The 239690-nt window shown below is 41.4% G+C and overlaps 2 protein-coding genes and 2 long non-coding RNA genes across 10 annotated transcripts; 2 read left to right on the forward strand and 2 right to left on the reverse strand.

The window, feature by feature from the left end:
• Window positions 1-7242: 7242 nt before the first annotated feature.
• Window positions 7243-45124, reverse strand: SHPRH (SNF2 histone linker PHD RING helicase). 4 transcript variants are annotated; one of them, XM_083607565.1, is made up of 30 exons: window positions 44856-45124; window positions 41591-42246; window positions 40326-40455; window positions 38528-38746; window positions 37314-37392; window positions 36501-36651; window positions 35025-35130; window positions 33714-33970; window positions 32033-32713; window positions 31176-31427; window positions 29715-29793; window positions 29032-29195; window positions 28685-28941; window positions 26093-26214; window positions 24813-24901; window positions 23462-23554; window positions 22067-22174; window positions 19813-19955; window positions 18935-19108; window positions 18591-18653; window positions 18034-18259; window positions 16117-16260; window positions 15775-15876; window positions 14012-14083; window positions 12880-13068; window positions 11914-12006; window positions 11533-11619; window positions 10145-10323; window positions 9537-9617; window positions 7243-8266 (listed from the first exon to the last, which is right to left on the reverse strand). In XM_083607565.1, exons 2-30 carry the CDS (start codon window positions 42215-42217, stop codon window positions 8170-8172), a joined length of 5064 nt encoding a protein of 1687 aa, XP_083463691.1. In that variant the 5' UTR covers window positions 42218-42246; window positions 44856-45124; the 3' UTR covers window positions 7243-8169. The 4 variants fall into 4 exon arrangements, with proteins under 4 accessions (XP_083463691.1, XP_083463690.1, XP_083463693.1 ...); XM_083607564.1 differs by having other exon boundaries at window positions 37314-37395; XM_083607567.1 differs by having other exon boundaries at window positions 38528-38805; window positions 44856-45104.
• Window positions 45125-49714: 4590 nt separating this feature from the next.
• GRM1 (glutamate metabotropic receptor 1) lies at window positions 49715-227906 on the forward strand. Of its 4 annotated transcripts, XM_083607617.1 has the most exons (11): window positions 51157-51174; window positions 59414-59560; window positions 61177-62075; window positions 107304-107553; window positions 170585-170820; window positions 185465-185711; window positions 191571-191739; window positions 195847-195973; window positions 197485-198415; window positions 218217-218301; window positions 225545-225653. In XM_083607617.1, exons 3-10 carry the CDS (start codon window positions 61313-61315, stop codon window positions 218275-218277), a joined length of 2784 nt encoding a protein of 927 aa, XP_083463743.1. In that variant the 5' UTR covers window positions 51157-51174; window positions 59414-59560; window positions 61177-61312; the 3' UTR covers window positions 218278-218301; window positions 225545-225653. The 4 variants fall into 4 exon arrangements, with proteins under 4 accessions (XP_083463742.1, XP_083463743.1, XP_083463740.1 ...); XM_083607616.1 differs by lacking the exons at window positions 218217-218301; window positions 225545-225653 and adding an exon at window positions 200233-200311 and having other exon boundaries at window positions 49715-51174; XM_083607614.1 differs by lacking the exons at window positions 51157-51174; window positions 218217-218301 and having other exon boundaries at window positions 59409-59560; window positions 225545-227906.
• LOC310760039 lies at window positions 214214-217319 on the forward strand. The gene is made up of 2 exons (XR_014546713.1): window positions 214214-214993; window positions 215644-217319. It is a non-coding gene; the product is annotated as an uncharacterized lncRNA (long non-coding RNA).
• On the reverse strand, window positions 226861-233766 carry LOC310760015. Its single transcript, XR_014546685.1, has 3 exons — window positions 233308-233766; window positions 227905-228023; window positions 226861-226994 (listed from the first exon to the last, which is right to left on the reverse strand). It is a non-coding gene; the product is annotated as an uncharacterized lncRNA (long non-coding RNA).
• Between the last annotated feature and the right edge of the window lie 5924 nt (window positions 233767-239690).

The following is a 239690-nucleotide window of genomic DNA, read 5'->3' on the forward strand; positions in this document are numbered from 1 at the left end:
AACACCATCACCACAGAAGACAAAGCATGAATTGGAAATAATGTCCTAATTTTCTCGATGGGCAATGTAAATAAATAAATGCCTTTCTAAAAGAGGCGAGACTTTTCTCAGAGGAAAAAAGCAGCATCACTTTCAAAATGATGCTATTAACCTGAAAGAATGTGTACTTCTCTCAAGTCACTGTTTTCCATTATTTTCAGGCAATGACCCCAACCATTTCTATGGGAAGAATTTCAGCGGGAAATACAGCGGCTATAGCTGTCTGTAGAATATGAGGGAGACAAACCTAAAGTTTTAACGGGCCCAATATAATGTTGGATTGTCAAGAGTTGCCAAGCTGCTTTTTGAATTGTCTGTTGCAGCCCATGGAATTGTATTGGATCTAACAACTGTTGGTGTTTTATGTTAATGAGTTTTAGAGGGCAGGTGTTCACCCACAGCAGTAGTATGAGGTAAAAGGATTTTGGAAGATTATCAGTAGAGAATGATGCCAAAATATCATTCAGGATCCAAATGATGGTGAAACAAGTTCCGAGAGACCCTAGATTCTCACACCCAATTCTGCAAATCAAACTGCTTTTGAATCTGAGTTTTCAGAAGATGCTTGCAATTTAATGTTTGGAAAGGAGGTGACCAGTTGTTCAAAAGAGAGGGGGGAAATCCACAGTTAGTGCAACTCAGAATGTTAAAAAAAAAAATCAATGTCAGTTGGACCACTCAAGGGCAAGTAATACACTAATAATTTTATTGAGTACATAGTTATGTGTAATGCTTTAGCGCTGAATGCTGTAGGAATAGCAATAAAGGTTGCAACCCCATAAACACTTATTTTGGACTAAGCTCCCTTGACCTCAGTGGTGCTTACTTCTGAGTAAACATGAAGATTAGGGTTTAAAGCAAATAAAGAAGATTTAGCAAGAAAATCCACTACCATTAGTTGATCAAATTTTGGATTAATTCAGTGGGAACATTCCTCCCAATACAAATAGCAGCAATGGAAGGAGGAGAATCATGGTGAGATCATGGTGGCAGCGTGCGTGTGAGAGTATGTAATTAATGTATTTGTATTTAATGTCACATTGATAGTTTGGCCCTTTTACTGCTAGTCTTGGGTTCAAGACTAAACATGTGCAGTTAACAATTTCTTGCGCTCCCTGCATCTCATTGGTACTCAAATACGGCAAATTATTAGCTTTCTCTGACCGTAGTCTTTACTTGCAGGCACAACATACTCTTAATTCAACTGGGAAAAGGAAGAATTAAAAGCCTTGTTTGTGTTTTAATCTAGGCAAACTTCCTCCTTTTGTCAGCAGGAGGAATCCCTCAGTTAACCTAGCCAGGAATGGCAACTCCAGACATTACGATCACAGTAACTAGGTTACAAAGTTAGTAACAGAAAGGCTATTCCCAGGAGCAATGGTTCCAAACTGAACTCTGGAACCACTTTCATTATAGAACTCTAAGGAATGTAAATCTTCAAACTTTCAAACCCTCTCCTTTCTTCAGTGTACTATATAATTTAAACTCAGCAATGGACCAAATTAAATATGATGCTTTGGATGCTCCAAACAAAAGAGCTAGCATTCAACCTGGGTCCATTAGTGGTTTATAAGATAAGCCACCTCTTTCTTGATTATATTGACTGATGGGAAAGATGAGGCATCTTCACAGTCAACAGTCTGCCTGACACTTTAATGTGAACACATATGTTTAGGTTTATTCGATTTCTTAGGCACCCTTTTTTGAAAAAAAAAGGGGAAAAGATTCAAGGCATGTTACAGTAAATAAAATACATGAAAGTAAAAACAAGAACAGTACAACACCCAGAACGTACGAAAACCACACTATCTCCCCATCCCCAAGTGAGAAATTACCGGGAATAATCCAGTCAGAGTTCTGGATTGCTGCCTAAAACATTTTAAAACTGGCTTATGTTATGGCTCAAGGAGGATAAAAATAACTTGCTTAGATTGTCACTTGTCTGAAGTATGACCTTGCCTACAAAGGTAGGCAGGGCCCAATGAAAGACTGAACAGAAATCAGTGGTGTTTCCATCTTACAGCAGTGGACAAAATTGTGACCCACAACAATTTATTCCAAATCCTCAACAAATCACGCATGAAGAAGCCATTTCAGGTTCATGAGGACCAGGTGTGCAACCTGGGGGTCATTTTGGATTCACAGCTGCCCATGGAGGCACAGGTTAATTCCGTGTCCAGGGCAGCTGTCTACCAGCTCTACCTGTTACACAGGCTGAGACCCTACCTGCCTGCGCACTGTCATGCCAGAGTGGTGCATGCTCAGGTTATCTCCCGCTTGGACTACTGCAATGCGCTCTATGTGAGGCTATCTTTGAAGGTGACTCGGAAACTACAACTAATCCAGAATATGGCAGCTAGACTGGTGACTGGGAGCAGCCACTAGGACCATATAACACCAGTCCTAAAGGATCTACGCTGGCTTCCGGCACATTTCCAAGCACAATTCAAAGTGTTGGCACTGACCTTTAAAGCCCCAAATGACCTTGGTTATGTATACCCAAATGAGCACGCTCACCCCCATCATTCAGCCCGGACACTGAGGTCCAGCTTCAAGGGCCTTCTGGCAGTTTCCTCATTGCAAGAAGTGAGGTTACAGGGAACCGGGCAGCGGGCCCCTGGTAGTGGGCTCATACTGTGGAACACCTTCTCATCAAATGTTTAGATAAATAACTATACAACTTGTAGAAGACATCTGAAGGCAGCCCTGTATAGGGAAGCTTTTTATGTTTGATGTATCTGTTTTCATATCTGTTGGAAGCTGCCCAGAGTGGCTGGGGCAACTCAGTCAAATGGGTATAGTACAAATAATAAAATTATTATCATTATTATTAGGGAAACCTCTATTGACCGTTGAAAGCACAAGTTCTGTTAGAGTATAATTTCTACAGTACATACTCCGATTGTGAATTTCTAAAACAAGCAGTTTTGTTACTAATCTTCCTGCTTGATAAGCAGTATTATTATTTTGGAAACAACACTCTTATTAAAGCACAAAAGGGGGTATGAAATTGTTTTCTGAAATGGTTGTGTTTGCTCCTTAATTCACTGTGGGTATCATCTGCTGTATCACACAAGTATTTTTAAAAGATGGATACAGTATTCAGCTGAAAGGCTCTTTGACCCAGTGAAGCTTTTTAGCAGAACAGGGATCATAGGGATTTCTTCTTCCCCTGCCTGCCCCTTTAGAACAGCGTGAGGAGCTGCAGGAGAGAGCGGGAAATCACCAATCATTGCCTGCATACTTGCTCCACTGAATCAATAGCCTCTTGTCAGAGGACCCCCAAATCGATATATTCAGATCCCTTTCCCCCTTATAAGCATGTGACTTGATTTCTTGTGATGTATGCAATTGCAGCTGTGATGCTGTGAAACAGGGTACCTTCATTTTGAGAGGCAGGTTTTGTTCAAGTCACCACTTCAACAATGGAATTTCTTGTTTTAATGAGAAACAAATGCAATTACCATGGTTAATTACCCTTGTTTAATTTGGGAAGCCGCAGGCAAGTAAATTATTATATTTAAAACTCCAATTCTCATTCAAACTGCGGGTTCCTGTTTCATGGGGCTGCAGAACTTGTGAAGCAGTGCGGATGGGTATTATAGGTGTGATAAACAGGAACATTTTCCATGCACCTAGGCCAACGAGAGTAGCCAGTTGGCATTTTTCACCATACTGAAGCTCGGTCAGCTTTTAAAAGGACAGAAATTCCCAGAATAGTGTTGCTGAGTGAATAACTTCTCAAAAGTGGCTTGGCTTTCCTACAATGTTAGTTCTAAAACACACTTTTCATTGCAGCCAATTTATAGATTGTGACTCATCTGCCCTAATGTCATTGACCAGACACAATCTTTGTCAGACTGAGCAAACGAGGGGGGTTGGGAGCAAGCAAGTAATTTCCTTGGCTTCCTTTTTCTCCCAGCGTGGGATCTTTTTTTCAAGCCTACGTTTATAGTACATGACCATTCTCGTAAACAACTTTTATGTTCCAGGCAACCAAAAAAGGAAGAAAAAGGCTGGTTGTACCAACGGATGCTTTGCAGGCCAAGTCCAGCTCCTTGAAACAGTTGAAACTCTTGTTGTGACTGAACCAGCAGCTTAGAGCTTAGACAAACACACACATGTATTGCTTATTTGTACTATGTTTTAGCTCAGATTTTCTTTGCCTTATGAGTAACGATGTTAGAAAAAGTTGCTTAAACAGAAATAAACATGATCTTAAAAATCTGTAAAGAAGTCTAAAGCAGCTTAAAGATAGCTACATCCATCACCCCAATAAAGTGAGGCATCCATGTTTACATGCCATCCATGCACAAGCTTTAGCTCTAGCAACCTAAGGGAAACTGCCAAGCCTCTGAGCCTCAGGGAGGACTAGCACTAAATCAAGGGCAACAATCATAAAACAACTCAGAATACATCCCCAAAGTCTGCTTTGGAAAGATTAAGTGGCATGGGATCTGCCAAATGGATTTATAATCCAGCGTTTTCGTCACAGAAAACCCATGCGTTACAGCACAATCCTTTACTTGTGTACTCAGAAGCCATTGAGTTCAATGGGGCTTTCTCTTAGATAGGTATATGATTACATCCTTAAGTAACTTATCCCCATTTTACAAGGGAAGAATCACAATCTGCAATATTTAATAAAATAATAAGATACTAAATACAGACAAATACCGTATTTTTCGCACCATAGGACGCACTTTTTCCCCTCCAAAAATGAAGGGGAAATGTGTGTGCGTCCTATGGTGCGAATGCAGGCTTTCGCTGAAGCCTGGAGAGTGAGAGAGGTTGGTGCGCACCGACCCCTCACGCTCTCCAGGCTTCGCACACCTCTCTGCAAGCAGCGGGAGCCCAGCGCTGGGCTCCCGCTGCTTGCGGAGACTTGCCTGCATGCCGAAGCCTGTGCGCGCTGAACTCAGCGCGTCCAGGCTTCGCGGACCTCTCCGCAAGCAGTGAGAGCGCTCCCGCTGCTTGCGGAGAGTTGCCAGCATGCGGAAGCCTGCGCGCGCTGAGATCAGCGCGCCCAGGCTTCGCGGACCTCTCCGCAAACAGCGGGAGCGCTCCCGCTGCTTGCGGAGAGTTGCCTGCATGCCGAAGCCTGTGCGCGCTGAACTCAGCGCGTCCAGGCTTCGCGGACCTCTCCGCAAGCAGTGAGAGCGCTCCCGCTGCTTGCGGAGAGTTGCCAGCATGCGGAAGCCTGCGCGCGCTGAGATCAGCGCGCCCAGGCTTCGCGGACCTCTCCGCAAACAGCGGGAGCGCTCCCGCTGCTTGCGGAGAGTTGCCAGCATGCAGAAGCCTGCGCGCGCTGAGATCAGCGCGCCCAGGCTTCGCGGACCTCTCCGCAAACAGCGGGAGCGCTCCCGCTGCTTGCGGAGAGTTGCCAGCATGCCGAAGCCTGTGCGCGCTGAGATCAGCGCGCCCAGGCTTCGCGGACCTCTCCGCAAACAGCGGGAGCGGTCCCGCTGCTTGCGGAGAGTTGCCAGCATGCAGAAGCCTGCGCGCGCTGAGATCAGCGCGCCCAGGCTTCGCGGACCTCTCCGCAAACAGCGGGAGCGCTCCCGCTGCTTGCGGAGAGTTGCCAGCATGCCGAAGCCTGCGCGCGCTGAGATCAGCGCGCCCAGGCTTCGCGGACCTCTCCGCAAACAGCGGGAGCGCTCCCGCTGCTTGCGGAGAGTTGCCAGCATGCCGAAGCCTGCGCGCGCTGAGATCAGCGCGCCCAGGCTTCGCGGACCTCTCCGCAAACAGCGGGAGCGGTCCCGCTGCTTGCAGAGAGTTGCCAGCATGCCGAAGCCTGCGCGCGCCGAGATCAGCACGTCCAGGCTTCGCGGACCTCTCCGCAAGCAGTGGGAGCGCTCCCACGGCTTGCAGAGAGCTGCCTGTTTGGGGGCTGGGGTCGGGGGAAGCTCGAGCTTCCCCCGCCCCAGCCCCGCGCCTGGGGGGGAAATAATTTTCCCCCTTTATTTCCCCCCCAAAAAACTGGGTGCGCCCTATGGTCTGGTGCGCCCTATGGTGCGAAAAATACGGTAACATCTGTAAATTTAAAAGAGCAGATCAATCACCAGAATCTATTCTACAGGGGTGGCTAACATAAGAGTAATCAAGATTCCTAAGCCTAACAGCTCCATACAAAAACAAACAAACTCATATAGCTGATAAACACAGCACCCACCTCAATTATGTCTGTTCTGGGACCCTGCTCTCAATCTTTGGGCATTCCCAATAATCCCTGCTAACACTGTTTCTAGAGAAAGGGCATGGCTAAATGATGATTCATCTCCACTTTCCTAACAAACCCCAGTTCCATGGAACCAATGTTAAGAATTTTCAGGATAGGTTCATATGCTATCACAGTATTCTGCGATGGTATGTTGGTTTTGGTTAGGTCAGGGGTGGAGAACCTTTTTTAGTTCAAGGACCACAATCACTTTGGGGTGGGGGGAAGGACATGAGAGTGATGAATGGGTCCAAATGCAAAAGTAGGTGTAGCAATGCATGCAAATTTTAACTTTGTGCAGTACACACACTCACACACCTCTTTCTATCCTCCATCCACGGCAAGCAAAAGGCAGCTCAAAGATATGCATACCAGCAAGTAAAAACACTCAAGGGGTGTGGCCAGAATGTACTTGTGTTGTGTGGAGAGACCTTGAAGAGCCAGCCAATGAGACTTGGAGAGTTGTATTTGGTCCCCAGGACTGAAGTTAAGCGCTATTTGCAGGGAAATGAAGTTGGAATTGAGCCCTGTGTAAAAATATTATTCCTTCCACATGTGGGTTCCACTTCAACCATCTTTCTGCTTAATAAGAGACCTCCAAGGTAGCAAATGATGAGTAAAGATTAAGGACACACAAACACCTCCCACACACTCCAAAAGACAGTTGTGATTGATGGTAGCTCAGATGCTGCAGGAAGATGAGTATGCAAAATACCCATTTGAGAGGTGTACTTGAAAGTGATGGCCCAAGCAAGCCAGGAGGATGTTACTTCTAATATGCATTCCCATGTGAAGACATACTATGAAAAATTCCCTCTTAACAGGAGTATTTGTCTTCTCCACGAAGCTCTTATTGAATCTCAGTGTTTCAACAATTTAATTTTTCAGTGTTGAAAACACATCTGTTAGCATTAACATTTGCCCTGTGATGTAATTCTGATAAGCTGCTAAACTGATTAATAGATATCAAGTGAGCTACACAAGAGGAAGCTTTACCAGTTTAATAGGATACAAGAATCCAAAATTTAAACAAGAATGTAAGAATGTTTAAAAATCTATCAAACAGATGTTTTCAGCTATTATTTCAAGACAAAAGATCATACAAAAGACATAATTTATCAAGAGAAGAGCAGACATTAACAGCAAACATTTAAATATAAACAAGCAAATTATTTTCAGATTTCTATAACATAATATCACAGCATAAATAACTAGAAAATGATTACAAATGCCAAAGTGGTGTCTAAAAATAAGTAGCTAGGATTAACTGGTAAAACTTGCATGATAATATGTCAGCACCGCTAGAAGCCCTTTCTGAAAAAAGATTTGCTTACTCACTAACTTATTTTAGTAATTAATTCTAGGAATAAAATGAAGGCAAAAGAATTGCTTCATGATTTTCACACTCTTTTCTGCCATGCAAAGCTTTCTTTCCTCAATGTCTAGTCAAACACCTTGAGCAAACAAGTCTCATGTTGGTTTAGGAATGTCAGGGATAACTCAGATGTACATCAGAGTATGGATACTATATACCCATACTCCTTGCTTTCAATGGCATGTGAATCCCCATCCATTTTCTGGCACAACTAGTCATACATTAAAAAAAGAAAATCACAAAACAAAAGCTGTACTGGGGTGTTCATGTTCTTTGGAAGTGCAAAGCTATACTTAATGTAGTGCTTGTGTAAAGTGCAAGTTTTCTTCTTAACAGAAATGTGCTGGAGAAATCCACAACCACATAACTTAGTGGAAACTGTTAAAAAGACTTATCAGTTCATGGAAGCCTAATAAGGGTGGGTGTTTAGTGACATCTACAGGAACCTCTGAACAGTTAGCTATTTCTGTTGTGTTGCTTAGAAAACAAGTAGGTTATGGCCCTCTTCTGGTCTCAAAAGAGCATGAAATCCATTGCTTCATTCAAGTTCTTCAGTTTCTGCTGAGAAAAGGTCTGCGAGATCAGCTACTGTTAACACAGAGGCCTCCGACTGCTTCATGGAAGAACTAGAGTGGCTTTGGGGGATGAGGGAACATCGGAGGGGAGAAGGGAAAAATACATTTTAAAATATGAGAAATATAGCTCACATCTACATTCATTAAATACAAGAGGCAGCTCTACTAAAGAGGTTGCAATGATCATGGTTGAAAAGGAGAGTCTCAAAAGCACAGCACTGGGTTTTAAAGGTGGACTAAGCTGTCTATTTACCTGAAGAAAATAGTCAAAAGTAGGTTTGCAAGGACAAGCTGCTGTGAGCTGTTTTCTTTCTAAGCCAGTGTTTTGCTTTAGTCATTTTTGCATTATCAAGGTTCACAAAATTAAGTTGTGAAAGTTGCTAGGATTTTATATGCAAAAGAATTTTATATTTTTATTGAAACAGCTTTTGTGTATTTAAAGAACCTTGTTATCAACATGCTATGTTACCTACAAAAGATGGTAAAAAACCAACTTAGATTGCTCTATTATCGTAAAAGCAGACTTACAGAAAAGGCCAATTTGTGCTTGTGAATGGTAAACAGGTATATAGTTCTCCACCTGTAACAACCTGCGTTGATTTTTGTGCACACTGCTTTGCATGTTACCTGACAATCTGGGCTCACTATGAATATCAGACAATACAAAATTTCAAAGTAAATTCACTCTGTCTTAATTTTGTTTGGAAAAATGTCCCCAAGCTCTTCAGTTCCAGTAGCCTGAAAATAATGCCAATGAGGAGTCAAGTTTGAACGTATGTGATGGCAAACCACCTCACTAGTTTTGATTATAGGGCTTTCTACATACATGAAAGATCTGGAAATACATACAAATCAAAAGGACAAAGAGAACCATTACCATAGGATGAGTTTATATCTAAGTGTGCATGCAGTTACTTACTGCCTAGGACTCAAATGTTTGATCCTTAGGGGAACTCTTCTGCTGTAGGGGTTTGATTTCCACAATACTTCAAAGGGCTTTATTTTGCTTGGGGAAAGCAATATTCTTTGGGCAACAAGCCCACTTGTTGCATTTGTGAGTACTGTGTAGAAATTCATAATCATTTGTGACTGCAGAAATATCACTTGCATAATGCCTCCCCTTGCACCATAATACATTTTTCTTAACATTTTTTTCTGGCTTCTAACACCATGCATATCTACTCAGAAGTAAGTCCTACTGAGTTCACTAGGACTTACTTACATAGCAGTAAGTGTCTAGGATTTCAGTTTCTATGTCTGGGGTAGCTGCCCTTGCAAATTTGAATACAAATTTGAAAAATGAAATATTGTATAGACAGGCTTTACTTACCTCCTTTCTACAGTTTTCAGCATTGTCTGCATTCTTTCTTCAATTGTTGCTTTGATTAAGAATCTATGAACAATTGTGGGCCTGAATTTTTTTTTCGGGAAAGAAAAGACTATTCAGCACACGTTGTTATACTTATAGGGATATCCCTTACAAGTTTATGCAGTAGATCACTTTGTTCAATGGGCTTACTCCCTAGAAAGGGAGTTTAGGATTACAGCCTTCATAGTCTTTATTGTTTACTCTATAATAGCTCCAACAACAAGCATGTGATGTGTATTATAAACCACTTATGTTTCAGAAAATGCTAGAATTATAATGTAGCTTTAGGACAATACTGGCTACAGAAATTTTGACAGGTGTTGACCAGCCAATGTCATTATGAGATTATTAGCAAGTGGTTGGTTCTGCTGGTACTTCCTGTTTCTACTGACCTGCCACTTACTCTCAATTTATTGCTGTAAGCTATGTGTAATCCTAATGCTGCATTTATTTAGTTAATTTATTTCATAGAATTTATATACCACTTAACTGTAGAAAACCTCAGAGTGGTTATACATACACTGCATTCAGTGGCAGTTAGGTGAGCCCAAAACAGTTTTGATCCTTACTTAGTTTGCCCAATGCGATGCACTCTGCCAATGGCCTGTAGCTCATGTGCTGGATTCAAGATAGGTTCTACTAGGAGGACATGTGTTGCCTCAATAATATTCAATCCATTCGAGCCAGTATGGAGAGGCAATAACAATATGTTGATCTTGGGATCATACTTAAATGCAGATAGATTTTCCTGAAAGGCAAAATAAAGAATAATATTCAAAACTTCACCAGCTCCCTGTATATTTAAGAACAAATTCAGTTGCTATAAAGTGTGACAGACCAGTGACACTTGAATCCTAAATTCTTTACAGAGTGGACCTGAGAGGTAATGGATCACACATAACTCGAGAATACTTAGGGCTGGTGCACATACATCAATAACTCTCTCCTGTTAACAATGACTATAACTATTCCTTCCCTTGCAGATCTGGAAGAATAATTTTCCCTCCTCACTTCCCTGCGGTTAAGCAGCTCATCACCACTGCAGCAAAGGACCTGAAGCTAGTCAGAAGGGGTTTCAAAGCTTGCATGAAATGGAACCCTTAGCCACTGTTAACTTCACAGCAGCAATGAACATGAACAATGGGTGATTAAATTTTAATCCCACGTTATAAATCAAAATTGGCTCCCCAAGCAAACACATGACTAATTAAAATCACTGTAAATAATTAAAACACAATAAACAGTCTTAGGCTAGATGTGATGTGAGAGTGTTGAGACAGAGAGAGCAGGTGTGCACTACACCTGAGCACAGGTATGCGGGAAGGGTGCCTGGGCATGAAGTACAGCTGCAGATGTATTCAGGCATGATAGAGGGTTGCCTGGCTGCTGCCTCCTTTCTTTCTGATGACCTCAGAGATTAAATGTGCTAGGTGGGCATGAGGGGGCTTTTCAGATGGAGCTTGGTCCAGACACAATTTGGGGGGAGGGTGTTTACATGCACATTCCTGAGTTATTTTGACTTGCTTAGCTGCAATTAACAGGGAGTGGGCATTATCTTTCTAGTAGCTCTGAAATTAGCCTAGCTCTCTGACAGTTTAATTCTTTTTATTTTTGCGCCAAGCAAGTGCTAGGTGCTATCAGCTCAAATACAATGTCACATTCTTCTGATTATTCCTTCAGCACAAGCATTTCAGCTTGCCAGATGGAACAATCTTCCCTGTTCTCCCTACCTCCTAGTCCTGGGAATTTGCCTGCCCCCCCAATTTTGGGGGCATAGGAGGAAGCTCCACTGTGCAAGCAGAAACCCTTGAGCAGGGCTTCTGCTAATGGGACTTGTTAGGTGAATCCTGTCTCAATATATTCCGGCAGACGTCTGTCCTCTGAAATCCTCATAATGATACTCTCAAGACAAAGCAAAGGATTAGATTACAATCAGTGAGCAGTTGAAGAAACATACCTGAAATTTGTTAATTCCATTGATTTGAGCAAACTCCATGCTATTATCATATAGCGCTTTTGCAATGATATCGAGCACATCTTGCCACTATAAAATAAAAAAGATATTTCCATATTACAAACAAGATGGTACTTATCAGAGCACCCAGCATCTAAAATAGGTGGGAAGAAAACTAGAAGATACACTTTCCCATGTATCCTAATTTCATCTTAACTTAAAATTATCTTCATTAGCTATACCATCACCCAATCCAAACAGCTTTGAGGTTTGTGTGTGTGCATTTACAATTGAGCAGTAAACAAAATGTATGAAATAAACAATCTAGCTATATACCACCTTTTGAATAATGTACGTTTTAATTATTAAAACTTTTAGATATACCGTTGAGAAAACTAGGGATTTGGCTCCTGGATCTTTGAACTGGATTTTCTTTAGAGTCCTGACCACAGCTTCCACTTTGGTGGAGTGACTTCCCTTTGAAAAAGAAGAAATTGAAGATTATGTTTCCTTTATATAGTTCACATCTGATTAAAGTCATTCAGTAACACTGTGTGTTGATATGTTTGTTTACATAAATATATACAGTGAAATTTGCCATAAATGATTTCCATAAAGAAATCTATCCTATTTTTAAAAGTTATGTATAAACATTGTAAGCATTTCGCAAAAATGTTATTCAAATAGAAGTTCCTCCATGTGATTTTTTTTTTTAATTAAAAGTAATTAGTTGCGGACTGAGGTGCAGTGGAGCACAAGGTGTGAGTGGAGTGGGCACACGTAAAGTAACACAGAATAAGACACAGGACAGCAGTACTGGGATTAAATGAGACCACAACTTTTAATGACTACAGATGTAAGAAGGTTTTGGTGTAGGCATTGGGTGTGTATATTGAAATCCATTCAGCCCAATGGCTGGTTGATGGTTGGAGGGTATTTGGGGCTTGGCACTATAAATATCAACAGATTAATCAGTATGTTCTGCTATCTAAAGAACTATAAACTTCACAAAATCAAATTCAACTACCAGCAAGTTCCAACTGCCCATAAATAAAATCTCAGTGATTAAAAGGGTTGTTTTTTTAAAAAAACAGACGGCTGCCATTTATTTATTCAGAACATTTGTTGAAAGTTTGAAGTCCTTGGGTGGTTTACAGAAAACTCAGTTCAAACATAATCATACTAAAACATTAAAAATCAGTCATTTGGTTTCCCTCCTAAAAATCTAGGTTTGTTGCCAGTCAGCATGGCATCTAAACTTTCTTCCAAGTAAGAAAAATGTAAATACTCTTACAGGATGATTAGAAACTTGTATCAATATAAAAAGTTCCCATCTGTATGACAGTTTACCTTCACAGGTATATCATCTTCTTGGTTTGCTGCCTCTGCAGTGAAGACATAGGAGATTTCTTTATGTGATGTTGTTTGTCTGCAGATGGCACACTTGATTGAACTTCTGCGGGTGCCAACACTGTACTGTTCTATAATAATAGCTATACACTCATTGCAGAAGCAATGTCCACATGTCAACACTGCCCACTAGAGGGAGAAATAACAGCAAGTAAGTGCAAAGACATATGTGATGTTGGAGTTCACATGCAAACATGACAATGCATTAGAACTAAGTAGAAATTTGTAATTTTTAAACATTCGAATTTAAATTCCATGAAGAAATCCATCTACAATGCTGGTTGCAATTAATATGTACACATTACTTAAGGATACTAAAGGCATGAATCAGGGAAGGAGCCATTAGTGATGTTGCTACCCCATACTGTATACTGATCTCTGGAATAATCAGAAAAATCTCTCATATCTCTCTATCTATCTCTATAAATCTATATACAGTTCTACTTTGGTTGTCAAACGGCTTGGCTACCGAACAAATCAGCTCCCGAATGCCACAAACCCGGAAGTGAGTGTTCCGGTTTGCAAACGTTTTTTGGAAGCCAAACATCCAACACAGCTTCTGCGGCTTTTGATTGAGTGCAGGAAGCTCCTGCAGCCAATCAGAAGCCACACCTTAGTTTCTGAACCATTCTGGGAGTCAAACAGACTGCTGGAATGTATTAAGTTTGACAACCAAGGCACCACTGTATCTGTATCTCTATCTACATCCATATCTATCTATCTATCTATCTATCTATCTATCTATCTATCTACCTATCTACCTACCTACCTACCTACCTACCTACACACACACAAGGAGCTTTTGATTATAAGGTCAAAAGAAAGGTAAAAAACAAGGAGTTAGTGAAATGGATATAATTACAAATAGAGCATAAAAACACAACTTAAACCAATCTGGACCCTGTCAGGTGTCTCTTCCGAAAGAAGTCCAGAGGGTGGCAACACAAGAACGGGCCTTTTTTGTGGTGGTTCTCTGTGGAGTGCTCTCCCCAGGGAAGTTTGGTTGGCACTAACTTTAAAAATATGAAATCTTAAGATCCTCTACAGAAAAATCCATAGGTGAACTTCTTACCTGTTTTCCCAGTTGCCGTGCACAAATTGGACATGGCTCTGGATTCACTCCTCCAGTTGTTTTATCCTGAGACTATGGAAGTATTAAAGAAAACATTTTGGGTGAGCGAGTAAAAGTAAATTAATACTTAAAGTAATCTTACAAATGATTTGAAGCTGGAACAACTTTAAAGCCTGGTAAGTTTGGCAATTCATTATATAGGACCTGTTTGTAAGTATGTTAAAAATAAATCAATACCTGGAAAAATAAAAGCAATAGCTTGGATTCAAAGACTCATGTGTGTGTTAGTGCTATCCAGGTGTTCTTGTGCAAGCTTGTGGAAGACATCTTGCAGTGCAGTACCACAATTTACTTGGGATTACATTATTACAGTATAAGAAACATACAATACAAGCTGTAGCATACAAACTCCATTAATAAACTTGTGCAAAAAGAAAAATCTTTCCTGAATTGGGGTTACTTTCTCATGCTATGCTCTCTCTCTCTCTCTCTCTCTCTCTCTCTCTCTCTCTCTCGGTCAACAGCCCTTCTGTAACCAGAAGGGCATATTTGGATTCAAGCCAGTATTTTTCAGGAGTTATAAAACTAAGAGAGAAAATGCTGTCTGAGATTCAGTGATCCGCTTTAGGATTTCTATGAGAGATATTGCTTAAAAAGAATTGTTTAAAGCACTATGGTTGATGAATGCAAACAACTCCATGGAAAACTTCCAAGAGGCAAACGGGGGGCGGGGGTAATTCTGAGTCATGATTTTAAAACACAATCCAGACAATTTTAGGTGTGTCCAAGAGCTTGTACAAGCCCAGTGGGACTTCTGTCTTTTTTATCATTTAGGCAACAGCCTGCGTCAGTATTTCAAACTGGTTTTGAAACTTCCCTGAGAATTAGCTAGCTATGTAGTATGGTAAGTTCATGTATATAAGAGAGGGAGAGAATGAATTCATTTTGTGCAAAAAATGGCTTGCATAGTTCTCATAACTATGATCTAAAAATTACAAAGCTGGCATTTAAGGAAGAATGAGATTTTTCCTTTTGTTTAATTAGCGCAGTTTGCAGTGATTCAAATCAGCAGAAAGTCCCAATTATGTGAAGGTTAGCAACTTGTATACAGTGGACGCTCGGGTTATATTACCTTCGGGTAACGTAACTTTCGGATTGTGAACGCGGCAAACCCGGAAGTGTATACTTCCGGGTTTTGCTGCACGCACATGTGCAGAAGCGCTCTACGCACCTTGCGCATGCACAGAAGCACTCTGTGTGCCTCACACATGCACAGAAGTGCTTAACTGCGCCGCACGCGTGCACAGAAATGGTGCATCTACTTAAGTAATTTTCGGGGTGCGAACAGACACCCGGAACAAATTAAGTTTGTGTCCGGAGGGTCCACTGTATTATTTAGAGCTATGAAGCACAGTCTGGAAGGTATCCTGCATCTTGACATAGCTATACAAACATCTGCAACAGGTATCTACAGCTATTTAAGGAGTCATAGTTTTGAGTCTATCCTGTTCCCTTTATATCCATACTGGACATACTTGAAAGAATGAGGTAAAATCTGCAGAACCTCAGCACAGCTTTTCTTGTCTCGGCTCCAAGAATCTCTTTGAGGATAATGCCAATGCAAAGTAGGAATCCCTGTTCCCTCATTTCTTTCTTTTAGATATTCAAACAATACGAGGGAAGATTCAAGAGAAAATCCTATCTACAAGGTAATAGAGAGTTACACATGAATGTAATTTGGAAATGGTGCAAGTCAACCTTACCTTTTCCAAATTAGTGAGGTAGAGGAGCTGGCCCAGTTTCTTCTGAAGCTGTGATTTGGCAACTGCTTTGTCGTTCAGGAGTTTCACTCGATTTTGTTCTACCTAGAAAAGAAATGTAACCATTCAGTGATCATTAAGGCAATCTCTAGATATAATACAATAAACATATAATCCTGGTGTGCAAGTTATATCTAGTCCCAAAACAATGAAGAGATGCTACAAAAAGAACATTCAACAAACAGCAGGACTGAGGTTTTAAAGTCCTGTTTAGTGGCAAGCAGCAGTCCCAAATGGTGGCTTAATCAGCACTACTGTATTTCGGATACAATGCAATCTTGTCACCTCATGCGGCTCAATTATGTGAAGAACAGGGTGGTTGGGTTTTGGCTCTTCCGGATGACGCACTCTAAATCGTTCTGTAGCCATGGCAAGCTCATCAATGGCAGACACGTGATCTCGGAGGACCATCCAATATTCATGAAGCAGCTGAAGGGAAAATAAAAAGATAATCAGCAGCAGCACGGTAGGCTATGGTTAACAAATAATTCTGTGTCCCAGCACTAAGGATTTCAAAATAACACCAACAGAAAAAAATCTAATGGAAAATTACAGCTTTGCACTGTAAAATTACTGTACTTTGTAGTGCAAAACATATGCATACCCACCCACACAGGTACACAGAAGAAAGTTACAGTAAACTAGAAATTCTGTGATAGCTATGAGTGGGAAAACCAGCTATTTTCGCAAAACTAAGCACACTTCAGTATGCACAATTCCTGGTTGTTATTCCTTTTAAAGGGTCCAAAGACAGAATAAAAAGCCTGCTTTCACAAAATAACTTGAAACATAGCCAAACTAGAGAAAATTTAAGTCAATATTTTAAAGGTACAGTACTCTTACCACATATATCATGTATATATCATTACAATGACCTAGGGAAGTAAGCCTGTATTATTATCATCCCCAAACTGCAGCTACGGATCCAATGCTGTGACACTACCTCTTGCCTAAAGACTACTTAATTTCTGCCTAAAATGAGACTTAACCTACAGCTTCCTAGTTTACAATTCATTCTCTTAGCCAACAGCTATAGTTTGAGGAATAAAGAACTATATCAACTTAAAAATGCCTTCACAGGAATCAATTTTCAGTTTTTAAATGCTGCTGCCATGCAGCACAGAATACGAGGCCTTGGTAGAGTTACCAGGTACAGTACTGCAGAGACTACATAGCCAATTGAAAGTTTACTAGTACTGGACAGATGGAAGATACAAATGCACAGCCTTTTTTTGTCACTGGTAACAGGTCTCCATATGTGTCCTCAAAGCAACCATATGTGAAGAGACAATTTGTTCCCCACTAGCAACACTAGAAGGACATTAATGTCATAAATGGCTGATTAGCACCAGTAATTTAACTGCCTGTATGACAAAGCCTCCATCCAGCACTTAAGGGTTGAGACATGAGCAATGAAGAGCTGGGAATGGCATTTCAAAACAAGCCTTTTAGTTTAGAGAAAACTGCTTTGGGAACATCTATAACAAAGAGCTCTGTGGTACATTAACCATTTTGTTGTGGCATACCCTTTCATTATTCAGAGCAGAACCTTTTGAGTATATGTTACCCAACATATTTGGTTACGTATTTGCGCACTGAGACCATTTACATTATGTGCATCTCCACCCACCCAAAAGAAAACAACTGTGAACAGTGAAATCAAAAGATTATGAAATGCAAGGGGTCATGGTGGCCTGTGACAATTGCCTAACACAGCGATAAGAATATACATACTGATCACACAGATGAAATGTTGTGGTTGTATGTGCTATGTATTATTACCATCCTTATTCTTTATTGAATGAATTATCATTGTATGAAATGATTATCTGTTAGGTAAAAGGCAAAGGTAAAGGACCCCTGGATGGTATGCTTTGGAACTGCTAGGTTGGGAGAAGCTGAGACAGAGCAATGGGAGCTCACCCCGTCGCACAGATTCGAACCGCCAACCTTCCGATCAGCCAGCCCAAGAGGCTCAGTGGTTTAGACCACAGCACCACCATTATATATTGCTGTTTTATGACTCTTGTCATTATAATTCTTGTAAGCAGCTTTAAGCATGTTTTTGTGGAAAGGAGGTTTACAAATAAATCAATCACTATGACTGTTACGCATGAGTTGTCTAGATGCCTATCAACCAAGCAACTCAAAATGCTCCTTATGTTCTGAACTTTTCACCATGATTTCTTCTGACTGTTGTACCTTATATTCCTTTTTCCATGCTTCAAAAAGTTCCAAGAAGATGCTGCCCTCTTCAATTGCCTTGGCATCTATTCGATGAGCTTTGGCAAAAGACAGTATAGCTTTCAAAGAGCGCTCAGTTTCACTTGCTGCCCAGAGACCTCTGCTTGTGGTAGGTAAGCGGTCATCAACCAGACCGTCTTCATCTTCTATCATTTCTTCAAAGATTGCCATCTGTCCCTTTACACTTAAATAATGTAGAAGAATTAGAGTAGTCATCATATCTGAAGTCCGTATGAATCTTAATGAAATCAAAGATAATAGGCAAACAAACGCTACAGTGCTTGATATAGTGACCTTATTTTAAAACTTATACCAATTCTCCTCACAAGAACACAGTGAAAGAGAACATAATTCACCTGAGTTTCACACTCCCAAGAGGTGGAGCAGCTCTCAAAGAGAAGGAACCTTGTTTCTATCCAGAAAGGATATGGAAGGTCACAGCAGAAACTGCTTTCTGATCAATGAAAGAAGTTTGCTTTCATCACAAGTGCACAAAAAGGGAGAAAATCACTTACGTATGGGAGAAGAGCTTTGACTCATATTCTGTGAACAATTCATCAGCCTTACAGAAGACACAGCTGGAATACAAGATATTACAAAGAGAACCATTTAGAAGATCAATAAACAATTAAATTTTCCAAAGTTTGGTATCAGTATTCTTTCAATTAATAAAAAGATTTGGAAACTAACCCCACTGAGATGCCTAATAAGAAATATAACATGAGAATCAGAAAAATATATTTAGGTTTTTAAAAACTCAACAGGATCCATGCACACACAGTTGTGGGATGTGTCTCATTATTAGAAGAAATGCTAATTGGAATCTCAGTGACAGAGGTGTAGGTGTTTTCACACCTACTTGTTTAGGGGCAACCTCACAGGGCGCAGATGGCAGATAGTGGCAGCCTCGATAACCTCTTTGGAAGGAGGGCCCTCCAGTTTTTTCACAGCCTCTCTCACACGTTTCTGGAATTTCTTTACTTCTTCCATTTGAGTTGTGAGCAGGTACTGAAGGCCTCTGCAGTCACGGAATCTAGCAAAAACAGGAAAAGTCAAAACTTTATTTTGAAATCACTGGATTGACTCACGGCCCATATACTGTATGCAACTTCTTCTGGCTGAATGGCATGAGGATGCAAACCTTACTTCAAATTTTTATCAGGGGAACATTCAGAACTGGCTGTGTGGCTAACAGCTTGCAAACCATTTCTGCTTTTGACTTTTGGCAGAATGCAGAGCGATCTCTGTGAGTAGCCTATAAGTGAGGTAATGTGCCTATACAAGACAATTGCAGTTTTCTGAAAAGGCAAGTCAATGTAGAGCATACACCAATATACCAAGCTGATATTTTAAAATATGCATACAATTCTACTTATTCCTAGAAAATGGTGCTTTAAGAGTGAAATGATGTAATTTTTTAAAAAATAATGTTACACTCCAGAGCAAAAATAATTGCTAAAGAGATTAATGAATCCATAGACTATTATCTCAAACATAAAAATACACCTAATGCACAACTAAGATTTAAATCAACATAAAAGGGAACAGAAGACTTACATTTTTGAAAACCAAAGTTGTATTTGGATACATACATCGCTTGAAGCATTTTCAAATTTTAAATGATAGCCCAGATGTTTGCAAGCAAGCAGTGCCTGGGGCATGGTGTATGAGCTGTCACAAACTGAGTAAAACTTGAGAATTATGATAAGGAACATTACTTTGTAGCTGCTGACTTACTTGTCTGCCATAGAGAGTTTATTAGTTTGTTGTTTGTAATTGCTAGTAAGATCATTTTGCACCCGTTGAACAAGCTCCTCATCAATAGCATATTGTATTGCTGACTGGATCACATCCAACCACCAAGGTGAATTGGAGCGCATCTAGGTGCAGAAAATAGGCCCATAAATACATGTGCCACATCTTGTGTGATAAAAAGACATGCCTGAGAAACACACACTTTCTTGTGACTAAATACAAGACCAGCAGCTTTTCCCCAGGTAAATTTTGACACACTGCAGTCATCTTAGATAATTTCAAAACTGATTTTTAAATATAAACAATTGTTTAAGTATTTTCTCTTACTCTGTTTACTTATTTTTTGTTGCATTTAAGACAGCAAGAGACAAATCAGTAGCTAGATTTAACAATGAAAAATAAATGAGGAATATTTGAAACTGTGGAAACAGTGCAATTAGGTGAGCATATCTCTTTAATGACATGAGTACTTCCCCCCTTTCTTCATATGTTACACCCCAAAATGAGGCTTAGAAAGGCCTATTGTAGTGAATTATTTCCTAAGATCTTCCTTGAGGAGCTACGTGTTAAAAACTGACATATTCTTGCCTTAAAGTTATTTTGCTTCTTAGAGAGAAAAGCAAGTCTCATCTGGAGAACTGCTTTTTATTAGTTTTAGAGAAACAAAGCATCTCCAAGTGAAACACTATTTGTTTAAGGATTACAGAAATGACAATACCCTTGATCTTGCTGTTCCACACCTGGTATAAGCGACTGCTCAACTTACATTTGAAGAAACGAATGCAAATGTGATTCATTGAGGAAGTCACAGTGGATGCGTTTGGATGTTAAAATAAACCTTGGTTTAGAGTGTTGTGAATGAGCATACGTAAGCCTCAGAAACTCGTACTCTCCCCTCCAATGCAAAGAGGAGGAAAGAGCTGGCTTCTTTTAAACTAGCAACTTGTCAGTTTGAATTAAACAAGATGCCAGGGATAAGCAAAAAGGGAAGTGAAACCTTCTGAACTCCTTGTGGCCATGCCAAGGCAGAAGAGGAATTGTGTGCAAGCCCCAGGCTCATTCACATCACAGTTACAGAAAGGTAGCCGTGTTGGTCTGCCATACTCAAAACAAACAAACAAACAAACAAATTTTCGTGCATGCACACGAAAGCTCATACCAAGAACTAACTTAGTTGGTCTTTAAGGTGCTACTGGAAAGAAATTTGTTTGTTTGTTTGTTTCACATCACAGTGTTATGCCTGAACATAGCCATCAGTGTTCATTATCATCCCAGCACACAATGTGTCTCGTAGAGTGCAGCAGCAGAGTGTCAGACTAGACTCAGAAGGATCAGCCATGAGCTTCAGCCAATCATGCTCTTTTGTCCATTGTCAAGTGTGAAGTAAATTAGCCTAAGATGGAATGAGCTCCTTGGAGGAACAGAAAAAATCTGTGATAAAGAAAATTTGCTTTATCTATTTTATTTGGGCAGGTCCAAAGTTTTATAACGTTTGCACGTACTGAAGCTGTTAACTTGTATATTCACAGGTCAATTCATGCATCTTAAATGTTTACGGACAGGAGTGAGGCAGAGAGAAACGTGAACATACATTATTCCGTAGAAACTCTGTGGAAGAACAATGCATTGGTTGTATCTAAAACTGGCATGCACATTTTAATTCACATAACAGGACTTTGCCTTACTCTCCTCCCTCCCTCCCTGCACCCACAAAAATCTGCTCTGGAGCAGACTTCTGAAGACATGAGTGGGGCTGCAGGGAGCAGGAGAACCACAGAGAGTCCTGTTGTATGGGCAGAAATTCACCTGCACTGTGGAAGTCTGTTGCATTAATGGAACTGCAGCATTGGATATAACCCACTGAAGGCCAATTTTCTAGAACTCCATTTCTGATCCACCTTGTTGCAGTAGGGAATCTTTTCATGGGCACATTTTTAGAGATATACAGTGGTACCTCAGGTTACATATGCTTCAGGTTACAGACTCCGCTAACCCAGAAATATTACCTCGGGTTAAGTACTTTGCTTCAGGATGAGAACAGAAATCGTGCTCCAGCAGCGCGGCGGCAGCAGGAGGCCCCATTAGCTAAAGTGGTGCTTCAGGTTAAGAACAATTTCAGGTTAAGTACGGACCTCCAGAACGAATTAAGTACTTAACCTGAGGTACCACTGTATACAAATCCCACATATCTCACATATCATCAAAAAGTAAGTCAAAAATATTACTAAAATCTTACTTTCTTCTGGAGTTCATGGATTGTCTGTAGCACTGGTTGTAAAGCCTGGTGGGCTTCAGAAACTTCTGCATTTGATTTGCTCATATAATGTTGACGGAGTTGCTCACACTGTTTTTTAAATGATAGAGAAAGACACCAAACACTGAAATACTTACAACATTGTTAGTTAATAGTTGATACATTATTATCAGTGAATGTAGATGAAATAGAATACTATGTTTTTTAGAAGAGTGTTAGGCCATTTTTAATTACTTTCACTCTCCAGAAAGGCCACAACATAAATTGCTATACCAAGCTAGAATCACATATGAACACAGCTGCTACCTACAACAAAATCTACAGAAGGACTCAAGAGACATTTGTGTTGAGATTCCTGCATCACAGGGGGGTTGGACTAGATGACCCTCAGGGTACCTTCCAACTCTATGATTCTATGGGCAACCCACAGTAAGTAAGACCAACCAACCATAGGGAATATTTTCTTTGAAAGTCATATTTCAGTCAGGACTGCCCTTATCCCTAGAACATAGAGAAACTTACACAGCTTTTCTAATCAGAACGGATATTCATGTTTATCTGGAATATTGCAAGTTTATTTGAATATCATCAACAACAGACATAACTTACCAGTTCTGGACAACAATGAAATATTACTTTGCCCATAACACTTATCTGGATAATTACCTTTAACATTGTGAATTTCAACTCTGGGCAGAGATTCTGTCTATCACCTTGTTAGTGCTAGTATATATTAAGCATTAGATGTTTTAATGGCATCAGCAAAATAAACTGATACTAAGGTATTGCCACTAATTTCCACTCTGTGTTCCAATTCTACAGTTTGTTCTTCATTAAATGTCACATCCTTGTTTTCATCATCTGTGAAAAGTTACTTGGTCAGCATCAAAACATCTGATCTATTGGTATTCATTCTTGCCTTGCTAGTTTTTCAGCTTCAGTTATCCCAGCCAAACTTTTCCTAAAGGCAGTCCTTTAAAAGTACCGATCAATTCAATTAGCTTCAACTTCACAACCATAAACTCTTTCTATTATTATTAATAGCCTAGCACAGTTAGTGGAGGTTTGAGAAGAACTGCATTAACTCTACAACAATAGCCAGGATAAGGTTATGAAGAAGTTAAGCACAGCAGTCTCCATAAGGAAACTATTCATTTGTTCTTGCAGCTTGTTACTGACAGTTGTGACCTTGAAAGTGTACTACAGCTGCATCTGGAAAGATATGGCAAACATGGAATTTCCTTACATTTGACCTTAGGATTGTAAGCATTTCTGTAAGAGGCCTCAAAGCTATCCTGTAACAAATTACATTCTTTTATAAATTCTTTTGCAGGAAGTATTCCTAAACACACTGAAGTGCACACAGTGTACAATCACCTCTTCTTGAAGCCTGCTATCGCGCAAAGTGGGTGATATCCCAGGATGCTTTCCTGCCAGAAGCTCCATCAGGTTGTGCGTAGAATGAAGTCTCTGCGTTTGTCAATACACAAGGCAGCAGTGATTAAGTTTGACGTATGGTGACAATTACGAACAAAAAGCAGTTTAAATTGGCAGTAGAATCCCCACAGAAACATGAATACACTACCACACAGAACTATCGTATATACTCGTGTATAAGCTGACTTTTTCAGCACATTTTTTAATGCTGAAAAAGCCCCCCATGGCTTATACTCAAGTGAGGGTCCCACCCGAGTGCATTTATGACAGTGGCAAAAGTGGAGGAGCACCCTAGGTAGGCAGGGGTACGGGAGGGGCTGGGGGGGAGAGTTTGTGGTGTGGTGAACCAACTTATACTCGAGTCAATACGTTTCCCCAGTTTTTGAGGTAAAATAAGGTCCCTCGGCTTATATTCGGGTCGGCTTATACTCGTGTATATACGGTAAATAATCTTCTACCCATATCTCAAAGTTATGGCAGTATACACTTATTCATGTTATACAAAAAAGAACAGTACAGGTGACTCCCCATTTATGTGGGGGTTACATTCCGAACCCCAGTGCACATACGTGAAATTGTGTAAGCAGCCTTCAAAGATTTTAAAAACAGCTGAGTGTCATGTCTTGTACAGTACTTTGAAAAGCTCTCTGCAAAATCTGTATGTGGGCAAGTAGGGTCAAAAACATTCTGAAATTATGTGTTTGGCTGGTGGGCATCTCTGTCCCACTGTTAAACTTGGTCCACTGGCCAGATCCTGTTCTCTACTCCTGTAATAGTGTAATAAACTGACTCCTGTACCTTATAGAACTATAGGTGCCCACAGGTATTCCATAGTGAGGCTTTAAAAAAACAACACCATCACCAGCTGAAAGGCCTAGCTCACTGTTTACATTGTTCATCTGGTACCATAGATTGAGTATTACTGTTCACAATATTTATATCCTGGTCTTCCATACTTCCAGAATAGCACCTGCCTATTCATATGTGAAGTTGGATGTAACACTATTTCAAAGAGGAATTAGTTTTCCTCTTATGGATAGATTGAACTAAACTGATGCAAAATATAAGCTGGTTCCTAAATATCAGAATATATGCCTGGTGACAATGATGATTTTTGAAAGTTGACAACATTACCAGGTCTCTCTTTGCAAAAGAGGTTGGTACTTGATGGCTGATCAGGTGATCAATCTTTTAGCTCATGAACAGACATAAAAGCCAAGAAAAAGGCAAAAAAAGTTCCACAAAATTTCTGTACTAGTTTAAAGAGTGCCTTCAGAGATTATGCACATACTTGCAATGAATCTGTTTTGAGCTTCTCTTTGTGCTCTTCAGAGGAACGCAGCACCTCTCGATACATGTCTGCTGCCAATGCATATTCACCTGAAAAATTAGCATATTTCAGACTGGAGTATTGGGATTTCTGTCTTTCAAATGTCTAATTACCTACAACCGTACACGCAGTGCCATCAGGATTTCTTAGTAAGCACTTTAATTAGAGGCATCTATGCTGAATAAACAAATTATAACTGAAAAGGAGTTGGAAAATAAATTTCCAACTGTGAAAACAAAGCTAAAACACAGAATTCTACTACTACCACCGTTATTTTTCATTCCAGGGAAGTAGAAGCAATGAGAACCCTCTACCCACCCTGGAAATGGAAGATACAGACACTTTCTATGTCTGTTCCCAAACAGAAATAATTCCCTATTTCCAACACTTAGAAACATTACTGTAAAGTATTATATTAAATTGTTTGGCTATTTACATATGGAAGCTTGACAGAGACAGACCGGCAAACATATTGTAGCATTAAGATCAAAACAGTAAAATTGTGTATGCAGCCACTGATAAAGTTAGCATATTTTTAAAATGTTGTAAAAAATATTTTTTGAGATAAGAAATATAAAATAAAACTGTATATAGTCACTATTCCCTGTTAGATTCAAGTACTTCTTATGCTGATCCAGAGTTGTGTGCTGGGTCACCAGACTTTTGAGTGGGCCTGTAAAACTGCCCTCCTCTTTTCTGACTGCTTGAAAAAGGCATGCAAGTATTTCCTCAAGTGCCATCTTAATTTCTGATTAAATTTCTCTTCCTGCATCTTGGTGTACCAAGTCTACCTTGAAGTAATATTTCAGCGACTTACACCTCCTAACCTTCCACAGACTTACAATTCTGCAGCTTTGCTTGCAGCTATAGTACAAATGTCATTTCTTGAGTATCCTGAACATACACATTTTCCTTTAGGATTTACCAGTAACTCTACTAAAAAAATGCCTAAACACCTGGGCTGGTACTTAACTATTTAAGAAACAACCAACAGATTCCACAGCTAGCCCAATTTAGTTTGGTGCTCAGAGCCAAGGGATATTCGTAGTTAGTAAGTGGCTAGATTACAGAGGCTTATATTTTGATTAGAGGAAACTGAGGCAAAACAAATCAGCCCTTTGGATTTAGTCTGAATTAACCAAATAGTAAAGATCTCCCCCCCTCTCTCTCAATAAAAATAAAATATATGAGTGCTACTGCACTCATAAGAACTACACCAAACTATTATGAGCCAATTTTACCTTTAATAATATGAATACCAGCTAATCCATTCAAAGCACACACCAGTTGCCTATGGACTTCCTCACATTCTGTTCGACATTTTTTCTGTAGTGATGTTAGAAGCTCCTCCATTGTCATTGTGCTAGAACAGAGACCCAAAGCATGAAGTGCAGGCATTCAATATGCATCAGAGGTCATAAGCCCACCTTTTCAAGAATGTACTTTTTATAACAATAATAAACCGAAAGGGCTAGCAACTGGTATGATTCAAATATGATGCTGTTCTACTGCTATTATTTAATATTTTTATTAAATATATTCCATTTAATATACAGAAAAAATGATACAATCCTTGCCTAGATGCCTTGTAATCCACATTATATGCAAAAGTGTGGTGAGAGACTATAATGACTGACTTGACATGACCAAGTGACATGACCTTAGTGACACAACAAATAGTGGAATAGCACTGCTAGCCTACAGGAGAGGGGGACAAGTAACTGCAGTTGGGATTGTTTCCCTGAAGAAGGGTCTCCTCCTTTTCCCCCAGTCCATGTTGCTCAAGGTCTCATGATGTCATTGGCCAAGCCAAATAATCTTCATTATTTGACACACAGCCCCAAACTCTCCACTGGACCTGCTATGCCGGCCCATGGAAAAGGGAGAAACACTTTAAAAACATTCCAGTCTGGGCTTGTTGATGGTGACAACATTCAACTCAGCTGCTTGCTTTAAAAAAAAAAATTAAAATGGTGTGGACAGTACACTGCTATCTCATAATCTGATGAAAAGTGGAATGAGAAGGAACAGAAACCTGCAGAAGGCTTCCAGGGGGAAGCACCCTAACAGAGAAGCAGAGAGTTCTAAGAATATAAGATGAGCCCATCTGGACCAGAGCAAAGGCTATCTAGTCTCGCATTCTGTTCTCACCGAGCCAGCCAGATTATGAAGTCCAAAAGCAGGATATGAGCGCAACAGTACTCTCATGTTCACATTCCCCAGGCTCAATACAGGACCAGAGTGGGAGAAACAGAGAAAGTAGGCATTGTTCACTGTCAGGTTCAAATTGTAAAATAAAAAATAAATGCTGATTTCTAAAAGACATGCTGTGAGGAAAAGGATATATATTGAACAACAGGCAAAGAAACCTGATGTCATTCTATATCTAAACCAAGAGGCTATTATGTGGATAAAAGACAACCTGGGACCCCCAGCTTCACAGAGGGCAGGATAGAAAAGCAACCGTGAACTAGCTTGCTAACCTGACAGAGACGATGGGTTCATTGTTTCTATTATTCAGAAGCTCTAGCACTGTGTCATGGACACAGAAGTAAAAGGATACCCACATGTAATTTCAACCATTTGTTGTAAAAATGGACTATTGCTCTCAGACAAAAAGAGCTTAGAAACAGATCCTTTTTCTGCGGTCCTTTTTATGGGAGCTACTTTTTTGTTACTGTACTCCTCCTTTACTGAAGTGCCTATGTTGTTGCTACGCATGAACATTCCACTGAATATAGGTTGCTAGGACAGATAAAACCCTTCAGTTAAAATTAAAGCTGCTTTATTTCACTGACACATTTCCTGAACTTGCTGCATCAACTTAAACAGTAAAAAGTTAGTTTCAATATTCTGTTCCCAATACAAGCTAGTATTTCGAGGCTGTGATAGTATGAATAGTCAACATCAGTTGCCATACTATTATGCTATTTCTTCTCACAGCAGAGTATAGAAACATGTAATCTGCAGAGTTGAAAAGGATTAATCAATCAGTACTATTACTTGTTGGTTGCAGATCAAAATGTGAATTTCAATTGGTGGTGTGTGCAGTGAAATATTCTTCAGCACTGTTCGATTTATGGTAAACAAATAGTCTTGAGTCAAGAGCGAAGACCAAACAGGTCAATGGATCCCAACTACAGTTAGGCTAAACCTATCTGCATGGTTTAGACCTATTTATTTCTTTGCTCGGCTAGTTGTCTCAGAATACTATAAGTTAAAGATAATTAAAATTAAAAGATTTGATATCTTTACATTCATAGCCTTGGATCAAAAGCTGCTCTTTTGCAAGCAAAGGGCACCTCTGCTTCCTTCCTCTCTTTCCACTAATTTCCCCTTCCTACTCCAACATCACTTGCACTTTACTGATGCAAGTCACAATGATTAAAAACATGGAGTGGGATCTTAGTTTTGCATATTATCTGACATTTGAACTTCAACAACTATCTTTTATGTTCCATCTGATGAGGTAACAAGACCACAGCAGGTTGCACACATGTATGTATGTCTTGCTCTGTATGCAGAATATACAGGGTATTTTCAAACGCTGTCTTATAAGTATAAATTCAACTTCACAAGTACTCTGCTATTTCTAGAGTCACTGCCTGGAATACGAAGTCCAAATGAATAACAAATGGCTTTCTGTTTCATATACCAAACTGGTGAATTACACTCACCAACTGACTTTAGAGTAACTACAGAAAAAGCCCAACCTTCACATTTCAATATTGTAAATCTACCCAGAAATAAGCCCCACCGACCCAGGTACATCAGTATAAGAGTCCCGTTATTATGAGAGGTCTAGAGTCACTTTAAGAATAAATGAAATTAACCTTTTCTGCAGTGGGAGGAATTCTCCACGTACAGCTTGCGGGTGACAGCAGGCCTGCCTCAAGCGCAACAAAGGGTACAGAATGGAAGCAACTGTCCTCCGATCCAAGCTGCTAAGTTTGAGGGACCAATCAGAAATCTTCCTGAGTTTTGCCAGAGCATCCTGGCAGCAGACCTCATGCTGGCGATGATAAAAGTGTCTCTCCACAGGAGAAAAATAGAGCCAGTGTGTATCTTCTGTCTGAGCAGGGATCTGAATCTAATAATAAAATGAAACGACAAATGAGTAACTCAAGTATTGGGTGAAAAATGTTGTCTATGAACATATTCTTAGAACTTGTGTGTTTACTTGGTCAATCACGTCCTTCTTTGCTGACCTCCACATTATCTTGGCTATGAAGTTGTAGAGAGGCTGTGTGTTTTTCCTGCAGTATGGTCGATACAGAAGCTGATCCCACCAGTATTTGACCCAGTAAGGATCAGCTCCAAGGAACAGTACTAATCCATATAAATCTATGACAAAGGAACAGCACATTTTACTGCAAGCAAGAATTTTTTTAAAAAAAGCTTATACACAATGCAACTTAGCTAAGCCTGACAAGTAAAATTTCTTCACGCTTGCTTTCTTTGGGGAGGAGAGATGGAACTTGGGTGCTGCGTATACAACCAAATCTTTGTGAAAGCTTAAAATAAGCAGTACATCCCCTTATAAGCATCACACAGAGTCCACCAGCAATTTCAAAGCACTGACATTTTTCAAGATCTGGGCTTCAATCACAAATGTAAATTTTATATGGAAGTTCATGGAAGGATAGTTTCCAGTTTCCTCCTAATTCTTAGGAGGCTTTCCTGAACAAGGATTACTGCATGGTGGCAATGATAGAGGGTAGAAAACTTTCCAGTGCTTAAAAAAATATTTTTGTTGTTGCCGTTTCTTAAGTTTATTACTAAAAACGAATAGATGCCAATTGTAAATGCAATTATTAGGTGCTCATAATCCAGTGTTGACAGAAGATTAGCTATACTATTCACCTTCCAGTCCTCGTTGCACTGGTGTGCCACTGACACACCAGCGATTGATTCCACTCAAACGGAGAGCCATTTCTGCAGCCTAATAAAATATTATAGAAAATATAATTAAAGCCCATGACTACTAGGAACAACCTCATGCTTAGCCCAAAAATATTAAGCAATACTAAGGGTCCACCTGTCACCACGCTTTCTAAATGTACTTTCTACATGACTTGAATGGCAAGGATGACTACCACAATGGTAAGTGAAGACTAACTGCTTTAGGAAACTGACGAGATGGTAGTTCCCCACCTTTCTATTTCATCCCCCTGTAGAGACCAACCAGTAGAAAGAGTCCTAGTGAAAAATGCTCAGCTGGAATATCCCAACAATCTACACAGTCCACACTGCTATAACTCAGTTTTGTGAACAGGGAAGGGATGAAATAGGCTGAACATTTGAGCAATGTAAACTGAAGTATTGAGACAGCATTCCATTTCTATTTTCCTACTCAGGTGAGTTCCTGGCCTGCCATCATTACTGCATCTTGCCATCAGAACAAAGCCCCTTATATTCACAGACATGGTGTGAATACTTTTCCATAGCTTCTCGTTTCTTCAAACTGTAACACTTTTACACATTGTTCCAATTTCCTACACTCCATATCACTGCAATTCAGCCTCCCCTTCCTTTCTTCAGCAAGCCCGCTTCTGGAACCCATTCCCCTCATTCCCACTGTCGTCTGGGTTCTTTCCGTCACTCTACTTTACAGATGTCTATTCATTTGTACACATGGCGGTCCTCAGTAAAACTGAACAGCTATCTGATCTGTATGAGGATACACCTATTGTGGGTGTGTTCCAACATCTCTCTCTCTCATTCCGATCAATACACAACACCTACCCACAAAGAGAGAGAGAGAGAGAGAGAGAGAGAGAATGAATGAGAATATCACATTGTTACTGTTCAAAGGATTATCTGTTCAAATATGCAATGTCATCCACCAAGAAATTCCTTTACTGGAGGTGAGCAGGTACTCACAGCAGTATCGCTTTGCAAATAGCTGAAATGGTCCTGTTTAATATTTCTTAATGTCAATAAAGACCGTTTTACAGCTTCTAGACCCAAGGGCAGACCCTCTGCCTGTTTAGATAGGCACTGAAACAGACTAACATCTTGCTTTCAACTATCAAGCAGTGTAATATACATGATGACCTAGTTCTTTAAACTGTCAGAATACATTGTGTTAAGAGATTAAATAATAAAAAAGTACTAAGCTTCATAGCAAGTCAAACCTCTGGCAGATAAAACATTTAGTAACACCTCCAAGGGAAACTATATTAGTCACTTCAGAAGAATAAATGTCAAGGTCAAATTTATATGCCTGCGTGTTAAAAGGGTATACAAGTAGGCTCTTTCATTTGATTTTATGTTGTACATGTTCAACAGGGTCATACCCAAGCAACTCATGTTCATTCTCACCTTTGCAGTGGTGCATTCTACCATCTGTGCTTCATCCAGGCAAATTCTCCACCACTCCACAGCTACCAAGGGACTTGGGATAGCCATGTAACGCTTCTGGTTCCTGAAACGGCGTCCATCTTCACTATTACTGTGAGGAATGTCCACATAGTTCAGTTCACTACGAAGGACATCATATGTGGTGATCACTACTTCCTGCTCTGCCAAGATGTGAGGCTGCAAGAAACCATGCTTCTTCACTCCTTGATAAACCTGCATAAATTTGGGCACAATGCACATGAGAGAAAGCATGGACAATTAAATTGAGGGAGGGGGAGAGACACAGAACACTGAGAAGCTGAAAATTTCCTGCTTTGTAGGATTTTAACACTATGATGACAGCTTTACTCACAGTTAAGCATGCTGTGGTTAAAAAAAAGTAGGTTCTCTATAATTTGGCTCTCAAGTTTCATGACAGAAATGATTGCTAAATCAAGAACTGACTACTTTAGAAACCAAGATTTACAAGAAATAATCTTTTTCAGAAGATAAGAGGAAGTTCTGTGACAAAAGGAGAAGTATTTGCATGAACAATTTTGTTGGATACAGCCCTTGATTTACATTGGCATTTTTTTCCTTGTTGATTTTAAATCACTGATTTAAATTGTCTTAATATAAATCAATCTATCCTGCAAAAATAAAATCTTAAGGATTACTACCAATATAAAAATGTACTGAAATGCTGGACATTTATTTTAACAACTATCCAGGAGTGAAAATATTTTCATTCTACTCACTTAATAACTGCATTTGCTACACTCTGCCTCAACATAGTATACTTCCCCTATTGGTTGCTGTGAAACAACACCTTTTCTTACCAACACTCGAAGAGAAGATGATCTCACGTGCCTGTTAATCTCATCAACCCACTGGTGGCAGATAGAACTTGGAGAGATTATCAGAGTAGCTCCTGTTGGAACTGGTTTCATTGCTACAAGGCAATGGGGACAGTAAAAGGGTTTGATCTTTAGATTTTCTTCTTTGTAGTTCACACACTCAGCATGCTGCCACAGGTGGCAGTTCAGGCACTGCACACGGGCCTTATAGTCAACCAAGCCAAGCTCACCACATATGCATTCAAAGCGATAATCAGAGGTATTGAATGGAAAAATAGAACCAGGATGTGGTACAAAAATGCTAGTGTGTTCTTGAGAGGCTGGAGACTGGCCTTCTGAGTTGTCTTGCTGCTCTTCAGCTTCATCATCTTTTTTAGAAATGTCAGTAGAATACGTTTTGTTTTTTGAAATAGGCCTATTTTCTTGCAAGTCAGAAGTTCTATACAGAGAATCTTCTTGCATTATCCAGCCCTTAGGATCCATTTCTGATTTTGTATTATCTTTGCTTCTTGTACAGTAATCATGCTCTTCTGCTGTGATGTCTACTGCCTGAGATAGTTTAAGACCATTTGGATAGCACGTGCCCTCATCTCCCAATTCTTTGGTTTCATTCTTATTTTCTGGTGAATTTTTCTTCTGAACCCTAGCTGAAGTTTTTATTTTCTAAAACAAACAAACAAAATAAAATAAACTTATTTTGCTTTTTCAGCTTCATAAAAACACTCTGGATTAAATCAAACACTTGATTAGGAGGCACAAGGGAAGGGGAGCTGGAAAAGTCCCAAAGTGCATGCTGCATTCTGTGGATGTTTGGAACAAAATACACTTTCAGGATACTGAGTAGACTTTTACAAGACTTTTTAAAGGGAGTTCCAAACAAAGAAACACACACACACTCTTACTAGGGGTTGCCACCCCTGCTCTGTTCACCAACCCCTTTGCCCTTCCCACACACCTAACCAACCCCACCGCCCTTTTATATCTCAACCCTTACCTGCCCAACTACTGTGTGAAGGGCTTTCCCCATTAAACTCTGCTACAGCATCCCACCCCTTCCAATAAACAGCTCACTGATAGGTTGCCTATCAGTGGCCATGCAAATTGCAGAGTGTTGACATCTTACATTTTAATGCATATAGGAATATATATATAAATATGTGTGCGTTATACATTTTCAGTTCTTTTTGTCCTCTAATTTAGCACTGCAGTTTAACACTGAGAAACTACACCCCAAACTACAATGCAACACATCTGTAATTCATTAAACAGTGTAATAGCATTACACCCAAGAGATCTACTGCACATTATAAGTACATTCATCCTCATTATCAGCCATTGGGATTCATACCCAGTTCTCCCTGGCCTAAATTACATGCAATTATTTCAACCCATTAAAATGTTCAGGGATTGATATGAAGATATCTCACAACAACTTTTGAGACTACTGTCATTAAAGCAGATGGCGGAAAATATCCAATGGCAAATCCAGATAAGATTTCCTACACAGCGATTACCCCCTGAATTCTATCAACTCTTGTTCAAACTGACTTAGCTGATCTGTTCTCATTTGCTCCCATTCCCAAAACTACTATAATGGACATGTATCAAAACACTTAAACAGAAATTATTCCCTCCATGGATTAAAAAAAAACTCCCAGGTTACCTCTTTTTTGAATTTATTACAAAATTTCTGTTCCTTGTAGTTTCTGCCCAGCTTGAAAGAACCAGCAAGACCATGACCTTTGACCTGTTCCACTACCTTCTCTGCAATTAATTTTTCCAGAGTCCTTTTAAGAATGCGACGGTTTCTGTGTGTGTCGTACTTGTATATGGCATGGACATACTTAAAAATTGCCACAATAGATGCTCCCTTCTTCACATTCATTTCTTTTATAGCTGTTAAGAGCATCACTCGCAAACCTATTGTGAAGGCATAAATATCTATGATAAGGAGTTGTGCAAAAAGAGGTCACAAAATAATGTTAAGATTTTAACAGTATTTATGTATTTATTTAGGAATCACTTTCTATAAAAATATCTCAAAGTAATGGACAATTTCAAATCCAATCCAATACTAATGCAGCACTGACTATTCTTTTTTTATTGATGTAACATTAATTTTCATCTATAATCAATTCTGCAAAACTAGTTATTAGGAAAAGTTAACAAAATCAAAGGAACCTATTGCAGTATTTAAAATAATTTTTTGGGGAAAACCCTTAAACATAATTATTCAATTGCATGCAATCAATTTAGGACCTGATGTGAAAAGCATCATTATCATATACTAAAAACTCAATAAATAAAGATAAATTTGGGGGGCTTGGTAGTAAATGCTTTATTCATTACATATATGCTACAAATGATTTTCATGTTAAAAGGTTTTTATTTTTTTTTGAAAGACCACAACCCATTTTTCCTTCGATCTCATGCGAGCCTCAACAACTACTCAACAGTGTTCCCTAATGTATGCTTGAGACATCTGAATGAGTCCTCCTACTGATATGGGAACCATGTCTGCATCTGTGTATCAAAGTAAAATGTAACACATGCAATGCTAATACATGGACTTTGGCTCTTCTGTAATATACAGAAATCTGAAATATGTCCTGCAGTACTGATCTGTCAGTTATTTTATATTATATTATCAATCTCTGCAATCATTTTTATGCAGCAATAAATGTAGCTGCAAATATGTTGCACCAAATTGGTACAAAGAATAGTAGGAAACAAAGGCAGAATGTATATACACATAGTGTATAATGGCAAATAAATATTGGCCTGGCTGTGCTGTAAGGCTTTTAAATATTTTGTATTCAACAAAGTTCTACCACTCTTTGCCCACAAATTCAAAGTAGTCTAGTTAGATGTTTCTGCAGAAAGGAGCCTTTAGACCCAGTACCAACTCTACTGTGAATGGTACATATTTCTTATTATTGCTTCTGGCAAATTAAACCTACTGAAGAACACTTACTAGGATAGTGCACTTTTTCCTTCAATTTAAGTTCCATTTTCTTTATGCTTTTCTTTTTGCTTCCTTCACTAGGTTGAGGCGGAACAAAGAAGTTTACCAAAAAACCCTAAGAGATAATTTTAACAATATCAGATTTATGTTCAGCTACCATGCTGTCCTGCTTCACAAAATTAACATTTGCATCACTGAGTCTGACGAACAATTAATGTATCTTAAACAAGCATGCCAAGAATATTTGAATATTAACTACTGACTCTCCAGTTTTGAAAACACATAGAAAAACTAAGGCTGGGGATGTAATGCTTGCTGTGACAATGCAATGGCAAACAGTAACAATTCACTAAAAATATGGTTAAGATTGGTGATATCAAACAGATATCCCAGCTGAAGTGAAAAACTAATATTTAAAGGTATTTAAAAATTTGGTGGTGGGCAGGAGGAGAGAAGAGGGGAAATTCCACCAGATAAGCAGAAGTCTTTGTACAAAAGGAACGACATCATGGGACAAAATGAGAGTTTGATAATGACCAACATAAAATAGTAAAAGAAAAAGTTAATAATAAATTGACTGGGCACAGAGAAAATATTAATTTGCTATTACCAGATTGGCCCTAGTATATAGAATATGAGCTACAGCAATGCACAGGTATGAGGCAAGGTCTTCAAAACATAGAAAAAAACAAATAAGGTTGTACATTGACCTGAAATTTGTTATTCTAGTAATTTACAAATAAAGATCATCTCTCAATAAGCTTAGCCTAGTGAATGCTGTATATTTTGCTTGGCCCTAGGAGAAGTACATAAATTTTGTCAACAAAAACAATTTTCCTGACTTTCATGAACCCTATTCTGTGAAACTTGGTGCTTCTGGTATCTTCTAAAATTGTCTAATACTAAATTTATTATGCTCAACCAGATTATGTAGGTTGTATATCAATTTGTTCAATTCAGGAGGTTCAATTCTGGACCAATTTGGCATTTGGTTCTAGATGGTAACCGGTAATCTATTGTATAATAGTAAGAACTTCAGTCGAAAAAAATGAGGCATGTCGAAAAATAAGCATGCAGTCTGGTCCAACATAAATCCGAGACTGAGTGGTAAATTCTTGCTCAATTTATACAAAGATTTTAAAGTTGTATTTATTAATGCTGAAGATACACTGTTAAGCAACCAGTCCCATGTTTGTTTTTGTATAAATATGCTTAAACTCCCTAGAACTCCCCCCCCCCCTATTTTTAATAAAATGGGATTTGATTATGGATGGACATGAAACTAAAGACTTGTGGAAATGAAAAAAATGAATAATTTATTATGAACATAAACATAAAAGAGCAGTTCTAATAAACCCCTAGCTCAATGTTCTGCTACCAAGAATGGTCTCTTCTCCCCTCACCACCTACCCCGGCAAGGCCCAAAACACTTCTCGAGTATTGGAACCATTTGCTTCATTCCCACACCTACTACAAATTTCTCACCTCAGGTAACATCAGAGCATCCTGTTTAACATCCTTTCGAGTGTGTGTCAGGATAAGGGACAATACTTCTACTGTTTTTCCAAGGCCCATCTCATCTGCCAATATTCCTCCAGGCCACTGAGGCCCAGCAACTGGGCGTTCACGAATAATGCTGAAGACCAAAGATTCATCCTAGTTAAGAACATGTTATGTGTATGTATAATTTCTGATCACAAATTTAACAGAAGTAAATGACTACATTGGCATTTTCTGAAGTAGGTAACATTCTAGAAGTACGTGCATTTGGAGGAGGATCGTGGACAACCCAATCTCTAATATTTAAGATATACACATAACAAAATCCATCATAAGAGTTGCTTTAATCCTAGTACCTACACATTTTTTTAAGAACAGAAAGGAAACGATATATATTTCATTATCAATCAAGCACAGAATTAAATAAAACTGCTCATTTGCAAAACGAAGCAGGATCCAATATGCTTTCAAATTGGATGGGGAACCATGTGTTGAGATTTCTGTGTTGCAGGGGGTTGGTCTACATGACCCTCAGGGTCCCTTTCAAGTTACAATTCTATGGGTCTATGAACTCACACTAACAGTTTTAATTCCTTTCCCAATCTCTGTCATATTTTCCTTTCTCATCTTCAGAAGTATTCAAAAGATATTTATATAATTTCTTATTGTTTAAATCTAGGAAATAGTCACATTAAGGCATTTTCATAAAACAAGAGCTGGAGTGATATTTATAGCATTAAACACAATTACTTAAATTGTATGCACTTTGGCTGTAATAATAAGACCAATAATCCTTACCAGCCAGTAAAAGGATTATAGTACAGTTTTAGTCCATCTAAAGTAATAAACTCTCTCCATAAGAAGTGGAGTGCATTTTCTACTGAGAGAAAGAAGAAAACAATGAGATTCATACAAATGCTACTCATATGATTTAAATTTATTTTGACTGCTTCTTCGCTTATCTTCAAAGTTGAAAGTACAGAAACTGAAGCTCCGAGGAATCTTATTTGATCATTCCACAATCCCTCGAGCCCTATGTTCTGTTACAGACCAATGCCCCTTCAGCTTCTATAAGATTAAATGAACCCAGTACAAATAAGTTACAAGACCCTTAAATGACCAGATTGTAAATCTGGATAACACCACCTCTTAGTACTTTATAGTGTTTTATGTACACAAATCCTTACAGTAATCCCATAAAGTAAACCAGCATTATTAAGCCCAGTTTTACAGATCAAGAAGCTTGAAAGACAACTTGTCCAAGTACATGCCTAAGACCAACTAGTGGGTTTATGATCATGATTAGATATGAACCAGAGACTTTCTGACCCACAGCTTACTCTCTTAGCTAGTGTGCTATGGTAGGTCTATTTTATTCCTTCTCAAGATAATCGTGTAAATTAAATAGGAACTATGAATCACAGGTAATCTACAGAAACCAATTCTCAGAGCTCATAAGGTTTCCAGCATTTAAGCCATCCCCAGATCCCAGTTGCCCTAAATGGAAATTTACATGGAGTACCTACTATATTCCAGACAGAATAATCTAAGATTCAGGTTACATACATTTCCTGGCTACAGCATCAAGGAAATAAGCAATAACTAGGAAGGAAATTGCCAAAAATATAAATATGGGAGAGGGGAAATGAAATTTCCCTAAAGGGGGTTCTATTCATAATTAGCCACTTCTGAACCAAGTGATGCATATTAATGCCACACCTGCTATGTTAGAAACACAAACAACCCTTATGTTGTGTATAAACTAAGTGCTGATGTATGCAATATGAACATGTCTCAGATCAGCAATTCAGGATGCACAATGGGTTGTATTCATTGGCAACTTTGCCTTAGCAGAAAGCAGTTCTATTCACACAAGCAGGGCATCAAATTTTTGCTACTTGAGGTGGGGGAATTATGTGCGACTTTCTTATAACGAATACATTATCATGAATTTCTATCAGTATCAACGTAATCAAGATATATATTTATGTTGCCTTTTTCTAGATACTTGCCATTGGTTGGTACATTTTTGAAGTTCTCACGTTGCAGCATCCAGTTTACAGCCTCAGTTTGGTATGGCCTCAATACAGGAATCAGTGCAGTGTGCTGTACGTTCTCCTTCAAAAACTGAATTTCTTTTTGGTGTGTATGCCTCACATAGTCATAAAGCTCTTCAATATTTTGCCGCTCTATATCTCTATCGGATTCCTCCTCATCTTCCTCCAGAATATCTAAAAGAACCGTATGGCACTGATTCACAGTCAGTAATGTTTGCAATACCTTAAACATACTGCAATGAAGTAACAAAACAAATGGGTAAAAATAGTACCCCTGTACTAAGAAATATTAATCCAGTACCATGTTGTTGCCAATCTTAGGTACAATACCAAATAGTTCTTGGAGGGGAAGAAGAGAACTTGGGTCTCTTTTAAGATCAAAAACATGACCAATAAATAATACTAGGAACTGGCTAGAATACAATTTTTAAAGTACTGAGTTTGTTTTAAGAAATTATAATTTATTTCCATTATTTAAAAAGCTTACAGTACCAACATCAGTTCGCAATTTTTAAAAACAAAATCTTGATTTCATTCACAACATTTTCCTTGTACTTGGTGAACAGTGAAGGTGATAATATTATAATTAATGTGTTGATTAAATTTGCTACTGATGAACAAATCCTCTTGCAGCAGCTGTGATGCAGAAAACCAGATGCTATCCTTTAATAGCCAACCACTTCCCACCCTCACTATATGAAGTAAGAAAAATAAGTGGAGTGACTATGAACAGGGATAGGGTTGAGCAGAAGGAAGAGGAACATGTAAGGGCTTGAGCAAATGATGAAGGGAGAGAATGAAGAATCAAAAGACATTTAAAAATGCAAGGCCAAGTTATTTTTCTTCCACTCTCCTCTGCCATTTTGTGTGGGTCTCCACTGGTAATAATGTGCAACTTATGCATTGATTCACTATACTCAATCATCACTTTTTTTTCAACTTTACAAGCGAATTGTGACTATTTTACACATTATGTGCACTTTACACATTATGAGCCAAGAATACATATATTTAACTAAAGATAGACATCTAAAAATGCACAAAACAGAGTTGTCGGTTTCATTTACTCAGCACAATTTCACCAATTTCAAAAGAAAGCATGCCAATTTACATGACACATCTCTAGCAATATTGTGCAACCATTGACCATTTGGGTACAGTAGTTCGGACTGATGTTCTCTACAGAGTCTGGAGGTCAAAACATTATCTTTCTAATAAAGTTATTGCTTATTTGCATATGAATAAATATTATTAGCATAGATTTGACTAACATAGCACAGGTATTGCCTAGAGTCCTAGACCAACAATTGAATGATAGTGCAGGACATATAGGGATATATTTCTACATGATTCTGAATCATACCTATTTTGCTCTTTATATAAAGGCACACCCAACTCTAGGCCACGTTTCCATATACCTTTATGTCATTTGGCAGGCATTTCATTTCTTTATTATCTCCAGAAACCTCACCCCTGAGCTGAATGAAGTATGTCCTGTTACTTTGCTGTACCAGAGAATGTTCTGTGTATGTGTGCAGTTTACGCAAGTTAAAAGTATCAAAAGTCAAATAATTTATGCTCTGCTTCCCACACATTAAGAGAAGCTAAGACCTTCTTTACTCCAGAAACAGTATTTAGAAGATAAATTAAGGTCACCTAAATGTAACACCAAGATAAGAACATTTCCTCCAAAACTCATATATGTGTTTTAATGGTATAACTAATATGTGTCAATATTATCAAATGAGATTACCTGGAATTATGAAGTGGTAGAATTTTTCCATCAGTTTTTGAATAAGTTGATTAGCTTTTTTTATTCTGCCACCACCATCACTAAGGAATTCTAGCTTGCTTAAGCCAACTTCAAGAAGATACATTCCAACCTGTGAATGTAATTTTTAGATGAATTTTGGAACGTGCAAGAAAAGGAGAAAAAATGTGAGAAAAAGATCATAAGCTTATTGGTGACTAAACTGGAATTCTAAACTTGCTTACCCATGAGCAACCCCCCCACTGAATTTAATAGGACTTACTTCCAAGTAAACAGGGCTAGAATTGCAGGGTTCATAGGTGACCACTTTGGCAACTTGTGGCTGAAGGACCAAATGATATGTTTGTGGGAGATCCATTATTAGATTTTCCATTATAATTATTTTCCCATAAGCACAGCCATGGATCAAAGCAACAATACCCAAGGAAAAACAGTCTACCCAATCCCCAGATGCCTTATTTTATTTTTTGCTTGCTTGCTTTTATGTCCCACCTTTCCTCCAAGAAGCTCAGTGGTTCTCCATCTCTCCATTTTATCCTTATAACAACCCTGTGAAGTAGGCTAGGCTGAGAGACATTGACTGGCCCAAGGTCCCCTAGTGAGCTTCATGGCTAGAACCCTGGTCTCTCAGCTCTTAGTCAAAAACTGTAACCAATAAATCCTTCAGCCAACTGCTGTTTGAATTATGCCCAAAATCTAGATAGCAGACAGTGCAAATAAGTGACATTTAGAACTCTGAAAATAATCCTACTTCCCTAATAACATAAACCTTCAGGTGTGAAATGCCAATGCTCTCTGTGGGAGCCCAAAGTCCATCAGATGTAAGCCTTAGTCAAGCATAAATTGAGGATTCTACATGTAATCCTGATTATAATGTAAACTACAGCTTCCTGGATACTAGGATATGCTAAACTAAATCTTACCAAAAAAACTACCTATAATGTTCATGTTGCAGGCAAGCATTTGGCTTATTTTTAATATTCATTGGACCAATCTTACATTGCAATCCTACACATATTTAGGATTATGTGCATAATGAACTCAATGGAATTTAATTCTGAATAAAGATGCATGACAATATCGTTAATGTAAATAGAGACAATTCTCTGAAAATCAAACAGAAAGGGTACTGTTTGAATCATATTATGGTGCTGCCAGATGTTCACGTAATATGTTAATTCCAAGTACGAAATAAATGGCTTATTCTTAGCAGTTAGGAAGTCTTATTAATTAGGTAAATCAAGTACCTTTAAGCACTGGCCATCTCCGGATCTTTGACAAAGTACAATTACTCTCTTCTTTTGCAGCCACATCAAGTCTTCTAACATTTCATTATTTAAAGATGATTCAACTAACACGTCTTCTTGGTAAGTGTTCTGTAATGATTCTTCCCTCTCATCGTTCTTTGCATGAATACAGATTCGCAAATGATCACTAGGTTCTGCTCTCATCAATGTAAAACTCTTTTTATGGACATTCTCACTTAGTTGTTGACCAGGAAGAGGTTGCAGAATGAATTCTCCAAGTAAGGTTTTCCAGTTAGAATCAGAAATATAAGGAAAAATCACAATATTTAGCTGTATGGATATAGAAGTCAAGAGATGGCAGGAATCTTCTGCTTCATCCAAAATGGTTGAAATGCTCAATGATTTTAGGTTGTTTACTTTGAGCGTCGAAACTTCATCAGTGCTATCATCATTTATAACAACATGTGTTGTAAAAGATGAGCTTGTACCTGCAAGAGGTTGGTCTTCATCCACTGCATCCAAATCTATCACTTCATTTTTACAGTCATCATGCATATTCCAGCAGAGCTGCTTCTTTTTCTCATCATTCATCCTCGATGGAGGAGCACGCTTTCGACGGCCACTCATTTTTATGTTTCACTAGCAGTGTTTAATCTCTGTAATACAGATTGACATCCATTTACATTTCTGCATGGATTAGTATACTTTGGTTTATTAACAATAAAGGCCCGATCCAAATGTATAGGTAAGAATCCATAGTTTATTGAACAGAGAATGAGTGCTGTGTCCCATCTCCCCTCTCTCTCTCTCACCCACCCACGAAAAAATATTCTGGGGTTTGATCAGAAACTGTGGTTTAATCTCTAACTGCAAATGGTTTCAAGGCAAGAATGATAAATAGTAGCATGTGAAGGAGCCACAACACTTGTCAAAATTATATCTAAAATGTAAGTCCTGAGTAAAAAGTAAATATATCTTAATCAGTTTATGCTTACAACAACAATATTTTCACAAGATAAATATTCTTCCCTCCAAATTTGTTTTCTAATTCTAAATATAATTCAAAACATTACTATCTCTAAAGGGTGAATTCACCAGTGGATCTGTACCCTTCATCTCGAAATATAAGACTAGTTAATTATGAAATGGTGTTATTTAAAAATAGGCATGCGATTACAAATGGATGGAGACCATGCACCCAAGATATAGTCTAAATCCCAAGAGGTACTCATTTATGGTTCCTCGTCATCCTGGAAAAAAGTGACGAGTGGTTCTGTTCTGGGCCCGTTGTTGTTCAACATCTTTATAGGATGAAGGAATTGAGGGGATGCTCATCAAATTTGCAGATGACATCAAACTGGGAGGAGTAGCTAATGCCGCAGAATCAAAATTCAAAATAACTTTAACAGATTGGAGAACTGGGCACAAGCTAACAAAATGAATTTCAATAGGACGGGGGGCACCTGGCTTTTTAGCAGTGCATGAGAAAAGGATCTTACTCAGACCATACTTGACATACTGTGTCCAATTCTGGGCACTACAATTTAAGATGGATGTTGACAAGCTGGAACATGTGCAGAAGGGGGCACCCAAGATGATCAAGGGTCTGGAAACTAAACCTTATGAGGAGCACTTGAAGGACTTAGGTATCTTTAGCCTGTAAAAAAGGAGACAGAGGATATATGATAGTTATCTTCAAATATCTTAAGGGGTGTCACATGGTGGAGGAAGCATGCTTGTTTTCTCCTGCTCTGGAGGGTAGGACTTGAACCAATGGCTTCAGGTTACAAGAAAGGAGATTCCAAATAAACATTCGGAAAAGCTTTCTGACAGGAAGAGCTGTTCAGCAGTAGAGAGATGGTGGACTCTCCTTCCTTGGAGGTTTTTAAACAGAGGTTGGACGGCCATCTGTCATGGATGCTTTAGCTGAGATTCCTGCACTGCAAGGGGTTGGACTAGATGACCCTTGGGATCCCTTCCAACTCTAAGATTCTATGAACATGAGAGACTTGCTTTAATCACCAAGTTAATATGACAACAAGGACACATGAATACCTGCTGATTAACAACTTAAAAAAACACAACCCTGTTCCTCAGAAAGCTTATATCTGGGCATTCATTCAGAATTTGCCTTATGCCACCTTATACGACAACACACCCTCATTGCCTTAAAGCTAAAATATTTGGACAGATGAGGGATGGAGGCAGAGATGAGGGATGCAGGCAGTATTTTTAACTCTTCGTGAAAGGACTATTAATGTTGGTAGCACATGACATTTTGTCTCAAGGAGGAAATCAGCCACACAATCAAACTTATTCCAAAGGGGTAGTTGTGTTACTCTCTTGGAGCAAAACACACCAAAAGCCTTATGGCATCTTAAAAGATTAACAAATTAATTACAGCATAAACATTTATAGACCACCATAATAAATTTGACGGTCTTTAAGGTGCCACAAGACTCTTTGTTGCATATACTATCAACCATATTTGCACTTAACAAATGAAAGCCATGATTAATACATGTACATCAAAGAAGTTATGCCACAGATACAAACAAAACTTGATACATATTTATTTGCATTAAGAACTCTGGGACCCATCTGTTACTCAGGTCATTTAATCTACATCAGCTGACAGGAAGTGAAATAGGCAAAGAATTCTTATGTGCGCATTCAAAACCATGTAATCTGGATTCCTTACTAAACTACAGTTTAGTAACTACTGCTACCATATTTCAAAGTGGAGTAGACACTGGGCAAAGACAGTGGGGTATTCCCCTCCTTCCACCTCACTGTATGCTTATAAACAAAGATGCTACGAATATTCTACGATTGTTTCCAACTACATTATCAGATAAATCACGAATATAATAAGCTCTGGCTGTACATGCACGTGACATACCAGAAAAAGATTTTTTGTTTTTTGAAGGAGAGAGAAGATTAGCGTGCTCCTCCCAACAACTTATAAGAGGGGCTGTTGGGGGGTGGGGAGAGTGAGATACAAAACCGCAAGAGAATTATTCATTATATTGTGCATATTATAAGAATATGCAGATAATAGGGATACCAACAAGGCCAAGGCGCCGGTAACAACGCCCCCCCCATTAAGGCCTATTGCAAGTCATAGACCAACGAAGTAGCTGTCTCTCCCTCTATATATAAAACTATAAACACACACATGTGTGTGTAAGTGTGTAAGCGACAGGTGGGGGCGAAGCCACTAACTGCAACCTCCCACCCGCTGCTTCTTCTCAGCCTGACGCACCTGAGAGGGTTGGAATCAGCTCCTGGGGGCTCCTCTCCGGCTTCCCCTTCTGGGCCCTGCGGCGGCGGCGAGGCTGGAAGAAGAGACGAGCTCCTGAGCAGCTCCAAGGAGCGCAGCGACCATCCTTGAACCAGGAAGAGGAAGACGAAGCGAAGGGAGGGTTGGGGGAGGGGAAAGCCAAACAACAACAAGAAGATTCTCCCCTCAAAGTTCACCCGCCGGACGGAGGAAGGAGGCGGAAGCCGAGAGTGACGCGAAGGCCCCGCCCACTGCCCCTCTCGCGCTAGCACGCGCCTGCCCCCCCCTCCCACAACGGCGGGGAAGCGCTGGCGAATGTGCGCGTGCGCGGTGCCTTCTTTTTTCTAAGCCGTGTTTCTGCGGGGAGGACAAACGGAGACGGTTGCGGAACAGGTGCGCTGTAGGACCCGGTCCACACAGATTAGGTTGCAGTGATGGGTTTAACCAGGATTATTTAGGTTGGTCTTGAGGTTCTGCGAAGGTCTTGAGCCTTATTTTAAAATTATTATTTTTACAAAAACCCAACCCCTGTCTTTTCGACTTAAGTTAGATGCAACTTTTTAAAGATCTTGTAGTGCGGCGAGCACTTTGGAACTCCTTGCCTATTGAAACCAGGCAGGTGCCTTCACTGAACTCTTTTCGGCACCTGCTGCTAAAGACATTCTTGTTTAGGCGAGCCTACCCATGCATTGTGTGCTTTTATATTATTAGTGCTTTTAATTGTCTTAATTGTTCTTACCAATAATGTTTTTTTTTATTTGTTTTGGGAAATGTTTAGGATTTTTTTTAAAACAACAACAGCAGCAGCAGCAGCAATGAATCTATATAGAAATTTTATGAAACATATAAATAAATAAATAAAATTGGGGTTCCACAGCAAAATGGATCCAACAAGCCAGAAGTTTGCCCACCTTGGTTCATAAGAGGAAGAGAAAGCAGGTCAGCTGGCAGAAATAGCTCTTCCTTTTGCCTGTTTCTGGCTCCCTGCTGCTGAACCAAATCCCTGCTGCTGCACCACCCAAAGAGAAAGGCCAAGCAAACAAAGGGAAGCAGCAGAAACCATCCCTGGCTGAGGGATCCTAAGGAGGCAATGGCTGCTGCTGCCCTGAACCTAGAAAGGAGGTGGGTAGAAGGCTGAGGACGGCAGGGAAGCATGCAGGCAGGCTCCTGCCTCTTCTCTCTTGCCCACCCTTGCTGGTGCCCACCTGTAAGTCATGTGGTATCATCACAACAAGCTGAATAATGTTTTTGCAGAACTGAAACTGCAGTGGAATGGAAGCAGTGCCGCATGCACTGGATACAGAGCAAAATGGAAGATGATGGATTATCACAAGTAGACGCACATCCAGCAACAGATCTAGGAGAAGTTCCAATAGTAAAGTGTCTGTGCAAATGCAACCTTGGTAGAACATCAAGGGAACATTGCAGGAATATTACGGTGGGGTTGCAGGTGGACATGATGTCACAAGTACTATGACCACCTTGCTGCATTCAGTAAGCTTCACTAGTTAGGAACATAGCCTTATACTGAGTCAAACCATTGGTCCATCTCGCTCAGTATTGTCTGCCTCATCCCTGGCCATTGGCCATGCTGGCTGGGGCTGATGGAGTCCAACAATATCCGAAGGGCCAGATGTTAACCCCCTCTGATCTGCACTTACTGGCAGTAACTGTCCAAAGGTTCAGACAGGGAATATTCCCAGTTTTATTTAGAAATGGTAGGGAATCTTGGGTTTCTGCCATACAAACCAGAAGCTCTGTTGCTAAGCTACAACCCTTTCTGCAGTTACTGAATAGGAACCATTAATTTTACAAGTTGAATTCAACTTTTAATAATTTCTTTTTTAAAACAACAACACCTTAATGAAAGATTAGAAGACAAATACAGCTAGTTAATGTTGACACTACATAACTGCAGTGACCCAACACACTCAGTCCCCCCCCCCAAGAAGGCGTTTAATAACATCTACTGTCTGCTTCAGTAGAACAGCTTTGACACCTTTCAAGGCTCACAGGGATATGGCGATAATTATTTAATTAAAGTGTGCAAAAGCTTGTGAAGATTTGCCGACAAGAACATAGCCCAGCATAAATGAGATGTTTTACTACAGCAGACTATAAAACTATTCAAGCATAAAGTTGCTGTACTTAAGTTTCAGATCAGTGAAGAGATCAACTTTATATAACCCAGTGGGGAAATTACCTCCAGAGGATTTTACACCTTCATTTCCTTCCTCCAGTTTAATTGTTTATGTTGTATACTAACACGCCAAACATCACAGAGGATTTCCGGCAATGTTCATAATGTTCTTTTACACTAAGTAATGATCCTGTATGGCTGGTCTGAGAGTGAAAGATCCAGATTATTTGGGGCAATGTTACTTAGTGGGACACTTAAGGCTTTTCAAGATGACCCTAAATGTGGGTGTATTGCTGTGATAACACAGAGTAATATACACTGATGGAGCTAAACTTGGTAGGGTGGTAGGGCATGTCTGCTTTGTGGCTTTTCAGTACCCATCTCATTATATATAAATATTTCAAAGTATATCGGGGTGAGGAACCTGTCACCATCCAGATGTTATTGGACTCCAACTCCCATCAGCCCCAGACAATATGGCCAGTGGTCAGGGATGATGTGAATTGTAGTACAACAACATCTAGAAGACCATAAATTTCCTATCCCTCGTATAGAGGATTTCACTGGTAGTTGACTCTGTGATGAACAGAGGCCAAAATTCTTTCAGATACACAGACAATCAACACATGTGCCCATGCTACACTGAATTTCTATCCCTTATTTGAAATGTCTTTGCATAATGTTATTAATACAGAATTTCACTGTGGTAGCTGCTGACAGGCAATAGCTCTGTCTTAAAGGTAAAGGGACCCCTGACCATTAGGTCCAGTCGTGACCGACTCTGGGGTTGCAGCACTCATCTCGCTTTATTGGCCAAGGGAGCCAGCGTACAGCTTCCAGGTCATGTGGCCAGCATGACTAAGCTGCTTATGGCGAACCAGAGCAGTGCACAGAAACACCGTTTACCTTCCCACCGGAGCGGTACCTATTTATCTACTTGCACTTTGACGTGCTTTCGAATTGCTAGGTTGGCAGGAGCAGGGACCGAGCAACGGGAGCTCACCCCGTCGCGGGGATTCGAACCACCGACCTTCTGATCGGCAAGTCCTAGGCTCTGTGGTTTAACCCACAGCGCCACCCGCGTCCCTAGCTACTAATTTGTCTTTTAATGCTGGTGAAATGCCATATGCTATGACAATAGGGGAGTTCAGATAAACATTAAAAGAACATGTGAGGACCTTGTGGACAAGATAGGCCTGATGTCAACACACCCAGTGGCTCCATCCTCACCACCCGCATGTCCTACATGTGTGAGAAGAAGCTCTCTGTGTAACCAGTATATGCATGCAGAGAGGCTACACACATGGTGATCCAAATGGGCCCAGGATTTTACTCCCAGATTATCCTTAATAAACTGCATGGCTGACATCCGCAATCGTGGGATCCGCTGTTCACCATGGCGGCAGCACCGGAAGTGATTCCTATGAATATTTGAACCCCATAATGGTGCTATTACGATTAGGATAAAAATTCCATCCTTCAGTCTGAAAGTTTTGGTTTAAAAATGAATTCACTTTGAGCTAAGTGAAAAAGAAAGAGTACTTTAAAGGAAGGCCTTATATCTAATTAAGTGGTCCTATTTCATTTCTGAAATAGCAATCATGATTTCATTAGGTGAAGAGTTAACTATCTCTTAAGCAGTGTGTGTGTTTTATGCTCAAGAGCATTTTGGCTTTAGATAACTGAAATACTAAGCCAGTCCATAAAGTGCCGCTGGAAAGCATTTTATACCCCTGAAAATGTGGCTGCAAAGCCAATTTAAATTCTCTGGAGTCCGTGGCTGCTCAGTATACATGTCACTGTTGTGAAGGGAGCAATATATTATTCCAGTAGCTGCCAATTTGGAACACCCTAAGGAGGGTGTAGTATATTATTCTGCTAGCTGTCAGTTGGGAATACCCCAGAGACAGAGAGGGTCTGCTTCAGATTGCGAAGGAAGATACCATTTTTAAATGTTCCTTAATATTTTTTAAAAAATGATACCTTCACCTGCATTTTGAAGTGGTACAGTCCATTCTATTACCCCAGAGTTTTACCACTGAATTCTGCTGCATAAACCAGGCTAGATAATTGTCCCTTAATGGTGGTTTCTCTGGACAATGATCAATTTTCTCCTCACCTCCACCTATCCCTGAACACTAAAACAAAATTCTTCAACTTCCTAAACTTACTCGCTAAATGGGTCAAAAATGTTATGGTGTCATGTGACTCAGGGTTTCTCAGGGACTGAGACTGTGGATACAGAGGATACCTTCGACTGTGAGAAGGATTTCCCCTCAGAACCAGTCTTGGTTGTTCCTGTCTCCTCAGGTGTTACATCACCAGAGGAGCAGGTGATGCCTGCACTTCTCCAGTCCCAAGAGGTCACACTGCCTTTCTCAGACTCTGAGGGTGACAGCTCAGAGATCATAGAAGAATCATGGGCTGCTCTGAGCTGCCAGAGTCAATGGCTCCCAAACAAGATTCCAACCACCAGGGGCGAGGCTGGCTACACGGTGGAAGCTGCAGTCCAGTTAAGGCTAAATCTGACTTTGCTGATTGTTGGAGCAGCATTCAAGACCGTCTTGTCAAACTTCCAATCTATGTGACGTGGAGCTGTCCAAGGTGCTAACTGCCTTTGCCTTGACCCCTTATCTGCTTTTGCCTGATATTGCTTATCTGTACTTAACTGCCTCTGCTTTGTCTGACTTTGAATTGGCAGATTTCTGCTTGACCTCAGTGAAGGACCATCAGTGAGAAACAGTGTGAACATCTCCCAGGGTGAGAAACTGGGAGAGAAAAGGAAAGCTCCCAGGCGAAAGCTCAGAGTGTCTGTCGTTTTCTGTGTGGGGCTGGGATTAAGAGCTACTTTGGACAGAGAGACAATTGTGAATTTGTGCACTATTTTTGTATTTTAGATACCTGGCTGATGATGTTCTCCTTCCTTTTCGTTTGTGCTGTTGCTGTTATGAGTATCTGTATTTTATCTTTTTTAAAAAAATCTATATTCCATTACGTATTTTTTACGACAATTGTAACCATTTTGATTTTTATATTGTACAGATATTATGTTATGTATTGACATTTGTGTTCTGTGTTTTAAACTACCTTGTGCTCTTTCATCGAAGGGTGGTATATAAAATACACATAATAAGGGCGATGTGTGTGTGTGTGTGTGTGTGTATAAAACAATACTAATAATATCAACATCAATAGCAAAATAACAATAATATAGTATATATTTGAACTGGCTTCTCCCATCCTAGCATGACACCACACCACACTGATGCTATGTATGGGTTGTGCCCATAATTAATCTTAAATGCATAAAAACATTGTGTGAGTTAGCTAAGCTCGTATTTTTCCATCTCCACTGTGGTACTAAATTCGTTTTCTCTCAAAAAAATTCTCTTCGGCTCTGTACAGGCACCACACAGGTGTCTTAACATATTTTTCATGTACAATAAAAATGTGAACAGACTGAGTTTCTCTTCGGCTGTCAACACAGCACTGTGCATTCTGTGTTAATGTCCAAAACACTTCCTCCGCAGCACCACCCCATGATTCTCTTTCAGGAACATGACATGAAAACATCATGTCTGCATGACATGAAAACATCACAAGTCTGTACATACTCCCTGGATGGGATTGAAAGGATTTATTTAGGTATGTTTTAAAGCTTCCATTTGGTGCTTCAGACAATTGTAGATGGAAGATTATATTCAGTGTAAGAGGCACCAAAGGCCACTGGGAGGCTCCTAGGAAGAACCTTGTGGCAAGGGGGTGGCCAGCCTGGCCCCATCCGCTGGCCACAGAAGGAGCTTGCTTTCTCCTCCATGCCAGAAAGAACACTCCGCTCCAACTTCCAGTCTGCTTTAGTATTGCAGAAGCAAAATGAGAGGACGTTCTGGCCCCATCCATTGTGAGCCATCAACTGCTATTCAAGCAAGAACACTGGCCAGCGAAGATCAACTATAAATTGATGACTATAAACAGGTGACTATAAATGCCTGGTTATGGCCCACTGCTTCAGTCTGGCCTTAAGGAGTTGATGTTCCATTTCTCTGCTTTTCCATCCACTTCTTTTCCCTTGTGGGTCTTTGTGTGCCTGATGGCAGTGCTCCTCTACTCTTTTAAATTGATGCAAGCTGCTTTGGGAGAGAATAATTGCCTGAAAAAGAGGTGGGTAGGTTAAAAATATGGTTAAATAAATAAGCAAACTGTTTTGAATGCCACTGAATCAGCGAGTCTATGAGTGAACGTCAAACAATAGAGATTAAATGTGATATGAGAGGATACTATTTTGTTGAATTGCTGCTGGGAAGAAAACGACCTAAACTGCTATAGCTAATGCAAGAAATGTATGGTCTAATGAAGCCCCAGTATAAAGTATACATTAATATTCCTTTTAGGTAGTCAAATGTCATGAGGGCCAATGTCAGTGAGTAAAACAGGATACTGCCTCATAGCAGATCAGCTGCAAGGGAAAAAAGTGGGGGGGGGTGATCATAAAACTATACATGAATTTTTCATGTACAGTTAGATAGTTTGTTATTTTAAGTTCTTCTAGCTTTCTTTGTATTCCCATAATATCTGATTTAATCTTAACAGGTAAATTTTAAAAGCTAGGGTTCAATTTCTCAAATAGTCATGAAGAGAGGTAACAGCTCTGCAAAATACCAAGAGAAAGATGAAGTTACTAAAAACAAAACCCCACTATTTCTTTAAATATTGGCTTAAAAAAAATAAAACCTCTCCAAAAATACTGGAGAATTCTCAAAAACAAACAAACATAGGTACAGTACATTTTCCTCAGTGCATGGAAATGAGACACAGTTTTCTCCAATAATAAGTGCTTTGCAATTTGAAAAGTGTAGCTATTTCAGTTGTATTCATGAGGCAATTACCGTATTAATGACCACTAAACAAAATGAACCAAGGAAGCACAGGGTTCTCTCCTGCTTTTTCATACTGTGAACTTTCTGAAGGCTCATATTTTAAATGCATATCTAAAACACATAGATTTAATCAAAACTTTAATTCATTTTCCAAACTGGGCTACCAGGTTACAAATAGAGCAGCTCTGCTTTATTTGTTATGCTGCTCAAGATTGAATGAGGCGCCTTAGACTTTCGCAACCTCATTTTTCAAAAATAATGGGAGTACTGGATGGTCTGCACTGGAATGTCTGATATAATTTACTGTCACGGCCTTGGAAAGGGGATCTTAACAGAGCAGCCCCTGGGTGGCAACATGTGGACAGATGTGTCACCCACCAACACAAACCCATGAGCCTGTCTTGATTGTGATGACTGCAGATTACCAAGAATTTATTTAGCAAGATTAGTTAAAGAAAGGAATATAACTTTGATTTCTCAGCAGATGGGATATATCATTTAGGAAATGCTGGATCCTTGCTTTCTTTAGTGGACTTGCTTCATGCTGTGTGATAGGATACAGGGAGGACAGAAGTATCTCTGCACTAGTAGTGGCAGGCCATTAGTGGCCTGTTTTGGCTTTGACTTGGGGAGACTGATCTCCTCCTTTGCTGAGTTGGTCAGGTTAAGAGTATAAAAAGAGTCCTGCTGGATCAGACCAGTGTCTCATTTAGTTTGGCCAACCAGATGCCTATGGGAATCCCACAATCAAGACCTGGTTAAGTTCTTAAGGGAGGAGTTGGACAGATCTAGAGAGAGAACTTCTCCAGACCTAGAGAGACTTGGCATCTCCAAGTAGGGTTGAGACATTCTCCTGCCTGGTACCTGGCCTGGAGAGCCACTGCCAGTCAGAGTAGACAATACTGAAGTAAGGAGACCAACAGTATGACTTGATAAAAGGTTTTAGCAGACCCAACCATTGTTTTCATGCCCTGTTGCCTTGCTACTGCTAAGCTAGAATAAAGCAAGTTGTGACCGACTTCTCCCCTTCTGCCATCAAGGATGTCCTGTGTAATTTCTTTCCTCCATCTAGCTACTCTCCTCTTTGCCATTGTACAAATAACAATATGGGTGAATCGAGGGGATATTTGAGCCAGTTCAAATATTTGTTTGTTTTCCCCATTTTCCAGCCTACAGGCATCTATTTATGTATTAAACATGTTGTTACCAAGGGGATGCAGTACAAACCTTACATACCCCCTGAAAATGCAAGGGAGGGGGGTTGCTTGGTTGAATGCATTTCCACACTCAAGCTTCCCATTATATGTAAGACTAATATATATCAGGCAGAAGGCTTCCAGTCTAGCTTTCCCTCTAATGCCTTAGCTTTACAAATAAGGGACATTTTTGCATAGGCACATTAATTCAAGTATGTGGTTCTCTTCTACCTCATAAAAAACTAGTGTTATCTTGTGCACCTTCAAGATTGCTGTGATCTAAGCTCTACCAGTGTGAGCCAACCAGCCTTATCTATCCAAGCTTCTCTCTGTTGGATATTGTAAGAACACTATGAGCCTAAGATTTAAGTGTGCATTGAAAAACCCTCCCTTTAGCTACCAAACTTGGATCTTAACTAGTCCTCTGCTAATGAAAGGGCTGCTTACATTCATGGAGGGAGCTGGTATCTAGCAGAGTATGGGGTGGTATGACATTTTCTTTGCTCATCTCTCCTTTCCCCAGCAGCTGCCCAATGCTGCTGTGGAGCACCATTCATAACTCTCTGCGGCAGATTGGCAAGGGGAAAAGGGAGGTTACTGAAAGTCACTTCTCCACTTCCATTAGTGAGAGAGTCTCATGATCAGAATTCCACTCACATGACATTCCCACCTGCAGAAGCTTGCTTAGGCTGCACTCCAAATCCCACTTACCTGCAAATAAGCCCCTTTAATTTAAAGAGCACTTCTTTCTGAGTAGACATCGTTAGGGTTGCAACCTTAGGATCTAAGTCAATGATTTGTGAGCAGAGCAAGGTGCTTCAGGAGGTGGCGCATGATTGCATGGTCCATGATTAGCCAGAACTCCCAAGGAAGTTGGTGTTCAGTTCACATATGATCCAAGACAGACCTATCTGAGACTTTTCCATATTAAGCTCAGAGTGGAGTTATGTTAGATGGTCGAGGTACATTCCACAAGTGAAGATGAAGGACTTTTAATGGGGTTATGCTGTTCATATCAGTCACAATTCCAACATGTCAACGTGCTTTTTTCTCATAACCCTTTCTAAATTCCCAATATTTTATTTTGTTTGTTTTGCCTTTTAAATCAGCACTTAAACAACAACAACATAAGCCTTTTTAAATTGTAGGAGACAATAGGGGAATGTAGGGAATGTAGGGAAATTGGATGACCCTTTCTGACTTTTGTGATTCTGCTAAGATACATTTGTGCAATATATAGAAATGAAAAACTAGATATGGCAGGATACTGAGGGGTGCAAAGAGCAGCTGCTAAATATTTGATGCAGGCATTCTCTTCTGTGCTAAAGTTACTCATTGGTTGGGGATAGGAGGGGGAATAAGTCCTAACTTTTGCAGCAAATGGGGTTTTGTTCTTCGATGTCAACAATATGGAACGAGGGACTTTGATAACTAGTCCCAGATATATTTCATGGCAGGTTGCCAGAAGAGAGAGTGGCTGGCCTGATCTCTATTGCCGCTTGAGTGTCATCATTGCTAATGGCCAGAAGGCAGTTCTGTAGATATTTAGTCAGCAGAGGTAAGGTGACATAAGGGGCCAATGTTGATTCCAAATGGCACTTTAAAAAGCCTCTGATTCCGCTTTGACAACCCTTCCTTTGGGTAAAAATCAAGCTTTCTTCAGACTCTTCCTACAGGCTTTGCTGGCTTTCAGCTCCCAATCCACCCACCTGTCAGCCCAGCTATGCACTAATTCGCTTGGCTGCCAGCTTTATCCATGAGCTTTATTGCACCTTCTCCAGACTGCCAGTGCCAATATTTGTAAAAAAAGATAACAGGCTGTGTGGAGTGCACCACCCGTGATCCTCCAGCTGCTGCTGAACTACAACTTATATCAGCCCTAGTCAGCATGGCCAATGGTCAGAGATGATGGGAGTTGTACTTCAGCAACAGCTAGAGGGCTGTGGCTTAGCCACCCCTCTTATTGTCATTAATGCAAATATATTAAATGAAACCTGTGGCAAACTTCCACACCTCCTTACACATGGAAAATTTAATCAATTTCAGTGGCATTATTAGAACTGCAGCCTTATTTTAAAATGCTCGCATGGCTTCCAATAACTCATCGAGTTCTGTGTTCATTTCAGAGCATCGTATCTTCATGGTTTGTTGGGCTACCTTTGCACTTAGCAGTAAAGCTTAGTAGCATACAGTATATATTAGTTGTGATTCTCAAATTGGCAGCCCTTTGGATAGTCTCATATGCCCAGGGCAGAATATCATCCACACCAGGCTCTTGGTTTAAAGTGAAATTACCCTTAATGATGAAAGTAACTTGGGTTTTGAAAGAAGCTCAGGATTCTGTCACATTCATTAAATGAACCACAGGAGACACATCTCAGAATGGGCAAATTGGAATCAAAATGCTAGCACCTGTCAGCAACCTGGCTGCAGCATTTTGTCCCAAATGCAGTTTCTGAACACTTTTCAAGGGTAGTCCCACACAGTAATCCAGTGTAGAGGATGAGAGTACATCAGTACCAATATAGTGCCCTCTGGATGTCGTTGGACTCCAACTCCCATCATCCCTGACTATTGAACATGCTGCCAGGGGCTGATGGGAGTTGGAGTCCAACAACAGAACATAATAATCTGCCTCAAACCAAGTCAGATTAACAGTCAAACTGGCCTAGTTGGTTTTTTTTACACTAATTAGTGGCAGCTCTCCAGGGTTTCAGGGTGAGGTCTTTCCTGGCCTACCTTAACATTCTGGAAATTCAAGGTGGGACCTGTGTGCCTAGCAGATGCTCTACTACAGAGCTATGACCCTTCTGCATACACCTAGAAGGTACCACATTGGCTTCCCTTTCACTAGTGCATGAATGACTGTGGCAAGGAAAGTTCTTAGTTGGCAAACTAGCCAAAGATGGGACAAGGCACTCTTCACAACCAATGCTACCTGCCTATCCGACAGGAGCAATGCATCAAGGAATACTCCTAAACTAAGTACCTGATCTTTCACAGGAATCGCAACTCCATCCAAGACAGACTGCAAACTCAAACACGAATCATCAACAATTTCTGTTTAATCTGGATTGAACCTCTACCACATCTAGTCCTTCACACTCGGGGGCTGGCATATAGATACAGGTATGGATAAAATACTGTGACGAATGCAGGTAATTCCCGAGGTAGTACGTTTGGATGAACATAAACTATGCATTGCTTGAGAGAGACTAAAGCCCCTGAAGAGCATTGAAAACACACAATGTGTCTCAAGGTGCCGGATTATGCATTAAGATATATTTCACATTTGAAGATGCTTGAAACCACCATGAGATGAAAACTCCCTATTGGCTGAATCTCTGGGGAAGTCTGTGTGATTTGCTTACTTTAAAAAGGGTATATGGAATTCATTATGCTAATGAAACAACACCATGGAATTTATATTTCAGTTGGAGATAATATGTGAGGTCATTCAGCCTTCCTGTATTGCTGCAGAGATGTGTTTTAAAACTTCTATTTATCAATAATCTTTCTGGAGGAAGCTACAATAACTCTTACTTGTTTTGCCTTAAGGATATCCCTATCTCTCCAAACCATGCTAGAGGCTCCCATATTAATCTTAAAGCTGCTGCTCATCCTCATGAGTTTTGCTGGACTTCCAGGAGTCTACATGCTCTATGCATACTGCAGTTTATTATAATACTTTTATATGTTCACAGATATATCCTTTGGAATTGAGTTAGTAATGCAGATTGGCCATATCCCAGAAACACCAGATTGTTTCTAAGTAATAGTTGATCTGGCAGTTCTGCCTCTCAATCTCAGCAAAATGGTTCAGTCTATTGTGAAGATGGGAAACAACTATCCATATTTGGCTCTGTAAAAGCTATGTCGTGGTCTTGGAGTGTTATCAAGCTGTGTGTGAGGGAGGTGATCCCACTTTTAGCAGGGAGTGGAGGGATGAGACAGGACTCAGAATTGAAGCTGTGTAGATCAAATGGGTATCCTGTCCAAGTTGGTGAAATGGGGTATGTTAGCAGCATCCTATGGCTCCTGAGCCATCCTCCTAAGGAGCAGAAGCTTATCCCCTCAGGTATTAAAGGTGCTTTTGTTGTTCTGCAAATCATGGATGTTCTAGAAAGCATCCTTTATTGGGTATTAAAATTGGGTTGTTGCATGCCTATCAGTTTGGGACGCGGGTGGCGCTGTGGGTAAAACCTCAGCGCCTAGGACTTGCCGATCGTCAGGTCGGTGGTTCGAATCCCCGCGGCGGGGTGCGCTCCCGTTGCTCGGTCCCAGCGCCTGCCAACCTAGCAGTTCGAAAGCACCCCCGGGTGCAAGTAGATAAATAGGGACCGCTTACTAGCGGGAAGGTAAATGGCGTTTCCGTGTGCTGCTCTGGCTCGCCAGATGCAGCTTGTCACGCTGGCCACGTGACCCGGAAGTGTCTGCGGACAGCGCTGGCTCCCGGCCTCTAGAGTGAGATGAGTGCACAACCCTAGAGTCTGTCAAGACTGGCCCGTACGGGCAGGGGTACCTTTACCTTTACCTATGCCTATCAATTTAGACGTCAAATAAGGCCACTCAGAAGTATGTTGCTATGGTATGACTTTTACCTACTCAGGTGACTCCATATGTCTATAGATGTGTAGGTGTGAGCTTCTATGAGCTGAGAACTGCCAGAACCTATGGAATGCTGATGTCAAAAGCATAAGATGTATGTGTGTAATTGACCTACTTGCAATATATATATTTTAAAACAACACAGGTACTGTATGACAACAACAACAAATTTCAAAAAGAGATTAAAAATACTAGATTATTTCCACCTCATTGGCTAGAGATGTTTGACTTCATAGTCAAAGACAGAAATTCTCGCCTTTGCTGCTAACATTTGTTTGAGAGGGGAGCATAGCTGTCCAATCCTGGATTTCTTCATTTCTTTTATTAAGCAACTCTCACTTCTTCCTCAGGGGAGAATTTCCCTCTCTTAAAATAAGTTCCCAAAGATAAAGCATAAACCAATCTGAAACTCTATCCACATACATCTTAATCCCATTATGTGGGAAACAATTAACTCATAAGCCACCATTCATGTGTTGGTTCTGCAAAAGATTGATTCACTGTCCCCTCTTGTAGCTTCATGGTCTCTCTTGATTTCATAAATGAATTTGATCTTACCTCTGGGAATGTCTTCTCACATATGAACCCTGTTCTTTGAGATAAGCTGGTGAGACCTTACACTAGGCTTCCTTCCTGAAATGACACTGTGGGGCTTGAGGCAAGAATGCTCCCACAGGTGGCATTGCAGCTCTGGAGTCTGATTCTCAGTAAGAGATGTCAGGCCACATCAGTGATGGGATTTAGACTTAGAATGGATTTTAAAAACACATTTCCTTGCATTGCAAATGGTTATGCACCTATTTTAGCCATGACCTTTCATCAGTTACTTTAAATCCCATTGTTTTAATTGTTGAGTTGGCTTCTATGGGATGCACATTACCCTGGGTGTCCTTCAGGCAGAAGGAAGATTATCCTTTTTTACCGAAAACATACCATAAAGCTCACATGTCCACAGGTTTTGTTTTTTAAAAAGTAATACTGGAACTAATGTAAACACAATGTAACACATAAATGAACTGTGTAAAGGCAACAGAGATCACACAGGTAGAAAACCATGGCAAATAAGCCCACATAAAATGGTCCTTGGATTCTTGCAGTCGTCTCTTTGCACAAGGTGTCTTTGCCTTTTCAGAAGTAGGGCAACTATCAGCCCTGAAAGCGTCTAGCATTCCCAGTGGGGTCTTATTCTAACTTTAACTTTCATATAATAAACTAAAACACTAGAGTCCTTTAATTCAGTCTGTGTAGCAAGCGGGTCAATTGCCTTTTTCAGCCTGGTATTATTTTAATCTTACATGCCTCTTAGCATGCAAGCTTTAGATTCAGCTGGGAAAAATATTCCATTCTAGACAATTCATGGGATTTTGCTTTGTTCTGGCAGGGTTTTAATGCAATAGTAATTGGAAAATTAAATCTTCAAATGCAGTGTTAGAAATCTTCACAGCAGGATGCAAATGTGCATGTCTGTCTATACCTCTGAAACCAGTCTCTCGCCTGTTTCTTATACTTGCTTGTGTGACTGGGAAGTAACGAATTTAAGGCATTGAAATACAGTCCAAACCAACATATATATGCATATATATGGAGAGGGAGGGGGGCTGAGAGCTGGTTGAAGAAGGGGAAAGAATGACTGATCTTTATGCATGAGATAATAGATGAGCCTGGAATGACCTGTTTCCACACACCCCTCCCCTTTCCCTCCTTCATGCGGTAAAACAGCGTTGAAGAAAGAGGGCAGTCGCGTACAGCCCATCTCCTTCGATTCGCCTGTACCAGACTGTGGCAAAGGGAAATGTGAACAGGAGAACTGGCAATGAACGCCTCGGACACGGAAAGGAACGACCAGCCTCACCGATTCGGATTCAGGTAGGTCTTGAGTTTCATCCTCCAAAAGGGACCGGCGCGAACCATAACGTTGCAGGCAAGAGAGCCAGACAAAAAGACCTTCCTTCTCCATTAGATTTCAAACGGATTCGGCTTCCTGTGACCAGTTTCTCTGGATTCCGTAGATGTGTGTGTTTTTGTGCGTGCGCAGGGAGAATCGGCACTTGCTACAGACAGTACGGTCCTTCTGCCCGCTTTCATCTCTCGCCTTTCTCCCCTCTCCTGTCCTTCAGAGATAATGGGGAGAAAGACCGAAGGAAGGTGGGTGGGGGGAGGTGGCAACTAGAAATCTGGCTTGCTTCATAGAAACCCACCAGCAGCGCTTCATTCCATTAAAAGCCTTTCAGAGAGAGGGTGGGGAGAAGAGGCTGCTGCAACTGGAATTCTCTGTATGTATTTCTACTATGTGTTTTCGGGGACTGGATAGTAGTGTGTGGGTGGGTCGGTGGGTGCAAAAGACCAAAGCAACGGGTGCAAGAAGTTATTGGGGCAAAGAGCGCGGCATGGCTGCAGATTCTGTTGCACCGAACGAAGGAACTCGCTAGGGATCGGGTTGCCGTGGACGTTGTCCAGGGTGCTGAAATCCATAGCAATCCCTGCCCGTGCAACAGGGAGCCAAGGCAGCCTAGCGAAGCGAAGCATACCCGACTTTCCAATCAGCAATTATCTCCAACGAGCGGCCGATCGCCTTTTAAATCGCATTAAACTACTTAAACTCTAGCCTCCTGGCTTGTCACCTCTCCTGCCCAAAGTCTGCATGAAAAGCAAGCGGTGCCAGAAAAGCACATCAGGACTTTGCCTGCGGTTGCCTTAGTAACTAATATGTATTTCCCACAGCTTGCATAGTTGTCTCTTTTGTCGAACTACAGCTTCCCTCCTTTCAAAACCCAAAGATTAATCTAGCTGGGAAAGGCTGTATCTTGTAAGGGTTTTTAAGAATTCTGTCTTGACCTTTAAATGACATTTTCTTTTCTGAAGATTCTACACAGAAGCGCACACACCCCGTCTTTCTCAAGATGTTTAAACTAGCATAGTTTTCTTGTTCTCGACTTAATAATGAAGGGTTTTTGTTTTTTTTTAAATCTAATTAAAGACACAAGGAAGTTCTTAAACTTGTAAAGGCTTTTCTTTGCTTTAAGTGTCAGAATGCAGGTAACAGCATTTTGCCTTAGTAGATAAGGGATACCAATTTCTGCACATGGAGGTGGTTAGGTATAAATGAATATATCAAGTCACACACTGCACTCTGTTTATAAATGCAAGATTCTTCATATATTACATATGCATGCATGCAACAAGGCACCACTACTTTATTGTGTGTGTGTGTGTGTGTGTGTGTGTGTGCAGACACCCACACCCACACCTATGCAGTGTTGGTCTCAGTAGTATAACTGTGCCTTGTTACTCTCTCCCTGCTTTCTTTCCTTGAGATCTGGAATCGAAAGACACCTGCTATTTGGAGCCATTTGATCTGGTGTCTGCTAATATTCCAGGCAGGTGGGGAGAGATGTTCATGAAGAAAATGACCTTTACTGAGCTCTGCTTTGACATATTTTCAGTTGATCAATGTGTTCTGTTCTTTCTTCCTATGTCAACAGGCTACAATTCACTCCTAGGATGACTTCTTTGCCACCTCCAGGCGATTTGCTTTAAGGGCACATTGTAATGGGTTTTGGAGGCACTTGAGAAGTAAAACAGTGGAGCGAATCTGCCACCTTTTTCATATCTTTAACAATGTGCAGGCAGGAAGAGCCCGTGAAATTGGTCGCCAGAATCTGGATGGCTTCCTGCAACAAGATGATAGGGGTGCTGCTGGTGTTCTTCCCTGCAATTTTCCTGGACATGGACTTTCTCCCCAAGAATGCTGGCAGGAAGGTTTTGATCTCAGGTGCTTCCTCCCAAAGATCAGTAGCCAGAATGGATGGTGATGTCATCATAGGAGCCCTCTTTTCTGTTCATCACCAACCTCCAGCTGAGAAGGTGCCCGAAAGAAAATGTGGCGAGATCCGAGAGCAATATGGCATCCAGAGAGTTGAGGCCATGTTTCACACTCTGGATAAAATTAATTCAGACCCAGTCTTGCTGCCCAACATCACTTTAGGCAGCGAAATCCGAGATTCCTGTTGGCACTCCTCTGTGGCCTTGGAGCAGAGTATTGAATTCATAAGGGACTCTTTGATCTCCATTCGAGATGAGAAAGATGCTCTCGGCCGCTGCCTGCCTGACCCTTCGTATCACCACCAGGTCAGGGAGAAAAAGCCCATTGCTGGTGTCATCGGCCCAGGATCCAGTTCTGTGGCCATCCAGGTTCAAAATCTGCTTCAGCTCTTTGATATTCCCCAGATTGCATATTCTGCAACCAGTATTGACCTGAGTGACAAAACTTTGTACAAATACTTCTTGAGGGTAGTTCCGTCGGACATTCTGCAAGCCAGAGCCATGCTCGACATAGTCAAACGTTACAACTGGACCTATGTGTCTGCTGTCCATACAGAAGGTGGGTATAAAAAGAGAAGCTCATATTATTAATTGCTCCTGTAGGGCATTTCAGGTATAAATCACTTTGTAGTTTCAATCCAACTTTAACCCTAAAGGATTGGCAACATTATTCCAATTCTGAGAAACTGCTGCTATGAAGGAGTGACTTCATATCAGAAAAGAAGAGGGCCTTGATCCTACTTCAAGGTTCAAGTCGAAACCATTTAACTCTGCTAGATGTGTACATATGATCTCTTCCTTCCTTTTGCTTTGAACTAGTCTTTATCTTACAACCATAGATAGCTTCCCACAGAACTTTCCTATAGTATAATGAGCTTTGCTAAACAAGCATATATAATAGATACATTTTGGCTCTCATCTCATTAATTTAAGCTCTCAGACCATTAATTATCCATGATTTTAGAGAAGATAAGAGAGCTGTACTGTACCTATACATTGCTTAGGGTGTATTATTATTATTATTATTATTAGTAGTAGTAGTAGTAGTAGTAAAGCTTTTTGGGGAATATTCATCTTCCCATCAGTGGGACAAGCCTCTATTGGTCTTTTATTAGCAATCAACTTTTCTCCTGAATCATGGACAGCTAACTCCCCAAAGACTAAATATTTAAGCATGACAGAGTGAAACTGTTAGCTAACAGATCTTTTGCATCCATGCTCTTGAGATAGAAGTTGAACATCTAGAAGAGGAAACATGCACACCCACACTCACACACCCCTGATATGTGTAGTGTTACTTTGTACTTAAACCAACCTTTTTACCTCTTCCTCACAGAGACTGAATAATTCCAATTTCAAGCAGTCTTTCATATCTAATTAAGTAGGTAGCAGATGTGGAAATCTACAGGCAAAGTTAATAATGGCATGAACAAATCATTCTCAAAGAAAAAGTGCCAGCTCAGTAATGAAGTTTATAGATTTTCGATGAGGCAAGTTCTGCAGGCTTGCCTTGAAGAGAGGGAGAGAAAAAAAGATGTCTTTCATGTCCATTGCATTTTTGCTCTAGTGAGCACCAAGGTTGTTTTTAAAAATAAAATATGGGCATTTGACCCCTAGGAAATCTGTTATCTCTGGACACTACCAGGCAGCAAGGATGAGAGCCAAAAATATTGTTGTTACATATTTCATAAAATGAACTGATGTGGGCAAAGATCTCTTAGCGTGCAAGTATCCAAAAGAATTAATAGTCATAACGTGTTGATACTTTGTGAATTGCCAGATAATATTATCTTTTAGTGACTACAAGGAAGAAGTTTACTATACTTTAAAACTATAGTGAAGAAATTGGGGAGAAATGTTATTAGAAAATATAAGCAATAATTTATAGCTAGATCATGGCAAATAGATAAAAAATAATTAAAGTTGTCCACTAGGGGAAATGTTCTACTTTGATATGATATCTGTTTAAATAATAACTGACTTTTTACATGCAAAATTTGGACTTCTTAAGCATTGCCTTTTGAATTTCCTGTTATACTGAGGTTTTCAATGTCTTTTTGTCATAACAAATAGGATTTTTCATGAACTTTTTGTGATCAAATAATAGCTGAAAGAAACAAATTACAAGTATAGACTTGACTCATGAAATAAGACAGCCTTCAGTTAGTCATAGGTGATTTGAATTAGAGTGGTGTTAGCCATTAAAAATGTGGAATCAGCCTGTTTTTTTGAAATGTGTTAAGAAAAGGGAGTAAGTATTCATGGAGTTCATTCTGTGGCAACCTAGGAATAAAATAACTGTAACTCATCCCAGTTGTTGCATACTCCTGGCACTCAGTTACAACACTGTTTGTGGATATAGCTGGATCTTGTGGCAGGTGAAGGAGAAGACTATTCTTTATTTATCACATATGCTATTTCCTCCTAAAAGTAAATGGGGTCAATGAATCATTCTGATAAATGTATTTTAAAATCAGTGCATGCTGTAAAGCCTAGGCAAATGGTATGATACTTTCACTAGTAATTGCATATGCTGCTTGCAAAATCTTTCAATAAGCTGCCCTTTTAAAGTGAAAATATTCCTTAGCAGGAAGTAATTTAAAAGTAACCTCCCCTTCTACTATGATATTTTTGGGATTTGGGGCTCAAGTCTGCTTTGCAACATGCTGACTTCTGACTGTGCGCCATCATAAATGTTTTACAGATACAATTGCTGTGGACATTTTTGTTTACACCCAATGTATTTGCAATGTAAGATGTGTATCCTGATCCCATGCATGTTTACTTGAAAGTTTGGTGGGACTTACATAGGTCCATCTAGGATCCCAATGAAACCTAATTAAGGAAGAAATAATACTGAATTTGCAATATTCTTGGGGTTTTCTACTCTCCAAAATTCCAACAAGATTATGACGCTTTTTCTGTAAACTACATAAGGTGTTGAGATCATCATCATAATCACTATCCTGTTTTTAAAAGAAGGAAAGCAAATGCCCCAAGGATAGTGAGAATGGATGCACCTCTCTTCAGCTTGCTATCTTGGGGGTTCTCTTGTTTATACGTTATATAAGCATCAGTAAAAGCTCTATTAGAATTTAAATACCTCTCCATTTTGTACAATTCACAATAAAGATATACTGTACTTCATTGTTTTATGGTTTTGCCCTGGGAGTTGCCCAATGGACAGGAGATAATGAAAGACTGTTGATTTGACCCTCACTGCTGATTTAAGAACAACTTTGTGTTAGACTAGATATGACATTCACAACTGGATCACAATTAGATCACCCGAAAGAAGTTAAAAGAAATTGCATTGGGTGAAAATTGGGTCAGTGCAACAGTACCAGCAGAGGCAAGTTATTCCAATCCCTCATGCTGTTTTACCCAAACACCAAATGTGGTTTGACCTGTAGGGGAAAACATACAAGAACAATACTGGTATCTGATGTTTCCCCAGGGGTCAAATAATAGTTGGGAGAGATTATTCAGATTGAAAAAGGGATCAGCTACCCACTTCCACAATGCCACAGCTCTGATGTGATGTGATGGCACCACGGGTGGTTTTAAATTTAAACAGAGTGGGAGATTTTGATCACAGATCTCTCACACCTCGTCTAGTGGCACTCTGAACTGTATAACAGTTGATAAGAGAGTGTACCATTATTCTGTACTGTGATTCTTTAGAGAAAAATATTCAGTTTAAACTTGATGTCGCCCATATCTGGTGCTGATGTGAGTTTCCTTTTGTTAAACTGCACTAGTGTTTTGTACATAGGAATGGTGTTTTCACAAATGAGGTGTCTTAAGTAGTTCTTGTTTCAGTGCTTTGCAGTGTGGATGCAAAGCCTACATTGGCCAGAATGCTTCCTCGCAAGTCAAGTGCCTCTCAATCTCAATGATCAGACTTGACATAAACAGCGTGAGAGATGCTTCAGTGGTGATTTAAGTCTCATGTCTGAAAGCATTCCATGATTAGTCATCTCCAGAAAGACAGTTAAGCAACCAAATATCCTTGGACTTTTGGAGGAGATTAGTGCTTATATTGGGGGCAGAGAATGCTTCCTTTAAAACTACTTGTTTCCAAGAGATAGGACATGTTAAAGTCTGAACATTATTCCTGTTTCAGACCAGGGAAAAAACGCCAGATTTTATTTTTTTAATAGTTTAGTAGTATTACCCTTAATATAGCAATATAAGGTGTGTGTGTGTGTGTGTGTGTGTGTGTGTGGCTTGACTCATAGTCTGATACTAAACTCGCGTTGAGCTCACCTTCCCACTTCACATATGTTTCAGCTGGTGATCAGTTGCTGTTGCTCTGTTCCAAACAGGGATACATTAATGAATCTTCTAAATAGGTTAGTTATTTGGTTTCCTGGTTTCATCAGATCCTTTCCCCTACAGTATTCCACACAGGCCTTCTCCCCTCCTGGGGCAAATTTTGAGGTTTTTCTGCAATGAAAAAATAACCACACAGAAATATGTGTTGGAAATGTTAGATTGGGATGCAGCATTCATATGGATATCGCAGGAAAAATCCAATAAGTTTTTCTTTAGATTTCAAATGGAGTCTGTGTTTTTGAGTAGTCTGGGGGTACACTCAGACTCAGGAGATCTGGATCTGGTTAGTGCCGGGATGCAAAACCACATAAGGACCCTAGGGGTTCTAAGGGAGCGGCCTTGAATTCCAAAAAAAGAGGGAAAAGGATGTGAAATAAACAAATAATGTTTCACCATGGATGCATTATAGGATAATGCTATATTGCAACTAATTTTTGATTATGTGTTGTATCCAACTAGGTTCTACTCAGAGTAGACCAGCTGAAATCAACAGACTTAAGTTAGTCATGTAAATTAATTTTAGTGAGTCCACTCTGAGTAGGCATAGCTCTGGCTATAGTCCTATGGCCACAGGTAGAAACACTCTGTAGGAAATTGATCTTGCTTCCCAAAAGAGATGTTTTAAAGACACCACTGTATCTTTTACCTTGGTAAATATGCAGCTTTTTCTGGGTCTTGGGAGTGGGTAGGGATTATGCATTAATGTTTCAGTCAGTTTATTTTAGCTTGTGCAAGTATGCAGTAGTCATTTAGGTGATAACAGTGATCCAGTTTGGGTAAGGTACCACAAACACAGTGGGACGCAGGTGGTGCTGTGGTTTAAACCACTGAGCCTAGGGCTTGCCGATCAGAAGGTTGGTGGTTCGAATCCCCGCAACGGAGTGAGCTCCTGTTGCTTGGCCCCTGCTCCTGCCAACCTAGCAGTTCGAAAGCACGAAGTACAAGTAGATAAATAGGTACCGCTCTGGCGGGAAGGTAAACGGCATTTCCGTGCACTGCTTTGGTTTGCCAGTAGCGGCTTAGTCATGCTGGCCACATGACCTGGAAGCTGTCTGCGGACAAATGCCAGCTCCCTCGGCCAGTAAAGCGAGATGAGCGCCACAACCCCAGAGTCGTCCACGACTGGACCTAATGGTCATGGGTCCCTTTACCTTTTACCACAAACACATTTGTAAAAATCTTTTTAGCATTTTAGATCAAGGCAAGTTTGATGTCACTTGATAGTTATGGACATTGTTGCTTCACATTCATAGGGTTTAGAGAAGAATCAGAGAACACATGCCTGACTATATTTTACCCCTCAACATTATATGTGTGTGTGTGTGTGTGTGTGCATGAGAGAAAGAAAGAAGAGAGAGAGAGAGAGAGAATGAATGTCAGCCTGCACCGAAGAAGACAAATAAAGCCATACAGTCAAGAGAAATCACAAACAGCTAATCTTGCCAGGTTATCATGCAACTTTGTCCTGCAGCTGCACATCAGGGAGTGCATTATTTTGAAAGGAAGCAACAGTCAAGTTACAAAGTGAGAGGATCTCTGCATCTTTCTGTGCAAATGCCTGTCACCGGGCATCCTTGCTTCAAGGCATTTAATGAAATCTGTTGCTGCATTTAAAAGAAAACACCCTGCTGCTGCATGTGCCTCCTCTGAACCCTCTGGCTGGATTCAGGAACTGCCTGCATTTGGTGCTCAAGAAAATATGCTTAATGAATGAAGAGGCATTTAAACCTTTTCTTGCCTCTTGTAGCAAGGAAGGCATTCACATTGATGGGTTCCTCTTTTGCTGTTGGCTGAAACTTGGCAAATGGCATGGATAGTCTGTCTCAGAGGGGCGTGTGAGGGGGAGTTCTGGAGCAGGAGTCTGAGCAAGCAGAAAAGAGAATGGCTGACACCAAGAGGGGATGTGTGTTGTGAACTACAGAATAAATGCAAAAGGAGCAAGATGGAAAGATGAAGGAAGAAGGGGAATGTGCCAAGGAGCTTAGTTCTAGTCTATGGATCAAATTGCTATGGCAGAACGAGCCCACACATTCTGAGCCAACTGGTTTCTGGGGAGCCCTACTATATAGAATATGAAAAACTTCAGAAGGCAATTGCAAATGTCCTGTTTTGTATGGGGCACAGGAACATAGAAAGCTGATTACTTATTCTTATTCTTAGAATTTATATACTGCCCTATACCCTGAGGTCTCAGACCATAGGCCCATTCAGCTCAGGAATGGCAGTGGTTCTTCTGGATTCCAGGCAGGAAATCTTCCCCAGCCCTACCAGGAGAGGCCTGGGATTGAACTTGGGACCTTCTGCATGCAAAGCAGATGCTCTGCCCCTAAGCTATGGGCCTTCCCCTAATGGGGCTACCCTAAGAATGAATGAACAGAATGGCCAGTTCCCATTTGTGTTGGCTTTGAACTGGCTTGTATAGCACTGTAAATTAGACCTATTATCAATATCACTGAACTACAGAATTAAGAAGGAAATAGTTAAATACAAACCCCTCAGTTTCACCCATCATTATTGCCTCTGCTCTACTGAAGAGCAATTGAGTGGCTGTGATATCTGCAGCCATTGTTATACACTAGTCATAGGATCAGTTCCCTGAACAACTGCCTGCTTTGGGGTGTTCATACAAATATATGTTGAGGTAAAGCCACCACATCTGATTGTCATTTTACCAGATGCTACCAGCTATTTGAACACGACGCAGACATATGCTTCTGTAGCATCTCACTGCCAGCAGGGCTCTCTTTAAATTCTCTGGTCAATAGGCACTAAAGGCTAAAAATGAGACCTGCAGAGATCTTCAAAAACTTAATAGCTGTTCCTTCTGCTAGGGGTGTACACTGAGCACAAGGTTTGGTTTCGGCCCTGATTTAGCACATCAGTGAGCAGCCCAATTTAGTCCAAAATGCTTCAGAAGTTGTCTGATTCATTTAAGTTTAGATTTGAATTCCAATTTGGACAAGCATGACTCCAGCCTTTTCTGCTGGGGGTTATGTGCAGCGCACATTTGCATTTTATTCTACCCCTCCACCCTGCACTGTCTATAACTTAAAAAGAAATATTTCTGTAGAACTGGATGAATTTTCAGACTCATTAGCACCTTTGGGGTGTTCTTGAGAATCCTGCCAAATTCTAAAAGGAAAGCTGTACTGGTTTTCCTGCATGGGTGTCCTTTACTGTTTTCGGGTGGTTAAATAGGATCTACTTACTCTCTTCTACTGTTTTGTGGGCAATTTTATATGAAAACAGCTTGCGTGAGAGAAGTGCTCCTAGATAAGAAACTTCCACATTATGGACAAATCAGTCTAGGAAGATTTTGTGCTTCTGCCTTTAAAGTTGATTTTGTAGGACAGAGGAAGAGCTAAATGGGAACCATTTCCCTCCCTTCGATTTTGTGGGCATCAATTTTCTAGAGGCTCCCCTAGGAAAGTAATCTGCAAAAATTCAGAATGTTAGGTGTAAGGTACTGAGGTTTGATGAAGGGAGGGGACTCACCGCCTCAGGCTTCTGTTCTGCTCAGCTACCAGCCAGACTTAAAGAAACTAAGTGCAAAGCTGATTTGACAGGGATGGCTACATGGGTGTGTGGCACAGGGGCAGAAGAACTTGAATGTCCAGCATTTCCATGCAAGCATTAGTAGCAGAACCAGCAAAGATGCAGAACAGACAACTGCAAGCTGATGTCCCTTCTCCAAGCTCTGGGATTGGAAAGTCCTGCTGAAATAATTTTCTGTTAGTCAGAAAAGAGGCCTCCCTCTTTGGGTGTGTGTTTTCAATGGTTAGCATAGAGAAAAATGTCGCTTTTAACAGATCCGCTGTGTAGTTTTTTAAAATAAAAAATATCAGAATCTCTGAGCCACTTCAGAGATCCCTGTTTCAGTTTAGGGCACCTTGGAGAAATCCCACTTGAACTCAGGGCTCATCCCCACTCACCTTTTGCTCCACTCTTTCTAGCAGAGGTCTGTGCTTTAACACTCCATGTTGTTGCCCTGAGATTTCCTCACAAAAACTCACTCTTTAAAGCTCAGTCGGAGCAAACGTCAGTTCAGGTTTTCCATAGATTGATGTTTGCCTCCATTGAGCTTTAAAAGTTGGTTTTTGCAGGGAAAACTCTGGACCACAGACACAGAGCTTTAAATCGTGGATCGTCCTGGAAAGAGTAGAGGAAAGGTAAGTGTGGATAACCTCTCAGAGAAGCCCTGAATCTGTCCAAAGTGGCTCATTTTCATTCTTGATTGTCCAGATCTGATGCAGACCCCTTACTTCTTGCTGGCCATTATTGATTTGGTCTAGCTGCAAGATGCAGAGTGTGTGTGAAAACTAGTCTTAGGATGGTTCTCATTAATATGGGAAAGGAAATTGAGTTTCATTTTATTCTAGATAGCAGATGCCATTAATCTTAAAATATCAATGCACACTTTCCTTTAGCCCGTCAGGCATTTACTTGTGCATGCAGATTGGTGCCGGAGCACAAAGGAGTCCTCTAATCAAGCACTTCTATTGCTGTGCATATGACAATTTGCATGTGGCAGATTGTGGAAGTGTTACAGGCTGTGCTGAATCTATACATATGCAGATTAATGCAAAAAAAAAAGAAAGATTAAATTATTACCTTTGCTTGTTGATGGATTTTGTAGCACTTCATTATTTGCCCTAATCTCTGTTTTCCTCCCTAGTTTTTTATGTGATGCATTTTGGTTTTCAACAAATGTAAGTCTCTGAAGCAGTTCCGGCGTAATGCCTGGCATCATTTTTAATTTAAACATTGAGACCGAAGAACCTTTCTGTGTTGCTGTGCGATAGTTGTTCATGGCTGGCTATCAGTCTACAAGGTGATTCTGAAGAAAATAATATCTATGCACAAATTAATGCAATAAGGAGAAAAATATGGAATATGGCTAAATGTATGCATGATCTCATTTCCAAGGGAAATATATCCTTTTGGCACTGCCAAGTGAGCTTGACATTTTTGAGTGCTGAGAAATGTGTTTTTTAATTATATTGCCCTGCTTTGTGCAGTGGGACAGAAATGCTCTTTAAATCAGGCTTGCACATTGGTGGCTGACCAAGCCAAACGTAGCTTACCGGTCGTGTGCTGTGGCCTGCCAGATGCTTGACAAATCCCAGTTCCAGGCAGGCAGTAAAAGCAGAAGGTGGAAGATCCTCTAGTGGGCTAACATACATAACTGGTGGCTGCATTGGTAGGTCAGACGTTGGGCAGACCTCCTCTTAATCATTACGTGACATAAAAAAAGACCATGCCTGCCTTAAGGAACAAAAAGCAGAATTATATTCTACTGGAATTGCAGTTTAGTTCTAACACACTTTCTCCATAGGAGCAGTAGAACAATCTCATTCCCTGCTTAAGGCCCTAGACAAGGATAGGGATGGTCCTCTTAAGTCCCATGCATTTTGGTGTCATCATTGGAGAAGAGCTGGGTACAGTACCTGCTTTGCATGCAGAAGGTCCCAGGCCCACCCCCCACCCCACATCTCTAGGTAGGAATGCTCAGTTGGGGGGCTGATAATGCCAAGGTTGCAGGTTCAATTCTCCTATGAGACAGCTGCATATTCCTGCATTATGGGGGATTGGATTAGATGATCCTCAGGGTCCCTTCCAACTCTACAGTTCTATGATTCTATGACTGGGAATGTCTCCAGTCTGCAACTCTGGAGAGCTATTGGCCAAACATTGTAGACCATCCTGGGATGAATGGACCATTTCTTCTTGTGCTATGTCTGCAGGACCTTTATGCATGACCAACATGGGAGGGTAAAAAGTGGGCAGACTGTGGTTGTGATAAGGGAAATATCAGGAGGAACCTTATGCTCACTCAAGACTCATTCATTCCCCATGATGTCTATGAAAGAGTTGATGAAATTTAATACACTGTGATTATAATGAACAGTCCCAGCTGACTATTCTCCACCTGTTCCCTCCCTGTCCTCCCTGCTGCAATGGAGGCCAGAATTCACAACACACCTCCAGGGCCATTTAAGACTGAGCCAGGAAACCATAATTTCACATGGGCTTGTGGCACTATGTCTTCTTGTCCCTAGCATGCAGATTGCACAAGTGGGAACATGGTGTGTGGTGCACCTGTCAAAGGCTACAGACAGCAGCATCTGACAGCAAAGTAGCTCATGTGATACGCTATCAGAACTGCAGCTTGGCCATGGAGTAGTCTCAGGCTCTGGCCTGCCAGCTCCTCCCTGAGGCCTGCCATCTTGGCTGCGAGTCCTGGGAGTCCTGGGAGACCTGCTCCCTGCCTTTTCCACCTGACCTGGGAGGGTGGGGCACTGAAGGACTCCAGCTACAAAAGCTGAGACTGCTGAACAGACTCTTGGGCTGCATTGGGGCATTGTTTAGGGGTTTTTGTTGGGGGGGGGAGGATTTGTTACTGTTATTGATGCTAATTTGCTGTATCTTTATTTCAGTACTTACTATGAGTTGTGGGGAGTTGTTTAATTTGGTTGTGTACTTTTTGATGTTTTATTTATTGTTTATGACTACTTTTGTTATGTTCATAATTATGGAATACTTTTCATATTGTAAAGCCGCCTTGAGCACGGCTTGAACTATAGGAAGGTGGTGTGAAAATAAAATTATGTATGTATGCTCCTGGAAAGTGATGGCTATAAAAGGCTTCCTGACTGGACTGGGCAATGAAGTCCATTTACCCGAGCAACAAGGTCTTACTGGTTCTAATGCATTCCTGTTCTGACTGCCAGTTCATTACACTACAAAGACTTGCATCATGAGCCTGCCTTTTGGCTTTCTTAGAAGGTTGCTCTAGAGAAGGGGAGGTTGGGGGTTCTGCCTCTTTCTGGTCTGTGTCACTTTCATCATAAGTCCATTCTCTCTTGCTTCTGCACTGATCTGCAATTATTGTTTTCTTTTTTAAAAAGTAAAATCAGCAAAAAAATGTGCATTTCAGTATGTAGCCTTGAATGTATTTTCTCACAAAATAGACAGTGCTAAATGCACAGTATCTCAAACTGCTCTGATGTGCCTTTTGAATTAGAAGCTGCACACAAGAGAAATGTGAAATCCGAAGAACAGAGATGTTCTGTTGAGCAGACTAGCCTGGAAGGTTAGTGTGGATCAGGTCAAATTGTATCTGAATTCACAAAGAAGTAATTCCTCAATTTCTCCTAATAGCAGCAGTTGCTTTCTCTTCCCCACTGTGCCATGGTGGTCATCATGGGCTGGTGTGGTCATTCCCTCTTCCTAATTGCCTAGCTCTGGTTTGGTTTGTGTCTGTAACAGAGAAGGGAGGGTGTGCTGTGTAGGGTAGCAGCACTAGATATCCATTGATAAGGGGTGACATTGTTGGCAAGTGAGCTCATGATTGATGCATGCTGATGATGTTTCCAGGGATGCTGTGCTAGTGGCTGTCAGTGTTGCTCTCATTTCATTGCTGTGCTTCTGACTTTCCTGCTGGTTGAGCACAGGATTGCATTATACTACAATTAGGACCTGGCATAGCACAAACTACTTTAACTAGACCATGGGATTGCCCTGGCCCATGGTATTTAGTAGCTGATGTCTGCCAGACACTATATGGAGCACAGAAGTGATAGGCCTTCTCCAGATGACAAAAGATTCACATGAGGCAGAGAAACAGGGAAGCAGGAAGATGTCAGATTTCAGGTCAGAAGTCAGTTATGAGGGAAGCGGCTAAATTGTACAGAAATGGGAGCTGGAAGGAACAAAGGGAGCTGACATAAGGAGAGCATGTGCAAAAGTAGGACTAAGGGGAAAAAATCACTGAAATGGAAATTTACATCCAAGGAGCTTGTATTTGGTTTCACTGCCTTCCACTTATAAAGTATTAATCAGTCCGAATTCCTCCAAAATGGGTCAACTGTGCTTCTGGTGCTCTGGTCTACACTTAAGAAGGCAGATCTTAGTATTTTTTGGTTTAAATTGTGAAATCACTGGATGATGGATTTCTGTTGCCAGAAGGAGAACATTTATAAATAATGTAGCCTTCATGGCTCTCAAAGTCACCATTCCAGGATTTTTGAGACTCTGGAAAGTGTGATCCTAAGCAGGTCTACTCAGAAGTAAGCCCCGCTACATTCCATGTGGCTTACTCCCAGCTAACTGCAAGCTAAGTGAATGAATATTGTTGCTAACCAACTGCTGCCTGGCAGACCATGTGGAAAGAGCTAGAGCTCTGTGTGAGTTTTTAAGGCAGCTGGCATTCACAACTTGGAAGCCACTGTCATAGATGGCATTAATTAAAACCACTACTGTGAGGCTCCACAGAAAGGCTCCCTGACTGACTGCCCATGGAGACTGAAAGGGGGAACTGCCTTACCCCTGCAGGTGACAGAACTGGTATGAACACCAGGAGGAAATCAGTGATGCCCCCCCCCTAAATGTTAAGAAAACTTTTCCTAAGCAGATGAAAAAACAAAACAAAACCTCTCTCAGATCAATTCAGAACAATTAAAATAACATAAACATAGATTGAGGTTGAAATCCTAACTCCATTTCCCTAGGATTTACCCCTGTAAATTCAATAGGATTATGAGCAGACTTGTTTGGGATTACAATGTAATGTGTTAAAAGTTGTTTAATTGTATACCATCTATAAATAAGTGTTTATGATAAAAGACAGTACATTTTTTCTACCACATTTTTCTTTCATAAAAATGCTCCTGGTGGCTGTCTGCTGTGTTTGGATCTTTCCTTCCCATTAAAGTGGCCATGTACTCTACAGGACAGCCTGTTTTTAAAGGTGATCTTTATTTAAAGGATTGTACATGCTTAGTTTAAAGATCAAGAACCATATAAAGCAGAGCAGGACTCTTCTCTGGATAGCAGACTGAGCACCCCACACACCGACCCCAGACCCCTCACATGCCACGCTGAATTACCCTTCCTGAATAGAATAGCTCACATCAGGGACTCTTCTCTCTTTTCTTAAAGGTATTCACATATCAAAAAAAGATAGCCTGTGTTTCTCGTGGTTGCATAAAGGTTTGCAATCTATTAGTAGACAGATGCACAGACCTTTTTTTTTGCAATTAAAAAAGTTCCCTAATGAAAACCACACCTTACACATGCCCTGAAGTGTTTTTTCCTAAATTTTATTGCATATTTGAACATTTTCACGCTTCTCGCACGGTGCTAATTAACACATTGATTGAGTCCCACGTATAGCGTTTTCTAACAAGAATATGCATATGACTTCTCTTTTAGCAGAAACATGTCTTTTGGTGTTCAGCTATCACAATGGAGCACAAGGTAATGTCAGACACACTTTGGGAAGGGTCATGGCTCATTGGTAGAGCCCATGCTTGGCAGTTTTGTCAGTACTGAGAGCTTAAAGCAGCTCTCTATGATCTTTCTCAAAGCACCTTTGGAGAACAGTGAAAGCTACACGGTTGAAATGGCGAGTACCACTTGTCTTAAAAATAACAGGTTCTTTCCTATCATTCAGAAAGCACCCAGAGCTTCAATCCACATTCAGGTCTGATAGTTTCCTCCATTCTTGTGTTCAGCACATTCACCATGGGCCATTTTTCAGCCTTTCTCTACTTGAGTGATGTTTCCTTCTCATTAAGAAGCAACAGTTCATACATTTACCTGAAGAAGAAGAAGAAGAAGAAGAAGAAGAAGAAGAAGAAGAAGAAGAAGAAGAGGAAAAGAGGCAATAAACATGCATGTCTGTAATTGTTCTGGCAGGCAATACTTGGTACCTTGTCTCATCAAACCTAATGTGAACCACTGAGAACTGAGTGCTCTTCTTCCTGCATAGTTTGACCTTCAGCTCCATTGCAAAAGTGTCATACTAGAGTGCGGCAATTTGCAGCATTTGGTTTTGCTATGGCCACTAGGTAACACAATTAATAAACTGAATCGGATTGTGACAATGCGAACCCAAGGAAATGTAAAAATGTCAAATGGAGTGCACTGGATTTGGAAAAAACCCTGGGTTTTGAAATGAAGTGGGTTGCTTTGGAGGAGCTAAAAAGCTGCTCTGAAGCACTTGACAAGTTTTCTGTTACACACCTCACCTGCATTTCAGAACCTAAGAACCATCAGCATAATATTATCCTTTCACTTTTAGTGTTTCATTAATGTTACTCTGTGTTTGAGGGAGATTCATTCTTACAGAACTGAGAAACTGACATATTTGTTCTGGAATGTTTGTTCTTCCTATCTGGGAAATGAAAGAGCAGAGGGAAGATTTTTTGCTTGTTCAGCTGACCTGGTGTTACTTTTAACTGTGCCCTAGTTTCTTTTTCTTTTTAATGAAACATAGAGAACATCTTGATTTCCTAGGAGGGTTGGCTCTATTACGCCTATGATTGTTTCACTTAGCTTGAAGTATTGATATATAGCAATGCACAGCACAACTAGTGTTTCTATAGCCAGCGTTGGACTAAAAATCACAAAGGCCATGCATGTATGGAGCCACATTATGGCTTCACTGGCTTAAATGCTACAGTCCCTCCACACCTGCACTAAAATGGGCATAAAAGGATCCAAGCTTGTACTAATAGACACTATTTATTTGCCTTTTGAATTCCAAACCGATATAGAGCATCTATACTATTTTCTGTCCACAGCTGAATATTTGTCATCAATCTGAAGCATCCTGCACCTTTAAATTAATTAATACTTAAAAGCAAAATACATATTTTAAAAAGCATTTAAATCTCAATAAACCCAGCTTCCAGTGTGGACAAAATAGCTGTTTCCCACCAGACAACCATTCTTCAAATATCGCATCATAAATATGCCATTGTTCAACAAAATAAAAAAAAAAAACAAAGTAAGACAAAGTATAGAGAAGAAGAAAAATATTTGATTGTATGACTAAGGCAATTTTTTAAAAAGAAATCATTTCTTTTCAAAAAGAAATTCACTGATATGCACACACATTCAAGCTGTCCTCATAAACAATTTCTCTCAAGATGTTTTTTTAAAAAGTTTTAATTTCTCATCAGAACTAATCCAAGTGGACAATTACCAGTTACATTTGGATATTCCCTTTCTTCTGGGTGGATTAAGCTGCTCTTAACCCTGGAAGGCAGGTTAGGCTGAGAGACAGTCATTTGACTAAGGTCACCCAGAGTTTTATAAGTAGATCATGATTTAAACCTTGGTTTCTTGCAATGAAACACAACCCCTCAGCCACTGCACTCCTCTGCTTTTAACTGCACCTGTCTCTATATATATCACTCACACACGTATTACTAGCTAAATCTATTGCAGAAAAACTTAAAGAAATCCCTGGGGTAGGCTAGTCAGAGGCAGTAATGCTCAGTGCTTTTTTCAGGGGGCACTCAAGGGTATGCAGTGCCGGCACCTTGTTGTTGTTGTTAAAAACCTAACTTACTGTGACAACTTCATGGTGAGTACTTTTTCTAGAAAAGAAGCACTGGTAATGCTTCTGAATACCATTTTCTGGAAACCATGGGTGGGGTAAAATGTGCACCTGTGCTCAGATCCTGCTTGCAGATTTTCTACAGGCATTTGGTTAGCCACTGTGAGAACAGGATGGTGGACTAGATAGGCAATTTGGCCTGCCCAACTCTTCTTACGTTCTTAGTCTTACAGCAAAATCAGGAAAGAGTATTGGGACTCTTTAAGGATTTTCTTACAGTATGGTTCTGAGTTCCAGAGCACACCGCATCAGATGCATGAAGTGTTGACCTTGGCAGAGGTATATATAAATACAGAGGAACAAATTGTGAACTGTGAGGCCACGCTCTGTGACATACCTACACAATGCCTTTACGAAACAAGAAAAACAGACATTTCTGCCCCATCCGTTGTAGATGTTTGATAGGAAGCAGGCATCAAACTGGCAGAGAGTAGTAGAAGATGGCATAAATCAGGGACTGAGCAGAGCTTGAAAGGAAACGGAAATGTCACGGCAAACTTATTATTTGCAAAACTAAAGCACTACATTTCCCACTAATTCATTTTGACAGATGATCTGCCAACACCTATAACAAAATGTGATTAAGTGGATGTGCTTTGGGAAATGAATATTAAGAGATTTCCTCCACCATCTCCACATTACGATGACAATGAAGCAGGTAATTCATTAAGAAGGAAGCTTGTCGTTTTCTACTGACAGATTGCTTTTATCCTACAAGCAAAAAAGAAGAAATGGACAAAAAGCACAGGTCATCTACTTACTCTTTCAGGCTAACATGGAAAATAGAACTCCCCTGTGCTGATTTCTCTGTTCTCCAGGGGCCATTCTCCTGTGGTTGCAATGTTTTCGCTACTCCTTCTGAATCTATCACTTCCCCAACTTAATTCTTGGGAAATTGGCAGGTGTGCTTCTTTGTTCTTTAGAATTCAGCTCTGTTCTGAACTGGCTCTGGCTGCTTATTTTTTTCCTGTTTCTCAGGGAGCTTCTGGAGATAGGCATATCACCTGTAGTAGAGAAATTTGCTGAGATGACACCAACCACTTTAAAGATCTGATACGGTTTCTCAGAACACATAGCCACTAATATTAGGCTTGGGCTGCACATTCCATCCTGTGAAGGAATTGAACTACAGTTGTGTGCCGCTGGTCAATACGTCTTGCTGCATCTGGCAAGGGGATGTAAATGCTTCTGCTTTGTCCATGTGGGGATTATGGGGTTAACTAGCTATGCCCTGAGGCAGCAAAACTCCATTGCATATGTGCAGAATGGCACACCTGTCTCTCATGACAGGAAACTTTAAAGTTCTAAACTTACTTGAGCAGGTATCCCAAGGGGAAGAACACAAGATTGATGAGGAAAGACAACAAGGAGGTGGGCAGATGTAGGAGATCCCAAGTGATATTAATAAGTATTGGGAGGCTTGGGAGCAAGACTCCAAGGATCAAAAGGCCTGCTTACAAGCAAGAAAAACCCTGCTAAGAGCCTGGTGAGTTAGGGAATATTCTGGACTAGGGCTAGGGGATTGAATTTTTCCAATTTTGATTTGTTTTTGCTTCAATGGAATATGTTGGGCTTCAGGAATGTGAGGGCCTCAAATTTCTTTCTCTGTAACATTCACTTGTCATATATTATTTTTCCTTTGTAAACTCATTTCTTTTTCATAAGCCCCGTGTGGCCTCATCTTAAGGTCTATATAACTTTAGCCTTATGCTACCCAAGGAGGTTTCAGAGGGAAACCCTAGGGAAGTTAAATAAGAGGCAGCCTGGTAAATAATTGATCTGTTATCTGGTCTCTGCAAGTGCATTTAATAGGAAGGATACAAAAGAGGGGCACCCATTGTTGTGGCCAATCCTCCCTTCCCCAGGTGGCACAGGACCCAGGGAGCTGGGATATGGATATGGCCATTACACATTCACTGTGGGGATCAGCATACCTGTGCAAAGTCTTCCACACCATGCTGTAAGTTTTCCCTTACCTGCTCTGTGCTGCTGCTGACATAACCAAGAAAATCACTCAGTGATGACCATGAACTGCAGAGTGAGTGAAGGAAAATTCCCATTTGCCATGACGATGCTGATCCCTGTGGCAGATGTTATATATAGCTCAAGTCTGACGTGTATGCATGCCTAATTATGACTAAGCCCTTGTCAAATGTGCACTGGTCTATGTGGTCAAAAGTCCCAGAATGCCAGAAGCTACTGCTAGAGTATTTGGGGCCAGATTCAACTAAATTGTTAAGCTAGAGGAGGCCTGTGCAACAAGTCCTACTTTCCTCTCTCTCTTCCCCCACACACTCCCCTCACCCTCTCCAAATCTAGAGGGTCAGGAGAAGCCCCCAAACAGTGTGTAAATAGAGGAAAATGGAGATTGTTATATCCAGCAAACAGAAATGCTTGCGCTGATGGAATTATCCCCGTTGTGCGATGCTGAATCTGAGTTTTGGGGACTGTCTCCCATCTAGAACTCATTGTTACAGTAACTTAGGACACTGAAACTGTGTCCCCCAATTAAAGACAATTAAGTCTCACAGGCTGGGATGATGGTTAAATTACTGAGATTATTGGTGGTGATGAGAATTCCAGGAAGAAGCTGAATGGGTTTCAGATGGTTATTTTATTGTTTTTAGTTTTAAAATATACTATGCTTTCTATAACAAAATGGTGTTTATGCCCAAGTGAATGTGTTTATGTCCAAGTGAATCAGGGCAGCAGAAGCAGAATCCATTTTGTTCCAGTAACCATAATGGTGCAATGAATTATGTGAGTTCAAAATATGAAACTCCAAATCCCTGTGGGATTTTTGTTTGTGGTGGGGAAAATGTTGATAAACTGTTCATCTTTTGCTCTTAACGTATCAGGATTGTAGAAGCAATTGTAGAGCATGGAAGGTGGTAATGGGAAATTAGAAACTGCGTGCTATGTTTCTACCTGGAAGATCATTAAGTCTAAAATTATCTTAGCTGTGCCGCTGCCTGTATTATTTTTGTCAGTCAGAATGGCCTTTGCAACCACAGACATTTGGACGTCATTGGCATCCTAGCATGTGCACCAGATCCAATAGATTGTAGCACCTGCTTGTCCCTTTTAAGATCATAGGAATCTGCCTAATACTGAGTCAGGCTGGGATCTCTCCTAGCCCTACCTGCAGTTACCAGGGATTGAACCTGGGACCTTGACATCCAAAGCAGATGCTCTACCAATGGGCCCTGGCTCTTCAACAAGCACCTGGCAACCTATTCTTTTCTTTTCTATTCTTAATTGCAATTAGTGTACAAGCCTGGTCTTTCCCTAACTAATACCTCATTGCAGCCCACTCCATTATTCCCCAAGAAGTGTGGCAAGATCTGCCAAGTTTTATGCTAGAGCAGAAGATGCCTGGATTGCTTATACTCCTTTTCCTGCTTTTTTGGCACTGCACAAACCAGTCTTGATTTATCCTCCTGTGCCTTTAAAGAGCTTTCCCTCTCTCTTCTTTCATTTTGAAGCTACAGTATATTGGTTTTAAATTCCCACACGGCTTACCAGCTTAAGCAGCAGAAGGTGTAAAATGAGGCAACCTAGATTTGTTTTATCTTGTGAGATTTCTCAAAGACATTGTTTAAAGCCAAGCAATATATACACTGCAGTTCAGTGATAAAAGTTCTTCTGGAGCTCTGGTTCTTTCAGGAGAAGCCATGAAAATCATTCCAGCAAGAAAATAAAAAAATTCAAGTGCATCCAAAGAGGAAGAAATAAAATCAATCTGCAAAAGGCAGAACACTCACCACCAAAATATACTAAGCACCATTCAGTATTTTTCCCTTGCCTTCCCAGAAATCATATTCAACCTTATTTAAAGGTTGGTGGGAAATACCTGTGGCTTCTCCATTAATTTCAAACTATAAAAGCAAAAAGGCTCCCCCTGCTACTTTCCAGATGACTCTGGGACTATGTCTCAAATATAAACAGATAGTTGTTAATCTATCCAAAATATTTTAAGTGAACTTTTAAGAAACTTGTCACCCTTTCTTCTGTAACTAAACTGAGATAACTACATAGTTTTATCAAACCTTGTACAGTATTGTATTAATTTATTTATAAAACTATGGATAGTGTGTTCACTATATAGTGTTGTGCTGTGCTAAATTTCATTCATACCACTGACCATGATGACACAACAGCAGATCATCAGACATGTCACCACACCACCCTTTATGTATTTCTGTGCCTTTGTTCCTCTATAAATCACCTGTGAAAATGGAGGGAAAGAATATTAAGCCACAATACCACCCCAGGGTATTAGCCCAAATCAGACATATGCATCTGGTGCAAACAAAAAAGCATGATAAACTGTGTGCTGAAAGGAAGGAAGGGTGGGACATAATTTGAAAAAAGAAATGCATAAATAAATCATAGAACTTTTTGAATCTATATGAATACATGGAAGTAGTCATGTTCTGTCTGTTCCAAGCAATGGCCACTGCCATATTCAGGTTTTGGCCCAAGCTTGAAGCTAAGGCAAAAATGTTAGTTTCAGTAGAGCAGACAACAGTGAAGCAAAATAGGATGAGGTCCATGTGAAGCAAGAATTTGGGATTCAGACAGCACCATGGACAGCTCCATGTTGCACTCAGGCTGCAGACCAAGATCAAGACTGAAAGGTAGCTTCAGCAATAGGCAATCCCAAACTCAAATGGACGGACATTTCCATGTGGGTGGCTGTCTCTGCCTTCAATGGGAGGAATCTCTTCAATTATTGGGGCCTAGGCTGCTTTATCAGCTGTTAAATACAGTAGTACTGGGGAGATTGTAGTTCTTCTGGAGCTTCTGGGCTGGAGTCCTTGGAGTCAGAGCAAGGGAAATGCAATCTCCTCAAACTGGAGTGGTGCTGGCACAGTACAGTGGTACCTCGGGTTAAGAACTTAATTCATTCCAGAGGTCTGTTCTTAACCTGAAACTGTTCTTAACCTGAGGTACCACTTTAGGTAATGGGCCTCCCACTGCTGCTGTGCCGCCGTCGTGCGATTTCTGTTCTCATCCTGAAGCAGAGTTCTTAACCCGAGGTACTATTTCTGGGTTAGCGGAGTCTGTAACCTGAAGCATCTGTAACCCGAGGTACCACTGTAGTCTCTTGTTGTGGTAGTGCTTCTGAGGTTGTAGCAGCATACTGGGCTAGCTCTGAGGGCAATTTCCTCTCCTATTCTGATATCTCGGCCTCAGCCCCTGAAGATGGAGGGTTGGATCCTGAGGGGTCATGACAAAGACTCACAGAGTTGTAGGGTTTTAAGGGATCCCAAGGGTCATCTAGTCCAAACCACTGCAATGCAGAAATAACAGTTAAGGTGCACTAATACGAATAGTAAAGATAAAGGGACCCCTGACCATTAGGTCCAGTCGTGGCCAACTCTGGGGTTGCGGCGCTCATCTCGCTTTATTGGCCGAGGGAGCCAGCGTACAGCTTCCGGGTCATGTGGCCAGCATGACTAAGCCGCTTCTGGCGAACCAGAGTAGCGCATGGAAACACCGTTTACCTTCCCACCGGAGCAGTACCTATTTATCTACTTGCACTTTGATGTGCTTTCGAACTGCTAGGTTGGCAGGAGCAGGGACCGAGCAACGGGAGCTCACCCCGCCGCAGGGATTCATACTGCCGACCTTCTGATCAGCAAGTCCTAGGCTCTGTGGTTTAACCCACAGCACCACCCGCGTCCCTCAATATGAATAGTACTTACTTCCAAGTCAATGTGTTTAGAATCACAGCCCTAATTACTGGTACTTTCATGCTGCAGAACTTAACCAGACAATTTATTGGCTCTTCTATAGTTAATGTTTTGCCAACAAATGTTATACATCTTGAGAGCTGATTCAGTCAGCTTCTTTCTGACAGGCATTGTCAGAGAAGTTATTGCGTAATAAACGGGGGGGGGGGAGCCTCCTCTCCATTGGCCTGTTTACTTTCTAGAACAAAATTCAAATCTCTGAGGTAATAGCACACTTGAAAAATGAAACATATCTGATATCCCAGGGCTGCTTAACCATAACCTTGGATGCACTTTTCCTCACGTTGCATTGAGTGTGTGAAGGATTGGGATTGCATGTGCTATCTGCAGCTCAGTATGGGAGGTTCTTTCCATGTGACGAGGGACCCTGGAACATCAGGGTTGTATGTACATGAAACAAATAGTACACTGAACACTGAAAAATATAGGGCTGGATTCAGTTACCTGGCCTGCTTGTAGAAGCCAGTGCAAGGACTCCCTCTAGTGCAGTGGGGCTTTCCCCACCCTCTCCTCCTTCCATGACCCTTTGCGCCTTGCCCATATCTGCGCTGGAGGGTCAGGAGAATCCTTAGCACAGGGCACAAGGGGAGGAGAGAGGATTATGTTTAATCTGGCGAGCAGAGATGCTTGTACTGATGGAACGATCTCCTTAGCACTACCTGTTGTTGTTGTTGTTGTTGAGTCGTTTAGTCGTGTCCAACTCTTCGTGACCCCATGGACCAGAGCACGCCAGGCACTCCTGTCTTCCACTGCTTCCCGCAGTTTGGTCAAACTCATGCTGGTAGCTTCGAGAACACTATCCAACCATCTCGTCCTCTGTCGTCCCCTTCTCCTTGTGCCCTCCATCTTTCCCAACATCAGGGTCTTTTCCAGGGAGTCTTCTCTTCTCATGAGGTGGCCAAAGTATTGGAGCCTCAGCTTCACGATCTACCTGTAGATTTATCTATTTCATTCCATTTATGAATCGCTTCCTACAAAACACCTGAAAGCAGTTTAACAATAAAAACGCCAACAATACAAACATATATGAAACAATTTCATAGATAAAACAATTTCAAACCCAGTGCAGTTGCAGACTGGGATACAAATCTCCACTTAAAAGACTTATTGGAAAAGATAGGCCTTCAGATTTGGTCCCAAATCTGAGATTGTATTATGAAGCCTCGTGCCTTTGCTGGCTTAGAGAATGGATTACCTTAAAAAACACAATCTGCTAGATTTAGAAGGCTTTGATTTAAGATTCGGTTGGCATGCTTATCTCTAGCAGAATAAGGAAAAGGTGCATAAAGGCTTCTCAAACCACATTATCAGAGGAACACTGTTAGAAGCGTGGGAAAAGAATAGAAAATTATTGGAAAAAAATACCCCCTGGTGGCTATCGCCTATTGATATATTAACTATTAAAAAAACAAACATGGAAGGTGAGAGATTGACCTATGAAGATCTCCTGGAAAGATCGGAAAGAGGATGGAAAATTAGACCATACGAAGAGTTAAAAAGCAAATTAACAGGTTGGTTGCAGTATCATCAAATTAACGCCTTATGGAAGGAAGACAAAAAGATTGGAATGAATGAGAAAAAATCTAAGTTCCAGATAGAGATAATAGAAAGCAAAACTAAACTGCTATCCAAAATGTATAATCAGCTATTAGATTGGGACACCAAGGACGAAGAGGTCAAGGAGGTTATGGTAAAATGGGCAATAGACATCGGATATAATTTGGATTTTGACAAATGGACGAGGTTGTGGACTAGAAGAAGAAGAAGAAGAGTTTGGATTTGATATCCCGCCTTTCACTCCCCTTCAGGAGTCTCAAAGCAGCTAACATTCTCCTTTCCCTTCCTCCCCCACAACAAACACTCTGTGAGGTGAGTGGGGCTGAGAGACTTCAAAGAAGTGTGACTGGCCCAAGGTCACCCAGCAGCTGCATGTGGAGGAGCAGAGACTCGAACCCGGTTCCCCAGATTACAAGACTACTGCTCTTAACCACTACACACACTAAAGGAATGAAATTTACAGCCTGTACTACCCTTAGAGAAAATATGGAAAAGATGATGTACCATTGGTACATCACCCCTGTGAAATTGCAAAAAATGTATAAGACTGGTGATAAAAGGTGTTGGAAGTGTAAATCCAAAGAAGGAAGTTTCTACCACATGTGGTGGAAATGTGAAGAAGTTAAAAAAATTTGGGAATCCATATACAACGAACTGAAAAAAATACTTAAATACACTTTCGTTAAAAAGCCCGAAGCCTTCCTTCTGGGAATGATCGGAGAGGAGATTAAGAAAGAAGATCATATAATGTTTCAATACGCAACTGTAGCTGCCAGGATTCTGTTAGCACAAAATTGGAAAACCCCAAATATCCCGACCGTTAAAGATTGGCAAATTAAATTATTTGAATATATGGATTTGGCAAAAATGACGCAGAACATCAGACAGCAAAAAGGTACAAAGTTTATTGATGATTGGACCAAATTCATAACATATATGGAAACAAATTCTAGAGATATAAAAATCACAGTAGGTTTAATATAACCCTTGCGATGTGTAGACGATATAAAATGAAAAACTGCAGAATGGATTTAATATTTACATAACCCAAAACCGAGATGGAGGGAAGTCAACCGTTATTTGTTGATAATTAATGTTTATCTTCTGGTTTGTTCATGTGTTTTGTTTTGGTTGATGTTTTCTTTTTTCTTTGGTGTGTGTTGTTTATTTTTCCTTTTCTTTTGTTGTTGTTTGGTTATAGAAAATGAATAAAAAGAAGTTAAAAAAAAAGAAATAAGTAATAGATGGGAGGTTGGGTCTTTAGGGTTAAGACCATTTTATGTTTTATTGTTTGTTAAGAAAATTGTGTGTCTATTGTTATTCCTGTGTGTAATTCAGAATTTGTGTTTTCTCTTTTTTTATTTTCTTGCTGTATCAATAAAAATCGAAAAAGAAAAAGAAAAAAAAGAAAAAAGGAAAAGATAGGCCTTCAATATTTATAAAACACTTTTCACCATTGATTATTACAAAGCTATTTACAAAACACACAATACAACAATCAGTCAAGTAATATGATGTTTAAGACAATAAAAAACACAGGTAAAAACATAAAATTGCCACCATAAGCGCTGGGATGAAAATAGAGGCTGTGCCTGTTTGCTATGTAACAAAAGCAAGTTCCAAGGGATAGTTGCCAACCACATTAAGTGCTCGATTGCTGCATTGTAGAGAACAAACTTCCTGATGAGATGTTATCTTCAGGAGGGGGTCTCATGCCAAGTGTGGTGATTCGTAGGGTATATTAGATATCATGGTCCAAAGCTGTATAGGGTCTTGCATACCATGCCTGTGCTCATGTCATGTTTACCCCCAGTCTGCAAACCAGGCTGAAAATTTTAAAAAGGTCTTTAACTTTTTTTTTTTACCCCAGTGGAATGAGACATGGAAACCACTCTCTGCCCTCCTGCAGTAATTGTTTCTTTCCTAAGCCAGGGTGAGAAGCCTCTACCCCTAATAAAGAGGCAAGCCTCAGCCTTGTGCTAAGCATAAAGGTTTACCCTTGCCAAAGAGAAAAAAAGACACCCCAAATGTGGTTCCACTAACATTTTCATTGCAGTTTGATCCTTTTTTACGAACACAGTGAGGAAAAGATCTGCTTTTGAGAGAGAGCCTTCTAGAAAAGTTAAAAAAAAAGAAACCCACAAAAAACCCCTAACCAGTGAACAAAGATATCAGATCCCACTATTGGCTTCTCATCTAAGTTCCTATTTTGAGACAGAGAGAGACAGAGAGACTTTTTAATATTAAAAAAAAAAAACCACTCTGAGGAAAACAAAAATCAACTTAGATTGCTACTGATGAAATATTTTATCACAATGTAGGTCGTTAGTTACCTTATATTCAGTCAGGCCAATGGTCTGGGTGCAGCTCTCCAAGATTTCAGACAGGGGTTTCCCAGCCCTTCCTGGAGATGCAAAGGGTTGACCTGGGATGTTCTGTGTGCAAAACAGACACTCTACAACTGAGCCGCAGTCCTTCCCCTGTTAGCACCCCTCTCCAAGGTGCTACAACAACTCTCCATTGTGGCTATGCAGATGAACCGTCTCCCAAGCACCTGGGTGCAAACACATGTGACTTCTTCTTGCCCACCCAGCTTGAGAGTATCCCTGATATATAAATAAAGCCACTGCACTGTGACAAGAAAAGCGAGTTGTCTCAAGACTCGCACACTTTACATTACAAAGGCACCTCCAAATTTGTCCATTTAAAAATAAATAAAATTGGTTTAGAAAAATGTTAAACCACTTAGTCAAAGCACCTCTAAGCATGGTACACAATATAATATAAAATAGTACTACACGTGAAAATCAGAAAAAGTTTTCAACAAGTATTTGAAAATAATGAACATTTTTACCGACGGCTCCGATAGGTACCCCACTGTGATGCTATTTTTTTGTTTTCCCAATAATAATTTATAATAATAATTTATTATTTATACCCCACCCATCTGGCTGGGTTCCCCCAGCCACTCCCAAAGCTACCCCCCACAAGAAATTTGGCCCTTGCAATCTGGCTATCCCTACTTTTTTATACTTTGGTGACACCCACTTTCTCACTTTGGTCATGCCTACTTTTACACTTCAGACACATCCACTATTATACATCATCTCTGGAGGGATAATCATGAGTCAACATGGCTCTCAACCCCAAAAATGTTAGCTACCCCTGCTTTACAAGCTTGCTTCAGTTTGAGCTTGAGGTGGAATTTCATTTAACGCAAGCCATTTTGTTCCTTTCTAGCCTTTATGTAAATATTGGTAAGGTTGAGTTCTTTGCTTCTAATATATCAGACATAAAACATTCCCTGGTGGTGCATTTTTTCACATTTACCATGCAATCCTATGCATGTCTACTCAGAAGTCTTCCCACTGAATTCAACAGGACTTACTCCCAAGTAAATATAAAGAAGTTTGCAGCCCTTTAAAGATTAATGGGCTACTGTTATCAGCTGTTTGAGGCTATTTTTCAAAGAACCAATCCAGCTTCTACATAGACCCTGAATTTCAAAGACATTTAATTTTATCTGAAGAGTGTGCCTGATTCTATCCCATCCGTACAGCAGACTGGGAACTCAGCCAAGAAGCATGAGCTATCCTGCACTTTCTGAACTGTATGTTATGAATGCAAGATAGCTTGCGAAGAAACCCGTAAACAGAGTTTATTTCTTAGTATATGCAGAACATTTTCCTGTCCAGGAGAAACAAATGTTGTTCAGAATGGAAAATCAGACTAAACATAGACATGACAGCATGCCAGATCAGCCAGTTTACTGAGCAATCAGATCAGGTGTGAGTAATTCTGGAAATGCATTATATATTGCATAGAGATGTCCTTCTGTCATTCTTTCTAATGTGGCACTTGGTAGTCATGTGCCTGCTAAATGGACAGTGAAACAGAGCCACTCAAAGGCAGTGGTTTCCAAATACTTAGAAAAGTATGCCAAAAAAAATAGTTCTTTTTACTTTTTAAGGTAAGGGGAAGAACCAAACCAGTCAATGAGGGCCGAGTATGCTCACTATGCTTCAGGGAACACATTATGATGAACCTTAGCCAGTATGATGAAAGGGAGGAAGAAAAAGAGGGTATGGAAATTTGACATTGATTGAACCAGGAACTGGAAATCCACTCCAGTATTTTGCCAAGAAAACTCCACAGACATAAAAAAGGAGAAGCTTTGGAAAAAAAGTGAGAGTTTCCAAGGCATGCTCTGGTTCATGGAGTCACGGAGAGTCAAACACGACTAAGACGACTAAACAACAACAACAACACCTTGTTGCCCTCCAATTCCCATCAACCTCAACTAGCATGACCAACACCCAGGGGTGATGGGAGCTGTAGTCCAAATCAGCAGCAGGGCACCAGCTTGGGGAAATCTGACTTGGTATCATATGGGCCAGGGGATGAGGGTCAGGGAATGTGAGAGTCAGGAACTGTTGCCAAGGAAGTCTTAAACTCCTCTTAGAACTCTCTGCTTCATGTTTCTTGATTCCACCTGGCAGAAGGATGCCAGTTCACCTCTCCACCCCTCACAATTAATCAAAAGCAAGACATGATGTGCTTGCTCTTGACTGACTGTCAGCCCTAGTGGATTGGTGTCCCAATGCATAACTAATAAATTACCATTGGGCTTGCTTGTTTGGCTTTAAAAACAGATGCAGTCAAATTTAGTGATGATAGAGCTATTAGACTGGATGGAACCTCTGTGTTCCCTCCACTCCTTGTGATCTTTTAGAGGGATTTGACTGGCTGCCGTGTAGAATGCTAGAGTAGGAGGAATTTGGGTCCCACTTGGAAGCCATTTGTAATTACTTATTATTGAACACCAAGTAGTCACCTTTATTGCCATAAATGTTACTCTACAACCTTTAAGGAAGGCATTAATTGTCTCTTACATGGTTCTAAGGCAGAATGGTAAAGTGAGCTCCAGAACCAGATTTTTGGTGTAATTCAGTACCTTTTCCATTAAACCAAGCTGTGTGAAACTAAAATGCTAACTGTCTGTAAAATATGCTCTACATTTATTCTTGTATTTGAATTTATGCTCTCTCCTGAAGGCTTGAAGATGAGCAATGATTTTTAATTAAAATGCAATTTAAATCCAATTAGACTTATATAATATAAAGCCCAGTAAAGTCCACAAGTCTCCACCAACTTACCTGGCCTGCCTCCACCCAGAGAGTCAGTTCTAGTAGAAAGGCCTATGCGTCAAAGGCCAACAAAATAGCTACTTTGTGGAAACTACTTTAAATTGCTGCTCTTGGTGCCAGTCTGTACACAGTGAACCATTGATGTTTGCAGTGTGATGTGGGGGTACTCCTCCTGCCAAACTATGTCATTGCAAACCCTCTGATCAATCTGATGATCTGCATGTGACTCCTTGTGCCGTTTGAAGACCAACACCACAGGAAGCAGAAGCTGCTTCTGTGTGGTGGCAGTTTCAGGGCCTTGGGACCATTCTGAGAAACTGCTCACCAGGCAAGGATTGCTGGAGATTGCACTATAACCATTGCAAATACTTATCTGTGCATATTTATTACAGATTTCATTCTGCATATGTTGAGAACTGCTGAGGCAACCTTCGGAGGGGTGCCTAATGGACAGAACAGTTGTTCTGGCAGTGACTAAGAACAGATAAACTGAGATAAGAAATGCTTTGGAAGGGCACGTTTTTAACATAGAAAGTTGTTGCTCTTGTTGCTGTTGTTATTGCTGTGGTGGCTACTGTCACAATTATTTCTACTCCATCTTTTAGGATCCAAATTCTTCCAAGGCAGCATACAGGTAACATTAAAATACACTGTAACAACAAAAACAACATATCCAAAGTCATCAGGATCCTTCCATCAGGATTGCTGGCAGTATAGCTCTGGGTTTGGACAGGACAGTCCCAGTGTAAAAAGAGTAGGCTTTGTGGTCTTTTTCAGCTTTCCTCAAGGACGGGGAACCTGTGGCCACCAAGATGTTGCTGGACTACAACTCTCATCATCCCTGACTGTTTGCCATGTTGACTGGGGCTGATGGGAGTTGAATTCCAACAACACAATGTGCACACAATGCAATGTGGATTTGCTGAATTCTGGTAAAATAGAGACAGCTCTCTCTACACCTTTACAGTCTGTTGTGAGGATGTAAGAGAGACAACAGTGAAGCTGGAACTTGAAGTCCCTTTTATGCTACATTATTTTCTTCTCAAAAAAGCAGTATATATGAGAAATGCTGGTACTTGTATATTGATAGAAATGCCAATGTCAATGGCTGCCATGGGCAGCAACAGTGGATACTGTCACAAAAAGGCCAAACACATATCATACACAACGCACATGCATATATTCTGCATAATTACTCTTCCTTCCTTTGTTTACATCTTATGCTAAATGCAACATAATTATCCACTTGAGAAGCTGCCAGTATTTGCATCCTGCACGCGTGTTAATATTCATTTCAGTTTGGTTAATTGTCTTGTGTTTGGACTGGTTACAGAGGCAGACGATATTTGGCCTGAGAATATTCTGTGTCTGAAAGATTCATTATCTATTCACTGTGTGTTTTCTTGCATCTTGTCACAAGGCATTATGTTATTTCATGCCAGGGGCTTGACAGGAATGCTAACTTCTACAGTGCCACGTTGGAATTTGGAACTTTATTTTTCCTTTTTGGACTCGTATATCTTTGGCACAGTAGATCTTCTGGCAAGTTTTCTGACAAATACTTTGATAGGGCTTTTGATGGAATGAATATGTTGGCCTGTGTAAACAACATTCAAGTTTTAAGTGAGACCAAACACCCTGAGCCTGCCTCAAATTAATAAAAATAAACAAGCCACATTGATGCTGAAGTGCTGATGAAATGGATGAGTGGGTTCTTATGGTACAAAAATTGTGGTACAAAAACCTATAAGGCCAGTTCTTCCTGCTCTATAGTAGGAAGTCCCGAGCCTGCAATTCAGCTCCTCCACATGCCAGCCCTGACCTGCTTTTCAGAGGACAGATGCTGGTGTGAGAAACCAACTACAGTACAGGCTTCTCCCCTGTGGCCTGGAGCATCTCACATTACCTTGGTGTGCAACCAAGGAGAAATGCTACAATGAATCCCACATGACCACTGCAGCCTTAATAATTTTGGGAGTAGGGTGTCAAAAACTGGGGTTTTTTTGGGGGGGTGTTCTCTTCAGACTGCCCTGGATAAAATGTTATTCCACAGTATTCTGGGAGGAAAGGGAAAGCCTCACTGGCAGCTGCTATTTTGTGTGTGTGTTAAGGTGGTGGTATCATTTCCCTCCAGAATGCTCTGGAATGAATGCTATTCTGAGGAGAAAGATGGAGGCTGCTAGCCACTGAGAGGAACTCTTATATCATCAGGACGAGATTGCCCCTAAATTTCCCCTGAAAACGTACAGAAATAGAATGGGGCTTTTCAGCTTGGCGTTAATTTTTTATATGCTTCCTTCTCCCCTAATAAGACTGAGGAACTTCCCAGAGCTGTGCCCTGCAGATTGGCACAGTGATTACACAGAGCCTTAAAGTCAGCATCTAGAAGCTTTTGCACAGCTCTGACTGTGCTGAGATGCAATTAGTGTTCATGTCTTGGCAAAAACCAGAGAAACACTTTAGATTTCTGTCCTGTTTGACAAAAGAGTCTTACTGAATGACACAGAAATTTTTGTTGAGCTCCAGGCTGAGCTTCAGGTTGCAGTCCTAGCTCCACTTACCTGAGAGTAGGCCCCACTGAACTTAGTGGTACTTACTTCTGAGCAGGTGTGTATAGAATTGCAAACAGACTTTAGCCCCGGCATTTTCTGGCTGAGCAGCAACAAAGGTGTAGTTTAAAACTACAGCTATTTCAGCTCATGCAAGTAATAAAGGGTTAAAATTACCGTGCTAAACAGATGAGCTAGTTGTCTTTAAAATTAAATGCCCTTAAATTGAAATATTTGTCTTTAGCGAACAGAAAAAAGTATTAGCTCATACTAATGGCTTGCCCTAGACCTAAGCTGAAATTTGCACAGAATTTTTTTCATGGCTAACATAATTAACCAATAAATTTAAAACTAAGAAAAAACAGATATTCATCTTTCACAGAATTTAGAGTGCTACAATCAACTGAGGGCACATTTAGTCTCACTAAAAGGCACTGCATATATTCCATGGCTAAGAAAATGTTTGTCTAGGTCTCTTTAATGATTTTTTCCTGAGCTTAACAGCAGAAGGGGGACAATTTTCATCGGAATTCTGAGAGAGGGAATGGGTGAAGGTTAAAACTCTGCCTGCCCCTGCTTGGCTGACTGGGATATAATTAAGAATTTGGTTATCCTGGGCTGGTTGGGTGTCTTGCTTAGTTGTCTTCACTCAACACATGACTGACAATGCCATTCAGAAAAAGCGTTGGACAAAGTGAGCAGGCAGACACTCCCCACAAACTCCAGCAGGCTTTGCATGTGCACCTGCATTGCTCTGCTCATGTGACACATGCTGGTGCCATCACTACTGTAATACTGCATTTGCTTGAGCGATTAGGTGCCAGGCAGAGCAACAAGCAAGTGGTGGTGAAATGCTCGAGAATGGAACTGTGGATGAAACATGGCTTCTCTTGTACCCCTTAAACTTGCTTGTTGTAGTGGAGGACATTGTCCCATCGACTGAGTTTTGACTGCCATTCTGATTGGATTGTGTATGGGTAATGGGGTGGAGAATCTGAATGAGAAAGGGCAAAGGCCATAGCTCAATGGTAGAGCATCTGCTTTGTATGCAGGAGATCTCAGGGTTCAGTCCCTGACATCTTGAGGTAGGACTGGAAAAGACCTCTGCCTGAAACCCTGGGGACCTGCTGCCAGCCAGTGTCCATAGTCCTTAGCTGTATAGACAATGGTCTGACTCAGTCCAAGGCAGCTTCCTTTGTTCAAATGTTCTGATGCATAGGTTGTTTCACTCTTATATGTCAACACTTTACCTTTGTCCATGTTAACCTTCATTTTGGTCCAATGCCAACTCCAGCTGAAGAACAGCCAGGAGAAAACGTTTCTGTACTGCCAGGCATTTGAGTGATGGAGGGTTGCTTCTTGGGAGGGCTCCATTTTTTATGAATGAATTATGTGGCTATCACTAGAGTAGTTGTAACTTGTTACTTGTTTTACTGATGTCATCGGAATGGAACCTTTTTTGTGCTTCAAATTGTTTAATTTCTATATGTTTCTGCATTGTGTGATATGCTTTATATTGCAAAACATTTACGGACAACTTGCGTTAGAAATCAATGAGTTTGATAAATAGCAACTATGATGATCGTTTTTGTATTTAACTAGCATCCGATTCATTATTATGTCAAACACTGATTGCTTCTTTCCAATCTGCACCGACTATCTCACCCCACCCCCTTTTGGACATAGGTCCCACAGATCCAATTGAACTTACGTTATTTTCTAGTGATGTGTGTATATCAAGACTAAAGTGTTTAAATTTTAGCCGTTTGTATAGTTTAGGAGAAGCCACGTGGGAGAAGGTGAAAAGTCCTGCTGAAACGGAAGCACTCCAACTGCCTTCCCTTTGCCTCCCAAACCATTTTTTTAATCAAAAAAAGAAAACTAAGCTGTTCTCAACAAAGCCATGTTGATTGCTAGTAATCATGCCTTTTTTGTCTAGATGCTGGCAAATAAGTGGCTTTATCATTTGCTGCACTATCTTTGAGGTAAAGTAATCAGATGAACTTGTCCGATAATTCCCTGTGGTCCTTGTGTAAAAAATAGGCACTATATATTTGCTTTTATTCCGTTTTCTGGAACCTGATCAGTTTTCCATTAATTTTCAAAAAGAATAGGCTTGTCAGCATGACAGCCTGTTATCAAACCACCCCCTTAATGGTACCACACTCCTCTCCCCTCATATTTATTTTGTTCCCTCCCCATATCTACCCCTCTCTTCTCTGTTATTATTTTGTATTCATATTTATTACATTTTAAAAATGTACATGATTTTCCCTCTTCCCACTGCATCCTCACAATTCTGTGAGGTAGGCTGGGCAGAGAGACAGGCCCAAAGTTAGCCAATGAGCTTTGTGGCTGAGCAGGGGACTAGAACCCTGTTCTTCCAGGTCTTAGTGCAAAACTTTCACCACCACACTGGCACTACACCACAACGGCTCTCTACACCACACTGTTTACGTTTATATTTTACGTTGATGTCATTGCAGCATGAAAGCTGTATCAGTAGGAGTTTCATGGGCCCAATGGCTGCCACTGGCTTAGCTTGTCATCTCCCTGATGTGTATGTTTGCAGGAGAGACAGGTAGGTAGTTTGCCTTGAACCAGGTTGCTGAGTGCAATTTCAGGCCTTAGAAGCTGAATTTTGATTTCTCTGGGCAGCCCATGAGGAATTAATCCTTCTCCGTGTGGCAGCTTTTGGACAATATATTGAGGGTGCAAATTGGTTGACTGATCTCCAGACAAAGCTTTTTTTAAAAAAACCACAAAGTTGACTGATGGACCTGGTTGCGCATAAGGCGGTGTAATAGTTTTGAGATTTGCCAAGTGAACTCATTACCAATCCTTAGGAAAATGTTATTGGAGCTCCATTGACTTAAATTTGTTCAAATTGCTCAAGTGTTTTCTGGAATTCTTCTTTGTCACCCTTGGTCCCTTTTCTTGCCTTGGTTATGTCAGCGCTGATTGATGTCTCATCCCTGCTGCCTTTCTTTGTAAATACTGAAATGAAGTCAATATTGATTTCTTCATTTGCAAAGGTTACCTGCCGTTGCTTGCTCTACAGGCCCTTTGTAGAATGTTCTACCTGCAATCTGCCTCAACACACTGCGGTCTTGGTTGTCTCTGCTAATCTGAAGGATTAGGGTAGAAGGGTTTAAGCTTCTGCTTGCAGCAGGGGGAGAAAGTAGGTGAATTTTTGGGTCCCTTCCAAGCAGACAATTAGAGTACCGCCTACTCCTAAAGCAACATTTCCCAATTTTCAGAAATAATGGCCAAATTACTGAGCCTTGAGCTAACGATACTGGACATGTCTCTTGTTCCCAAGGAATAATACCTGTTCAGAAATTCAAGGTAGCAGCCTCTTTAAGGTAACTACATTAATGACTCATGTGATTGACAGCACTAATGGGCTCCTGAAATTAAAACTTCATTCATATGTTACATTGACTTTTGTGATTATGTTCATCTGCAAAGTGACAGGTAGCATGTACTCTGATGGCGATGGCAGCAAAGGAATTAACATGTATGGTATTTAATGTTAAAATAATCACTAATTGGTTAGGATTACTGTGGAATTACTGTGATTGCAGTGCATTTAGCAACAGAAGATTCGGTCCTAGACACTACTATTAATTTAATCTACTTCATATGCAGGAGATACTAATTTCGTAAGACTGGCACATCCAATACAAGTATGCTGAGAGCGCAACACATTCATTTAATAAAATGGAACCATTTTAGTAATTGTTATTCCCATTACTCTTGTCTTCCTGTTTTTTTGGAAATAGAGAGCACAATTTCATGGCATACTGTCTTCTGTGTTGCATCCATTGCCTGCGTTTCCTGGTTGCTGCTTACAAACTCCTGGGAGAGTGTGATGACTGCTGAGTTAGATGAGACTAGGGATGTTGGAGAATTCTGCAGGAAATGAGATCTGAAATTGCCAATGTTTGCTTATATCTGGAACAGAAATCAATCCAACAAATATGATTGATATTTGTTCTTGTTGTTTTCAGTCTGTTGATAGTACTTATCATCATCATCATTATCATCATCATCATTAATGTATTAAATTTATATCCTGCACTTCCTCTGAAGATAAAAAACAATTAGATCATCTAAAAGCAAATTCAGTGCAGCTATAGACTAGGACAGATTTCTACTTAAAAGGCTTGTTGAAAGAGGAAGGTCTTCAGTAGGCATCTAAAAGACAACAGAGATGGTACCTGTATGTTATTGCCTCATCCCCATTTGCACTATGTTTCCCTTGCATAGAAGTGAATGGTGTGAAACAACTTGTTGTTGTTGTTGTTTAGTGTCCGACTCTTTGTGACCCCATGGACCAGAGCACGCCAGGCATTCCTGTCTTCCACTGCCTCCTGCAGTTTGGTCAAACTCATGCTGGTAGCTTCAAGGACGCTGTCCAACCATCTTGTCCTCTGTCGTCTCCTTCTCCTTAATGATGATCAAATCAATCACACAATTAATTACATCAAATTTCACCATAACCGAAAGTAAGACGAATAATGTAGTTTTGCAGCGGAACTGAAACAAGTGCTGCATGCAATGAATATGAGCTTGGATGGAGACAGATGCCTTCTTACACCTGTAGTTGAAACCTTATACTCTGTTGTGGCCTAGAGGGCAGTGAGGGGGGAAATGGGGGTTTTAGTTACTCCATTTCAAGTCTAGCAACTCCTGCACAAGCAACACCCAGTCCTCCTAGCTCTGTCCAATTTTATGCCTTGCACTGGTAGGGTTTTTCTGGCAGTACCTAGGCTGGTTTATCTTGACTTTTGCCAGTACCATGGGCCTTAAGAGTGATCCTGTCCCTCCCAGTCAGCATAATTTGGGAATAGGATCAGCCTGTTAATTTCTGTTTAAACATTTATTGCATTTATGGGCCTTCTCCACCATTTTGCTCATTTGTGTGAGAGAAATAACATACCCACTTCGGTGAATCACAGCAGCTGAGGTACCTGCGGTGAGGTTTAACAAATTGTTTGTGAATGCTCACATCTCTGAAATGTCAGTTCATTCAATTTGTAATGGAGCAATTCTCCTCATGATTTTTGGCCATATCACCATAAACAGTGGATTTTTTTTAAACTTCAAAATCTTGATCCACAGGACTCTTTAGCTCGATTTGAGGCATGGCTCAAGTTCTATAGTGCTTGAGTAGGCAGGATGTACTTCCAGTAGATGTGTGTTTCAAATGATTTGAGCTGCATTGCTGTAATGTTGGTGATGGGCCTTTTTGGATTCCTTGGCAGCAAACTCCCATAGTTCCATGCAAATGATTAGGTGGGGGGGCAGGGTATGTGTGTGTAAACAGCATATCCATTCATTGTCTTATTGAATTAATACACATTTGAAAGGAAGTTACAGAAACACTAGTGTTAACTATGGTAGTGCTAGTGTTGTTGTTGGTTGATATGAATGGAATTTATAGTTTCCTGCAGAGGGGCATAATCAGAAGATGAAGAGGTGACTTCTGATCTAATTAAATTCTTCTTCACTGCTACAACAGAAGCCTATCTTTTTATTTAGTCTGATTTTTCATTTGAAAATGTACAATAATACGACAGAAGAATACAATATCATATTACATATTTGGAAATAAGTAACCCAAATATTTGACAAAGGTTTCCTTCAATCCCCTTCAATATTTAATAGCCATACTAATAAAAGTGGGTGAGCCAAATGACACCAATAGCCAGAACAAACAGAATGCAAATTTATGTTTAAGGATTTCACAAAAAATTCTTTGGAAGTTTCATTTTCTTGCACAGGAAAGGCAAGAAGAACAACAGCAATGAAAAACATAAATCTGATGGTGGTGGTGATGATGGTGACATAATGTTCATTTGCTTTATAACTATCTGATTGATGGAGATTTTCTATAAAGTTGTTTCATATGATCTACAGAAAGATTACAGAGACAAATGAATATCAGGATTTTTCCCCTCAAGTGTGCAACTGAATTTATTCCCCATGCAACCCAAGGAAGAGATTGCTATGGTTTTCAGTCATAACATAGCTGTTGAATGGGGCAAGGGAGTGGAGACGCTCAACCGAGTATTAGTGGCTGAGTTCTACATGACAAGTACTTCCAAATATATAGCAGTAAGTATGTTGGTTTGTGTGTGCAGATCCCCCAAAAGGATGCAATCTATTGCACCCTTGTGGCAAATGCAGTCTGCTTCTGTCTTGATCTAATATTTATCACTACTTTCTGTGGCAGCAAACACCATAAGCACATTATGCTTCGTATGACAGGCAACCTGCATGTGACATTGGCATATATGAATTTCACTATTTGTGACAATGACACACATGGGTTTCCCACTCTATGTACACATGGTGTGGATGCAATGGGACACAACACCCAATCTTAGTTTGCCAGCATGAATACATGAGGCAAGAACACCCACATGTTGTCAAACATGACAATCTAACAGCATATCCTAGCCCCCTATCACACATACACACATACAGAAGAGCCTTCTGTTCTATTGTTTTCTAATTTTATCATCATAACCTTGCCAAAGGCAACTCAAACTGACTTAAAAGAAAAAAATAAAAATAAACAAAGATCCACATAGATACATTTGAACCAATCAGAGCCCTGAGTACTCTCAAATGTGAACTCATGGATTTCGTACACTCAAGATGCTCCACACTTCAATGAAAGCTGAAAGAAGAAACATGCACATAGATCAGAGCAATTGTGTTTTGCTGAACAGGGGCAAATATCTTTATAACAAATGTGTTAGGCCTGTTTTATTACTGTCACTTTATTGTCAGCTTATTTGTTCACATTTTATGGATATCTGTGCATCTGTTTTAATTCTCTCACTTGGATCAAAGGAATGCCTGTCTACATCCATACATTTGCCAGAAACCAGCCGTCAAGTAATATGACTGAGGAAAGGCACAGCCCTTTCTGACAGATACACCTCTGCATCTGCGGCAACCTCTGTATTGTGCATTGTTACATTTATATCCTTCCTTTCAAGTGCATGATTTCCCCACCTCCTTTTTAGAGGGGGATAAATTGCATGAACACATTAGCGACTATCAGTGTGCTGGGTGGAAGTGTTTTTTGTTCTCCTTCATACTATGTTATTTTCATGCTGACCCATGAATTAACTGCTTCTGTCTTCAGGTGCTGTCCAGGGTGCTAGTCTGGCTCTGTTCCCATTCTTTATGACTGTTAAGCTTTATGACTCCCAAGAAATGCACCTCTTCCTTTGCAGTGATTATTTTTGCACAAGAGAGTGGATGTCAGGGGAAGAGGGGCTATGCCCTATAGAAGAGACCCCCGGGCTGGTGCTTCTTCTCCCAATCCAGCCATGCTTTCTTAAAGAATTGGGAAGAATATGGGTGGGAATGCACACTCAGATACACAAGAAAGTAATGCTGCATGGGATTATGGCATTTGTATTCTGTGGCACTGTGGATCCATATTCTTACGCCCATCTCATCCCTGAACTAGTCATATGTAACTCTGCATCAAGAGCTGTATCAGGATGCAAGTCTTGCTGTGCAGGGCTGGTGAGCAATAAACTTGCTAAAGCAGCATAACAAAGTAGGGAAGGCTAGGCTGATTGCATGGGGAATGGGGGTGTAATCCTCTCTCAAAGCAACAGCAGATCAAAGGAAAAATAAACAGAAACATGTATGAGGTGAGTGGGAGGGGGTTGTTAACATTTTCACCCATCTCAAATGGCAACATTTCAGAGGGAAAATCTAACCTCATAAAATGCACACTGCAGCACTCAAGAAAACTATTGAATACAGTAGTTTCAATTGAAAACTGAACGAGCAGTTAACCAGGAAATTTTACATCTTCAAGGAAAAGATCTTCCTAAGAGCTATTTGCTCATAATGTACTGGGATTTTTGTAGTATACACCTTGCATCAATATATTTGCTTCCTGTTTGGATGTCTTGTGGTGGTATTACCCTGACTTGTAGTGTTTTTAGCTAAATTTTGATCAGTTTTTCAAAGTTCCCAGCTCCATGTCAATCATTCTAGCAAAGCCAGTCCCAACTGGTATATGGATGTATGACCTATTCTGTTATCTGAATTCTGGCTATAACATGTCCACAGGAGTCTCATCATGGATCCCAGCTGTCTGTGTTTCTTTCCACCAGGCCTCCCTCGGTTGGTCCATCAGGCTGTTTTCCAGAAGCTACACACACATATCCCACATCTGACATCATACAAAATGTCTGGTGTGTGGCAGGTAGAGATGCTGCTGCAGAAAGAAGAATCGACTACCCTATATGTCAGATGATATGCAGGGAGTTTAATCCTGCTCAGATGAGGCCTACACCAGTCAGTCCTGATTGGTCCACTACCACCACCAATGAGGGCCATCTTTGGCATCTGGGTGGGACAACCCACTTTTCAGTCACCTGGTGTCAACATGATGTCAGATGATTGACAGGTAGGTGGTCCTACCCACTTGCCAAAGTAGGCCTGCTAGGATAGGAGAAATAAATATAACCAGGCAAAAAATGTTCCCTATCCCAAACTACACTCTCATAGTATAGGACAGACTTTTCTGTTCCATTCTCTGTGAATGTATTTATGTTAGGATGGCTCTAAGCACATGTGCTGAGGGTGACTTGCAGAAATCACCACAAAACAATGTAATCAGTTGCAACAGAACCAACCAAATGTTATCATATAGACACAAGGCTACAGCAGGAAAATAACTCTGAATTCTAAAAGACTACATCTGGTATCTTAGCACTTAACCACCAAGTAGTAAAGGACAGCACAGTATAGTGGGACTTGGGTCAAGGAGATTTGAGTTCAAAACTCCACTTAGCCATGGAGCTCCCCAGATGACTTTAAGCCAGTCATACAGTGGGGTGAGCCCCATTTCTGCTGCTTTGAACTCCTTCTTGTGCAAGGCATGACCCCCTCCCCTCCTCTTCATAAATGGCCTGTCCCATATGCAGATGAGATGGATGCCAAAGCAGGCCAATGAAGAAGGTTCTGTATACTGCGGTGAGGCAGATCCAGAAAGCAAGAAGGATTGAAAAGCAAATTCTTTGGAAAGGACATCCTCTACAGTGGGAAGGGGAGACTTGTGCATGTGTGCTTCCTCTGAAAGTTGGCAGCAGAGAAAATATAAAGAAAGTTGGCCCAGCAGGCCTAGCTGGAAGCAGAGGGAGGTTAAAGAGAATCAAATGGCTACCAGCTTCCCTTTAACAATCTGCTTTGTGGCCATAGGGTGTGATGGCTGTGTTCAGTAATGTGCTAGGTATTAAAGGATGATGAATGTGAATTGATCTATTTAGGGAACAGGAATTGGATAAGTTGTCGAAAGTGTATTTATTGGGTGGCTCATTTATCCATATTCCCAGACTGTACAAAATTATGTGGTTGCCACGTAATAAGCTTCTTTGCTGGGCTTTGAGCGTGTAGCTTTACCCTCTTGTTTATATAAAACCTCAAAGGGGCTTGTTTTTGATGGGAGCTTTTATTCTTAAAGCAGAAAGCATTTAGAGAATGCTGCTGCTCAAACTTCAAAGTGCCAAATGTGCCCTGTATTAGCTTATTAGCTGCTACCTCGGAAGCCTGTCCAATACGGATCTTTATCAGGCACTCTGTTACCATAGTATCAGATCACCTCACCATTTTTTCATGTATTTATCCTTACAATCCCCATATAAGGCAGCATATTACTAAGCCTGCTCATTTTATAGCTAAGGAGTTAAAGGAAAGGGGAACCATAGAACACTGTATGGCTCAGAGGGGCTTCAAGGTTCTTTGTCATTACAGCCAACAGACCAGATAATGTGCTGCAGTAACAATGATCAAGAAAGATCAAGGTGTCCCATGCTACAGGTGCTTAGATAACTGAGGACACATTTAGTGAAATGCAGGAACTACAAGCCTAATGCACCAGGAACTGAGGCTCATAACAAAACAGAAACAATGTGAAGTGCTAACACTCATTTTCTCAGAACTCTTGCTGAAACCCTTGTTTGGGACTCCAGATACAAACACCCACTGGGAATCTCAACTCTACTGCTGCAGCTGAGGCTGTAATCACACAGGTAAGTCAGAGAGAGGGAGAAACAGCCATGGTTACAGTGTCTCCCCACCCAGTATAGTATGATGAAGCTATGTATTAATTAGTTATATTTTAATAATAATTTTATTATTTAGATGCCACTCATCTGACTGGGTTGCCCCAGCCACTCTGGGTGGTTCCCAACAAAATATTAAAAACACAATAAAACATCAACCACTAACTAGCTTAACAACATACCCCACAGGTTAACACTGGCTGTGTTTGCACGGAACACTAAACCAGGATTTGTTTTACCCATGGTTTATAGACCAAACTATGATCAGTCTTGCAAATGACCTATGAAACTATGGCTTGTTTTACCCAATCCTGGTTTGTTCTCTTCTCACAAATGCCCTTGCAAAGTTCCTGGTCTGCCATTTATTTGAAAAAATTATATACTAGCTACATTAAGAAAAAAAGTCTCATGGCAGTGAACACCATGAAACCAACAATTGCAGTCATAAAACAAATACAAAATACCCCATAAATTAGCAGCTCAGATTAATGCATCAACATGGCTGGATCAAGTGATGTGGCTGGCATAGCCTCACCACATCACCAGCTTCCTTACAATGCTTAAGGCTGCCATACGTAAGTAAGAAGATCCCAGCAACAGTGCTGTGGAGTGGGGACCCTAAGCTTTGGTTTCTCTTTCAAAGTGATTTGTTTTTATCCTCAGAAGGTCATTCAAACCTTGTAAGAGTTAAGTTGTGCTTTCAAAGTACACTCCTGGATAGATCTTAGTCAATTAGCCAATTTTCCTCTCCTTGCAAAGCAGTAGTGAAGCTAGACAGGTTGACTTGAGAGGGAGGACTTGTTGGGGGGAGTTGGATAGGAAAAGCAGTCTGTTACCAAACAGAATGAGGAGGGAGGGCTAATTCTGAGAAAACACCAGTGAGAGCTGCTTGGTTTTGTTTTCCAGATGTTCTTGCCTGTAGCTTGGCAAGCAGCTGGGGTGGCTGCTAAAACAAACCAGAATTAAGTCAGGATCATGAGTTCAGGTGTGGTGACAAACCATGGTTATAAAGAAAGCAGATATTCTAAAGCTGGCAGCAAACCATGGCTTCACACTGTGGTTTGTTGGTGTAAAATAAACCATGGTTAGTTGCCTGAGGTGGGTTCAGACATTCAACCAAAGCACAACTTAGGTGAAACCAACTATGGCTCAACTTTAGGTATGAAGCGGAGAGTGTCTCCCCCATAGGGGACAAGGAGTAAGTATTGATGTTGGAGAAAGTTTTTACCTATTGGTTGCAAATCCCAAACTGTAAGTAATCTTCCATAATGAACACCAAAAAACCCCAGAACTCTATTGAAACTGGTAGTGAAACACCCAAGACTCCTTCTAACTTTCAGGTTCAGAGCCAAGACACATGGAGCAGAACAAACAATGAATGGAGATTCAACGCCAGTACATTCCACTATATGAGATGTGTGAGTATTGTCTTTATTACTACATTGTCTTCTCCAACAGATCAATCTCTAAATATAGGCCCCATGGGGAATGTCACTGGGGAGAATGGGAGCTGGGCTGGGGCATGCAGAACTGAAGAACATCTATAGTGGTCCTCATTTACAATCACACAGCCCCATGTATTGTCTGTTGCAGCTGCTAACTTTTATTCATCATACTCCTTTCTTGTCTCCCAACAGGCAATGGGGAAGTCTTCCAACATGCACAGATATAAGGATATTCTTCACCCAGTGTCAAGTAGGCAACCAGAAGGGCTACAACAGAAGCAGCAGTAACCAGTAGGAAGCTCGCCTTTCCTGTGAGGGCCGCCATCTTTGTTCTCCAATGTCTGCTTCTGTCTTTCCAAAGAGCAGGAGTGGCAGTACTGTAAGAGATTCAGTGGTACCCAGCACAAAGTTACAGTGAAAGGGAAAGCTGTATCTTTATCTTACTGTCTTTCATACAGCTGCAGGAGCAGAGACAGACTCTGCAAGAAGAAAATGGTTGGCAACTGTACTTTTATGCTTTGCTCACAGAACTGATGTTCAATAAATACTGTGATGGTTTCAGCAGTGTCCGTTTTTGTGAAGGTTAGGTCTGACTTTTTACTTGGGCCATCTGTCTTTGTGATTGAGCATAGAAACTGGAGCAGGGGGCATTGCGTTCTTCACCACAACATCCATCATGGCTGCTTTACATACACTGAACATGCAATTTCAACACAATTGTCTCATAAAATAAATATCACAGCCAACAATGGCTAATGGTTATGTTTACTTTCTATATCACACGAACCAACCTTATCTATGTGTCATGATCTGGCAGGACAACAGGGAGGAGGAAGAGGATCCTGGCAAGGTGTGTCGCTTGGCCTGGGACACCGCAGCAAGCTGGGGATGGGGAAGGAGAGGTTGGTGTAGGAAGTACTCACAGGGTTATGGAGGACGTCGTGGGGATGGGAGTCAGTACACAGGAACCAGAGCAGCAGGACGCTGGAGTCAGAGGGGTTCCTGTCTCCACAAGCATGGCAGGCTCTGAGGTGTAGGGAGCAATGGGTGGGGTGCTCCAGGAGGTTGAGGCAGGCAAGGGCCCACAGCCCAGCTCCCTAGCTGGCCAGGTGGAACTCACTAGCTCTGGGAGGAGGTGTGTAATTCCTCAGCTGGAACAGGTGAGGGTCAGATGCCTCATCAAGCCCAGATGCTGCAGTCAGCATGCAAATTATAAAAGGGCAGCAGAGCTGAGGTCCTGGGTCTGCTTAAGTGCCCATGTTGATGGACCTTAGTTTGGATGGTCCAGGATTTCTGTGGGACTGCTTTGGTTTGGATTTTGGACATGTGGCTTGGCCCTGGACTGGGGACTTGACATACTGACTTGCCACCAGGCAGAACAAGGGTTCAGGACAAGATTCCATATATAGAACATATAAAATACATGATTCAGGTCAATGGTCCGCACACCCTAAGGTATATTGGCACATCCACTTTGTACTAGCACCTCCTACTGTAAAAGTCAAATATTCTATGCCTCTGAATATTAACTGCCCTACTTAGTCTCCCCATAGGCATCTGGTTGGCCACTGTGAGAAGAGGATACTGGACTAGATGGGCCATTGCCCTTCTTCTGTTCTTAGGATCCATGGGCTATTGTAAGCCTCAAAATGCTGTAAAGGCCCATACAGAGAATACGTTGAACTGTAAATGGAACAAAAAGTTAGGACTACCTTGGTTTGGTTCTTTTCAGTTTCTGATTCCTTGATCCAAGAAACCAGGTCTGTTTGTCTGCGTCTTTTTGTCCTTAGACTTTCTCCCCACAAATATCCTCTTAATATTATACAGTCTTGTGTGTTCTCCACTTCAGTTGCTATCAGTTGCATAGGTAAAGATCAGAGGAAACTTCCTCATAGCAAACAAATGTTCTTGGCTGTCACACACAATTAATAGCACTGCTTGAGTTTTTCAATAAAAAAGATCTCTTCAGGGAATATTTTTTAAAGTGCTCTGTCCTGACCTAAATTTGCTCCCATTACAGTCAATAGAAGTTTTATATAAAATTTAAGAGAAAAGGCCAACTCCAGACCTCCTGCCAATCCCCCCTCCACCTTTCCATGACACATGGACACTTTAAATAGAAATAGTATCATCCATATAATATGGCTGCTGTTTAGTCTGCTACATTCTAAAAATGTGTCTATGTCATGCCCAGCTTTAACCTGGACACCCGCTCCTCAGAGGATGAATTGGACCTCCCACTGACTGACTGAAGACTTGGGGGAGCAGGCATATCCACCCCATTGCCAGCCCTGAACGTTCAGAGAGTTCAGGGGGAACTTTGCAGGGCCCTTCCAGAGGTGCATTTGTGTAGCTTCCAGTTGGAGCGTCAATGGGTGAGCTCCTGGTGGAGTCCATGGGAAAGGTGGAGCCACCACTGCCAGCAATCTTCAAGGGCATGGATCCCTAAATATTCAAGGTGTAAACCCATGACACAACTGAGAGCCCAAAGTCACCATGTGGCTCAGTAGTAACTCCTTATGAGTAACAGTACTTCTCAAGAGGAAGGGCTTTCAAAACACCAGCAGTTGGTATTAGAGTAATAGAATTATTGTAACTTGAAGCCATTGGTTCAGGTCCTACTCTCCAGTGCCAGAGAAAACAAGCTTTCTCCATCTTCCATGTGACAGCTCTTTAGATATTTGAAGGTGATTATCATCTTTCTGTGCAACAAATGAAGACTCCTAAAAGGCAGAACACAAAAAGCATAGCTAAGCCACCTGTGAGCTCTGAACTAATGGAGGGCTGCTCTGAATTATATTCTTATTGCTGCAGTTGGAAAGAGAGAGAAAATGGTACCTTGCCCATCTGAACACTGGCGGTCTTGGTTCACTGCTTATTCTTTGTGCCCTAACAAGCTGACAGCACCATTGATTTCTGTCTCCTCTGTTTTTGGCAGTAACAAGCCCCCAGAGACGGTGAAATCCTTGCTTTCTTGGTTAACCTCTGCACCGCTTTCCTCCCTTTGCCTTTTTTCCAAATGCTTGCCGCTTTCTAGTATCTGTTGACAAGGGAAAGTCAGCATCTCTAAGTCAAGTATGTTTTTCTTGCTAGAAATACTCATTATGTAAATCACTGTTGCTTTTTTGGCTAGATAGTAAAGGAACCACAAAATGAAGAGCACATCATCTTTATTATGCTTGGACCCTGTTGCCCCACAACAGGGATTGATTTGGTTGTACAGACTTATTCACGTGGCTTGGATATTGATAGCATTTTAACAACCCAATTTGAGCGTGAAGTTTCCATGCGTTAATTTCCCCCCAAATAACCAATAAAAGAAAGGCAGTGGTTTAAGATGCTTATGTGATTTAAGTAGCCAAGATTTACAATGGGAGAAAGCAGCTGTACTATTTCAGTTTACTGTGTCTGTTAATTCAGTAAGCTTTCAGGTGCCACAATAGTAACAATAATCCATTTATTTATTTTTTGTCTAGGAAACTATGGGGAGAGTGGCATGGAAGCCTTCAAAGAGCTGGCTGCTCAAGAAGGTCTTTGTATTGCTCATTCGGACAAGATCTACAGCAACGCAGGTGAAAAGAGCTTCGAAAAGCTGCTTCAGAAGCTCCGTGACAGGTTGCCAAAGGCCAGAGTTGTGGTTTGTTTCTGCGAAGGCATGACCGTCAGGGGAATACTTATGGCTATGAAACGTCTGGGAGTGCTTGGGGAGCTCCTCTTGATTGGGAGGTAGGTTGTTTCAGTCATGTTTTACTGGTGTTTTGGGATAAGAACATATCTGCCTGGAGACAAGTCATAGCAGCTGATTATTCTAAGCATGGGCATTTATTTACTTATTGCCTTTATATACTACTTTTCAGCCAGAACTCACAAAGTGATTTACATAAGGCTATTACAACACCATTTGTTTTAAAATACAATAGAATGGATAGGAAAACTTGTTGGTTTAGAAAAAACTGCTCCTGCCTACTCTCTCTTCCCCTCAGGGCAAGATGGGCCTTCAGAGGCCTCTGTGGTGGGAATGGGCCACTGCGGAAAATGGATGGTGACACTTTCCCAAGCCTCTTTCTACTCCACTTCGCTCAGGGCAAGATGGTCCTTCAGATTTAAGAGACAGTGAAGCGAGTTAAAAAATAAAGCAAACTATTGACATAAGTATTTCTCTTTACAAGTCTCAAAATGGTTTGCATTGTTTATTTAATTATCATTTAGGAAACTTATCTTCTGCCTTTCCCCTACAATAGAACTAAAATAGTTTAGATTCACAAGTACTCACTGGAATATAAATTGAGGGATGCGGTGCCCTCCAGATGTTGTTGGATTCCAGTTCACGTCAGACGTTTTTGGACTCCAACCAGCTTGGCCAATGTTCAGGGATGGTTGGAGTTGTAGGGTGGTTAACTGACCAAAAGGAGGAGAAACACCCCAATCTAACAAACATGGCTTGAGCTTTAACTTGCAGTGGGGCATAATAATAATCTTATGGCAATCCAGAATATTAGTTTCCCACTCTGCTCTTGTTCTGCACATCTCACTGCCCCATACCAGATGTATCCAATTAATTTTAAATGCCTTGTTACATTTCATATATCACTTTTATGAAGGCTTCTCAACTGTTGTTTTACAGCAAAGGCTCTGCTGAGTAGCATACCCTGGCCCCAAATTAATATGTTTGAGTATTTTGCCCACAGGAACAGTTTTTTAATTACATATTTGCAAAGTATTACTTTGACTAAGGACCAAAATAAATATTTCATGGCAGAGATTGTGATAAGTTTTCAAGACTCTTTGAGAGGATACTTAATTTGATCAGAGCGGCAATGCTGGAGGATGAGTGTTTAACTCTTTCCCTGATATGATTCCTAATCTGAATTCCCTTCTTCCACTCTGCTAACATGCCCACTGGGAGGAGGATATTGGCCACATTTACACCACAGATTTAAAGCACTATGATGTCACTGTAAACAGCCATGGCTACCCCTAAAGAATTCTGGGAGTTGTAATCTGTTAAGGATGCTGACAATTATTAGGAGGCCCCTATTCCCCTGAGTGATTTAACAATCAAACCCTCTTCACAGAGTGAATACACCTAACCCTCAGGAGCAGATTTTGGGAGCAAACAGGAGACTACAGGGAGGAAGAGAGATAGGGGAAGTCCTGTTGCATGCGTGGACTTCCGGTCATCCTGTGTTGGTTACAGCCCGTTTTAAATAAAGTTGGAAGCAAACCTGCACACATACAGTTGCTTTTCCAGTGTTCCCTGCTGTGCAGTAATAACCCAACATATGTCAAGTGTTTATGTGTTGGGCTTGTTTTGACCTTCAGATGAATGTGTGAAGATTGGGAGCAGGGAGAGCAGATACGATCTGCCATCTACCCTCTCCATGTGTTGAAAGAAGGCCAGAAAAGGTCAAAATGTCTTCCCGACACTTCCTCTTGCTGATCAATTTCTGGAATCGGTTTGGGGGGGATCTGGTTCTCCCAGCCTATGAAGTCATCCATCCCTGCTCCAGGTTATTTCGTATTTATCAGAAATCCCCCCAATTCAGATCTAGACTTGGCCATGAACTCATCAGATTTAGGAAACTCACAATCCTATTCTCCTAGTAATATCTACATAATAACACCAGCCTAGTCTGCAAGATTGTTGTGGCGATTACCGACAATCTACGAGAAGGATTTTTACGGAAGTGGCCACTTGAGAAAAACACAGTAATGCACTGTGGCATTGTGGTGGTAAATTGCATGCTGGGATTTGTATTAAAAGTATAAAAAGGACCTAAGGGGAATAGGAAAGAAACTGGAGTGTTTGGAGAAGGGCAGTTCAGTTTTAGTTTAGAGTGTGTTTCTGGAATAAAGAAGCTGCAAACATTTGTTGGGGGCTGCTGGGAATTGTGGTCCAAAACCCCTGAGGTGTTCCAGGTTAGGGAATATTGGCATACATTAACCAGAAGTTGCTCTGTTGTATCCATGAATCAAAGGCAGAAGTAAATCACCAACACTTTATTCTATAATAACAAATGACAACCTAAGCAAACTGAAGAAGTATACCCAGACCTCACAATACTGTTACTTCTCATTTCCTATTATAGGCTAACTCCCTTCAGCTGACAATACTCCCAGCCAGTGCTTTTTTCCCAAAAAATGTTTGAGCGTACTCTCATTTTCCTACTCATATCGAAATACTGCCCCTCAATGAAACCAAACTCATATTCACAAAATATTTAGGGGTATGCATACCCATAGAAAAAAGCACTGCTCCCAGCTGTCTTTCAAGAAAGCTTAAAGGGAAACTGCTTACTAAATCGCCACAGTCTTCCCTCAAGCCCCACCTGGAGATACCAGGGACCTGGGGCTTTTGACCTATAGCTTCCTGTAAGGGCTGCCTTTGCGAGTTTTTGAACATTTCAACTGGTTCTCAGTGCAGGGATCATGTTATACTTTACATTGTTGTATAAAAATGTCAAAGTTGTATTTTAAGCATCAACAACAGCACAGCACCAGGGGTTGCTAACATTTTCTCCTGGTGTTTGCTGCTAGATTTCACAAAGTAAAAACCAGGCCAAAAATGTGTCCTTGTTTGGAGAACCAAGTGACAGTTGCAGCCATGTCACAAAGTCATTCCCACCCCCACCCCCAACCCCCACAGTCCTTTGAATGCAGGTAATAATCCTTACATCTTCAGGTTGTCACTGATAGCAATGTGTCTGCATTCAGTTGCTGCATCCCAACATATGCTCTAGTGTTACTTACAGAGGAGCTGTCATGGTCTTCAGTAGAGGTCATGTGTGTGGGGTCAGAGGTGCTCTTGTAGATATCACTGCATGCAATAATTGTGACCAGGTCTGCAGACTTTACAGATTCTATTCCTCATACAGTTTAATTGATGTGCGGCAATTTTCATGTTAGTCAAATCAACAACTGTAGAAAGTATTGAGTAGCATAGGGTTGCCATATTTCAATAAGTAAAATTCCTGACATCCACAGTGATTTTAAGCTTTTTTGAGCTGTTTCTGTTGCTTTTTCAATTGCCATACATCCAGGTTTTTCCTGACTTTTAGTGATGCAGCAAAAATTCCCCCTGAAGCCATTTTTACACCCAAAAACCAGAACATGTTAGGAATTCTTCTGACATATGGCAAGCCTACATTTAATCAAGAAAGTTTCAAATACATAAGGTGAGATCACATCTCTTTGTGGAAGAGAAGTTCTGTGTTTTTGCGTTTCTGGATAAGTTAATGCCAAGAAGGGCTTTCAGTTGCATACATACAAGGCTCCTTACTAGTCTTGCTTCAGGCCCAACATGAAATTGAGACAGCATTGGTAGTATTTTTGGATGATTCCTCGTGGTGATAGACACAGGTGACACAGTTACACTGATAATGATTAAAAAGTGTTGTGACTCTGGCAACTTGCCTCAACAGGAGACAGTAAAACTTGTTAAATTGCCTTCATTCATGTCTTCCTATCAGATTTTAAATAGCTGTGATAGGTAGCTGTTCCTCCTCCTGTTGCCTGAGGGATTAAATCCTGTCACTGCTTCAGTCATTTGTCTCTTATGGCCCTAGATGAGGTTTCATTGTAGTGAAGTGTTGTGGACTGAGCTGTCAAAAAAAGAGACTGATCATGACTGGAAGCTCTGAGGGTTTTGTTTCAGTTGGCAAAGACACTATTTGATACCAAAATGTATGAAGACGTGTGGGTGAAGAGCAACCTCAAAACAAGGTTCATCTCTGGACAAACTTGTTCCCACAGCTTTGTCTGTTAATAAGTCATCCATTTTGTATTTGAAAGTCACATACCTTGAGGGCAATTGCACCCCCCCCCAAATCTCTTATGCCTTCATTTTATTAAAGCAAAACATTCTCATGAAATTAAAAGGCGCACAAAAGTGTAATAAAGAATAGAGCTAAATAGATAACAATAAGTGGATATTTGCTCCAGTGCACCCCTTCGTCCACATGGCATTTACTGCTTCAGTTACTTAAACCATTGTCTCTTCTGATGTTATAATAGCTACACAGATTGTCAGCTACAATTATTTTAACAATATCAGTTCACTCCATAATGTTAGTTCTCTGTGTGATCTAAGGGACCCCTCACCTTTATTATTTGTTTTTATATTAGATGTGCTGTGCTGAGTTAGAATGTCAGTTTCCTCCATTAACACGGATTTAGGATCTTGCCCCAACTTTATGCAAAGGAAGCATAAATTAAACCTATTTCACACCTTATAAAATTTCCTTAATTGAACTCTTTTCCAGAAAAGACCCCAAGACTGGGCTAGATGAGAGTAAATGAGTTGGGTGTGTCTCCTGGATGTAGTTCACCTGACTCCAAAGATTTTAAATTCCAGCTTTCTCTTTCCCCTTAATTTAAAATTCCCTCTGATGCTAGGAAGGGAGAAACTAAAAGAATCCTTCTAAATATTTTCCTTCTTCTGGACCAGCAGACTTTCTGCTGTGGATAACATTTCCCTTTAAAGCGGATCTCTGTGTGCCCAGGTCACTTGTATTATAGATTCCCATGCCAAGCCACATGCTCAAGCTAGTCTACCTTGTTTTGTTTTTCCTGAACAGCAGGCAATGAAAAATGTAACAGAGCAGCTTATCTATTCTTCACCACGTTGCATTATGTATAGAGGTTGAGCATGACAATCTGCCTCATATATTCAGTCAGATCATTGGTCCATCTAGCACCGTACCACCTGTGGCAGCAGCTCTCCATAGCTTGGGAGCAGAGGTCTTTTCTAGTTTCCTGCTTGGCAGGGGGTTGGACTCGATGGCCCTTGTGGTCTCTTCCAACTCTATGATTCTATGATTCTAGATGCTTGAGATTCCTTTTAACTGCAAATGTCAGGAGTTGAATCTGAGGCTTTCTGTGGTCAAAGAATAGGCAGTACTACTGAGCTCTAGACACTCCTTAAAGGTTAAGTATTTAACACTTTCATTTATATGGCTGTAAGGATTATACTCTTGATCTCTGAGTAATTAAAAAAGAAACATGATCATGTATATCTGTTTCTGATCTGGATGTAAACTTATTGGAATAAAACCCCAACCAGGTTGGTATTAGGAATAAGACCCTCATTGCAATAAAACCCTTGGAGTCTTGTAAGGCTGATAAAAGTATGCAAAACACTGTTGTTGCTGGCAGTGGTGTAGCGTGGGGGGTGCAGGGGGGCCGGCCGCACCGGCCGCAACATTTGGGGGTTAGGGCAAATCCACGAGTTAGGGGGCGCAAATCCACGGGTTAGGGCGTGCAAATCCACGGGTTAGGGGGTGCAAATCCACGGGTTAGGGGGCGCAAATTACTTGCCTTGTCCCGGGTGCTGACAACCCACGCTATGCCACTGGTTGCTGGCAGGGGAAGCTCATTTTCACTATAAGATAACCCTTTTCAAATGTTTGATTTAAATAATAAGATAACGTGGGTGGCGTGTGCCATATAAGAGCTGTGTTGTTTGGGGTGGGGGTTGTTTCTTTAAAAACCCTTCTGGTAAGCTATGATGCACTCTGCACACTGTAAAATGAACTCTGGAAGCTCAGAGTAAGTAGGGTGAATGTGAAATATTTTTGCATTGAATAAAGTTTCACTGATGAATTCTTTGAGGAACTGCAATGAAAACAAAGGGGTGGCTATGGAAACAGATCTAGTAAAAAAAGGTAAAGGTAAATTTTGGGGAGGGGTCATTGACTCTCTCTTGCATTCAACCAAGGGATGGTTGCATTTTTTAATGGTTTTTGTATGTATTTATTTTTCATTGCTGCATGTGAAATGCCATTTATTAGAGCTTCATAGAAACATGAACTGAAAAATATAGACAGTCATTGTTTTTCAGGTTTTACATCTATAATTATCCTATCTATGCAGAGTCATTATAACAATGGGGAATATAATGAATAGCATAATGTCAATAGTGCTGCTCTAATTGAGATCAGCTAAAGAGCTGGTCTAAGGATTTAGGTTCTTCCCATCAAAAGACATTCAGATACAAATCTACTGATGCAAATTTGATTTAAATATGCTAATTTGCAGATCCATTATCTGATACACCCAGTGAAAACTTACTCCCTGACTACATTGGGCCTGATCCTTGTTTGTGCAGTGGTCTTCTATCAAGTTCTCCAATGGAACAGGCTCCATGCCCAGGAATTGCTCTGTTTTTTAATTGCCTCTTCATTCCTGTTCTCCTAACATACAGAAGGAGAGAAGACAGCAGATGCAATAACTTGGAGTCACTGAATTATGGTTGTTACATGGAAGTAGGTCCTATTGATTTTAACACAACTAATCTAATAGGGTATTGTAGAATAATTTCTACTGACACTGGATATTGGACTGTGTTGAGAGTATCCATCTACATTGTACAACCAATTTAGTCACATTTTCTTTGGAGCCAAGGGCTGTGCTGTGGTCACACACCTAGCCAGCACTTTACAGAAGGGAGTGCGAGCTTTGCCGCAATGGTCCCCCCTATCCATTGTGCTCTGGGTGCAGAAGATAATTAGTAATGTATTAATGAAGAAAGAGGTTTCCTAGCTCTAAACCTCCTCTTAATCTCCTGTATGTGACATGTACACTTTTGGCGGTAATATCCCTGTGTAATGTGGGATCACTCTGCTGTATTTTGACAAAATGAAACAAAGAGACGATGGTTTCATGTGGGATTTCAGCAGAGGTTTATCACCATACTTTTTTTTAAGTCATGAAAATATTAGCACAAGTGTGCTTGTATAGAAAATTACCATATTAGTGGGTGGCTGACTCTGCATGCAACAGTTAATATGTTAAATGAATGCTGCAAGGCTGGGGAATATAGCTCATGAAAATATGTCTCTATGAAAGCCTCGTCATATAAAAAGAGATGAGCTCTTTATGGCTTCAATACATTTGCATCTGATTTTGCCAAGTCAAAGAACCAAGGGGAACATCCATCAGGTTTTTTTCTTTTTTCTTTTTGCTGATCAGTAAAAAAACCAAACAAATCATATTTGTGCCTCTCCTACATAGACTTTTAAAATTGTATAAAATACGGGGTTATATTTTTCTGAAGCTTACAGTAGAGAAAGATGTTATTTGTGATAGCAGGATCCATTGCCTGGAGAGTGCAGAGTTTAGTAGGCTTCCCAACCTGTGGCTTGGCAAGCCAAGAGCAGCTTCCTTACCACATGTGATTGGCAGCCCACAAACCTCATGCCACTCTGGGACTTCAAAATGGCGGCAGCCATTGAGCCATTGAGCAGTTAGCAGTCCACAATACATGGCTGATGGACTGCACTTGGCTTGATAGATTTCAGGTTGAGATGTCCTGCTACAATTCCTGCAAAACAGAGACTTGCATGGCCCATACTGGCTTTATTTATTTCCTTACCATTTTCCCAAGGAGATGGAACATGGGAAGGAGTCCCAATTTGTCCATCAGCATCTTCTTCCTCTTTGTACTGTAAGTATGAAAGGAGGGCCAGCATCTCATGTGTGTCTGTAATTTTGGTGTGGTTTGTGCATGGGTGTTATAGTTGCAGCATATTATCTGAGATGCAGTAACTGAGCCTTTCCCAAATTGGGACTGTCCTGGTATACAGTTCCCATCCTCTTTGACCACTGGCCTTGCTGGCTAGGGATGATGGAAGCTTTGGTACAAAACTTCTGGAGGGCACAATGTTGTGGAAGGGATGGGTTAAAGGGTGTATGGGGAGAAAGGGGTTGCAATTGCTGAATTCCTTCTGTGTCTTGATTGCAAAGGTAACAGTTTCCAAATAAGGTGCAGGATCTAATAGAGTTAACTCAGTACATCCAATTCATCTTGGCTCTTTTGCATTGAAGAGTCCCATTTATGAACCATTATCAGCCTCCCTGATCAGTTCAGTACTACAAACCAGCTGAATAGTTTCAGTACTATGACATCTAAGAGGCTGATGTACAAAAGGCTTCAATAACTTCCATATAAGCTTTGTGGTCTGATCTCTGTGTCAGACCTTCCCACCCCCACAAAGAACTGTCAAAAAAGCATAATGGAGTATATTAAAGGATAAAGATATTATTTTGCCTCACATTGGCAACCCCCCCCCAAAAAAAAATCCCAAACAAACAAACCTTGAGAAAATAAGTGGGAAAAGAGTCTGCCCTTAAAGCAAATGCCCCCCCCTTGCAAAAAAAAAAAACAAAACCAAGGCTTGCTTTTAAAACATTTAATTCTAGTTTTGAATGTACCATGGAAACATAATTAATAAGAAGGCAGATAATCATATTGTCACTGACTTTCTTGGAGGTGTAGAGGACACAGGGAAGAAAGCAGATTAGAGATGTACTAAAAGCATCACTTCCTTTCTCTCTCTCTCTCTTTCACGCCCATGAATGCATATAAAAGTGCATCCTAGGAAAAATAAAACTTATGAAGAAATATTACTAGGTTGGCCTGGATCTCCTCCATAGGACTTACTTTTTGGCAGAGGATGCCAAAGGTACACTATGTTCCTAAATGGCTAATATGTGAATGTCTACTCTGAATGTTAATGCGTGTATTTCACATAACTTTTGCATAATAAAAGCTAAACAATGGTTTTCTTCATCTGTGGCCCAAGGTGTCCTAAGTGGGGCCATGTGTTGTCACCATGAAAAGGAAAGAACAGTTCAGGCCTTTTCCAAGGCCACAGTGACAAGCACAGATTTCAACTTTGGTGCCTTCTGTCGGATGCATGAGGTGGAGTGCAAACCTTACTAAACTAGATCCCTACAGATGTTTAGGACTTATAACTTCCATCAACCCCAGCCACCATGGCCAATGGGTTATGGGATATGTTGTCCAGAACACCTAGAAAGCACCAGGCAAAGGAAAGCTGGTATATGCATTGAGTTCTGGAGACATTTATCCTTCAAGACACTACTGATCAGACTGCAGGTGTTTATCTTACACATGATAGCACATCTGAATTGAAATTAAAGTGCTGGTCAAAACAAAACAGGTACAGTACAGCAAATTGAATTATGGTAGGTTGTGTCATTGCATTGATGGATACAAATATCTTACCTGTTGAGAATACAAAGAAATATACCAAACAGGTAAGAATCATCTTTTTGAAGATGTAATCTCCTACTCTTTCACTAACCTTCTGTGTCATAAAACAACAAAGAGTCTTATGGTTCCTTTAAAACTAAAGTACCCTACGTGTGATGCATTTCACAGAGAGGTCCATAATATGTATGTGTACTCTTTAATATACATGCAACATATACTTTTTTTTAGACTGCAAATACCTCTAAGGACACTAACCCATCAAAGATCCATAAGCTTCCCAAAAGTGTTCCTGTTTAGCATCCAGTGAATTTAAAACGGAACACCTTTAGTACAAAAATAAATGTGTTGGGCTGAATGAATATCAAATGAATTCTACTCATCAGTACAATTACAGTGAATATAAAATGTGCTTGGAGGGTTCAAAGTGAATTCACAAGAAACTTGCCACCTCCAATTGCAATATCTCTGGTAAGAAAAATGCTATGAATAGGAATATTTGAGTCAGGTCCTTTAAGCTCACAGAATAATACCTGTGTGGTCAAAAGTATTTGAAACAGTTTATGGACCCAGTCAGTGTACACTGAAGCAACCTCCCACTAGAAGGGAAAACACAGGGCAGACCATCCAAATCTGTCCACGATCCCTGTGGGATAGGGGTGAAATTTCACCATGACAGCCTGTCCACACAAACCCATTTATTCCACCAGGACAAAAGGCCAAGTTGATGATATGTCCTACTGGACAGTTTATGAGACTCCGTGGTTATCATGGAGGCCATAAAGTCCTAAACTGGAATGCTAACCATCAGCATGGATGTCAATAGCCCCCAGAACTTTTTTCCCCTTTGGTCCTCCAACTGCAACAGAGACCACCTCTGCCAGTTTGACCAGAGAAGCTTGTGGGCATCAGGAGTAACCCTAGTTTATTGTCTCCATGGCACAAGGCCAGGTGCAGGCCCTCACCAAGGGGTTTTCTGGAGATAGAGATGGAAATTTTATAGACCTCAGCAACTCCTCCCCGCCCCTCTCCAAGTCTCTGAAGCCTGTGCTGATGCTGCATTGAGTATCCAAGTGCGGTGCAGGTGGGTCAGATCAACTGCCCCCACCTCACATACTCAGGACTTGGTAACGCATGCCAGATCAGCACCCTTATCCTGTACCGATCTCGTAAATAACAGCATGCACAGTAGACAAGTGACTAGGAATCAGGTTATGGGAGGGGAGGGGAGGGAGCAAGGTGCAAGGGGTAAATAGCTTTGTCATCATCTTCCATGATGACTTTATTCTCCCTATGGCCATGGCTCCCCTTATCCATGATCACAAAGGCTGAGGAGATCAGCAGGAGAGACGTACTGCACCTATGTCAAGATTGTGCTGCAGCTAATTTGGTGCAAGGCCTTGTTGTTTCAGCCACATATGTGCTGTTTCAGTCACATACGGTGGTGTAGGAAAGTGTGTGATGTGTGCAGTCTGCCCCGGGTGTCATCACTGAGGGGGGTAACTGCAGGGCCTGGCCTGCAGCGTGCCTGAGCCACACATCTCTCCTGGGGAGTTACATGGTGGCTCAGGCACCTGCAGGCTCTGCGCTGCCCAAAACAGCAATGTGGGGCTTGCGGACTCTGTGGAGGTTCCGCCCAGCATGCTCTGCCCAGGCCAGGGGCCTGCCCCACCCCCAGGCACAGGGCATTTGCGCTGCCTGGGCACCCAAGCAGCTAGTTATGCCGCTAGTCACATAGATCCTAAAGCACTGGTCTACCTCACCAAACCTAACTGAGCAGATAATTTAAAATCCCAATATTTACTGGGCAACTCACATGGTATTAGTGAAGAAAAGGAGTGCTAAGTGGGGGATATCACTGAAAGCACATCATTCTTCAGTGTATTGTTGATGTTCTTTTTGTATCAAAACTAGTCTATAAAACAATGAAGGGGGATTCCACCAAAGTGTGGTTATATTCTGTAAAATATTTCTGAGCATGGTGGTAATGACCTACTTGTTTTGAAAACCATGACAGGATCTTCTGTCTGCCTGTATATAAAAACTGGAGGTGAAAGGTTTTTGGCTTTGTTTTTAAAATGTTAAAGCTCTGTGTAATTACTGGCCCCGCAATGAGACTGTTTACCTTTTTTTATCAAAGGGATACTTACAGATGTTGAAGACCTGTTATTCATAGTAAAGAACCACGTCCAGTTAATCAAATGCTTCATTAATCCTAGAATCCAAAGGGATTCAATTGCTTTTGTATAAGAGATTTGAACATGAAAGGTTTCCCCTCTTTAAAAAGTTAAAATCCCTACACAGATATTTGATTTTTGGAGACCACTCTACTGCCTTAGTGTGTCCACATTAAGTTGCCCCTAGTTGCACACCTTTGGCAGCAATCCAGTGTTGGAATAGTTTATTTTTAAAGGATAAAAAAGGATAATTCTGGGACAAATGGGGAATGTGCAGAACTAGAGTGAGAGAGGATGCTTATTTAGGACCTAGACACACATACACATATTTGATTTACAGCTGACTTAGGATAGCCACATGCAAACCACCAAAAGAAAGGAAATGAACATATTTGCACCAAGATGTTTGACAGAACTTGCATTTCATAAGAGAAGCTCTGCTAGATAAGACTCAATGCCTATGTAGTTTAGCATCCCCTTTTCCCCAGTGGCAATCCAAAAATGCCTCAGGGAAGTCCACAGGCAGGACCTAAGGGCAATAGTCCTCTCAGTCTGTTGTTTCCCAGTGACTTTTACTCAGAGGCATGCTGCGTCTGATCCTGGTGGTAGTATAAAGCAGCAGTGACTAATAGCCATTTGAATTTTGACAGTGGTGGAGGCAGAAAGGATGGGGAGACTGGCCCACTGGCTTTGCCCAGGGACCATGGGTGCCTGGGGCTGTGCATGCTGCATGCACACTTGTGTCTGATGTCAGCATGCCTATGGAATGCACAAAAAATTGTGGGTGTCCAGCCTCTGGCACCTATGTAGGGAGGTAACAAACCATAGACAATGAGGAGGAATAAGGGGGGGCATGGGAAGAATGTGAATATATTAAGCTACACCTGCTTAGACATCATTTGGGTTGGGTTCTGTCATTCAAGGCCAAGCATCTGTGTCAATATTTTACAGGATGAGGCACCTCTGCAGTTATTTTTGTCACCAACACTTATCAACAGCACACATGGAATCTTTTATACAATTATCAATCAGTGTGTCATCTTCTGAGCAGGCAATGTTTACAGACTACCATCTCAGCTGTGATGAAAGCTCGGAGGATGCTGACTACCTTGATTTATTATTTCATTTACTTTCTCCCATCCCCCCAAATAAATCATGGAAATGTCTATCATACTTCCTGAATGAAAGACAATATGCTACCTAAAGAAAGGGAGAACTCATTTCAGAAATTGACAAGAGTTGTCAGCTGCTCATCAGTGATTCCACAATCAACATTTATAGGGAAGAGAGGGTGCAGTCTCAAGGACTGGAAATCAAGCTTGTTTGGGTAGCACCAGCTGTCTTTAGAAATGCTTCTCAATATAAACTGATGGGCTAGCGTACACTATCCATTTAACACTGCTTTTCAAAAGTACACAGTGCTATTTGCCATAAAATGAGCATTCACAGAACACCTTTACCTTTCTCCATCTTTATGTTTCAACCTCTAAAGTCTATGTCTTACCATTATCCTTGAATAATTGTCTGAACCTATTTAGCAGGCTATGCTGAATGCTTGTGTTTGTTATACATAAATGTCAGCTCGGAATGCAAATTCAACATCTGGTTTCTGGGTTAGAATTTGGGTGTTCTTAGTATTTCATTTTGTAGCTCTCTTACATGTAGAGAAAGGTTTGGGAAAAGCCAGGTGATATCTTCTGAAGAGTCAGAAAGAGATATTTCATGTGCATACTTTGATTTGTCTTCTGGTTCTAATGGTTCTAATGGTGTTCTAATACCCTGAGCTTGTCCATGCGTCCACTTGTGCTATGCCTACAAAGCACAGGTCCAAGCAGTTTTTCACTTGCCCCACTTCTTCCCAATGGAAGATCAGAACAACAGATTCTTCCCAAATCAATAGATCAGAACAAATAGCAATCCGTGGGGGGGGACTAAATTGCTCTTTGCTCTGACTGAGCACTAAAGAGCAGTTTTCCCCAGGGGAAAGGAGTGGGACAAGAGGAGTGAACCCCCGTTGTTAATCCTTAGCATCTGGCTGTCCAAGTTATCCTGTCCCTGAATGGTAAACTGCACAATCCGAGAAGGTGCACCACATGATCCAATATACCTTAGAGGATAATTCAAGAGTCCTACCTCAACCTATTTTGCAACATTGCAAAAGAAACTCTATGGTGGCTCCTTTCCATTTCCATACTGCCTGAAAAACACAGCAGCTCTTGAGATACATAAGTACAAAAAGACAGAGGATTAACAAGTATAGGGAGGTGACCAATATTTTCAATGCCTTAGGATACCATCAGGGTTGGGGTTGTGTTATTTTTCTCTGTTCTTTTCCCAACAGCATGCTATGGTTGGAACATTGAACTTGTAATTAGGGTTGCCATATCTTGAACAGCAAAATAGAGGACAGCCTGAGCCACTGCCAGCCCGAGCCAGAGAAGGGAAGGGCTGTTGCCATGCCCGCATGCCTTTTCCCTCAGCTTGGGCTGGCAGCGGCAGCGGCGTGCAGAACAACCCAAGCCCCCCCCCAAAAGACATTTCCTTTAAAATGCAAAAATCTGCCCAGATGGGCATATTGGCCCCCTTAAAAGAGGACATGTCTGCGTTTTCCTGGATGTATGGCAACCCTATATAAGTGCAGTCAGCTGAAATTCTGCAGACACCTTTTCTAGGAAATGATCTTGGCTCCAGGGATTTGGGATTTGGATGTTCTCAGCAGTAGCTCTGTATTGTATTGTATTACAATGCAACTTTAAAAATTGTTCAGTTGTTTTTTGAAATACAAATGCACTAATTCTTACCAGGGTGGGTTATTGCAATGTGCTCTATGTGGTTCTACCTTTGTAGAGTTGTTACAAAACCTCATTTGGTCCAGGATGTGGCTGCAAGGATGTTAGTGGTTGCTTGCCCACCTTGCGCCTGTACTGGTTAGGAACACAGAAAGCTGCCTTATACTGAGTGTGGTCATTGTGCATCTAGTTCAGGATTCTCTACACTGAGCGGCGGTGGTTTTCCAGTGTTCATATTTGTATTGTTTATTACTAGCGTGCCTGTTTTGTTGTTGGTGTGATTTCAAAAAGTCATCACATTCTTTCTTCCCTCTCTCAAAAAAGAAAACTCATTTAACACTTATCAGGTTTGCTTGGATGAGTTCTGGCTCTGGGTGAAATAACCAGAAAGATTTACTCTTGAATGGAGGGAGACAGTGACACTGATGATAGGCTTTCTCTGATGTAAACATCAGCCTTTGTTCCTTAGAGCATGAGGGTGCTATTTCCTGGTTTTATTAGTCAGGAGCTCATTTCTCTAAAGGGGAGGGAATTCCAAGCTATTTTGATTGCTTTTGGTATCCTAGTTAAAAAACAGCCAGTTTCCTAAGTCTAAGAGTAATCTGCTTTCTCCATGTTGTGGACCCTCAACTTATTATAGCAGTTCTAGTTGTTTTTGAGTTACAGTTCCACGCATGCTCTGACTCAGGGGTGGAAAATCTGTTGGACTACAGGTGTTGCTGGACTCCATCTCCTATCATCCCTGCTCTTAGCCATGCTGGCTAAGGGTTAATGGGAGCTGGAGTCCAACAACATCTGAAGGACACCAGGTTGCCTACCTAACTGAAGTAGCTAGGAACATAGGCAAGTCACCTAGGCCATTCTTTTGTTTTAGCTATTTAACTGCTGGGCAGCGGTATGATGCATATGGTCATCTTAAAGACCACATAATCAGTCCTGGGTCTCAAACATTGTTTAGCTGCTGTGTAAAGAATGAGAAAAATATGAGGAGATTTTCAAGATTCTAGCAGTGGGGCTTTAGGAAAACACTTGATCTGAAATGTGATTATTATTATTATTATTTACAGAAAAACACATTTCATTTTTAAACCACAATTGTTAGGTGTGTGCTAAGAATCCAGTGTGTGCATGCAACAAATGCCTATTTTCATGCATTTGTGTCTTGCAGGTTTAACTGAGAGAGAGCAAGAATCCATATCACAGGTTGATCCATTTACCTGTAGTGGCAAACCTGGACTTGCTTCTGTATAATGTGTGAAGTGGCTCCGAGGGGGCTAATAAGTAAAATCCAGAAATACTAGTTGATAGAACTGTGGACTTATAACATCAGCTTCAACCAACCAGTAGCATTTTTAGTATTATGTTTATCCTGTTTATCTGGCTTTTCTTTTCTTCTCCTTTGTCTCCAGCCAGAAGACTGCAAAGTCTAGTCTATAATTTTTGGGTATTTTGGGGAAGGAAACAACTTGCGATGCACTCAGATAATTACTGGCTGACATAAGCCACTAGCTGGCTGCATCAGAATGGGGTGGGGTGGGGGATGAAAAGGTGCTCTTCAACACATTGAGATTGTGTATACAAGGTTCTTACTGGGTGCTAATTGCATGCAGTTACAGGATTTGTTTTTCTTAAGTGTTACCAAGCCAATGTCAAAATGATAAAAGGCAGGCAATTCTCCAGCATTGTGTATGTGCTAATTTATAAAGTGGATTAGCGCTTCTTTTCCATTTTCCTCTCTTGCTTGGGAATACAAGCAAGAAAAAAAATATCCCAGATATGCAGATACCAATTAAAATGTTCTAAAAATGAAGACGGTGTCAGTGCCTAGAGCAGAGAGTTTCAGACTATCGCTATTTCTTAACACGTGCAAGATTGCTCTACATAGCCAGTTTATGCTGAATGCACTGCAGTGTCATAAAGGATAGAGTGTTGTGTAAAGCATTTTTTTTGCAGTAAGAATTGTATTGTTGATTATAAGCAATGCTACTGTTATGAAATATTTCACAGGAAATTTTGGCCTAGGGAAAAAGGGAATAGTGCACAGAAGTGGGACGCTGTTCCTAATTTGGCCCCCAGTGAGAAATGCATCTTGTAGATATTTAGGCCAAGTTAGTGTGGACCTCATTAGCAACAGTGGTGTGACCAAGAGTCACCCACATTTATAGCTTGAACTAGGATTAAGACACTGGCCAGTTAGCTAGTCAAATATTGCCAGATATTCCCTGAAGAACATCCTTCTGTGATTAGTAGTTTATTTTTAAAATGGCATCACTGCAAGGGCAGCAGTGAGGTCCCTTTGCTTTCCAAGCCTGCTGGAATCGGGTACTGAAAACATGACAAGACCAAACTAGATAATGCTTGGAAATGTATGGTTGCATATTGGTGCCAGGAACCAATCATTCATATGAGGATCATGTACTGCTTTCGCAATGTAAATCACTTTGGATGGGATTCACCTAATGAATCCCATCAGCAAAAGCCCAGCACTAGGGCAACATGGCTTCCCCATTCTCTACCCATGCCCCCTAAAACTGGCTCAGGCGGGTCAGGGGCAACCACAGAACAGCACACACGGGAGGTCTGGCAAGCTGATATGCTTGCCTGGTGCAGGTGGAACATTTGTAGCAACACGACATTGAAGTCCACCCATTGTCTCGAAGTTGTTCACCTTCGGGGAGAAGCTGCCACTGGTGTCAATAGCGTCATCTTTCCTGTGGGAAACTAGTCACTTTGGGGATGTATGTTTTAATGTGTGTTTCATTGCATGTCATAGTCCTGTTGCTGATAGTCTCCCCAGACTTTTGCAGCTGCATTGTTCCTTTTTAGAACCAAAACAACATTTAGAAACTTGTTTTGTCTTTAGTTGCTCTGTGAGGTTTATTTGTTTAATTTCACTTTTAGAATGCAAAACTGTTTGGGCTATCCCTCGAGTTCCAGGAGAGAACTCAAGAAATACAGTCTTTGGAATTTCATTATCATGCATTTATGTTTGCATAACTTAGCCATAAATAATTGATTGCAGAGATTTAGATTGTAATGTCATTGTTTCATAACAGCAGCTAATTAACACACGTTTTAACTTAAGCTTCTCCCTTCGTCGCAGTTCTAATAATGGCCTGAATACTGTAAGTGGCCATTTTTGGACATCAGATCAACTTGTCAGTGGGCCATGTATTTTTATGGTTGGTCAAACAAACTGTAGATTCAATAAAAGCTGATGCCTGTGTTCATCAAGGCCATTTGAAATCGTTACATGTATCTATTCACTCTCTGTGGATCTGCTCTTGACATGTACCCAGTTGTGATAGTGTATACACACACACAACAGACACACACAAAGAGAGACAGAGAGCACCACAGACAGGAGAGAATGCTTGCAGTAGTTTCAAGCCTGACCAATATGGCTTTGTGAACTTTATAATGTAGCTTTACAAAGGTGCTCCTGTGCTGAAGCCATTTTTATCATTCGTGTGCCCCTCAAATCCTTTCAAGACCACAGGTAAGCAATCTTTTATTTCCTTCATCCAAAATGTAGTGTTCTTACATGCTTTAGGATATGGACCAGCCTTAAACAAAAGCCAGCCGCATGGGAAGAACAAATGCTGAATCCAGAAAAAGCAACCCAAAGAAGTGCTCCTGCACTTGGCATAGATCTCAGGAAGATACAGCTTCATCACCATGGAGTCAAAACACTTAGCGTTTGAGTTCAGTTCAGGTTCACCTGAAAAGGAAGTTCTTCTGGTTTGCTGTGTCTTTGTTGTTCAGGTCAGGGATCTTTCTAAAGGACTCAGGGCACAGGCCTGTGACACAAATTTGCATATGCTAATGTATACATATGCATGCCTCTAGGAAATTAATATGTTGGGTGACTGGGGTCTCAATAGCAGTGTGTCCAGCCACCCTATAAATAAAGAAAAACAAACAAAACATTTGATAAGGGGTAGGATATCCAAAGGTAAAGGTAAAGGTAAAGGTACCCCTGACCATTAGGCATAGCTGTCAAGTGTCCCTTATTTGAAGGGACAGTCCCTTATTCCAGCGCCATGTCCCGCTGCTGTCCCTTATTGATGGATGTCCCTTAAATGTCCCTTAAATGATGTCCCTTAAATGTCCCTTAAATGATGTCCCTTAAATTTCAAAGGAAGCAGCTCCTCTCCCTCCCTCCCTGCCGGCCAGGGAGGAGGGAGGCTCCAACTCTGTTGCTTGGCTGTGTTGCTCACCCAATAAGAAGTCTAAGAACGACTGGGAGGTGGAACTTCATGCCTTGTGTGTGGCTAGTTAATGCAAGCTGAGGAGGTTTTTGAATGCTGGACGCCATTTTGTTGCACGTGCTGCTGCAAACTTTGCAGTGCAAAGCCAGGCCGGGGAGCCATCTTAAGTTGAGGCTGCATAGGCCTTGTGGTGCATGTGATTCAGATTCTATTCAGTTGAACCTCTGGTTACAAAGTTGGTTGGACAGTGTTCTCGAAGCTACCAGCATGAGTTTGACCAGACTGCAGGAGGACAGGAAGACTGGAGTGCCTGGAACAGGTGAGGCTGCAGGTCACTTATTTTGGCTGCTGGTCCCTTATTTTCAAGGCTGCTGGTCCCTTATTTTCAAATCTGTAAGTTGACAGCTATGCCATTAGGTCCAGTCATGGTTAGGTCCAGTCACGGACGACTCTGAGGTTGCGAGCTCTATAGGCTGAGGGAGCCAGCATTTGTCTGCAGATAGCTTCCAAGTCTTGTGGCCAGGATGACTAAGCGGCTTCTGGCGAACCAGAGCAGCGCATGGAAACGTCATTTACCTTCCCACTGGAGCGGTACCTATTTATCTTCTACTTGCACTTGACGTGCTTTTGAAATGCTAAATGGGCAGGAGCTGGGACTGAACAATGGGAGCTAACCCCGTCACGGGGATTCAAACTGCCGACCTTCCGATTGGCAAGCCCTAGGCTCTGTGGTTTAGACCACAGTCCCCCCCGCGTCCCTAGGATAGCCATAGTCTAATGCAAAAGATCTAGGGTATGGGTCACCCCAGCAACACCCCCTGGTTCAAGTTCAGTTTGACTGTCTGCTCTGCACCCAACCAAATAGCTGATTAGGCTAGGATTCTTCCAAACAGTTTTGTACAGTGGTACCACAGGTCAAGTATTTAATTCGTTCCGGAGATCCGTTCTTAACCTGAAACTGTTCTTAACCTGAAGCACCACTTTAGCTAATGGGGCCTCCTGCTGCCGCCGCGCCGCCAGAGCACAATTTCTGTTCTCATCCTGAAGCAAAGTTCTTAACCTGAAGCACTATTTCTGGGTTAGAAGAGTCTGTAACCTGAAGTGTATGTAACCTGAAGCGTATGTAACCCGAGGTACCACTGTAATAGCATGGGAAACATTTGGGCTCTTTCATCAATACCCTTAATTCCAGGGGTTTTTATACAGGAAGACCACAGCTTATGCACATTAAACTCATGGGCATTCATATTTATGTGCTTGGCAAAAATATTTTAAAAATTAAACAGGGGGTGGGCATCTGGGAAACAAGATTTTGCCAATTCCCCCTGCCATTAAACCCAATGATTCAATGGGATTGTGACCATACACAATCTTAGCTTTAGGTATGATTCCCAGAATGTAACTCCCATGTAAGTTGCGGGCTTGCTGTACCACTGGAATTGGTCCAAACTGACAAAGTGATCCATGGTATCTAAAGGTCATCAGGTTAGCAACAGCTGGGATAAGGCATAGTGTGGATATAGCATTCTCAACATCTTAACCATGGTTACAACATTACAAGGGGACAGCAAGATCATGCATACAATCGCCCAGTCTCTCATTAGAATCCTTCTGCCTTGCTTTAACTGTGGTTTTGTGTTATACTGGCATTAACAACAGTTAACCACAAATGTGGTTCCCTATTAACCACAGCAGCAGCCACAAATATTGGTTTTAGAGGGTACCCTGGTTAAGGCTGCCAAAAGAAAGTGGAGGCATGATAGGAGAGAAGGGTAAACACCTTTAGCTCCTAATTTTCTCCAGTGTAATCTCCTTTTAAAAGTGCTGCTTGTTTGTTGTTAACTGCTGCTGGTATTGTTACTTTGTTTTGCACTCAGATTGCATTTTGTCCTCTTTAAGTTACACTTTTCTATCATTTTTGTAGAAAGCTGGCACGCACTTTAAGAATGAATAAAAATAGGAAATGCATTTTCCCTTCAGTCTGACAGCAGATCATCATAGAAGGGGGGCCCTTAGGTGATTGATGGCACCGTCCCATACTAGGGAGCCCCATCAAGCTGGACTTATACCAATTTCGTATAACACAACAGCAGTGGCATGTAAGGGAGCAGCTGCCATACAGCAGGATGGTGATGAGGTGTGCTAGGTGGTGGTGAGGTTGGGGAAGCTCTGGGCTGGCACTCCTAAATATTTTTTAGATAACTTCTGTCCATGGAAGAATGTTCACTCTGGGGTGTCCTTAGGATGTGTTTGGCCGGAAGCGGCATAATTTGCTCTGCCTGGGTAATCAGAAGAAGGGACGTGTGGCAGCTGGTGGAACAGCAGACCACCAGGTGCATATAAATGAGGTGCAGGAAAGTCTCTGCTTACCAGGAATAGTTGCATATACATTGCAGATCACTGAGCACTGTGGCCAAAACAAAGCCGAAATGGGAAGGTTAAAAGCATATTTTGTAGTAGCCATTTTGAGCTCTGCATGCAGAATAGTCTAGGTCTAGGATTCCTCATGTACCCTCTTCCGTGTGTGGGGGGGTTTCAGTTGCTTGGTTGGGGGCTAACTGCTTATGGGTGATGCCTGCTTTTTGTTTTTTGGAGGTATGGGTGTTTTTGCTTTGGTGTGGGTTTTTTTGAGGTGGTGGTGGTTTCTGAGTATTGCCATTTTTTTCTCCTGTGAAATGGCTATTTGTGGTGTCTACATCCATTTCTTAGATTTCTAGCTGGGTCTTTGGGCCCCAAAAGGTTGGAGACTCATTAGTCTAGGACTAGGTTATGCCCCACCCAACCTTGTCATGGACTCCATTCGCACAGCAGTTATGTTTCTTCCTGCATTACATTTTAGCTTTCACATGACATAAAAGCCATTTGCAGAAATACAGCTCTTTCCCCTGTTATTTGCTTCCAGGAGAAAGGTCTGCTTGCAAATAATGCAGAAATGAGTAGTAAACTTGCATCATATTCCACTACATTTCTGGAAGTGGCTTTTATGTTGTGTGAAAGCTCAGATATCATACAGAAATTAACAGTTAGGGAAATGTCAGGAAAACAGAATGAACTGCCATGGAAGAAACCACCTTGGTCCCGTAGCAGCAAATGCCTGGTGGAAAAAAAGACAAAGCAAAAAGCTTGTAGTTTTAGAGAACATTGAAGAGACAGAAGAATATAAAACTGTACCACCTGGGATTACTTTGCCCTAAAAAAACCAACACCCACTAGTGCCTTTGAACTCCCTTTTATAAACTGGGGCATATCATTAGCTAAGATAATGACATTTAAAGGTTTTGTCAGTGTTTGCACTTTGTTCTTGCTGGTTGCACCACTCCTGCACAACTTTTTGAAATTTAAACTACAGCTGCTTTTTCTCCACACAATTATATACCAGGAAAAGATGAGTGTGTGATTAATCCCTCATGAATAATTGATGAGACCCATGTCGCTCTCTTTCAATTTGCAGCTTCCTTAAAAATATGCATCCATATATCTCTTTAAGATTGTCCATTGCATTCTATATATCCCACCAAGGCTGCGATCACAATGATTCCCACAATGCAGAATAAACAAGGAACGAAGAAGAAACATGGGCAACAGGACTTTCTAGGCCAACTGCACTATGTAGGTTTCATCCAACACTGTTGGTGTGCAAGCAGAATAGGTGTCTGCCCATGCGCTGGGACTTCGCCTTTCACTCCTCACCCTTCCAGTCATCCATGTGTCTCAAAATCATGGAGGATGCAGAGTTTGGAGATGGGTGGGGCTGCAGGGGAAGGAGAGGATGGTAAAGTCCCATTGCATGAGTGGAAGTCTGCTCACACAATGTTGGATTCCACCATGTTAGATAGGGCACACTTGCAGAACAGGACAACCAATCAGCATTTATTTTTAATCAGTGTTCCAAAGTTCAGCATGGTAGGGATTTTGCCGCAGCCTCACTGTTGCGTACAGGGCTTAACACGAATCAGTGGTCGCCTGGAATAGTTCTAGGAAGCTTTGGCATTATGCTGGTCTCTGAGACACCTGATAAGAAAGCAAGATGTTTTGTAGAACATTTTGGGTTTGGAAGAGAATACTGAATGGAAATTTCTATTCACAAGAGGTCACACTTTGGGTCTGCCCTCCATATTTGAATTTGAACTCCAGTTAGCCCCATCCAACATGGTCAACAGGCAGGGATGTTGGGAACTGGAGTCCAGTAGGTCTGGAGGGAACCAGTTTGCCGAAGGTTGGTTTAAGAAAACACTATTTTGCTTTCTCTTGAATTCAGTAACTAGCTAGTACTGCATGGTCTTGCATTCCCTCCCAGCTTTCAAAGAAAGACAGTCCTTTCTGCAGTCAAATAAATCCAGAACTTTCTTTGTTCTCTGTTGGCCAAACAATTTCTCTCCAAATTTGAGTGCACCCCCACTTCTCAAGCAATTCCTCTTTGCCACCCTAGTCAACAATATCTTTGTTCCAAATGAAACTTCCCAGGAAAGACAGTCCTTTCTGCAGTCAAGTGATCCAGAGAGCAACTGTCCCGTTCTGCTGACATGGGTAAGCTCTATGTGGGGGACAGATGAAGAGGGAAATGACAGCTGCTGAGGTCACAGAGGAAACCTTGTGGGAAACTGAACCGTGGAGCACACTTTTATGAGCTCTCATTTGCAATTATTTATGACATCCCCCAAGTGCTTTCCCTCAGACTGAACCAGTGTGGGAGTCTTGCGGGTCACTGCAAAAGGCTCCTATTGACCTGCCTCTGAAGAGGTCCTTGCTAATAATCACTTGTCCATGGCATCTGGAGACAAGGACATGGCATATACTCTAGATACTTGAATGTGAGCCAAGGCCACGGCATGTCAATTCCTGTTCAAGTAGGTCTTCATCCTTCCACTTCCTTCCCCCACCCGCTGCAGATGAATAACATAAGCAGGGTCTAGGAATTTCTATGTGTGGTCCCTTACTGATATTCAAAGTCCTATATGCTGCTGGGGGAGCTGCAAAACCTGAGGCTCGTTTCTCACTTTCAGCCTGCTGGGTATGCGTTATCAGGCCTTTAACCTGTAGAGAATTATAATTCCTTTTCCTGAATTGGTCAGAAACAAGAAAAAGGCCTATGGCACCTTTGCAGCTCATGCGGGTGAGCAGTCAGAAATCAAAATCACAATTGTACTATTTTAGTCCCACAGTGTCCCTTGAGAATTCAAGTAGCCTGAGCTATGGGAATAGGGATATAGGAAGCTCCCTTATACTGGATGGAGACCAATGCTCCATCTAGTTCAGTGGACACAGATTGGCAGCAGGTGTCCAGGGATTCAGGCAGGAGTGTCTCTTGGCCCTACCTGGAGATGCCAGGGTTTGACCCTGGGATCTTCTACATGCGAGGCAGATGCCCTACCATGAAGCCACAGCCCTGCAGCTTTGGGAGGGGGAGTGACCTATTTCATAGATGCGCTCCCAATCTGATTCCCAGGCACAAGGGCCATCGTTCGGTTCCTTCACACATGCAAGCCTAGCAGCCTGTGCAACATGGTGTGCTGGTTCCTGTGAATTGCAAAATGGAAATTATGTCCACTAATTAACACTGCTGCTACAGCAGCAGCGGCACATTTTTATTAGCAGGGAATTATTGTTGCTAATCCTCCTTACTAATAGTGTATAAATGTCTAGGTTTTCTGTCCTCATGTCTAAGAACTTTATATAGTTAGTATGCCGTTTCTGACTCCTTGCTGTTTTAGTACCAGTGTTAGTTGGCTGCCCTGGCTGCCCTGTGGGAGTCTTGTTGACTAACAGAGAAAGATAAGAGTCAGGCCTGCTTTTACGAATGCATACCAGCAGTGTTATTAGGGCACAAAGCCGTTAAAAAATTATTTTTAATTTTCTGTAAGGAAAGAACAAGCCATTATGTCTCCTCACCACCATTGCCTTACAAGGGTTTTAATTGAGGCCATTGACTGAAGAGGATTTATAGACACACACACAAATCCCTCTTTAAACAAAAACAAAAAACTAAACAGTAGAATTCCTAACATATAGAGTGCTGTATTTTAGCATATATCCCCCATTGTCATCTCTTCCTTCTAGCGGTAAATGCTTTCTGTTGCCATGCCAACAGTTTGTTTGAAAGTTCAAAATGTGCTACACTTCATTGTCTTGGATGTGAAGGCCTCTCCCTTGCAAATGCTGTTGGTTTTCTATTCAAGTTTTATAAGAATACCTAATTGGAAGAGCAAAATAAAGCAACAGGAGGTGGAAAATGGGGCAGAGGGGGAAGCTACGCACAATCCTGAAGCAGGAGAGATAGTACCAGTCTGAAATAAAAAGAATGCACTTCTTTTATTTAAGTCTGAATACATTTTCTTTCTTTTTTGGGGGGGGGTGTGTCAAAGATTCCCACGCATTCACCTCTGCCATCTTGGAGCCTATAGAAATCATGGGCTTATGAGTAGAAATGCTGGATTCCTATTTCAGTGGAAAAGTCATCAGAGCTCATTTCACTTGTTCCACTTGAACAGATGGAAGGGAGGAGAGAAATCAGGTACACGCTTCTCATTCAACAACCTTCTAAGCAGCTTGCAAAAATATGAAATAAAACAGTGAACAATATCAATATTGTGTTGGATATCAGTTTTGGAGTGAGATTTAATGTCCAGTTCAACTGGCTTCTCTTTGTGGAAAAAGTGGATATGTGTGCCATATTGTCCTCCTTCTTAGGCAGCAAAATGTCTTGTGCCAGTCCTTTGCACCACGAAAGACTGACATGCTCATACTGCAATAAATCTGTTTCTCTTTATGGTGCTACTGGGCCCCTATTTTAAAAACAAATGCTACAGTTGTAGATTCCCCCTATACAGCAGCAGAAATATATTCATACCTAGTTTAGTTGGGAGGAAAACCAACTTAATAACAGTTAAGAATGTGGAAGTATTTATTTTTCATTTACATCATGTGAATTATCTATGAACTATTGAAATTTTTTTTGGAGGCAATGTGTTATGACTGCAACAGTTCTAATTCTAGAATTTGGTTGAATCCAGCTAAGTTCTCCTCACTGTAGAGGCCCATTAAAACCAACAGTCTTAAATCATATCTATTACTTTCAGTGGGTCTACTCTGAGTGTACTCTGAGTCTTTCTTACTACTGTTTGGGGGGAAATGTACTTCTTGGAAAGCAAAGTGCTTAAAAAAACACCCTTATGTAATAATTTTCTAGGCCTTGCAAAGTATCAACAAATATATCCCAGTAATGTTTTGGCCATTCTTGAAGGAATGACATGAAAGACTTGGTTAACTATGAGAAATAATAAATGATAGATAGACTGGTAATACAGATGTGGTATTGTGACAAAGCATGCTAGCATCAAAGGGACATGTATAAATAAAAGATTCACACAATGAATAAAACATGTAAATAGATTTCAGGGAAAGAATTGATGGGTTGGTGAATGGATTCAAAGAGAACTGAAAGAATGTGTATTAAATGTGTTTTGAGTACAGCAGCAGTAGTCAAATTATGCTGTGGCGGAAAATTACTTTTATAATAATCTTGGCAATTGCGTGACAAAATGTAGTAGTTGAATGCATGTGTTGTACCTGGGATAGCTGTGGCCTAATGCAGGGGTGGGGAATTTGTGGCTGGCTAGATGCTGCTGGACTCCGTGTCCCATCATCCCTGACCATTGGCCATGCTGACTGTGACTAATGGGAGCTGGAGTCCAACAACATCTGGAGGGTCCTTCTCTTCTGCAGTTGAACTACACCCAAATCAGCATTTTCCATGGGAAGCTTCCTGTTTCTCTTCTAATTTCATCTCCCCATGTGCTTAATTACTTTTTGTAATATTTTCTATTGGGCTAAATTTGCTGTGCTTGGTTCACAGCAAGGTAAACCCTTTACCAAGGGCAAGAGAAAACAGCTACGGCACATTATATTTGAACTGGGATCCACACAGTCTATTGAGCATGTGGAAGGCATTTAAAAGCATGTTTGTTTCCCTCCTCCCCATTTTTGCTCATTCCCTCTCCTGCTCTACATTCCAGCTAATTCCCTGACGCTCAGGAAGGGCAAGGTGGAAGCCCCATTGGGTTTGATCCTAAGTTTCTGTCCATGAATGCAAAAGATTATTTCCCTGCCTTCCTTCCTCTGCAGCCTTTTTGAAAACCTTTGTTTGAAGGTTGCGGGGTCCTGGGCAATGGTATGGAGGCATTGGAGATATCCATGCTATATAGACAAATATATGCTCTGCCTCCACAGTCAGAGGCAGTATGCTTCTGAGTACCAGTTGCTCTTGCGCTTGGGTCCTGCTTGTGGGTTTCCCACAGGCATCTGATTGGTCACTGTAAGAACAGGATGCTGGGTAATTGGTCTGAACCAGCAGTCTCTTTTTATGTTCCTTTTGTGTGGGAGTTGCAGACTGGGGGTGTGTGTGTGGAGTTGGTGGGCTTTCTCTCCCTCCCTAAGTTGGAGGAGCAACTTAGGATCCAAGCATTGATGTGAGCTGAATTCTACGGAGACTTTTCAAAATCCTGCCCATAGTCTTTCATTGAGTGAAAGGCATCAGATATACATAAAAACTCAAGATAATAAATGACAGAAATGCAAGTTGCCACTATCTTGCTTGTATTTTTAAAAAACCCCAATGAAAGCCATTTTTTCCAGTATGTTTTTCCAGAATTAGCAGTAATAGAATTTTTGAGTATTTAAAACTTTTGGTTGTATGGAAAAAAAACCTGGGGCATTTCCATAGGAACAACAACAAGAAGAAAAAGAGTTTGGATTTTATATCCCGCTTTATCACTACCCGAAGGAGTCTCAAAGCAGCTAACATTCTCCTTTCTCTTCCTCCCCCACAACAAACACTCTGTGAGGTGAGTGGGGCTGAGAGACGTCAGAGAAGTGTGACTGGCCCAAGGTCACCCAACAGCTGCATGTGGAGGAGCGGGGAAGTGAACCCGGTTCACCAGATTACAAGTCTACCGCTCTTAACCACTACACCACACTGGCTCAGTTGGACTTCTGATGTCATCAGCTGTCAGCAAACAAAGTGCATAGTAGCCCCCAAAACACAAACACACACATCAACACACATGTGTGCACGCATACAATGCACTGGATATACAAATAAACATAGCATTGATCTAAACTGCTAGTTATAAAAATGGCATCTTCTGATCCTGCTTTATACTTTGTGGTGAGGGACAAAGCCTTAAACATTACTTGTACAAAACACAAAGTGCATTGATTTATATGGAAAGGAGGAACAGGAGTCCCCCTTTAAACAAAAAAACGAGGTGGTGTACAATGAAAATAATTGCTGAGAATCATCTCTAATTGACACCAGTCTGAATAGTCTTCCCTGAAATTGCTGACAGTAAATGTGAATGAACATTTCTCCGGCAGGGTGGGGAGCACATGATAAAAAATAAAAGTTAATTTAATATTCTCAATAAAATGCTCATGTGAATTCTGCAATAACACTTGTGCGAAAAGAAAAATATTTCACAGGGACAGAGAAACCCTGGAGCACTGGTACACCAGGCAGCCACTTTTCCCAGCTTAACACCAATTTAAAATAGTTACACAATCCTATGCTCAAACAGCAGCAGAGTTAAACACTGGACAAGAGCTGCAGAAACAGGTACTGATGCTGCAGCATACATAGATATGCCTACAGTGTCCCTGGAAACTCTGATCTTACCAATAATGAATTTGCTGGCCAATGATTTTGCCGCATTACCCATTACACCAACACCCAAATGTTGTCACTCAGCCCAGCACACAGCCCTTTCATACACAACTCTCAACCAGGCAGCCAGAGGGGCGAAGGAGATAGCAATACCTTGCTTTCTACAAGCTGCTGTGGTTCAGCAATGAAAAGTGAGATAGTCAGATTGGGTCAGACAGTCTGAATGAGACAATTTTCTGTCCTGGGCATGCTGCAATAGACCTCGCCACCTCCCATACCTCTTATTCACTGGGTTGATTGCCCATGTTATAAGGTTTTGCATTTGTTAGCCCAGTTTTGTACAGCTCTGTTGCAAATTTGTTCCAAATAACACATTTTGGGCAACTTTGCAGCTCGCATACTCTGTAATTTTAACCTTGTAACAGCAAGGTTATGCCTTCTGGGTGGTTCAAATAAATTTTAAATGGTTTCTAGCTTGACAACATTTCCCTGACCCTACACTCCCCACAGTGGGATTACCCTTCACTGCTATATATATATATATATATATATATATATATATATAACAATCAATCAAATGTTAAAAGTGCTCAGCACAAAAGCCCCCAGACCTCTTTGCCTGTAATTTGGCAGGTTTTACCTACTCTGGAGAGGCTACAATGGCTGCAAATTTCATCTACTTGTGTCAGAAGTTTGGTTTTATTTAATTATAGCAATTTCTTCATTTCTGAAATAGCAGACTCAGACAGACCCTGAGCAGAACCAGGCAGTGTACGGTGTACCTCAGACTGAGCTGGACTGTTTTCCAAAATGCCAAATGGAAGTGAAAACCAATTTGGTCACTGCACACCCCAACTTGAAACTTGGACACCTGCTTTTAGACTCATGCTATAGGTCATTCTCCTTTATGGGTTGCGGGTGGCCCTGTGGGTTAAACCACTGAGCCTCTTGGGCTTGCTGATCAGAAGGCCAGCGGTTTGAATCCCTGTGACAGGGTGAGCTCCCATTGCTCAGTCCCTGCTCCTGCCAACCTAGCAGTTCGAAAGCACGAAGTGCAACTAGATAAATAGGTACCGCTCCGGCGGGAAGGTAAACGGCGTTTCCGTGCACTGCTCTGGTTTGCCAGAAGCGGCTCAGTCATGCTGGCCACATGACCCGGAAGCTGCACGCCGGCTCCCTCGGCCAGTAAAGTGAGATGAGCGCCGCAACCCCAGAGTCGGCTACGACTGGACCTAATGGTCAGGGGTTTTTATAGATCATTCTCCTTTAGGACTTTCCCAATTTCTCACAAAAAGACACAGCTTTGCAGTAGAAGGATGTTAATGCTATAGACAGTGGCGTAGCGTGGGTTGTCAGCACCCGGGGCAAGGCAAGTAATTTGCACCCCCTAACCCGTGGATTTGCGCACCCTAACCCCCAGATGTTGCGCCCGGTGCGGCCGGCCCCCCCTGCACCCCCCACGCTACGCCACTGGCTATAGAGATATCAACCTTGAAAAGATTTTAAACTAGATGTTATATAAGGCTTTATTTTTTAACCTTACTATCTTAAGTCAGTCCTGAGTTTGGACCCTTTCCAGCCAGTCATTTACCCAAGGAAAGTGATATTGAATGTGCATGGTAGTACTAAAGATTGAAAGGCCATTTGGTGTCACATTAACAATAAAGCTTCAATATGTGTGAAATGAATGACAGGTCATAAATAATACTTGCGCCATTCCACTCTTGCACAGATTATGTGCACATTTCCATTCATTCCATGTCTGCCCTTTCTCTATTGCTGCTCCCTTTTTTGGAACTTCCTGAAATATGTGTTTCTCCCTCCCAGCAAATCCTTAAAGCATGTCTGAAAATGAATTTTCTCTCAAGCCTTTAATAAATGATCTCTGCCTCTCATTTTCCTTCCCCTAACCTTATTGTCTTGATGCAAATTCAGGCAGAGTGTTCCCCACCATTATTTTTGTAGTGCCTACTTCTTCAAGAGATTTGTAATTATTAACATTACAACAACAAGGATTATTCTCAAAACCCACAAGAGTTAGCTGCCGTATTTAAGTACATTTTTGCAACTTCACAGTAAATCTCTCAAGCAACAGTACATCCCCTTCCCCTTCTGTGCTCTGTTTCAGATTCTCAAGTTCAAATTATAAAATGGCAACAACATTTCAGAGCATAAGCACTCTGGTGTTGATTCCATTGTAAGTGTAAAGAATGGGATACATTGGCTTCCTGTCAGGTGCATTTGTTTTGAAAGGATGCAAGTGTTTACAACATCTAGTCATGTTACTGGATTTTGTTGGCATCTCTATGGTGACATAATTTAGGCACAACAGTCTACAATTCCATTGAAACGCAAAAGGAAATATGCCATTGGTGTTGCTGCACCAAAGGGGAATGTTTAGGAAGGGAAATAATCATCATCAAACTGCATTTGCACAAGGATTTAAAACCTGGTCTTTGCCAGAGTAATTTCCTCAGCAGTGTTCCTACGTGACAGCAATAACTAAGCTGTGCTTTTTTAAAAAAACAACTGGTTCCATTCATGCTGCAGGCAGCTTTTTTATTCATATATATGTGCAAAATCCTCAAAACCAAAATGTCTAACTACTCTGTTCCTTTTGGGTTCCTCACCTTCAGAATTGTTAGATTGCAAGGTGGCAGGAATGGTCAAACAGGAACAAGGATGCCACCCAAGCTTTCACTGATATTTTACACCTCATCAGGCGTACACAGTGGGTGGCCCACCAAGCTATATGCAGCCTACAAAGGCATGTATTGTTGCTTGCAGTGTGCTTGACACCCACACACATTTTGCATGCCCAGGCAAGCAGCAAAACTGGAATTCTACTGACCCCTCCTTATGTGACTGGTGGGCTGCGTTTGGTTTAGTGGATCACAAGCTGTGCACTAATGAAGGGGTAACACCGCTCTTGGAGAAGAGTATGTTAGGGTTGCTCTACAGTATGCAACCTAAGAGCTCAGTCTTAGAATTAGAGGCCTTTACTAGAGAAATTTCCCTGGAAGAACTGATGGCTATTCGTGGCTGGCAGCCAAAAGTATTAGAATACTGAAATCTGTTGAGCCGATGGACTTACAGTGGTACCTCAGGTTACAGACACTTCAGGTTACAGACTCCACTAACCCAGAAATATTACCTCAGGTTAAGAACTTTGCTTCAGGATGAGAATAGAAATTGCATGGGAGTGGGAGGCCCCATTAGCTAGAGTGGTACCTCAGGTTAAGAACAGTTTCAGGTTATGAATGGACCTCCAGAATGAATTAAGTTCTTAACTCGAGGTACCACTGTATTTCCTTCTGCCTCTCCCCACTCGCTTCCCCATTCAGTCTGCACAAAGGAGGGAGAATGGTGTTTTATTAGCACACCATTTGGGGATAAAGTGATGGAGTCAGTGGCAGCCTGGTTTGCTGATTCTTGCTAAAGCAGGAATCTAGGCCTATTTATCCTCCACTGCTCTTGGCACCCCATGGGAGCTGCTGTCTAGTGAGCCTGCTGGTGTGGTTGCTGTGCACAGCCGTCAGGTTGTATGTCCCTTGGGCTTAAAGAAGCCCCTGAGGCAAGTAAAAACAAGCCCTGATTCAAGGAGTTGAAGAACCAGCCAAATAATGCACTTCAATGTTGTCTCACTAATTTCTTCTCATTATTTTATTTTGTTCTATAATTTTAATCATAAATGGATTTCAGGGTGGTATGTTTAAAATTACAGGGGGGAAACCACTACAATATAAACTAACAGTACAATAAATTTAAGAGGAATTAAACTACTTGACAAACGAATAATATCTAAAATGTCTAGGGAAATAGAAATGTTTTAATTTGGCACTGAAAATAATGCAGTGTTTGAGCCTGTCGTTCCTCTCATAGGAGACCAATCCACTGGCGGGGCACCATTACAGAAAAGGCCTTCTTTTTTAAACTCCTAGAGATAGGGAATGGCTTCCTCTGATGATCTGAGTGTATGGAAGATTGGTACGGGAAGAGGTGCTCTGTGAAGTATGTGGAGCCCATGAGGTACAGAATGGCATGACGAGTTCCTTACAAAAAGCCTTCTAGTGGGAAAATGATTCTACAGGATGATATTAGTTTGCCCTGCACTGAACTCAACACCACTAACCCCATGAGATTTCTGTATATTAAAGCAGAAATGGGTGGTCCACCAAGCTAAGCCCTGCCCATCCAGCCATCTATTAAAGTCTGCCAAATACTTGGCCATCCTCTCTCTTGTTTTGTGTTCCAAGATAGCCTGAAAAAGGTCCCTGACTGGCCATTGTGATTGATTGGCAGCATGCATTTGGCTTGGTGAGTTGTTTAAGTCTGCAATTAAAGCACAGCAGCAATATGTCATTGTTTAAAAGAGGTTAATCTTGACAGTGTATCCCTCTTAAGATTTCTTATTTCTTAGTTTTCAAACTGCACATTGGCTTTATCTTAGATATAATTTTAAAAGAGTGCTTGAGTGGCTTGGTTGTGCACTAGAAATGAAGTTCCTGTTCAAAAATTTAAGAAGTTGCAATAATATTACATTTGAGATGATGATGAAATTGATGCATAGAGGAAGTCCAAGTAGAAAAGAATTAACACATTTCAACTAAATCAAAATATATGTATTTGTAGTGTAGTGTAGTGTAGTGTAGTGTAGTGGTGTCAAACTGGCACCTGTGTTCCAGTCCCCACTCAGTCATGAACTTTGCTGCATGAATGTTAGCCAGTCATTGGCTCTAAACCTAACCTGCCACACAGGGCTGTTTTGAGTATAATATAAGAGAGGGAGAACCATGGGATATAAATATAATATTGAAACTAAATAGAGGAATATAACCTTTTTTAAAAAAAAGAATCACCCACTTAGACTTTTTGTGACCATTTCTCCACCTTTGTTCCTTTCTTCTTGAGATAGGCTGCTTCCATCTATTATGAAATAACAGCCTCCTGTATAACAAGAGAGTAAGGAAGTGATCTGAAATGTTTTCACAGTGTTTTGTTTTCCATCTTTTGGTGGTGATAATGCTACCATGGGAAATGCTTGCTGTGGTTCTCCTGTGAAGATGCACATATCATGATTACTTTCTTTCTCAAAGAAAGCTTAACCATTTGTGCTTTGCTTGAAAGGAACAGAAATGAATAGATTGCAAGATCGCAATATGTTATTCCTGATGAATTTAGCCATCCAGTTTTCTCTTCACAATAGCAAATGTGAAATCAGATCACTAGTCTTTATAGTATAGTAGGCTAAAAACTACCATTTCCTACTCTTTTCACCACTTTGTGTGGAAAAAAGAGTGGTAAACCACTCTCAAGGCTTCATAAGTAAGTAAGCGTTGTCAATAGTTTTATCAGAGAGAAAATGTGTTGCTCTTGAATGCCAATGCTTGCTATTCTTCTTTTGCTCTTTCCTCTTCTTCTTCTTCTTCTTCTTCCTCCTCTTCTTCTTCTTCTTCTTTCTTCCTTCGGAGATCACTTGTAGCTGAGTAAGATTGTCTTCCATGATCACAGTCTTAACAGTGAGCCCATAAGTGACTGTGGAGGCCAATTCTGGATCCACACATCCTTCCACAGTGGGGACAAAGGTTTCCGTGTGGGAGTTGATCAAGGTGGGCAAAGGTGCCTTTCTCTTAACACATTTCTCCCTTTTGTCCTGAGTTCGAGCTTCTTCAGAGTCTATGATGCCTTTAGTAAAGGCTGTTATCATATTGGAGCACTCACAGGGCAGTGTTTCCCAATCATTGGTGTTTATACTACATTTTTTTAGAGTTGCCTTCAGAGAGTCTTTTGCTGACAACCAGCATTACACTTTTCATTTTTAAGTTGAGAATAGAGTAGTTGCTTTGAAAAACAATAATCAGGCATCCAAACAACATGACCAGTCTAACAAAGCTGATGTTGAAGAATCATTACTTCAACACTGGTGATCTTTGTTTCTTCCAGTACACTGACATTAGTCTTCCCTGTCTTCCCAAGTGATGTGTAAACATTTTCGGAGACACTGTTGATGGAATTTTTCAAGGAGTTGGAGATGGTGTGGTCCATGTTTCACAAGCATACAGTAAGGTTGGTAGTACAGTACAATAGCTTTGTAAACAAGCATTTTGGTTTCCCTGCGAATGTCCCAGTCCTCAAACACTCTGCACTTCAATTGGGAGAAAGCTGCACTCGCGGAACTCAGGCGATGCTAGATTTCGGCATCAGTGTCGGCCCTTGTGGAAAGATAACTGCCCAGGTAGGAGAAGGGATCAACATTTTCCAACATTACACTGTTAAATTGGATTTGTAGTGCTACAGAGGGGTTGTTTTGTGCTTATTGGTGCAGCACTTTTGTTTTTTGGATGTTGGTCATCCTCTGAGTGTGCATACTGAAGCTCTATAACAGAAGTTATGGTAACCTTATTCTTTGCTTTCATCCTGCTCAGATTAAAGAGCTTTCTAACTGTTCGATATGATTTCTACTGTAGTGGGGAATTTCCCTTTGACAAACTGTGGGATCATAGCAATGAAAATAATAGAGTTTATTCTAAATTTCCCCCCAAAGTAGAGGCTTATGTGTAACTGGTTATAGGAAGGGGCCAGTGCAATTTGAGATGGGTAGAGTGCTCACTAAGCCTCAAAAGCAAGTCTGTAGCATACGTGTTGCATTACAATCCCATTGGGGCAGTTCACGCCTTTGGGTGATAGTGTTCCTTGTGAATCTCAACCATGGGGTGAAAAGTCACCTCTCAGTGGGGAAAATGTCAGATCAATCCACCCTAACTGTGTGATGGTTCTGCAATGTGGCATTTCAGTAAATGTTTTACTTGAGATTACAAAGATCAGGGATATTTCCCGAAGCACTTGTTTCAGGATGCTAGGACACACACACACACACATTCATCACCCAACTGGATTTGCCACTGACTTGTTTGAGGATGACAATTCTAGTGATTCAGCTAGATGTTTTCCATGTAATTCGTGTTCCCTAAGGCTAGATGAGTTATTTCAGTAAGCCTCTGCTACAATGATGCCGCGTTACTCTTTCTCCTAGAAGCCTTATAGTGGCAACCAGGAAGGCATCATGTGTCACCATGGGGCCATTTACACTATTATTTGGTGCAGTAATTACTAGACTCTCTTCTGTTAGTTCTACTCTTTCTTTATGTTTTTGTTTTAAAGAAGGGAGAAATAACAGCTTGTCGCTTGGAGAGCAAATAGCACTCTTTTAAAAGCTGTTACTAGGCAACCTTTCAGCTTGGGTGGGATACTGCATTTGAACTCATATCTGAGCAAAACCAAACCTCCAATTAATATCTGAGCTTTGTAGATCTAACGGCATAACCTGATAAGGAACAGGAGATTTTCAGTGCTGTATAGAATAATATGGGTTTGCATATAGCAAGAGAAATGGGCGTAGGCAAACCATATCACTACCCCCTCCCCCCCCAAATCAACCTCTTTTCAAAATTAATTTGTTCTCTCTCATCACAAGTTTGAAGGTGAAGAAGAGGAAGAAGCTAATGAGTGCCTAAAGTAGAATGATTACATAAGGTTCTCTGCAGTGAAACATGCTGGTTCAGTTGGATTATTGAGCAGCTGAAGCACTCTTGCAGTAGCACCAATGGCATAAATGCTTGCAGACTTCAGTTGCAAGGATCGTAAGTTGTAACTGACAAGCTGGGATGAGGGTGGAATGGAGGACCATCATAAGGCAGCCTTTTAAGGCCTATATTAACATTTAATAATTTAATGATTGTCAGGTTTCAGCCCTACTGAGTATTCAAACCCAAGTCTCTCAAATGACAGGCAAGGGGTGTTGGCCTCACCAGCATATCTCTTCCACATTGCCAATAATACTGAGAAACCTTTAGATCTGAGCATTCATGCCCCAAGAATGGAGTTTGCCAGAGCAGCTGCCTGAGTTCCTGACTGGCTCTCAGGCAATCCCACCCCAATCTCCTCCATGGCTGCAGGAGTAGAGGAGATATCAAGCCAAGGAAAACTGCAGAGCCATCAGCAAAGAACCCAGCTAGCTGCACATGAGGCTACTTATATGAAGAGGGAAGTGTATGGCGACACCTCTTTGAATCAAGGCCTGACTGAGAGCTTGGAAGGAATGGAACCTCCAGCTCCTATATCAGCTGTCATTCTGAGCTGCCTCATTGCTGAAGCAACAGCTGTCAGCCAAGTGCCAGCCTTCCTGACCTGGGGAAATGGAAAATGATAGAGTATTGTATATAAGTGCCTCTAATTACACAGATCAATGTGAAAATGAGATTCTCTGTGGAATATTGAGACCTGCTGAGAATTCCAACACATTCTGGGATTCTGCATGGTCTCTGATCACTTCACAATGTCTTACCCAGAATGATTTATTTATTTTGAAAGATAATAACTGTGACCACCTTGGATGACGTGGCAATGGGAGGAGTTTACTTCCCTGTAGGATCACGTTAGGAAGCAAAGTAGGAGTTTACCGGCTGGGAAAAGACTGCATAAGAAATGCCGGCTGACACTTTTAACATGCAATAGCTGTAGAGGCACAAAAACTATTGTCCAGCAAGTGAACATGTTTCAAAAGTTCCCTACGCTCTTTTATAGCAGATGAGGCAGCCTCCTGACTTAATAAAATGTAAAAGGCTGGATGGCTTCCAACACACACACACACACACACACACACACACACAATTAAAAAAACTTCCCTATACAGGACTGTCTTCAGATATCTTCTAAAGGTTGTTTGGTTACTGATTTCCTTGACTTGGGGGTTGCATAACTCCATACCCGCCAACATTTCTCCAATGAAATAGGGACATCCTAAGAAAAAGCAGTACATTCTGGGATCAAATCAGAAACTGGGGTGGCTTCTTTAAATCTGGGATTGACCCTGGAAAATAGGGACACTTGAAGGGTCTGAGATGCACCAGTGGCAGCTGTTCATTGGTCTGAGTTATAATACCAATAAGCTGTAGCACCCAGCCAGGGATGGAAGCTGTGACATGGCAGACTTCATAAACTGACAAATGACCAAGATCTCCCACATTCAAAGAGACCAGGCCGAGGGGAACAGGACTGATTCCCACTCCAGTAGGAATGGCAAGAGTGGTATCTGAAGGATGCATGAGGAAGTCCTGTACGAAGTTCCTTGAGAATTTGAATGTAAAGGAAATATTTTGTGTACTCTCCATCTATTCTCCCTAACAAATGGAAGCCTTTTATAATTCATAGATTTCTTTCCAGTGTTGCTATAGTGTCAAACTACAAAGCTGAGAAGCACCATTGCAATGTGGTGTAGTGGTTAAGAGCGGTAGTCTCGTAATCTGGGGAACCGGGTTCGCATCTCCGCTCCTCCACATGCAGCAGCTGGGCGACCTTGGGCCAGTCACACTTCTCTGAAGTCTCTCAGCCCCACTCACCTCACAGAGTGTTTGTTGTGGGGGAGGAAGGGAAAGGAGATTGTTAGCCGCTTTGAGACTCCTTCGGGTAGTGATAAAGCGGGATATCAAATCCAAACTCTTCAGTGCACATCTAGAAAGCACTGTACTGGGCTGGGGGAGTGTTTTGTCCAAATTTTATCAAATGATCCTCATACATAGCACCTTTTCAACCTAGGTGTGAAATAGGCATACAAAAGCAAAATAATTATGAACTTATGGGGTGTCAAATGAGAACTGTGGTGACTATGCCAAGCCATTCAAATGTGACATCCACTGTTCATTGGAAACCTTATCTAATGATAACAGGCTGTCTGGATCTTCAAGAATCAGGATAGGTTCACTGTTGGCTTACAGAGAAGGGCAAGACAGCAGTGGCGTAGCGTGGGTTGTCAGCACCCGGGGCAAGGCAAGTAATTTGCACCCCCTAACCCGTGGATTTGCGCCCCCTAACCCTAACTCCCAGATGTTGCGCCCGGTGCGGCCGGCCCCCCCTGCACCCCCCACGCTACGCCACTGCAAGACAGCAGGGAGATTGGTGCCACATCCCTACCCATTGGCCACTCCTAGTTTTAGGGTGCACCTAGAATGGATGATCTCCAATTTTTGAAAGTATAAAATCCTTTTGTTATCCAGATCCATTTCCCTACTTGGGCCAAAAAACACAGATTTTTTGATGGGTGGAAAACAGGAATAAAAAGAATCAGACAGTTCTTATGTTAACAGAGTCAGAGATTAATTTTAGGTGCTGTGCTAGGCTTAAAAAAAAATCAATAGAATCTAAATTAGGTAGTTTTATCTAGTAGTTATTTTCCATAGTTTGCTGTTGATGATGCCCAGGAGGCAACCAATTAACATCTCATGAAAGGACTTTCCAAACCCTTTCTTTTCATATATTCTGCCTCTTGAAATAGGGACCTTTTTACCTATAAAAGTATTTAGTGCCAGCCTTTTGAGCTGATTGTCTACTGCTAGGAGTGCCAAATGTGAAAATGAAGACAATATAAAATGATTGATAGCACTCTCCTTTATCAAACTGCAGGGGGGAAATGTAGGCAAGATTGGCCAGAGACAAAAAGATCTTGTTGGTTACATAAAGAGATCCATAATATCAACTAAAATGGACATAACCTAGAGATGAAGGGTGATGGATGTTTATTCTATGCGCCATTTGCTCAAGCACCATATTGTGTCGTAATCAACACCAGGGACAGGGATTTAAAGAATATAGACGCAGCTGTGCAGCCAGCCTTGAGGGGCTCCTCAGCAAGATGCTGTCCCCCTTCCTTCACCCAGTTGCTTCTTCTCCTCAGTTCCTTACACCTGGTAAGGCGGGGGGGAGGACACAAATTCCTTCCCCCCCCCAAAAAAAGAAAATAAACGGAATTATTTTTAATTTCCTGCTACCTGGTTAGCCATTAGGGGAGGGAATGGACAAATGGGTTCTTTGCTGAAGGGAAGAAAAAGTAAAGAAAAATGTCATCTCTCCCAGCTTACCAGGTAGCATGATTGAAGGAAGGGGTGTGCACCTGTTGCTTTCTTCAAAATGTTTTACAGAATATACCAAACAATGTCTGCAAAAAGTTTTAAAGAAAGGAATGTGGACCTGCTCTATCTTCTATCCTCTTCCCCCCCTCTTCCCCCTTACCAGCTGGCAGGGGTGGTAATCACAGCAATCACCTCTAGGGAGTGGCAAAGTTTTTAAAAGGATTCAAGCAAGAATACCCACCACTTTGCCACCTCTTAATTATTTTGATACCAGGAAAAGACAAACCCCTGCTCCCTGCCCTAAGGGATGATGGAGGAAAGTGGCAAATATCTTTTTATAGTGTTTTCAAAGTAGAGGTTAGCCACAGCAGTAATTTGAAGTAACTAAGGCTGCAAGTCTCTGCACTCTTACACAGGAGTAAGTGCCATTGAACTTGGTATATGGTAAATCTGCTTCTTACTGGGCTGGACATTGTTGCAACTATTAAGAACCTTCATAGCAGCCTTGGAGCTTTAAAAGATTGAAGATAATATAAAATTGATGTTTCTGAAGAAGACCTGTTGCTTAAAATAGACATGTCAGTAGTATATTGTCCTTTTTGGGTGTTTTACTGAGCATTTGCTGAGCTTTCATGCGGTTTCAAAGAGTTTGATATATACACGCACTACTAAATTCATATTGCTGACAATATGTCATCCAGACAGCAAGTCATTTTTGTTCCATCTGCACCATTATATACCACATGCAGATGCTACACTGGGCTCACATTGCAGTGACCTTGAGGTGAAAAATAGATGTTTGTTGATGGAACGTGCAGAGGGCACACAATTAAGAAGCACCAATAATATGTGGAAGGAGCAGGAAGTTAAACAGCAGGGTTGGGAATCCTTTTTCAACCCATGGGCTACATTCTCTTTAAGGGAATGTTCTGGAGGTCACATGCCAGTGATCTGGAGAGCGTCAAGGGCCAGCTTGAGATGTCTGGAGGGCCACATTCAGCCCTAGTCCTTTCATTTCCCACTTGTGTGGTCATCCCTGACCACTGGTCCTGTTAGCTACGGATGATGGGTGTTGTAGTCCCAAAACATCTGGAGGGCCGAGTTTGCCTATGCCTGCTCTACATAAATTCTACTTGGGATAGATTCAGGCCCTATGCCTGATGTAGAGGAAACCAGTTGACAAGGAAGACTTTCTGCATGGTGCTATTAAGAGCTTGTTCTGCTTTTTCACCACACCATTTATGTGCTGCCACCCACTAAATGTATAAGCCATGGCTTGATTATGGGCAATTTGATAACATACAATATTATATAATGATGTACAGTATCTTCTAGAGATGTTTAAATCAACATTTATACCCCATGAGGCTTTGGGTGTGAGTGGAGGAAATAAACCAAGTTTTTTTTTATTGCCTCAAGCTTTGATTAAGCAGATTTTTAAAAAATAAGGCCTGAACTTGAACTGACAGTGTCCTTTATGATACACAGAATATTTAAAGTATGACTCATGGCCTTGCTATAATCTTAGCTTCACCCTGTTTATGCTGCAAGAGGAATGCCAAGGGCGATTTGTATGTTTCAGGTTTTTGAGTAGAAAATATAGTAAGGGTTCACTTAGCCAATCACAGAATTGTAGAGTTGGAAGGGATCCTGAGGGTAATCTAGTCCAACCCTCTGCAATGCAGGAAAGTCAGCTAAAGCATCCATGACAGGTGGCCATCCAACCTCTGTTTAAAATCCTCCAAGGAAGGAGAATCCACAGCCTCCTGAGAGAGACTGTTCCACCCTCCAAAAAATAATAATAATAATGAAAAAAAACCTGTGGCCCATAGAAGTCAGGTTGGTTAGGTATTTCCTCTTCTGACACTTAGCGGTACTTAAAATACAAATAAGTGATGAAAGGCAGATGACAAAATGTGAAAATGTCCATACCTGAAAAATCACATGTACATGTTTGCATTTCTGAATGTGCACAAAGAATAGAACGAAGTGGACAGAGTTGTTGATAATGAGGAGTCGTAGAAGGACATTCTTCAAAGAAAAGAAAAGTGAAGGCAGAAATGTTAGGACAAAGACTGGAATGCTGGTGAAATGGTTGTTGGTTTGACAAGCAAGGGGTAATCTGGGCAGGCTAACTGGGCAGTCAATAAATAGCTGACCCAGGCAAAACTCAGCAAATTGTGCACTTGGAGCTATCCAAGGTGCTGAGAATCAAGCTGCCTTATGGCCTCACCTTGTGGGTTCCTACTGAGGACAAGCCAGGATATAGCAACATAAGAAGCTGACTTATATTGAGTTCCACCATTGGTCTAGCTAGCTTTATATTGTCTACACTGACTGCCAGTGGTTCTCTAGGCTTTCAGGCAGGGTTCTCTCCCTGCCCCTTCTGGAGATGCCAGGGACTCAACTTAGGAACTTCTGCAAGCAAAACAGATATTCTACCACTGAGCTATGGACCTTCCCCATGAAGGTCCCAGATGAAGGCTTGGCCTATTGCTCAACATCCAAAAAACCAAAGTGCTGCACAACAAGCACAAAACAACCCCTCTGCAGCACCACAAATCCAACTTAACAGTGTAACATTGGAAAATGTCAACCACTTCTCCTACCTAGGCAAGTATCTTTCCACAAGGGCTGACACTTATGTGGAAATCCAGCACCACCTGAGCTCTGTAAGCTTTCTCTCAATTGAAGTGCAGAGTGTTTGAGGACTGGGACATTCACAGGGAAACCGAAACACTTGTTTACAAAGCTATTGTACTACAAATCTTACTGTGAAACATGGACCACTTATAAACGCCATCTCCAACTCCTCAAAAGATTCCATCAATGGTGTCTCCCAAAATTTTTACATATCACTTGGGAACACAAGCAAACTAATGTCAGTGTACTAGAAGAAGCAAAGATCACCTGTGTCAAAGCAATGATTCTTCATCATCAATTTGTTAGATTGGTCATGTTGTTTGAATGCCTGATTATCGTTTTTCAAAGCAACTACTCTATTCTGAACTTAAAAATGGAAAGCACAATGCTGGTGGTCAACAAAAGAGGTTTAAAGACTCTCTCAGGGCAAATCTTTAAAAAATGTAGTATAAACACTGACAACTGGGAAACACTGGCCTGAGAATGCCCCAATTGAAGAACATCCTTTACCAAAGGTGTCATGGACTTTGAAGAAGCTCGAACTCAGGATGAAAGGGAGAAATGTGTTAAGAGAAAGGCATGTTTGGTCAACCCTCACCTTGATCAACTCCCACATGGAAACTTGTGTCCCCACTGTGGAAGGACGTGTGGATCTAGAATTGGCCTCCACAGTCACTTACGGACTCAGTGTTAAGACCATGTTCATGGAAGACAGTCTTACTTGGCTACAAGTGATCCCCAAAGAAGTTGATGACACATCATATTACCTTGGGAAAGGTTTACACAGACTATTAAAAGGTATTCTGCATAAGCTTTAGCTCAGTCCATTAGGAAGTTTCTCTGAAATTGCCTTGCCCTCCTATTCCCAAGGCTTGGGACTCTTCCCAAGCCTGGCCCTGTAAGGTTGCACAGGTACTGCATTGGAGCTTTTTCTCACTTCCTTCAAGTGGCCAAGACTTCGAAGGAAAAGGGAAACACATGCAACAGCACATTTTCAACTGCAAACAGCAGAACTAAGACTAATTGTACGATTGATGGGAGTTTATGATACATAACAAAATAGAGTGATTATTTTTATTTTCCCCCTCCCCCCCCCAACACACATACAAACACACATATTCCCAGTGGAAGGATACAAAGACAGAAGAAAAAAATAGAGGAAGGAAAGGCATATGCCTTTTTTGTTTCTTTTTGCTATAAAGCAAAATGCTTTGGAATAAAATCCAAAGAAGATTAAAGCTGACATTTAAAGTACTTCACAGAGAAAGCTTACCACTGTTTAACTAGCATTAATTAAATGGTAGGGGCGTTTTGGTGGGTGAACCTTTCTTTTGCCCTTTTAAAGTTCTGCACATTCAGTTCACCCATGTGACTGCATGATTATAATTAATGCAAGTGGTTTTTTGGGAGGGGAGTGAGAATCGTAGAGGAGTAAGTATGTTTTCCTTACCGGAAGAATATGTTTTCCTTGTCCAGTTCCTGGATCTGGCTCAAATATTAAATACTTTGTAAGTATACAGAGGGGAGATGACAAGTTCAGACAGGTGGACCATTAGCTGTCATGTCTACTAAACAGGCTGGATGTTGACTAGCATCCCGTGGCTCACAAGTCTCAGCTGAGATGAAACATTACAAGGAACACAGGGCTGCTGGTGGAAATGGTAACGTCATTCCAAGTTCTCCCTTTACTTCTGCTCATATTGTGCTGTGCAGTGAAAGTGGGGATCCCACTGAATGCTATTGGCTGGAGGCTGGAGACAAACATAGCATAATGTCATCAGAGAACAGGATAAGTTGTATGGGATGTTATGGAAGGGGGAGATGAAGCAGGGCTGCCTTTTCGGCAGCATCTCAGAACTAAATATTACAATACACTGAGCATCTGAAAGAGCACCTGAAACCAGAAGTCCCTTTAAAACCAATTGTGGAAAACACCTGGTTGAAGAATATAATAATTTTAGAGAGGGGTCACATTCACTTGCCTATGGAAGAAAATATTTTGTTGATCATTCCATCGGAAGCCAATGATGTCTCTCTTGAACTTTTTAAAGTATATAGTACATAAGTGAGGCCCACTTGGCTGCAAGGAGACGCTAGCTAAAAAGATTGGAATTAACTGCTGTGCATAACATGCCCAAATGTTCACAATATGTTAGCATCATACCTCAGGAGGCATTTCACTCATGCAAGAAATTGAACATGGACTGAAGATTACTGTAGAGCCCAGTAGGCATTTGCTACAGCACACTCATTTTCCATTATAATTCTCATGACTGTTGAAATCCAGCTTGCTCCAACAACTGGTTTTTGAGATAGAATATGGCGGGGAACAGGAAGATTTTAAATAGTAAATGATTCAGTAGCTGGCAAGTTCCACTTTTGCATGTTACTTATGGCCTAATAGCTAAAAGCTATAGTAAAACTTGAAATAAATATTGTGAAACATTTAGCATCTGAGACCTATAAAACCTCTAGGCAGAAGTCCCATAAAAACCACCATAGGGGGGTAGGGGATGGAAATACACAAACTATGTTCCTTTTGAGTGCATTAGAATGGATCAGTAATTACATGGTGCTCAAGGACTTTTGAGTGGGTGCGTTGTACAGAGAGTGGCGTCCTGACTTCATTTAGCCATGCCTACATGTTTGGAAGCATGCACATTCATTACTCCAAACTACTTTAATGTTTCTGTCAGGACTATGCTCTTCCTACCAGGTTTCTAATTCTTTATGTCCGTGACTGAATAGCCAAAGGCTGAGGTTCTTAAAACTGGGAAAGAGTCAATACGATATTCATACCTTATAATTTTCTCTCAGTGTGTGTGTTGTCTTCAACATTCCTGCTGTGAATTCTCCCAGTGAGTCAGGAATTCAAATGCAGGCTGTCCACTCCAGATGTGCTTTATTTCTTTTCTGTGGTGATGCAGAAAAGTTCAAAATGGTGTTGTTTTGGCTCAATCATCGGGATTACTGGCTTTCTTGGCAACCACCTATCAACCTTCAAAGGATGTTCTTGAGACAATTGTGGTGTGTGCTTTATGGTGTTTGTTTGTAGGATTAATGATAGACATCCTCATACTTATTCCTGAAAGCAAGGAGTGTGTGTGAGTTAACAGGCCTCCCAGCAGGGGAAATAGTCTTGGGGCAAAACAGGTCATTATTACTGCTATTTTCTTGTTTCTGCCAGGGATACAGATTTGGAGCAGACTTCCCACTTAAACAATGAACATTTAAGTGGACTCGGTGGGGTTTCAGGAAGTCTAGAACAAAGAGTTTAAAGAAGTGGACAACCAGTCTCCAGTTCATTAGTTTTTACTACTACCCTTTCCAAAATCTGAAGTTGTTATGTTGCTCTTGTGGACTGAATTGTTAATTTTATTCTATGGGGAAACAAAATACCTATACTTCAGACAACAAAGCAAATGGACATTTCTGGTGGTGCCCCAAAGCAAAGATTAGAATGCTATGTAAATAAATTCACATCAGACAAAATGCAAAGTCCTCAAAAATCTAGACAACACATCCCTTCTTTTCTGAGTATGAATAATCATGTGTCCTTATATATCAGAGACCAACAATGTTATCCCCACAAGCCCTTTTCAGATGACGTATGTATATTCACTTAACTCATGAAGCTTGGAAACAGAATCAGTGTGGAGTTTTAGCTGTCTAGCTGTGCCAGAGCCAAACTTGGGGAAGGCTTCTGTACTTCTAAGGGTTGCATTGAAAAGAAAAATTGCAGCTGGCAAAATTATACATTCTATGCAACTCTGGAAAGAAAAGAAATGCTCTATGCCAAATAAATGCTCTCTCATCTGGTTGGCAGCCTAGAAGGCAGGGCTAGTAGGGGTGGAAGAAGAGATTATATTTTCTCCCTATCCAGCTAAGAACTGGGCTGATAAGAGAATAAGATGAGCCAATGGCATCCTGTTTGCACCATGGCCGCCAACCAGATACCTGTATGAAGCCTGCAAGCTGGACATGAGTGCTGCAGCACTCTGTCTACCTGTGAGTCCTAGCAACTGGTATTCAGAGTCATCTGTTCTGCTTACGGAATTAGAATACAGTGGTACCTCTGGTTAAGAACTTAATTCGTTCCGGAGGTCCGTTCTTAACCTGAAACTGTTCTTAACCTGAGGTACCACTTTAGCTAATGGGGCCTCCTGCTGCTGCTGCGCCGCCGCTGCGCAATTTCTGTTCTCATCCTGAGGTAAAGTTCTTAACCCAAGGTACTACATCTGGGTTAGCGGAGTCTGTAACCTGAAACGTTTGTAACCCAAAGTGTTTGTAACCCGAGGTACCACTGTAGAGTGTTATTTTCTCCAACACCTTTAAAATGATGAAGAGTACGTCCTGGCATTCAGTCCATGACGATGTGTTTAGCATTAGCAGATGTATAAAGCTTAGTTCCACAACCCATCTCTAATGTGACTTCTTTGAAAGAGCTCAGTATACACGAGAATTTCAAATGTGAGGTATTTCTCAAAATCACAAATATGTTAACATTTGCAATCCATTCTTTAACTCTCCCCTAAATTCCTATTATATAGTCTGACCTTGTTCACACATAATGTTAAGCCATAGTTTTGATCTGAAGAACCACAGATTAACCATGGATTGTTCCACAGATGAACAAACTAAGCATGGCTTGTTTCTCCAAATGTTGGTTTGATTTCCAGCTGCTCTTGCCTCATGCCTTTGTAGTTTGGTGAGCATCTGGGAGGGGTTGTCCAAACAAACTATGGTTAACTAATGTCACACCATAGTTAAAACAAACCAAAATGTGTAAGCTAACAACAAACCATGGCTCCTGGGCCGGGTTTACATATAACACCATGCCATAGTTTAGCATTATGTGTGAGCCAGGTCTCTGTGGGAATACATAATAGGAGCTATACGGAGAGTTGCAGAACAGTTTGCAAATGTTAGTAATGAAATCATCAGTCCTGTATTTGTGGAATTGTTTCTACTGCATTGTGCCTGTGTTTTATTTGTGCTTCATTTACATGTCTTAGGAACTCAAACAGTTGTCTTCCAGGTCACTTTCAAAAAATATTGGGTCACTTTTATTCTGCTAATTTCAAACTTTCAGCAATACCACAAGGAGAAGGTATTTATATCCAGCTGATATTTTCTGAAGTCTAGTTCATATTTGACATTTACAGTCTCTAGAACAGTCCCTGCTTAGGTTGTATCCCCCTGAAAGCCTTTTTTAAAAATAGTCCTTTTCTCATGGTACCATTATACACACACACACACACACACACACACCGGTATATATAAGATTTCTCAGTTTACATCTCATGGTACCATTTGATGATGCTGGACTGATTTCTCTGTTGATGTTGTTGTTTTCTTCTTCATTGATGTATTTTTTCATCATTAGTACAAAGACTTTTGATTTATAAATTAGGTTGGAAGTATTTCAATCAGAGAAGGAGAAAAAACCCAACTTTGGTCTTTTGAACTCAGTCTTTTGTCAATATTCATCTCCTTTTATTTTGAAGTTTACTATAGTGTCCTTCCTTGGAGTAAGCTTCATATTGCCTGCAAGGCTGATCATTAAGGAATAATTGAGTTTAGCCTCACTGGTTATATCACATCTGAGGAGTCCGGGAGAAGTATGATAGCTTAATTAGAATGACTTATGGTTGGGACTGCATTGGCTCCCAGTGCCTTAAGGCTTTTGCTCCTCAGCCAAATTTTGGTTTAGTCCAGGCTATGGCCAGAGTACTTTGTAATCAGCAGAATGAAGACTACAGATTGCTACAGCTAGATATATATTTAGCGCCAACTGTAATTAGGTGGCATGCAGAACAAAGAAGTAATTCCTGTCCAGTCAACTTGCGTTCAAAAGATTTATATACTTTCCCCTTTTAAATTCAGGGGAAGGGGAAATTCTTCTGCTCCTTTCAGGTACTCTGCTACTAGTGGCACACTGACTCCTGCTTTACTAGACTATGCATTTCTATCCCACATCACTGGCTACAACTGGTGGAGGCAAAATAATTTATAATGTGATGGTGTCGGATAATGTGTATGACAAAGAGAGGGGCTCTGAGACAGTTTCCTATTCAGGCAGATAACAGGGCCAGACCTTCATGAACTTTTGTGTTTCTGCATAGAAAGGAAAACATACAGGTTTCTATATATGCAGTATTTTCTCCGGTAGAGGCAAAAGCAGCTTGTTGGTGGGGGTGGGGTGAATTGTTGAGAAGGAAAACACTGAACATTAAAATGAAATGTAGCCTGGAATGTTAATGACCTTTAAATATAGTCTCATTAAACGATTCGGTGTCCCTTCTCCTCTGCTCTTGGTTCCTCTTCCCTCTCCCCACACCCAATCCCTCTGCCTCATCACAGCATTCCACCCTGGTGCTATGGCAAGCTTAAAGATACTACTTTCACTCTCAGCAGTCACCTTTCCTTCAAAATGGTAACATTTGCCTCAAAAATCAACCAGAACCAAAATCCGGCACCTCTGTATCTACAGTCAAAAGCATCCTCTGCACAGAAGAATAAGTGGACATCAACAGCTAGGGCTACCTCATTTTGGTGTGCATGAATGAAACCAGGGTAGAGGGCCTAGTCTAGATATCTCAGCACAAGCGGCAACAACAAAGCAATTTCCCGTTATTTTAGAAGGAGCTCACTACTATAAATGTACCGTATTTTTTGTTTCACGGCAATAAGATCACAATGAGCTAGTTAATTAGACTGGATTATTCTAGACAAAATGGAAAGACCTTCAGACTAATCTATCCACACTCCAGTGCCTACAATTATTCTTATTTCCACATTGTAGATGGAGCCTTTGGGGGAGGACTTCTCTGGGGATAGCCGGACAGCTCTGTTTCTGTTCATCTCACCGAACAACTTAATAATCTTAGTTATCTCTGGACATTATTTAGGCAGCTGCAAAACAAAGAGAATAATCTTTCCTATTGCAACCATTCACATCATTTGGAAGACAATAAGTGAAACTCTATGGCTGTATTCCCCCCACCCCCAGGATGCTTCACTTGATTAAAGCCACAAGGCAAAACAGACTCGGTACCAGAGAAAGACAGAAGCTGCAGGCATCCATGTTAGCTGTCCATGAAATTCCTTTAATACAAACCAGAATAAATGCTTTACTCAATGGTGGCTTTTATTTGAAATAACCAGCACATAAAATGCCAAGAAGGAAGGTGAACGGGTGGAGTGCCAGGAAAGAAATGTAGTTTAAATTGCCCCTGGAATTACCATCAGTACCATCCAAAGATGGTATTTTAGCTGCCTCACTCAGTGATTGGGCCTTGCAGGTATGTCTGCCTTTTGATGCCTCTCATGGGGGCAGCTGGATCCCTGTGAGGTAAGGGAAGGGGGTCTGAGATGATGGAGAGAGGGTACCAGGGCTTGCCCATTCTGGCTCGCCAACTACATCATATATATGTGGAGGTGTTTGCTAATGGGTTGTCACATTGTTCAGAAAGTAACAGGAGAGTTATAACACTGTATATGGCACACTCAATGCTAATTACAAGTGAAAAGGAACGAAAGGTACACTTGTGGCATTTTTATTATTTATTTATTCCTTTGATAGGCCACTTTTTCTCCAAGGTGCTCAAGACGGAATTCTTGGTTCTCCCTGCCCCCATTTAATTCTCACAACAGCCCTTTGAGGGAGGTTAGACTAAGAGGCAGTGATTGGTCCAAGGTCACCCAGTAGGGGGACTGAGTGGGGATTTGAAACCTGGTCTCCTAGAACCTAGTCCAGCACTCTAACCATTGCACCAAACTGTCTCTCCGTGCCATTTTTATGACATGTCATTATTGTATATTGGTTAAGGCTTTACAGTAACTGTGTACAGTACTGTGCAATTACAGTGGTACCTCAGGTTACAGGCGCTTCAGGTTACAGACTCCGCTAACCCAGAAACCTTGGGTTAAGAACTTTGCTTCAGGATGCGAACAGAAATCATGCAGCAGCGGGGCAGTGGCAGGACGCTCCATTAGCTAAAGTAGTGTTTCAGGTTAAGAACAGTTTCAGGTTAAGAACGGACCTCTGGAACGAATTAAGTTCTTAACCAGAGGTACCACTGTACTGTGTTTAAAATTCATACTTTCCTGTGCAGGTTTCTGTGCCTTCATCTCAGAAAGGTTATTTTTCTCTCCTCTCCCAAAGCTTAGAAAAGATGCAGTTGCTGATAGAGCTATTAATGATAAGTTAACATGTGCCATTAAGGTAAGACGGGGAATAAGCAGGAGAAATAATTTTGAGGAGATATGGAAGGTGTTTGTAGAATCTGTACTGTTAAAATGGAAAAGCGTCACACCATCGCAAGACATGTTGCAATTTTGGGAGGTTGGATAGTTACAATGGAATGGTCTTGGGGGTGGGGTACACGCTTTATTTTTTGTCAAAATAATAAAAAAGATGCAGTTGCTGCATGCACACAAGTGGATGGTGTATGTGTGTTTTAATACCACAAACAAAGTGTAATAAATGTACCTTCTGTAAACGTGTCTTTATACACTCGTTGCCACAACGCTGTCAGGCAAGAATGTCCAGAGTGAAGAATTAACTCTTTATTTTCAAAAATACCCTTAAAAGTTAGCAAAAGGCATGTCCGCCAGTCCTACATTTCTCAGCTACTCTTAGGTGTGCATGCAATGAGGCAGCTGCCACAACAGAACAGCACACAACTAAGTGAGGACTTCTTGCGTGTAGCCTCCTGCTCCTCCTGCTTCAATCCTCCTCTGGTTGTGGGTGACGGTGGAGAAGAAGTAGGAGCATAAGGAGGAAGTGAGGAAGTCCTTGGCACCACACCAGCCTGGCCTATCTCTTCCTCCCTCTGCACCTGTCCTTCACTCTCCAATCCTGCACCTTCTCCTGCACCTTCTGACTCTCATCTCCTGGGTCTTACAGCCCCCCATCTAGTTCACTGATCCCTTAGTCTCCAAGCCCCCTTCTCTCAGTGCCCACTCATGGGAATCCAGCCACCACTCCCCAGTGTCCAACCAGTCCCTGATGCTTATATACAAATTTCTGGGAGCCCTGCCCCCCCATGCATTAAATGCACGTGCATTTAAAGTTCCTGGTACATAGATGACATCTTCTGCATTTCCAGGGTTTGCAGAAGAAAGCACCAACATAGCATCAGTCTGCACTTGGGCTTGCCACCAAAAGAGTCATGCTACTTGTGCTTGATGCCTGTATGGTGCTGTCTTGGGCTTATCCAAAGACAAATACACAGTCCTAGATAAGAAATAATTTCTGAACAAATGCTGGAGTGTTATCTACAACTCTTCACAGGCACAGCGCGTGCATAATTGACTGTGTAAACAAATATTTCAGCACTTACATAGTCTCCTTCCCTCTAATCTCAGAAATTGCTCACACCTTGTATGAGGCGACCCAAAATGCAGTGTGAAGATATCACAATTCACAGATTTCAAACCCCTCAGGCTTTCTTCCACTTAATAATCTGCTTATTGTCATAAATTAGTAGCACACGCTGCTCCTTAGTAGATAGATGTGTAAACTTGCCTGATAAATTAATCCACAATATATAAAACTCATAAAATGCTGAATGTTATGATGGGCTGTGGAAGGGAAGGTGTGTTTATGAACTACAGGGATCCTGGATGAGGATAGGTTTGGCTCCTGTTCCATGGCTCCCTGAGCATATATCGTGCCTTTATCCTTTAGAAATGAATGGCAGCCATTCACTTCAATGGGAAAAAGCAAAGCACTGAACAGCCCGTCAATTATTTGCACGTCCAATATTTATAGAACTTCTGTAGGACAGCTTTTAGTTCTCTTAAAAGACATCTACCTTCTTAGATGTGTTCAGAGAATTAGCTCTGTCGCTCCTCTGTTATTTATGTGCTGGAATGGCCAGGCCCACCGACTATTCTCCTTCCAGCCAGTTTCGAAGGTATTAATCAGTGGCAGACATTGACATTCATCTACCTCAAGGGAGCAACTTATTCATGCTCTGTACTTGCTTGCCCCTCATTCATACAAATGGATGCTGAGCTGGAAACGTGCTGAGGGATTTTACCTCTCTGTTTTAGACTTCCAGCATTTGTACATTACATGACATAACATTTCTTCCTTTGCTTAACAGCTCACTACTATGTATCCTAAATTGTAATTAACCAGCCAGTCCCCAAAGACTTGTGGCTGTTACCAGCTTCTATCTGTATGATCTCAATTTCTTCCCTGTCATCTTCAGATATAGATCTCCTTTATCAAATGCATCCCTGGAGGATGCCTTTGGGATGAACTGTGTGCTTCTCTGCCCTTGAAGAGAGCTTCCCTGCCAAGCTGGGCCTTGTAGAGCCCTGAAATTGCCATAGAATAAGGAAGTCCTTCCAATTTAAAACAATAAAGCTAAAACAATACCCCTTTTCTCACTCCCTCCTTTTTAAATGCACCTTTTGTTTTGAAACATGACAGCATATGCATTCTGGGATCGTGTTTAAGCTGAAATTTTACTGAGCAAATCACATAATCACATTTGCAGAACCTCATACTTAGTGAAAGCTCTTCCTCCTCCTCCTCCTCCTCCTCCTCCTCCTCCTCCTCCTCCTCCTCCTTCTTCTTCTTCTTCTTCTTCTTCTTCTTCTTCTTCTTCTTCTTATTATTATTATTATTATTATTATTATTTTCAATTTATATATCTCCTTTTATCAAGGGCGGTATACAACATTAAGAACACATTTTACTGAGCACAATAATAAAGCATAATACAATGGCACCTCGGGTTACATACGCTTCAGGTTACATACGCTTCAGGTTACAGACTCCGCTAACCCAGAAAAAGTATCTCTGGTTAAGAACTTTGCTTCAGGATGAGAACAGAAATTGTGTGGTGGCAGCGCAGCAGCAGCAGCAGGAGGCCCCATTAGCTAAAGTGGTACTTCAGGTTAAGAACAGTTTCAGGTTAAGAATGGACCTCCGGAATGAATTAATTACATAACCCGAGGTACCACTGTACTTAACCTGAGGTACCACTGTAATAGAACCTTTTAAATAAAATAACCATAACAATAGTTATGCAGCTTTAACAGGCCATAGATTATTTAATGGCCAAAAGAGGAATGTTTTTGCCTGGCGCCTAAAGACATGCAATGATGGCACCAGGCAAGCCTCTCTGGGGAGAGCATTCCACAGTCAGGGAAGCACCACTGAAAAGTCCCATTCTTGTGTTGCCGCCTTCCAAACCTCTCAGGGAGTGGGGACATAGAGAAGCTTTCACCCAAGCATAGTTGGGGCTCCTGCACTATTGTTCATGTTTTTCTGCAGCGACAGAGAGTTGGCTGTGTTGCAGCAAAAGCAACAAAGAGTGTTGTGGCACCTTAAAGATCAACAACTTCTATTTTGGCATAACCTTCTGTGGACTAGAGTCTACTCATCTGTACAATATTAGAAGTTTTGTGGGGTTTTTTTTTTGCTTTTTTGCATACTAATATGGGTGCATTCTAGAAGTCATTTGGGAGCATTTTGGCATCTAAGCGGCATATAATAGATAATAATACTTATTCATAGAAACATAGAACTGTAGAGTTGAAAGGGACCTTGAATGTCATGTAGTCCAGCTCCCTGCAATGAAGGAATCTCATGCCCAACATTGGGCTCAAATCCATGACCCTGAGATTACGAGTCTCATGCTCTACTGAGTGAGCTATTCATCATCTCTGTATGTTGGATAAGAAACAGACAGGTTACTATTAATCATATACAGTATAAAACACAACCTGCAGCTGAGCTATGCTTCATGTGTGTGTGTGTAATATTATATTATAATATATATTATATTATTAGATATGTGTGTGTGTAATTTTGCTTGAGCCAACATCTTACATTTTGCAGAAAGCACTCAGAAAAGAAACCATGTGTACGTGAAATAAAACAAACAAGCCTGAGCTCTCTGTGTGCTATAGTTGTTCAAAGCAACAGTTGTTCAGGTGACAGAAGGACTGCAAAGGCTAAGATAAATATAAGAGAAATGCTTTTTGACTTCTTTTCCCCACAACTATTTACATATGAACAGATTGCCAAACTCTCAGATGAATTCATTATTCTGAACTACCTTCACATTTCTTCAGTTATTCATCTGAAAAGTCTCCACAAGCTGTTCGTTGCAGCTGGAGTGCTACTCATGTGGTGTTAGGGGGTTCAGAAGTCTCATGGCGTTACTTCTGTAAATCGGTTGAATGATTTATGTAACCATCCAAATTACTAGAATTTGTGTGTACTCCCATGAATAGTCTTGAACTGAATTGTGGTAGATACCTCAGGAGGTTTAGGGCTGTGCCAATTGTTTGCCTGTTTCTGGCAAAGATAATGTTTTGTGTGGGGCATCAAACCAGAGAAAATGTTTTTCAGATAAGGTCAACCTGCTTCTGATTTGCCATCCTATTTTTTCCCCCTTAGGCAGGGCTTCATTTTCCTTCATTATATGACCCTAGACAATCAGAATCTATATACCATTTGATCCAGACTAACTGTGGGGGAGCTCTGCCTGTGAGGCTGTCTCAGTGGAGGAAGTGGGGAGTGATTTCTGCCCCTCCAACAAGTTCTACAACCATCCTGTGGGCAATGAAAAGCTGTTCTGGAGGATCCTCTGGAAGGGAGGTAGAACTAGTGGTTGCAAGGGAAAAGGAGAATCAGTAACAACTGCCTCCCACTCCCATCCTCCTCTTCTGGCTCTTTGTCCCCTCTACAAATGAAAGGAACCCTTTTGCAATATGACAAGTCTAGCTCCAAACAATTATAAACATTAGGACCTTACAAAGCTGAGTCAGTCAGTTATGGTTGTATGCTGAAGTCACTAAGGGCACATGAAACTAATTCTGAGGAGGGAATAATGCTTTCTGAACATGAAATTTCCCTTACATAGCCATACAGTGGTACCTCAGGGTAAGTACTTAATTCGTTCCAGAGGTCTGTTTAACCTGAAACTGATCTTAACCTGAAGCACCACTTTAGCTAATGGGGCCTCCTGCTGCCGCCACGCCGCCAGAGCACAATTTCTGTTCCCATTCTGAAGCAAAGTTCTTAACCTGAGATACTATTTCTGGGTTAGCGGAGTCTGTAACCTGAAGCGTATGTAACCTGAAGCGTATGTAACCCAAGGTACCACTGTACTACTAAGTTCTCCTAAAGGGCAGGTTGCCACTGTTCATGAAAAGCATTTTGGTCTCGACCCGGCATACCTGAGGGAGTGTTTCCATCCTCGTTGTTCAGGCCAGACACTGAGATCCAGCTCTGAGGGCTTTCTGGTGTTCCCTCACTGCAAGAAGTGAGGTTACAGAGAACCAGGCAGAGGGCCTTCTTGGTAGTGGTGCCTGCCCTGTGAAATGCCCTCCCATTAGATGTCAAGGACATGAATAACTGCAGTCAAACCTTGGTTCCCAAACATCTTAGTTGCCGAACAACTAGCTCCCAAACGCTGCAAACTCAGAAGTGAATGTGCCAGTTTGCAAATGTTTTTGGAAGCCGAACGTCCGACGCGGCTTCCGCTTGAGTGCAGGAAGCTCCTGCAGCCAATCGGAAGCTGCGCTTTGGTTTTCGAATGGTTTCAGGAGTCGAATGGACTCCCGGAACAGATTAAGCTTGAGAACCAAGGTATAAAACTTTTAGAAGACATCTGAAGACAGCCCTGTATAGGGAAGTTTAAAATGTTTGATTTTTTATTATGCTTTTATATTTGTTGGAAGCTGCCCAGAGTTATTATTACTATTGTTTCCCTGACTTTCCCATTACCAAATGTGCTAGGAGCTGACCTCTCTAGTCACCTTGCCCAGACCTGAATACTGAGTGTCTCCTTCATGTTCCCATAAAAATGTGCTGGCCATTTTCAATAGGCTATTTGTCAGTAAGCAAATCACACAATGCTGACTTGCTCTAATAAAGAGGGCTTGGGATCACCTAGATGTACCTTGATTAGAAAACATCTATACAGTTAACTGTGAGAGCATGGATTACAGAGCCCACGTTTACCAAGACGTGCTATGGAAGGCATCCTTGAGAACAGCTAATATACAAGCATAGCAGTCACTCCTACAAAATGCTGAAAATGCTAACAGTGTCTGGGATCCTCATGGTAACAATTCCAAGATGACACTGGTGTGATACAAATGCATTATGAAAATTAATACATGAAGTGCATATGGTACTTTTGATTCTTGAGTACATATTTACAAAACAGATTGTCATACTCTTACAAGTCATAACCTATGTTTTTCATGGTTTGTGAAATATCTGTTGGAAGTATAAGAAGTGAGACCCTGAAATATCTGTTTATGAGGGAATCCTGTCATCCACTTGTTGGAGAGGAATGCTGTTCAATTCCATTCATCACAAAGTATCTACATGCATGCATAAAAATCACAAAATATGCACGGTGCAAGGTCATGGAATCTTATGAATTGCGCAGGTATCTTCATCAAGAAGCAGACGTCCCCCCCCTTTCTTTTTAATGTTGAACTAGTTGCAAGTGATTGTGGTTGGATCCCAGACAATATTTGCATAGGAAAGATGAGAATTGTAAGAAGAGGGATTTTCATTTGCTTAAGTGACCCTATTGTTTCTTAAACAAAGAAAGAAGAAGAAGTTAATATTACATTAATATTCTTAACTACTTCCTAAAATACTGATGGTGTTTCAACTGAAGCTCACTAATCCGAACCAAAAAAGGACATCTATTACATTCTTAAAATAATTAGGATAGAAAGTTGCTGATTTTCCCATGAGAGCCTATTTTCTTCATGGGTGAATTATTTAAAACCACAGCCACCTTCAGCCACATTGACTGATTGCTAATTTCAGTGTGACTTTTTCAGGGCAGTGCCCTACTTCTATTTAATAGTACTAAGAATGCAGATTCAGACATACCATCCATTTATATGCTGTATCTGGGCCAAGTGAGCCATATTCACTATCACTGTAATATATTAGGTTTGGTTTTCTGAAGGAACATAAATCCTACTAAAATATGACTGACTTTTATCAGAACTATGCAACTCGTGGAGCAAAATTCTGCCTGCAGTTTTACAACAGGACTAATAATATGACTGTATTTGCTCTTATTATCATCTGTGTAAATACCAGAATTCAACACTTAAATCTCTTGTTCTATTTGTCTAAGAGCAAATGGATGTTTATGGGTGACTTGATGAACATATGCTTGCTTTTGGACTAACAGAATGAGAGATCCAATGTTGATTTCTGGGTATTTACAGCAAAACAACACACTTTTAAAAGCAAATGAATAAATAATATATAAAAGCACCTGCAAACATATAAAAACAGTCACCTGTGCTCACAGCCAATATGCACATCTATTAAGTTTTTTAAATTAGTAAATTGATGTGGAGGAAAAGTGTTAACTTATTCTGCCGCCGCCCCCCCCCTTTTCCTCAGCATGTGGCCCTTACTCTGGAGCTGCCGAGGGTTTTTTGTCATAGAGCTCCACATAAGGTAAAGGTAAAGGTAAAGGACCCCTGGACAGTTTAAGTCCAGTCAAAGGTGACTATGGGATTGCTGTGCTCATCTCGCTTTCAGGCTGAGGGAGCTGGCATTTGTCCACAGACAGCTTTCCGAGTCATGTGGCCAGCATAACTAAACTGCTTTTGGTGCAACAGAACACTGTGACGGAAACCAGAGTGCACAGAAACACCGTTTACCTTCCTGCCACAGTGGTACCTATTTATCTACTTGCAGCGGTGTGCTTTCGAACTGCTAGGTTGTCAGGAGCTGGGACAGAACAACAGGAGCTCACCCTGTCACGAGGATTCGAACCACCAACCTTCCAACTGGCAAGCCCAAGAGGCTCAGTGGTTTAGACCACAGCGTCACCCACGTCCCTTTAGAGCTGCACATAATATAGATTTGGCCCCTAGATCTGAAGTATTAGAGTTGCCTGGAAGTTTAAGATCCTTGCAACCTTGAACCTTCCTAAACTTTATGCTGCACAAAGCTTTGCTGGGAGGCGTACAAGCTTCTACACTCAGTATTGGCTTAAGGAAGCCAAACAATCCAACTCAGCATCATGAGCAGCTCGCACAGACCCTGGCAATGCTTTAAATCAGAGGGCAGGTCGATGAAAAGGGCAGTTACGCCTTGCCAATTTGCCCCCAAGGCAACACTCGGCAAGTAAGCATGGAGGCCCAAGCACTGGCTTGGGAGGTATCTATAATTGTATTCAATTTCAGGTATATCAGTACAAACAGTGGAAACAAACAGAAATACCAGCTGCTGCCTAGTAGCGCACTACAGAAGGAAAACCCCTTCAGGCTTCCTTTTTATGAAATGAAATGGTGCCAGTGGGAAGCTATGCCTAATCCAAAACAACAGGGAGTAATCCTTAGGTTTGCACCATTTCTTTTTGTATTGGATTAAAAAAAAAATGCCTGTGAAAAGCATACATTGTTGTTGTTGTTGTTATACAACATGAGGCATCTAAACAAGTGCAGCTTGTAGAAAACTGGCAGCCACTTTGACTCTGGCAAACGCACTGTGAAACAGCAACGAAAACAGTTGGTTGTCTCTTTCTTCATGACAGTGAGGAGTGCGATTGCTGGTTCTCCGCCCACACACACACGTCCCTTCCAAGCAACCTCTCTGCCTTCACACTTTCAACGCCCTCGCCGAGCATCAGTACTTTTAATTGTTGCACAAATTGCCAGATTCAGAGCAAAACTACAAGGTTACCCTATGACAAAACGAGCTAGTTCTGTAGGTTTTAAACGTGGATTAGTGGCTTGTGTGCAGTTCTTTTACCTAATTTTAATAGGTATTTTTAGGTTGACTGTTGAGATTTCAGGATTGTAAACTGATATTTTATTGGTGGGGAAATGATTTACCAGAAGGGGGCGGTAAGGGACTCCAATGGTACAATTCTTTATTATAGCTTCACAGTTCTTGAATCACTAAGCCCCGCCTTTCTTTTGGTTTTTTCATTTGAAGCCCCCCCCCCCCCGCCATTTTTCCTGGGGAAATATTTTAGGCAGAAATCCTATGCACACTTTCTTGGGATGAAGCCTCATTGAACTCAGGATGGCTAACTTCTGAGTAGACTCTGTACTATTTTTGTGAGCATCTTGCATCTGATTGGCAGAGCTAACAGCTTTGCATTCAAGACTAGAAATACTTTTTTTAAAAAATGGTTGCAGGGAGGAAGAAAGGATGCTGAGAAACAATAGTTGAGGAGGGCTAACCCCAAAGATCATGTTTCTAAGATAAATTTTAGGACTATTTAGTCTTTGGGATGCTTTATATGTTTTATATTTTTCCCATTTTCAAAAACACAAAAATATACCTTGGTAGCACATCTTGCTAGCCTCTCATGTCTAGCAACTTCCTACCAAAAAGTAAGCAGAAAGCAAATAAAAAGAAGTTTTTACATAAAATTTTAGGAAAAGACAGTGAAATTGGGAATGCCTACTCAGAGGAGAACTTAAAAGGAAATTATGAGTGGTGGTGAAGAGGTAGTGGGGGGGGGGTGTCAGTGAAGTGCCCTATTAGGAGCCATCCCAAAAGAAAAATAGGCAGCAGCTGAGTTGAGTGTGGCTGCCCATTTTGTCACACGCATCAATTTTATTACCTGTCAGTAGCAATCAAGTGGTATCGGAATCTTTTTGAAATAAATAAAACTCCCATCATCCCTGATCATTGGCCATGCTAGCTGGTGAGGGCCGCAATTTAACTACCATTTAACTATTGACACTCTGCAAAGCCCTATAGCTTTAAAAGAACAAGTAAGGTCTCCTGAATTCCTTTGTTTTTTTCTGTTCAAGTTCCCAGATTGTGGAACTCACTTCCTAGAAAGATTTAGCAGCCCACTCTCTGTTAAAACATCTGTAGTTCGCTTAAGTTTTTGAAATCTGTCTTTTATTCTGCTGCTGTTTTTCATGTATGACATGGTTTAATTTGTATTAAATTGTTTTATTGTGCTTGAAAAGCAGCATGCAAATGCTTTTATACGTGAGTGTGGCTGCAGTTCTATGTATACTTGCAAAGAGAGTAAGGTCAACCAAATGCAATCAGACTTACTCTGAGCAGAGGGTTGCATGGGCTTGCACTGTAAATAACAACCTAGACAGGGTTTGACCATAGATCTGCCCTGGAAAGCTTCCTCTTTAAATATTGGTTTGAAATCACCAATTCCTTGACTGCAGTTTTGATTAGGTTCATACTATAAGCAGAGTGAGAGAATCACCATAGATGCCCTTAGGGCTTAAAGACTAGTTAAATCTTCATGAAGTTCTGCCTGCATTGATCTGTTTTTACACCAGATTTACTCTAAGGTTGCACATTGACCCTTACAATGGAACCCATGTACATTTTGTCTCCTGGGTGTCTGGAACAATTCTTGCAACTAACTCCTTATCTTGTAGCTTAGGTCAGCTGTACATTCTTTATGGTAAGTCTCATTGATTTTTGTAGCACTCTGCTGCTTTGAGAAGCAAGCAGATTAAGCTCTTTAAGGGACAGAAAGAGTTGCTGGTATCATTCCACAAGGATGCCGCCATTTCTAAGATGCCAACATAATCTGTTTCTTTAGCAACATGACCACACACATTAAAAATTAAATGCAGACTGACTTGCATTTGCACTTAAATTAAACTCCAAGCTATTAGTCTCTGGGGGACAACAGAAAGATTTGGAGAAAACCACTAAACTATGATCCAAAGAGTTTATGAGCTAACCTTTACAAAGTCAAAAGCTCCTCACCCAAGTGATTCATTTGAAAAGCATTAAAGTGGGTCTTATCAGATAAATATCACCAATAAAAATATGTCCGTCTGTATTGGAAGGGTTTAGAATTCTTTCTCGTTTTTAGCACAGCCAATTTGCCTTGACAATATCACAGGAGGCAAAGGATTATTTGCCTATTGGAAAAACATGTTTGTGTATGAATAGCATAGAATCATAGAATCATAGAGTTGGAAGAGACCACAAGGGCCATCGAGTCCAACCCCCTGCCAAGCAGGAAACACCATCAGAGCACTCCTGACATATGGTTGTCAAGCCTCTGCTTAAAGACCTCCAAAGAAGGAGACTCCACCACACTCCTTGGCAGCAAATTCCACTGTCGAACAGCTCTTACTGTCAGGAAGTTCTTCCTAATGTTTAGGTGGAATCTTCTTTCTTGTAGTTTGGATCCATTGCTCCGTGTCCGCTTCTCTGGAGCAGCAGAAAACAACCTTTCTCCCTCCTCTATGTGACATCCTTTTATATATTTGAACATGGCTATCATATCACCCCTTAACCACCTCTTCTCCAGGCTAAACATGCCCAGCTCCCTTAGCCGTTCCTCATAAGGCATCGTTTCCAGGCCTTTGACCATTTTGGTTGCCCTCCTCTGGACACGTTCCAGTTTGTCAGTGTCCTTCTTGAACTGTGGTGCCCAGAACTGGACACAGTACTCCAGGTGAGGTCTGACCAGAGCAGAATACAGTGGCACTATTACTTCCCTTGATCTAGATGCTATACTCCTATTGATGCAGCCCAGAATTGCATTGGCTTTTTTAGCTGCCGCGTCACACTGTTGGCTCATGTCAAGTTTGTGGTCAACCAAGACTCCTAGATCCTTTTCACATGTACTGCTCTCAAGCCAGGTGTCACCCATCTAGTATTTGTGCCTTGGTCCTTACAGTGGTACCTCAGGTTAACGAATGCTTCGGGTTACAAACTCCTCTAGCCCAGAAGTAATTGCTCGAAGTTGTGAACGTTGCCCCAGGGTGAGAACAGAAATCATGCGGCGGCGGCGCAGTAGCAGCGGGAGGCCCCATTAGCGAAAGTGCACCTCAGGTTAAGAACGGTTTTGGGCTAAGAACGGACCTCTGGAATGAATTAAGTTTGTAACCCGAGGTACCACTGTGTTTGGTTTAAATTAGATCATCGCCTTCATGAGTTGCGCTTGAATCCTCAGAAAGGTTATTATAGAGCTGGAAAAAAGGTGCAGACAAGAGCAACCAAAAGCATCATGGGGATGGATCAGCTCCTCTTATGAGGAAAGTCTTTAGTTAGAGAAAAGGCAAATCAGAGGGGACATTATAGAAGTGTGTAAAATTATGCATAATGTGGACAGACCCCCCCCCCCACTCTAGAACTCAGAGACAAGTGAAGAAGCTGAAAGGTGGAAGGTTCAGGACACATGAAGTCCTTCTTCACACAGGGTATAGTTAACTATGGGATTCACTACCACAAGACGTAGTAACGACTGCCAAGTTGGATGGCTTCAAATAGGGATTCGACTAATTTTTGGAGGATTAAACCAGCACAAAATTAGTAGACACACAGCCATGAAACACACTGGGTGACCAATAGCCAGTCATTGTCTCTTAGCCTAACACCCCCAACAGTGATACTGTGATGATAAAATCAAAAGGGGGAGGGAACCATATATGCCACCTTGAGCTTCTTGGAGGAAAGGTGGGGTATGAATCTAATAAATACAGTTATGGCTTGCATATTATCTCCAGTATCAGAGGCAGTATCCTTCTGAATACTAGCTTCTGGGGAACATGAATGGGGGAGAACTGTTGTGCTCATGTCCTGTTTGTGGGCTTCCCATAGATGTTTGGTTGGCCACTTGAGGAATACAATGCTGGACTAGATGGGTTGTTGATTTGATCCAGCAGGGCGCTTCTTATGTTCTTATGCTTGTCTGAAGCCATGTTCAGCTTTATAGATGAAAACCTGTACCTTGAATGGGGCTTAAACATGCCCTGGCAACCAGTGTAAGCGAACAAGGACTGGTGTCCTTTAGCAAGGATGTAGCTGAGCACTTCTTTGGGCCTGGGAGTTGGAAACTTTGAGAATAAAATTTTGCAGTACTGCAAGTGGGGACGACAACAAAATGTTGCATTGTATAGTGCTCCTGTTCAGGATTCCAGACAGCCAGTCATGCCCTGTTCCAGGATACTCCACTCTATGCCCCTTGCCCTGTGTCTTCCATCCCTGCTCCCACTTAAGCAGCAAGTTAGGACTCCCACCATTATCTTTAATACTTCTGCACATCTTGAAGTTTCCGCAGACTAGTTAACACTCCCTTCTTGAGTGTTGTTGGCTACAAAAGGGCTGCTACAGAAAGTATATCAGCCACCATCTCTATAAAGTCTAATTTTCTGCAAGTGATTTTGAGTGCTGTACCAAGCCAGATAAATAACAGGAAGTTATATTACATAGAGGTGATGTGGGAGACGAAGCATATATTCTCATAGTTTCCTCTAATACATCATATTGAAATGACCTTTTGATTTGCTAAGGGGCATCTGCTTCAACAAGATCAAGATGCCTTTTGACATGCTCTCCTTCCTCCTTTTGGCTCCCTCTTAATAGCTTTTCCTTCCTTTTTTAAGTGATGGATGGGCAGATAGAGACGAAGTCATCGAAGGGTACGAAGCTGAAGCAAATGGGGGCATCACAATCAAGCTGCAGTCTCCGGACGTCGTGTCATTCGATGACTATTTTTTGAAAATACGGCTGGAAACCAACACGCGCAATCCCTGGTTCCCAGAATTTTGGCAGCACAGGTTCCAGTGTCGCATTCCAGGACATCCTCTAGAGAACCCCAACTTTCAAAAGAACTGCACTGGTAAATATATACATATATTATTATTATTATTAATTTCCAAACAAGAGCTTGCCCTGCCCTGCCCATGTGTCTTCTCTTTTTCCTGCTTGTGCATTGCAGTAAAAGCCTACATGAAATCATGGAGGAAACCCCATCAAATCATGGTAGGGTGGTAGGCAAGACGCTGTGTCAACATGGGGCAATCTCGACTTTGCTACTACTGTTCCTTGATGAACCGAGGAACTCTGCCCCTGGCACTCCAGAGGTGATTGTTCAATGATGGGATATCTAACTGGTGTGTTAGGTCGGACTTTCCCCATCGTGGTGCTCTGCATATGTTGTTAGACTCCAGTCTCCATCAGTTCCAGCCTGCATGGCCTAAGAGTCAGGGCTGATGGGAGCCGTAATCCAGCTGCATCTGAAGAGCACCACATGTTGGGGGAAGGCTGCCTGAGATGTCCTCTGGCTCTGTTTAACTGGTTCTTAATTGGTTTTTCTCTCCTGCCGCGGCAAAGCAGAAGTTTTTGTTTGATTCTAAAATGAATTTGCAGGTGGTAAAATAGGAGAATAGAGTGAAAACCTGGCTTGATTGCCGACAAGGCCTGAGGCATTTTTTCAGACTTTCGCACATGGTGCTGAAACTGCCTTCGAGCATCTATCCTGCTGTTTGTGTGCACATTGTTAAAGCAGTCAGAAAGCAGGCAAGAGCCATTTTAAAATTAATTGTGCAGTAGAGCCAGTGGACACGCCCGCTACATACATGGGGAAAGCAAAGCAAACAAAAACCTGCTTTCAGTGAAATGTCAAAAAGACAGTGAGGTTATAATATAACTGGTGAGCTATCCCTCCTCCCAACTGAATAAATTGTTTTTTATGCCAAGGCAGACCAATAATCTACCTAGCTTAATATTGTCCATACTGATTGGCTGCAGCACTCCAGAAATTTACAGGAGAATCTATCTTAGCCTTCCCTGGATATTAGGGAGACTGAACCTGACTGGCACCATTTGCATGCAAAGAATGTGCTCTACCAATGAGGTGCAGTCTCTCCCTGTTATTATTTAGAGACAATCCTATGATCTCTAGGAGAGTGGACTTGGCACCCCAGGTCTCCCCCCCTCCCCATTACCACCAGTAGGATTGTTCTGCATGACAAATGGCCAAAGCTCTTCTAACCCACTGGGATAGGTGTCCCCCCCAACCAGCAAGTGCCCCCATACTGAGGGGGTGGAAATGACAGAAGGAGCAAATAAAAAAGCTTGTTCAAAAATATATAATTTGGGTTTTCAGGGGGCATTGTATGCCCTGTATTAAGAAAAATTGCTTGGATTGAAATTGCAGAGTTTTGAGAAACTAAAAGATAAAGTGCGAGACTGGCTTCATTATTATCAAATAAGGGAGGCCTACAATTTGGACAAAAAAATTGGCTTCCAGGTGGAAAAATCAAAATTGGAAACAGAACTGCTAGATCCCAAAACTAAGATACTTTCAAGAATATATAACTTGCTGTTGAAATGGAATACTCAGGATGAAACAGTTAAATCTGCTATGATTAAATGGGCACAAGATGTTGGACATAACATTATGTTTGCTGACTGGGAACAGTTGTGGACCACAGGTATGAAATTCACGGCATGTAATGCCTTAAGAGAGAATATTATGAAAATGATATACAGGTGGTACATGACACCAGTCAAGCTTGCAAAAATCTATCATCTGCCCGATAATAAATGTTGGAAATGTAAAGATAATGAAGGTACGTTCTTTCACCTTTGGTGGACGTGCCCAAGGATTAAGGCTTTCTGGGAGATGATATATAATGAAATGAAAAAGGTATTTAAATATAGCTTCTTGAAGAAACCAGAGGCCTTTCTCCTGGGCATGGTTGGCCAATTGGTGTTAAAGAAGGATAGAACTTTTTTTATGTATGCTACAACAGCAGCAAGAATACTTATTGCAAAGTATTGGAAGACACAAGATCTACCCACCCTGGAAGAATGGCAGATGAAAGTGATAGACTATATGGAACTGGCGGAAATGACTGGCAGAATCCGAGACGAGGGAGAAGAGTCGGTGGAAGAAGACTGGAAGAAATTTAAGGACTATTTACAGAAACACTGCAAAATTAATGAATGTTAAAATGATGTCGGAATGAAATGAAGCGGTTTTAGCAACAATGTTAAAAAGGAGTATGTAAAAATGGCTTGTTAATAGATGAAAATATAAGGCTATAATATGTTAAGATAAAAAACCAAGATAGAAACAAAGAGGGAAAGGATTTGCTGAATTAATCATTCGAAATGGAATACAAAAAAGGGAGGTGAGAGGAGGTCAGGGAAACAAGTAAATGAAAGGCAAGACATTGAAAGATGGACTTATTTTTAATCGTTTCTTTTTTCTTTTTTTCTATTCTGTATTTTGTATTTTTTGTTTTCTATTTTCTATTTTCTTATCACCTTTGTAACTTTTTTTTTTAAACTTCAATAAAATATCATTTAAAAAAAAAAAGAAAAATTGCTTGGACAATTTGCAGGTGTACTCAGCAAAATCACATATTAAAATGTGTACATTAGTACTAAAATGCCAACAAACTGATAAATAACAAGGACTAAAATGTTGGTGAGTTTTCATGAGGAGTTTTAAAAATTCACAGACTTGTGGAGAAATGTGGCAAATGGAAATAAAGTTTTGAGGGAAAGGGAAAATGGAAAGCAGAGTGAAACTGAAATGGACAGATTCACCCATCCCTATCACGCTGGCACTTTTCTTTACTTTAATATGCTGTTTCTTTCCAGGAGTGATTTCTCGGGACTCCTGGCAAGGAATTAAGGACCTCTCCTGTTTTTTGTCCCTTTACAGAAACCCTTTGACTCTGTCCCATCACGTAACTATCATGGGTAGTAGCCATTGATGTGCAACAAGTGTGGAGTTCTCCCTGTTCAGGGTTCCAGCTGCTCCATTTCTCTTCTCTGATTTCTCATTTCCCCATTGTGTTGTCAGTGTTCTGAGCCCACTGTGCATACTTAGCCTTCACTGGGCTATTTGAGGTTGTTTGGGATTTTTTCCCCCTTAGGTTTTTCCGTTTTTCTTTTTCTAAAACCCTTTTTGTACTCTCTGCAAGTCTCATGGTGTCCCCTGAGTCTAGGTGACACCTCCCTCTTGTGTGTGGTGGCACCCTTTTTTACACCAGTAAAACTATTTTCCCCTTCAAGATTAGAAATAAGAGGGATTCATAGATCTATTTCCCATAAACTTTTTCTTATCATTTCTGAAAAGCATTCCATGCTAGTTTATATATTGAGGGGGGTGGAATATATTTTGGTGAGAGACAGGAAATGCAATGTAAATGTGTGGGATTCCCCCCCCCCCCATTTTATTCAAAGTAATCACAGAAATATGCTGTGTTTGTACATTTTTTTTTTTTGCTCCTCTGAAAAGGCCCAGCACAGCTGATTTTTGTTCTAAGCACTAATTTTAACCCCTTATTGATCAGAAGAGATGGAATTAATATGTGCAATATGGGGTTTTATGTTAGAAGCCTAGATGCAACACTAAAGATCAGGGATAGCAAATTAATGTGCCCAGCTTTACCTGCCTAGATATCTGGCCATGTCTTTATGACACACCGCTCATGGCTGATGTGCCCCATGCGATTTCCCTTTCAGATCAGCCCCACAGGCTGCAGATGTGATCTTCATTTTAAGCTTCCTTGTGAATTGTGGCTGTTTGCGAAATGGAGTTGCAGCTTTGGACTTATGGAATGTGTCTTTGTATGCAATCTGTACTGTGGCTACTGGTTGGTTTACTGGCACATTAAAACAACAACATTAAGTTTGCATTATCCACCCTGCAGCTTTCTGTCACGTCTTTGAAATTAGCATTAGTCTTGTGTTGGCACTGTGTCCCTTGAGCGCCACTGGAAAGCGTCAATGCGCTAACCAAAGCTAAGGACAAAACACAGCATGGAACAGATTGCATGCTAAGGTCTGCATTGCCTGTGTCTAAGAGCATCAGTCTTGATCTTAAACAAGCTCATCATGTTGAATGATGTGAACAGTCACTCAAGGGAACAGAGATCTCAGGAACAGAAAAGAATGGGATTTTATGTGCAGACTAGAGAGATGGAAGAACTGAATTAACCCTGAGGCTGAACAGAAAAAGAGCCCTGCTGGATCAGGTCACATGCCCATTTAGTCCAATATCCTGTCCTCACAGTGGCCAATCAGATGCCTGTGGGAAGCCTGCAAGTAAACATGACTGCAAAAGCATATTCCCCACTTGGGAAAAGCAGCAAATGGTGTCCAGAGCAAATGGTGTTACTGGAAGTAGTACACACTCATCATGACTATTAGACATTGACAGCCTTATCCTCCATGAATTTGTCTAAATCCTTTTAACGCCATCCAAACTGGTGGATATTACTACATTCTATGGCAGCAAATTCCATAGTTTGAATTATGTGCTGATCTTGTAACTGGTTCCATTACTACGCCTCTAGTAAGGCTAATTCTCTGTCTGGTAGCTCACAACAGAGAGCTAGTGTGATAGCTTAATCATGATGTGTTACTAGCTGATAGTTCAAATTGAGCTAACCTTTGTGAGGCGGTTGTTCACCCAGTTAGCCAGAGGTTTCTTATTTAGAAACCCTCACAGCGCTTCCAAAGAAAAAGGAAATCATGAGTACGTTGAATGAAAGGTTTCTTGCATGACACTACTGACTCCATACATTTTATCAGATACCTTGCAAAAGTATATTTAATAGTATTTCATATTTAACTATATACACAATAGTATTGAATATCTGAAATATTTTGCAGACAGCACGATGCGTTTAACAGATGATGGCTCCTAAGATATTTATATATAAATAATAATGATGTGCTCAAATTCAGGAGGGTAAAATGTTGCACTCAACATTGGAAATGTTGATGAGTTTAAATTTCAAGTATTTGGTAATACCTGCTTCAACTCGGTATTCTACATGTTCCATGGCATAACTGTGTAATTAAGTGGGAAGTGTTAATGAAGCAGATGTGCAGGGAAAACACACACTGCTGTGTTCAGATGTGTATATGTATGCTGATGTCAGCATTTGATGAAGAGAGTAGTGCCATTTTTTGATAATGGCATCCAGTGGACTACTGGCAGCATTTAGGGCTGCCACCCCTTTATTATTTTCCATTTTTTAATGCTGTGGGGGAAAACATATGAGGGATTGTCTCTCCAAATAAATATGTAGGATTTGTGACAGACCTGTGAGGAAGGTGGACTCATTTCTGTCCAACACTGCTGAAAGAAACCCAGCAGCGGTTTCCCTCCATCTCCTTTACCTCAGGAATGAGGAAATCTCATTTCTGTCAACCTCTGCAATAGCTACCATACAAGCTTGACCTTCATTTTTGCTTACCTCAATTTTTGATAACTAATTTGCTTCATTAACTGGGTTGAGGTTTTGGCATTAATTTCACCTTTTCTAATATTATCCCTTGGAAATTAAGTGGAATAAATATTAAGATGCCTGTTTTTTCCACTGAGAGTGAGACATTCTAATTTTAACATTGAATGGAGGCTGGTGACACCAATGTTCGTGTCAGCTGAAGGATTCCAAATTGTTGAATGTTTTACTTTCCCTAATTTTCCAGCTGTGTATCTGAGCAAGAAACAAAAGTTCATGGCAGAGGAGAATGATGTGCTCCCTCTTGTGGGCAAAATCTAGTTCTTTCTCCTTTGTGAATGCTATTTGAGATACAGTAATTAATGTGTGTATCTGGATCTCTTTCAATCTTGAGACATGAAAAGGTAAATTGAAGTGGGCTGGACTCAAAAGGACTATAGGTCCATGCAGTGTTTCCTGTTCATATTATTTGAATACAATGCATTAGTAACTGATTTGAATAGTTGCTTGAATTGAAACTTTAGGCTACGCCATAATTCATTGAAACTACAAAATCAACACATTCTTCTCCATATTAGGTGGCTCAGAATCCTAAAAGTGTTTGTGCCAGCAGATAAAATGGTGGAACTACATCTTGTTTCAAAATATCCCATCACTATAGAAAATACTCTGGTATCTAAACCATTGGGGAAAATTCACTTCTGTCCTCTCACCTACCACTTACATTCCCTTCTTATTGATAATTAATACTCATTTCTGGAAGAATGATGTTCCTGGTTCCCATATATTGGCTCCTCAGAAGGACTTGACTGTGTTTCCATGGGCTTTCCATGAAGGGCTAGAAGACTGAACATCCCCTTTTCAGAAACTTCCCTAAATCTCAGTTCTTTATGGCAAAGCAGGAGGTTTCAAATGAGCTGGAAAGAGGGAAAGGTGTCCTTTTCCTTCCCCTCTCTTGAAACTTCTCCCACTCTAGAAACCTCATCCACTGAACAGCAGGATGTATATGATAAAATAAATACATAAAATACATAGGCAGGTAATATTCAAGGTATGCATAAGTTTGTAAACTAAAAGAAAAAAGAACACATGACCCTTAGTTCAGTGGTTCCTGTGTTCCATGGAACACTGAGGGTATAAATTTTCCCCTCTCAATATTTTACAATATTTGTTTTAGACAAATTCATTCTCTCGGTAAAGGAGAAATTCACCAATTTCTTGGAAGTGGGGCCAACTATTAGTCATGGCACAGACTCTTTCTCCCTCATCTCCCCTAATTTGTGTTGGCTCTAGCATTGTTCCAGGGCACTGTAGGTAGAAATAGGTGGCAGCCACAAAAGAAGGTGGAGAATATTCTGGGAAGTGGAAAGGGAGCGAGAGAGATTTTTGAATTTTTCTCAGAAAAACCTTTTCTAACAACTTCTGGCTCAACTTTGGTTGTGGGTAAATACATGGCATGTTTAGGGTTCATGGAGAGGAAAGTAGGGAGGGGCGTACTGGCCTGTCAGTCTTCCTTAATATCCTAGAGGATGTCAAAAGTGTTGGCAGATGTTATAGGAAGTTTTCAGAACGGACGAAAGGAAAAATACCCCAGGTACCCTTTTCCAGTCTCCAGAGACTTTCCTCCACTGCTGTAGAGAAATAAAGTACATAGTTTTGGGGCTGAGAGCTTGGCCAGAACCTGCAGCACAGCACAGCAGGGGAAGGTTTCAGGAATGTATGTAAGAAAGAAAGAAAACTGTGTGTGTGTGGTATCCCCCAATATTGAAAGCCCCAAACAGCAGTACAAGGCTGCTGTTGCAGGCTTACTGTTGTGCTAAAAAGGGGCATTCCTATTAGGGACAGCTGGAGATATGCTGTTGAGGGTTCCTACTAGTAAATGTATAATATCTTCCAAGCAATATTGTTGTGTAGCACCCTGCTTGTGGTTAACGCTTAGCTGGAATGAAATATTCAACGCAGCAATAGAGAAATTAAAATAATAATTTATTTGTCAGACAAATAAATGATAGGATCAGTGGTATATGGTTACCAAAGCTCTGCCCCCTTCCAGCCCTGATGGCCAGCACTTATATTTCCTCAGCCCAGCCCCCTTGCTCCTCCTTTGGCTGCCTCTGTCCAATCAGCCTGGTTGAAATTCCTATTGGCTGTTTGCTAGAACCAATCATAAAAGATACACCCATTTCCTATTACCTTTTATGGGAGACAAAGAGCTATATTTCCTTCTATCCATAAATGGCAGACAAGTAGCCATATATCTTACATTTGCCTCGACAAGGCACCTTAATTACCAGATCACCTTTTGCCCCTGTTGCCCCTGCATTCCAAAACAAATGGCTAAAACAAATGGCTCGTGGTATTAAATTCTATGTAAACAGAGATCTTGGGTTCACATTCTCACACACCATCAATGAAATAAGAATCTAACATAAGAATCTAACATTTCTTACTTTCTAAATCCTTTGCCTAATTACATTAAGCCAACAAATCTCATACATAACATAGATAGCTTTTTAGAAGAAAAGGCCTTTGCAAAGTAAAAAGGAACTCAGTAAAAAACAGCTTCAAAAGAAGCCTCTTCAGTTTACACCCTCCTTTCCCAGCCAGCTGCTTTTCCCATTAGCTCTTCCCAAAATTTATTGCCCTTTAACTCTCTCAGTATACCTTAAACCTTAGGAAAATATGGCTAGAGTCTAATGAGAGGCACATGGTATTATTTTCTGTTAAACAATAAATCTTACTATTTACCAACTCTTAATTAGTGTTTTTGCAGCTTGGTTGTGAATATGTAGGGTCAGTGTAACCTTTGCTCCCAGCCTGTAATTCCCTTTTACAACTTTGAGAAACTTGTCTCCTGCTACTGCTATAAATCAGGGGGGCCCTTGTTCAGGAGAGCAGGAAGATAAACAACTGCCAAAGTACTTAGCCAGCTGGTTTCTGCCTGGCATGAAACATACAAATATTTGCAAATATATCTTTAAGCTGATTTTAAAATACAGGCCTTGATCAGATGCCTCAGTTGAGCTTCCTAACTCTATATTCTATGTAATACAGACAAAGCTATTTAAATGTCAATAGCTCTGCTATTCAGGTTTAAAGTGACATTCCAAACCCACTGAATCTTTTAAATCAATATAGGCGCTTGATTTTAAAGGTACTTCTTGAAAATACATCAAGTACAGGGTATTATATAACAAATCACAATAAATAATAGTATATATGCATGAGGATTTCAGACCTAAAGGCCTCACACTCAAAATCAGTGTCTCTTTATCTCTTCAGAAAATATAACAATGTATTATTTTTATATAGCCCATTTCAAGGAGCTCAAGTGGGGGGTGTACATAGTCCCCCCCCCCATTTTTACCATCACAACAACCTATTATAACAGGTCACTGCTCATCACACTTTTGCTGCACAGATACTTGTATGATGGCACCTCGGTAAACCGCTTTCCAACTTTTAACAGAGTTGTCATTTCCTCGGAACCAGTGAACAGTAGACTGGAGTTATTCTGTGATAAATCACTCAACGATGCCTTGCTATCACAGTCAAGAGATTTATTACCTGACCGGTCATAAAAAGCATTCTGGTAGCAAAGTATTTACATTCGTTAAAGCAAACAGCTATTAACAGCATTCTTTCAGTTAAAGTCTTTCGGTCTCTTCAGCATGGCATAATTACAGGAACAGTCCATCATCTCATTAGCAGTCCTGATGCAGCTCTCCTTGTCAGACGTCTGCCATCTGCCATCAGGTGTCAGGCAAAAGCGAAACCGATCGTTCCTCCTTTTATAGGCATGCTTAAAGTGCCACAAATGTTATGGAACCTGGAACCTTCTAGAAACTTCTATCTGTTTCTGCCATAATGATTCGCTAACACAAATGTGTGAGGCAGGTTGTGCCGAAAGAGCATGATAGGCCCCACCACCTTGTCTTCCTCTTCTGGCAAGCAACTGCCACTGAGGCACTGTCCCAAGCCACATCCAATATATAACCTACTATTATATTACATGGGGCAGTTTTGTTTTCAGTATTTAGAATGCAGATCCTTTAACAGTTATTGTGATTCTACTCTCTCGTTAACAAGGCAAACTTGAATTATGTCAATGGCTTTGAATGGGTGGGTGGGCAAAGCCTCTGTTTTCTTGGCAAATAAAGTAATACTTCAGAGCACTGGAATGAAACCACTTATTTAGTGACGTCTTGGATGTGACGTCTGCAGCCTTTTGAACTCATTATTGCTTCAGGTGCCCTTCAAGCTCCCAGATGCTTAATGCATTTCAGACCTCCTCAAAGTGCTTGTATGATGTATTTTAATTCCAATTGTTGCTTGCAGAAAGGTGAAGTTTATTGTATTCCAGCTAAAAAGGAGCTTGACTCAGCATATGGCAGGGAGCACTGATTTTGTTTAAGTCTGTAGTATGTCAAGCAAACAGCTTCCTAGCACTGAAAACACATTATAATGTTATGAGTTGGGTGAGGAAAGTAGGCTATATGCAAGATCCTTTTAACCCCTAGATCTAGGAAGTGTTAAAATATAAGCCACAATGGGTTCCTGTGTTGAGGTGATTGCCTGGGTGATGGCCCATTCAGAAAACAAAAGAAAGGAGGTTCTGTGCGAGATGGCAAATGGTAGAAAGAAAAAGCCTGAGTTGAGAGCTGGAGAGAGAGAAAGAGCCATGTTTGATTTCTGAGACTATGAAAGAAACAAGATCCTTTTGGAGTGCCAATGCTGTGAACCCCTCCATCGTAGGCTCAGGTTGTATATATGTGTAAAAAAAACCATATAGCATAAAAGCACCACAATCTCTGCTGTGCCTCATTCCAAAAGGAAACCTGAACCCTGAGTAAATGCCTGGAAACCCTGGAATCTCACACCACTCAGAGATTGGTGTGGCATGATATAATGATTTCAAATAATTTCTCTTTTTATATGCATCTGGTACCCAAGGATCTTTTTTTCTTTTTCTTTTACAATGTATACAATATTTTCTATATACAGTATTTTCCACTGTTTTGTCCCTTCCCCCCACCCCAGTGGCTCCATAAACTAGTCTGATACCAGATGGGGAACAACTGAAGCTGCCAGGACCACCACTGACCTCATGGCTGAACAATGATTTAACCTCTGGCTACAGAATCCAAAAGTCTACATACATTTGCCTGTCCACTGGCCATAGTGTTTCAGTTGCAGTAACAATCTGTTAATCATTTTATTTAGAGAGTAATAAGATATCTTGGTAACAACACAGCTTAGCTCTGTTTGGATGGCATCCCAACGTGTGGAGGAGCCATTCAGATGGCACCAACTACCACACATTCAGTTTAAGGTTTGCAGGAGTGCCTGTGTGCAAAACCATTCTGCATAGAAAGCTCTCGTTATTATGTTATCCACTTGGAAGATTCCAAGATCCTCTGTGAAAAGAGGCCCGGTCCTTCTAAATCATGGTTTAAGCCCAAGCAAAGCCTTGGGATCACCAACTCTCCTTACTCTGTCCTTCTCGCACATGACTGGCAGAAGGTCTTTGCCAGTGCTTAGTTTCAGTTTCACAAATTTTCGCTTGAAACCAGTGATTGTGGTTTAAAACAAACCCTGGTCAATTTCAAAACAAGTCAAACTGAAACCATGAGTTAGGAAGCCGGCTTGTTTAGTTAACCAGAGTTTGTGATAAAACACAGTCTCTAGTAACTATGTAGTGACAAACTGAGACTCTGTGAAATGGAAATGAAATCAGCTGCACAGGGGGAGAGGGGATTGGTTGTATGTGTTGTGTTAAAAAATGGTTTAAGGTTACATGCGATCACAAAGATTACATAGTGTTTGCATAGGCACAAAGTAGAAAAAATGCTAAACAATAATATCATCACAGAACTGGTATTTTCCTGTATTTGTTTAGAAATAAACCCCTACTTTTGAATGCTATGTAGGGCATCCAGGAATCACATTCCAATGGAAGGACCCTGAGTTTCCTGCCATGCCTCATTATCAAGTACTTTGAAGCATGGAGTTGACTTGTAGTAAAAACACTGCCAGTCATAGTATGGAGAGCACAATAAAATTAGGCATGTATTAATGCAGGTCAAAACACCACATACCTTTATAGAAAGATTTGAATGAATTAGGAGTAAAATGTTAGTGAGCTGACTATGCTTGATCAGTTGCTATAACTATATTAAGCTTTATATAGAGAATTGTATATATTGTATGATATTATATATGAAAAACTAGTTAAAATTAGTAGTAATAATACAAAGAAAGTTGTGTATGCACAACTAGAACTTTGAGTGGTGGTTCTACTCCAGCAAGGCTTCATTGTATAGGTTAAACACATCTGAATAATTCTGACTCTCATGCATGGTTAACATAATGCCTTCAGCTCTAATGTAATGAAATTTGTCATCTGATGCTCCCAAAAGAATGGGAAACTAATTCACACTTTATTATTACATATATTAATGAGTTGAGCCCTCATGTTTCTTTTTAAAAAGTGGCATGTTCTTTCAAGGGAAAGTCACTTGTTCCAGCAATTAATCCCTACCAGCAGTCATGTTTACTGGTCATAAAAAGTAAGTAGTAGTTCTGTAGCAAATGAACATAGAAGGGAAGTTAATTAGAATTTCATTTTCTAATGCTTTATATAAATAACAGACTGAGCCTAGTACAGATATGCTTTGACTGTGCTGGTCTTACCCATTAGCTGTTGTGTTTAGGTAAAGCTAAACAGTTCATTTGCATCGCAGTGCTGGATTGAAAGTTAAACTCAAGGCTGGAACACCTCCAGACATTGCTGAATTAGAACTTCCATGATCCCTGACCACTGGCCATTGTGGCTGGGCTGTTGGGAGTGGGAGTCCCACAGCCCTGCTCTAGATCTTTGTGTCCATAACTACAGTGATTGTTATCATTCACAAAGACTCGAATACGGTCTGGAGAAGATGGGCTGGTTCCCTGTTTTCTCCAAGGACAGGACTAGAACCAATGAGTAGAGATTACACAGACTTCCCACGGGCATCTGGTTGGCCACTGTGAGAACCGAGTGCTAGACTAGGTGGACCTTTGATAGGGTTGCCATATTTCAAACAGTGAAAATCCAGACAGAAAAGTTGCTGAGCTTTTTTTGGCAAAAACAGCACTGCCTATTGGGCTGTCATACATTTGCCCAGACACTGCTGCCAAATGAAGTATTCCAGACCTGTCCAGAAAATTCCTTTCAGCTAAGTATCACTAGAAACTTCCCAGTGGTGAGAGCAGTTCAACAGTGGAACAGATTGACTCAGGAGGTGGTGGACTCTTTCTCGTTTGCAGTATTTATGCAGAGACTGGGTGGCTATCCATCAGGGATGCTACAGATGCAACTTGCATTGCAAATCCTGCATTGTGAGGGAGGGTTTGACTAGATGATCCCCATGGTCTCTTCCAACTCTGTAAATCCAAGTAATTCAGACACAGGTTGCCTTGCTTGCTGTTAGCAGCCCACGTTTTGCACCACCACCTCTCTGGTTGTTGCAGCTGTTATTAGCTAGCCAAAACAACTTTTTAGGGGGGGGATTGAAGGTTGTGTTGCAATCAATAACCACCACTATCTTCACAACCTCAATCAATAGCACAGTGTGAATAGATCTGGGACAGTTTAATCTCTACAGTTGCAATAGAACGCATTGATTAATTAATGTTTTCAATTAACCTCCTTTGTAATGTAAAAAGGAAAGGCTCTGACATCTCAATTTGAAACAGTTGAGTATCAGTTCCATGTGATTCCTCCAATGTTACTTCAGAAATGCTTTAAAACTTCTACCCATATGGCTTTGCTTTAGAACAGAGGGGCCTAACCTTACTCAAGCCAAGGGTTATAGTGGCCCACAGTCAAAGTTTTTTATGTTTTTACAAAATGATAAATTGAGAGGGGAGTTGTCACAAAAACATTTGTGTATATAAGGGGAGTTGTCACACACACACAAATCAAAATGGGGAGCCTGCAGAGCAAAAAAACAAAAACCCTTTGGCCTAATGACAGCACAGTGGAAGACCCATACCAACACTAAAATAATAATAATACTAATAAATTTATTTATTTTTTTAAATAACAAATGGGGATGAGTCTTGGGAGTCCACAGAAAGCAATGGCAGATAATCCACAGCCAATGTACACCACTGGGCTGTGGGTTATCTGCCATTGCTTGTTAGCATGTTAACATAACATGCAACTGATACCTATTCCACTGGGAGATGCTTTGCTTGCACTGTTCTGTAAAGAAGCTTTATACTTTTCCTGGAGCAATATTTGAGCAGCTATGGAGGTGATTGCACTGAAATTCATTGTGATTGACATACAAGTAACAGTGCTCCAGTCTGAGATATCAGAAATGTTAGGCTGTGAGCATGGCTGCTGGAGAACATTGTTTTTGTCAAATTTACTTGTGTTTGAGAGCAACCTAGGGGAAGGCAGTAATCACCCACCTTGCTCAAGATATGACTAAGGAAAGCCTAAGTGTGCTGTTTGATCACTTGGTCCTTTTGCCTAAATATTAAGAAATTTCAAATACCTTCTTTCTTTTTTTTCGCACAAAACACAAAACTTTCAGATATTTACATTGCCACCGCTAGACATTGATACATATTTTTCCTCAGAATGTTGTGGAGGAGCACGCAGATGCCGCACATAATGAAAACAACACATTGGGGATGATGGTGTACTTGATACTAAGCCATAGGTGCAAGCAGAGAAGACAACTTTGCATAATAGGCTCGTAAGGATCATAATAGAATTGTCATATTTTCTGTTGCGTGAAAACAGAGAGATAAAGAGCTGTCCCGTGAAGGATTAAAGAAAGAAAGCTGACGTTTTGGGTTTATCTCTTCTGGCATACGGCACAATTGAGGGCCCCCTCCAATACATGAGGGAGGCTTTGAGAATGGCACAGAAGCACTGAAAGTGAACATACGAGTCTTTCTTATGATCGCATGTCTTCCTTTCAGTGATATGTATGGGGATATTTTATCATAGGAGAATAGTGAAAAAAGAAGATGCAGGAGAGGCTAACAGTGCATTATATACAAATGGGAATAACAGACTCCCAGACCCTTTTAAAAAGAAGAAAAGGGCAGTCATTTTTGAGGGGGTAATTTAGAAGTGGGAAGCAGCATGTGGGTGTGCACTGAACTTCCTTCACAGGTTCCCTTAAAAAAAAAATCAATGTTTATATATCAATAAGGTCTCATATTTTTGCATGTTTAAATTTCATCCTATGCAATGTCTTTAACTTATAGGCAATGAAAGTTTGGAAGAAAACTATGTCCAGGACAGTAAAATGGGATTTGTTATCAATGCCATCTATGCTATGGCTCATGGCCTCCAAAGTATGCATCATGCCCTTTGCCCAGGACACATTGGACTGTGCGATGCCATGAAGCCCATTGATGGAAGCAAACTCTTGGATTTTCTGCTCAATTCTTCATTCATCGGCGTTTCAGGAGAGGAAGTTCGAATTGATGAGAATGGAGATGCTCCCGGAAGGTAAGCATCTTGCCTTGTTAATCCTAATTCGTACAACTGAAGCAAGAAGCTGATACTTGTAACACTAAATCAGGGATGGGGAGGGGGGCCCTGTGCTCCTCTAGTTGCTGCTGTACTGAACTCCCATAAGCCCTAAGCAGCATGGCCAATTGTCAGGGATAATGGAAGTTGTAGTTCAGCAACATCTGGAGGACCGCAGGTACTCCATCTCTGCTATATAGAACAGCAGATGGATAGTACCAGTAAAGGGGAGCAACTTAGCCAACCACCATGTTAATCAACAAAAGAAAAGGCCATTGAGTTCCTTCCTTCATATGATAGTGTTAAAGGTAAAGGTAAAGGGACCCCTGACCATTAGGTCCAGTTGCAGACGACTCTGGGGTTGCAGCGCTCATCTCGCTTTATTGGCCGAGGGAGCCGGCGTACAGCTTCCAGGTCATGTGGCCAGCATGACTAAGCCGCTTCTGGCGAACCAGAGCAGCGCACGGAAACGCCGTTTACCTTCCCGCCAGAGCGGTACCTATTTATCTACTTGCACTTTGACGTGCTTTCGAACTGCTAGGTGGGCAGGAGCTGGGACCAAGCAACGGGAGCTCACCCCATCGCGGGGATTCGAAACCACTGACCATCTGATCGGCCTAGGTTTAACCCACCTGTGGTTTAACCCACAGCGCCACCCGCGTTAGGCACCAGTAAAGAAGGTATGGCACAGGTTCCAATGAAGCAAAAATAAAACCAAAAAAAGTTTCATGTAAAGAGCTGTTGGGGGAAAATAATTCATTTTCATACTTTTTTATAAGAATCTTTTTATGTTAATTACCTACAGTAGAGGTTTAAAGCTCAGTTATATGAAAATACTGTTATGCTATTAAGCTTCAAATTCACACATTTTGATGCAGCATTCCAACGTAATACAACAAAAAGGTAACACTTTTCCTATAAAAAAAATGAGCAAACACCACTTGTGTAAGAAGCCTCTGGTGGACTCAAAGGCTTAATGTAAGGTGTGCAAAGCTGAGCAAGAATGCACTCCATATAAGTTTATTCAGAAAGAATCACTCATTTTTATATTAAGAATTCTTAATTACATTTATTTTTTTCATTGACAAAATAGCAGAGGCCTTTATATTTGACCATGTTTCTATACAAATATATTCAGTAGGTATCAAAGCAGAAACAAAATAAAATGAAAGAATACATATCAAAAACATTTTATGCTTTGCTGATTTCACAATTGACTTCTTTGATGGATCTAATTACGAGCCACAACTTAAATAAATTCTGTAGACTGTCAGATCGTATAAATGTTTTTATTTTTTGCACACTGTGTGTATCAAATTAATGATAGAAAACAAAGTTCTGTTCCAAAACACGATTCATATACGATATCTAGTACTCCAGCGCAGCATTTGCTAACCAGCCCCAATTCAGATGTTTTGGACTACAACTCCCATCAGTGCCAACTAGCATGCTGTAAAAACAACTACATTTAAAATATTCAAAAAATTAAAGTAAAAACAGCAATAAACTAAAAACAGACTAGCAGGTGCTGAAAACAGTGCAGTGAAGGCACTTACCTGATGTCACTAGGCAGGTTCCCAGGGTATGGATGCTGCCACACAAATTAGGAACTGGTATTGTGTGGCACCTCTAACAGTGGCAGTTCTGCACATCAACATGGTTGAGCAGGCATATTATGGGGTAAGGTGATCTCACAGGTAAACTGGTCCCAAATTGTTAAGGACTTTATATACTAATAGTGACACCTTGAAATTAGCCCGGTAGCAAATTGGCAACCAGTGCTGATACCTGAGCACAGGTGTTCTATGCTGACACAGTCTCATTCCTTTTAGCAATTGTGCAGCTGCATTCTGCACTAACTGCCAACTATGTACTTAAGAAATATTAAGTGAATTTATTCCTGCAGATCTTGTGGGCTGGTGTTAGCCATAGTAAAGATCTATAACAAATATTAAAGGGGGAAATTCTTCAGGTGAGACATAAATAGCCCTGAGTCCTTCACTAGCGCATCAAAACAGGCTAATTTAATGTTCCTTCACAGAAGATAACTGGCTTCTGGAAAAAAGATAAATGATGTTTATGCAGCCTGGGGTTTCCAAAACTGGGAGGCTTTTTGAGCATCTGGCAAAGTGTGATAAATAGCTGGCATTTTATGGACAGATTAGAGGCCACAGGTTTGACTGGCCATCTATCTGTACTTCATCAAAACACATTGCAAATTCTAGTCCGGTTTTCGTGTCTGCTATATGCTCAAAAGCAGAACATTAGAATTAGGTTCAGTCAACAGCAGGTGTGTCATTAAGGCTGCAGACTAAGCCCTACTGAACTCAGTAGGACAAGCATAAGATTGCAAGGTGACATTACAGATGTAAGAAACCATGTTGTCATGACAATGTGCATCAGGTTTGTGTGCTGCCCAGGGTGGTAATGCATCCTGCTTTAATGAGATTAACCTTCTAATTATTATCATCATCATCATCATTATTATTAATAATAATAATAATACCCCGCTCATCTGGCTGGGTTTCCCCAGTCACTCTGGGCGGCTTCCAACAAAATATTAAAATACAATGGTCTGTTAAACATTAAAAGTTTCCCTAAACAGGGCTGCCTTCAGATGTCTTCTAAAAGTCTGGTAGTTGTTTTTGTCTTTGACATCTGGTGGGAGGGCATTCCACAGGGCGGGTGCCACTACTGAGAAGGCTCTCAGCCTGGTTCCCTGTAACTTGGCTTCTCTCAGTGAGGGAACCGCCAGAAGGCCCTCGGCACTGGACCTCAGTGTCCGGGCAGAACGATGGCGGTGGAGAAACTCCTTCAGGTATACTGGACCGAGGCCGTTTAGGGCTTTAAAGGTCAGCACCAACACTTAAGAAGGCATGCCTCTATTTGAAGTCATCCTCTAGTTTAAGAGCTGTCTAGTCTAAGATCAAGAACTGTAAGAAGGGAGAGCAGATGCCACACAACAGTTGACAACTGTGCAACAGACTGAACAACTGCACTGGTCTAAAGTCTTCCTTGCCATGATGAGATCTTTGTTTTTTCTATTTAAATTATAGCAATTCTTTCCAAATCTGTATCTATACATAGTGTTATGAGTTTTGGGGTGCGGGGTGCCAGACCCCATAATCCCTGGATCTAGCAAGTGTTAAAAACTAATAAAATCTTCTAATTCTGGGAAATAGCCAAGCTAGTTTCCTGGTGAGGTGATGGGGTTTAAGGGGCTCAGTGTAAGATAGCAAATGTGTGGGGTCCACTCCCTCAACAGAAAAGGACAGAGTTTGGAGCAGAAGTGGCAGTGAAGTGATCTAGAAGGAAAGCAGCAAGCTAGAGAGAGAAACAGAACGTTTCAAAGCACAAGGAAACACAAACCCTGACTAAGTGCCTGGAACTCCTGGAATCTCACACCATTCAGAGATTGGGATGGCATGCAACACTATAAATCAGCTTATGCAAATTTTGTGCATCTCTGTGTCCTGTTTTGCCCACCTTCTTTTAATGATACATTTCCTCTTTTTTGACCACAGGAGTTTGCATTTTATAACAAACTGTGCCTTGTTTCATAATGCAAACTGCAGTCTGGTAACAAACCATGGTATCAAACCATGGTCTAGTTTGGTTTGATAACTAACTATGGTTTGCACAAACCATAGTTTCCCACATTCTCTGTTGTTTTAAGAGCCCCTAGCAAACTGGGGGAAAGCTCAGAAAAAATTACTTGAAATATTTACATCTAAGCATACGGAAACTGAAGTAAGATGCCCTTGGAACTTTGGGGCATGAAATCTTCCGAAAATACAGTTTACAATCGACTTGCAGAAATGTGAGACAGGAGTTATCTTGTTTCAACCTCAAGGGGAGAAAAAGATTGGGGCACTGTCCTTCTGCTCTTCAGAATCCGTTTGATTTGCCTGCCCCTCATTACTATTCAGGACACAAGCACCTGTCTGGCTTTTCTGTACAGTTTTTCTCCGCATCTGTATGGTTGTGACACTCAAGGGAGAAAATGCCTTTGCCTGAGTCTAAAGCCACCAGCTAAACAGACCAAGCGGCTGCCCCGAAAGAAGCCCGTCTCTTGCAATTTCTAAGCAAAGTAAAGGGTTTCTAGCTGCTTCTTTCTCCTGTCCCTGAATCTTGATCAAAACACTCCTCTGCTTGCCACCCACAACCATCTTTTCTTCTCTATCTCAACAACCGGCTTGTCTGTCTAGACTCAGTGGTGATTCCGCCTCCTCCTTCCTCTGCTCCTTTCACTCCTACTTCTTTCTCCCCCACCTTGAAATTACTGCTGTCAATCTTCCCTTTTGCACAATCCCTTTTCCCTGTAAGGAGAAAAAGCAGCATATCGTGGTGGCAGCAAACAACTCCTTACAATGTAGTGCTGGTATGCAGTGGGCAAGGAGCGTGGGCAGAGGATGAAAAGCCTTTGGAAGCATGTAGGCTGACTTTGTTTTGGTCTTCTGCAAACATAGCCTACCTCCCATGAGCAGGCGAACAGCAGATTTTCCACTTGGATAACTAAATGTTCACGAGATGCTTGCAGAGCCGCCTTCCATCCATTATTAAACACAACCCTGTGATTAATTTATGTCAAGGATTCTCAGAGCACATCATAAGAAGCCTCCGCAAGTCAATGAGAACACGGGTTGGGCCTCCACAGGTTTAACAAAGACAGGTGGCTCATCTGCCAGATCACTTTAAAAGGATTTGCCTGCTGTTCCCTGAGAGAAGGTGCCAGGAAAAGAAAAGAAAAGAATGGTTCCTGAGCCGTCAGGCTTATCTTATCAATGACAGAACCACTTCTTTCAACTTGGGACTTGCCTCATTCACAGGCAAAATGGGGAGGTGCAGTTTGAAGGGCCAATGGAATTTTAGTGGCTGTTGCATACAAAGATTACAAATGGAGACTGATAAAACTAATGCCATGCCCCACGAGTGTTGGAGAGCCACTGATAGTTCAAACCTCTGGTGACCACACCGCAGCAGTTCTTCCTTACTCTTCCCTTTCAGACACTGCTAAAAAGACGACAGAGATTTCTTCAGACACTGTTAAAATATATTCAGTCAGAAACTTTCTCCCTGTATAAAGAAACTGATAAATAACATCATCTGATACTGTGTGTTAAGGACTGATGCTGCAGATTTTGTAGTGAATTTAAAATACTAGTATTATTGAAATGAACTACGGTTTGTTTGAGTGCAGTGAATCCATCCTAGAGTTGGTTTCTTGTAATGGTGCTTTTAATTTGCATTTCTGTTCTAGTCTTGTGAGCTGCTTTGAACACATTAATGTGGAAAAGTGACAATAATAATACAAATAAATAACCACCAAGCTTTTTTTCTCTCTTAAAATTAAAATCATACACGCAATTATTTCCTTATTTCCATTTTTATTTCAATAACTCAGCATTGTATGATTGTGCTTTATATTACTTAATTTAAATGAAACACAGACAATCACCGACACAGGATGGCATCTCCATGCTGCTAAAGCCAAAAGTACCAGCAAGACAGTGGTTCTTTCTTTGATAAATTTACATTAACAGGCAGGTGCCCTGGAATTTTGGTACCCCAAGTAGTTGCCTAGCTTATCTTTAGAGTAGTGCTGGCTCTGGGTCCAGCCAGTTATTTCATTGCCGTGACTTGATCCTGACAAACTGAAGGGAAGTTGTGGCCAGAACAGTAACTTCTAAAGATTTGATTTCACATGAAGAGCATGAGCTGAAAGAAGTTAATTGGAAGAAGGCTTCCATTTAGAAGCTGAGCAGAACAGGAAAAAGAGACTCTGGTCTGCCTAGAAATGTTTAATTTGACTTACCGCACTCTGCTCTTGTCCCCCAGGTATGACATCATGAACCTACAACACATAGAAGCTAACCATTATGATTATGTTTATATTGGGACCTGGCATGAAGGGGTGTTGAATATTGATGACAATAGGATTCAGATGAACAAAAGTGGAATGGTCCGGTCGGTGTGTAGTGACCCCTGTTTGAAGGGTCAAATTAAGGTATGTTGCCAGTGCTTGCTCATCTGAGGTATCGCTACTGTGCGGCGGGTGGGGGAGTTACTGTTAAGATCAGTGGTGTCCAAACTTTTTTCAAGGAGGGCCAGATTTAATGAAGTGAAGGGCCGTAGGGGCCGACAAAAAGGGGCCTTTTTTAAGGATTTTACCCCAGGAAATAAACTGCCACAGGGGCCATATTAAACCAACCTGCGGGACATGCCTGGTTAAGATAAATCGTAGCCATCCCTTGAGACAGAGTGCCATCCATAAATAAATAAATAAGATTCACATAACATTTCAGTAAATCTGCATATCTTTGCAAAAATTTGTTCTGCTTCCAGGAACCATGTGAACAGCATTATTATTATTATTATTATTATTATTATTATTATTATTATTAGCCTCTCCTTTGTTGGAGGTTTTAAAGCAGAGGTTGGATGGCGATCTGTCATGGATGCTTTAGCTGAGATTCTTGCATTGCAGAGGGTTGGACTAGATGACTCTCAGAGTCCCTTCCTACTTACCATTCTATGCCCTCCCCACCCCCCCATGGTGACCCAGCCCTCCTGAGCATATCATTGGAGGGTGTGAGGGTCTGAAGCGAGAGTGATAAGAAGTCATCTCCCGCTTCCACTCTTGGAAGGAGAGGCTGGATCCAAGTTTCAGCTTGTTTCCTAGGTATCATCCTGCCACTGTGACACTAATTCCTTTCACTAGCATTCTCTCTTTAAACTTCTAACAAATGCTTGTCCCTTTGGATACATGAAAAACCTATTGATCTTGCGCATGAAACCTGGCTTTAGTTTGTATAATTAGAACTTTGGTTTCTTCCTCAACTGACTTTCCTTAATGGGGCAGACCGCATTATATGTACAATACGCGATGTAAACGTCACTGAACCAAATCAATACCCAGCATAATAAGAAGTTGTAAAATGTGACAGCAGATCCCTTGGGTGGGATCTGTGTTCCCACCTCACAAGCAGTTTTGAACGGCATGCAAAATACCTACCTACCAACTCAGTTTGTATCTCATGCAGTTTGTATTACATGCAATTCGCCATCCACCATGCTCATGTGGCATAAAAGGAGGTATTAATGAGAATATATTGCATGTATAAAGTTAGCTTGCAGGAGCAAACGTTCCTTTAAAAGGGGACTGGGAATAAATTTTTAAAAACCCTTCAGTGTTAAAGGTTAGTGGAGTCCAAAAAGATCTAAAGAGCCACAGGTTCTCCATCACTAATTTAGTTCAGTATTTATATGAAGAGTTGTTTTTAGACAAAGGTATCTACTTCTTCCCTGCTGCTGATTCTTTTATATAGAGATGTCAAGGACTGACATTGGGAACACCTGCATGCAAACCATGTGATCCTATGCACTAAATCTGTATCCATTGTAGTTTCCGGGTTTATTTGTTTGCTAGCTTGTGGAGTGGGAGACGAGAAAGAGTGTTGGAAAGTACAAATGAGAATTTGTTGGGGTTTTTTAAAATAATATTTATTGACAGTTTAAAGGGTATAAAAGAGAGAAGAGGAAAAAAAATAATTCAACAAAACAATACAATACAATACAAAAACAAAAACACTACATAACACTGACATTAAAAACATTAAATTAACAAAATACAACAAACACAATTTAAAACACATCCATTATTTCAGTATCTTATCTTTCATTCACTTATTTCCACGACTTCCTCACACCTTCCTTTTTGTATTCCACTTCAATTAACTGTTTCAGCAAATCCTTTCCATCTTCCTCAGTTTTCTGTCCTGTAATTTATCTTAACTTATTATAACCTTATTTTTTTCCCTTTGATACATTGAAAATCCATTTATACTTAATTCCTTATAACCTTTCTGCTAAAGCCATATAACTTCATTCCATCATTTTTCTAGCATTCATTAATTTTACAGTATTTCTGTAAATAATCTTTGAATTTTTTCCAATCTTCTTCCACCGACTCTTCTCCCTGGTCTCGGATTCTGCCAGTCATTTCCGCCAGTTCCATATAGTCCATCAACTTCATCTGCCATTCTTCCCGGGTGGGTAAATCTTGTGTCTTCCAATACTCCGCGATAAGTATTCTTGCTGCTGTTGTTGCATACATAAAAAAAATTCTGTCCTTCTTTGGCACCAATTGGCCGACCATGCCCAGGAGAAAGGCCTCTGGTTTATTCAGGAAGGTATATTTAAATACCTTTTTCATTTCATTATAAATCATCTCCCATCTTAATCCTTGGGCATGTCCACCAAAGGTGAAAGAATGTACCTTCGGTCTCATTACATTTCCAACATTTTTGCAAGCTTGACTGGTGTCATGTACCACCTGTAAATCATTTTCATTAAATTCTCTCTTAGAGCATTACATGCCGTAAATTTCATACCTGTGGTCCATAACAGTTCCCAGTCAGCCATCATAATGTTATGTCCAACATCTTGTGCCCATTTAATCATAGCAGATTTTACCATTTCATCCTGAGTGTTCCATTTCAACAGCAAGTTATACATTCTTGACAAGTTCTTAATTTTGGGATCTAACAATTCTGTTTCCAATTTTGATTTTTCCACCTGGAAACCAACTTTTTTGTCCGAATTATATGCCTCCATTATTTGGTAATAATGAAGCCAATCTCGCACTCTGTTTTTCAATTTCTCAAAACTCTGTAGTTTTATTCTGTCTCCATCTTGTTCTAAAATTTCCCAATATTTCAGCTTTTTGGCCTCCATATTGAGTTTTTTCTGAGCCTTCGCTTCCATTGGAGACAACCATCTTGGGGTTTTATTTTCTAACAAATCCTTATATCTTATCCAAACATTAAACAGTGCTTTTCTAACAATATGATTTTTAAACGCTTTATGTGCTTTTACCTTATCATACCACAAGTATGCATGCCAACCAAATACATTGTTGAAACCTTCTAAATCCAACACATCAGTGTTTTCAAGAAGCAGCCATTCTCTCAGCCAGCAAAAAGCGACTGATTCATAGTAAAGTTTAAGGTCTGGCAGGGCAAATCCACCTCTTTCTTTAGCATCAGTTAATATCTTAAATTTTATTCAAGGCTTCTTGCCCTGCCAGACAAATCTAGAAATATCTCTCTGCCACTTCTTGAAACAATCCATCTTGTCAAGAATTTGCAATGTTTGAAACAAAAACAACATCCTTGGCAATACATTCATTTTTATCGCAGCAATTCAGCCTAGCAGTGATAACTTCAAATTTGACCAAATTTCTAAGTCCTTTTTCACTTCAGTCCAACATTTTTCATAGTTATCCTTAAATAAGTTCACATTCTTAGCAGTCATGTTAACCCCTAAATATTTCACTTTCTTAACCAATGTTAATCCTGTCTCCTCCTGAAACTTTTCTCTCTCATTCACAGTTAGATTTTTCTCTAAAACCTTGGTCTTCATCTTGTTCAACTTAAAACCTGCAACCTGTCCAAATTCTTGAATCAGTTCCAATACCCTTTTAGTACTAGATTCTGGCTCCTGTAAAGTCAATACTAGATCATCTGCAAAAGCTTTCAGTTTATACTGCTTAGCTCCCACTTGTATGCCTTTAACCAATTAGTCCCTTCTAATCATGTTTAACAGAACCTCCAGGACCGAAATAAAAAGCAATGGAGAAATTGGGCAGCCTTGTCGTGTTCCTTTCTCAATCCTAAACTCTTCTGTCACTACATTGTTCACAATTAGTTTTGCCTTTTGTTCTGAGTAAATTGCACCTATACCATTTTCAAAACCTTGGCCTACCCCCATCCCCTGTAAATTCTTCTTCATAAAATTCCAAGAAATATTATCAAAGGCTTTCTCCGCGTCCACAAATATCAGAACTGCTTTAGTATTAATATTCACTTGTAATTTTTCTAGGATATTAATTATGTTCCTCGTATTATCAGACAAATGAGAATTCGTACTTGTAAAAAATTAATTTAGACCAAGCAAGTTGAGACATGAATACAAGTTGAAAGATTCGGTTATCACTATTTCCCAAGGCTGTGTTTCACTGCACTACACATTATATTACTGTAGTGAAATCGAGATGCCATTTAATATATTATTAAATAACGTTTTCCATTGTTTTTGGGGGGTTTTATTGCAGGTTATAAGGAAGGGAGAAGTGAGCTGCTGCTGGATCTGCACAGCTTGTAAGGAAAATGAGTTTGTGCAGGATGAGTTCACATGCAAAGCTTGTGACCTGGGATGGTGGCCCAACACAGAACTGACAGGTATTGCAACTGAGAGGGAGAGTGTGCTTAAATACAAAGGGGAAATGCCGTGTGTGTGAGAGAGAGAGAGAGAGAGAGAGACAGAGACAGAGAGAGAGAGAGAGAGGCCATTGGTCCATTGAGCTACGTATTGTTGACTCTAACTGGGAATTGCTCTCCAGGGTTTCAGGGAGTGATGCTCCATTCCTGGAGATGTCAGGAATTGAAATCTTGTGGCTGGTGCACGACTCTGTTATATACTGAGATCTTCCTCAGAGGCCTTTCTCTGGGTGCCCATGCCATCTATTTAAGGTGGGGATCAATGGAGAAGAGAGCTGTGGCACCTCACTCATGTAACCCTTTTTCTTAGAAGCTCATCTAGTGCCTTTGATCTGCCAGGCACAGAACTTTTTATTTTCTCACGTATTACTTCCATGTATTTATCCCCTGCTATTATTGTTTCCAGCCTGGCCTTTTTCTTTTTGGTGTGCATGTGTGTGTGTGTGTGTGTGTGTGTGTGTGTGTGTGTGTTTATCAGGTATTGTAAACCACTCTGAAAATGTTGAATTAAAGAGTGGCAAATAAATAAATCAAGGGTCTTTGGGTATTTTTTTTTCTTAAAGATGGCCTTCAAGTCATTAACTCAAGCTTGTTCCAAATGCTTGGAAATGTTGTATATTTTAAAGAATCTAAAACAGCAGGTATATTTACAATAGTTTATCACCACATGTCTTATTATGCTTGACTATAGCAGCTGAGTCTGCTGGAACATTGTGAGGGAGTTAAATTGTGTGTGACAAATAATTATTTAAAACATCCAACCCATACATTTCTTGGAAACGTCTGTGCCTTTTTCCTGTGCACAGCAGACACATAAAATGCAAGCATATACAGACATTACTGTATATTCCCATGCCTACACTTTCAAAACAATAACTTTTAGCTAATCAAATATGTTAGCACGTGACATTGGTCAGTTAGCATAAACATGCTAAGAAAATTAAAATGTAGCTACTTTTAAAATGATATAAAATACAAATAGATGTAGTTTTCTGGCTCTACAGGTCACACCACCAAGCCATGTTCGCAAATGATCATGCTGCTGGATTATGCCAGACAGAATAAGAACTGGTATACAGTTTATTAAAAGTGTGTGGTTATATTTAAAAGAAAAGCAATGACTATAATTAATCCTTCTATTATCTAGCTTTGCTTAATAGCAAAAATATTCCAAGTTCTTTCTTTCTTTTCTTCCTTCTTTCCTTCTCTCTAATTTAGTTTTTGCATAGAGTGAAATAATTCTACCCTTCCAATACTGGGATGGAGGTATAGAGATAAACTATAATGATTTGTAAGTCATTATTGTGTATGTAAGCCACCCCAGAAATGTTAGAGTTATTGGGTATAGACTTTAAAAATAAATTACACTTGATAAATAAATATCTGTTAATTCAAAGTTTCTCTTTGGAAAAAATGCTTTTTCTCTAGCTACACATTTAAACTTATCTGTCTTTCTTTTCTGTATCCTTTAGGCTGCGAACCCATCCCTGTAAAATACCTGCAGTGGAGTGACATTGAGTCCATTGTGGCTGTGGCCTTCTCTTGCCTGGGTATCTTGGTCACCCTGTTTGTTACGCTTATCTTTGCCCTCTATAGGGACACCCCTGTTGTCAAATCCTCCAGTCGGGAGCTTTGCTACATTATACTTGCCGGGATCTTCCTTGGCTACATCTGCCCCTTTACCCTGATTGCTAAGCCCACTGTCACCTCATGCTACCTCCAGCGCCTCCTCGTGGGGCTTTCCTCTGCCATGTGCTACTCTGCCCTTGTAACCAAAACCAATCGCATTGCACGCATCCTAGCGGGGAGTAAGAAAAAAATTTGCACCCGCAAACCACGCTTCATGAGTGCTTGGGCCCAAGTCCTCATTGCCTCCATCTTGATCAGTGTGCAGCTGACCTTGGTGATTACCCTGATCATCATGGAGCCCCCTTTCCCCATCCTTTCCTACCCTAGCATCAAGGAAGTCTTCCTGATCTGCAACACCAGCAACTTAGGTGTGGTGGCCCCAGTGGGCTACAACGGACTCCTTATCATGAGTTGCACTTACTATGCCTTCAAAACTCGCAACGTGCCCGCCAACTTCAACGAAGCCAAGTACATTGCCTTCACTATGTACACAACATGTATCATCTGGCTGGCCTTTGTACCTATATACTTTGGGAGCAATTACAAGATCATCACTACTTGCTTTGCGGTGAGCCTGAGTGTGACAGTAGCTCTGGGGTGCATGTTCACACCCAAGATGTATATCATCATTGCCAAGCCCGAGAGGAACGTCCGCAGTGCCTTCACCACTTCAGATGTGGTGCGTATGCATGTTGGGGATGGGAAGACACCTTGTAGGTCCAACACTTTCCTCAGCATATTCCGGCGGAAGAAGCCAAGTACTGGAAACCCAAAGTAAGTAACTTGACTTTGTGCATCTGTCAGTCTTTGTTTTTCACTTTCTTAGTCTTTTCCCGTTTTCAGGAACCTTCTTACTTTTTCAACAAGGTTTGTGATTCTGCTACAACTTCTTTACATGAGGAAACAAGGAAGGAAATGAGATCTGAACCCTGGAATAGTCTACAAGAATAACCTGTTCTTCCTCTCTGCTTCTCCTGTGCTACGTGTCAGGTGCAACAGGCCTACATGCTTTTCTGCCATTGACCCCCAATCCTGCCTTTAACCTATTCTGCTTTGGTACACAATGACATGCATACAAAATGGCGGTCACTTTTTAGCACTGTAAAGTAGCAACAAATCTTGGTAGCCATGTTTCTACATTTGTCCAAAAATATGTTTTAATGCTTATCGCAGTACTGCCACATATGGAGATGGCAGCCCCTGGCTGGTGAGCAATAATCCCTATTATACTTGTTGACTGGTTAAGACTGAGTTGAAAAAGCTAGTCTGAACATTCCTGTCTTGGAAGAAATATTTAGTCTGAATTACCACTATGTATTGATTTTCCCCAGCCTAGAGCTTAGGAGACAGCTGTTGCTTCAAGCAATGAAGCAGTTTAGACCGGAAGCTTAAATAGGAGCTGTCAGCCAACCCCTGATCTGAGCAGGTGCTTCCATGCACCTCCACTCCTCCCATGTAGCTTCGCATGCAGCTACCCAGGCATTTCATCAATGGCTATGAAGCTCTTGCTTGGTTAGCTGACTTTTCTGCTTCTGAGGCCCAGGGGGAGGTACGGAGATCTGAGAGCCAACCAGGAACCCAGGCAGGTGGTGTGGGGATCTCCCGTCCTGGGGCAGGGGTATCTGTGTCCATTTGCTTCCCAGTGGAGCTCTGCTGGATGGTTTTGCACCCCTGCTCCTCCTCTGAGGAGACCTCAGATTTGAGGTCTGGGCAGGGCAGAACTGCAGCAGTGCACTTTCAGTGTAGTCCCATCTATGGCAGGTAAGTAAACTGGGAGGATTTCTAACTGCTATTCCAAATACAGGATTTTCAGCTCTCTTGCTTAGCATAATATAAACAGCCATGATGGAGTGGCTACTCTCACCCAAGCCACCTTGCAAGGAGTCTGGGAAAGCTATTGAACTGTGCAGCACGTTTCTAGCAATCAGTCAAATTCAATTTAAACCAATGTAGACTTCAGCTGACTGAATATTTCCCTAAGAAATAGTAATTCTCAAATTGTTTATGGATCAGGTTTCAAGGCTTGGTAAGGAAATTACATCTTCTTGCTCTGTTATATGAGAGTGACAGAGCCTTACAAAAAGTTAACCTAAACGTTATTATTTTTTTACACTTCAAGATGAGGAATCCCAGTAATTCTTCTGTCTAGAAATATAATTACATACAACCCTTCCAAAGGAAATTAACAGTTAGATATTTATTGAGCTAGATAGAGAGTATGGGATGGAATGGAACGTCTAAATCTAGAAAGATTAAAGAGATTTCTCAACTGAAAAAAAAACAGAAGTATGCACTCACTTTTATAGTACAAGGTAGATGGTTTTGGAGAGTTTCATGAACATCATCAGACTATTGCTCTTGTATTATATGCATATTTGATTAAACTAATAGGATTTTAGCCAGTCTTATTTCAGTCTTGGACCTGTTGGCAACAGTTGTCTAGCTTAGAGTGATAGATAAAGATGAACTGGATCATCTTGATTAACTCTGCAGAAGTTTCAACTCTACTGGATGTCCTAGTCTGATGTCACCAAGGTTTCAAATTCTGGATGGTTCTGAACCAATTTTTTGGCCATCTGTTTCTTTCACAGAGTGCATGCCAAAGAGACAGAACATTGTAAACTGCAATATAGAGACAGGTACTATTTTCCTTGAATGTAATTCAACATAATTTTCACAACTCTCAGTATCTTTTCTCTCTGAAATAACTTTATTTGTTGGGTAAAGATAATGGGTAATTGCTGTTGATGTTTCACAGTCAGTAACAGACTGGGTTCTAAGGATTCTCACCAAAGTGATTTTGTGCGCCTTGAATCACGAGCAACTTCAACCACTCTTTTTCTCCACTCTTAGCAACGATTTCAAATCAACTAATAACAGAACCTGGACTAACCCCTTCAAATGTAATTTTGAATGACAGGGAATGGAACTAAACTGGAGGAGCAATATTCGCCTTCTATATTGTTCATTCATAATTTAGACTTTGCACTCAGCCTTAAGTACATATTACAAGAAAACGTTTCTCTTCCTTTGGCCACTAAACAATCTGATGCATTTTGAAAAGCACTGAGCACATTCTTGAGATATTTTCCTTCTCTCTCTCCCGCTGGCTCTTCCCCACCCAGGAAGTATGTAATGACTGAAACAAACAAAAACAAACGGTCATTGTACCTTTACTGTGACCTGGAACTAAAAGCCAATTAGTTTGTTAATATGTCTTCTGTATTTTGTGTTTGTTCAGGGCACATGGATCATTAACACACCCAAAATAAAAGCAGCAATGTGACCTAAGTCTCCTAATAGGCTGTTGCTGCCAGCCTTAGCATTCACAAGGGCTTGCTTGCAAGGCAGGAATATGCTGCTACAGCAGCAAATCTACTTTCAAGTGGGAGCACACAGCCATGCTATTATTATGCACCAACATAAACATGCTGATGGGCATCCCAGAAGATAACTTTGGCTTTAAAGCACTGCGTCAGCAGCCCAAGATAAGCTATATTTGCACTTCTTGAGAAGATAATCATAGAGTTGGGAGAACTCAATGATCATCTAAGGCAGAGAGGCTGGATTTGCCATGACTAAGCCATCTCTGACTGATGTTTACTCAGCTTGATGTAGGCAAGAAAGCCCACACAGCTTCCCTATCTATTTCCCTGGCCAGTAGCTCCCCACTAGCCTGACTATAAAATGTAATCTTACCTTACTCAGAGTCGCAAAGTGATTTCATGCTCTTTACTCAGCTCATAGTGGTGAGGAGGAATGAATGAATGTCCCCTCAAAGTATCTGCTTTATATGCATTGTTTACACAATGGGCTGCACATGATTGGCTAATTCTGGAATTCTACTGTAAGCCAATCAAGTTGTGGATTCACTTCTATCTGGAGCATGATTGGGTGGTTCCTGCCAACCAATCATACTGCTGCATTGTTCTAGGACCAATCAGACTGCTGCATTCTGAATCCTATTGTTCTAGGACCAATCAGACTGCTGCAGTTTGGATCCTATTCAACTCAGTACATAACACCCCTCCCCTCTAAGTTCCAGTCCTGCCTGGGAGGTCTCATTCATAGTCCTCGAGGTACGCAGGTGGCCTACGTGTGCGTTGCGGCCTGTGGTGTTCCCTGGTCCGGGGTTCAGGTTCTGGCTCGTGTTCCAAGGATGCTGGCTGTGATGGGCCTGTTTGGTCTGGCACAACCGGCTCGCTCAGTCGTGGTTCTGGTTCCGGTGTCCTTTCGGCCTCGCGGATCCTCTCTGTATTTACTGATTCTGCCTCTCCTGCTGGCCCCTCCTGCTCTATGGGCCTCACTACCCCTCTGTTCCCTTGGGACTGCTCTGACCTTTCCTCCTCCTGGTTTTCTCCCAGGAATCGTCGCCGTATCTGGTCGCAGTGGCGGCGCCAGCATTGCCCCCCATCCGTTAGCACCTCGTACGACACGGGGCCAGTGACCCTGGTGACTGTGGCGGGTACCCACGCTGGGCCTGCCCCAAAATTCTTTGCGTACACTGGGTCCTGGGCCTCGAAGGTCTGGGGGTTCCTGCCTTCCCCCACCACTACCTCATCCTGAGCTCTATCGGGGTGAAGGCGGTCCAATCTGATTGCAAGGCGCCGACCCATTAGTAGTTCAGCGGGGCTCCGGCCAGTCGTTGAGCTGGGGGTGCTGTGCTGTGCTAGGAGGAATGTGGGAAGGCGGTACTCCCAATCCCCTTGCGTCATGCGGCGAAGGGTGTCCTTGGTGGCCCGCACCATGCGTTCTGCTTGGCCATTGGTGGCAGGGTGGAATGGCGCCGAACGGATGTGGCGGATGGCGTTCTGCGATGTGAAGGTTTGGAATTCTCCTGACGTAAATGCAGTCCCGTTGTCTGAGACGAGAGTGTCAGGGAGCCCGTGGGTTGCAAACAGCCTGCGTAGTACCCGGATGGCTGCGGACGTGGAAGTGGATGGTACCAGTGCGACTTCCAGCCATTTGGTGTAGGAGTCCACCACTATGAAGAATGTTTTCCCCTGAAAGGGGCTAGCGAAGTCCACATGCAGGTGTGACCATGGTGCTTAGGCGGACTCCCAGGACTGGACTGGGGCCCTTGGGGGATCTGGGCGGGATTCTTGGCAGGCCTGGCAGTGACCCAGGCCTCTATCTCTCCGTCGATCCCCGGCCACCACACATAACTCCTGGCAAGGGCCTTCATTCTTACTACCCCTGGGTGTGTCTCGTGTAGGGCTGTGAGGACCCTTTTGCGGAGGGGCTGGGGAACAACGACCCTGCTTCCCCATAACAGGCACCCCTTGTGGGCCGACAGTTCATGTTTGCGGGTTGTGTAGCCGGCGAATTCTGGCCCAGGGCTGCTGCTGGGCCATCCCCTCCACACCCAGTCCAGGACCCGGGAGATGACCCTATCTTTCTTGGAATGGTGTGCAACTTCTTGTGCCTGAATGGGGTGGTCGGGAAGCAGCTCCAGGCTCATAACCTCTTGTGCAGGTGCTGGGTCGTGGCCTGTTTCTGGTAGTGGTAGCCTGCTGAGGGCGTCCGCATGGCCCATCGCCTTCCCCGGGCGGTGAATCAGTGCATACTGGTAGCTGGCAAGGAAAATTGACCACCTGAGGACGCGAGGAGACAGCACTTGGGGGGGTCTGCTTTTCGAGGGCAAACAAGCCAAGCAACGGCTTGTGGTCAGTCACCACGGTGAAGGGCCGCCTGTACAAGAAATCATTGAATTTTTTTACTCCCTTCGATTGCCAGCCCCTCCTTGTCTATTTGCGAGTAGTTCCGCTCAGTTGCGTTGAGTGTCTGGGAAAAGTATGCCACCGGTACCTCTCTTCCATCCGGGAGTTGGTGTCCCAGGACAGCGCCAATGCCATAGGGCGAGGCGTCGCATGCTAGCACCACCGGCAGCCTCTCGTCGAAGTGTGCCAAGACCGAGTTTGAGACAAGCAAGTCCTTGACTGCCTGGAATGCAGCCTCCTGGCACTGGCCCCACACCCAAGGGGCCCGCTTGTCCAGGAGTCTGTGTAGGGGCTCCGCTACCGCCGCCTTGTGGGGAAGGAAGGAATGGTAAAAGTTCAATAGTCCCAAGAAGGCCTGAAGTTCAGTCTTGCTCTTGGGCGCTGGGGCATCACAAATGGCCCGTACCTTGTCCCCAGTCGGGTGGACCCCTTCTGCGTCCACCATAAATCCCAGAAAGTCCACCTGAGGCACTCCTAGTAGACATTTTTCCTGCTTCACCTTGAGACCCGCCGTCTGGAAACGGTGCAGAACGGTGCGGAGGCAGTCCTCAAACTCCTCTGGTGTGGGCCCGGCAATCAACACATCATCGAAGAAGGGGGTGACGCCAGGAATCCCTTTAAGGAGCGAGTCCATTAGATTTTGGAATATGCCTGGTGCCACACTGACACCGAATTGCAGCCGCTTTACCCTGTACGCTCCTCTGTGCATCACAGTCATCTGTGCCTCTGCTGTGGCCTCATCTACTGGCAGCTGTTGATATGCTTGGGCCAAGTCCAGCTTGCCAAAAAATTTTGACCCAGCTAGGGTGGCAACGACATGGCTGACCACTGGCACTGGGTATGCATGGGCCGTGAGGGCCTTGTTTATGGTACATTTGTAGTCTGCGCAGATGCGGACCGAACCATTAGGCTTGATGGGTGTGACGATTGGGGTTTCCCAGGGGGCATTAGGCACCGGCTCCAGCACTCCTTGCTCCACGAGCCGGTCCAATTCCTCATCTATACAGGGTTTCAGGGCGAACGGGACCCGGCGGGCCTTGAGCCTGACCGGTCGTACTGCGGGGTCAAGCTGTAGAGCAATAGGGGGGCCCGTATGCTGTCCCAATTTCCCATCGAAAACCCCTGGAAATTCCTTGCATATGGCGTCCATGTCCACTTGTAAGGTAGTGTGGTTCACCCTGGTGATGGCTAGCCCCAATGGTCCAAACCATGTCAATGCCAGTAAGCTAATGTAGGGGCCCTTGACCACAAGCAAGTCCAGTTGCCGCGTCCGCCCTCGGTATTGCACCCTGAAGGTCCCCAACCCCACTGTGGGGACCTTACATTTCTGGAAGTCCCGGAGGGTGAATGGGGCCGGCCTGAGTTTGGGACCCCCAGTAGGACACAGTTTCCTTAAGGTCCTTGCCGAGATTATGGATAGAGTTGAACCCGTGTCAAGCTCCATGCGGCATGGGGCCCCCTCTATCTGTACCTCTACATAAATTTTCTCTACGTTGGGGTGGGGCAACTGGTATACCTGGAAGTCCGTGAGCTCCGTCAAGTTGCCTTGGTGCGTTGGGTCCCGGGACCTGGGGCTCTTGGATTGGTCATCTGATGCCTGGCGTCGGGTGGGCCAAGCTCAACACACCCGGGCGATGTGTCCCGATTTTCTGCACTGCCTGCACTCTGCATTGCGGAAACGGCAGGTCCTCCTCTCGTGACTTTCCCCGCAGCTTGTGCAGTTCCCTCCTTCTCATCGAGGCAGCTGTGGTATGTGGGCTGCTTGAGTGCGCTGCTGTACTCGGTGCACCTCCTCCCTGTCGGATCCTGAGTCGTCAGTGAGGTCTTCGTGGTGGACCCTTGGTTGGGACGGCAGGCTCGGCCGTGCCTCTTGCGTCGACCTCTTGGCAACTTCTGTTGCCAGGGCCTCCTCCAGAGCGACCTGGAACGTTAGGTCCTTCTTAGCGTAGAGGCGTCGTTGCAGCTTCTCATCCTTCAGGCCACCGACGAGGCAGTCCCGAAGCATGTTCTCCAGCTCTGAGAAGTTGCAGAACCGGGCAGCTTGGCGGAGAGAGGTCACAAACCCAGTTATGGTTTCCCCAGGAGCTTGCCGCTTTGCGTAGAAGGCATTTCGACGAGCCACCACTGAGGGCTGCGGCGAAAAGTGCCCCTTCAGCTGTTCCATTATTGTTTTGTATGGAGCAGTAGCGACGTCTTCAGGTGCAAGAAGAGCCCGGGCGATTTCAAACGTCTCCTCTCCGCAGATGCTGAAGAATATTGCCCTCTTCTTGGCGTCTTCTTCATCTGTGACCCCTTTGGCTTCTAGGAGGAAGGTGAAACGGGAGGCGTACACTTCCCAGTCTCCAGATGCTGGGTTGAACGGCGAGAAGCTGCTGTCGGTTGCCATTCTGAGTTCCTTGTGTCCCGGAGCTGAAGCTTGGATACACGGTGCGAGGCAGCAGTGCGGCAGGTGGCAGTGCTGTGGTGCTGTGTGTGGCAGTCAGCTCAGCGGGATCCCACCTTCGTCGCCAGTGAAATATACTCAGAATCGCAAAGTGATTTCATGCTCTTTATTCAGCTCATAGTGGTGAGGAGGAATGAATGAATGTCCCCTCAAAGTATCTGCTTTATATGCATTGTTTACACAATGGGCTGCACATGATTGGCTAATTCCGGAATTCTACTGTAAGCCAATCAGGTTGTGGATTCACTTCTATCTGGAGCATGTTTGGGTGGTTCCTGCCAACCAATCATACTGCTGCATTGTTCTAGGACCAATCAGACTGCTGCATTCTGAATCCTATTGTTCTAGGACCAATCAGACTGTTGCAATTTGGATCCTATTGTTCTAGGACCAATCAGACTGCTGCAGTTTGGATCCTATTCAACTCAGTACATAACACTTTTCGTCATGTAAATCTGCTACCTCTTGTTAGGAAAAGGCACTCAGCCAGTTGCTGATTCCTAATGGAACAAACAAGGGAAACGGTTGCTATTCTGGGAGGATATCTGGGAAGATAAATTCAGAAAGAGAAGACTCAATGTCCTGAGGATGCATTGCAAATATATGACTGCAATAGTGGAAGTATGAGTTGATTCTCTACTTTTAAAAATTTATTTTACCTTTCTAACCTTTGTAATAGATACAGAAATGTGTATAGATAACTGGTTTCTAATTGCTGTGTCAAAGAATACTTATCAATAGATCTAGGGCATTAGCCTCCTTTATTCCGGGTCTCATAAGTTCTGGCTAAAGACAGTTTCTTGGGAGCATGACACAGAGCAGGGTTGCTGCCATCAGCCTTCAATGGACTGCTTCCATTTCCCAGGCTAAAGGCATGTTGCAAAGCATCTAGACACTTTTTAAACTGTTAACAGCAGTTTAACAGTAGTCCTAGAAATGTTAGATCAAGTGAGATACTTTTATTGGTGAAGCACTGAGAGACAGACTTCAGTCAAAGGAGCAATTCAAAATCAGAAAATAAAACAATACAACTTGAGATGAAGGTCAAGTGCTGGTGTTAAACAGAACTCAAAATGGATTAATTCAGTGCAAATAGCTGTCCTTATTTGCTCTGTAGACACTGAATTCCTTTAAATTGTTGCTCATCTTCATTTTTCTTGAATGCTCACCTGTCCAAAGCCTGATTTTGATTGTAAGTGAAAAAGCTACTGGAAGGTCATTCTTAACTCACTTACTTGGAAGTTAAGTTCCACTGAAATAAATAGGGCTTATTTCCAAGCGATGATGTTTAAGGACATGTTATGAATTCCTAGGGAAAGGGGCTGGACTGTTGTTTATAAACAACTAAATTAACAACCCTGGGAAACAGAGAAATAATATGAAACAACGTTAATCAAGAAAGGAAAATAAGGACAGGAAGGAAGGCAGGATATGCGGAGGGGCAAAAAGAGAAGAGATTCATTCATGCATTACATAGAGGGTGTGAAATGGGTTATCCTCAGCTATGAAAAAGCATTTTTTCTAGCTTAATCTTTCAGCATGTGACTCTGCCTAATAAATTCACTTAAAACTCTCCAGATTCTGCACTTAATAAAAATAATTCCATAAAGAATTTGTAGTTTAGTATTCTGAAAGATAGGCTATTTATTATTAAGTGATTTGGCCAACACCATATGCTGGAAAGCCAGGGTGATAACTCACGCTTTAAATGCCCAACTCAGCTATTAAACCCAGAGTTCACCTACCTCTTTCTGTAACTCTGTTCATGAAAATATATTTACCACAAATTATTCACCGTCCCATTTTGGCACAGACTAAAACAAAGAGTCTAGAGTGAATACAATGTAATCAAATACCTCATTACTCACTGCTGTAGGATAAACACTTCTACAATGTAAGATGCCCATGAAGGAAGGAAATTCAAAGGTATCTCTTTACCGAGAATCCATAAATGTCTTCAGAAATCCTGTGGGATGGAAACATTTACTCCTCAGAAGCTTTGGAATGGGTCAGAGGGCCCCATATGTTAATAACCAGATGTTGTACTTTGCTTTGGGATTGATTTTAATGAAGAGTGGGCTATAAATCAGATAGATAGATGATGATGATGATAGATAGATAGATAGATGATAGATAGATAGATAGATAGATAGATAGATAGATAGATAGATAGGCAGGCAGGCAGGCAGACAGACAGACAGACAGACAGACAGCTGCTGTGGTCACCCCTGGGCCAGCACATCATCCCTGTCTTATGGGTGAAAATGTGCCTTGGCTCTTACCATCTTTGCAGATGCCTCTTAATTTTTCTCATAGAAATGTCTCCATCAAAGGAAGTCTGTCTCCCACTGGAGCACTATGACAAGCCCTCAGAAGAATGCAAACTTGATCAGGGGTGCAGCTGAAAACATGTACATCAGCTCCATATCTAATGTCCCTCTGTCTTTTCAGTAGAGAAGACTGCCATGCCTCCAATTTTGATCTCTGTAATTGCTAACGCTCATGCTCAGTGCATTTTTCAGCTATTTGTTATTTATTATTTCTTTGTGAAATGTATAATGCCCTCCAGCAGGTGACCCCAGGGCAGAAAATACATGGGTTCATTAAAACACAGCACAGTAAAAAAGAAGATGGAGAAGATAGAGGAGAATAATACACATAGCCATGTGGTACCCAATTTAGAACGGCTTATATCAGTGCTTCCCAACGGTGTGCTCTGACCCACTTGAAAAATAAGGCACCATGTAACAGCAGTGGCGTAGTGTGGGGGAGGCAGGGGGGCCTTGGCCCCTGGCACAAATTTCTGAGGAGGCACAACCAGGCACCCCCGCAACAGATTCCCTCATCAAGGCCGGAGCTGCGAGGAGGCAAGCTGCTCCCGGGTCGGGCCTTTGGGGCTGGGGCTGCAGCGGTGCCTCCTCCTTCTTGTGGCCAACAAAGGGGTGCCCATGTGCACCTCACCCCTGAGCCAGCCAAGAAGGAGGGAGGGGGAGGGCACCACCACCCACTGAGGACAAGGGGAGGAAGAGAAAGGTGGGAAAGCACTGTTGGAGCCACATGCGTTGCCCAGAGCACCACACTGCAAGGACAGGAGGGCAAGGGAACACAATGGCATTCCTAGTTCCAGGTTGGGACTAGTTTGCAAGGAGAGACTCCCTTGATTAGATACTGGCCAGTGAAGGGCTTGAACGCTGCCCAGTCCACCAGATGGGCACAATACTTGCCGCACCCCGGGCACTGACAACCCACACTATGCCCCTGTGTAACAGTCACTCTGACAGAATAGGCATTGTGATGGAATTTCCTGATACAACATGGGTTAGTTACAGTTGATAGGTGAGGAACTTTGTCAAAATATTTTTGAGAGTCAAAGCAGAGATCACCATTATCTACCTGATCAGCCCCATCCACATATTTGCTAAAACTTCCGGAGAACTCTAAAAGGAAAGTCATGCTGATTCTTCTTCAGCAAGACTTGTTCTTCTACATGCTTGGTAATTCTATACAGTGGTACCTCGGGTTAAGAACTTAATTCGTTCTGGAGGTCCATTCTTAAGCTGAAACTGTTCTTAACCTGAGGTACCACTTTAGCTAATGGGGCCTTCTGCTCCCGCTGCGCTGCCACCATGCGATTTCTGTTCACATCCTGAAGCAAAGTTTTTAACCTGAGGTACTATTTCTGGGTTAGCGGAGTCTGTAACCTGAAGCGCCTGTAACCTGAAGCGCCTGTAACCCGAGGTACCACTGTATTGAGTAATGCTTTCCATAAATTTACCAAGAACAGAACTGATTTCCTGGATTCCCAGATCTCTCAATAAAAATTGGTGTTGCATTGCTCTGTGAGGCACTTACATTTGTATCATAGGCAGACAGAGGACGGGTTTGTTCCCAAACCCCCAAACTTTACAACAAAATCATGTTTTATTCTCTACTGTTTGTTATTCAGATTTTACCAATTATTCTGACTTCGGTAAATGCACCTTTTCCCAAATACTGCAGGCAGGCGTGCAGCTAACACAAAACAATAATTAAAGATTTCAGTGCCAAGCATCTACCCCAGACAGTCATACATTTGCCAACATTGCTGGCTCAACTTCAGTCCTTTTGTAGGACACACAGGACTGTGACAAATAATGGCTGTTTTCCAGGTCTTCCTTTTGTGTGAGATGAATTTCAAGTAGGAAGTTCAACAAGCTTAGATGCGTTTTATATTGTCAGCTTATAGATTTAAGAGAATATTTAAAGCACCCATGAGATGCAGGGCAACAATTTTTTAAAGGAATTGTCACAGTTAAAATGGGTTGGGGGGGTAAATACAGTGGAAACTAATGCAGCCAACGAGATCTGAATTAACATTTAAACCTTGATTGCACGAAAACCGAAGGCCTGCTCAATCGATTCAGTCTCTCTATTTATACTTTGCCTCATCTCATTTGCATTTAATTTCATAGCGTAGGCTGCTGTGGCCCTGTCCAATGCAAATGAATAGGGACACATACTCAGGTTATTCCATATTACTCTATGTAGCCACATTGCCAGGTATAGATTTCTGAGTCAGATTGGGATGGATTGAGCATGGGAACATCCTAAGAACATAGGAAGCTGCCTTATACCATGTCAAACCATTGCCCCATTTATCTCATTACTGTTGAAACGGACTGGCAGTAGCCCTCCAGGTTTTCAGACAGGGGACATTCCAGGCCCTACTAGACCCTGTCATGTTATCATAAACATGTGAACAAAGAGGTGAGTGGGTACTGGCAGCATAGTGGAGTAAGAAATGAGAACCTAAAAATCTATCTGGGCAAGACACACTTATGGGAGGGATTTGACTTTTCCTGTCTATGACAGAGGGAGATAGATTGGATGAAAATGCCCCCATCTCCATCGGAGGAATGTTGGAGAGTATGGGTTTCTAAACCTCCTGCATCTCTCCATCCTTGCTGGCCAGAGGTATTGTCACAGTTCAAGCACACATTCCAGCCATGCAAAAGCACTGGAGAAAGACCATGGAAGGGCCTGGTCTGGGCAGAGGGGGTGTATCTCCAGAGAGTATTGAAGGCCAAATAGAGGGACCTGGATAGCCACCCTTGGCTCCCTGGCCTGAGGTTTCTGACCTCTGATCCACAGCAAGTTAATAGAGCTTTCTCACAGCATACGTCATAGCTTGCATTCCAAAAGGTACATTTATCATTCTGTCTCTGCCTTCTTACATAGTCAGTAGCAAGATCATTCATTCAATTATGCGGTGTTGTTTTTCTGTAAAAAGCTATTATAAAATTGAAAATTTTACCTAGAGTTCCAACTTTCTCATCCATCTTCCTATTTTAATTACTCCATCCATGACGCAATTTAAACAAACAAAATAAGATAAGATTATTTATACGGCACAATAAGTGCCAAAACATCTTCCTCTACTCAGTTTTGATATGATAAAGAAGTTGCCAAATGGATTGTACTGAGCCAAGAAAGTCTTGCTGTCAGCCAAGGTCCTACAAGGAAGGGAAAATATTTGGAAACAAACAAGTTGCACATTCTAGATTATGATTGGTAAAGAAAAAGCGATTTATATGCGTTGTACATGCAATATAACAGTCTGCCACCAGATGGCACTGTGGAGTCCCGTTTTTCTCTACCTGTTTTCCCTGTTTAAATTTACGACGCGTTTAACTGAAACACTTCTTTGGTGTGTCTAGATCCAGCCTTTGTATAAAATCAGCATGTTAAATTAAGTGCTTTACTATCACCTCAGTCAGCAATTGTCTGCAATATAGATTAAGCAAAATAGCTTGAAATGAGTATGGACAGCCCAAGAGGTTCTTAGACTTTCTAGCTCCATGCCCCATGTCCAAATGTTTTGGAACTGCAGAGTGGGTAAAAATAAAAATTAAATAAAGAAAAGCTTTCTGCAATTGGTCATGAAGGGGAAACTGTTCAACTTTTAAAAGCCAAACATTCCTCCATGTTAACAACAACCCCAATAGGAACTTTAGCAATTCTTTGGATTCTGATTATAATATAAAACAAAATTGCATCTTGCAATTTTACAAAACGTTCCATGCTTCCCATGTTGGAGGTCACAAATGTATCCCTGTGGAAAACATAAGGAAATGCTTTAGTCATGGCATAACATGTCAGGAATAATCCACACACCAGTTACAATTTAATTTCCTGCTTGACTGGATCTCATACTATGTTTTCTTGTATTGGTACCTTTGTGAATATATGTATATTTCATTTGAGCAATAGGAAGAAACCCACAACAATTCAGTTAGCCTGACATGGAGAAATGTCTCTATTTAACAGCGAAAACTGTTCTCACCTGTATCAAGTGTTTATTTTGGTGCCATCCCATTTTGAAGTCCTTATATCCATATCAGAAGTTCAATTTCTCTTCTTATTGGCTCAGATAAAAGCTCAGCCTTGCAGATAAGTATCTGGTGCGCAAATGAGATATGAGAATCTTTCCTTTTTATGGAGTATTTCTGGCAGAACTTGCAGTGGCAGCATCTTACTTAGGGTAGAACTATTCGGGGGGGGACAAGTTTGCATTGTGATAAAACTGTTTTTCTTACTGAATAAGCAGAGTAGTAGTTCAATGGGTCATGAAAATTGTGTTTTCTAAATGTTTGTTCTCAGGGATGGGGTGTTTCGCCACTGCGCTTGAGGGATCGCTTCATGTACTCTCCTCAAAACAAAGATAGATATGTGTCACTGTCCATCAGTATGGAGACATGCTGCAATAAAATAAAATGCAAAGGAGAGTCATATTCTACAGCTCTGAACTGCTTTGGGTTTCTTTACACCATTTACAGGAACATGGGATATAACTTGTGTTTATGATGTAGAGTTCCTGAGATGCAAGAGTGTCACAGACTTTTCACCTAAAAATAACCCTTACGTGTCTATTCAGAAGGGAGACCCTTATATGCATCTGTGGGCACAAGTACCTGCTGCTGGCTATGAAGATACCTAGCCTGGAACTTAAGGTGCCCTGAGAGTTAAGCCAGTGTAGTGGTAATGCAAGACCTAGAAGGCCAGGAGTGGCAGGCGGTGAAATTTTTTGTAGGTGAACAGTTAGGGCCAGAGGCGCCAGCTTGTGAGGACGATGGGGCGGGGCTCTAGGACGCCGTCAGACCTCCCTCCCTTAGCCAGGAAGAAGCTTCCCAGATTTTGGGAAGGAGGTGCCGGGCTTTATTACTTTAATATTCTAATTTACCAGTGACATTTAGGGGACTAGCATAGTCTGACTACACACCACTGAAGGCCAGGGTTCAAATCCAGACTCGGACATGAAGCTCACTGTGTGGCTTTGGGCCAGTCATGTTCTCTCAGCCTACCTCACAGGGTTACTGTGAGGATAAAATGGAGAGGGTGGGGGAGCATGTAGGCCTCTGTGAGGTCCTTAGAGGAAAAGTGGACTATAGTAGTAGTAGTAACCATCATCACATTTCATCGAACTCGTTGGGAAATTCTGTCACATAATGCTGACTTTTCAACAATATTATGAAGCCACCTCATGCACTAACGGCAACTTTAGGGCCCAGGTGCCAGCACCAGGGCTATTGGTGGGTGGAGATTTTTGTGATTAGTTCTATATCTCCACCAAGCACCCTACACTTGGGGAGAAATTTGGGGAATTATATATGTTCAAGTTTCTGTGATTAAGCTGTTCATCACTGCACCGTGTTAATGGACAAACTACTCCAGGGTAATCGGGGCACGACCCTTCAGTTTGGCCTATGCAAATGAAGAAGTGGAAATAGGCAGATAGGATTCTCAGTCGCTTCCCTTAAACCCTATCTGACAAACGAAATTGAGTACCGTGCATTAGGATCAGGGTTGGGGAGCAGCTCCAGTGATTTCAATCCTATTGCATCAAATCCCTTACCTGAACATACTGTTCTCCCTAATTTGAACCAAGACAAGTAGATAATTAACACATAATGATGCACATCGTTTTTCAACCAGGAGTCAAATGCTCACATATCAGGCTGCCTTTAAACTTGGACTAGTTAATCAGAAACATTGTGAATTTGAAAGGCCTAATAAAAAAGGCCACAGTTGCTAAGCTTCAGACTGTCATTGCATATATAATTTCTTGTTTTGGAGAGCCTGTCATTGCTGGTAAAGGTTTTAATTGTGAGTGAGACACCAAGGTGAATGGAATGAATGCAAGGAAATGACCCTGGAATGAGACTGACTTGCACCTTTAAATTACATCAAAAAATTCAAGTAATCATTCAATCAAAGAATCCTTCATTTTCTGAGCCAAATGCAATCTTAATACTATGCATACTGATTATTTGGTCGAGAGCAAAAATTGCAGAGTTTTGTTCTACATGCTTTTAGAGCAAAACTACATTGTTTGTCTTTTTGCAGAATTCTGTCTGGTAGAAGATTCACTAGGTGAATAAATTTTCTTTGAAATCCGGGATCAAATCTTCTGCCAAATACGCAACCTGCCAGAATGTCATGTGTAGGGCACCATATCCCTCCTTCTCATCATGGTTATAGTTCCCTCTATTCTGGTGAAACCAACCAATCAGCTGTATGCAACAAAATCCTTGCATACACACAGAGAGCAATCCTAACACAACTACACTAAACAAAATATTCCCTGAACCCGCATATGTTCATCCATTCACTGCAAGAAGCTTGCTCCCAGGGTCCCTGGTCCTGGGTAGAAAAAATGGTTCTTAAATTACAGTTTCTCAACAATTATAAGACATCCTCTCTCCTCTTCTGCCTCAAGCAGTTCCATCCATTGAAACCCTAAGCCTCCCATGGGCAAATTGTTAGGCACCTCACTGTTGTGAAGCCTACAGCAGGGATGGCAGAATATGGCTTGAGGGCCATATTCCCTTGTAGGCAGCCTTCCAGGGGCCACATGCCAGCTGTGGACAGGGCCAGAGGCAAAGTCAGCAGAGCAACAGATGTGACTCCTACCATTGTAGAGTACGCTTCATTACAGCTGCACACAAGTCTAAAAGTTTTTACATACACACAGCTCTTCATCCAGTCAAGCAAGGTTCATTTGCTTGGTACAAAGACACACTTCATCCAGGCAAAAGCACTATAGGAAAGCATGGAGCTAGATCAGTGAGCAGGTGTGATCTGGGGAGAGTTTTGAGGACTGAATAAAGATCTCCAAAAAGCCATATTTTGCTCCCAGATCTGAAGTTCTCTGTCTCTGCTGAACAGCCTTCCTGTCACATATTTCCAGGCACCAACACCTACCTCTTCTTCCTATCTGGAAGATGCAAGAGAATTAGGCCTGGAGCAACTTTCTCATTATGGTGGCTATGTGGCCTAATTTAGAGTCCTCTCTTTGAAGACACTCTTTGAGGGACAAGGGTGGCGCTGTGGGTTAAACCAATGAGCCTAGGGCTTGCTGATCAGAAGGTCGGTGGTTCAAATCCCCGCAACAGGGTGAGCTCCCGTTCCTCGGTCCCTGCTCCTGCCAACCTAGCAGTTCGAAAGCACATCAAAGTGCAAGTAGATAAATAGGTACCACTCCGGCGGGAAGGTAAACGGCGTTTCCGTGTGCTGCTCTGGTTTGCCAGAAGTGGCTTAGTCATGCTGGTCACATGATCCAGAAGCTGTACGCCGGCTCCCTCAGCCAATAAAGCGAGATGAGCGCCACAACCCCAGAGTCGGCCACGACTGGACCTAATGGTCAGGGGCCCCTTTACCTTTACCTTTACCTTTGAAGAGAAGTCAGAGGGCAGTCCTCTGTTTGTAGGACTGTCCAGCCCAAGTCAAGTTTAAAGACAAAGAACCATGTGAAGATAGAGTACAAAGCTTAGAAGTTGCCCTTCAACAGTTATTACCTAGAGATCTGACTGAGCAATCACATAGATCAACCGGTCACAGTCTTCTCTTTTTTTAGTGACATGTAAGTGGCCACCCTGCTTTTCATAGTATGTAGTTTAGTGCCCCATTTAAACGGACACAGCAAACTCCCCCCAACAAAATCCTAAGTCTGAATGTGCTAATAGCACGTAATGCTTTGTCGGCTTATGGTTGCAGTAGTTCATGGTCACTAAATCACCTCCTGCTAGCTGACATTAAAATCCTGATTAGACTTAATAGCTGGTCCAAGCCAGCAGAAAGGTAGCATTCATGACTTTTTAAAAGAAAACATTTCCATTTAACTTTGGGAACATTGCATTGGCAGCTTGCCACTGCACAGTATATCAAAGAGAAGAAAATAGAAATGTAATGTAATGTAATGTAATTAACATATCTATAGTTATAGGATTCTAACCAATCATAACTTCCAAGCAAGATACATTAAAAGGGAGATATCTATTTAACTTTACAGGGCAACTTTTGCATATACATGAGAACCAAATAGTTCCCCAGGAGTCCAAGAAACCTTTTGCAGTAAGATATTCCAACAAGTTTCTTCTAAATTCATTTATCCTTGCATCTTTACCCCATTCACACTGAAAATTTAGCCCAGAGTTGTAAGAATATTTGCAGCAGAAGTAGCAGTTTATTGTAAAGTCTTTGCAATATGACACAAATGTTAGCACAATGTAACACACACTTCTATAATAAGAAATTAACATAAAAAGAAGGGAGGGAGGGAGAAGCAAGGTTTAGACCAAACTTGGCCTTCCAGATGTTTTGGGACTACAACTCCCATCATCCCTAGCTAACAGGACCAGTGGTCAGGGATGATGGTGGGAACTGTAGTCCCAAAACATCTGTAGGGCCAAGTTTGGCCATGCCTGGTTTAGACAGCCTGTTCCATCACTCCTACAGTTTGGTTCATTCTTGTCCACAAACTGAAACCAGGACATTTTGCCACTGAGGCAAAACAGAAAATGCCACCCTGCCGACTCCTCCCCCGCCCCCGATGACAAATCCTCCCCAGCCCCCAGCCCCACTGACCACCTTTGCTACTCTCCTCACAATGATGTCTATGAGAAAAAGGGAGAAAAAGGAGACCAAATTGAGACCTGTGGAGGGGAGGAAGAGGGGGAAAGGCAAAGGGGGAGGGGGAGGGGTGATGCTCTCCTCATGGACCCGGGTATGCTATCCATCCCAACTGTCCCATATCTGCTGTCCTGATGCAACTGCCTCACTAAGCCTCAGGGGTGTGCCAGAAACTGAAACAAGAAACTGGAAAAATTTTAAAGTAACAAATTTATCTACATAATTTTCACAAATATAACATGTGAAACCGTGACCAGCCTACTATTCTAGCAAAAAAAAAGTGGTGGTGGGGAATGGGGCAGGCTAGTAGTTCCTCTCTAGCAGCTCAGTAAATGAAGCACAGAATGTTTGTGAATATTCTTATCCTCACACCAGCTCAGGTAAGTGCTAGCCTATGCTGACTTCAGGTACTTTGGTTTTCCCCTCAAGTTCCTGTGACACTTTTGATGGTGACATAACTGCAATTTTATCAGTAAATGTACTGTGCTTTAATTTGTCATCTCCCTCATTACTATGGCCCAAAATATCACCCGTACTGTGACTCTGAGTTTGGAAACAAATTCTAAAATTTTTTTTAAAAAAATCAGAAAAGCAAATCGTGACAATGGCTTTTATGGAAAGGCAGGGCCCGTGCACTGCGAAAAGCTATCAGCAATCCGAAAAAGGGGATGTAGAATATATGTGCCCTCTTTCCAAGCACTTGATCACTGGGAAAGGAAAACCTCCATATATTGTGCAAGTTCCAATATGAATGTGGCATATAGACCTACCTTGCAAATAAATTAGTACCCCACAAAATTCCCCCCTAAGCCTGGCTATCCCTACATGTTAATTGTGCTAGTTACTTCTGACAATCAATAGTCCAAGGGGAGAAAAGAACCAGCTGACTCTGTGATTGCTCAGAATCAGGTCTAATTCACCACAGGCAACCAAACAAATAGCTAATTACAAGCTATTTAAGCATGACTAAGAGGTGTTTCCACTCATGCACAGCACCATTATCATCATCTGGAGGTTATATGTTATTTAGATTTCTTTCCTGCTCTCCTGTAGGAAGCTCTGGAGGACAACCATTATACATTTCTCTTATTTTAGCTCCAACATAGGGCAGGAAGTTATGTTAAGGGTGCTAGTGCATTGCCCATTCCATGAAGCACAGGGATTTCCACCTGGCTGCCCCCTATCCAAAACAAAAAACAAACAAGCTCACAGCACTGTATCCATTGCATAACCACCCTGATTTTTAAATGCATCGCAACTTGGTAGGCAAAGAAGAAAGGAATACCATATGGCAAGCAGGGTAGATAGAACCACTTAGGTCATGCAGACCTGGAGAAGACACCTGAAGCAGCACAAGGAAGGCTGGAAGTAGGCCAGGGACAAGCACCCAACTGAGTGGTACAGCTGCCATGAATGTGCATGTGGATAACCACTCACTGGGTGTCTTTTTCTTTTCAATCCTCAGGAAGAGGCAGCCAGAATTCTCGCCCACCAGCCAGTGTCCGTCGGCCCATGTGCAGCTTTGAAAACCCCCAAACTGCAGTGAATGTGTAAGAGAAGCTGCATGACAAACAGTGGTGTTTGTTGTTATATCTTTTTTATTTTTGTTTTTTACCCATTGCTTTCTCTTTCTCATGACTTTTCTCATTCCGAATAATGGGACAAATGTGGTGCATGCCATTAATGATGGAACAGTTGCTTATGTGTCCCATTTTTCACACTGCCTTGACTCTTGCTTGTCCATATATTCTTCAAAGGACACTGTGGAATCATTTTTGAAAGAAACTCTTTTTTTCTCCCCATGGTTGTCACTTCCAGCACCTGCTGATCAAATTGCAAAACGAAAAAAAAATACGTACTTTTCTTGTTCGTTTTATCTTAACCCCCGTCCTTTAGCCAACACTGTTTTCCCCTGTTCAGAGTTTTGCATGGAGCTGAAACCATCCTGCCTACCTTCAATGAGAGCTTATATTTTCTCTAGTGGCCGCTGCAGCTTTGCTGTGCCCGATTCTTCTTGACAGCCCGGGTTGGTGAACTTCAGCTGCAGGTTTTCACAGAATGCTGGTTTGGTGGAGTGTGCAAAACACAGAGTTTCATGCTGACGACCATTTATGGCCATACAGGAATTTTGAAGTGCAAACACTCAAGCAATGAGATAGAAGATTTTAATTATTACTTTTGAAAGTAATAATTAAACCCAATTGATTCTTCCCTTTCTTGTCACATTAACATGTGTTTATAGATTAGTAGGTGCTAAGTCACAGATTTGGGGCTGATGAAAACTGGTTAATAAGCAGAATTATGTTAGGAAAAGGAGAAGAAAACAGTCATTATAGAAGAGGTATGTTTTCCAACATGATGCTTGTGGTAGAAAGTGGGAGACAATTAGTTTTATTGAAGTTCAAATGAAGCTGATAATGAGAACAGCAGTATTCTGGTTGGGAAATTTAACACAGAGAAGGTAGTGACAGACAAAAGTAGTGAGAACATGAACCAAGTAGAAATAATAATGTGTCAGAAGCTGTGAAACAGCTGTTAGCCAAGAAAAAGAGACTTCACAGATATAGTGGTCATTTCAGTGTTTTAACAGAGTTAAAACATTTCATTGTTTTAACAGAGTTTAACTGAAACCCAAATTGAATCTTCAAAGCAAACGTTGACTTTCCTACTCAGACAAAATACTCAAGGAAGGAAATACAAAAACCAACAATATGATAAAATACTCTTTGCATAGAAGCTATGGAAACACGCATGCTATTGACTGACAAGCTGTATTGTTGGCAAATTCAGCATCTCACCAGCAACCACATGCTGGGGGTCCAGGTTTTCTGGGGAACCTCTCCATGCAGTTGACAAAGATCAAACCTCTGGAGTTAGCCACCAAATTTAACCCACAGCAACATTCTGATGTAACTTCTTAGGAGAAACATCCTTAAGTTTAGACTCAACACTTTCCAGCAGTGGCAGGGAACCTGTGGCCCGCCAACTATTAATAGACCACAAGTTCCATCTCTCACAAATAGCCATGGTGATGGGAGTTGGGAGTCCACCAACACCTGGAAGGCCACAGGTTCTCCACCTCTGCTTTCGAGGGAAGCAAAAAGAGTTTCAACAAGGCTAGCCAAATTCCCAAGGCCTGTGAAATTTAGGCTGCAATCCTAACCTGATAGTAAGCCTCCTTGAATTCAATAGGACTTACTTCTGAGTAGACATGGTTGGGATTGCACTGTTAATCTGTGAATCAGACTGAAAGTCTAACAAACTCTTGTATGCAGTTTTTAAAAACAAATGTTTGGTATGCAACTATTTCTGATATATTTTATTAATATTTATTAAATTTCTATACCACCCTTTGTCTGGGGATCACAGGAGGGTTTACAATATAAAAATTAAAAAGGAACCAACGAAACAACCACCATCACCACTCCAGCCCACGTTCCACACACAGTTTAAAAACCGTAGATTGTTTAATTAGCCAAAGGCCTGGGAGAGGAGGAATGTTTTTTCCTGGCACCTGAAGATATGTAACAAAGACATAGCATTAATGCAGCAGGATTTGCAATATTTACTGGCAGCTCCCAGATTTTCAGCATATCATAAAATGTCAGTTATAGTGACTGAAACACCATTTAGAACCATCTAACTGTAACTGCAGCACAGTTTATCTATGTAGAGTGCAAATCCAGCAGATCTTGCTTCTGAGTAAGGTGACTTAAAACATGATTTGCTAAGAAACAGGTCCTGATGAATTATGTGTAAGGACAGCTATACTGGACCGTTCCTTAACAGAAAATCATCCCTGCCATAATATCAAAAGTACATTAGGATTTCCTATTTCAAAGCGTGGTTCTGTTGTAAGCAGATTAAATTCATCAAAGCAGCCTTGTTAAAATGGAAATTAAAAGTGTGTTAGTTCTGTGTATATCATGCAGGTAGGTTTTCTGTTTGTGTTTATATGTATTACTCAGTATAACTATTCAAAAATGTTTTATAGTGTAGTGTGTATTGTCTTCCATTCTATAAAAATATAGAATTACAGAACTTAGTCACATAAGTCCATGGACAGCTATGAGTCCAAAATGACTCCCAGGCTGCGCACCTGGTCCTTCAGGGGCACAATAACTCCATTCAGGACTAGGGAGTCCCCCACACCCACCTGCCCCCTGTCCCCCCAAAACAGTACTTCTGTCTTGTCAGAATTCAACCTCAATCCATCAGCCACCATCCATCCTCCAATCGCCTCCAGACACTCACACAGGATATTCACCACCTTCACTGGTTCTGATTTAAAAGAGAGGTAGGGCTGGGTATCATCCGCTTACTGATGAACACCCAGTCCAAATCCCCTGATGATCTCTCCCAGCGGCTGCATGTAGAAAAGCATGGGGGAGAGGACAGAACCCTGAGGCACCCCACAAGTGAGAGCCCAGGGGTCTGAACACTCATCCCCACCACCACCACTTTCTGAACACGGCCCAGGAGAAAGGAGCAGAACCACTGTATAACAGTGCCCCCAGCTCCCAGCCCCTCTAGACAGTCCAGAAGGATGTCATGGTCAAAGGTATAAAAGGCCGCTGAGAGATCCAGCAGAACTAGGAAACAAGTGTGAGGAAATTAACCAGGAACTATCTTTATGCAGCAAAGAATGCATTTTATCACTGAGTTCCAATCATCCCCCTTCCTAGTTCTTCCTTAACTCTCCCCAAGCCCTTCCCAAATGAAAAAGCTCTCCATATTTTAGAGACTCATTACCTGAGAGCAAAATCCTGCCTCACCTCCTGGCTAAGACACAACAGATTGCCTGTGCCACAAATCTCCTTAGAATCCATACCTTTAGGACTCCCTGTGTCATGATGCCTGAGTCCGGCTTAAAGTTTTGTGTGTCCCTTGCTTTTAAATTGATGTGGTATTGAGTCTCACTGTTCACAGTGCCTTTGTACCCAATGGTCTCAATCTTCTGGCTCTTGCCATATTATTAGCACACCCTTGTTTCTAAAATATTTGAGTTTTTCCAGGGCAACTGGTTGTTCCTGCAGTTGACCTTGCATCCTCCCCCACACTTCTTGAATCTTTTTACGTACTTACTTACACACACACAATTGTATAGTCATAGGTATCAAATATGTCTGCATTTGTATTTTATTACATTTTTTGTCTTAGTGATTACTGAGGCTGAATTTGTACCATGTGTGTTTGTTCTAAACGTAATTGGTGGAGAGGGACCCCTTCAAACTTCTGTGTCTCTAATGGGCAAGATGAATGAATGAATCTATTTATTATGGTCATGGACATATACAGCAATAAAGAAAATGGGCAAGATGGGCAAGATGAGTGACATCATGTCTGATAGGTAGAATTCCAATCGTCACATAGTTTGAGCCAATTTTGCCTTGCTGTTTTTATAATTCCCATATCTATTCAAGTGATACAAATCAGATGCAAGCCAAATGCACACTGTAGATTTTGTAGACTTGTGCTGGATGGATGTACCAAGGCTACATTTAAGTAATAATGCTTTTAATTTGCTATTTGTGCTAGGACATGATAACCAAGTCACTGGAAGCCTCCATCCCAATAGCCACCATTGAAAAAGCTCTTCTCTATGTGAATAGGCTGCTAAGTGTTCTTCTGAGTTCACTCTAAGGATGCTTCCAGACAGGAGTTTATACTGGGTAATTGGTGCTGCTCATGCACACAATTCTTTTTTGTAGTGCCCAGTGGCGTAGCGTGGGTTGTCAGCACCCGGGGCAAGGCAAGTAATTTGTGCCCCTAACCCGTGGATTTGCGCCCCCTAACCCTAACCCTCAGATGTTGCGCCCAGTGCGGCCAGCCCCCCCTGCACCCCCCACGCTACGCCACTGGTAGTGCCCACACAATATCCTTGTCAACAGAATGTCAGCCCATACTTTTTAAAATTTTAGCCCAAATTTCCCATTTCCATGGAAAATCGGATTCATAAAAATAAACCTTAGTGATCTGCAGTCACTTTTCAGCACATTAGTTTAGTCTCGGTCCATGGTTTGCCACACATTGTGACATTTGGGTGGATGGATTCTAATGCCACATTAATCCAGCCATTCTGTTTTCAGTGCCTCAAATGATGCAGGTGTGCCTATTTCCAGTGATTGCCACATGCTGAGGGCACACCCGAATTTCAGCAAACTAGTTGCTATGAGTTTTTCTCAAAAGATCTCCTAAAAATACACATGGCAATTACCTCAGAGGTTGTATTCGCAGTACATACATCTGTCTTTTTAATTATTATCAACAAAACCAATACAGTGATCTTGTGCAAGATCTCAGTATCACTCTTGTACTAGGCTTAGAGAAACATCACTCATAAGCAAGTCCTCAGTATTTTTTTAAAAAGTGGAAATGGATATTGCTCACACCCATCCCTCAAATCACAGGGTCCCATTTTGCATGTTGTGGCTGGTAATATTTCCTCTTGCATTCATGAGGTTGTTGTTGTTTTTAAAAAAGTTGTGCACACACACACACACAGAGAGAGAGAGAGAGAGAGAGAGAGAGAGAGAGAGAGAGAGAATACCATTGCACTTGCCCAACAACAGCATTGGAGGGCTGGAAATGAGTGGTTGAGGGGAATAAGATGGCAAGCCCTCCAGGTACATTTCCTCAATCTTCACCCACTTGTGTGGACAGCAAGCAGCAGAATAACAATGAATATCCATGACTGAGAAAACAGGAATGTGTGGAAGTTAATGTGCTTTGAACAACCTACGTGCAATATCAGGCCCCTGCCTGGAAGCACCCCAAGATGGCTGGTATTAAGTCTGCTGGAAATTCCAACAAAAGCCTTTTAAGTAGAGCTCTCCCCCAGTCTGTGTCTGTATTGGAATGGTTTCTAATATGTTTTTGTTGTTTTTTCATTTGTGTGTTTGCCGCCTCTGGCTCCTTTGGGAGGAAGGGTGGGAGCTGGGTTTAATAAATAAAATGAATGGGACTTAAATCCCACTAGGCTGTTAGTGAGGATAAGAAGAAAGTAGTTTAGTATATTGTTTATTTGCAAAAAAAATGTGTATAACCACTAATGTTAAGGGTGAGGAGACAACGCTTGTGAACAGCTGTAAATTAAACATTGAAATGCATAAAACAAGTACAAAAATATCACAAATAAGTACATTAGTTTAATACATCAACATAGCTAGTTCACCCCCTCATGGGAAGCCTGGGTGAAAACATGAGTTTTAAGCATGGCAACTAAATTCCAGATGCATGCCTGGTATTGATTTGGGGGTATATTCCAAAGGCTAGTGACACCACACTAAAGGCCGTAGTGGACATCAATAGCATACAGCACCTCTCAGAATGCCTCTCCTGAGGATCGAAGTGACCAGGCAATTAAGGTGTTATTGGGGATAACCTGGTTCCAAATTCTTCAAGTTTTTCTACTTTTCAGAATGGAGTTAACATTCTGGTATTCCCTTAAAAACTGCCATCATGAGTCACAATTGACGTGAAACTATTTCGATGTCTTAAAGACACAAAGCTCCCAACGGTAATTACAAACTGTATAATGGAACATGGTAACTGTCCAAAACAGCTAAAAGCATCATTTAAATAAAGGAGAAATCAACTTTTTACTGCAGGTTCCAGTTCTGACAAAACAGATTTACTCGAAACATCAATATTCCTTCCACAGGACATGGAATCCTTTGTCTGGAGCAATGTTGAAATCTCTTCCATTGGTGCTTTCTTAAAAAAAAAAAACCTGTATGAGGAACATTAGTCAAATTTAATTTGGATATAAAATTTTTACCATTTCAAGGGAATAAGCTTGATCATGAACCTCAATATACTTATTATGAGTGGCCCAAACACTGATCATTACAGTATTTTTAAAGCATGGTGGAATAAGTTGGGATTCTGTATACTAGAATTGCCTGAGAAATGTGGCAGAGAAAAAAGCATAATACAAGCTTAGATGGGACCCAGAAATACAAAGTGTATGGCACATGGGAATATAACATTAAATATTTTAATTCTACTGCCATAGATTTAGACATGAGTTCTAATGATTATGGATTGCATCTTCCAAAACTTTCAGGTAAAGTGAATCTAACATTGATTAGTGGTTCCCTGTCCCTGCAGAAAACTTTGAAAGCAAAATAACTGAAGTTATCCAAGTTGCCTGACCAGGGGGCACATTTGGAATTTTGAGAAAGTGCCTTTGTTGCAAGTCACAAAATTGCTGTCATAGGGGTGTGGCATAACACAAAATGGCTGCCACATCTAAAACAGCTGAGATACTGGGCCACAAAATGGTGCAGGCATACTCCCTCATCAATTCACAGTGAGGGGAGCACCTACAGTGGCCACCATACTTGCTCAAAGAGAGATGCCCTTTGCACTTCTTCAATGTTCAGAATAAAAGGGATAGTAAGTGTCCAGTCCTGGCATACAATAAATTGTGGGAATGTTTAAGCAGGTGTGCTCAATGTAGGAGAATTTGAGCAGATAGTTTCTTGTATATTGTGGATCTTTGAGGGACTATTTACTGAGTGACACAGAAGGCACTAGCAGGCACATTGGCACCTATGGGCGCCTCATTTGTGACCTCTGTTCTACAACATGTTGCCCCCACAACAAGGAATAATTTGGTTTCCCTTTTATAAAAAGCAGAAAGTCTTTGCTGTTTCTCAATGTAGCATTTCCCTGTAATTGCTTCTGGGTGGAGGCAATATTACAGAACAGAACTAAGGACAGTTTTGCTATTGTAGCCTCTCTTTTGCTGAAGCAAACGCAAACCAACCATCTTTGCTTTCTTCATAGTTCCAACGGCAAGTCTGTGTCCTGGTCTGAACCAGGTGGGAGAGACGTTCCCAAGGGACAACATATGTGGCACAGACTCTCAGTGCATGTGAAGAGCAAAGAGCCAGGATGCAATCAGACCGCAGTGATCAAGCCCTTGACTAAAAGCTATCCAGGCCAAGGCAAGAGCCTGACTTTTTCAGACATCAGCAGTAAGACTCTGTACAATGTGGTGGAGGAAGAGGAGAGTGAGCCAGTGCGTTTCGGCCAACTAAATAGTCCTTCCATGGTTGTGCACCGGCGAATCATGGCAACGCCTCCCCTGCAGGCAACAGCAGAGGAAACCCACCTGTTCTTGTCCGAGCAGAGTCCCCAAATCCTACCACCTCCACCACCACAGAGATCCGTTATGGAGCAGCTGCAAGGCGTGGTCAACAAATTTGCCACTGGCATCCCGGACTTCAACTCTGTGATCCCCGCACCTGGTGCCGGGAATGGAGTAAGGCCTATCTATCACCCTCCATTATTGCAGCAGCAGGTGCTGCCACTCCAAATGGGTACATTCAGCAAAGAGATAGTTTCGTCCCCAGCTGAAGAAGAGGGGCAGGAGGAGGAGGAGGAGGAGGAAGAAAACGAAAAGTTTAAGCTTATCCAAGGGTATGTGTATGAGCGGCCGGGGAACCTAGAGGAGGATGAAGATGAGGAAGAGGAGCAGGCAACCAGCAAACTGACTCTAGAAGACTCACCAGCACTGACGCCTCCATCTCCCTTTCGAGATTCGGTGGCCTCAGGCAGTTCTGTGCCCAGCTCCCCGGTATCTGAATCAGTGCTTTGCACACCTCCCATTGCAACCTATGCCTCTGTTGTTCTGAGGGATTATAAGCAAACTTCATCAACCCTGTAGAACGGAGGCTGTGGTGATGAAAGCAAGTGGATCACGTCTCCTTGGTCAGCTTTGGTTTGATGGGGCAAAGCAGCACAAGCCGTGAGAGGGCAAGAGAAGGCACACCAACATGGTGTTGTGTATAGGAGGGGGCAGAAGCAACAACGAACAAATGTGTATCCTGCACTAAATCTATTAGAGGGCTTCAATTCTTTACTTGTGTGTGTGCGTGTGTGCGTGTTTTAAAGGGAAAGTATTGTATTGTTTTCAAAGTATTGTATTCTGAGAAGACAGTAGGCATTTTGACAAAGCACAAATCCCATCTACGACTTCTATAGCAAAAACAAAATTCAAAGGGGTAATAAGTACAGTACACAACGTTTCACACACACTGTCACACACTCTCTTGGCAACACTTGAATAGGACTCTGCATAACACAAACCACAGAGGAGACCTTAGCATCCATCTCACTGCTGGACATCTTCACTGAATGCAGCAACGTTCCCTTGGAAATGAAGGAATAAAAGTCTTCTCTGCAGACAGCACACCTGGGTATATCTTTTCTTATGCTTTCTTAAGTGAGTGACCTGGAAATAACAAGTTGTCATGTGAAGTTTGTGTCAGAGAAGCAAAAATAGCATGTGAGCATATAGTTTATAAGGAATGTTTAGAACCTCTGATTTAGTACCCCCCCCCTTGTGCTGATTTTAAAAAGAGCCAGAATAAACACAGTGAAGACACGAAAGGGCTGCTGATGAGAACCAAGGCAGAAATTCCTGTAGTGTTGAGCCTTTGCCCTTTTGTAGATGATTGCAAGCCAGGTGACTAAACTGTTAACACTACATTTCCTGTAGCAAAACAATATTTACCAACTCGACTTTCATAATCTGATGCATCTGCCATGTGGTTACATTGTTTGTTTGTGTTACTATGGAAACAACTACATATGAAATAATTATATATTTTGAGCAACAGTTACTACTTTAAAGCAAAAAGCAATTCTTAACCGTGGCTCCCTAGATTCATGGTAGAGGCAAGAGAATGAGTGTATGTTGTGTCTTTTTGTGTGTGTGCGCGTGTAACTGTATAGAACATGTGCTGTATAACATCTAATAACTGCCACTGGATGATCGTCCTACGAATATATTATCGATATTTTTATGTTTCGATCATGTTTTATATTGCATTGTTTAAAAATATACTATAGATCTTTGAAGGTTTGTGAGCTGTGCTGAAACATTTTTAATAAGCTAAGCCTTCCCTTATAATAGGGTGCTTGATTTTGCTGATATTTTTGCCATGTGAAATTATGCTGTTGAAAATAACCAGTGCTCCAATAATTTGTTATTTCATGTATTTTAAACAAATGTATTAAAGATGCATCTCTTTTAGAAATCTTGCACACACCAGAATTAAAAAAAAAAAAAACACCTGTAAAGGCAAATTTGGAAAAAGTATTCAGACCATTTCTCGTTATGGATAACTGAAAGACCATACCTGTGGCAAAGAAATTTCTATGGTGCTTGAATCTGTCTACCATTGTTGTTATTCCTCTCATGCTGTTTTTTTTTTTTTCCCCTTTCCCCCAGTTTCCGGATTTTGTGTAGGTTTCTTTTCTAATAATCAAAATCATTGTCAATTATTATCATGCTGTTTTAACAACCTGTCTCTATTACATTTCTTTTCATATAAGGGATTGAAGGAAATGTGTAACAGAATTGAATTTGGAGAATGTGTAACTGAAAAACATTGTATGCAATGGCGGCTTTGATTTAGCTAAAAATGCTTTGGCACGGACAAGTGAAAGCATCTAGTTTTTAAATGATCCTACCAGTTGCAGCCCTCTGCACCATATCCCATTCTGTTGCTGATGGATCTTCTACTCCTAAAACCAGCATTTCAGGCTGGGCTTAAATGGGCAGCGGGGACTGGAAACAAGCAAATATCTCCAGGGTGTATGAGTTCACTCCACCAAGACACAGATACCCACAGAGTTGTATCCAAAGATACACAAGTGTAAGGATGCTTGTGCAAAGGGATTTTACTGCTCTCTCTTCCTGACATCAGCCCCATGAGCCCCCTAAAAACCGCTCCTGACCTGAGATCAGGCAAAGCTCCAGAACAGCATAGGATGTGACCCAGATCCTACAGTGGGTAAGCATGGGCAAATCTGTCAACTTCATTTTATTTCAGTTTCTGTGGGTTTTTTCCCTGATCTTAAATTCAGTCCTTCACATTTACACATCAGTTGGTGGGGTTTTTTCAGTCATCGTGAAAGTTCGGAATATACATTTTTATATGCAATTTTGCCTAATGTGAATATTGCAAGGATTTTTTCCCCAACAATCGTACATCACAAATATATGCATTTTATGCACACTTTCCCATAATTTATGCATTTTTGTATGTTTGGTTGGAGAACTGCCTTGCAAAATTTGGAGGAGTGTAAATTTCAAAGAATAGGAGAATAGCAGCATTTGCCCTTGATTCAGGTAGCCGTGTTGGTCTGACGTAGACAAAATAAATAAAAATTAAAGAAAAAAATTGTCCAGTAGCACCTTAGAGACCAACTAAGTTAGTTCTGGGTATAAGCTTTCATGTGCATGTTCTGAAGAAGTGTGCATGCACATGAAAGCTTATACCCAGAACTAACTTAGTTGGTCTCTAAGGTACTACTGGACAATATGTATATATATAAGCATTTGCCCTGTGCATCAGAAAACGTGGATTATGCAGGTCTGCTGAACTTAACTTCTCCCCATCCCTAGCAGTAAAAGGGGACATCGTCACATGTGCATTTATATTATCCTCTCTTGTTTTCAGTTAACTTATGCTTTCAGTGATGTCATCATGCAGCCAAATTTGATTGACCATACTTAGCATTGTGATGCAATTCCATCAACTATTTAATCCCTGACTGGCTTCGATTTCCCTGCCGTGCCAGAGTTTAAATTCTCTGTGGCCACCTCCACTCCCATTGGTGCTGATTGGTCACTAGGGCCCGCCCCTTGAGCAGGGCCCCACACAGCGCTGATGGCGTGGACAAGCAGTGGCAGGGAGGGTGCCAGTCTCTGTCCCTGGGACAGATCAACGCAACACCGCCCACCCAATAAGTTGAGCAGACCTTCAATCACCCCCATATGTAATCCAGAAAGAAGAAGCAGTAGCTGGAGAATAGGAAATTGCATGGAAATAATAGCAGCAAGCCAGCATGTTGACACTGAACATGACTGGATGTTTACGTAGTCTAAAGGGATATTTGTGGAAATATTTTACACCATCAAAATCACTATTTTTGCCTGAAAAAGGCGAATATTCAGGGCAGCCCGAAGTGCACTCAGCCATTGTAATCAGAGGGTTTGATCCACACTTAATTATTGAAATCAATGGAATTTAAGTAAGATTAATTTAATTAATTTGTAGTGCTTCAGGTTGGAAAGGCTGCCCTGAAGTATCATGAAACTCAGCAAGTTAGAACAAGGCTGGGGCACTTTGCTTCTGCACATGCGAAGTGCCTCTGCCCAATTTTTGCCAAATTCCTTCTCCCATTGTAACCCCCCCCCCCAAAAAAAAAGATCTCATTGCCAAACAGTAGCCTGTCTTCTTAAGGCTGTAATTTGATTTAAAAAAAAAAAGGCTGCAGCTTTCTTATTAGAGGCAGTCAGTTGACAGAAAGTATTCCTGGCTACTGCTGCAATCTGGATGTCCAACGCTCCCATAAGCCTACAAACCTGAGATTGACTTCACTCTTCCAGGGCAAATGCTCCACAGATAGTGTACAATGAAAAAATATATAAAGCACAATAAAATCACATAGTAAATTATTAAAAACAGTAGCAGAATAGAAGGGATAACTGAACAAGTAAACATTCATAGGACCCACTAAGACTCTGAAGTGAGGGAGACAAGCAAAGTTCTCATTTCACAACATGCAGCAAAAAGTGTGCTTGTTTATTTATAAGATTTCTTAGCTCCCTTTCAGCATCAGGTCCACTGGCAGGTTACAACAATAGAATATAAAACAGCAAAAACCACTGCAGTTATAAAACATGTAAAATGAGTCCAAATGAAACAGAACAATATAAATTCAGCAAAAAAGCAAGGTCCATAAAAAATTAAATACCTTAATTGACAAAGGCCAGGGTAAAGAGACATGTAGCAAAAGCTAAAGATATAAAGATAAGGTCTTTATACTATTTGGCAAATTTAGCAATCCCCAAATAGGTTACCTTAGTGAAATCATGCATGTTACACATGCAGTTAACATGTTCAGAATATATTTTTTCTCCCGCCATGTAAATATCACTGGTTACAAGTATAGAATGACTTTTTAAAAACTGATCTGACTCCTCAGTTGGATATTGCTTCAACACATGTGATGAGACAGCATTCTTATGACGAGACAGCATTCTTCATTGCACCTGAGACAGCAGAATACTGTAGTGGGGCAGGATAGTCTATGTAACATAAACAGGGAATGGCTTGGGGGCTTAGAAGAATCTGCCAGGGGGCTACTGCTGCCATCTAGCCTCTGCTGCTTGAGGTGGTCATCTCACCTTGGCTAATGGCAGGGCCGGTCCTACTCTACCACTGAAGAAACACTGAACAAAACCTTACAGTAAGCCCTCTCTAGTTACTAAGTAGGCAACATTTAAAATGGGATAATTCACTGTTATGACTGATACAAAATCAGTACCGCAGTGAGAATAGCTTTCATATTCAACAATAAAATGTGAAGAGGAAGCACATCATCTACCTGCACCTATTTGTGCGCCTATTTGATGTTGGCAACTTGTACTCTGATCTAGCCAATCTCAACATAATAAGTAATCGTTTTACATAAATATCAATGAATATCCATTTTATTGAGGCTCCTTATATTAGCTCTTTGTTTGTAACTGGAAACTGGAACTGTGATATATGTCTCTAATGTTTATCCAAAGGTGAAGACCTTCACATGTGTGGTTGTACAAACTTCTAAGATTTCTGTAAAAAGGTATATTTTGGGCCTGTCATATGATTAATTAAAATTGCCTTTATAACACTGTCTAATAAGTATTTTATATTTACTTTGAAAGGATATGATCTTATATTTTTTCTCCATGAAGTTATCATGATTTAAGATATAAACTACATATCTGAAAAAGTAACATTCCAAAGGTTTCCATATCTGCACATAGTGTTGTTATTCTTTAATTTATAAAAATATTTATATACTGCTATTCAACAATTATACATAAAACTATACATCGAAAACCATATATAAAGTTTAAATCAGAAATAATATTTTGTGAGCTGATTAACACATTACTTGATCACTTGATGAGTTATCTTCAAGCCCCCATCCCACAGTTACTTGCAAAACTCAGCCATTTTTCTGGGCTCCTGTCCCATACAGGTGCGTTTTTCACTAAAAGGTTGACCACAACCACATGTGTGAGGCTGAGCATATAGTTCCTTTCCAAATGAAGGTGGGCCTACCCATCAGATTGGCCCCTGGTATGTACTAGTGACGTTGAGGCATACCACAGCGGGTGGTGCTATGGTCTAAACCACTGAGCCTCTTGGGCTTGCCAATTGGAAGGTCAGCGGTTCGAATCCCCATGACAGAGTGAGCTCCCATTGCTCTGTCCCAACTCCTGCCAACCTAGCAATTCGAAAGCACACCGCTACAAGTAGATAAACAGGTACCGCTGTGGCGGGAAAGTAAATGGCGTTTCCGTGTGCTCTGGTTTCCGTCATGGTGTTCCGTTGTGCCAGAAGTGGTTTAGTCATGCTGGCCACATGACCCAGAAAACTGTCTGTGGACAAACGCCTGCTCCCTCGGCCTGAAAGCGAGATGAGCACAGCAACCCCATAGTCACCTTTGACTGGACTTAACTGTCCAGGGGTTCTTTACCTTACCTTTTACCACAGCACATGGGATAGAATTACAGATACAGTAGTACCTCTGGTTACAAACTTAATTCGTTCCGGAGGTCCATTCTTAAACTGAAACCATTCTTATCCTGAGGCGCGCTTTCACTAGTGGGGCCTTCTGCTGCGCATGCGACTCTGGTGCATGATTTCCATTCACATCCTGGAGCAAAGTTCGCAACCAGGAGCAGCTACTTCCAGGTTAGCGGAGCTCGTAACCTGAAGCATTCGTAACCAGAAGTGTTCGTAACCAGAGGTACCACTGTAAGCTGCTTGGTGAGTAAGAGAGGACTCAGCTCAATGTGTAAACCATCTCTGGAACAAACTTACTTGCTTGAGGGAATGTCACCACACCACTTTGCACAGGATCTTGTCTACTTAAAATCTCCTCCACCACAAAGTTGCTTCCCTGCTATGAGACCTGCATAAGGATTACCTTTAGTCTATGGCATCCACTTTCAGTATGGGTATCTTTTCAACCTCATGGCCCTCACTCCTCTCTAATACATTACCTAAGAATCAACTTGAACTGTACCAATTTAAACCATTTAAAACAACAAAACTCATGTTGACTGCTAAGCACAGAGACTGAAGTAGCAAGAGATACAAGCAAAAGATAAGCATAACATTTTGGTTCTGGTTGTGCTTGCCAGCCCTAAGACTTAAGAAGTGCCTCCTTTAGCACCAAAATACATCTGCCGATGAACTGTGGAGAGCAGCGCTTTCCCGAGGATGGTGATTTCTAAACCACCTCCATCTCCCGTCCCATCAATCACTGCATATGCATGCTGTGTGAATTCTGGAAAGAACAGAAGTGAGAACCAAGCTTTGAAATGTAATTCCCATCATTTCTTTATTTTTTAAATTGTTGGCTAGGAAAATGAAATGTTTTAACAAAGGTCAATGGGACACAACTTAATCTTTGCTGAGTGATAGAACCAGAAGTAGCCAATCCCGCCACTCCCCTGCTGAAGCCTTACTTACCACGCATGTGCTGCAGCTTCCAGATTCCTGTGAAATCTCATAAGAGGTCTGTAAGATCTTGCCAGAACCTGGAAACCACAGCCACTTCTCCTTGCTTCTCCAGTGGCAGCAGTGGGGGTGGGGAGAGAGGGGGCCTTTCAGCCATGGGAGAAGTGAGGAGAATCGGCGGCTGTGGTGAGATCTTCTGAGAGCTCTGTGAGATCCCGGAAGCGTTCCATGAGATCTCAAGGGATTTTGCCAGAAGCTGCTGCCGCTTTCCTTCCTTTCTTCACTGGTGCCACCCCTTGGGATTCTGCTGGCCGAGGCGGTTGCCTCAGTCTGTCTCACAAGTGGGCTGGCCCCGGGTAGAGCATCTGCTTCACATAAAGAAGGTCCCTGTTCAATTCTCAGGTAGAACTGTGAAAGACTCCCAGACTGAAATTCTGGAGAGCTTCTGCCAGTCAATGAAGACAATGCTGAGCTAGATGGACTGATGGTGTGATTCAGGAACATAGGAAGCTGCCTTATACAAACTACTTGAGCTGAAGTCTTTGGGAGTATATCTTAACAACCTCTTGAAGGGTATTTTTAAATAATTGGATCAGTAAAATGATACTTGGCAAGTACCAGCCTGCAAATTCATCAAGGGAAAGAAGCAGCCAGCCTACAGCATGCCTTTCTTAATGAGGTATTTAACAGACACTTCTTAAAAAACAAAAAAAACATCCTGCTGGCAAGTGATGTATGTGATTATTACATCATCATCTTCTGGAACAGAGCCCAGAGCCTTTGAGAGTCCAGCTACTTTCGCAAATGAGATTAAGAGCAGATCTCTTTGGAAAGCTTGCAAACTAACTAACAGCAGTTGGTCTGATAAAAAAAGATGCCCTTAACCACAGCATGTCTTGCTCATTGTCTGGGATGACTAATAGGAGTAGTAACACATTGTGCAGTCCAATTTGCAGCATTAGAAAAGAAGCTGAATAATTCCCTTACTGTCTTATGCTGTCTTATGCTCAGCAAAGCCACTAGCCCATCCAGTTCTATAGCATCTGCTTCTGACCTGCACGAATTGTCCAAAGTATGATGTAAATAAAGGGACTGAGGATCAAATGTCCAGTGTAGTCCTATTGCTTACAGTGGCAAGGCTGAAAACAACAACAACCATGGACTCCTGCAACCTTTAATAGTTGTGTAGGCTAAGCACACAATTTCAGCAGGTATAGCTTGTCATGCACTAAAGCTTAGCGTGGCTTATTTCTGAGAAAACATGCGTATGTTTGACTTGCATGATCTGTGAAATAGATATAAGAATGGTTTACTTTATACTACCATCGTATTATAAAAGAAAAGTGAGTAGGATGGGGCATTTCAAACTGAAGTAACAAAACAACCAACATCTGTACTGCTACTTGCTGTATGAGTGCCAAATTGAATCTATAAGGTCAAAGTAGTTTGTTTCTCACACAAATTGGGACCGCCTCAAAATATTAGTTTGAACAAGATCTTAAATTCCAAACAGCATTCATTAAAAATCAGGGTAAGCTCTAATTAAATACCAATGATTGCTGCTACAATACAAGCAATCAAAATGTGGAACATATTTATTATATTGTTACCCCTTTGCATAAATGGCCCCTGATGTGGGAACAAAAGCTTTCAAGAGTTTCTGAACTGACTCCTTAAAGATGATAAACAAGGGAGAGCCCACAAACCTACAAGCAGACAGTAGCAATGTGATCTCTTCCTTCTTCAGAATAGCCCACAGAACCCAATAAAAGAGATAAAATACAAAAATCAGATTAAGTTTATTTGCAGAGCAAAAGCATTTAAGCAGGCCAAATTACTGGTGTGGAACCGCTCCCCACAACTGCTTAAGCTTTTGAACTTTGCCTACAGGCAGTTGCAGTTATCACGAAGCCATGGGAAATGTACTAAGCCTCAGAAAAATATCAAGACAATTTACAGAAAGTACCGTAGGTATTTCAGCACCATTTACTGTGACATTATCAGAGAGTAGGATATTATTAGCGGAGGAAGCATAAAAAGAAGAAGAAATAAGTTATATTTGCTTTCAGAAATGCACACTCAATTTTTTGGGGGGAAGGCACAGAAAAACTAAAGGGTTGGTGGTGGAAGAGGCACCCAAGAAATATGTGCAAAAATAGCTGGACAATTCAAAATATATATTTTTTTCTTTTTGAATGACTGGAAATTATTCCGAAGGGGCTGGACTGACCCCTGAGAAATAGGCCTTATGAGATCTAGCTCAAAAGCATTTTGTCTCTCTCCCACCCATTTTTTGTTTTTGCTGTGGTTGTCATGAGAGCCTACACTGTACTAGTTGTTCAAAGTCTGTAGACCAACTACATTCGTAAAGATAAAGCGCTTTATATGCATTATAACACTGTGACACCAGATGGCACTGTGGAGTCTGGTCTTTCGCCAACGGGATTTCCCTGTATGAAGTTTAGAATGTGTTTAACTGTATCACTTCTTTGATGTGTCTAGATCCAGCCCAAGTAGACTGAGTGGACAAAAGTATTGTCTGCTCTGACTGAAAGTTGCTTCCGAGCATTTCAGAACAGTATTAGTCAGGTTGCACATTTCATGAAAATTGTGGGTCACCTGCGTGGGGAATATCTAGTACAAAACCGATTTATGCAGAGACACCTGTGTGTCCTCCATCACTTTGCTCAGTTTTCATGCTTTTAGTTTGCATTTTTATACTGTGAACCACCCTGAGATCTATGGATGAAGGGTAGTATAATAAATTAATAATAATAATAATAATAATAATAATAATAATAATAATAATATCGTTGTCAGTAGATTACCTCTCTATCATTACCACCAGCATTCCCCATTTCTCCCTAAGTAGCATGTAGACAATACTCTATTTGAAGGGTTCCTTAAAGATAAAGAACCATAAAAATAGGGAGCAAGGGCCGAGATGTATTATATTTCTATTTAAGTCAACATCATTATTTCTACATTTGTATTTACACATATGAATTAGCACCCACACATTTTCTGGAACTCTTTTTGACAATGCCCGGGTAGCCACCCTAACTTGAGCCCTGTCTGAAAAAGACATTTATAATAATATTAATGTTATTATTTATACCCCACCCATCTGGCTGGGTCTCCCGAGCCACTCTTTTGAAGGGACTCTTCTGTCTTCAATCACGTATTGTCTAAATGAGTCCAAAAATGTGTTATTTGTCAAGAAAATGTTGTCTTCACATCTCTTCCTCCAAAATCCTCACAGGGAAAAAAACAACCATGTTATTCCTGCTGAGAGCTGCTGACTGGAGACAGGAATGTGTGTGCCTTGGGTAAGACTTCTTGTAGTTTTCACCTTTACACAAACCTCAGGCTGATTCCTCAGCGTTTTGCTTCCTGTTGCCTTGGGGGTGAAAACCTTGAATGTGTGCAATTCACGCATTCAAAATATCTCTGGTGACATTTGTGATCTCCCAAGAGGTGGGCGCTTGTTGCTAGGGCATTTACAGTCAAAAGCAGGTTTGCTGGTACAGAAGGTAGCTAGATTGACACTCCCAATATTGAGACTGCATATATATTAGGCCTCCCCCCCCCCCCAACACCTCCCCAGCTCTGCAAGGAAAGATTGGCAGGACTCACAAATCCCCAGAGGAATCAAATGAATAATTGACAATAGAAAAGAGAACACAGAATAGCTTTTTTTAGATAGACTTTTCCTCTTCCTCCCTCCCATCTAATCTGTTAAATAAGACCCCAATAGTTCGTTCCTTATCCAGTTTTTAGAAGGCTGTACAACTGAAGCAAAATTCAAAAATACTATTCAATCAGATAAATTGAGTCTGCATCATTAATAATGACTTTCTAATTTTCATGGTTGCAAAAAAAAAAAAAAAATACTTCAACGATTTCAAGGCAGCAATTTCTGTTAGGATGTGGGAATATTCTCCATCTCTAAGCCAGTGCATCTTTTCATAATACTGTGCTGCATTTGAGAGATTAACCATTCACAACTGAAAAATGCAAACACCTAGTTTTCCAAGTCCAACCCATCACCTTTTGAAATATACAGTCCAAAAGCATAGCAATTGCTATTGTAGCTGGTCAGTCATTTACGGTTCACTGACCAGAAATAGCAGGATAAAAGTTGGTTACATAAAATATGCACATAAACTATTGCATAAAATATCAGAAGAGTAGCCACATTAGAATCTTGCAGCAAAAGAGTGAAACAGTATTGTGGCAGCTTAAAGACAAATAAATGCATTGTGGCCTAAAGCTTTGTGGACTCAAGCTTGCTCCTTCAGACACATGAAGTGTTTGCAGGTATAAAAAGGAAAAAGATATAAAATATATTAAAACACAATTTATACAAAATAGAGTCGGCAAAACAGATCACAGCTGATAAAACTGAATTAAATCTCATATTAATATAAAAACAGAGGCTTTTGCAGAGATGAAGGATCATCAAAATATTAATTAAAGGCTAACCAGGATTATTTCCATCCCCTAAAGAACTTTGTGGTCATTATACATCTCCTGAAAGCCTAAGGTACAATTTGCTTTTCTCTGTATATTAGCACTTGATATATAGTGGCTTCTGAATGCCAGCTGCTGGGAATCACAAGTGGGGAGTTTGTGCTCAGGTTCTGCTTTTGGGCTTTCATTAGGCATCTGCTTTGCACCTGTGAGAATGGGATGCTACAAGAGATGGTCTACTGGCTTGATCTAGCAGGTTCTTCTTCTATTCTTATTAGGCAACTAGTTATGGCAGTTTTACTAACATTGTCATCCTTTTTATTTTTGCCTCAAGGCGCTTTATCACAGTTGCCTGCATATTTTCAGAAGGAAAGGAACATTCCTCACTGAGGTTTCATTTATTGAAGTAAGATAATCCACAATATCTGAATTCAAACCAATTTTGGCTGTGGTCCTAAGGAGACTTGGAAAGAAGGCAGACAGGCAGGTAGGCAGGCATTCCAAGTGTGGGAGAAGTTGTTTTGAAGCATGTATATTTTCTGCCCTGGAAACAAATGGTTTTAGCCTAGTTCAGATGCCCCGTATCTGTTTTGACTACAGGGTGATCATGAGCAATTGAATGGGAAAAGTTGGTAGGATTTGGGTTTCAGTTCTGGTCCAGAATTTGGGTGTTGGGGCTGCTTTCCTATGCCCCCAAATATTGTTCCTGGCCCCCACCCCACTCTTTCTCTCAGAAATATAGGTTCCCTGTATGAAATAGGTGAATCTCTCTGAGAAATTGAATATGGAATATGTTATGTAAAATGAAGAATTTTTGCATTTTCCTATTGTCAGTTCAGCACTTATTGTTTCTCTCCAAGTTATTTAACAAAAGGAAGTTATTCATCTGTGGGTGATTTGACAGTATAAATGATGCTATGTTGTGTTCTTGTTGTCATTACAATTAATCAAGCAAGAGAATCTGTCAGCATTGTTCATCTTGAAGTTGAATAACCAAGATATGGTATTATCCATACTCTGAAGTTCAAGATGGGTTTCTTCTACTTGGTGACAAAAGTTTAAAATAATATACAATAAATGACAATAAATGTTAGATGTTGTAGGTTACTTGGTTCTAAGATATCCCAGCAATCAGACTGAGATGCCTCAAAGCTCTATATAGGAATTATAGAGAGCCACACCAAATCTCCCAGGTCCATTCTTGACAAATTGCTTTTTCAAAAATTCTCAAAATACCCTCTTCTGGAACATTGCCCCACCATCAAATTGAATGTCACATAGAACAGCATGGAAATAATGTGATGTGTCAACAAACTTCTGAATAGCTCACCTGTAGTAAATTGTTCGTATGTTTTTAAAAAAGAAATGCAGTCAGGAGCACTCAGGTATCCCACAACAAATGTGACATGCCCCCAAACTCTAGACATGAAGAATAGGCACACCTTCCTCCCCATCTCTCATGGGACTTCTGGGTAAGAGTACTCTATACAGACTGACAAGCAGAGAGAGATGTCATGACAAGCCTCCATCTTGCCCAGCTAGAATATGGAGAGCAAGCCAGCATTGGCTGGAAAAAGATCATCCCTCTTTTATCTGTTGTTATTGTTAGATGAGCACATAAACTGTGTTAGTATTGAGGAATACATTCCACTCCCAGTGTTATCTTCTTGGTGTTGTTGTTTTGAGTCAGGCAAGGAGCTGTGCTTTCTGAGCTTAGTTTTGTTCCACCAGTTACTAAAGCACCGACGCCATGGATGGTGTGATCTAATGATATCTATGGCCCCACATTGGATGAATGTTTTTGTCTCATAAACAGTCGTGGCCAATTCCATGTGCAACTGTTATTGCTGCAGCTTCTCAGACATGCCCTGCACTTCCCAAACACTTAAATGCCCTCTTTGGCAAATTGCCTGGTAGTAATG

Source organism: Podarcis filfolensis, assembly GCF_964270895.1.
Source record: "Podarcis filfolensis genome assembly, chromosome: 3".
Taxonomy (NCBI): Eukaryota; Metazoa; Chordata; class Lepidosauria; order Squamata; family Lacertidae; genus Podarcis; species Podarcis filfolensis.

Bases quoted from the DNA above. Each gene is read 5' to 3' on its own strand.
- SHPRH (XM_083607564.1), bottom strand. From the start codon at position 42,217: ATGAGTGGCCGTCGAAAGCGTGCTCCTCCATCGAGGATGAATGATGAG. The intron at 40,456-41,590 runs GTACTTGATTTA...TTACATTCACAG, and splicing joins GAGATGGCCAGTGCTTAAAG to GTTGGAATGTATCTTCTTGA. The intron at 26,215-28,684 runs GTTAATTTCATT...TCTCTGTTCTAG, and splicing joins TTCCTCCCACTGCAGAAAAG to CACAATGACAATGGAGGAGC.
- GRM1 (XM_083607614.1), top strand. From the start codon at position 61,313: ATGTGCAGGCAGGAAGAGCCCGTGAAATTGGTCGCCAGAATCTGGATG. The intron at 62,076-107,303 runs GTGGGTATAAAA...TTTTTTGTCTAG, and splicing joins GTCTGCTGTCCATACAGAAG to GAAACTATGGGGAGAGTGGC. The intron at 170,821-185,464 runs GTAAATATATAC...TTTAACTTATAG, and splicing joins CTTTCAAAAGAACTGCACTG to GCAATGAAAGTTTGGAAGAA.